The sequence below is a fragment of the Agelaius phoeniceus genome, chromosome 17 (assembly GCF_051311805.1).
Source record: "Agelaius phoeniceus isolate bAgePho1 chromosome 17, bAgePho1.hap1, whole genome shotgun sequence".
Taxonomy (NCBI): Eukaryota; Metazoa; Chordata; class Aves; order Passeriformes; family Icteridae; genus Agelaius; species Agelaius phoeniceus.
In genome coordinates, this window is record NC_135281.1 from 5,563,922 (window position 1) to 5,849,548 (window position 285,627).

At 44.8% G+C, this 285,627-nt stretch overlaps 4 protein-coding genes across 6 annotated transcripts; all 4 read left to right on the plus strand.

The window, feature by feature from the left end:
• Nucleotides 1-15,595: 15,595 nt before the first annotated feature.
• PPP1R16B (protein phosphatase 1 regulatory subunit 16B) lies at nucleotides 15,596-79,496 on the plus strand. Of its 2 annotated transcripts, none has more exons than XM_054644603.2 (11): nucleotides 15,596-15,735; nucleotides 34,200-34,602; nucleotides 65,247-65,317; nucleotides 67,200-67,345; nucleotides 68,882-68,985; nucleotides 69,266-69,390; nucleotides 71,103-71,228; nucleotides 71,578-71,653; nucleotides 72,030-72,159; nucleotides 72,892-73,060; nucleotides 73,618-79,496. In XM_054644603.2, the coding sequence occupies exons 2-11, from the start codon at nucleotides 34,356-34,358 to the stop codon at nucleotides 74,137-74,139; spliced, it is 1,716 nt and encodes a 571-aa protein (XP_054500578.1). In that variant the 5' UTR covers nucleotides 15,596-15,735; nucleotides 34,200-34,355; the 3' UTR covers nucleotides 74,140-79,496. The 2 variants fall into 2 exon arrangements, with proteins under 2 accessions (XP_054500578.1, XP_077043411.1); XM_077187296.1 differs by lacking the exon at nucleotides 15,596-15,735 and adding an exon at nucleotides 31,790-31,916.
• Nucleotides 79,497-80,465: 969 nt separating this feature from the next.
• LOC129127787 (protein FAM83D-B-like) lies at nucleotides 80,466-87,450 on the plus strand. The gene is made up of 4 exons (XM_054644647.2): nucleotides 80,466-80,961; nucleotides 83,540-83,707; nucleotides 84,413-84,537; nucleotides 84,870-87,450. The coding sequence occupies exons 1-4, from the start codon at nucleotides 80,512-80,514 to the stop codon at nucleotides 85,822-85,824; spliced, it is 1,698 nt and encodes a 565-aa protein (XP_054500622.2). The 5' UTR covers nucleotides 80,466-80,511; the 3' UTR covers nucleotides 85,825-87,450.
• Nucleotides 87,451-87,681: 231 nt separating this feature from the next.
• Nucleotides 87,682-92,479, plus strand: LOC129127859 (protein FAM83D-B-like). Its single transcript, XM_054644746.2, has 4 exons — nucleotides 87,682-88,289; nucleotides 89,339-89,506; nucleotides 90,087-90,211; nucleotides 90,434-92,479. The coding sequence occupies exons 1-4, from the start codon at nucleotides 87,840-87,842 to the stop codon at nucleotides 90,822-90,824; spliced, it is 1,134 nt and encodes a 377-aa protein (XP_054500721.1). The 5' UTR covers nucleotides 87,682-87,839; the 3' UTR covers nucleotides 90,825-92,479.
• Nucleotides 92,480-94,052: 1,573 nt separating this feature from the next.
• Nucleotides 94,053-123,961, plus strand: DHX35 (DEAH-box helicase 35). 2 transcript variants are annotated; one of them, XM_054644230.2, is made up of 22 exons: nucleotides 94,053-94,160; nucleotides 95,576-95,709; nucleotides 96,105-96,197; nucleotides 96,342-96,419; nucleotides 98,002-98,106; nucleotides 98,951-99,012; nucleotides 99,651-99,720; nucleotides 100,348-100,407; nucleotides 102,247-102,359; nucleotides 102,523-102,619; nucleotides 103,705-103,863; nucleotides 105,804-106,014; nucleotides 108,412-108,536; nucleotides 109,016-109,070; nucleotides 113,923-114,018; nucleotides 114,431-114,525; nucleotides 115,101-115,178; nucleotides 116,318-116,447; nucleotides 117,138-117,219; nucleotides 117,780-117,851; nucleotides 119,801-119,912; nucleotides 122,213-123,961. In XM_054644230.2, exons 1-22 carry the CDS (start codon nucleotides 94,064-94,066, stop codon nucleotides 122,255-122,257), a joined length of 2,169 nt encoding a protein of 722 aa, XP_054500205.2. In that variant the 5' UTR covers nucleotides 94,053-94,063; the 3' UTR covers nucleotides 122,258-123,961. The 2 variants fall into 2 exon arrangements, with proteins under 2 accessions (XP_054500205.2, XP_054500204.1); XM_054644229.2 differs by having other exon boundaries at nucleotides 94,083-94,160; nucleotides 119,801-119,939.
• Nucleotides 123,962-285,627: the final 161,666 nt, after the last annotated feature.

Consider the following 285,627-nt stretch of genomic DNA (forward strand, 5'->3'; position numbering starts at 1 on the left):
CAGAGCTCCACAAGACATGGAGTGTAACTGAAGTTTCAGGTCTGACTTATTTTTAATAAAAAGTCAGAGTGCAGCTCTCATGGACACAGAGATACTGAGGCTCACTTTGGAGGCCAGGCCTTTTGAGGCACACCTGGCTTGGCAGCATCATCCCCCAGCCATGGAAAAGCCCTGGGAGCCCAAAACAGGCCCACAGCAGCTACTGGGAAGAAAATTAACTCCATCCCAGCCCAAACGAGTACACCCAGGTGCAGGTGGAGCAGTGGATTTTCCAGAGTTGTCCCTTTTCCTCTCAGCATTGTTCCATGGAAAACAGAATGAAAAGCCTTTGGTTGTCAGAGCTCCACAAGATATGCTCTGTTTTCCACTACTCTCTCCAATTTTTGTCAGAACTGCATTCTCTGGCCATTTTGGGAAGCAGAACACGTGTAGAGAAGCAGCAATGACCCTGCTGTCATGCCCAGCCCTCCAGTGACTCCTTCCAGAGAGGCTCATAAAGGTTTATAAACCTGGGAGCTGTGCACACAGAGACATTTTATACTGTAAGAGGGGAAATTTGGATTAAATATGAGGAATAAATTCCTCCCTGTGAGGGTGCTGAGGGCCTGGCACAGGGTGCCCAGAGAAGCTGTGGCTGCCCCTGGATCCCTGGCCAGCTTGGACAGGCTTGGAGCAGCCTGGGGCAGTGGAAGGTGTCCCTGCCATGGCAGGGGCTGTAACTGGTGGTCCCTAAGGTCTCTCCAACCCAACCCATTCCATGAGTGGGTGGTTTTCATTCAGCTCTAAGTTCCTGCACTCAGTGTCCAGCACACTGGTGTGGGATGCTCTGGGAAGGTGCCCTGGTGTGCCTTTAAACTTTGCTCTTCTACTCCAGTGTCACAGACACATTCTATGAAAAATCCATCCATTAGGATCCTTTCCTCCTGAGAAGCTGAGAGGCCTCAGAAATGAAATGCAAACAATAATTATCTGCTGCTGTGGAATGCAACAGGTGCAATCTTTGATTGGGCTCATGTGGTTGTTTTTTAATTAATGGCCAATCACAGTCAGCTGGCTCAGACTCTCTGGTCAGTCACAAGATTTCCTTATCATTCCACTCTATTCCTTGCTAGCCTTCTGATGAAATCCTTCCTTCTATTCTTTTAGTATAGTTTTAATATACCTTTTTCTTTTAATATAATATATATCATAAAATAATAAATCAGCCTTCTGACACATGGAGTCAACATTCTCATCTCTTCCCTCGTCCTGGGAGCCTGTGAACACCAGCACACTCCAGGGTCTGCTGGCTGCATGCCTGCCCTGCAGTGAGTGCAGCAGCACCTGCAGCAGCGCTGCTGCCTGGCCCTGGTGCACCCACGGGGCTCACAGTGCCAGCACTGACACCTCATCCCTTTATCTCCAGTACAGCACATTCTGCCACCAGCTCCTGGAGCCTGGGAGCATTTATCTCCTCTCTTCATCTTCTCCTGGTGGGAATGCAGCACTAATGGCTTGATGCAGCTGGAATGTGCTTTATGCACACCCTGGCACAATGTGCCACAGCTTTGCTCACACATCACTGCTCACCTCTGAGCCACCAGCCCACATTTTTGGTGTGATGTAAATACGTTTGTGCTTTTTCCTTCCACATGGCTGCATGCTGACACCCACATGGCCAAGGCCACTATTACCCTTGTGTTTCAGGAATACAGCTGGGTGTCACTGGGAGGGTGTTGGAACACCCTTGTGCTCGAGAATACAACCTTCAAATTATTTGCTTAAACTTCTGAAAGCAGAGGGAGGAGAGTGTATGTCAAACTCTGTTACTGCAGGGCTGGAAGAAGAAATAAATGCATATTTCTGCCTGCAGTTCCTCCCTGAGCTGTTCCCTAGGAGAACTTTGATATTAAGAATCCCTCCCAGATTCCTGGTGACATTAGCAGTGATAATGGTCAATTAGGTGCACAGGGAAGGGAGCAAGAGTGATCAACAGAGATGCCAATTTTAACACTAGCAGGACAGAAGAGAATTAATTTTGCTGAGCAGAAAGATTAAGATGCTAACAGGAAAGGGAAGCGAAGGAAAACCTGGAAGCCTTCAAAGAAAGAGCTACAGAAAATATTTAATGCTGCTTTTTCAGGCTGGCAGAACAAGACAAATACATTTTCACCTGCTGGCTCAGATCTGACTCCTGATTCACAATTATATAATGTGCTTTGAAGCACACATTTTAAGCAGGGTCTGAAGGTAAAAAGATCCAGGGGCTATTGTACTGTCAGGGAGAGGAATGTGGTTTTGTGATAGAGGTGGGAATTTGCAGCAGGTCAGGTCCAGCTGCTCAGGGATTAGGTCAGTATCAGCTCTCAACACTGCCTTAAGGCAAATTGAATTTTTCACAGAAGAGTGAAAGATTAAGAAAGAAAGAAAAAAAAAAAGAAATCCCCAACCCTGGAACTTAACTAATCACCTGCCACTAAATAAGGCACCATGAACTACTCACCACCTCCACTCTGCTTTATACATTACTGCAATAATTGCATGGCACATTTGGTTGGAGCATTTCTAATCCTTGCAGAATAAAAGGGATCCTGCCCAGCTGTGCCTGTGCTGTGTTGGTGGGTGCATTTGAGTGCCTGGTGGTGGGCTCAGCCCGTGGAGGAGGCGTGGGTAGGCAGGAGATGAGCTCAGAGGGATGGAATAATGAGTGTGGAGGTTGTCCAGCTGGGAATCAGCTTTGTCTCACAGGGGTTTGATGCTCAGCTGTGAGATTTCAGAAATTTTGGGTCTGTTGGTTTGCATTGATGGACAGGGGAGGTAAACAGGTCCCTGTGATTTGTTGCTTTTCCTTCTGTGGTGGAGTAACCCCAGTGAAATCTCACCTCAGGTGTTCCCAAGGAGTCCTGTAACTCCTGTTGGACCCTTGGCCTGACTCCCTGCTTGGCTTTGGCCCTGTGGGATGGCTGGGGTTGGAATGGTGTTCCTGCAGCACAGGTGTCTCTGTCTCCTGGTGAGGAGAGCTCCTTGCAGAAACCCTGCAGTGGTCACAGGCTCCCTTTGGCTTTGCTTAAAGGAGGCTTCCTTGAGGGAGAAGAGCCCAGGTTTCCCTCAGCAGACAGGGAAGAAAGCTGTAGATCTATCTAAGATTATGTTCTCCTTACTCTTGAATTAAGAGAATGATGGCTCTGAGAGTGTTTGCTACTGCAGCTGCTCAGAGCAGCATCTCTCCAGGGATCACCAGCATCAGGGCTGTTTCCCCATCTCTCTGCTGGCTGTGAAGGATCTGTAGATGGATTGTGCTTTGCTCCTCCTGCCCCTGGGGACTCTCTCTTTCCCAGACCTCCTCCCCATTTCTGCCATGCCTGTGCAAGGCCAGGCTGGGCACTGGGGGTGATTAGGGCAGGAAGAAGGAAGGGAAAAGCCAATTGTCACAGTGGGGATAACAGCCTGGTGGGCCTGCAGGGAAGGAAGATCCATTGCAGCACCCTTAGCAGCAGTGCTGAAAGCAGAGTCTGGGTCTCAGAGCTCAGTGCCAGCAGTCAGGGGCTGTCTCCAGCTGTGGCTGGGCTGAAGTGAAGGGTCCAGGCTGAGGAAGCTCAGCCAGGTGTGCCAGCAGCACTTGGGGCTCCTGCCAGGGTGCTGGGGACTCCCTGAGCTGCAGCCTGGCAGGGCTGTGCCACTGCTGAGGGCTGGGACTGTCACCTGTGACAGGAGGATGCTGTACAGGACACAAATTAACTATTTCAGTTCTTCTTCTCCTTGTGAGCTCTGCAGATGGGTCTGATGCCAGGTGGTTCTGGTGACACTCCTGTTTGGGGGCTGCCTTGGCACGCTGTGGAAGGGCTCTGAGGGGAAATGGGTGATTCCCTCAGGGCAGCACAGCTGGAGGGCTGGGGGCTGACATCTTGAGAGCTTCATGCTGCTGGGGGCTCACTCTGCTGTGTGCTGGAGCCCTGGGAACATGAACAGGAGTGCTTTGGGTTCTTTTGCAATTCCCAGCAAATGGAGGTGTCCAGTGGCACTGGGTGAGGGGGTCAGAGGACAAATGAGGCTGTGACCCAGGGGCCAGCCAGGTACACATCTCCAGTGTCCCTCCTCCTGGCATTTCTGCCTCTTCCTGCAGCCCCCTGGGCAGGGGAAGTGTTGGAACTCAGGACATCCCTCTGGCTGTCCTGGACTGCCCAGACCCCTGCCAGGGGGCTCAGAGACCTGGCACAGAGCCCAAGACACCTGAGACTTTGGTGATGACCCATGGAGCAAATTACCAACCTTAGATGAGGATCTGCAAGCCAAGACAATTTAAGTAGAATGATAGTGAATTTATCACAAGGTGAAAAAGTAGATTTTGGGGTTCTTAGAATGGGGGTTCAGGGGCAAGATGGAGGAATCTGGGCATGTCCAGCCTTTCTCCTTCTTCTTCTTCTTGGCCTCCATCTTCTCTGTGATGTTGGCACTTTTGGATTGGTTTAGAGTAGAAGCTCACTGTCTAACATAGGTGATAGGTATTGGGAAGTTATGGTAAATAATGTACATATAGTTTTTAGTATAAAAAGATAACACCAGAGTGCCTCTGTCTGACCTGCTGAACGGACCTCAGCTGGCCAAAGAAAGAATTTTATAGATAAGAAACAATAAACAACCTTGAGAATGAGAACTGAAGAGCTCTGACTCCTTCTTTGACTGCTGGGCTGGGAACAGAGACTTTCTAACACATCTCAGGGTCACTGTGAGCAGTGAGAGAGCCCAAGAGGGAAGGACTCATGCCTGCCCAGAGGTCATTCAGAGTCCTTGGTGATCTCTAAATTGGGTCCCCCAATCCATGTGAGAGCCCAAGGAAACCCCATGGATTTTCCCCTCCAATGCTGCTGGGCAGAGGCAGTGAGAGCATCAGCTTTCCAGAAATAAGGAATTTATAGCATCCCATTAACTCTGTTAATTCTTGTCTTAAGAAATGCAGGAAGCTGCCTGCATGAATCAGTGAAAGGAAGCAGGAGAGGATTTTTCTCAATGCCTCCCACACGTGTGAACTGGGAGTGGGGCACCTCCAGCCTGCAGTCCCAGGGCAGCTCTGCAGCATCTCCCACCTGCAGCTGGGCTCTGCCAGCAGCTCCCAGGGCTTTTCCATGGACTGGGGGATGATGCTGCCAAGCCAGGTGTGCCTCCAAAGTGAGCTTCATATCTCTGTGTCCATGAGAGCTGCAAACTGGCTTTTTTTAAAATAAGTCAGACCTGAAACTTCAGTTACACTCCATGGGTGTATGTATTTTATTTCTTTACTTATTTACTTATTTATTTATTTATATTTATACACACCTGAGTGAGGACTTACAGCTCAGCACCCAGGGGAAAAGGCAAGATTTTGTCCTTTGCTCAGCAGAATTTGTATTTCAGGCATTATGAGGTGATTTATAAGTGTCCAGACTGATAATAAGACAAAGCTTCTGTTGATATTTGGGAGCAGATTTAAACCAGCATTCATTGCTTTTGGAAACCTTTCCTTTTCCTACTGTATTTCAGATTTAGATGATTTTCCCCCCACTGTTTCATGGTCAAAGATAGGAATATCTCCTTGATAGAAGACAGTGATATTTTGACACCATGCTGATGTAGTCCAGGTATTAAAATTATTTGTTAAGAATGTGATTTAAGGCACAGCCAAGAAAATAATTTTACTGTGAATACTCACTGGAGCTTTAATAGATTTCATAGATATAAATCTGTGTTTCTGGTGACTTCAATGGTGCCTCACCCCCCCATATGCCTCTAAAACATTATTACCAAGAAAATTTATGACCTTACCAAAGAAGCTCAGCCACAGCATTCTGTGTTATATGTTATTTAGTGTCCCAATGTGCTGAGCAGGGGTTTCTGAGGAAGGGAGGGGTGGTTTAATCCCACACCTGAGGGCTTTGGTGTCTCTCTTGAGAGGGCTCCATCCCAGCTGACAGAGCTGGCTGCAGTCTGTTGGCACAAGGCAGAGCAGAGGTCTCCCACTTTAAACACTGCCCCTCAGGAATGACTTAACACCAAAGCCAAAGCATCTCCTTAAAGCAAGGAGCAGCTTGTCCATGCCCAGCCATGGAAACAGCCACCCCTAATTCTCCCCACACTCCAATCTGCAGAACTGGATTTCTCTGATGACTATGAAAATACTGTAGCTCCTTAAGAAATAGATTAACCATCACAAATCCTCCCTTCTTTCCATCTCCTCCAGAATAATCCCTCTCCAAAACCTTTAGGAAATGAGTAGGGTTAGGCTTGCAGAGCCCTGGGACAGCCAGGTGCTGCTGTGAGCAGGCCCTGTCCCTCTGGGGTCTCTTTAGTGCCACCAGTTTAAGTTCTGCTGGTAACCAGCACTGAGTCATTACAGCATTAATTCTGCTGAGCCTTCAAAAGTGCTCATTTCAAACATCAGGGCTTTATTCCTTCACTTGTGGGTGGAATTAAAAAAAATTAATTAATGCTAAGCAGTTATCAACATTTAGCAGTGTCTTGTGTGCTTTGGAATAACTTCACACAGGGTCCTCTTAAATTTTTCAATGGCATCTTCCTTTCTGCACTTGTGTTTTCCTGGGAGCTTGAGCAGTGTGGTAGCTCTGTGCTTGTCCTGGCTACTGAGCCAACACCTGGAATGCTTTCAGACTGAAATAAATGTTGTTTATGTAATGTAAGTGGCCAAGGCTCCTTTTTGGTAACTTCACCCCCAGTGCTGTGAGTTTTTATCCATGGACCTTTAGAGCAGCTGAATAACTGCATGGATAAATGTGGTTATTATTAAACAAGCAGCAGCAGTGGAAGAAGGGATGTTGGGCCTAGATAAGAACTTGAAATAAAGCCCTCTGCCCTCTGCCTGGTCAGGCACCAAATCTTCTAATGGGAACTAGACATTAACAGCTTTATGTCTTGTAAAATGGAGAAGTATGTGAGGAGAACTCATTTGTGAAACAGCCATCATCTTGCTCTTTTTTCCTTTTTTTCTTGGTATTTATTTTTCCTGGAAGTTCATCTTTGTGTCAAAAGATATCACAGCCAAACTCTGTGGGACAGTAATGCCCATGATCAGACCAGGTGGTACAACTGTGAACCAGACTTTCAACAAGCACTCAGAATATCAGAGCAGGAAACTTCCAATTAATATTGATTAGAATCAATTTCCCCCCCTCGTTTTACATCCTGTAGGACAGTGTATGTTGTCATCATCACTTCTCCTGCTGCAGTTGTCATATTGATTTTCCCCTACTCATTAGGATTTCAATGAAGAAATGGTTTTTCATTTGCAGTGTAACATGACCAGGGCTGGTTAACTGGAATACATGTGAAAGCAATTAGGAACATCTTGACCTGCAATGGATGCAGAGCCATGCCCAAATGAACTGCTGAATGCACTGGGAAAGGAAAAAAAAAACATTTATCTGCTTTGCTAAAAGCTCAATAAAAGTGGGGAAATTTGGGGGGGTTGCAAAATAAAACCCAAGCTTGGGGCAGGAGTGACCTGTGTGTTCCCATGACCAGGGAATGGGGTTTGCTCTGTGTGTTCTACTCTGTTAAGGTGTCTTGATACAACATTAAACCAGGTCTCAGCGGCCTCAGGGGGAAAAAAAAGAATCCTGATGTTGCTTTTAGTGCTGTGTGCATTGTGTAATACTGAATATTCAATTGAGGCTGGATACTTTAACCTTGAGCCTGTATTCTGAATGTCAGGGAACTCTGATAAAGGGCTGAGTTCCTGCTGTCTCCTGATGTATCTTTTGGTGTTGCTTTGTTCTCATTCTCCCTGTTCTTAAATGCTGATTATTTAAATGTGAATTTGTGGATTTAAAGAGCAAAGGTATTATGTTCCCTTTTGGAAACAGTGGGCATGAGTGACAGGGGAACTCTGAGAACATAACCCAGGTTGTTTGAATGCTCCTGCTGCAGTCTTGTGTTTGCACAGCATCACCACTGTCAGGGCAGCTGACCAGCAAACCCATCCTCCTTCAGAGGAGAAATTGCTAAGCATGGACTATCTGTGTTTAAATCCCTATAAACCAGCCCAGACTCTCACAGCTGTAAGCCCAAGCTGCAGCTTTCCTTCCTCAGGCCCTGCTAAAACTAACAGGGGAGCTTTCATCAACTGTAGAAACTGGATCTGGCTCTGAAAGATGGACAAAGGCTCCTGACACTCCTGCTGAGGCTTTTGTGCCTTCAGCTATCAAATGTGTTCTGTGCAGGGAGCACCATTAAAGATGCATGGCCTGTCAGGATCATTTCCCTGGGGCAGCTCTGCCCGGGCTGGCAGCAGCAGCTCCAGCATTCACAGTCTCCTTGTGCTCCTTTCCTTCCCAGATGGTCAAACCCTGCTGAAGCTGGCCCAGCTGTGAGCTGGCTTTGCTCAGAGCCAGGGGTGGCACTGCCAGCCTTTCACAGCAGCTCTGGGTGCTGCTCCAGGGGACAAAGTGTGTGCTGGCTCCTGGGAGAGGAGCAGGACCTGGGTGAAGGCACCAGAGCCATGGGAGTGCTGGAGAGAAGCTCCTGTACTGGTTTCTCTGGGTCTGGATTGAAGGTACTTGGGGTAATTCATGTTCAGACTCAGGTGTTCATTGTTTCTTATCAGTAAAACAGTCTCACAACCAGGAGCTCTGCAGCTTTTCATTAGTAAGGCACAAAATGGCCAACAATCTCTTGTTGCAAGGTCTTTTAAGACTAAACTATCCAATTAAGAGAGGACACAGATTATTTCCTGTGCCATTCACATTCTCTGATAAAATCCCTTCACCCAGGGTTTTTCTCCTGGGAAGCTGAGAAGCCTCAGAGAAAAGGAAAACAATTCTGATCTCATTTGCTTCTCCTGTGTTGTGCTCACATGGGGAATGTGTTTGGAGATTGTTTACCCACAGGTGATTGTTCCATTGCATTCTGCTGGGAGTTGTTTTCACTCTTTGGCCAATCAGGGCCCAGCTGTGTCAGGACTCTGGAGAGAGTCACCAGTTTTCATTGTTATCTTTTTAGCATTCAGTAAGTATCCTTTCTGTGTTCTTTAGTATAGTATAGTATTCTTTAATATAATATAGTATCGTAAAATAATAAATTAGCCTTCTGAGAACGTGGAGTCAGATTCATAATTCTTGCCTTTGTTGGGACATTTCCCAGCAAATACAATAATTTTCCTTTTTTAACCCAATCACTGATCTCTGGAAGCCTGCAATGCAGAGTTTTCTGTCTAATTACAAAATGCCACCCAAACCCAGGAAGAAGAAGGAAGAAGAAGCATGAAGAAAAAACCCAGGACAACACCCTGTGCCCTCCATCTTGCTTCCATCCACAACATACTAAATATCCCCAAACCTCAATTTCTCACCAAGTGACACACCTACACTGCTCTCTAGAATCTATTTCACACTTTTGTGGATTCCAGTCTGTCTTGAAGTCTGGGAAGCTTTCTCCATGAATGAGGGTCAAAGTCAGTGCTGCCCTGGGGGTCAGGGCACCCCAGAGCAAACAGAGAAATATTCCCTGTGCCCTAAATTTCCACATTCCTGAGAATAAACCCACCTGGGAACTGGAAGAGGAAGCTCCTCAGCCAGCAGAACCAGGTGAATGAGCAGGCTGCAAGGACAGCATGGCTGGTTCACCTCAAGGGTTAAGTGCCAGAACAAGCCAAGGGCCTGAGGTTATGACTCCAGAAAAGTGTTTGCTGTTTTTCTGTTCCAGAGCGTTCTGAGGCCAAGTTTCTATGTGAGCTTGGATTAAAAAATACATTGCACAGTTGTGTATCTAAACAGAAATGCCAGGCACACCCTTAAACCCTCCAGCTTGTCAAATACCTGAATGCCACAGGGTATTTTGTGGCTAAATGTTCTGTACACTTACTGCAAACCAGATTATTGGACAATATTTGCTTTAACTGGGGAGAAAGCTCACAGATAATGACAAAGCACTGATGAGTTTCAAGTCCAGTGCACAGGAGATATTTTAATTAATTCCAATCAATGGCTGCCTAATAGAAGGTGGAAGGGCCTTTAATGGGACCAGTGTGTGAGGGTTGTGTAGAAAATGTCATGGTTTTCCTCTGGTAGTGCCCTGACTTTCCCTCTAAACCAAAGCCCTCTGCAAAAGTGACATTTGCTTTCAAAAGTGTTGCTCTTTGTATTTGCCATTACACTTAACACTGTTGTGTTCCTGTGCTCAAGGTCTTTATTCTCAGACTTTTTAAACAGATTAAAGAAACCAGAATTTAGAGAAATGAGTGGTGCTGCAGGTGTTTGAGGATGTGCAGACCCCACTTTGCAGGGGTACCAAACCTGGTAGCTCTGCTCTGGGTTTCTGTGTAAGTCTCTGCTTTCTCTGGGCACAGTTCCCAGGCTGGAGAACACGAGCATGGCAATTGTTTTCCTAATTTCCATCAGCTTTGTGAACTACAGGTGAAGGCCCACCCTGTTCCACAAGTGAATTATGGGCTGGGTGATTTCCTCAAGGCCAGAAACTGAGAGATTCAAGGATGCTATCAGAAGGGATAGTTGCAAATAAAATAGCATTTTCTCATCTAAATGCTAAAGCATCTTTCAGTAGCCCAGTGCTGAGATATTTTAGAAGCATCCTGCTGTGCCTGATGTGATTTTCTTCCTAAAAGCCTTCATCACTGACACCAGAGCTGTCCAGAATGGCCTGGTTTCAGGTAGCCAGTCTTGTTCTGATTCACTGTTTTTGGAGACTGCATTTTGAGGTTCCCCTCCTCATGAGCAGCTGTGACCTTTAAAGCCCCTGATATGAGTCTATTGCCAATGTGGCAGTGCACCAGCAATGTTGTACTTTCATGTTCTGGTCTGTGATAAACATAAACCAGCTTACTGCTGACCTTCAAAGTTTCCAGCCAGGTGCAAAGTTTGCACCTTGAGATGATCTTTGTGAATAATCTCCCCAAGATGCAGTGAAGAAGGTGAGTAACAACTGAAGTGCCATGTGAGGGTGAGAGGAAGGAAACAAGACAGAGCAGTGTAAAAGGTTTTCATCTCCCAAACTATGAACAGAGATAAATGCTTGGAGCTGTCTGGGTGGTCTTCCAGAAAGTTCTGGAAATGGCACCCACCCCACATGCTGCAGCAGGAGGGGGGCCCCAGCAGGGGTTGGAGGCACTGGAGAGGAGGTAGGGGTTAAATGTGAGATAAAGCCAGAGCTGCAGGGCTGTGCTGTGCTGCAGTGCAATTCCTGCTTGTCACTGCAGCTCCTGTGCACAGTGGGGGAGGAAACCACCTCCAGAGCAAATTCCCTCAAAGCAAAGCCCAGAGGATTCCATGCCAGGCACTCAGGTGACCCCACAGATGTGCTCACCTGACACCAGGGCACTGCTCTGGCTGCAGGCATCCCTGGCAAGGTGGGGCAGGCAGTGCCCATTCCTTCAGCCCGAGGATGAGGAGGAGCAGCTGGGACACAGCTTCACCCTGGGTGAGCAGGCAGCTCCTGACCACAGGGATTTTGACTTGTGACCTTGCAAGCCATGGATCTTTGCCCACCAGCCTGTAATTTTTGCTTCCTGCCAAGGCTTGAAATCCTTCACAAGCTCTTCGTGGGTTTAGAGAGGTTTTCCTCTCCAGACCTGCTCCTGCTCTTATGTCTGCAGGTGACCATGCTGGGAAAGTCCTGGTGTGACAGTGCAGCCTTCACTGCCTTGCTGAGTGCTGGGGCTGGCACTGAATGTTCTGCCTGCTGGGAGTTGGCCTTTGTGCCTGCACAAGAGAAGTGAGTGGCAGCCTGTGATAAGGGTGTGTTGTACAAATATTGGGGATTGATCAATTAATCCTTTTTCCTCTTTTGGTCTATTTACAAGGTACAAACTGCCACTGGCGCCATCCCACGTCTCAGTTTTCCTGCAGTGGTGAGGATACACTTGGAGAGCTTCTTGGTGTGTTGAGAATTCCCTGTGCCAGTTCACTGCCCAGTTTGGTGTGGACTTTCCTGGTGCAGGTGATGTCCTCAAGGTCACAGCCCCTCCCACCAACCTTTGCAATGTTTTTTACTGATCTGAAGCTGGAGCATGAAATATCAGTTACCTTTGACTTTTCTTGCTACAGCACTTTTTAATTCAGCTGTACCAGATGAATGCACCTTGGTTTTGCATCCTGGTTTATTCTCAGCTAATTTTTTATATCCTCTCCCGACCTTCTACTGAAATCAGCATGAATATCCCAGATCTACTCCTCTGTCTCTTTTAGTCCCTCAATTCTGCTGCTACTTTCACCTTTCCCTTGGTGCCCTCCTGTGTCCTCTCTTCTCTTACTGATTTCCTTCATCTAATTTTCCTTTTTAAGTCAGACTCTGGTTTTTATTCCATGTGTAAGACATTTGAGAGCTTTCCCATGACATCAGCACTTTTCAGGCCCTTGAATTTGTTGTTTGTTTGTTTAACAGAGAATAATCAATGTCAGTGTTCTTACACATGAATCTTTCTCTATGATATTGTTTCACCACTGGCAACTGTCTAGCCCGAACATCATTTCCTTTTTTTGTCCTGTGCTGTTGCCTTCTGGAGAACCCACACCCCACAGCTGGGTCACTCCTCCCCTCCCACCACCCCACAGTTCCCCTTGTGCTGCACCACTGATTTCCTCCCACTATCTCCATTCAAAACCTGCCCTCATCTGCAAGTTTGCCCATTTCCTTCTGTTTCCCCACCTCTGTTTTACCCATTTTCCTTTCCCAGCACCCTCCCAGTGCTTTCTGTGCCTCCCTTGGCTTCACCTCCTGCCCTGGGTGAGCCCCAGCGCTCGGAGCAGCCGTGGCCAACTTCTGCCTTCATTTGTTGTCTCATGCCTTGTTCCTCCTCCCCAGCCCTCAGGGTGCTGCCAGAGTGCCCATGGGCATTCCCAGAGGGGTTTGGCTGTGCAGACAGGGAGAGGACACGTTCCTCTGCTCTGCAGAGCTCTTGCTCCTTCCCAGCAGGTTGAAGTGAGGACATGGGCTGCTCGCTCTCCATCTGACAGCAGCTCTGGGCTGCAGTCAAATAAACACAGCAGGAGACCTTGAGACACCATGAAAGGAGAACTTTGCCAGGGCACTAAAACTGCAGAGATTGGGAGCACAAATTGAGGAGGGGAGAGGAAGGCACAGCAGCACCCTCAGCCCTGTGTGGGGCTGCAGGCCAGCTGTGCCCAGCTGTGTGTTTGACAGGCTGACAGCAGCACTGCATGCTGGAGCAGAGACCACAGCCACACGTGTCCTGCATGCCTGCAGAGCAGGGCAGGAGTTCTGCTGTCACCTCATTTCTTCACTTTAAACTCCCAGCAGAGCCCACAGCAGCTCCTTCTGTGCATCCAAGGCACAGGGACTGCTCAGTGTCCTTCAGCCACTGCAGCTTTCCACCTGCTTGTTTAATCCAGGAGGCTCCTCTGGCCACTGAGCAACTTGTGTACTATGAAAGCACAAGAGAAAAATCCCCTTCTAAGGCCTGGGTGAAATCTTTCCAGCAAATAGTGAGCTTCCTGAAGAAAGGAGTTTGAGCGACCACAGCTACCTGTGAAATTGGATTGAATGCTGCATGAGGAAGAGGAATCTAGGAACTGAGTCTTTGAAACTGCTGGATGTTTTAGTGGTGCTTTTTGTGCAATTTCACCTTTGAAATGTCTTTTTTTTCCTTAACTTAGGTCTACAAAATTTTATTTGTACTGGGGGGGAAAAAAGAAGGAAAATTTGATGCCGTGAATTTTGACTATATTAGTAAACAAACATTGTATTTCTCTTCTAGCTCCAAATCTTTGCATTGGCAACTGAAGCAAAGGCTTTGATTTGCCAGCAGAAACGAGGATGATGCAGATGCCTGCAGGCTCTCAGATGAGCTCAGCCCTCCCTCTGCCCTGAAGGTCTTCACCTTCTCCAGTCCCAGGCCCTGGGCACTGCAAGATCCTGCTGAGGTTGTAGCTCTCCTTATCTTCCCAATAACAATGCTGATACCCAAATTTGAACAGAAAAGGGGGGGGGTGGGGGCTGGGAGAGCAATTTTGAGGATATTTTAGGGTTTTTTGTTATCATGTAGCTGTTAAGCTGCGTTTCAGCTCTTTACGCTGACTCACCGGTCTGGTGCAGAGCCAGGGCATTTATGAGACTCCCCCTTCATTTCCATACGTGCCTCAGAAAGCAGCTGTGCTTACAACACAATTTCAATAAACAGACAACTGAATTATGGACTTCAGAGACTGATGCAAAGTTGCTGAGCTCTCCAGTGCCCTGGGCTAAGGCTCCTGCTGCCAGACTCAGCTTTGGAAAGCCGCCTCCACCCTGCGCAGCCCAGGGCTGCCAAGGTCCTGGCTGCTGATCTAAGTCTAGTCCCAGAGCTGTAATTAACCTCTAACGTGGCCAAAGCTTTTCCCATTCCATCCATCCTGCACCTATATCTCTGTGGATATGGAGAGGAGGGGAACACAGATGCACTTTCTTCTCATCAGCTTTGGTTTTGGATTTTTGCACGCACAGAGGCAGCAATAAACAAGTTTTACAGTTCAGCCGTGTCTCTGTGGGTCACTTGCTGACTCCTTAACTGAGGTTCTGCGTGTTGCAGTAGTAATAAGTGAATTCAGGACAGAGTTCTCAGTCACATATCAGAGAAAGCTCCCACCTTAGTCAGACCTTCACCCTGTGGATGGTGTCTCACACTCCTGTACAGTTGCAAAAATTCAGGTTTGTTACCTGTGAACACTTACCTACACCTTGTCCTGTTTCAGGGAGTGACTCACATTTTGAACCTAAAGGCCTCTCTTGGGCTAGAAGGGTTTCAGTGAAACCTCACAGCTCAGTGTCAGAGCTGCTCCCTGTGGATCTGTTCAGCCTGGGAGGAGGCTCTTTCCCAAGGAGAAATAGAGTCCATGGTGATTAATCCTCCAAACCTTCTGAAACCCATTTCACCCTGGAAAATGCAACTGATGCCAGACACAATATCTGACAGCAGCATGAGGAATCTGCTCTGCTTTGCTCCCAGTGGGTGAGTGTGGGCTCCCCAGTGCCACTCCCTGGCCCAGGAGGCTTCTTGACTTCTCTCCCAGCTCCAGTGACTGGTTTGACTCCTGGCAATGGCTCTTATCTGCCTATAAAATTGGCATAAGGCACACTTCAGGAATGGCATTTGCTTTTGGTATCAGTCACTGTGTTTAAAGCAATGTTACACTGCATTTGGGGGGGGGTATTATTCCTCCTAAAAAATTCTCTGGGACCCCATCATATAGGAACATATCCCAGCAAACAGGAACCTGCTGCCAGGCTCAGATACGCCAAAAACCGTGGCAAAACAGTTTCTAAACCACAAATACATCTTCCAGGCTCAGTGGGGGCAGCAGCATCCTTGTGCTAAGCCAAAAGTCGGGGTGAATCTTATCCATAGGCAGCCGGGCGGGCAGGCAGGCAGGGGTGTGACCTTCCACCGAAATTCAAAGAGGTTTTTTCTTTAAAAAAATATTTATTTATTTATTTATCCTAAATACCCCTCCCGGCGACAGAAACCGCCCCGCCCGCCCCACGCGGGCGATCCCTCTCTGCCCGGAGCCCGCAGCGGCCGCTCCCGCAGCATCCCCGGGGATGCTCCGCGCCTTCACCTGCGGGGCGGGCGCCGCTCCCCGCCCGCCTCCGGCCCCGGCCCCTCCTCGGGGCGGAGCTGCGGCCGCAACCGGGGCCGGAGGCGGGCGGGGAGCGGCTCTGCGCGGCGCCGCCGCTGCCTCCCTGCGCTTCCCTCCGCTTCCCTGCGCTTCCCTCCGCCCGCCGTGCTGCGGGGCCGGGCCGGCTGCGCGCAGCTCCGCGGTGAGTGCGGGGCCGGGGCCGGGCGGGGATCGGGGCTGGCTCGGCTCGGTCCGGTCCGGTCCGGCCGGGGATGCTGCGGGGCTGCTGCGGGGCTGCCGCGGTGCGGGCGGGCGCGGTCCCCGCCGCAGGCACGGCGGAGTTTGGGGAACTCCAGCCCGGAGCGGGCTGTGCCCTGCCCAGGAGCCCGGCACGGCTCAGCCCGGCCCCTTCCCTGGCACATGGGTGAGGATGTTCCTTCCCCCTCTGTCCGCGCAGCTTTGGTGGCTCGGGTTGGAGCGGTGTTTGCAGCGCGGGTCACTGAGGATGGGGATGTGTTCTGGGATGTTCGTGGGTGGGTTTTGCTCGGTGCGTGTGGAATTCCGAGCCCTTCTGGCACGAAAGGGGTGTGGAAGAAATTTACTCGAGGTAGCGTAAATACAAGGAACCGTAATTGCTGCAATTGGCATCGCAAGTGCTGATTTCAGGTTGGGTGAAGGGCTTTTGGGGACAGTCTCCTTCAGGCTCGGGCAGACCCGGGGAACTTCAGTCTGAACTTCAGCCCCTTCTCCAGCACCAGGGCCTGAGGTAGGTGGCACTGGTGGTAGAGATGGTTTTGGTTGGCTGACGAGCCACCAAATTCTGGTTTATCTCTCTGCTTATCGTGAAAAGATCTGTGCTGCACGGTGAAAAGAGCTCGAGGAGGAAGATGCTTCAAGCTGCAGTAGAGTAATAGCTGGAAAAGTGGCTTTTCACAAATTATCAGAGAAAGGAGAGGGTTCACAAACCTGGAAAAAAAAAACCCCAAACCCATCTCTGAGCCCTCCTGTTCCCTGACAAACCCTCAGGGAACCTCGGGAGCAGCGGCTGCCTGGGCTGCCCTCGCTGTCACCTTGACCCAGCCTCCCCTGACCTGCTGTCCTGAGCCCTGCCATTACTGCTAAGTGGTTTTTCACAGATGGAAGGGCCAAGTGCTGTTATGGCAGAAAGCAGAAGGGTTTTTCTGGCTGGAACAGAACTTAGGCTGGAGGTGGGTTGTGTTTGTTGTGATAGATGTAATGTATTAAACCCTGATAGTGAAGAATACTTTTTTCATTCATGTTTTTCCTTCCTTTCCTTCTCAATGCTATAGTTTGGATAAAAAACTGTGGATGATATTATAATACTCTTATTACAGTATTTTCATGGGGTTTGCTTTATGCCCTGAGATCTCTCATGAGGTTGTAATTTAAAAAAAAAGCTAATTTTCCCTCTGACTGAAAAACATAAGTGACTATTTCATAAGAAAAATAAGGTTTAAAGTGCTGAACTCCAGATAAGAGTGATGAATGTGATGAAATGCTGAGATATCACATCTTCTTTTTGCCATCAAGACCACGTGTCCAGGATGTGCATTTCTAACAATGTCTTGTTGTTGAGTCAGTTGTTGCAGGAAAAATGACTCTGTGTAAATGTGCTGGTACCAATTGTACCAGCTCCTCGGTGCTTCTGCAGTCACTTTGTTGGAACCTTATTTTCCCTTGGTTTAATAATTTATAAAATGCCTGTTGCCTCTAGGCACATTTCATCCAGCAAGAAGAAAAACATCAACCAGTGTTTACTGGTTACGAAGCCTGAGGTTGACAAATAATGAAGCTTTTGTGGATGAGGGGGTGTCTCATTTTTATTTTATATAAACTCACAAAAATGCAGGATTTGTGCTGAAAGTCTTGTTGGTTATTACTTGGTTCTTTTCCCCATCCTTTAAAAGGTCTCTTGCCTGCTGGTGGCAAAGTGGGTTTTAACTGTGACCTTCCTTACCCTGATTTTGGATCTTCTTCTCCTTTCTCCTTTTACTTGTGTCTGACTTAAGTTTAGCAGCTCTTGAGTATTTAACAAATGTCAAGTAAGGTGGCAAAATCACATCCCACATCTTCACCAGCTGAGCTGCTTTGGCTGAAAGAGATCAACCTCTTTTTGGGCAATAAATTGCTCTCTCAAATCCTCTGCCAGATACTTATGAGCCACTATCATTAACTGCATTTTGAATCACTCATTGAGCTGGAGGGGGGAAATTGGCCTGCAGTTCATCTCATCTCCTTTGAAACTGCTAAATGATGATTCAGTGACCTCGGTGGGCAAATTATATCAGCAGTTAATTGGCCTAAGAAGAAAAACTTGCCTGATACCAAATAAACTGGCTGCTGCTGTTCATTATCCCGAGGAAGATGCTCCAGGTGAAAGCTCCAGTTTCAAGCAGTGACAGGGTTTTGTTGTGGCACTGGCAAGGGGACACAGGGAGCTCCTTCTTTTGGCCATACCTGGGTGTGGTGTCCACTCCACCTCGGGCAGCTTTTGAAGGTACTGTCCTTTGAAAATCTTAACACTTCAAGCTTGCCTTCCCCTGTGGACAGCCCTGTCTTCCTCCTCCTCAGAGGGTGCTCACTGGGCTGTGGTGTTTTTGGAGGACTTGGCTCTGGGGGGATCCTAGCAGAGCTGGATTTAGGAAGGAAGGCAAAGCATAATGCAGGGGCCCCTCTCATCACCTTGCCATTCCCATCCCTGCTTTGGCCAAGCCCTTTCCAGGAGCACTTCCCAAAGATGCCTGGCAGCTTCGTGGCCTCATGCTGGGGACAGGGCTTGGGGTTAACCCCTTGTGGGCAGTGCTGGGTGCCAGCTGGGGAGAGCAGAGCAGGGCAGTGAGCTGTGTCGTGCTGCGGTCAGCCCGACCTCGCTGCTTGTTCTGAACAGTTCAGGGCCAGTGGCTTCTCTGCAAGGAGAGCTGGAATTGCAGGTGGGTGCCAGGGTAGAACATCCAGGTGTGGCCTGCTCAGCTTTCCTTGCTGAAGCAGCTGCAGGAGTGAGCAGGGATGTGTGAAAGGGGTCAGCTGGTGGCTTTTTGCAAGGCTGTTAGTCGACTTACACCACCTCCTAGGATGGGCTTGCCAGCTGGCTCATCCTTTAGGGAAGTTTCAAGAGGCTTATCACAATCTTACTAGAAATCTGTCGTCTTCTATTAATCTGCTTGTCTCTCTTTGTCTCCTTCCTGAGCGCTCCCCTGCACATTCACCTCCACAGCCCCGCTCTGCTGCTGCCCCACACCAGCTCTGCTGCTTGCCAGAGCCTTGTCTAGGCCTTGCACGGTTGTGGACTGTCACTTTTTATTGTCCAATGTGTTTTTTCTTTATATATCGAGAGATATTGTATTTTGAAGGGTTTTTTCTGAAGGTGATGCTCCTGAAAGGACAGTGGAGCCCGGGTGCTTTGCTGGCTGGGTGGAGGTGCAGGGTGGTACCAGCAGAAAGCTGAGTCCAGCTCTGATTAAGGCAAAGCCCCCTCCTAGGTCAGGTCCTGCTCAGCTGCAGGCTCAGAATGGAGCACGGGGTGCTTGGCCACGGCAGCAGCACTGGGGGCAACTGATGGTGGGTGGGAATCACCTGCACCTCGCCCCTGCAATCAGGATAGCTCCCAGGGATGAAATCAGGATCTTTTCCTTGGCTTGGCTCGAGCAAAGAGCAGCAGAAAAGCTGTGAGATGGAGGAGGTGAGAGGAATGAGTGCAACACCCCGGATCTCACAGCAGTGGGCAGGGGTTTGTCAGTGAGGCTCTGACACTGAGTCAGGACCCAGCGCTGCTGTCTGGGACAAACGACACCTGCAGAGTGGTGTGGCTCCTCCTCACAGAGCTTTTCCTTGCACTCTCAGAAGCATGTCAGTGCTGGGGTTAACAGCCACGTGGGCACTGAGGAAAAGGAATGAATAGCTTGAGGAAGGCTAAGCCTTAATACCCAAACAAAGCAAAAAAAAAATGGTGTAGCGTTTGACGGGGATTAAGTGAGCTGTGAGATCCCTGGCTCTAGAGGCCCAGCTAGGAAATGCACAGCCTGTGACAAAGGTGGCTTGGCTGTCCCTGCTCCCAGAGACAGCATCCATGTGCTGATGCAGGTGCTGAGCTGCTGGAGCCGCCCATCTGCCTCTCCCCTTGACTTTCACAGGGATGCTCTTTCTCCTGCACAACACATTGTTTGCTCTCCTTGAATGTTGCTAGCTGGCAGGGAAAGAGATCAGTCTGTTTTTTTCCAGAATAGTCAGCTGATTTATCCCATGGGAAGTGGTTGAAAAGCATGAGACAGGTGGGTTGGCATTCCTGCTTTGTAGCCCTCCATAATTCCAGCAGGAGAAGGATAAATGGGAGAAGTGCAGTTGCTGGGTACATTTCCGTGTTTGCATTTGAAAGAGCTTGATAGGCTGTGATTAACGGGGCTAAATGGAAGCTTGATAAATGGTAAATTCAAAGGAACCTCAAACAAAAATGGCATTACAAGGAGGCCTTGGGGTGCTGTAAAGGGCAGGCTGTGGGTCTGCTGCAGTGCTGGTTAGTTATGGTGGGCAGAGAGCACTGCAGGCTCTGTCCCCTGCTTTGTGTGTCCCGTGCACCTGCTGAGGGACAGCCCTGTGGCTGTGCAGACACTCCTGCAGGTGGCTGTTTTTCTCCTGGTTTAAGTTAATGTGATGTTCCCAAATTGAGAATCCCACACCTGCATCCCAGAGCCCCTCGTGTCCCCATAGCCAGGCTCCAATTAAGGATGCTCTAAAAGCAGCAGGGCAGCTACCATGGCCTTGCAGATGAGAACCATTGGCCTAATCTATTTTTGCAGTGAATTAAACTAGAAAAAGGTACTGCCACTCTAGAATAAGAAGCCACCTGGGGAGTTAACCCAGAATAGTTGTTCTGCTTTGAATTCGCGCCCTCTCTCACTTCAAGATAACTTTCCTTCCACCTATGCAGGCCCTGTAAATGCAGAATACAGGGCATGGCTCAAGCAGGATCCCCACCAGAGCCAGGAAAACACTTCCTTTTTCCTGAGGTCTTCTCTGCATCCACACACACCCCTTAATTCAGGCATCCTTCTCTGTCATGCTCTGTTTCATTCTCCATCCCCCGCAGAGAGCCGTGCTCCTTTCCCACCCCAGCTCTGTGCTTTGCTCCAACAGCCTGACTGCAGCTCCCACAGCCACCTCTGCTGTCCTCCCCTGTCCCCATCCAGCTCCTGAGCAGGTGACACTCAGTGAAATGAGCATCCTGAGTGCTCAGTCAGGATTGTGCAAAGAGCTTTTCTCAGGCTCGCCACCTTTCTCAGTGAGTCAGTGTGAGCAGCAGCTAAGAGGCAGCATCAGGTGGTTTTTCAGAGCTGGGGCTGATAATTTGGGCTGGCCAGGGGGTGGCAGGTGTAAATTATTTGCAAAATAATTAGCCAAAGGCTCTGCTCTGGTGCTGCTGTGGTCCTGTATCCATCAGGAGGAGCAGTGAGGATGTTGGCATGGTGGTTTGAGTTGTGCTGGGACATTGCTTCTCTGGATTTGTCAAGCTCAACTTAAATGTATGTAATTTTAACATCTCCTGATTCTTCGGGGGCTGACTCATGCTTTCTTGGCCTGAATGATTCATTGCTCTTGAACTCCATTGCTAAATTCATTATGCAACAATTACAGGGTTGGGAATGCCACTCTAAGTGCACACAAACAAGCTGGCAGCAACTCCCCCCTCCTTTTCTCTCACCCTGAGTTGCCAAGAGACCTTCCTTGTGAGTTGGCCTTGTCCTGCTTTGTAATTGAGGGTCTGCTGTGTCTTGCTGATCTGCCCTTGAGCAGTGAGGGGCAGGAGTTGCAGATTGGGTATTTCTGGAAGAGAGGAGAGCCTAGGAGGGAAGGATGGGGATGCACAGCTTCATTCATCAGGACCAGTTGCCTTAATTTTGTCCCAGCTGCTCCATATGATGATATGGCATCCCTAATGATCCATATGGGAAACCTCAAGTATCAGACCTTGCTCTGAGGTGCTCCATGTGGTGATGTTGGAGTTTGGCAGCATTTCATGGGCACACATTCTGCTTGATGACTGGCACAGCAGCTCAAAGGTCAAATATTCCTACAAGGAGAAAGACCAAGGAAGGAAGGAAGGCCCTGTGCTGGCTGTGGGGTGCCCAGCAATACCTTCATTTTCTCTGCTTGGTGGGGCTAAGCTGAGATTTAGGGATTTGTGTAGGACTTGGCTTTTTACTAGTGAGGTGTCAAGCAAGAGTTCATCTGCTATTTGAAGTTAAGTGGGTTTTGTACTGGGTGGGCTTTGCTTAGCCCCCCAAAGCAGTGGGTGGGAGCAGGGCTCCAGGGCTGTCAGTGGGATGCAGAAGGGTCATCCCCACCATCTGCTGGAGCAGATCAGATTGCAGACTTTAAGGTGCCCCTGTTACCTGAATTTGACTTCTGCACTGGTTTTTCTGCCATCCAAAGAACATTTCTTCTCAGAGCAAATATTCAAGTGAGGTACCTGCTGAATGGCAGGGTTGGCACCTCTGCCCAGGAAGCCCTGCAGAAAGTCTTCCCTAAGTGTCACAGACATGTTTTATGAAAAATCCTTTCCTTAGGATTTTTCCTCCTGAGAAGCTGAGAGGCCTCAGGAACAAAATGTAACCAATGGTTATCTGCTGCTGTGGAATGCAACAGGTGCATCTGGGATTGGGCTCATGTGGTTGTGTTTAATTAATGGCCAGTCACAGTCCAGCTGTCTCGGACTCTCTGAGAGTCACAAGCTTTTGTAATCATTGCATTCTTTTCCTTTGCTTGCTAGCCTTCTGATGAGAGCCTTTCTTCTATTCTTTTAGTATAGTTTTAATATAATATATATCATAAAATAATAAATCAGCCTTCTGAAACATGGAGTCAGAGCCTCATCTCTCCCCTCCTCCTGGGACCCTGTGAACACCACCACACCTAAGAGCAGCCATTCTTCCCAGCTGAGGCCCTTAAATCTTGATATCTTTGGGAAGAGTCTCTCCTGGAGAGCTCTGACTGTTTGCACAATGGGACAGCAGAGAAGAATGGCTGAATGCTGGGCTCATCAATGCCTGAGGTTTTCCAAGGTTTTCCTTGGTCCTCCTTGGCCTGTGGCAGCAGAGCCCTTGTGTTGGTAATCCCAGAGATGGCAGAAGCAAAGTAAGAACTGGACTGGTGAGGAGGAGATCTGTGCCAGCAATTCTGGTACCACGCTCACAAGTCAAGTTAATCTAAAGTATCAGAAATCCTATTATCAAACGAGTAAGTGGTAAATATTTGATTAAACTAGATGTCAGAGCAATTGTATTGTCAGAGCAGCAAGTCAAGCCAACAACCATCCTGCCTGTGGCCAAGAGGAGATGCAGAAAGCACAGAAAGTAGGGCACGTATGGTGACGTGAGGCTTGATAAAAATAAGGTTCTTCAGCAACAGAAAATCTGCCTCGCAAGCAAGGCAGTGGCAAGCTGCTCCCAGAGTCTGATTTCAGCCTGAAACTGGCGATGTTGGCACCGCAGAGAGCCGTGCTAAGCTTTTGTTAGCATTCTGCTAGCAAAACATTTCGTTTCCATCTCCTGGCTCGCATGTGAGATAAGGCGAGTTCCTCTGGAGCGGGCGGGCAGCGTGGCAGGGAGAGGCGGTGCTGCTTTTCCCGTGCAGCTTTCTGCTCATCTGCATCTTAAGGAGCCTTTGTCCTCTTCAAGTGTTGTGCTTCCACTTTTCTAGAGATGCTCTTGTAATATTCCTGCAGGCTTCCAGGGAAAGCAGCCTGGGTTGCCCAGGTGCAGGCGCGCTGATGGTGAGTGGGCTGGCCCTGGTACCCTATAGCAGCTATAGGGTGCTGCAGGGGGCCTCACCTGGTCTGTAAGTGTTGGGTCAGCAGCTTCAGGGCCCCCTTCTTGCATGCTGGAGGCTAACCTTGACCTGCAGAGTCTGGGGGAACTGGAGGATGAATTTTTTGGTGACACGTGCGTGGTTCAGGTCAAGAAGTCATCATGGAGTTCACTGAGGTATAAGGGCTGAAGCCTAGACAACAAATCCAGATGTTTGAGCTGTCTGGAACAAAGCATCCCACACTGTCACATGGATAATTCATTTTTTCCAAAGTCTCACCTCTTTAGTCTCCCAGCAGAGCCTGTGGGCACCCTGCTGGTCCCCCCTCAGCAGAGGCAGGAGGGTAACACGATCCTGAGCAGCTGTATGGGCTCCCTGATGGATGCAGGATGGGTCAGAGGGTGTCTTTTTATCTTATTTTGTTAAGACCTTTTGAGGATTATTTGAATTGTTATAATGTCAATAATGTCCATAAGCTTTAGGGTTGAAAGCATTTTGTTAGTGGTAATTAAATGCAAACGCTGTTTAAAATGGATGGATCAGATGGTCGGGAAGAGAATCCTCTCATAAATCTCCCACAAAATCAATATTCCTCCTGTCAGGTGTGTAGCAAACGCTTTTAAATTCTGCCAATCACTGGCTTTGTCACCGTGGTGCCACAAGGCTGACAGAATCACACCTTTCCTTGGAAAGGGACCAGCAAGGCAGGGCTTTCTTCTGGTGGCAAAAACCCCAGAAAATCAATAAAAATTGTGGAATGCAGTCCCACTGGATGGTAACTCCCTGTAAGGAGGCACAGCCCTGGGGGTGCACATCTGCATGGGGGATGCTTGGAGTGGGAATTCCCAGGGAAAGGCACATCCCTGTCCATGCTGGGACCCTGCAAGAGCCCTGCTGCTGGCACATCCCTCTGGCACGGCCTCAGGTGCCCAGGAGCTGCAGATGGAAAATCCAGGCACTTATCTAGCTTGTTGCTGTGCCAGAATAGGGCTGTTCCTAGGATTATTTTTTATTCCGTGGGCCAAAATATGTGTAAAGGGCTTTAAACAATGGAAGGGTTTCTGTTAAAAAGAGCGGGGTGGGGGTGTGAACAGGGTTGTAATTTATATCTTGAGGGAAGGGTGTGGGCTCTTCCAGTGGTGTTTTTGAGATTCTGTTGGAAATTAGCTTGAGGTTTGCTTTTTTTTTTTTTTTTTTTTTTTTTAATTTTCCCCTTGTCTTATTTTCAAGGGGAAATGTTCAATTTCCCTGTTTTGAGGGAAAATTGTTGTTTTCCAAATTACAGATCTCTCAATGTGTAGCTGAAAATGTCAGGAAGAGGGATGCAGTTTTGGAAGCCTCCACACATCTGTCTGTGGCAGGGTTGATAAAAAATGGAAGCTCTAACCAGAAAAACAAATAAAAAGAGGTAATATCACTGTCACAGATGGGGTTGGGCTGCTTTCCCTGCAGGTGTCTGCACTGCAATCCTCACTCCCATATAATGTGCTGTGGAAAAAAAATAAATTGAGAGCCCAATCGGAGACTTATGCCCTCAATTAATTTTTGTTCCACATAATCAGAGCTGCTGCATGCCTTTCCTTCAATATTTAACTGCCTGGCTCAGAGGATGGGGCTGCTCTCGTGCGAGGGAAGTTGGGATTCTCTTCATGTTTGCACAGAAATCCCATTCTGATCCTTCTTTCTTTGCCTAAGGGCAGGGATCCTGCTGCTCCTCTGATGCTGCAGATAAATTTTGTTAGCAGACACTTTTCTGCTAAGGGGAGAGGGGAGTGGTGTGTGCTGGATTCTTGGAGGAATAAAATTTCCTTGTCTTCAAGCATCATCTTCCCTGGAGCTGTCTGGGGCAGGTCAGAGGGGAGAGCTCTGCTCTGGTTCCGTGTGCTGAGCCCTCAGCTCAGGGAGAAAAGCAATCAGGACAATTTGTGAGTGCTCTTGAGTGGGGTTTGTCTGCACTGGGCTAAAGGGGAGTGCCTTGTTCTGCTGTCCTTTGAAATTGAGCCCTGAACTTTCTGATTTTTAACTCGACTCAGAATCGCCGCTGAGATGTTCAAGTTCAAGCTGGCAGAAATGCCCCCCTCCCTTCTCCTTGTGGAATTTCATAGCCAGGAGCCCAGGGTGTCTGTTTTTACTGATTCACTGATAGACCTGAAAGCAGATGGGAGCCCCAGGTGTCCCCCTTGGGAGGTACAAGGGGGCTGAGCAGTTTTTACAGCTCCAGTGCATCCTTCAAGTTGTTCCCAGTGCCTGGAGTAGAGCTACACCTCAAACTGGGGCTGGAAAAACCCATTCTGCCCATGGATGTGGAGGAAGGGCCAGTGAGAGTAGAACTTGGCTGGTGGGGAAGATGATAGGGAATAAAAATAGAGAGGAGAGAAGAAACCCCCAACTATGAGTGAGTGGGAAAACCATCCACATGGAAGTTGTAGATTTGAAAATACCCCCAGGCAAGGGCAGCTTAATGCAGAAAGGTGTGTGAGAAATGGTACTCACTTTCAAACATTTTGAAATGTTTATTAAAACTGTATCAAAAATACAACAGAAGACTGAATAGAGAACATATTACAGCGCTGGGAGCAAAGGATTTTTCCCACCGTGTGCTCATCCAAAAAATTGATGTTCCAGTTTTTAACCCTTTAGCCCCTCCCAAAGTTCTGTCCATCAACTCCTTCTTGCCTGTCCAGTGGTGGACATCTCCTACATCTTGATTGGAGCTCAGGTGCTGCCATAATAACAAGCCAACCCTCCCAAATGCCCCAGGCCACCCCTGATGATAACAATGCAAGGAGGGGCTGAAACATAAATATAAATCTATTAAACTTCCCTTAACATACACATAATATTTGCCCTTTAATTGTGGGAGTCAGCCATGGCATTGCTCATCCCTCACAGGTGGCAGCTCTGAGGGGCTGTGTTGGAGCAGGCACAGAGAGATGCATTTGCTCTGCAGAGCTTTTGGAGGAAGGTTCTTGAAACACCTCCAGGTGCTGCTGCCTTGTGCTGGGCTCCAGGAGCTGCTCTGCCCAGGAGCCACGTGGAGGGAAGTGAGATCTGAGCTGGTTTAGCTTTTTAATGCTGTGGGGTGCTCCTAAATCCTGGGGGAGAGCTGTGCTCAAAGCCCTGCCCTGCTGTGTCTGCTGAGCCCCCAGGTGGAGTCATCCTCCTCCATCCCCTCTGTGTCTGGGCACCATCACCAGGTCTGGGTCACTCCTCACTGCACACTGGTCTGGGGGAGGACTGCTTGGCACAGAAAGGGTTTTTAAATATTTTTTTTTATTTCTTTAAGGAAGCCCATGTTGACATATTGCTAGGAAAAAGAATGTATATTGTGCTGTGTTGGGTGTTTGCAGGAAATATATAGTGAAAATACTGAGGGGCTTTCCTCAAACAACTGCCAGTATTGTTAGGAGTGGAACAGTTGGGAGGAGGAAAGAAAGAGGCACCTAAATTTTTCTATTACCAATGTTGGCTCCAAAGAGATCTTTTTGACTTTCTTCTTCACTTTTTTTCTTTTGCTTGTATTTTATTCCCTCTGCTGGGAAGGAACTCATTGAAGACAGAGAGATTATCTGGAATTAGAGATAAAGCAGCCAAACCAAAATCCTTTTAGTTTTCTGGAGCAGAATTTAGCTTGAAATTTTGAGCTTTCCATCAAGTTAGAAAAATATTTTACAATAATGCACCTTCACCACATTTTCAGCAGGCAGCAATGAAAGTTCCTTTGCTGCAGATGGTAAAACAGTATCTTCCCTTTAAGAAGGTAATTGGGGCACAGATTAAGTTACTTACTTTGCATACAAGAAACCTGTGGGAAAGCCAAGAATCTCTCCCAATTTCTGATGAGATATCTCATCCAGAATATTTCTGTACATGCTCTTCCCCACCAGCACTCCAGGGCAGATGTAGGAGTTGTGTTCCCTAAGGGGTCCTGGCTGAAATTCATATATATTTTTATATATTTATATATTTATATATATATTTAATATCTATTTATATATGTATATATTTTATATATAGTTATATATTTATATATTTATAATGATATATTTATATAAATATATTTATTTATATGTATCTATTTATATATATTTTTTAAAAAATGATGTTTCCTGTCACTTTCCCTGTCATTCCCTCAGGAGGACCCATTCTTCTGCCCATTCTTCTGGTAGTGCTGAGCATCTGCTGCTTAAAGTGTAGCTGAAACCCTGAGTGAGGAAAGGAGCTGTTTACTTCTAGGATACCAGTGAAATTAAATCAGGCAGCAGCAATTTTCATAATTTTCACTCCTCCATGAGGTTAACCTGTGGCTGCTGTGGGGCTCACAGCACAACACAGAGAATCACACGGTGTGCAAGAAGGATTTGCCACCAGAGCAATAGCCAGAGCTCTCAGAGCAGCACTGAGGGGCTTCTAGGTTCCACCAGCACCTTGTGGCAGGAGCACAGGACTGGAAATAACAATCCTGAGGTGGTGCTGTGGCTCCTGCAGTGACTTTGATCTGTGTTCATCTGCTCCCCTGTGGATGCTCTGGAGAAGGGTTTGGTGCTGGCTGAGGTGTGTGTCCAGCTGGGGTTTGATGTGCCCTTGGGCTCTGGGCAGGTTTCTGCCCTGCCACCAGAGGAGATGATGTCAGTGCCCACCTGTGTCACACTCCATGCACAGACACCCAGACAAGGGACATGGTACAGCCTGCCTGCCAGGGTGACACTGGAGAAATAAACATTTAGGTTTCAGGAATACAGGAAAGCCTTCAGGAGGCTGGAAACATGGTTCTGTAGGAAATGGGGCTGTGTCCTGTGGCATTGCAGGTGAAAATGAGTGGTTTGGGGCTGTGATTCTGCGGAGGAATTGTTCTTGTGATTTGAAACCCTTCCCAGTTTGCCATGTGGTGCTGTTGGTGTCACCCCTGTGTGTGTCTTTGTGTGAAAACCCAGTGGCCAGGTGTGGGTATGTGAGGCTGTGCCAGGTGGGGCTCAGGGCAGTGTCCTTTAATGAAATGTTTTCCCAAAAGGCAGGAAGTGACAGAGGCAGTTTTATTAAAAAAAAAACAAACCAGTTTTAGGCTGTGGTGGTCTAAGCATGAAGGACCCTCTTGATTTGATGAACTCTCTGCTAATTAAACAAATGAACCACCCAAACCCCAAGAGCTCCTGTCCAGCACAGGGCTCCTGTTCCCATCAGCAGGGCAGAGAGGGGTTGTTGGTTTGTTTCCCATTTTCCTGCAGGTGAGAGCAGCTCAGGTGTGCCTGGTGGGGTGGGGAGTGCCTGGGCAGAGCTGCTCTGGGTCTGTGCTCTGTGGGACGTGGAAATGACTGGAGATGCTCCCCTGGGAAGGGTGGGAGGAGGACTCTGCTGCCCTTCCCTCCCAGCCTGGGCTGTGGGAAGGAGGGAAAGGACCTGAGCTCCTGGAGTGTGCTCAGCCCCAGAGCACATCCCCTGAGCCTTGTCCTCCTGGGGATGGCTGAGCTCCTGCCTGACCCTTGGGCTGTCCCCTCCTCCTCTCTGTGCCTTTCTGGCTGGCTCTGTTTGACTTTTTGTTGTGCCTCATTGGGGACCAAGGGGTGAAGAGCTGCTCTGCTGCTTCCTCCAGCCCCTGGGAAGATCCTGACCAGCAGTTCTGCACCCATGCAGGACACACACCTTTGGCTGGCCTGTGTCCCTAGGCAGGGACAGTGCTGAAGGTGATGGCCAAAGGAAAATCCTGGGAATTCTTCATTGGTGCCTGCTCCAGAGGATGGGTTCAGCAGAAGGGCTGCAGTGGGCTGGGCACCTTGCATTTCATGGGACAGGAGCACTCAGATTGGCCCTGGCCCTCCCAGGGAGCAGAAAAGGTGAATTTGGCAGCTGCTCACCTTGCCACGGTGCAGGTGTTGATGTTAATGAAATAAATCAATCAGGCACCACCTCCTCTGCTGGCTGCTCATGCTCTCAGATCCCTGCTGGAGGCTTTGGTGCTGGGTTTCCAATTCCAGTGCAGGATTAGCCTGGTGTGGGGAGGAGAGGGCTATTCCTGTCTGCTCTGCCACTGCCTGGACTTTGTGCTGCAGAAACCTCACCTGACATCCAGGCCCAGTCCTGCAGGTGCCTCACCACGAGCACTCCAGTGGCTGGAAACAATTCCTTAGGCCCAGAGTAGCCACTTCTGAAATGTTCTGCTTTCCCTTTGCTTGAAAACTTCTAAGAATCTCCAGTCTTTCACTTCAAAGTGTACCATCGCTCTTCCATGGTTTGTGGGTGTTTTTTTTGGTTTTTTTTAAGTGGAATAAAACTGAAATCAGTTGATGACACTTAAGTGAAGGACTTCTGTGTTTGTGTTCTGCATCAGTGTCATGCTGTGCTCTAAGTGCTGCCTTGGGAAGAGGTGACAGAGCATTTGCAGGTCTCAGCTCCAGCTTCATCACCAGATGAGGAGATGAGGAGCCTCTCCAGCCTCATGGCTGCTTTACCAGACCCAGCTCCAGCCTCAGCAGTGTTAGTTAGGGCAAACTGCAAATTGAATGCTTAATAGGAAGGTCAGGGGGCAGCTCTGAGTGTGTGCAGGTGGAGGAAATGAGTACCTTTGGTTTTGACCTTTGAGGGAGGCAGGTTCCAACCTCAAGGAGTGAAATGGGAAGGAGTTTGTGTGTGAGACAGGGCTGGTGGCACAGTCTGCAGCCCCTGACTCGGTGAGCCCCCACTTCACAGAACTGCTGTCTCTTCTTGCATTGGCAGTGAGTAACCTTGCCTTGAGAGTCCTCTTGGGCTGAGTCAGGTGATACAAAACACACAGGAAATGCAAATTTACCAAAAATCCCCACGATGGTGTTGGCCAACACTCGTGTGCCCTTCTCAGGAGCCAATCTTTGGTCAGAGTGAGCCTTTCCCTGCTGCAGTGCTGGCAGGAGGGGGTGGCACCAGTGCCTTCCTTGCCTTCCTTTTGGCCCCTGCAATGCTCCCATTGTCCCTGCAGGGCCAGGGGCTCTGTGTGTGTGTGTGTGGGGGCCAGGATGTGCTCAGAGTGTGGCACCACTTCTGCTGAGCTCATGGAAACTGCTCAGCTCAGTCCCACACGAGGAAGGTGCTTCTTTTCCTGCCCCCTCTGCTTCTTTAAATAAAACAGAAACCAAAGTGTGATGCCTTGCAAGCCACAGACACCCACACAGGCACTTCTGTGTCACTTTGCAGGTAAACAAGTGCTGGGGCCTCAACCTGTGCTATAGTTAGCCTGACCTGTTTGTGCCACAAGTCAATGTGCCATTTCTTTAGGAGCAGGGAAGGAACCAGGGCACTGGAAAACAGGCAGCCATGGGGACAGAGTCCTTTTTGGGGCTCTGGGGTCTGTGAGAGTGGTAGGGAATTATGTCTGAGAGAAACTGAGCTGTGCCCACTTCAGGAAGAGCTCTCAGGGTGCCCTTTTAGCTCCTTTAGAGGTTGGTTTTCTGGTTGGATTGAGGACATGCTGGCATTTGGTACTTCCAGACATGTCTTGATGTCTGTGGATCTCCCCTCCCCATTCCACTCCCCTTTGCAGACCCCCTGAATCTCCCATTTCTTCTGTTGTGAGAGCAGAGGAGCTGCTGGGGGATAAAGTGGATGCAGGAAAGCTGAAACATGGACAGGCCCAGCCACGCTTGTCCTTTACTTATAAATTGCACTTTCCAAGGTGCACTCCTAAACCCACAAGAAAGCTTCCAGCCTGTCTTGTGAAACGCTGAAATAAAGTTTCCTGCTTTAGCAATCCTGCAGAGTGAGGTCCTCATTTCTGCTCCAGGTATGTTTTGGAAAATATTTGTTCATCTTTGAGCAAACAATGGCAGAAGTGGCCTGGAAAAGGAGCGAGGTGGGAGTGCCTGTGCAGTATCCTGAGAGGCATTTCCTGCCCTTATCTCCCCTCCTTCGAGGTATTGTGACTGGGCCTTCAGATCTGCAGGCTGTGCTGCTGCAGCAGAGGCTGAGATTGCCAGCAGAGATACTGCCCAGGAATGCCTGCCAGGGGCAGGAGCTGAGCTCACCAGAGGTGCTGAAGAGCTTTCCAGCTGAGTGCCTGCCTGGGGACATGGCTGTCCCAAAAGGAAAGCTTCTTGGGAAGTGCATTCATGCATTTTCTGCGGGGTTTCTGGGGACTGTGGTGAGTCCCAGCCCATGGGCAGGGGTCAGGGAGGGCTGTGAGTGCTGTGGAGGAGCCATGGCACCCTTCCCTTGCTTTCCAGTGCCATGCTAAAGCACAAGTTGGTATTTTCCATCTCAAGCAAAGTGAATTTAGTTTGAATTTTGAGTTAGTAGCTCCCTTATGAAAAACTTTGCAAGGATTTGGGTTTGTTCCTGTAAAACTAAAGCAATTTTTTGCATTCTTAAATTCTTGTGGGATTAAGCAGGGTTTTTTTTCTGTTCAGGTCTATCCTGAAGCTTTCAAAATAAGGTTTGCAGGTGCTGCTGAAGCTGTCCTTGACCATTTGCTGGATAAAGCAGCTGCCTGGACCTGCCTGTGTGCTCTGGCTGAGTTTGTTTGTTTTCAGTTCCCAAACCAATTATCTGTTGGAGGAAATGGCCTGTCTCGCTCTCAGTCTGCCCAGATATTTATAGGTAAGGTCAAAGCCCTGTGGAAGGCCTGGAGCAGTGTTCAGTCGGTGTGGATGGCCCCAGGCAGGATTCCCTGGGATGTGGTGGATGTGCTGAGTGCTGCGGACACTGCCCTGCAGCCCCTCAGAGCCTCCTCCATGGGCTGCTCCACCCTCTGACAGGGAGGAGCTGTGGCTTCTCCTGCCTCCCCTGCATGGGTGAGGTTTGGTGTCCTCACCATGGCAGCTGGGTGAGGTTTGGTGTTCTCACCTGGATGGGTGAGGTTTGGTGTCCTCACCATGGATCTCAGCTGGGTGAGGTTTGGTATCCTCACCTTCATGGGTAAGGTTTGGTGTCCTCCCCATGGCAGCTGGGGAAGGTTTGGTGTCCTCCCCATGGCAGCTGGGGAAGGTTTGATATTCTCACCATGGATCTCAGCTGGGTAAGGTTTGATATTCTCACCATGGCTCTCAGCTGGGTGATGTTTGATATTTTACCATGGCTCTCAGCTGGGTGCAGCTGCCTTTCCTCTGCTCCTTTTCCCACGGATTCTCTGCATCCAGTGCTTACAAAGCTGTTGCTTCCTCTCTTTTGCAGCAGCAGAGTTTAGCTTCAGCTGTCTTATTGAGGCTTTCTCAGGTGTTTGTCAATACTTCAGTCCTTCAGTCACCCTTTCCCATCAAAACTTTATTTTTCTTTTCTCTTTGTCCCCTCCAAGCTGGCTGAACCACACAAGCTCTCATCTCAATCCTGGTTATTTGCTGCTTACCTGGATTTTGCATGAGTCATTCAATGTGCTTTGCACAGGTCTGATTGGAAAGGATAAATTCAATTTGCTTGTGATTTCAGCTTTATTTCAAATTGACATCTCTTGAAACCTGGGCTGTGTTTCCTCCTGCTGTGCAGCAGGTGACTGGTTGGTCACTGTGGGTAGCCCTGCTTAGAGGTTTCTGTTGTGGTCACACCAAGGGTCAGGAGCTGTGAACTTGTCTGCTCTCATTCCTTGTGGACCCTGAACAGCAAACCCAGAGTGATTTAGTGTGTGGTGAAGAGAAAACCTGAGGGAAGAGAGAAATGAACACAACCCCTGTGTTTTTAGAGCTGAGCTGGTTTAAGTGTTATTAATACCTGAGAGCCAGGTCTGTCCATCTGTCCTCAGCTGGGGCTGGATGGATGAGGCAGAGCAGCACAGATGATGCTCCTGGTGGGTAGAGTTCCTCTGGGCAAACCTGCCTGGCCTCGTGGCACCTGGCAGGTAGCCCCAGGCATGTCTAGCCTCTGGCTTCTGGTTTATTTGTGCTGGAATGGCCTCGTCTGGTGTCTGTGGCTGCCCTGGGCACCGCAGTTGGTCCCCTCTGAGCTGTGCCTGGCTGCTCACACTGAAATGCCTCAGGGAGGTGGCTGCTGGTGTGCACTGGAGCAGGACTGTGGGGAGGGGACACCTGGAACAGGGGTAAGGGGGAGGACTGTGGTTGTGTTCCTCTGGGGACTCACCAAATGTGGAATTTGTCTTCACTCGGGGTCACCAAATGGGGTGGTGTTCACAGGGGTCCCAGGACGAGGGAAGAGATGAGAATCTTGACTCCATGTGTCAGAAGGCTGATTTATTATTTTATGATATATATTATATTAAAAGAAAATGATATGTTAAAAATATACTAAAGGAATAGAAGAAAGGATTTCATCAGAAGGCTAGCAAGGAGAAAGAAGGAATGATAATAAAATCTTGTGACTGACCAGAGCATCTGAGACAGCTGGACTGTGATTGGCCATTAATTAAAAACAACCACATGAGCCCAATCAAAGATGCACCTATTGCATTTCACAGCAGCAGATAATCATTGGTTACATTTCATTTCTGAGGCCTCTCAGCTTCTCAGGAGAGAAATCCTAGCAAAAGGATTTTTCATAAAATGTGTCCGTGACAGAGGACCAGCCCAGGGAAGGATGAGAGTCTCAGTACTCAAACTGCTCCCAAGTTCTCTGACAAATGGTTTTCAACATGTGGAAGGTCTTTGCTCATTAAGACTTTATTCTGCTCCTAGGAGAAGGTTAATGTGAGCAATAGGCATGAACAAGCTGTATAGTGGAACTTCTGTTAATCAAGAGGGTTTTACTGGGATGCTTGGAGTGGGGGAAGAGGGAAATCACCAAGGCTGGTAAGAACAATTAAAGCAATTAGAGCAATTAAAGCCCAGTTAACTCAGCTGCCTTTTGAAGTGGGAGATGTTGCCTGTTGTGTTTTCAGCAGCCTGAACTCAGGTGCTTGATGCCACCTGATCTCTCCTGCTTTTCTCCTCCTTTCAGGTTCCCACCACCTTCCCACCGGACTCTGCCATGGGCCCTCCCCATCTCAGCCTCAGCATGCTGGTATAGCAGCAGGGGGCTGCCATCCAGAGGAGCTGTGCTGGGACATCCCTTCCCCCTGGGCCATCCTCCCCATCCCCTGTCTGGGCAGGAGCCATGGATGCCCACGTGGACCTGCTGACCGAGCTGCAGCTGCTGGACAAGGTGCCCACGCTGGAGAGGCTGAGGGCAGCCCAGAAACGCAGGGCTCAGCAGCTGAAAAAGTGGGCCCAGTATGAGAAGGAGATGCAGCACAAGAAGAGGAAGCATGAAAAGAAGAGAAATGCTGTGAACAGAAAGAAAGTGTCCTTTGAAGCCAGCGTTGCTCTGCTGGAGGCTTCCCTGAGGAATGACGTGGAGGAAGGTATGGCACTGGAGCCTGGCAGGCTCTGTCTGGCTGCCCGTGAGCTCCAGGTGGTGTGAAGGCATCTGTGGTGTCATCCATGGGCTGCCCTTGCTGTGGTGTTGGGCTCTAAAGCATTGCCATCCCTGACACAGCTCTGAGGTCCCCAAAGCCCCAGTGTTACCTTGGTTGGCATCAGGAGTGGGTGTGTGAGTGCAAGGATAGGAGTTGTGACTGAGGTTTGGGTGAAGGAAGGCAGTTTTCATCTCTTTCCTTCTCACACTTCCTACTTACAGGAGGTGTGAAACACTTCCTTGCCTTCTGGGTGTGCCTCTCCGTGGCTTTAGAGGAGTCTGTCACAGGGATTTGCATGTCACTGTGAATCTCTTCACTTTCCCTGCTTGAGGGCATGCATTCAGAGCTACATGAGTGTATGAATTTTTTCCCCAAAATGCTGGGAAGCACAGCTTTGCTTAGTGCTTCCTGCAGAACAGACCTGCAAATCGTTCCCAAATTGGTTTAATTGCACCATTTCAAAGTGGATGAAAGTGCTTCTGCTACAAAATCTGAAGGGAGGAGGAAAAAATATGTCTAAAAGTCAATAACCATTAGCCTCAGCACGGGGGAAAACCTGTGAGCTCTGGGGAGCCAGAGAGTGCTTCTGTGCAGAGGAGTGAAAATGTCTCTTGCAGGAGAGCTGGAGCAGCCTTTGGGGTTGGTGCTCTGCAAGGCAGCAAAACTGGTGTGATCTCCCTGATCCCTTGGTGTGGCAGAGGAGGGTGCTTAGGAAACCTGGCCAGCTGAGCATCTCTGCCAGAGAATGCTGCTCTGGTTTCCAGCACCCTCTACAAGAGGCAGTGAATCCTTGCCTGGTACATGGGTGGAAGGCAAGGACCTTGTCTTGTCTGGTGAAGAATCTCCCCAAAATTGTGTCCCTGTTTCTGAGCAAGCCTTTTCTGCCCTTGTGTGTGTGTTTTGCTCCTGTTTGGAAGCAGAGCATGGACAGTGGTGGCCCTGCCTGGGCACTGTCACTGCATTTGCCCAGCCCTGCTGTGGCTCTGGTTCTTTGTGCCTTTGTGACCTCTCTAGAACAGCAGACCTGTGATAATGCCCTGGAAATGCTGGCTTTTATTTGTTCCTTCCTTTCTTTAGATGTTTCACAGCTCTCTCCAGCTCTCTGCCTCAGTGGCCCTGTGTCTCTCACTCTGAGCTGCTGTGTTCTTTTAGTGGGGCTCCAACTCCTGTGACTGCTGGCATTGCCTGAGGGACAGGTCTGGGTTTTGTATCACCTCTGCCTGTGCTGGCAGGTTGTGGTTTAGGTTTCATACCCAGCTGTTCAGCTGCCAGTGACAGGTCACAGCAGTGGGACAGATGATGAGAGTTTCATTTTATTCCTTTTGGTGCTGGACACCAGCACCAAACTCTCATCATCTGCCCTTGTGTGTGTGTTTTGCTCCTGTTTGGAAGCAGAGCATGGACAGTGGTGGCCCTGCCTGGGCACTGTCACTGCATTTGCCCAGCCCTGCTGTGGCTCTGGTTCTTTGTGCCTTTGTGACCTCTCTAGAACAGCAGATCTGTGATAATGCCCTGGAAATGCTGGCTTTTATTTGTTCCTTCCTTGCTTTAGAGGTTTCACAGCTCTCCCCAGCTCTCTGCCTCAGTACCCCCATGTTGTGTTTCTCACTCTGAGCTGCTGTGGTTTTCTAGGAGGGCTCCAGCAGTGCAGCCAGCTGTGACTGCTGGCATTGCCTGAGGGACAGGTCTGGGTTTTGTATCACCTCTGCCTGTGCTGGCAGGTTGTGTTTTGGGTTTCATACCCAGCTATTCAGCTGCCAGTGGCAGGTCACAGCACTGGGACAGGTGATGAGAGTTTTATCATCTTCCTTGTGGTGCTGGTGCCTGTGCTCAGCATGGTGGCTGGGGGTGTGATGGCCCTGCAAGAGGCCTAGCCTTGCAGTTTTGCTCTCAGCTGTCTCTGGTTTGGGATCTGGGCTGTTTGGAAGGAGGAAAGCTCCTCACTGTGTGTCCTACAGATGCTTTGTCATTTTGTGAGGCAGGCAGGCAGGAGTGGTGGAGGTGTTTGTGGTCAGGGCCTGGTGAAGGGTGGCTGTGCTCCCTGAGGGTCATGGGCAGGCATTGCTGGCCCAGTGTGTCCAGGCTGTGACACAAGTGCTCTGCTGGCAGGGTCCTGTGCACAGTGCTCTTGCACCACATGTGGACATGGATCCTTCACTGCTGGAGCTGCAGAGTTGATCTTTCAGCTCCCAGCTTCACTCTTTTCATCCTGTAAGGGAAAACCCATCACTGCAGGTCCCCTTTGGCACCATAATCCTGTTCACCTCTTCCTGTGGGCAAGCCCAGGTTGTGGGCTTGAACCAGCAGCTGCTCTTTCCAATGGTGATGCTGGTGATAAAACCCAAATGTTACACAGCCACTTCCCTCTGACAGAAAATCCATTTCCCAGCCCTTTGGAGGGGACAAGGGACAGTAGTCCCAGGGCACAGGTGCTTCCCAAGTAGCTGGATTTTTCAGATGCCTCAAGTTTTTACAATGAATTTGTTTTGTTCTCAATTAATTTAAGTCCTAAAAGTAGTGTGTGGGCAGGTTCTGTGCCAGCTCTGCCCCCTCTGTGGTGTGGGACCAGTATAAAGGGAGGAGGGGACAGAGTCAAACCCAGGTGCCAAACTGGCAAAATTCTTTATCAAGAAAATGTGGAAACTCGTGGGCTTTTGGAGGTCCCAGGTGATTATTTTGATATATGAATCATCTTTTGTTTCCACGTGGGATGTGGAGGGGGAGGTGAAATATAAATGATGAAGGAGTTGATAAGTCAGAGTGAGGAGGGTTGGAGCTGGGGGCGCAGCTGGCACGTGGCACCTCTGGGTGGCTGTGCCATTCCCATCCCTTGTGACTTCTCTGTTCATTTTTGTCACTCTCACCCCCAAAGTGGGAGAGGGGATGGTGGTGGGTGCTGTGCAATGGAGTCAGGGAGGAGAAGGTGGAGTTGGGTGCTGGGTTGGCTCTTTGTCCACATGGTGTCGGAGGCTCTGGTGTGTATGGCACCTCCTGAGGTGGTAGCTGAGTGCTGTAGGCTGGAGCTGGTGGGTGCAGAACCCAGCCCTGCTCTTCAGGGGTCCCAAGGTCCTGGACAGGCTGCTTTCACTGTCCTTTGCCTGCCTCTGGCCCAGGTTGAGAGAGCTACTGTGTGCCAGCTGTCATGGGAAAGCCAAGACGAGATGGCCTCAAGGGGTGGGTTTAGATTGGTAATTGGGAAAGATTTCTTCACCCAGATTGGTAATTGGGAAAGATTTCTTCACCCAAAGTATTGTCCAGTCCTGGCACAGGCTGCCCTGTGCAGTAACCATCCCTGGAGGGATTTCAAAGATGCATCCCTGTGGCACCTGGGGCCATGGCTTAGTGGTGGCCTTGGCAGTGCTGGGAGAATGGCTGGACTCTGATCCTGGAGGGCTTTTCCAGCCTCAGCTGTTCTGTGGCTCCATGGTGTCAGTGTGGTAGCCAAGCAGGACTGAAGGCAGGGGCTGCTGCAGACCATCAGTGTGGGCAGGAGCTGAGAGGGGCTGATGGCTCCTGTCTGCCTGTTCCTCTCATCTTCTGCAACACATCTGTCAAAACATCCCAGGTTCACAAACAAGCTGCTATTAAAAGCTCCCTTGGATGTCTGCTGGCAGAAGAGGGGCAGGGAGCACACTGCAAACAAGCTGGTGGCAGATGTGAGCAGGCAGCCAGGCTGGGGACAGCGAGGTGACAGGCAGTGGGTGACCCCAGGCTGAGGGCACCAGTGCCCCTGGGCTGCAGGGGCTGCCTGGACCTTCAGTTTGGTAGGCTGGGACGGCTCCACACAGCTCCTGGGTGAGCCTGAGGTGGGAGCCCAGAGCACTCCCAGCTGCCAGGCCAGACCTGGGAATGGGAATGCTGGGGAGGGGCTTCCCACACCATCTCCATTTTACTGGGAAACATGCTCCATCCTCACCCAGCTCTGGGCTCAGTCCCAGCTGGTTTCAAAGGGATGGTGCAAAGGGAGGACCCCCAGCCCACACAGAGCTTCCAGGGGTGTGGTGCTGGGTGCAGCCTCTGGGATGTTCTGATGGCTGCAGAGTTCCTTTATAATGCAATAAAGGAATGCTTTATGTTGTATGTATGCTTTATACTCTAGTGATGGCAAAGGATTTGAAAAGATAAGAAATTGCTGAGGGCTGTGGCCCTTTGAGGCTGCTGTGTGAGGTGATGGACTGAAACCATGGAGAGGAGGCTGGTCCTGCCATTCCCAGGGCAGCACCTTGGCCCCAAAAGCAGCCGGGGCTGTCATGTCCAGGTCTTTTTACATCACTGAGCTTTTCTAAAAGTAGCCCCAGAGCAGGGGGAGATGAGCTGGTGTTCTGTAAACTGAAAAAAACCCCAGATCCCAGAGGTGGGTAAAGTGGCTGCTTGTACAAACATGTGGCATTTGCTGTCTGGAGCTCCCTTTGCACACCTGGGCTGTTTGTGGTGGGGGCTCCTGCTTGAATGACACAAACTGGAGGTGTTGGCATTGGCTTCAGGGTGAGCTGGGCTCCTTCAAGAAGCCAGCAGATAAATAGAGACCCCAAGGATTGATTCACCTTCCAGCAGCACCAGAGGTGCCCTGGTTTCTCCTGCTCTTGGGTGAGAGCTGCCTCCCACAGGCACCCGCTGCAGAGTCCTTCAGCTCCCACCTCCTGGCACTTCATCCTGCAAGCAAAACCTTATCAGAGCCAGAAAGTTGCATAAAGCAGCAGATCCATGAGGATCTGCACAGTTATCCTCCTTCTGCAGGAGTTTAACTGTGCAGATCCTCATGGCTGGAGAGCCTGAAGGTGAAGGAAAGCTCAGCTTTGGTGACCTTGGACTTGGCGTTCGGTGAAACGGTGACAGAGCAGAGGGCATAAGCTTGGAGCTCACTGTGTGGGGAAGATTTCCTTGGGGAGAAAGCAACTTATTCCTATCAACACATCCCTCCTGCTTCCCTTTGTGCCATCCCAAACCTCCTGTGCCTGTGCTGTGGTGCCTAGCATGGTTCATGCACCTTCTGGGAGCATCCCCGACCACGCTCCCTTTGCACCTCTGGAATAAACCCAACCTTGTCATTTGCAAAGGCACTTTTAAAAGAGGCCCTAATTAGTGTCTATAAATTGCTTTCTTTAACCTTTCCAAGCTGATGTGATCTGTTCCCTTGTTACTTCAAACCCTTTATGAGGTGCCTTAATTTTCCACCCACATTATTAATCTCCCAAAGCTTTTTTTTCTTGGGGTTCCTGTGTCCAGGTCTGTGAGTAAGTGCATTTATCTGTCTGAGAAGGTTTTTCCCCTGGGTTTTGTGCCCTTTGAAGGGCTCTGAAAAGAAAAGATCTCTTATCACCATCAGTCTGAGTGTCTATCTGCGTATTTGGGAATGGTTTGAGTCAGAAATGAAAACGTTTCTTTTTAATAACAAAGGCATTTCTTGAGTTTTAAACTCACTGGGTGTGGAAATGAGAGCTGTCCTCTTTAGGAAGCTGCATGTGGGAGCCCTTGGCAATGATGAATTTTGTTAATTTTGTTAATGGGGGTTGGTATGTCTTCCAAAAGCAGATTCACGTATTTGGCCACATTTTAACTTGGCTTTTTCATGCAGTTTGGATGTGATGCCAAAGTGGGGTGATTTGCATATGGCAGATAACTAGAGGCATCTGGGAGCATGAGCAATATTGAATCAGCAACTTTCTCTGTTGTCATAACAAGTAAATATTTTTAATTTTTTCCCCCTACTCTCTGAAATTCAGTCAAGTGGGGACATTATATTCATAAGAGATTCAAATGCCAACTTTCCTGTCTCAAAATTAACACTGAAAGTCCACCTCAGGTCTTCCTGGGATGAGCCCCTCCCCTCCCCAAATCTGGAGTCAACTTCACTGATTCATTTGACAATTTTTCTTTAAACAAAAAAGTTTGATCAGAAATACTTCTTTTATTTCCCAGAAGTTGGTCATTTCCACATCATTTCACTTTCTGGCTTTTACACGTGTGCTCCCTTCCACCAGTTCTGATACCACTGAAAATATTTCTGGTGTATTTTGTAATAGGATTACAGGGTAATGAATAAACATTGGATTCAAGCTGCAGTAAGAATTCTGTTTGGTTTTAAGGGGTTTTTAATCAAACAGGAATTGGCCAATTGCTGTTGTCAAGATTTTGTTTCTTACAAGAGGTAGCTTAAACCACTTAATCATCTTCCAACATTTGGCTGCAGTGTGTTTTGGAGGAGAAACTCAGTGTCTCCTTGGTTGCATGTGCACCTAAATACAAACTGGACATTTCCTTGCTTTATTGGTGTTGTTAATGGTGTTAATATGGCTGTGTGTGAGGAATGTTCTGCCTCCCAAGGAGATCTGGGCAATAGGGAGGTGTTGTTTTGATTTTTTATGGTTTTTTAAGTCTTTTGATGTTTATATTTTTGTAACAAACTTTCTCACACACTTTATGTAAATAACTTATTGTTTTGCATTCTTTTATAAAAAAAGAAAAAAAATTAATAAACTGTTAGTTTGTCCAGTGTCATTGGAGAGGTGACACTGTCATCCTCCAATCCACTGTCACTTTTAAAAATCTATAAATATTATAGTCAAAATTAAACTTCCCCTTTTTTAACCTTAAAAAATCTAATAGCCACATCTTTCTGTTTCATATCCTAAAATAACAGGGAGGAGAGGCTGGACCTGCTCAGGTTGTGCTGCAAGGTGCAGCAGGTAGGATATGTCAGGTCACCATCTGTTCTCCAGCCCTGCCCAGCCAAACCACAGCAGGGAAGCTGTCACATTCACATTTTCTGAAAAATCCCCTTGCCCAGGATTCAGCTCCTGGGAAGCTGGGAAGCTTCAGAGAAAAAGGAAAACAATTCTTATCTCATTTGCTTCTCCTGTGTTTTGCTGCTTTGGAATATGGTTGGAGATTGTTTATCCAACAAGTGGTTGGTTGATTGGCTTGATTGGATTGTTTATCCAGCAGGTGGTTGTTTGATGGGTTTCATGTGAATTGTTTCAACTTAATGACCAATCAAGGTCAGGCTGTGTTGGACTCTGGAGACAGAGTCGTGAGTTTTCATTATCATTCTTTGTGGCCTTCTGTAAGTATTCTTTCTGTATTCTTTAGTAGAGTTTAGTATAGCATTCTATAACACAACACAAAACATAACATAACATAAAACATAACATCATAAAATAATAAATTAGCCTTCTAAGAACATGAAGTCAGATTCTCAATCATTTCCTTCCTGCCACGGGGGACCCCAAAAATACCACAGGAGGGCTCAGAAGAGGCATGTCAGACTTTAGTGAGCTCAAGGCAGATTATCAATGGGACCTTAATTCAACCAGGTGCCTGGAGCTGTCCCTGCCCACAGGTGCTAAATCAGTGCCATTTAACCCTTCCCTTCCCTGTCCTGGCTGCTCTGCTTCCTGTGACATGGAGGAAGCCTCACATGCCTGCTGGTTTCCTGGTGTCTGAAGAACTGCCAAATGTCCAAGCCAGGATTTCCAAATCTGCTGCTGCTTGCTGATGTGTCAGTGGCTGTAGGAGCCTCAGGGGGTGGGACAGATGGATAGCAGAGATCTCTGCAGCCAGGGCTGGAACTTGGGGTTTATTGCAAAGGGCCTGGGGGCAGGGCCCTGCTGGGAGCTGCCAGCCACAGCTCAGAGCAGGCCCCAAAAAGGGAGGGGTGAAAAAAAGTGGTAAAAGAAAGAAGGCAAGAGTGTGGTAAAGAGAAAATGAGAGAGCAAAGAAGAGTAAAAGAGGATAAGAGAGTTAGAGAGCAAGGTTCCCATTACAATACCATAAATCTTCTTCTGTGTTGAATATTCTAATTCTCACTAACCAATCTAATACAAGATACAAATCCCATAACATTTCCATACAGCCTATAAGAATCATTACATCACCATCCTGTGTTACATTTTGAACCCTAAAAACTCCTCTTTGGGCCCCTTCTGCCCAGCCAGTGGGGTCTGCTCTGAGCCTTGGGCCTGTCTGCAAGCAGAGGGTGTTGTTCCATCAAAAGGGGATCACCTTCAGCTGGCCACACCATTGTTTTCCTGTTGTTCAGTAACTGAGGGATCTCAAAGCTTGCTTTCATTTCAATCTCACTTATATTTTCCATATTCTCAAAATCTTTTGCCAGACAATCATATTGATAAGGCTTTCCTGTTCCATCTTCCCCAACAAGTGGTTCTTTCTAGCCTGTAACTTCCCAGCTTGGTTGTCCTTGTGTTTCCTGCTGAGGCACCACTGCCTGCAGTGTGCACGAGGAGGGGCAGTGGGATGGAGCACTGGGAGCAGCACATCTGGCTCCTGCTCACTGGGATAACAGCTGGAAGGGCTGGTGCTACAGGTCCTTGCCCCAGGAGATGGCACATGGGGGTTTTTCTTGCACTCAGAGTGTTTCTTGCCTGCCTGACTGCCTTCCAGGTGAGTGCTGTTTCCAATTCATGGTGTGTTTTGTTGTTGCAGTCAGGTAGAAAAATTATCAAAGAAAGGTTTTATAAGATCAGGCCTGCTCTGTTGGGTTGATGGCTGGCCTGTCATTTCTTTTAAGTGCAGCAAGTACTTTGCAAGTTCCCCAGTGAAAACAATCTTGGTGTGAAGAGTTTGTTAGCATAACAGTCTATTCCTAGGTGAAAAACAGCTAGCACCTACATAAACATCAAATCTGTCCCACGAAAATCAGTGAAAGAAATATGTAAACAATTTAAGAATAGAGAGATTTGATGGACAAGTAAAATGCCTTTTAGTAACCAATTGAGTAATTGGCAAAACTATTAACCAATTCCAGTTGCACACGAGTTCTGTAAAAAGAGTATAAAATGAGTTGTCTGACTAAAGAATAGGCTTTTCCACATGAAGAAAATGGAGTCTCACATAATTTATTCTGATATTTTGTCCCACTCCAGTAGTGAGGGATCAGAGAGCATGAACAGCAGCTCCACTGGGGACTCTGGTGTTTTCTGTGTAGTAAGCAGCACAATCCAGAGGGGAATTTTGTGTTTTCTGTGCTTGGCTGTGAGCTCTGAGAGCCAAGGCTCTGTCCTGCTCTGGGGCTGTGCTGTGGGGTCTGATCCAAGGGATGTGGGACATGAGCCTGATTGCTCCTCAGAGCTCACTGGCTTTTTGCAGCATCATTTTCTTTTCCAAGTGTATTTTGTACAGCAACCCACAACCAAAACCACAGGTCTGCAGCCACCTATCTGATTGTTCTTTGCAAATGAGCGTTGGTGGGGAAATGAATACTTTTGGGGGTGAATCCTTCCTGCAGGGTGAAACCTGATGTTGCTGCTTTACCCTTGCTACAGCTGAAAATGCATTTCCTTGCCTCTAAGCTGTGGTGGCAGGCTCTGCTTTCTGCCCCTTTCTCCTGGTCAAGGAGAACTTGAAAAGTGGATTAAATCTATTTTTTTTTTTCCAGATTTAAATTCCTGCCTTTCTGGAGCGAGGCCAGCTCAGCTCAGCTGGTGTAGATTTCTCCCTCCTAGAATCATGGAAAATAGAGGTTGAGAGGGCCTCAGGAGGTCATGTAATCCACCTCCTGCCCCAAGGCAGGATCAACTGTATCTAAAATGCTTGCTAATGAGGGTGGAGTTAGGTATCTTAGTGTATTTATAGGCATCTCCACATCTACCTGTGCAAGGAGCCCTGCTTCTCATTCAGTTGTGCATATTTTTCCTACTTGCTTATATTTATCCTCCTTATTTATTTTTTTCTTTTTTTGCTTTGCATCTCATCCTTACTCTTATTGACTGGGAGTTTTCCTACTTCCGTGAAGAATGCTCTAATTCTTTCTTTAATAGCAGTTGCTATGGCAGCTGGTTCAGGCAGTGCCTTATAGCCCAGTGCAGAGCTGCTTCTACAGACACTTCCACTGCTTGTTTTTTCCTCTGGAGCTTGGCCAGATCTTTGGGAAATGTTACCATTTGCTGAGAGTGTCTTGAGAAAAAAAAAAATTAAAAAAATCAGATGCTGGTATATAAAAACACCCCCTAAGCCTTGCCCACCCTCTAACCCAGCACTAAAGGATGCTAAATAGGCCAGGAAGCCAACTGTTTAATTCTGGCTGCTGGTGCATTTGTAATCAAGAGCCAAGATGCAATCAAGCACCTTGCACTCCCTTTTAATTCGGGGAACAAGAGCCCATGTGCAGCTCTGAGCCAGTGGATGCAGTTTCCACTGAGGTCCCTGCAATTTGCAACTGTTTGGTGCTGGATTTGGCCTCTGGGTTCCCTGGATAGCATGAGGTGGGCTGGCTGCAAGTGCCACTCGTGTGGGAAATGGGCTTTGGTTACTCTGGGTTGTTTCTCCTGCTTTGAATGCCTTTTTATAACAGTTCACAGCATTTCTCAGTTTGGCCAAGGTTTTCAAGCCAGGCCTTAATTCACATTTCCCTGGTGGTTTGGGCTGCTGTGCTGGGCTTTGCTTTCAAAGCAGCAAAAAAGTCCCTGCCTTGAGTGTAAGAGCATCAGGCTCTGAAATGTAGTGGGGAACTTCCAAAGTCTCATTTATCTTTGTCTGCTTTTACCTGGGCTGACAAGAGAAATCCCATTAGTAAAAATAAATGTTAACCACAGTCCTCCATAATAAAACCCCAAGCCACCCACCCACCAAACAAAACAACACTCATATTTTTCTGTCCTAAGGGCTACTGCTGTAGAGTTCAGCTCTAAAAAAGAGGGAGACTAGAGCAGGAATTAACCTCTAAGGCACTGTCAGGGCTTCTCCTTGCTTGCACCAGCCCTGTTCTGGCCTGGTTGGCAGCTGATGGTGTCCATGGCAGAGTTACCTGCACACAGCTTCTCTTTTGTCCTTTGTGGCAGCTTCCAAGCATTTCCATGTGAGCAGCAAGGGTTAGAGGTGAGGTGTTGCCCCTTCCATGGCTCTGGTTGCAATGATGAGGGCTGAGACACCATGGCTTGGTGTGTTCGTGGTCTTTTAAATTATCTGATCTGAAGGATCCTCTGTGTCAAACCCATCCTTATCAATAGCAGCAAAGTTTTGCCCTATTCAGTAATGTTGAGTAAATGTTGAGTTTTGCCCTATTCAGTAATGAAGAGTAAAGTCCTTGCACAGAGACAGAGCACCAAGGCCTCATTGCTGCAGGGTGTTTGTGGTTTGCCCAATGACTTGGGTCAAGGAATTCAGCTGGAAATCCATCCCAGCTCAGCCTTTTGGGGCTGGAGAGGAGCAGGAACCCTGCAGTAAAGAACATTGCACTGGTGTTAGGGACCTGGAGAGAACCTCCCCAATCTGCCTGAAGTCAACATTGGCTTCAGATCCTGTGTGCTGTCAGGGAAAACAGGTGAGATCTGACCTGGGGTGCTGTGATTCACCCTCTGGAGGGCCCATCAGCTCCTCAGAGACCAGGAGCTGCCTCAGGAGCCTGGGGCTGGGCAGCACACAGTGCCCCACAGAGAGCAAGCTTCAACCTACTTAGAGCTCAGGCTCGTCCTGTGCCCCTCAAACTTTTCAGACCTGGTTTATTTTATCATTTCAGATCCTGTCAGTTTGTCTTTAATTAGCAAGGCTAGAGCAGGGCTCCACGGGAGCTTAAATGGGCCTCTTGTTTTAATTAAAATTTTGGTGTAACAGCCTGAAATAGCAGGAGTTAGAAAGAGCCAGAGCTCCAGAGAAGGAGGACAGTCCCCATGGATCTGCAGTGACATCCCCCTGCCTGTCAGGGTTGTTAGCACAGGGGTTCCTTTCCTCCTGAAGCTGATGCTGTCACAACACTGATGCAAGACCTGACTGTGATATGAAATTCTAGTCTAGGCTGTAACCAGCCAACTTCCAACCTGCTGCTGGATGCTGCCCAAAACCACAGCATCTCTGGTTTGGGAGGTGGCAGTGGGTCATGGAGAGGTGCTGGAAGTCCATTTTGCTTTTATTGGAAGGGCAAATGGGTTTAAAATTTCATCTGAAAAAGCACCTAAGGAGGATTCCTTGTGCTTTCATAGGAAATTTATTTCTTATAACTCCAATCATGCAGTTGTAAAATAGCTATGAAAAAGCTGCTGCTCTGTCCCCTGACCCAAATTACTCTCATTTGTGGCAATTTTCTATCACTCTTCAGAGCCAGGAAAGGTTCATCTGAGTACAGGTCAGCACTGGATCTGTAGCATTAATTCAAGGCTTGGCTCATCACTGCACTGTCTCAATCAGTGCTGTAGGATTTGCCATGTGCTCAGTAATGGAAATGTTTGCAGCACTGATCTGTCAGTTACCCTGTGGGGAACGAGTGAACAGGAAATATTTCTTGCTTTGCTTACATCCAGACACTTGTCTTGTAGCTCAAGGGCAATATTTGCTGGCTGATTTTTCTCCTGTGGGGTGGGAGTGACAGCCTGGATTGCAGCTGGAGGTGGGAGAAGCTGTGCCCAGAGCAGGGTGAGGGTGCTGAGCCACCCTGTGTCATTCTTGTGGGGTTCAAAGCTTCCACAAACACCTTCCTCACTCAGCTGTCCTGGGTGCTGCCACTGGCTGGGGGCTTCCTGGGGATCCCTGAGCATTTTGGAACACACCTCTGAAGATATTTGGGTATTTTGCCTTTATTGCAATCAGTTTGGTTGGGTCAGTTGACATAGGGAATCCTTCAGCTCAGACAATTTAAAAGACCATGAACACACCAAGCCATGGTGTCTCAGCCCTCATCATTGCAACCATGGCAGTGGCAGCATCTCACCTCTAACCCTTGCTGCTCACATGGAAATGCTTTGGAGGTGCCACAAAGGACAAAAGAGAAGCTGTGTGCAGGTAACTCTGCCACAGACACCATCAGCTGCCAGCCAGGCCAGAACAGGGCTGGTGCAAGCATCCTAAAGCTCCATAGGATCCAGAGTCCACTCAGCTCCTTCCTGCTGGATGCTGCTCCACAGGCCACCCCATTCATCACTGCCCCCTGCTATTACAATATATTGACATGGCATTTTGAGTCCTCAGGGATCACCCTGATCAGAGCCAGGAGTTCCCAGCAGCAGTGGGAGCATCCTGTGTGTGCCATGGGCAGGAGGGGTTCCCTGGGACAGCCAGTTCCCACTTTTGGAAGCTGACCCCAGTGCTGTGGGCTCCCCACCCTCCTCCTTGCCTTCCTGCAGGAAGGGCCTGTGGGTTTTCCAGCTGTGGAACAGGAAAGAAGTGGGGATCCTGTTTAGCTGCCCACTGAGCTGCTCCCATCTGTTTAAAGCTGCTCCTCGTGCCGTGGCTGTGGCCTCGTTTGTCAGCTGCCCTGTGTCTGCTGTTCCCTCTGCCAGGAGCTCTGCATGGAGCATCCTGAGGTGCCACAGCCAGAGGGGCTCTCCAAACCCAGCCCTGTCCCTGTGTGACTGGGACATGCCAAGAGCAGCTTGGTCACTCAAGATCCTGGCACTGGAGGGCACAAGAAGGGCGTTTGCTGGCACTGCAGTGGGCAAAGTTGTTTCTGCCCTGTTCCAAAACAGCTTCTCTGTTAGATCCTAATGACATGCAACCAATATCAGCTCCTTGGGAGGTGCCAGGTGGCATCTGACACATGCAGGAGGGTGGAGGAAGGTGGGACTCATGCAGAGTCTCAGCTGTGGTTATCTCTTGTCGCTGTCACATTTTCTGAAAAATCCCTTCTCCAGGATTTCTTCTCCTGGGAAGCTGAGAAGCCTCAGAGAGAAATGAAAACAATAATTATCTGCTTGCTTCTCCTGTGTTTTGCTGCTTTGGAATGTAGTCTGGAGATTGTTTACCAATGGTCATTGTTTGATTGGTTTCATGTGAATTGTATTTCCTTAATGACCAATCACAGCCAGCTGTGCTGAGGCTCTGAGGAATCAGCCACGAGTTTTCATTATCATTCTTTGTAGCCTTCTGTCTGTATCCTTTCTCTTTCTTTAGTAAAGTTTTAGTATAGCATAATATAATATAATATAATATAATATAATATAATATAATATAATATAATATAATATAATATAATATAATATAATTATAATATAATATATGCCTTCTAAGAACATGGAGTCAGATTCTCAGCTCCTTCATCCTGGGGACGCAGCAAATACCACAATCTCTCACTAAAATATGAGGAGACTTTGGGCTCTTATTTTGGGCATCCCTTTGCTCTTGTTGGGGTGTCTGAATTCTGCACAGCTGGGGTAGAGGCCAGCATGGGGATGAAGCACTGAACTCTGAGAGGGTTTGCTGGGGAAGTGCTTATGGAGGAGGTGAGAGGGAGCTGGAGGTGTCCCTGTCAGAGCAGGGGGAGTGCTGCAGCCTGCCCTGGCTCTGGCACAGCCTCAGCCACAAAAACCTCTTTAGATTGGGCACATTTGTGGTGTAGAGCTGTAAAACACTGCCTTGGGGGCACGAGTGTTTAACCTGAACCAAGTGGCACAGGCTTGGCAGTGTACTTGCTTTGGAAAAATGCTGTGTACCTGTGCTCACACATCCCCTGGGACACTCACAGCTCTGGAAAGCAGCAGGGCTGCCAAGAGCACCTGGGGACACTGCCAGGGTGGCCTTCTCTGAGCCTGCTGGTGGCAGGGAGCTTCAGTGCTCTCGTTATCTCTGGGCAGTGAGTCCTTCCCGTGGGCTTTGGGGACAGCAGGAGTGGCTTTGGGGACAGCAGGAGTGGCTTTGGGGACAGCAGGAGAGGCTCCATGGAGCTTTTTACCCTGGCAGAGGGTGGTGTAGCTGCAAAGGCCCTTACCCTGGGGCTGAGGGGGAGGCTGTGGCTGTGCTGGGGGTGGCTGATGAGGAGCCCAAGGTCACTGAGCAGCTGCATTCAGCTGAAATGAGCCCTGGCCAGCAGTGGAGGGTTTGCTGCAGGAGGTGGTGGCTGGTGCAGGGAGCAGGGTCTGGCTCAGTTGTTCCTTGGGAAGGCAGCACAGAGCTCCTGGGGGATTGGGTGTGTTGTTCTCTGCAGTGCTCAGAGCTGCAGCATCCCTCCAGCAGCACTGAGCTGCCCTGCCTGGGTCAGGGACCCCAGAGCCACACTGGCATCCCAGAGCCCTGGGCCTGGCCACAGGCAGTGCTGGCAGCACAGCTGGGGCTCTCAGCAAGGGGCTGTGCCCAAAGCTGGGCTCTGGCAGTGCATCCCTGCCCTGCTGCAAGCAGGACAAGGTGCCCTGAGCAGGAGAATGGCACTGCCAGCAGGCACTGACTGTCACTGTCACCCACTCTATTTAATTGAATTTGGGTGGCTGTTTTCTATGGCCTATTTTAATTTTTTTTTTTGGACAGTTGCTTAACTGGGAAAGTAAACTGGAGAAGAGAAGCTGTCCTGGTTTAAAAGGGTCTACCCTTAGCCCATAAATCTGGGCCAGATCTACTGGTACATGCTGATGCTTTGTGCAGCCCTAGAAAGGAAAACAGGCATAAATATCACTTTATAGCTGTTCTGCTTTGCTCCATGAATCTGGATCAGTGTCTCTCTCCCTCCTAATCGGGTTAGTTTCCTTTTGATCTCCCTCTGTTAAGGAAATCTAAACTGATTTAGCTATTCCCATCCATTTTCCATTTGCCTGATGGCTCTTTCCACAAGGCTGTCTCAGCTCTACCCTAATTACTGATGAGTTGTCTGATGCTGTAGCAGGTGACACTCTGCTGTGGAACTTTGTAAATCTTAACCAATATTCACTGGGAATTTTTTTGGCAGATGTTTTGTTTCATTTTTGGACAGATTAGTTTTAAATTGGCAAATGCACTAGGCTTAAGGAGAAGACAATTGCTACTAGCTGCCAAAAAGAAAACACTAATTATCAATCATGTTTTATTGAGCCTCTGTTGAACTGATTTGCTGTGGAAAACATAATTTTCTTGTTCTCTAGCTTCAGGAAATCTGATTTTTGAGAGTTCTGCTCTCTTGATGGCGGTGACGTATGATACAACATAGAAGAGAGGAAAAAAATTAGCTCAGGATTAAAATCTGTGACATCTTGGAATTTTAATCACCTGCTTTTAGGGACATAAAACCATTTTCTGTGCTGATGTGCCATAAAACCATTGCAGACACATCTTCCTTGTCACTCCTGCATGAGGAGCCTGTCCCTGCAGTGATTTACAGCAGAGCTCAGTGAATGCCATGCCTTGTTTGTTTGCTCTCAGTAGGTCCCAGTTTCCAATGCTGTGAGACAAGATAAGAGCAGCTGGGGGAAATCTCAGTGTCCCTGCCTTGCTCTGGGCCTTGGCTGCAAATGGGAGCAGCAGCAAAGCCCTGAGTACTCCTGGAATCACCCACAGTTTGTGAGGCTGCTGCTACAGCCATTGAGTTAAATCAGTGAGTTGTTATCCACTGGGGTTACATGTGCTGGCTAAAACCTCTCTGACTGTGCTCTGACTGTGCTTTGGTGTGTGTGACACACACAAACTGCCCACTGGGAAAGGCAGCAGGGGGTGAAGCAGCATCTTCCCAACTCATCTTCCTCACTGGCTCGTGTAGCCCCTCCCTGACTGCAGACTGGGCTGGTTTTTCCCCTGGGATAGATCCAAGGGCAGCTTTTATCCAGCTGTGAGGGGAGGTGCTGTACCCTGTGTCCCTGCACACATGGGGCTGGCCCAGGAGTGTGGCCAAGCAGGACTGGTCAGTGGGTCAGCACAGCCTGGCCCCTGCCCATCACTGCTGGGAATGGGCCAATTTCTCCTTATTTTCAGCAAGACTGTGGGAAAAGAAAGGATTTCCAGCCAGGGAGCTGGGAAACCTTGTAATTCAAATCTAGTGTCCACTCTCTGAAGAAACTCCTTGATTTAAATATTAAATGTGCTGCATGGGGAAGGAGGGATCAGATGGTTGCAAAGCATCTCAAAACTGCTGACAGTGTAAGGACCTCCTTGTGAGAGCTCCTGCTCCTTTCACAGCCCTTTTAATGCTTTTTGGAATTTTACTGCAGAGCAGAAACCCAAGGGAAGGTTTGTGCACCTTGCAGAGCTGCTCTGGGGCTCAGGGCTGTCCTGGCTGGTGCTGGGGTGGAGGAGGAGATGGCTTTGCCTCTTGTCCCCTTCCCAGGGTGACTCTGCAGTTCCCAGCTGCTGTGATTTGCCTGTGTGTGCTGAGCTTTCATCTCTGCTTTTATGGGTGAGTTATTTGTTAGACTCTCTGGTGCAATATAGTCTTCTTCTTAATGCCTTTGATGCTGCTGTGCATCACAAAACACCTCAAACCCATCTGGTATTGGGTCTGTGAAGAGAAAGAGCCCTCCTGAGGAGCTGGGGTTGCTCTGGAGAGCAAGGCTACAGCAGCTAAGAGGTTAATGCTGTCTGTCCCAACCTCTCAGTGTCACCTGGTTGTCACTTTGATCACCACACAGCAGTTCTGTCCCCAGCAGGCTGTGAGCTCCAGGAGGGGTGTGTGTGCTGGGGTGTCCCTTGCTCCAGTGCTCACCAGCTGCTCCTTTGTGTGTCCTTCAACCAGGAGTGGGTGGTGGTGTGTGGAGAGCTTGGCCACCAAACCACGTCCATCCCTGAGTTGTAGGAGGCACAGAGGATGCAATTTATGCAATCAGGGCCCATTTTTAACTCACTTTTTGCTGCTGGTCCTCTCCTGGAGCTTTAGCTGCTCAGATGTGTTAGAGTCTCTTTTCCCAGCTGAGAGCTCGAAGAAGGAGTCAGAGCTCTTCAGTTCTCATTCTCAAGGTTGTTTATTGTTTCTTATCTATAAAATTCTTTCTTTGGCCAGCTGAGGTCCATTCAGCAGGTCAGACAGAGGCACTCTGGTGTTATCTTTTTATACTAAAAACTACATGTACATTATTTACCATAACTTCCCAATGCCTACCACCTATGTTAGACAGTGAGCTTCTACTCTAAACCAATCCAAAAGTGCCAACATCACAGCAGAAGATGGAGGCCAAGAAGAAGAATTAGAAAGGCTGGACACGCCCAGATTCCTCCATCTTGCCCCTGAACCCCCATTCTAAGAACCCCAAAATCTATTTTTCACCCCATGACAAACTAATTATTATTCTACTTAGACTTTTGTGGCTTGCAGATCCTCATATAAGGTTGGTAACTTGCTCCATGGGTGATAATCAAAGTCACAGGTGTCTTGGGCTCTGTGTTGGGGTCTCTGAGCCCCCTGGCAGGGGTTTGGGCAATCCAGGACAGCCAGAGGGATGTCCTGAGTTCCAGCAGCCCTCCCCCTGCCAGCTGTGCTGCATGGAGGAGAGGCAGCAGCCCTGTTGGGATGTGGGGCCAAGCTGGGATCACAGCTGTGGGAGGTGGCAGCAGCCAGGGCAGATGATGTGTGCAGCCTTCACGTGCTCACTTCTCAAAGGGGAACAGGCAGAATTTGGTTCAGGGTTTGTAGGCCAGGTTTCCATTACACAACTGTACTGGTTGCAGCTGCTTGTGTGAGATCCAGCCTCATTGGATGCTCTGGTGGGGTGGGCTCCTTTCCCTGGGAATGATTCTGTGTGGTCAGATGAACAGAAAGAAGCAGGATTCCTCTCTTGTAGCACTGATTGGGTGCTGATGGAGGCTTGGAGTGGGGTTGCATCAGCCTGTGAAGTGTGGGAAACATATCAGAAACATTTCTTACAAACAAATGACTGGAAAAAATAATAATTTTCTCTAAGCCTGTGTTTTTCCTAGACAAAGGTGAACCAGAAACAGCTGGGGAGGGATCTTGTGCTTGATCACAGATCCAGCATTGAGGATCAGATCTCCTGCATCTCCCAAAACAGACACAGGTGCTCTTGGCACAAGTCACACTGAGCCTGTGGGGGTCTCTGCCCATGCCTTCTTGTGTGAGGAATGTTCTAGCCCTGGTTTAGTGAGGGAGAGTACAACCCTCCCACTTCATTTCACAGGAGATTAAATGGTCCATGATGTCTCCAGGAACCAGAACGCTTGGATTGCTTGGATTGCTCTCCTCTGCAAGGGCCCTGTCCCCTTGGCTTGCCAGCCCTACTCCTGTTCATGAAGGGCTTGCTCTCACAAAGGTGTTTAGGAGGATGCCCCAGCTTTCTTCTGCTGGGTGTTGGTCTGCAGAAAAACAGCAGAAGCTGCAGGAGTTGCTCAGTTACACTCAGTGCTGGGGATGCTGAATGTTGGGGTTAGGAGCAGGAGGAGCCAGGGGAGTGCAGGGTCCAGCCCAGGGATGGCACAGGGCTGCACATCTGCCCCTGCCAGCTCCTTTGCTGTCACTGGGATCCACCTCTGCAGCCTGTAATTAGTGCTGGCAGCAGAGCTGTAAGCAGCCACTTCAGCATTAATTACTTTAATGAACTTACCCAGGTGCGTTGAGCTACTAAAGCATTTTGTTGTTCCTGTAAATGTTCCAGTCAAAATATTAAACTGCAGAATTGGTGGGGGATGGTGCAAAGCTGGAGCCTGGATTTCCTCTTGCCTCAATGTTCAAAATTGGGGTTATTTTAGTTAATTTGGTCATGTAGTCTGTTCTCCTCAAGCAGCATGGCAGGAGAGAGTAGGGAGGCTGCTTTACTCCCCCTTTACTCCTCGGTGTAAGGGGAGCAGCGAGCTCAGAGCAGTCTGCCACTCATGCCCAGAAGATGGATGTCACCATTCCTGCTCTGTGACAGCTCCAAGGTGGTCCATGGCACTCAGGATCTTGTAGTGTTAAATATGTAATGAAAAACTCCCTGCTAAGGGGGATCTGCTGGTGAGGGAGCTTTCAGAAACAAACAGGGTGGGATGAAATGGCTCATTAACAGCACTGGGTTTACTACAGGAATAAGCAGAGTTTTCACTGCTGCTGGGAGGAGAATGGTCCTGCTGCTGCTAGTGGCAAAACTTAATGGGGAATTTTAATGGCTGTTAATTATTTTGCAAACTGCCATTTTATTGGGAAATGTGATCTACTTTTGCAAACTGAAGCTGTTCTCCACTGGTGCAGAAAGGAAAACTAGAATTCCTCTGAGCTGTCTCTTGCTGCAGAGGCTGGGGGAGGCATTTCACCTGCAATTCTGACATGGAGACTTGTCTTTTATCCCAGTCCCCTCATGGGGATGAAGGGAGAGAAGTCAACAGATGGTTGGACTTGATGATCTTCAAAGTCTTTTCCAACCTTAGCAATTCTATGATTCTAAGTGGGAAATATTGTGCTGTCTCTGCTCCCTGCTGTTGCCTCTAACTCCTTGTTCCCAGCATCAAGGAGCTGTGGCTTCAGTGCTCAGAGATCCTGCTCTGATAAGTGGGGTGCTTTAAACCTGTGTAGGAGCTGCAGGGATGACGTATTTTTTAATTTGCTGGTTTGAACTATGTGTTTTGTTAATATATATTACAACAATAGATTCAGATAATGCATAATACATATAATTATAATAAGCTCAGCGTGTAAACACAAAGCAATGAATTAAAAATAAATAAATCAGTGTGTGCATAGGGACTGAAGTGCTCATCTCACATCAGTGACCTGGTCTGAAGCACTAAGGCAAAGCACTTTCTGGAGGAGATTTTCAGTTCTTTTCCTCTTTATGTTAAGTAAAAGGCTCTCAGGCTGCCCCAAAGGCTGGTAGAGTCCTGAGCTCAGAGCTCCAGGTTTAGGTTTGGACCCCAAACCTCTCCTTGCTCGAGGGAGCATCCTTGTTGCCCTGCCAGGAAATGGAGAGCTTTTCTCTCTCTGCCCACCACTGATCTGAAGGGGTTTGCTGAGTTCAGGCTGTATTGTGCAGATGAAAGATGGAAGCTGATGGAGATGGCTTTTGAAAGTGAGGTGAAAAAGGAAAGTGCTGCCAGCCCCATGCTCAGTTCCTTTCTTCTCTGCATCAAAGTGCTGCAAGCTCAGCAGAGGAGAGCTGGCAGCAAAAGCTGTCCTGAGTTCACATGAGGCTCCCTTTGGTGTCTGTGCACAGGGCAGGGATGGGTGAACACAGCCAGCTGGGCTTTTTTGTGCCTTTCTAAGGTCTGAATGACCTGTCAAGCTCTGGAGCTGCCTCCTGTGGGCCTCCCAGCAGTCACAGAGCTGCATCTCCCTGCCTGGGAATGCTCATCTTCTCCTTCTGCAAGTGGTGGCAAGCAGAATTCATATGGAACTTGTGGCAGAAGTTGTTTGAGAGAGTTTTCAACTTTGTGTAATAGAACAGATGAGATAATTATTAAAACAAGGTGTGCACAGCACTCCCAGTCAGGTTATAGAGCAAGGCTGTATGACTGTGTGCCTGCTTGTTTTGACCAAATTTGAAGGCTTTTTTGCAGTCTCTGCCTCATTTATTGCAAGCCCCAGTGTAGCTGTGAAAAAACTGCATTTCTGCCAAGCTCAGGTGCAAACTTTTGATTCACATGTATGAGCTGGATTCCCTGCAGTGCTGAATGCCTCTGGTGATGATGTTCACAGAGAAAGCTGACTTCTCTGACAAGAGTTTGTTGGTAACCAAGGCACACTGGACTTTGGGGATTGCTTTGGGACTGGAGGTGTTTGACCTGGAGAGCAAATGTGAGTGCACTGCTTTGTTAACACAAAGAATAAATTGTGGGCTGTGTGATTTGTCTGGGTGACAGGTGCTGAAATGAAGGCTCAGAGAGAAGTGGTTGGAAAGTCTGGGGGAATAGTGAGATTTGATCAGCACTTAAAAATTGCAGACTTGGACTTGGGCATGTGAGAGTAGGGATAAAAAATTGCTGTTAGCACTGAGGTTTCAGCTGCTTTGTCCAGTTCTGAACAACAGAAAGGATGGGGGAGAGCAGAGTTTCCTTGTGCTTAAAGGGCAGGGCTGGGACCTGGGCTCAAGGGCAGTGTCACAGCTGTGCCATGGACTGTCACTGTCACCTTGGCACAGAAAGGTCCCTGAGCCTCCAGAGCCTTGGTCTAACTTGGGCTGAGATGTCACAGCTGTGAAACGAGGCAAAAACTGATTGTAAAATCCAGGAGACAGCCTGGAGCTCACTCCACTGCAGGCAGCTGCACTTTGGGAGATCTCTGGATGGAAGGTACTGTTGAAATCTAAATCTCTGAAATGTGTAACATTTCCTGCTGAATAACTGCAGGTTGCAAAAGCAAAAGGATTGCCAAGGATTGCCAGTGCTTCTCTGGTAAGGTTCAGGTTGCTGCTTAACTTGCAGGAAAGTTTTTTCTGTAATGTTTGTTTTTTAAAGTGAAACTATATTCTGTCTTTATCTGGTATTAGAAGAGGGGTTGTGGGGAGGTGATTTTGTGCTTTTATAGACATTTCTCTTCCCACACTGCACAGCATTTCCAGTTAGAAACAGTGCCAAGAAGCTGAGGTTTTAGCAGATTACTCTGACTGCTGGCATGTCCCTTGTGGTCTCCCAGGTGGGTAATGGTGTGAGACACATCTGGGCTGGCAGCAGCTCCTGCTGTCACACAGAGCATGTGTCCTGGTGTGAAAAACGCCAATCACTTGTTTCTAAAATTTTAAAAAGTTTCATGATAATAAAATGGTTATAAAAATAGCAATGTAATTAGAGTAATAATAATTTGGACAATTTGGATTAGGACAATGTGAGACAATAGAAACAAAGAGTTATGGACAGTCCGGGTACCTCTTTCTGGGCAACATAAGCCCAAAAAAGGACTCACATTAACAGAGGATTAACCCTTAAAAACAACAGCCTGTTGCATATTCATACATTCATACATGATGCATAAACTCCATTCAAACACAGAATTCTGTCTGGGCAGTGTCAGCTTCTTCCTCTGAATCCTGACAGTGTCTTCAGGGCTGAGGAGTCAGGAAGAAGTTCATTTCTTCTGATGATGGGGCAATGAATTCTCTTTCTCTGAAAGATTCAGGTGTCCTGTGGCTGCTCTCTCAGTGTGAGTACCTCATTCCTTTCTTAAAAAAAATACCTCACTTACATAATTTCTATTTTAACATTATGTTATAACCTAAACTATATTTAACACACTACTTAAGAAAATTAACACAGCATAATTTTATAACACAACACATACAATATTCATTTGAATATTTGAAAAAAGCCAATCATAAAATCTGCATTTTTCACACTGGCACACCAGACCCTTGCAGGCATTCATGCCTGGGGCAGGAGTGCAGCCATGCATGGGAGCAGACCTGAGGGTGTGATGTGGGTCTGTGGCTCTGAAACATCTCCATCCCCATTGTACTCATCTCCATCCCCTCTGTGCTCATCCTAAACCAAAAAGAGACCGCTTTGGAGGTGGGGAGGGGAAAAACCCCCAATAAGCAGGATTGATTGAGCTCAGAGTGGAGCAGGTACTGAGACAACCAGAGCAGATGGAGAGAGCAGAGCAGGGCTCTCTGAAGATCAGAGTGTGGTTAGAGAAACACAGAACAAGAGTCCTGGGCAGAGCAGGAGAGCCCAGGCTGGCAGGAGCTCCTGGGATGTGGTCAGCAGGTTGTACCTGCAGGGAATTGTTCAGCATGAGCTCAGGGCAGCTTGAGAAGCAGATCTGCATTTCCCCACCCTCCAGCACAGCCTCTCTTCCGTTACTGTGAGTAGAAAGTTTCCTGTTTTATAATTGAAACTCTTAAAAACGTTCCTGTGGTTCAGGTCAGCATTCAGCTGCTTAGCTGAGGCCAGAGGATGCCTGAAACACGAGCTGGGGGCAGAGGCTGTTGGCTCTGGAACCTAAGAGCACTTTCAAGTGGCAATAGGAGCTATTTCCTGCTCCACAGAGCACATCAGAGTATCCTCTTGCAAATCCTGGCAGTCTGGCTCTGCGTGGAGGTTGGAGGGGGCCTTTGCAATCCTGCTCCTCTGATCACCTGTTGGGTTATTGTGTTAATGTGGCTGGGGAAGCTCTTGACAGACAGCTGCAGAAGTTTTCCTCCTGACACCACTGCTCCCTTTCATCTAAACACTTCTCAGGTTGTCATTTCTATTAAAGCCAATTAATTTTTATGATGCATTTCCTTTTTAGTACCCTGACAGACTTAATATCTAATAAGATTAGTACAGACAGGTGCTGAGTGCTCCATGTCTCAGTAGATGGATTTTGGTCCAACACATCAAAAGTTGTTTCTGAACTCATGTACAAGTGAGATCCTCTGTGCTGCTCAGATTAAAGGCACGTGTAGTGTTGATTTTGTGTAGCCTGAATGGATTTGCTTGTGTTGTAATGACTTCCAAGAAGTGCTTTTTGTAGGGAGAAAGCTGGAAGCAGCCAGAGGAGGAGGAGACCAGGAGGTGCTGCTTGAGTTTCTGGCTCTGTAGGTGCCCTTTGTCCTGCTCTGCCTGAAGCTCAAATTCAAATGAGATGTGTTGCTCACCTGCTTGGGCCCACCAAACCCAAAATTCCAGGTGTGACCTCAGGAGAGGGGGGTTCAGGTGCCCCTGGAGCTGCTGCTGGAGAAGGTAGCTGTGCATCATCCCTCTCTGTGTTGCTGTTCCCTGCTCAGGCCATTGACTCGTATGGACCATTCCCTTTGGGAGCTCTCACACCCCAAAAGCCAGCACTGCTCTGCTGGTGCCAAACTCCTGAGTCTTCCTTGGGAAACTTGGCCTGGGGTTGCTTGGTCCATGCCTCTTAAAGTCTGAGTTAATATATTTTTCAGTACTCTCTAAATCAGAACTGTTCAAATAACTGTCTGAAATGCCTCTGAAGAGAGAGGAGGCTCCTCTGCAGCCCAGGTGTTTCTGTCACGGTGATACTGGGGAATCTGCTTTCCTGGCTCCCTGCCCACAGCAATCCTGCTGAAGGCAGCTGAGCCCAAAGGTTATATAAAACACTCATCCCTTTCAAATCCCATCATCTGTTTAAAAACCGTCCCAAAATGATTTATTTGTTCTTCCAATACCAGATGACAAATGGGAAGCCAGAGAAGTAACCTTTGACTTTAATTTTGCTTTATGTATTTAACATTTCCAGTGTGGACCAATTTCACTGTTAGCCTGACATGAGAAGAGGATCAGGATACTTTTGAACATGACACTACATCCTTAGAAAGCTGTGTCAGAGGGCAGCATCCTCTAATTTTTATTTTCCCAACTGAAATAAATGTGGCTTTGCTTCTGCTATGCCCTTCAAGCACTGTGGCTGCAGATGGGTAACTTGCACATTTCTTCATCCCAGTAATCCCAGGTGGATGGCAGCCATTGAGGAAAGATGCTTTATCATCACTAGCCCTAAGTGGATTATCAGAGCTTGAAGAACAAGAAAAATGTGGGATGCAGAAGGGTGGGGGCCAGGCTCTCCCCATCCACCTGAGAAGCAGCTGTAGGAGGTTGTTGTCCCTTTGTAGCATTGCTCTTGTTGCTGTGGTGCTGCAGTGATGGGCAAGGGTGAAAGCATAAAGCACGAATGGATTGAAACATGCACAAACAGGGGGAGAAAGAATTGGACTCTATGCATTAAATAAATGTACAACCTGTTGACTTGCTGTCAGAATACAACTTGTATAAACCAGGCCCCCAACCATGCAGGAGGAGCCTGCTGTGAAAAACAGGCTCCTGGGGGCTGAGGAGGGCTGTGCCCTCTTAACTAAGAGGCATCAAAGTCAGAAATAGATTTTCCTTGAGAGAAGCAGCCCCTGGACTGAGCGTGGCTGCGTGCAGTGCCTGCCCTGGATGTGGCACCAAGCAGATGGGGCTCTGCTGGCCTCTCTCCAGACTTGCCAGGTTTTGTGGGTATATTAGAAGCAGTGTGTGTGCCTGGCTATAAACTGGGTGGGAAGTGTTTAACAGGCTTTGAACCTTCCTGAGAAAGCTCAGTGATCAGTCAGGATGGGATGTCTCAGTCACTGGCTCAGCAGGCAAACTGGGCCATATTTATTTTTAGGTGTACTCTGTGTTTGAAGCTGAGTGTGGCATTTTGCTTTCTGAGAGGTTTTTCTGTCTTTCAGAAAGCTTTAGGGAGCTGTGGAGTTTATCAATGGGCCAGCATGGGCTATCAGTTGTACATTGCAGGGAGTGGAGGATAAGGCTGAGTGAGTTCATCCTGTTATTGCTCAGAGTTGAGACATGCTGTAAAATGTGAGTGTCATTGTATGCTGGGCTAGGGAGCTGGCAGAGCACTCCCAGCTTCAGTGCTGTTTTCCTGGCATTGTTTCTCCTGTGTAATAAATATCCCTGCACAACCACAGCAGTAAACATGCAGCTTTGAAGTAGCTGAGCTCCTCCACAGCCCCATGCCTGGCAGGCTGGGATCAGTCTTTGCAGACATTTGCCAGCACCCCTGCGTGTATGTCACTACAAATAATGCTGCAAGGAGCTGCTTCTGCTACACTGGGTCTCTGACCAAAGCTGCATTTGGGTGAAAGGGACTTGGAGCAATGTGTAAAAATGGTTTATTAACCCGAGTGAAACCTCATTTTATGCAGTGAAGTCATGTGTGAACATGCAGAAATTATTGTACTGTCATAGACACTCCACCTTTTAAAGGTGACCTGAAAGTGCCTGGTTCACCAAAAAGTGAACATGAAGAGCTTGGATGATTTCAAAGAGAAATTGTTGAGTAAAAAAGATTGAGACAAACGTGGATTTTTGCAAAGTAATGGCCTGTGTGTGTATGTAAACTTGGAGCACACAGGTAAGCTTGCTTGCCAGGAGAGGCAGTTTGCCATTATATATTTTTGGGAGGATCAGGACCTCCTATCAGGAAGGTGTCTGTTGGATTTTTTTTAATCCCTCCATGATATCCATGTCAGTTCCAGCTGGCTTTTTCTCTTATGAGTTATTAATGCTTGAGGTATGCAAGTGCTTGGTATAGATGGGAGTGTAACAGTATCCAGGATTTTATGGTGTAGCTTATTGACTTAGGGGAAACTGCACTAACAGAGGCTTTTTTTTTCCTTCATCTGGTTTAGGAACTTTTCTGGAAAAGCTGTTTCTAGAGTAAACTCAGTGGGAAGTAACACCAATAAAAAAATGATAGCACTGCAACATCTCTTCAGGCTGGAGAGTCAATTGCCCTGTGTTGAATTTTCCTTAAGACCTTTGCAGTGTTGTTTTTGCCTTTCCCCTGATTTTTAGTTTTTGGGGAGAATAAATGAGGCTGGGAGGAAGAGGAGCTCCTGAGAAGTGGTTTGCTATGTTTGGGGAGGAGAATCTATCTAAGGCTGCCCCAGGACAGTGTTTGAGCCTCCCTCCTCAACCGAGGCTGTATTTTTACAGCTGTTGTGGGAGCTTTTTCCATTTAACACAGCGCAGATGTGAATGATAAAATAGAAATTGAAGATTAATGTACACCATCTTGGTGTGTGAGAGTTTCAATTATAGGCAGAGCAAGGAGAATAATGGAAAATACATTTGAGTGATCGCTCAGTTAATACAATTTGCAATGAATTATTCACAACAATTTGTTCACCCAGCTCTTATTGCCATCATTTTCATTCCTTCATTTGCCATGCTTTTGGAACTGCTTCCCACAACTTGTGCTGGATGTGTAATGAAGAATCTCCAGGCACCCAGCCCCTGCTCCCCACCTGCCTCTGCCCACGTGCAGCTCTGACAGGGCTCAGCAGTTTTGGCCCTGAGCTCCCTAAGAAGTTAATCAGGTGTTAGTGTGGGGCCTGATGCTGCTCAACACGCTGATGTGACCCCAAAGAGCCCCTTCTGTGGGGCTCAGGGGCTCTCAGAGGGCTCATTTCTGTGCTGTTCCACGAGCATGGGGATGATTGTGCTTCCACCAGCTCGGGCTGAGGCTTGACAGACGGCGATCAGCTGGTGCTGGGTGATTAATCTGTGTCCTTGGGAGTGAAGGGCTTGCTTCCTACCTGGACAGCATCAGTCATGCCTGGAGGTGGGGGAGAAGGTGTGGGCCTCTGCAGGGAAGCGTGGGACACCAGCAGGGCTTGAAGGGAGAAGCATTTTGCACGCTCAGGTCGCTGTAACTGATGCTGTGTGTGAAGCAGCAGAGCAGGTCTGTACTGCCACAGGTGAGGGTCCAGCTTCCAGCACTGATCAGCAGCACAAAGGAGCCCCCCCTTTCCTATTCTTAGGGCACTGGATAACCCACAAATGCACATTTTCTCCTGAAGTTTATCAGAAAGGAGGACTTGTTCTTCCTGGCTCTTTGGGAAGGGCTGTTCCTGGGTGGTGGCCATGGAGAAGGTGTCCAAGTCCTCCCTCCATGTGCCTCTGCAGCTCACAGCAAGAGGGGGTGATGGAGCTGCTCTTTGCCACCCCATGCCCTGCTGCTGGGCAGGAATGGGGCTGTGTTCTGCTGTGAACCTGGGCTGGTGAGCAGGAATTGGGGCTGTGTTCTGCTATGAACCTGGGCAGGAATGGGGCTGTGTTCTGCTCTGAACCTGGGCTGGTGAGCAGGAATTGGGGCTGTGTTCTGCTGTGAGCTTGGGCAGGAATGGGGCTGTGTTCTGCTGTGAACTTGAGCAGGAATGGGGCTGTGTTCTACTGTGAGCTTGGGCTGCTGGGCAGGAATGGGGCTGTGTTCTGCTCTGAACCTGGGCAGGAATTGGGGCTGTGTTCTGCTCTGAACCTGGGCAGGAATTGGGGCTTATTGCTGCCTGACCTTGTGCTGCCCTGAGCCCTGAAATGCATTTCCCAAGCCCTGAAATGCAATCTTCAGTTTAGGACTGGACAGAAAGCATCTGATCTCTTCTTCATGCCTTGTTTGCCTGGACTCGGTGGTACCACATCCATGCCTGGCTGCATTATCTGACTTTTCTGGGCCCTTTTCTGGTGCCTTGTGGCTGTCAGCCCTCAGTGTGTTGGGAGGTATTGGGCAATAAGGGGAGCCTGTCCTGAGGGCAGAAGGGAGCCAAGGGGAGCTGCTCTGGGAACATGAGGGCTGCTGCAGGGGTTAGGGAAGAATTCAAAGCTTCTTTAGGGTAAGATTAAAACTTCTCTGAATCTTAACCCTTCAGGGCCTCTTACAAGCTCTGTCAAGCCATGATCACAGTGCCTTTGACACAAAACCCTGTAACAAGCTGGGATTTATGCTACTGCTTCTTCCCATGGAGAGACAGCACTTACAAGGTTAATTTGCCAGCATCTACTTGTCCAAATCTCCATAATCAGGCAAAACATGATTATGGAGCTGTGTGTCATTAGAACACAATGGCACTTAACTGACTGAGATTGAATTAAAACCCTAATGGCAGAGCATCCAAGGTAAATAAGAGACAAGCAGACTCACTGGTGGATGACTTGTCTATCACTCAGCTTGGATTAGGAGAGCAGGAGCTCAGGGCTGGCCAGAAACAGTAGAAGCAGAGTCATTAAATTGGATCTACTGGCTGAGGTTCAGTGCTCCTATTACTGTTCAGCATGCAAGTGTTGGGGCTGTGAGTCCAGTGTAGGCGTGGGCTTCCTGCACTGGCCTTTGAGCTGGAAAAAAAAAAGGCTTTGAATTCACTGTGGTGCTGGGTGAGTTTTGTCTTTGCTGTATTCTCCTTTTTTGTATCAGTTTCACCAAGCAGGTGTCAATGCCTTGAAATTATTTCCAGCAAAAGTAAATCCAAGCATTCATTTTGAGTTGGTGAAACAACTGTGATGTGAAATGTTTTATTTCACTTCTGTCTGGTTTTGCCTTCCTTTGTGATAACGTCAGAGCAGTGGCTTCCAATCAAAATTTCACTTTGCTTTCAATTTGCCTTTCTTGCAAGTGCCTTTTCCAGATCTTTTAAACAAAGCCTCATAAATCATCCCTGATGTCATGGTGGGTGTGTTTTCCATGTTCTGTTTTGCGTGCCAGAAGTGCTCTGTCCCCAGGGACAGCCCTGCAGATGGTTCTCCCTGTGAATGTGCTGGGGCAAGAGCTCCCTCTGACAGCAGCTCAGGGATCAGAGGCTGCAGGATGCTCTGGGCTGAGCAGCCTTGCAGTATTTTTGATTGCCAGCTCTGAGGAAAGTTATTGCCCTTTTAGCTCTGTCAGGGTTCCTGGCTGTGCAGCTCTGGTTTCACTCAGTGCTTGCATGCCTGCCATCAAATCAGATGTGATGTGAATATCTGTTGCTGCTCTGGCCCTGGGGAGATGATTATGAACCTCTGGCTTGTGCTTGTGCTGTCAGTGACATTTGAGGTAGGAAAAGCATTAGGTGGTGACATCTCTGGAGAAAAAACAGGGAACGAGCAAGGAAACAACAGAAAATGGGCATGGAACATCAAGATCTGTCAGCAGTGTTGAATTTGAAGAGTTTGTGGTGTTGCTATTAATTTATGCCCTCTGCCAACCTTGTTGCTGTTGCCTTGTGCAAGTTTTTCACCTAGGGGCTAATGACTTTACATGTGTTTGAGAAATTTGCATTTTAGTGGAATAAATGTTACCCTTTCCCCCCAAAGCAGTGATTAAAAACTGAAGCCTCTGGAAAGCTTTCTCCAAACACCCAGCAGCTCAAGTGCAGTGTCCAAAGCAGCCCTGGTGTATTCAGTGTGGGAGGGCCCTGAATGCATGGATTACTTCTTGAGGCAAAGCCTCATCCCTCTCTTGGTGGGAGGAATCTCTTCCATGGTTGTAACTCGGGACCCCAAAATCCCCTTTGGGGCTCTCCTGGGCCAAAGTGCACTCAGGCATTGTGAAGCACATGGCAAAAATGGAGACTGCTCCAGCACAACTGAAGGAAAATTGTAACTGTGCAAAGTCTCCTTTGGAAGGAGGTTGGGGAAAATTGTGTGCTGGTGCTCTCTGCTGGACAAAGCCAGGAAGGCTCTGCTCTCACTGCAGTGACAAGCCAGCACTCTGCCCACACTGATGGTGTGAAATGCATTGCCTTGAACCTGTCCAGGGCTGGCTGGGAGCACGAGATGTGGCAGGGTGGCTGCTCTGACTCTCCTGTGTGCTTGCCTTGCAGTGTGTTACCTGCTGAAGAGCAACATCAGCCCCGACCTGTGCAATGAGGATGGATTAACTGCGCTGCACCAGGTGAGCTCACCCCTCCCTGCTGCCCACTCAGCCAGCCTGGCCAGCTGTAACTGGGAGACCTCTTAGATTTCTTTTTTTTTCCCTCTGTTAAAGCAGTGAAATTTCACCATGTTGTGCTGGTGATCTGGTTTCTTGGGGAGCAAACTGAGATCAAATCCTTTTCTTGCTATCCCAGACTTTATTCAGTGATAATAAGAACTCAGGGTCAGGGCTGGAATTCACATGTGAACAGCATTCACCCCACTCTTTAATTTTTGTAGGTGGGACTGGGCTCTAAATTCTCATAACAGATAAACTCAAATTTAGAGTTTATCCATGAGGTTTGAAAGTGATTTAAATAAATGATGCACAAGATGCTTGAAGAATCCGCTGCTGCTCGCTGTAGGGACTTCCAAAGTCAGTATGAGATGGGAGTAGCTGATCACCAGTGAAATACAGGCTTGCTAGAGTAGTGTGTAGGTCTGTGGCCTTCCTTGGAGCCCCTGTGCTGTTTCCATAAGGGTTTTTCTATTCTTTCTCAGGCACGTGGGACTGGCCGTGCCTGGCAGCTGCCGCCCCCGCTGCCTGTAACAACAGTGGCGTGGTTGTCACACGAGCACTCGGGGCTTTCTGGCCAGAGCTCCCTGCTCTGAATGCCCCCATTGACTTGGGATTTTGGATTATTGTGCCAGTTGCCTGCTCTCTTCAAAGCTGCGTGAATGTTGGTTTAAAAATGCAAACTGGCTCCTGGAAGAACAAAAGGTGCCACCACCATCACCTCTCCAAAGAGATGTTATCCTGCACTCAGAGAGACACTGACAGCTCCTTGCTTTCCCAGCCAGGCTCTGTAGCCTGGAGAATCCCACCTTGCCCAATGAGAGGTTGTAAAGGTGCATTTGGGAGTTCTGATGGGAGCTTTGTATCCACTGGAATTAACTGAATCCCTGAGCACAGAGAAGCCCCTCAGTGGGCACATTAGCATTCCTTCCAGTGAATGTGACTTCCTTCCACTTCCGTGATAATTTGGCTGTGTGTCAGCCATGACTGTAACCCCACTGCCATGTACAAATAATGAACAGAGTAGAAATACCTGAAAGGTCCTTGTCACTCAGCTCTGAAATGTTTGTTGTGTGTTGGAATTCAGCCCCATTAAGAGCCTGTAATGTGTGCTGAGTTGTGTGGGTCTGCAGCAATGCACAGACCACAAACAGCCTTCTTGCACAAGAATAAATCTTATTTTAACATCTTTATCACATGCACATTCATGTCTAAAGGTGAACAAGAGGTGGATCAAAGAGCAAATTCCACCTTCACCAAAGAAAGGAGGTTGAGGCCCTTCTGGCCTCCTGGGCTATACTCTAAGTGCAGGAAGGAAGCTGCTTTTTTTCAGGAAGTGAAAAGTGCCCTGCAAAGTGCCCCATCATTCTGGGAATCCAATTTGTGCCTCCCCAGATAACTGTGGTAGGTAGCATGAGCTCCTGAGAAGACTTTAGCTCATCACATGCCAGTGTGTGGGATTCTCCCTAAGAAAAGGGAATGTCAGCTTGTCAGCTCATCCCTTGGTATGTGGTTCTACTGGTTACATTGAATTTCTGCTGTGTTTGCTCTTGAATATGGAAGACCCAGTGGAATAGAAGCTGTGAGCATGTTTGCTTTTGTTCCCTGCTGGTTCTGCCAGAATAGGCCCTGGAAAACACCAGTGACCCTTTGGTCAGTGTAGGTGTTCTGCCTTTTTGACCTGCTGGGGCTCAATTTGGTGTTTAACTCTCCTTGCCAAGCAGTGCAGGATAAAGTAGGTCTCCATGTCCAGATGCCCTTTATTATTTTACAGCTGAGCAGGTATGAACCCTCATGTTCCCAAAGTTTAAAAAACCCCAATCTGTCTTTATTTCTTCCTCCCCAGTGCTGCATAGACAACTATGAGGACATAGTGAAGCTCCTCCTCAGCCACGGGGCCAATGTCAATGCCAAGGACAATGAGCTGTGGACTCCACTGCATGCAGCAGCCACCTGTGGTCACATCAACCTGGTGAAGATCCTCATCCAGCAGTAGGTGGCTTTTGGTGTCTGTCCTTTCTGTGGGTCTCATTCTAGCCACAGCTTCTGTGGATGGAAACTGAGGCTGTTTAGGACCTTGGGAGGTTGCAGCAGTGGTGGTGATTCCCTGCTTTCAGGCTGCTCATGGGGGTCCTTCCTGCTTGGGGGAGAAGGGAAGATGTCACAGACATCTTTTATAAAAAATCCTTTCCTTAGGATTTTTTCCTCCTGAGAAGCTGAGGGGCCTCAGGAACAAAATGCAACCAATGGTTATCTGCTGCTGTGGAATGCAACAGGTGCATCTGGGATTGGTCTCATGTGGTTGTTTCTAATTAATGGCCAATCACAGTCAGCTGGCTCAGACTCTGTCCGAGCCACAAGCCTTTGTTATCATTCTTTCCTTTTCTATTCTTAGCCAGCCTTCTGATGAAATCTTTTCTTCTATTCTTTTAGTATAGTTTTAATAGCATATATATCAGAAAATAACAAGTCAAGCCTTCTGAATCATGGAGTCAGATCCTCATCTCTTCCCTCTTCCTGTGAACACAGTCACATAGGAGGAAGAGCAGAAAGGCTCAGGAGACAATAAACCCTGGATGACTAGGCTCAGTTTTGTGAAGCTTCTGGAGACTGGGCCAAAAATTGCCCCTTTTTGCCTGTGTTCTGTTTTGTGTGTGTGTGCCTGTGGAACTGTGATTGCTGGGGGGGTAGAAACAGGAGCAGCCAGCAGCATCCACCCTCAAGCTCCTAAACAGCACCTCAGATCTTCCAGCCCCAGTCAAGCAGCCACTGGTGTATGAGGGCAGCAGTGTGCTTGTGTAACTCAGATACCTGGGTGAGCCTTGGGACCCTTCTCACTGGGTCTTAATTAGTGATCACCAAACTTCCTGCAAGATTTGATCCCCAGTGGTGACACAGGGTGCTTGACCAAGTCCCTAAAGCTCAAGTCTTGCCAGCAAGGAGGAGGAAACCAGGTGTGTTTTGAGCTGTGTCATGAGCACCTGTGGTGACTCCTGCCTGGAGCAGATGGTTGTGCCTGTGTGTGGAGCCCTCTCCTCCCTTTCCCAGAGTGCTGCTGCTTTGGGAGTGTTAACCTGCTGCCTTGCACAGCTGTGCCTGCTGCTTCTTCCTCAGGGAGGGAGACTTCTCCCTGTGGTGGTGTCATCTGGGACATAAGCATTGAAAATTTGGCTCTTCTATGACTGTATAATGAAGGAGAGAAGAGGATGCAGTCAAGCGTCCCTTGGAGGATGTTCCCTCTTGGGTTAGGAAATTTTTGGAGGTTATAAAAATGGAGCAGATGTGGAATACAGGGCATTACTGATTCAGGAAGGAGGTGTAATGTGCTGCCTTTCATCCAGTCCTGGAATTAATCTTCTCCACTCATAGCTCCACAGCTTTGCTTCAAATCTTTCTTATGTCATTCGTACTTTGGTGGCATTTGGGTAACTATCAAATCCCAGTTGGTTTTTCCTAAGCATTTATCCCAGAGTGTGGCACTGTCTGCTCTGAGGTCCTTGCTGGTGTAACTCAGTTTTCCCCTTGCAGTGGAGCAGACCTGTTGGCAGTCAATGCAGATGGCAACATGCCATATGACCTCTGTGAAGATGAGCCAACCCTGGATGTCATTGAGACTTGCATGGCCTATCAAGGTAAGGAGACTGAGTTTATGTAAAATACAGAAATGGGTCAATGTGGTACTAAAAATTACCCTGTTTCTCAGCTCTTGATTGGCCTCTGGAGAAAACCAGAGAGCTGCCCTGGCATAATTTCTTGGGACCTGACTCTGTGTGGTTATTCTGATTCCCAAAGATCACAAGGGTGAAGGATGTGGGGTCATATCAACCAGGATCCTAAATCTTATTTTACTCAGCCAGCAGAGAATTTTACTCAACCTTTCCAACTGTCCTCTTTTAACTGGAATTTTAACAGGGATTACCCAGGAAAGGATCAATGAGATGAGAGCTGCTCCAGAGCAGGTCATGATCTGTGACATTCATGACATACTTGCCACTGGCCAAGACCTGAACAGGACTGATGCCCAAGGTGCTACGCTGGTGAGTGAAACTGCAGCGGCTTCAGTTTTGCTTTCCTTCAGCCCAGAGGTTGTGAAACCTGCCCTGGAGCAGGAGTTACCCAAAATCAACAGGTGCAAGTCACTGAGAGGAGAAGTCCCACAGAACATAACACATCTGCTGACCTGCAGGGAGCTGGGCCTGCAAGACCTCCCAGTGACCTCTTGCTTCTCATGGGCTGATTGGAGTCCTGTGGAGGGGATGTGAGAGCCCTCTGGCTTTCCCAGGAGCAGGACCCAGTGCTGCTGGAGGCTTCTTGCCTCCTTTCTGCTTTGTGTGGGTCTGGCTCAGAGTTTCACTGTTTGTTCCCCCTGGTGGCACCTGGCCCTGGGCAGAGGTGGGCACCCAGGACAAGAGTGCAGCACAAAGCAAGCTGGAATCTCATTTGTCTGCACAGGGACTGGGAATTCTGAGCAATCCCAGCTCTTTTTACCCCACAAATGTGTCTCCTAAATTGTGTCTTAGAGCAGTCCCAGCTTAGGGAAAGTTCAGTAATGAGGTCATATGTGCTGGGAATTTCATACAACCAGGGTCATTTAATGCTGGGGTCCAGACATAACTGATTACAGGGCCAGGCCATGGCAGTGTATTCCAGTTTCTTAATCTAAATGTCACCTTCAGCATATACCAGAAGTGTAAGGGAAGGGCGGGTTCCCTTGAAGGTAAGCTTAGATGATTGAAGTTTTTATTGCAGCTTATTTTTTAACACATTTTTCCCTTTAATAAGGATTATATATACACATTTAAGCAGACCTCTGGGCTCCCCCTTTTGTATCACCCCCAACTAATTCCTTATTAATTTGTGTGGCCTCTAGAAAGTGGCATAAAGTTTATGTAGAAATTAATTGAGTTGCTAGAAAGCATCAGGAAATATTTCCCGATGAAGTTTTAACTCTGTGTGGTGGCATCCTCATGAAAATCTTTTGAAAAGAAGCTTTGATTCTCTCATTTAGCACAACTGAAATAGGAGGAGCTCTGAGTGGAGTTAATCCCTTCAGAGCAGTGCATGGGTCAATGTTTTGCTCAGAGATGCAACAGCAGACTGCAATTAAGAAAATCTTCAGAGACATGAAGTTGGGGAACTGAAAGAGACCATTACTGATTGTCTCCAAAGTGGTGGCTGTGGTTGGAAGCCAATATCTGAAAAATCATCCTCCCTTAAGTTAAAGTAGCCAAAGTTTAAAATGTTTTTGACTTTCAAATGGTGAAAATAATTACAGTGTGATTGGAAGTGCAATTGCACAGTTAGTCCTGACTAAAGCAGGCTGTAAATTTGATTCAATAAAATCACATCCACAGCACTTCAGTGGGGAAGAGGAGATGTTCTTCTGGCATAGAGTGGATGATGTTCTGCATTGCAGGCTCGTGTTTCGATGGTGCTTTCCCTACAGATTAGAAAGCACTTAAAAGCCCCTGATTTAAAATGTGAATACATTATTTTTCTCATCCATATATCTAAGTTATTCTAAGAACTGTTAAGCAATTTCCTCTCCAAACAGAATTACATGCAGGCAATACTGAGCTCTAATAACAGGAACAACCTGCTTTTGACCTGGTGCCATCTGCCCAGTGTGAAATGTGCTGCCTGTCCAGCTCTAGGCTCAAGCATTATCCAAGAAAATCCTCTGAAACTCGGTGTATAAAACCATGTGTGGTCCTTGCAGGCAGCTCATGCTCTGTTCCTTATCTCCTAGCTGCATATAGCTGCAGCCAATGGTTATCTGCATGCAGCTGAAGTGCTTCTTGACCAGGGGGCAAGCCTGGATGTTAAGGACTGGGATGGCTGGGAACCTCTGCATGCTGCTGCTTTCTGGGGACAGGTAAGGATTTTGCTGTGTCACGTGTGAGTGTGGCATTTCTTCCTGCCTGGACAAACTGTGGAATACTCTGCAAATGGAATAAATCTGAACTGGGGCTGGGCTCTCTGGACAGCATCAGAGAAGATCCCATGGGCTCCAAAAAGAACTGGTTGCTGAGAAATTTCAGGCAGAGCATGCCAGTGCAAGTGGATGGTGGGAACAGTGTTTAACATCACACACATACCAGAGTTATTTGAGGCAAGTTGAACCTGCCTCTCATCTTATTCCAACCTTTCAGCTTTAGGGAGGAAAGCCTAAATTGCCTAAAATACCTCTATCAACTCAACTTGGCTTTCTTTCCATTCTTTAGATGCAGATGGCTGAATTGCTGGTGTCCCATGGGGCTAGTTTGAGTGCCAGGACATCTTTGGATGAGATGCCAATAGGTGAGTTTATGAAGCTTAAAGAAAGAAGTGTTTAAGAAATGGCTGGAGTTCTCCCATGGTGCTTTCAAGCATTAACATCATGTTTTAGGTATCCTTTTAGAATCAAAGTTAAAGTTTCTTTAACCAAGACTGAAGTTTTGAAGCACCACTTTACTACAGAAAATGCTTCTTCCTGCCCATAAAAAGAAGGAAGAAGGTATATCCCAAGCACCAGGTCTTCCTGCTGTGTGTTTCCTCTGTTATCCCTTGTGCTTGGGAGCCTCCCTGCTGTTGTGTGAAGCCCTAAGACCTGGGTGTCTAACTAGGAAGGCACAATTAGCAACGTGGTGTTAATGAGAATATCTGACAAAGGGCTTGGTCTGTGTGTGTGCCATAGATCTGTGTGAAGAGGAGGAATTCAAAGTTCTGCTTCTGGAGCTGAAGCACAAACACGATGTGATCATGAAGTCCCAGATGAGGCACAAATCCTCCCTGAGCCGCAGGACCTCCAGCACGGGCAGCCGGGGGTGAGTTCTGCTCTGCCCTGCAGGTCACCTGGGCCACTGGCCTGGCCACCCAGGTGTATTCCCACCCTGAGGTCAGTGAGAACAACCCATCTGTCCTTTCTGAATGAAAGGTAGTAGCTCACTTTGGTTGCTGAAAGCAGAGCTCCTTTGAAGTGTGGTTTTTTCACTAGGAAGAGGTGCTCATTCTTGGGGGGGAAATGGTTTTGTGCTGGTGTGGTTTAAGAACTGCCCAGAGCACAGGACCAAATGGTGAGAATTTACTCTGTTAAACCACTGAAACTGGTGTTGGAAATCACTGCTTCAAGTGGATTAACTTGAGATTTTTAGTAGTATGTCACATGGCCAAGATGCAGTGCTGAGACACAGTTTGCAGAGGTCTTTGTGAGATGTTTCTAGACACCAAAGCAGTCCTGCACACCACAAAGCTCCCTAAACAGCCCATGGGCCATTTCCTTCTACATTTACTCCACTGGTTGCAGAATAGGTCCATAAGGTGACCTGCATGAACTCTAAAACAAATTTGCAGTGCCAGTTTAGAGCTCCTCAAAATTCCTCCCACCTTCGGTATCCACCTCCGTGCCTTTGCTTTGTGTGGGTGCCAGGAAGCTGAATCCACGTTCCATTCCAGAGGGAGAGGCTGTGAGGAGGAGGAGGAGGTGAGAAGAGCTACAGGCTAAGAGGAAATGTCATGTCCTGCTCACAGCTTTGATGGCCCTTGTCCCTGTCCCACAGGAAGGTGGTGAGGAGGGCCAGCCTTTCGGACAGGACAAACCTTTACAGGAAGGAGTGTGAGAAGGAGGCCATGGTGTGGCAGCAGCTGGGGGCAGCAGAAGAAGGAAGAAACTCGGGTCTCATTGGAGAAATTGGGGAGACTCGGTCTGACCAGGAGAATACAGACCCTGTAAGGAATCTCTTCTCTTTCATGGGGTCACTGAGGAGGGCTGCTGGTGCAGCTTCAGTCACAGTGGGTGGAAGGTGGCTGAAAAATTTGTAGACCTCATCCACCAGGTATAAGCAAAAGACCAAATTCTCGTTTGATATAAACTGGGATGTCTCACTCAAGTGGAAAGCCTGTTCTGGATGTACAGCTGCATATGTAGTTTTGAGATAAAAATGAACCAGGATGCTCCATAAAAATAGTGTCTGCCTTTCATTCTAAAGCCCACAAGCTGGTAAGCACAAAAGCATTGTAAACATGCTTTGCAGTGACTTGTTTTTAATTAAGTCATTGTCATTTTATGTAGATAAACATATTATTTTTGTGTGTTTGTGGGGCCTTCAGAGTTAAGGTTCCATGTCATGATTGGGTCTCACAGTATTAGTGGGGGACTTCAATGTTTGTGCTGCAGCACCTGTCTGGTAGAAAGGCTGAGTGTGAGCAGACTTAGGAGGTTGTCACAGGGATGAACCCTGCATGGGGAATGGTAGAAAATTCTCTTTCATGTCTCACTGTTACAGAACTCAGTGCTGGAGAACTCCTCCCTCCTCCCGGAGCTAGCGAACAAAAGCACCCAGTGTGACACCGAGATCCCTCTCCAGAATGGACTGATGGCATCTGCCAGCCCTTACCAGTACACCTTTTCCAACGGGGACATTTGGAGCATGCACCCCGAGCCCGACAGCAACCCTGGGCACGTTCTGCCCTACAGCAGCCCCGGGCTGCCCGAGGCACCGCAGCTCTGGGGCACCTACAAGGAGCACAACCACCAAACGCTGTCGGAGCTGAAGAGGCAGCGAGCTGCAGCCAAGCTGCTCCAGCACCCCTTCCTCAGCACCCACTTCAGCACTGGCATGGCAGGAGTTGCTGAGAACGTGGCCGAGGCCAAGTCGCACTTAATGGAATCCAGGACTTCTCCCTACAGCTCCAATGGGACCTCGGTGTATTACACAGTGTCCAGTGGGGATCCGCCCCTCTTGAAATTCAAAGCTCCCATGGAGGAAATGGAAGAGAAGGTGCATGGGTGCTGCAGGATTTCCTAGTCTGGTCTGTGTCTCACCCCAGAGTGGACAGCAGATGTGGGTTGGATCTATCACAGTGGCCAGGTTGTTTGCATTTCAAAGGGAGAATTTGGTTATGGACATCCTGACTGTGGCAGCCTTGTTCATCTCAAATTGTACTTTACCCTGCCAATTACTTCCATTGCAGCTGGATGAGTAATGCAGGTGGAGCAAGGCTCTTAGGAGGGATGCACATCAATGTGATGTCAAAAGAGTCTCCTGAGTCTTGCTCCCTGGGGAAGAAGGTATGGTGTGCTGCCTCCCCATCCTTGGGAAGCCATGAGATGCCTTGGAACAAAGAAAGGATCTGAATTCAAATCTTTGTGTCTGAGCCTCTTGCTGTAAGTCACTGAGCAGCTGGAAGGTGACAGTTCAGACCTGTGTTGTCACTCTTGGGGGCTGCACATATCCAGCCCCCACATGAAGTTTGCAAGAGTGGACAGAACTGTTTTCCACACAGCTGGATCCAGCACTTCCTGGGCTGGAGCAACAAGCAAGCACAGATGCTGCACCTAGGAAGTCTGCAAGGTGTTACCTCCTTGCAGTGACAGCTCACCATCACAAACTGTGCACTGGCTGGGTCCTGTTCTGCTCTGTCAGCTCGTCACTGCAGACTGCCATCAGGTTTGAAGCAGAACTTTCCCTGGAACAGGCTTCACTCAATAGGCTTTAAAACTGATGTTGCAATAAAAGGGCCCTGGCAATAGAATTTTACTGCAATAAAATACTGACAAAGGTCTATATTGGATAAGTAATTTAAAAAACTTATTTGTACTATTTAGACTCTTAATTTGTTAAAACTGAAAAGACTTTTGTTGATCTCACTTTCCTATTGATTCTGTTTGTTTACTCTGTATGCTCAACACAGATAGTAGGGGCAATATGCTTTGTGTTCTGATTTTTTCTGGATTTCCAGAACCACAGGGCTCAGGAGGGATGGGAAGGAAAGGCTTGCCAACACTAACCCAGGAAGGCCATGAAAGCATTTCTAATCCCATAGATGTGAATGACACTTGCATGAACCTGCAGTCTTTGGCTGAGAAATAACTGTGACCCTTGCTGTGGTAGCTGAACACTGCAGCAGGACAGGAGATGTTTTGTTCTGTTTTCCAGCTCCCTTGCTGAAGCTGTCAGCAGTGGGTAGCAGCTGGCAGAGGAAGGTTTAAATGCCTCTGTGTCTGGGGGAGTTGCCTGACACTTAACAAAGCCTCTGTGCTGTAGAGCAGCTGCAGTGCCAACACTGTCTTGGTGGAGTTCATGTGAGCTCTGACAGACACTGGCACGGGGTCACCTGGGGGTTTGGCACTGGCTTTGCAGCAAGTTCAGGCTTTGTGTACCTGGGGGAGGTGAGAGGAGAGTGTGGGGCAGCTCTGAGGAACTGGCCACACTTCAGTTGTATCTCAGAAATAACTGTAAATCTCTAATTCCTCTGCACAGGGGAGCTGTCACACACGTAACTGTTTGCCTGCATGAATATGTATCTTCTTGGGCAGCTTAAATTCCAAATACTGAAGACATGAACCTGTTTGGGTCTCTGTAAGCCTCAGTGGATTAAATCCAGCTCATGTAGTTGTGCTTCAGCCAAGCAAGAGCAAATGCACCTTCCACTCATTTTCCTTTTATCTGGCACCTGTTGGACACCAATATTCCCTTTCACATGTACTCTCCCTCTGTGGGGATCCTCACAGCCTTAACTTTTTTCTAGGCTATAAAAAGTTGACTGAGGCTGCCAGTGACTGTTAAGTGCTACCCTCTGCCCCCCATAAAATCCCCCCAGTGCTGGGGCTGGATACATTCCCATGCAGGGCTCTGGGCTCCCTGAGGCAGCAGAGGTGGCTGTTGTGTGTCACCACCACTGCCACACTGTGCAGGTGACACCTTTGGACCTGGGAGGTACCAAGCTGACAATTCAATGGTTTGAATTGTAAGCAGATAGAATTCTCTTTCCTCTCCAGTTTCAGGTGCAAACTAGAAAGTGGTAGCAGTTGATCTGGTTCACTTAAAACCCCAGTTCTGCTACAGGCAGAGCTTGAAGCATTCAGGGAAGTTGGGCTCCCTCCATTGTTGAAACATAAGCTAATTATAGAACTAGGAAATGCTTCTTGTGCTTGACCTTAAGGGATTTTTAAAGTCATTCTCTAGTAGTAAGAGGATGATTTGGTAACTGGAAAGACTTTACTGCATCTGTGTGTGGTTGACAGTGGAACTTCTGATTACCTTGAGTAAATTATTCTGGGATAACACCAAGTGTGGCCTGGCTGTTGTTCAGAACAGGGGAGATGATTCTTTCAGGTGCCTCTCTTCTCCCATGGTGGTGAGGTTTGTCTCTCCACATCCATCCTGATGAGATTTCTGAACTCTAACAAATTTTGGTGCCGCTATCTACTAGGTTGTGTATGGTGCAAAATCTGGGCCCAGATGTTGCCTTCCCTCCCAGCAAAGGAGGAGTAGGGCCCTTTCCCTTCTCAGAGCAACTTTGTGCTAGCAAGTGTATTGAACCCTGCCTGATTCCAAGGAAATGAAAAGGAGATCACTGAATGCAATAGTGTAAAGTAGTTGGAGGCTTCTTTTCACTGAGAGCTATTAATGGGTTAAAACTGCAGGAAACCAGTCCATTTTAGATAAACAGCTTTTTGGCTTCCACTGGTATTTCACATAAGTAAAACTCTGGGAACTCATCATCCTAGCTCAGAATCCAGTGGTGTCTGATCAAATGTAATCCATTCTTAATCAGACAGGTGAGTTATTAATGGCAAGAGGCAGTAATGGATAAATCTTGCAGGATATATTTCACAGCCCTGCCAAGTATTTACCTGCCACTGGCTTTGGGCTGAAGCTGCACCAGGGTGTGAGCTGGAAGGCTATTGAAGAATAGCCTGGACTGGATTCATGCTTCTGTGTGGTGACATTTGGGATAGAATGGTCACTGCCTGTGCAGCACTGGCAGGGCTGTTGGTTGTAGGGTCTGGGATGAGGGATTCTGTAAGGTGGATAATTAACTTGCTTCTGGTGGACTATTTTGTGGAGAAAAACAGGCTTTTGGGGGAATAAAAACACAGATTCTGTACATGGGCATTGTAGCAGCCTACCTCCAGGAATAACACTTTTCACTGTAAAATTTAGCAGTGTTACAACAATAGTGGGGGTTTGGTATCTGTGTGTTTTAAAGGCCATCCCAGAGGAAAGCTCTGAGGTACAGAGCAGAGGGCACTTGGCAGTTTCATTGGATCTTAATATGGCTGAAAATCTGTAAACCTAGAAATCATGTTGTGACTGGCATGTCTTAGTTTATTAGAGAAGTGTTTGAGGTTTTTATGATTTACTGAATAGTTTAAGATCAATAAATATCTTATTACAGATTCAAGGCCAGATTAGAGTCCCAGTTCAGTTACCAGTGAGCCAAAGGTTGAAGTTGTTCATAGAGACTGTGCAAAGATCTGAGGATGTGAATGTACTGACAGGTCTGTTGCAGGCAGAGCTGCATGAGAATAACCCTTCCTTTTCCTCACATTTTCCTGTGTGCTGAATTTGTACTGTTTCTAGTGGTTGATGAGAGCAGTTTTACATTCCATGTTGAAAGAAATGTGTTAGATAAAGAAAAAGGTGTCTTTCAAAACAATGTCTCTACTTTGGTGGGCTCAGCACTGAAATGTTAGATAAGGGCTTAAGTCCCATTGCTGGGATCTGTTTGAAATCAGACCTGGATCTGTGTTTCACATACCACATGATGTGATTTCAGCCCATTAAATTTCACTTCTTTGGTGCTCCTGAATCTTAAAACCCTCCCAGCTTTGGGAAGAACTGAGTCTAGCTGATGTGATTCTGTGCCATCTTGGAGGTGTGGTTGAAGAACCACCTGGATGAGGAACTCCTGGTAGGGAAGGAGAAGAGCATGGCAGGGCAATAGCAATAATGACTCAGTGCAATACTCAGTGGAGGCAGTGAATTCTTGGGTTTATTGAGCAGGATCTTATTTCATGGGGTTGAAATCCCTTAAAAGCTCCCAAATGACATTATAACTTCTGCCTAGTGTCTTTTTTCTTCAGTCTTGGAGCTCTGATTACCCCCATCATCCCTGCTGGAAGTAAATCGGTTACCATGGAAAGGGGAATATCCTGAGAAGGCAATAGCACTGGTCTCCAGTGAGCCATGGATGAACTGTCTGTCTGCTGGGAGGTTTCTCCCTACACCTGGGTTATTTCTGTGCCTTATACTTGCTAAAGGTAACTCGTCTCTGGAAGGTTTGTGGTGACTATACAGTTCTTGCTGATCTTTAACTTGGAGACTTTTGCCAGGGGATCACAGTCCAGAGCATGCCAGATTGTGACATTATTCTTTGCTCTTTCAATTTCTCTCATGATTGCCACTTCTCTCTTCCTAAATACACAGAAAGGAAATGCACAGGAGCTTCATTGTATTTTAACAAATCACATTGACTGCTTTGGTGTGTCAGTTCTCTACAGGCAGACTCCAGAACATGCTTGCAGCAGCAAGGTCTCATCCCTTAGACCAGAACACATTTACATTTTTTGGTTTGTTTTGCTGTGCGACAGAACAGTTCTCCCTGGTTGTTCTTCACCTTTATTCTCTTTTCATGTTGGCCAAACTGCCGATGGACTTCTCAGTTCCCTCACACAATTCAAGTACTACTGGGCTCTCTGGGCAACATCTGCCATGGCACAATTATGACCTAGAACATTTTGCTGTATTTCAACCACGGAAGCTGTAGCAGAGGAGGCTCTGCTCAAGATACCTGTTCCCAAAGCCACACCAATGCAATGATCTCCACCCACAGCTGGAGGGGACACACGGGTTTTTAAACAGTGCAGATGCAGCCTTAGCATTGCCACCACCATGTCTTCAGCCTTTAGATTGCAGTGTGAGGTTGCAGGAGTGTGGATAAGCCTGGTACAGGACAGTAAGAGATGATGGCAAGCCTTCTGCAATAACTCGTAATTCCATTGATCAGTAGTAAACCATGTACAGATAAAACTTGATGAAATGTATTTTATGTGAAGAAAAAAAAAATAATGTAAGAACTGTATATTGTATTAGCAGCTTTGTGTATAAAATGGCATTTTGGCAATCAGAGTCTAATATATTTAAAACTTTTTTTAAAAAAGGATATTTGATATTGTATGGAATTGACTTTATTGCTACTGTAAGTATGAAGATGGTTTCTTAACATGTTGAAGCAATGCATAAAATCTTAAACTTTATGTAAAACTCATGCCAAAAGCGTATGTTTGACAGTATTAGCACCTGACTCAGTGTCTTTAATAGAGAGATTGAATTTTTTAATTTAAAAATTATATTAAATTTCTTTAATAATACAAACATGCCACTGAGGGGTTTTTTTGTTTGTTTGGTTGGTTGGTTTGAGTTTTGGCACTCTGTTATATTACTCTGCCTCTCAGCTGTCTACAACCGGGGGAGATCTAGAGGAATAAATCTAGGCAGTGGGTGGGTGTAACTTTTGGTTTCAAATGCAGATGTCAGGAAGCGTTTGGTCAATGCTCTCAGGGCCATGGTGGCATTCTTGGTGCTGCCCTGTGCATGGCTGGAAATTGGACTTTGATGAGTCTTGGCGATCCCTTCTAGCACGGAATATTCCGTGATTCTGTGAAGTGGCAGCAGTTGGAGCTGGAGACAAGCTGGACAGCCAAACCTGTGCCTGCCTTCCATGGGAGCGTTCAAAGCTTTAGCTCCAGCATTTGTTAGCACGCGGCTGTACGAGCGCCCTTCTCAGAGGGGTTGGATTCCGTTCAGGGCAAAAGCTCCGCGATCCCTGCCCGTCCCCTTAAGGGCAGCGGGGCTCGGGCAGGGCTGTCCCCGGCCGGGAGCTCCATTGAAGGGCAGCGGGGCTCGGGCAGGGCTGTCCCGGCTCCATTGAAGGGCAGCGGGCTCGGGCAGGGCTGTCCTGGCTCCATTGAAGGCCGGCAGGGCTCCAGCAGGGCTGTCCCGGCTCCATTGAAGGGCAGGAGGGCTCGGGCAGGGCTGTCCTGGCTCCATTGAAGGGCAGGAGGGCTCGGGCAGGGCTGTCCCGGCTCCGTTGGAAGCCGGCAGGGCTGTCCCCAGCCGGGAGCTCCACTGAAGGGCAGGAGGGCTCGGGCAGGGCTGTCCCGGCTCCATTGGAGGCCGGCAGGGCTGTTCCCAGCCGGGAGCTCCACTGAAGGGCAGCAGGGCTGTCCCCAGCCGGGATCTCCGTCCCGGTCCCGCCCGGCGGAGGCGGTGCTTCCCTGCCGGAGCCAACGGCGGCGCGGGGCGGGGAAGGCTCCTCCAGCGGCGGCCGCTCTGTTTGGATTCAAACTCTGCACAAAGCGATCCCGGCGGGCTCGGAGCCGCGCTCCGGCCATGGCCAACGCGTCGCAGTGTCTGGAGGAGGGCTCGGGGCGCTGGCCGCCGCCGGCCGGGCCGTACAGCGAGGCGCAGCGGCTGGCGCTGGAGGAGCTGGTGGCGGGCGGCCCCGAGGCGCTGCGCGCTTTCCTGCGGCGGGAGCAGCTGCCGCCCTTCCTGTCGGAGCCCGAGGTGCAGGACATCGCTCGGGCCGCGCTGCCGCCCGCCGCGGGCCCGGAGCCGGCGGCCGAGCCCTCGGCCGGAGCCTCGCTGGACGCCTCGTCGCTCACCTACTTCCCCGAGCGCTCGGAGCTGGAGCCGCCCGCGCTGGAGCTGGGCTGGCCGGGCTTCGCCAGCGGCGCCTTCCGCGGGCTGACGCGGGTGGAGGCGCATTTCCAGCCCGGCTGCGGGGACAGCATCTACGGCTGCAAGGAGGCGGTGCGGCGCCAGATCCGCTCCGCCCGGCAGGTGAGTGAGTGAGTGAGTGTGAGAGTGAGTGAGTGAGTGAGTGTGAGAGTGAGTGAGTGAGTGAGTGAGTGCCCGAGGAGCTCCCTTCCTTGCCCTGCCCTGCCTTGCCCGGGGTCCCTCTCCCCTGGGTCTGCGAGCGCATCAAGAATCGGCACCGCTGCGCGTCGCCATGGGACACCGTGCAAAGCCAAGTGGCTTTAAAGCCTTTGTCGAGCAGACAGCGTCGTTAAGGAGGACAAGCTCGAAAATGCAGAAAAAGTGGCACTCTGCTGCACCTGCGAGCCCTCCCTTTCCCGGGTGCTCTGGGTGATCCAGCATAGCCGCTGGATCCAGCTGTCCCTGCTTTCAGGGAGCAAAAGGTCTCCTGTTCAAGAGTCCCCACCTCTGCCACACAGGTGCGCTTGCAGAAACTTCCTTTAAAGGTGTGACACAGAAAAAGCCTCTTCTATAAGAGAAGGGTACCTATAGATATAACACCGTGACTGTATTTTCCTTCCTTAGCTCGCTAAGTGACGTACAGAACTGCTTTTGACAGGACTTTCTCCCTACAGGAGTGAACGCTTTTGTTCTGATGCACAGTATGGCTTGAAAACCACGTGGCGTAGGAACTTGTAACTGTTCCCTGTAACTCATTGCATTCCCGGAGTTTATAGCCTGCAACTGTAATCCCAGCCGGGAACCACCCTTCTCCTTAGCAGCCATTCCATTGGCTCAGCTAAAATTTAAATGTGTAGCTTCCTTTTTGGGTGGCCAGATGAAGCAACCTCTGTCTCTTTGTGTAACGTGCACGGCACACCCTGAATCAACAACCGAGCTTAGGCTCTACTCCCTTGCGAGGGCAGGAGCTTAGGGAGTGTGCGAGGATGACATGAACGACGGGCTCCTTGCCAGAAACGGTCCCAGAGGAAGCTCTGTTCTCAAACAATCCCTACAGGTATATGAGACAGTCTGGTAACTCGAGTGAACACCATAAAGGCATTCATTCCCCCCCAAAAGCTGTACTTGTTTGTAATATTGTTCTTGCAGCATCCTGGCAAACACCTTCCCTCACTCTGAGCCAAGAGCAAGGCAAGCTACTCCTGCCCTGTTTGTGGCTGTGCCTGATCCAGGGAGAATTTTTGTGGAGAGAAATGGGCATGTTTGACACACTAAGATTTACTGAATGTCAGATTCTGTGTGATACTTCTCAATAATTTCTGAGTTCCTCAAGTTAATATGAAGACTGGGAAAACTCCAGATGCTGCATAATTTCTTCCCTAATTAATGCACTCAAATGCAGTTAGTTCGAGTGAGTGCTGTGATCTTATCCTTGCTATCCTGAATGGATGACTGGAGAAAAGGTTTTTCTGTCTTTCCTCTAAACATTTTGGGCAAAACTGTATTTCTTTTTCAGCTGCTAATTCTGGGACTAGAACTCAAACGTGCTGTGAATTGAGCTGTCATCTGAAGGCATCATTGTTCCCAAGGATTTAGTGTGAATTGTTTTGTTTTCAGGGTGGTTTTCTCACTTGTCTGGTCTTGTCAAAAGCATCTTATTGGTTTTTAATCTTCTTCAACACTTATACAAGTGATTGAGTGGCAAGAAACTCAGAACACACACAAGAAGCACCAACATAAAGTAACTTTATCTAGAAATACCCATGTGCTTGTGCATGTTATATGACAGAACTCAGCCAAACAGAACCAATGCCTTAGGGAGCAGGAGAGAAGTGGGAATGCAGAGCTCAGCCCGTTCCTGTGGGAAAGGTTTCCTCTGAGTACAGGCTGTGCCACACACAGAGCAGCTGTGTTGCATGCTTATACACCTTGGGTGTGCTGCAGCAGCCTCCATCTGATAAGGGCATGTGCCAGGTACCCACAGTGGTTGCATTTTCATTGTTCTTTACGCTGGTTTAATAGAAAAGTGGAAAATTCAGTCATAGAGCTGAATCCTTTATATCTTTGTGTCCCTACACAGAAGTGGTTTGGGAGGGTGAAAACTCGAGCACCAAATCAGTGTGTGAGGTGGCTCTGAATTAGCTGGAGAGATGGTTCATAAATGTGATATTCCCATTTTAGGATTTGCCTTTTTGAAAGAACTGTTGGGTGAGTGGAGGGACTTCCTGTGAAGGTAAGGGATATAAACTCAGTAAGACCAGGAAGAGTCTGGAAATCAGCTGGAGTTTGTGAGCTCTGACAGCAAGGAGGCCATTTGAGCTAATTCTCCTGTAGCTGCTTGAAACACTGGGAGAACAGGTGTGGAGATGGTTTATCTTGAGATTTGTCAGATTCTGCTGTGATTGCTTCCCCAGCCTGGCCACACTACAGGGGGTTGTGTAGGAAAGGAGAATGTGAAGGTGTACAAAAGCAGCAGACAGAGGAATAACCTCTTCAGGCCTTTGCTTTGCATGCTGGGGCACAATGAATTTACAGGAGTGTTGTGGGAATATAGAAATCTTATAGAGCTTGCTAGAGCCTGTGCAGCAGGACAAGGAAATGCATGAGGCCCTGATGATAACAGCAAGAGAAAATGCTTGGGGGAGGCAGTGGTCTTGTGTAAAATAAGTCCCTTGAGTAAGTGGTGTGGCTTTCCTTGCAGGTGATTGCCCTTGTGATGGATTCCTTCACAGATATTGAGATCTTCAGTGACCTTCAGGATGCCTATAACAACCGCCAAGTCCCTGTCTACATCCTCCTTGACCAGGACTCTGTACCCCATTTCTTGGAAATGTGCAACAATTTGGGAGTTTGTCCTGAGCAGGAAAGTGTAAGTACTAAATTGGGGTCTGTGTGGTTTGTTTTTATTTTTGTGGTGCAGTGTATGCATATCAAAGAAGCCTTTCTACAAAGCATCAGACTGCCTTGAAAGGCCAAAGCAACCTGTCTGTTGCCCATATGTAGGAGCTACAACCCTGATGTGTACCAGCCCCATTTGCTGTGTGCACTGGGATCCCTATCCTGAGGATGCAGCAATTTTCAGGGATTTAATTTTGCAATGTTTAAATAGTTTTATTCTTTGGCTTGAGGAACTGCTTGCTAAGCAAAACAGAAACGTGGGAAGCTGAAGGGTGGTACAGCTCTGGTACCATCTGCTTTCTTTCCTAATACTTTCTTTTAAGAGGGTTTGGATGATGTGAGCCAGGTGATTTGCTTACTGCTGTGAATATAAATGGACATGGCTGTGTTATGGCTTGGATAGGCTTATGTTCAGTGCAGTAAGTTTCTCTGGAGAGGGAAAAGCACTCCTGCCTTCCTGTGCAGTAACTAATTGGAACTGACTGTTGTCACCTAATCTAACAGCAATTTAGCACTGTGTGACTGAAAACACTCATACACAGCCTGTATAAAAAAGTTCATTTCATTCCTATCTTCCATACTGTGCTTAGCTGCTTTTAAGTAAAATTGCTAATCAAAAGCTTTTGGAAGTTAACTTAAATTTGATGGCACTTTTTTCCTTTCTTTTCTGAACCAGATGATGAGAGTTCGAACTCTCACAGGGAGCACGTACTACATGAGGTCAGGTGCCAAAATTGTTGGGAAAGCCAAGGAGAAGTTCATGTTAATTGATGGCATTAGAGTGGCAACAGGCTCCTACAGGCAAGTATTGGGGGTCTGCTGGTGCCCAGTGAAGCTGTAGAAATGGGGATTTGCTGCAAAAGGATGCATTAACTTTGCTGTTTGCCCTGTGTTAATGAGTTCCAATGGCACATGGACCAGCTGAGTCCAAGTGGGGCTGACACCAATCTGAAAACACCTTGGAAAACTGGTTTACTCAACTTTTGGCGATGGCTAAATAGAGTTCTTTCTGCAGAAATTAATACCCTGTTGACTTCTTCTCTTACCTTCATTTTTAAGCTGTCTTGCTGTCTGTAGCTGCACTGTTGAAGTGCACTGGAGATTAACTGTGAGTCTTGGTTTGTTTTCAACAGTTTCACATGGTCTGATGGGAAGCTGAACAGCAGCAACTTGCTGGTGTTGTCAGGTCAAGTGGTTGAACACTTTGACCTCCAGTTCAGGATTCTTTATGCCCAGTCACTGCCCATCAGCCCAAAGCGACCGTCCAGCTGCAGGAACAGTGGCATGTTTGATCACCTGCTGACCAGAACAGAATCCTCCAAAGAATATACTGTGGAAGGCAACTTGAGAGCAGAATTTGCCAGACTGTCTAGCACGCCAAAGAAATTGCTGGAAAAAGCAGATCAAACTGAATATACTCCTGCAGGAAAGCTTTGCAACCTGCAGCTTTCTTGCCTGTGTGAAGAGGAGTCGTTCAGCAATCAAGTGGGCACAGTGGAACAGAGAAGTGCATCAACTCAAACTGGCCCGTGGGAAGTGATGGCAGCTGTGACCAAATGCAATGCAGCCACTCAGGCCAGCACTGCCACAGCAGACAGTAGCACTCAGGCTTCTGTCACAGCCAGAGTGACAGGCACTCAGACATCCATTTTGCTGAAGACTGCAGTGACACAGACAAAGGAAGAGGAGGGCACAGAAACACCCCTCCTTCCCAGAAAGTTTTCAAAAGAAGAGTATTTTCTGTCTGCAAAGGCCGTATCCAGCTCTAGTCTGCAATCATTGTCTTCATCATCATCCCAGTGCTCTCTTGCAAGCTCTACAGGCTCAATATCCTCTCTCCGCTCCTTTGAATATTCCAGTAGTCACAGGGCACAGTATTTCCAAAAACTGCACAAAGAGAGGCAGTTCCACTACTCGACCATCAGGTCGAAGCTGAGCCACATGGTGGCCATCCTGTCCCGGCGGGGCCGTGTCCCTGCCACCTACCTGAGCCAGGTCCCTTCTGGGGGCAGCCTGAAGCAGAGGCGCGACATCAGCGCCAGCCTGCACAGCCTGCGCCACGCCTCGCTCTATTCCCTCAGTAAATGATTCCTGCCCTGACCACACACCACGCAAAGCCCAGGCTCAAGTTGCTGTCACTTTGTACCTAAAATTCTTCCATTTCCGTCCAGCACTTTTATTTCTTCGATACTTTTTTAATACACCACTCTCCAGCACTTTGTTTTATAGTATGCAATGTAAGTGATGAAAAAGAGACATTATATAGTAACAACTTAGAGGTTCCTCTTGTATGGATTAGAGGTGAAGATCATTTTAATTTTGGGTATTTAACTTTAAAACTGAACTTGTTACTGCTTTCCAGGATTGCTAATGCCCTAGTTTTAATTTATGTAAACTTGGAAAAAGCTGAGTCACACTGAACTTGCTCAGAGTAGCTTTGGAGATCTATGTTATATCAAGGAATTATATTATATCAAGGAATTCTCAATCTTTTTTTTCCAATACTGACTTTTATTTCTACTTTATCTTTGACAGGAGAGGAATCAGCTTTTACAAAGAGCCATAAAGCTGATTTTATTCTAACTTCTGTGATACATATGTTACTCTTCCACTCAAGTTGCAAAGAGGATTGAAACAGTTGCAGGTTATCTTCAACTGTATTATTTTTCCTTTGTTTAAGCCTCCTGAAACAGAATGAGCTAACTAGCCCTCTGGTTTGATCATGCTCAGCTGCCTTTGTTTAGAGATATATAAATATATGTATGTGTGTGTGTGTGTGTGTGTGTGTGTGTTTCCTTCTTTGCAGTGGGCTCCAAGGCGAGACAATCACTGAGGGCATGTGACAAAGCCCCTGTTCAAAAGTAAACTGACAAATGCACTACAGAATGTTATGGGTTATGTTGGGTAATGTTAATTTACAAGTAACTCTAGGAAATAAATAAACATTTTTCTCTTTTTAACTTTGCTGTCTGAAATACTCTTTCCTGCTCATCATTTTTTCACTACTAACTTGGTTTGAGGAGCTGAAGTGCCACTCTAGTTTTTGAAGATACTTCCAATGCTGAGTGGGCCTGAAGTTTGGTTGCTTTGCAAAGCCTTTTTGTGACTGTTTGCAGATTTCTGTGCATGTCTGTTCTTGCTGGGTCTCTTACCTGAGCAGTCTCTCCCTGAGATCTGGCCTGTACTGTTGTTCTTTAGACCTGATCTCAGTACTTCAGTGACCAACCACACTGAATTCTGCCAAATCAAATCAGAGTCTGGGTTATGTATTTTTTTATTCAGGAGCATGTGTGTCCAGTAGATGGCACATTTCAGCTGTTAGCTCGAATATTGAATGAATGAATGAATGAATAGAAATATCCATAACTCAAAAAGGCTGCAAGTGTTGAAAGTAACTAACTTTGGAATTTCTGTCTGAAATCTCTAAGGACAATGAGGCTTAGCTACTTTTATTGCTTGGATTTCTAAGCAGCCACTCCTTCACTAAAGGTGGAGGTGGGGAGAAAAGTTCTGTCTGCACTTGTTCAAAATGATAAGGTACTTTATTGCTTGATTTGTGGATCTGGAACACTGGCACCAAACCAAGCTGCATGGAGGGAGCCAAGATTACACCTTCAAAGCCAATATCGAGTTGTATTTTTAAGAGCCCAAGTCCTGCAGTTCTTGAATGTATGTAAAATTACCTTGTTTGTTCTATGTGTTTTTTGACTTTATTATGCCGTGCAGCTGTTAAGGTACTCTAACAGGAACAAGAAACAGTTTACAAATAAACTCCTTTTTGCCTTGGGGGCTTTCACCCGATCATCGCTGAGCTTTGCTTTCTGTTTATTTGGCATTTTAAATCGGGGTGACTAAGTCACTTCGTCGCCGCTTGGTCCTTTCCGGCTGGGGCCATTTGCCCTCTCCAAATTTTGGAGCAGCCTTTTGATGCGGGCTGGGCTGATCTTCCTCCTTCGAGGCTGGCGCTTCCCTGGGCGTGGGGAAGGCTGCGGGCTGTGCCACCCGCGACTGTGCCGTGGGCGAGCGGCCGGGAGGAGCGGAGCCGGGCGGGGAAGGAGCAGGAGCGCTATAAAGAGCCGGGGCAGCGCCGGGGCGCTCCGGCCATGGCCAACGCGTCGCAGTGTCTGGAGGAGGGCTCGGGGCGCTGGCCGCCGCCGGCCGGGCCGTACAGCGAGGCGCAGCGGCTGGCGCTGGAGGAGCTGGTGGCGGGCGGCCCCGAGGCGCTGCGCGCTTTCCTGCGGCGGGAGCAGCTGCCGCCCTTCCTGTCGGAGCCCGAGGTGCAGGACATCGCTCGGGCCGCGCTGCCGCCCGCCGCGGGCCCGGAGCCGGCGGCCGAGCCCTCGGCCGGAGCCTCGCTGGACGCCTCGTCGCTCACCTACTTCCCCGAGCGCTCGGAGCTGGAGCCGCCCGCGCTGGAGCTGGGCTGGCCGGGCTTCGCCAGCGGCGCCTTCCGCGGGCTGACGCGGGTGGAGGCGCATTTCCAGCCCGGCTGCGGGGACAGCATCTACGGCTGCAAGGAGGCGGTGCGGCGCCAGATCCGCTCCGCCCGGCAGGTGAGTGAGAGAGTGAGTGTGAGAGTGAGTGAGTGAGAGTGAGTGAGTGAGTGAGTGAGTGAGTGAGTGAGTGAGTGAGTGAGTGAGAAAGTGAGAGAGAGTGAGTGAGAGTGAGTGAGAGTGAGTGAGTGAGTGAGCGAGTGAGCGAGCGAGTGAGTGAGTATGAGTGAGTGTGAGTGAGTGCCCGCGGAGCGCCCGCTCCCGCTGCGCGGCTTCCCGGGGCCGCCTCGTCCTTTCCCTCTTACTCGTACATACTCTTACTTACATATTCTTCTGTTTATAATTACTCTGCTGTTTCGTATTGCTTCATGTCTTTTCCATCATCTTTTGTAGTTATTTTCTAATCAGGTTCATCATTTGCCAGCTTTTTCCACTCCCACAGTGCTGAAAAGCGGGTCCGGGCTCTCAGGGTGCCGCTGAATTCTCTCGGATTTGGCACCCGGAGTGCCCATTCCCGGCTCTCTGAAAGAGTCGTTGCTTCCCCATCCTACAGAGGATCCACGGCAAATCCTGGGGTTCAGATCATGGGGGAGATCTGCGGGGGTAGGAGCTGGCCCTCAAGGGATGTTTTACTCAGATCTTGACTTGAAATATGAGAATCTGTATAGTAAGGCGAGGATGAACCTGACTTTTATCTCAAACAGAGAGCTGAGATATAAAGAGCAGTCAGACACTGGTGGTTTTGGCTTTTCTTACTGTTTCTTTTTATATTTGAAATGTTGGAAGATGGGAAAACTGTAGTATTGGAAGTAAGCTCAACTTTTTCTTCTGGCAATGTTTTTGAGGAAAAGTCATCTGTTCTCAAGAAAACAACCTCTCCTGCTTAGGAAGAGCTCAAATTTGCCTAACATAGGGCAAAACCAGGGGTCTAGTTCTATCTCAGGGTGAGGAAGAATACTCTTTATCACAGAAGACTGTACCATGTTCCATAACCACCTGAAAAAAAAGGCAGGGGGGAGTATTTAATTTGAAACTCAAATTTCTCATGTGCTATCTCTTTTGCAATGCTGTGGAAACAGCCTAATGGTTTCTTCTGAAACTCATTTCAGATGATTGCCCTGGTTATGGATTCCTTCACAGACACTGATATCTTCACAGACCTCTTGGAAGCCTGTAGCCAACGGCAAGTTAAAGTGTATATCCTTCTAGATCAGTCTTCATTTTCCCATTTTCTAAAAATGTGCAAGGATCTGGGAGTTGACCTTGAGCAGGAAAAGGTGAGCCTTGTCATATTTATAGGGATAGGGAATTGATCATCTTATGGCTGTAATCTTTAAGCTGTGAAGTGAAGAAATTATTATACTTGCTGCCACAACTTAAAACGGGTGTTATGTAGCTCCAGCTCTATCTTGGAAGATTTAACTATTCCTACATAAGATAGTAATTAATAGAAAATCTGAAACCTTTGTAATTGGATGTCACAGCTGCTTTCTGAGCACAAATACTAATTGAAAGTTCAAGGAAATGCAGGAGGAATGTCCAACTCCTAAAGCATGACTGGAGTTGCTTGGGCTTGTCGAGACTTTGAAGGATGAGGGAGAAGCAGGTTCTCAGGAGTCTGTGGAATTTGGATCCTGATGATTAGGTGACAGGAATTTTCACAGTCCCATTCTGCACGGTCAGTTTAGGGGTTTGCCCCTAAATGTCACCTCTTTTCCTACAAAATCCTCACTTTGTTCCCTGTGGGTGACTCTTGTGCCAGTGCACAGTTCATCAGGGATGGCTGTTGCTGTGTTACTCCTTTAATGCAATCACTGAACTTTGCAGTGCACCTGACTCTTGCTGTGTCATTAACAGCTGATGAGGGTTCGGATTATCACGGGGCGCACGTACTGCACCAGGTCGGGCACCAAAATCATTGGAAAAGTCCGTGAAAAGTTCATGCTGATTGATGGCATTAGAGTGACCACAGGCTCCTACAGGCAAGTGCCAATTTCTTTCTCTTGCTTTACATGATTTCTCTCCATAGAAAGGAAAACTGATCAGATTTTATGACCAACTTGTATCCTTAAAAGCACCCACTGCTCATCAGTTGGGTTGTAAGAACAACATAACTAAACGTGATGAAGGAGAATTTCCAGTGAATACTTTCTTTAGTGATTATTTGGAATTAACTCATAATTTTCTCACCCTTCCTTTGCTAGTTTTACGTGGACAGATGGGAAGCTGAACAGCAGTAACATTTTGATCCTGTCAGGCCCCGCAGTTGCACACTTTGACCTGGAATTTCGGATTCTTCATTCACGGTCAAAGCCTATCAACCTCAAAGAGTTTTCTAGCAGCAAGAAGAACAGGGTATGGGACCAGCTGTTCAGGATAACAGTGGCTTCCAGAGACATGACCAGGGAACACTTCCTGAGAATGGAATTTTTGTATCTGAGAGCATTTGTAGGAGATCTGAAGAGGAAGAGGAGCTGGCTGCACGCCTCCAGGGAGGCCCTGTACAGCCCAAATAACACGCTGCACACCTCTCCCCCGCTGACTAAGAGGAATGGCTCCCTGGTTATGAGGCCACACTGGATCATAGAGAGATGAACTGCATGTCCATGCAGAGCAAGCAGCAGAAACTCAGGAACCACGTCCGTCCATCCCTGCCCAGCACTGTCCTGCAGTGTGTTTGTGAGGGCAGCTGGGAAAGAAACCTCAGACTGAGAGAAAGTGAGACTGGAATTGTGGCTTTGTTTGAAGAATACTATACAGCCATTATTACTTCTACTACTACATTATGACTTGTACTATTCTGTTAAATTTTCATTTCTCAACCTGTTCATGCATGTTTTAAACTTATGGGTTGGCATGGGTTGGCAGTGTCATAGCTCAGTAGCTCAACCCTTTTTTTTTTTTTTTTTTTTTGTTTAGAAATCTAGGTATTGAAATTCATATTGCTTGAAAGTCTGTTCCAAGATGAAAGCAGGCTCTGAAATCAGTCTTGGTCTTGTACAAACTCTCCTCCAACTGGTTCATGACATAAACCAGGAGTAACCCTAATCTAGAAACCAGTAGGTCAGTACCACACTACTACTCCTCCAATGTTACATTTTCTTCATACAAAGCTATTCTGGCAGGCAGAATGAGCTAATGTGTCAGCAAACAAGGCTTTAGTGTGACTGAATTTTAAATGGCCTTTATATTAGACTGCTTGGGTTGTTGGACATCATGCAATAAATGTGTGAGTGAAAATATTCTAAAGGACCAATTTCTTGGCATTACCAGACAGACTTTTTGTTATCTTTGTGGCTGCTGCTGCTGTCTGGTCGTGTGGGAAGAGCTGAGTAGATCTGAAATCTGTGAAGCTGCTGCCTCTTCACAGAAGTCCTAATTTCACCAGAAATGCAATGACACAGAAGTCAGTGGCAGAACCATTTTTAAGGTCTCTTGGAAGCTCAATTTTATATTATTATTTTTTAATCCATTCATTTCTAGAGGGAAAAAAATCACCCTCAAAAGAATAAGCTATCCTCACAAACAGCTGCACATTGAGGCACTGAAGTTACAGCAGCCTGCCAATGCAGATAATCATTAGCCAAAACAAAGGTTTATCATTTCTCAATTTATCTTGTGGCTCTTCTACTACAAAATACTCAGATATGTGCTTGTGTGAGTGTCTTGTGGGTTCTGGGCTTCAGAGGGGAAGGTTAAAACTTGGCAGAGGAATTTCACGTGGGTTTCAGCTAAACAGCAGCAAGGTGACATTAAACTGGACAGATGGAGCTTGCAGAAATGTACATTGCAAAAATGTACTGATTAGTATGCAGCTAATCTGGGCCCTCTTTCTTCTGCACTGACAATCATGGAAATGTAATCACTCTGGCTCTCCTAATCTGTAAATATTCAATAGTTCATAGCTTTGTACTATTAACTTCCATCCAGATGTAAAGAAGTTTGAAAGATGTATTTTTATTCTTAGCTCTATTTTCCATAAAGGCAAACCCCATACAATGTTGGACTCTATGCAAAATACTGTTTGTGCAAGTCTTATTTTCATAATAATTATCTGTATATATTTTCTCAAGCATAACTTCTCCACTTGCTATTCATCTCATTACTTTAATAGGCAGCTCTTTCCATGTGGGATTTTTTCTCAATGATTACTAATATATTGATGATACAAAATACTGTGAGTTGTGTTTATTTTTGATAGTGTGGACTCAGTATCAAAAGTACATTGAAACATATACTTAGAACGTTAAAGAACATCATAATTATAATTTAATAACCTCTTTTACATGTGGTTACTCAGCATAACAGGGAGGTAGAGTGTTGTGAGGTACAGTTTGTGTTAATCACCATAACTGCACTGCTAGTGTGGGAGGTTATAAGAATATAAGATGTGATTAGATTTTTACTTTCCCATAAGCATGAATATATGACAGTATTACTAAACTTACTAGAAACAGTTTGGGCTTTCAATTTTTTATATTTCCTTTAGCTTCTACTTAATTAACTCAAAGCCTACATTAAGTTTGATTCAATATTAACTTCCATGGGCTTTCATGGGTGTGTTTGCAGTTTAAACAGGCTGTAAGCAGCCTGTGGTGGGGCACAGCTGTATCTATTCACTATTAGTGTGATAATTTTCTTTTTTGTCCTTTACACCTTGCCTGGTGTAAAGTGCAGCAGCTGTGGAGGCATCCTTCACTGGAGAGGGAATCAGCTCTAATTAATTAATTAATGAGCAGGGACTTTCTGGCAGTGATCTTTCGACCCCGTTAAATGCTCCCCCAGGTGACCACAGAAGGGGTTGGGTTGGAAAAGACCTTAAAGCTGATCTCATCCCAACCACTGCCATGAGCAGGGACACATTTCACTATCCCAGGTTGCTCCAAGCCTCAACTTGGCCATGGACACTGCCAGGGATCCAGGGGCAGCCCCAGCTTCTGTGCCAGGAAATAAGGTGCAAACCTGATGCCAGTTTGCACCTTATTCCCTCATAGTCCACTGCTCCTCGGCCAGCCACTGCCAGGCCACCCACTGCACTGCAGTTTGCTGGGCAGTGCCTGTTCCTAAGTGCTAACAGGAACTCCGGGGTCTCTCGGCTGCAGATCTTTGCCTTGTGAGGGAAGACAGGCAGAGAGAATGTGAAAAACGCTAATCACTTGTTTTTCAAATTTTAAGAGTTTAACAGTAATAAAATGATAAAAATAGTGATACAATTAGAGTAATAATAATTTGGACAATTAGGATTAGGACAGTATGAGACAATAGAAACAAAGAGTTACAGATGTCCAGGTACCTTTTTCTGGGCAGCATAAGCCCGAAAAGGGACCCACGTTAACAGAGGATTAACCCTTAAAAACAACAGCCTGTTGCATATTCATACATGATGCATAAATTCCATTCAAACACATGATTCTGTCTGGTCAGTGTCAATTTATAATCCTAACGGCGTCTTCATGGCTGAGCGAGGCAGGACGAAGTTCGTTTCTAGTGATAATGCAGCAATAAATTCTCTGTCTCTGAAAGATTTAGGTGTCCTGTGGCTGCTATCTCAGTGTGAGTCCTTTCTTTAGGAAAAAACAGTATCCTACATAGCATAGTTTCTATTTTAACATTTTGTTATGACCTAAAACTATATTTAACACGCTACTTAAGAAAATTAACACAGCATTACTTTCTAACACAACACATATAATATTCATTTGAATATTTGCGAGCAGCCAATCATAAAATACGCATTTTTCACGGGAAGAAGGGCGGATCTGCCATGGGCCAACACCTTCGGGCACTACGCGTGAGGGGAGGGCCCGGGGGGGGGGGGGGGGGGTGCGGGCTCCATGGCAACGCGGGCCGCGTCACGTGGGCGCCGCTTCCGGCCGCCCTCTCACCCCAAGATGGCGGCGCCCGTGGGGCCGGTGAAGTTTTGGAAGCCGGGTGAGGGATGTGGGGGTGCGGGATGTGGCGGTGCGGGGCACGGAGCCCCGCCGCGGGCTGCCCGCGGTGAGGGGTGCGGGGAATGGAGCATGGAGCCCTGCTGGCTGTGGTGAGGGGTGAGGGGGACAGAGCTCCGAGCTGGCTGGCCGTGGTGAGGGGTGCGGCGCTGCCACCCTCGGCTCTTTGGGGTCGCTGGCGCGTTTACAGTGAAGGGCAGCAAGGCTGTGAAAGGATTCGAGAATGTGTCTTATGGGGAGCGGCAGCTGGGTTTGCTTCGTCTCCAGAAGAGGAGGATTAGGGGTGACCTCATCGCTCCCTACAACTCCCTGACAGGAGGCTGTGCTGAGCTGGTCCCTTCTGCCGTGTCTGCCGTCAGAGAACCGGGGAAATAGCCTTAAACTGAGACTCGGCATTAGCTATTATATTTTTTCCATTAGCTATTATAATTTTTTATTTCACTGTTCAGGTGGTCAGGCATTGGAATAATTTCCCGGGGAGGTGATGGAGTCACCCATCCCTGAGGGTTTTTAAGAGGCGTCAGAGTGCGGTGCTGGGTGATTTAGGGATTACAGTGGTGGTGCAGGGCTGATGGTTGGGCTTGATGATGGTGAAGGTCTTTTCCTACCTTGATGATTCCACGAGGGCAGCGGGGAAATGGCTTCCCTGCCAATGGAAATGTTCCCTCCCTGCCGAAGCCCAGGGGGTGTTTGTGGCTCCCCTGGGTGCTGCCCGGTATGGGGTGGCAGGGGAGGGGATGGAGGGGGGTGGTTTGTAGGGTGGGTGTGCTGCCCTTTGCCGGGGTCTCCAGGGGATGTGAAGAGTGCAGGGGGATCCCAAGGAATTCTGAGGGAGGAGCAAAATCCTGGCCATGGGTGGGAATAACCGTGGTTAACACCGGGGAAACCAGCTCCGAGAGAGGGACCTTGGAAATAATGTTGATAATTGTTGATTTGTGGTAGAACTGCTTGGCAGCTCTGAAAAGGAGTAACCTTTCAACAGTGGGAGAAGTGCAAGCAAGGAAATCCTACAAAACAGGGGAATCCTCCTCTTTGCTCTCAGACTTTCCTGGTTGAATCTGCAGCTGGAGATGATCCATTCTGTTACTGAGATGAGGTTTTGTCTCTAGTTCCCTTGTGTGATTCCACAGTTTCAGTTGTCAGTAGCTTTGTGATAATTTGCAGCAGGAATAAATCAAGTTTCAGTTCCTGAGGTGAATTCAGAGCTGAAGTGAGGGGCATATCCTTTGTTTATTGTTAGGTAATATTTCAATTGCTTTCACAGAAAACTTGTTTGGGTTTTTTTTAAATGCTGCCACCCATGATTCCTACTTGTACGAAACATATTTCTTTTGGCTGTATTGTGATGCACCAGGCAGATGTGTGTTGTTCCAGTTAAAATTCACTCCTGTTGTGTAGGCTCAGAAGGTCCTGGTGTCAGTGTCTCGGAGGAGAGGCAGAGCCCTGCTGAGAGCAGCGCTGTCACTGTCATCTACAACCCTTATGCTTCCCTCTCCATTGAACAGCAAAGGCAAAAGCTGCCTGTTTTTAAGGTACAGGAGTTCTTTTTGATGTATTAAATGTGTTGTATGATGCCTGGTTCTTGTGGGGGTTTTTTTTGTTTGTTTGGTTTGTTTTTTGAAAGAGCAGTGTAAAATCACTTTGCAACATAAATAATAATTTTATGGCTTTGCTCTCTATTTGTTGGAATTTATTGTCCTGTTTGGCAACTGTAACTGACAGTTCTCAGGGCTTTGTTGATGGATGTTATTTACTATATGCTGTGCATGTCATTTATAGATTTTAAAGGACTCTTTAGCTTTTGGCAGTGAACTCCATGTAACAAGAAGCTACTGTGTCTGCCAGATATGTAAATATTGTTATTTTAATAGTTTTCTTATTTTTGTACTATTTGCTTTTTATGTTTAAATGTCATCTTCTCTTTCAGCTCAGAAATCACATACTTTACCTAGTGGAGAACTATCAGACCCTGGTGATTATTGGGGAAACAGGATGTGGGAAATCAACACAGATTCCACAAGTAAGTGTCTGTTGGGTTGGTGAAATCAGGGGGAATTCATGGAATATTGAGCAGAACCAGGTGAAAACACCAAGTGTGAGGAGCTAACACCTTGGTGTAAGCACAGCATGACAGTGTCTCTCTTCTCCCCACTGTTGTTTGCAGTACCTGGCAGAAGCTGGCTGGACAGCTGAGGGCAGAGTTGTTGGGGTGACACAGCCTCGTCGGGTCGCTGCAGTTTCAGTGAGTGTCCCCATCTCCCCAGTCTGCTGGCATTAGAACCTCCAGTGTATCAGCAGGTTTTGTTGAATGGCAGGAATCTGCACAAGCTCCTGAAGGAAAAGATGTTTCTGCTTGTCTTTCTCTAAGAGCTGCTGGTGTTACACACTGAATTCTACCTCACTAGTGGGTCTGGACAAGCATTCCAGCATTCCAGAACTGCAGATGTAGAAGCTTTGAAGTAAAACTGACTGATGTCAGCAGAACTGTGTGCAGAACTTAGGGCTGAGCTGTGATTGACTCAGGACTAGAACTGTGCTTGTGTGACCCTCAACTTCTTTCACAAGGTGAAACAGTGATGTAAATCTGCATATAGTTATGCAGCCAGTGGAAGAAACAAGAGATTGTGTACCTCTTTCTAGCAATTCATAACCAGGTTTTTAATATTTTTTTGTGTTTGGTTTTTGTTGTTTTTATGGGGTGTGGTTTTTTTTTTTTGTTTCCCCTCATAAAAATGTCAGGCAGAAGGAGAAACAGTTTTATTGTGAGAGATATTTGCATATACATATTTTGTCTTGGAGAGCATAACATCATCTGGATGTGCTGTGAGGGGGAAAAGGAGATGCTGAGGGCAATGACTTCTCTCTGTTAGCAGGGTGCACAGAAAGCATCCACTGCTCTTTTGTCTTCACAACTGCTGCCAGGCTCTGATTTGGGTGAAGTTTCTGCTGCAGCATTCTTTTTCTACAGAGAGCTGAGGTGCCATTTTATAACCCTCATTTTGCCTGTCCTCTGTAATATAGTAACTGGTATGTACAACACCAGCATTCACCTCAGTAGATACTGTAGAATCCAGTACTCCTTGACCAGATCCAGCCTGGTTAAGGGGACAGTCTCTAGCACTGCTCTGCATCCTGTGCTTTGGGCAGTCTGCCTGCAGTGTCCTCCCTTTTCTCCTTCATAGGGCATCCAGCTGACAGAGCATAAGTTTTACAGGATATGTTGTGAGTGCTGCAATGATTTCTCACAGCAAACTCTCTTCTCTTTTCCCTTTCATGTCTCAATGCGTCATTTTTAAGCTTAAAATAGAAAGATTATTCCATTCAGGCTTAGTACATGGACACAGCAGGGTTTTTCTTTGAGACTGTTGTTGCAGCCTGCCTGGACTGTGACTGTTACAGGAGATGAGAAATATAACTGATGATTTATTGCTTTGTCCTGAACTGAAAATGATATTTAATTTTAATAAGTGACTTATCTGCTCTCCCATCTAGAGCATGGGGGTTGTTAGAAATAGAGCTAGGTAGCTGCAAAGATATAAAGCATAGTTTAGAAATTCCTGCACTTCTGCTTGCATTACCCAGATTGACAATTATCCTGAATTCTTGGGTGATAAGATTCCAACTGAAATCATGAATTCACTGCTTGTAGGCATGGGCTAGAGTGTCACTCAAATGACTGCCACTAACTTGTGGCTGGAATTCTACAGGGACTAACTCATATATTGTGGAGTTTCATTGTGTCTTTAGATGTCTTTGTAGCTTGCCATGACACAAGGCTGCAGGGTGCTGAGCTGTTGGTTGCTCATGAGGATCTCTTTTCCCAGGTTGCAGGCCGAGTTGCTGATGAAAGAGGGGCAGTGCTGGGACATGAGGTTGGATATTGCATCCGCTTTGACGACTGCACAGACCCACAGGCCACAAGAATTAAGGTGAAACACCAACAGGGTGTGGTTGCTCTGAAGGGATTGGTTGAAACTCTTCAAGTTCTTTTGCAAAATTAATGAGAACCTTGTGATGCCCACTCAAGAGAATAGGTAACATTTCGGTTTCCCAAGTGGGTACCCCAGAATTGTGCTTGAAATGGCTGTGGCAATCCAAACCTTAATAAAATGAGTATCTATTCCATTCTGCTAGTCTAACAAGCACCATTTTAAATCTAGAGGACAATTTCAGGGTATGGCCAGCTGTTAGTACAGTACTGGTGTGACCTGTGTGTCACTCAAAGTCATAGGGAAAGGCTGCAGTGAATCACAGATTGAAAGTATCCTCCTCTAACAATAGATTTTGATTAAAAGCACAGAGAAAACCCAAGATGAGTAGGCTGAGAGATAATTTGGTGGATTAAATAGCAACTTTGCAGCTGTTCTTCAGTGCTATGAGCAATGTGAGTGTTGCTTGTGTTCTGCAGAAGAGGATTTGCTTTAGTTGTGCTGGAATAGCAGTGATGATGAATGAGACAATTTGCTTTGTGATTTTTTTTTTCAGAGGTTGGTTCCTTTTACAGTGAAAGAAATGGAGATATTTGTTCATTAAATACAGCTGAATTTAACTTTTTAAAGCATGATTATTCATTTAGAGTTGGAAATTTGGAGGGTTTTACCATCAATTCTTACCTAGTTCAAGACCATATTTGCCATCACAGTCTAATTTGATAGATCATTAGAAGATTAAAGGCCAGGAAACATTCAGGCAAAAGCATCTATAAAAATCACAGTTAGTGGAGACTATATAACAAGAATTTTTTTACTTTTCTTTTTTCTCATTTACTTCTAGTTTCTAACTGATGGTATGCTGGTGAGGGAAATGATGGCTGATCCTTTGTTAACAAGATACAGGTAAGAAAAAGTAGAATGAGTGCAATTTGGTAAAAACCTGCTTTTTCAAGCTATTATGATAGCAGTTTTTATAAATTATTAGTGGCTATTATAAATTAAATACCAAAAAAAGTGAAAATTATTGTAGAAATCTGAGATTTTTATGTTGTAAAAACAACACTGTTTTTAGCAAAACATACTGTTAGTTGATCATTGCAACACCAAAACCAACAGTATTTGATCCTGTAGTTTTGAGACAAAAGCTAAGAGGGCCTTATGGAGTCTGAATTGTTTAATTTCCTGATTTTAGATTATTTTTTCTTCCTTATACTAATAAAACAAACCAACAACAAACAGGCTTTTCTGACATCCAGAAAACCTATGCAGTACAGTAAACATAGACTTGTTTTCTTCTACTCCTTTCCAAAAACTAGCCTGATTAGAGAACAGTGTGTAATGTCCCATGTGATGTCAGGTACATTTTTCTCCCTGCTTCACTGCTGGAAGCTTTTTTAACTTCCCCAGTTCTGTAAGTGGCTGTGAACAGTAACAGCCCAGCAGCAGATTTCAAATAATGCTGTTCCTAGAGGACAGGGAGACACTGATTCTAGTGTCAGTCAAGTAATTTCTGAAACCTTACCTTTCTGCTTTTTTCACAGTGTCCTCATGCTGGATGAAGCTCATGAAAGGACTCTTTATACAGACATTGCCATTGGCTTACTAAAAAAGGTAATTCTTCTTTAATTCACTGTAAAGCTGTAATTTTAATTTGGTGATTTTAATACAGCTCTCTGTAACTGTTTTAATTTCCATCCTTTTCATTCAACCTCTGATCCTGATGGCTGGTAATTGAGGGAGTGTGATTGCTGCTTCCTCATTTAGGGAGTGTGACTGCTGCTTCCTCATTTATCCTGCAGCCTGTTGTACATACCCAGCTATTTACTTTGGTCATCTGACATTGAGGATCCTCTGTTTCTTTCCCCTGATGCTGAAATGTCTCCTTAGCTGATAGTTCCAAAAATACACTGTTGATTCTGCTGTTGCTGATCATGTGAAGTGATCTGATTGGGGCTTGTTGCTGACTTTCAGCCTACTAAAGATCTGACTCCTACCAGAAATCAAGAGTAAATTAAAATAACTGACTGAATGCCCTTAAAATAAATACATAAAACTCTTAAACAGTCATTGGGTTCTTAGACCTGTGTGGTGATATGGCTGCTTCATTCATCACCTGTCTTGTAGTTTAAAGGAGTTTTACAGAGAGGTTTCTGGTAATCTGGATTCTCTAAATCTTGGTTCTAGTCTTATATTTCAGAAAGCAGTTTGAACTCTGGCTGTTGTTGGTCTCTCTCCCAGGTTCAGAAGAAGCGTGGGGATCTCCGCCTGATTGTGGCTTCAGCCACCTTGGATGCAGAGGTACAGCTCAGAGATTTGGGTTGAAATGAGGTGACATTAGGTGACAGCTCCACTGCTGCTATTCATGTGCAGCTTGTCCTCTGTGCTGCTGGAGTGGTTACAGGAAAAAATCTGCTGTAGTTCAGTTGCTCTGTTTGGTTTTCATGTTCTGTTAGCAAACTGTTTTGGATGTGAATTTAAACATGAATCTGCTTTTTATGTATTGATATCTTTTTTCTCCTTGTTTGTATTCTTTATGAAATTATGTTCTTTTGGCTTAATTTATTAAGGGACATTTAGCTCAGTTTTGCTGATAGAAATAACCTGAGGCAACTATAGACAAGTAAAACTAAGAGATAAATTAATAGATTTAGTTTCAGTGAGATCTTACAACATCCCTGATTGACTCATGGCCTGTGGACACTTATGTAAACTCACTTAAAACATCCTGAACTTCATTTTGAGTAGGAAGAACAGAGGAACTCTTAGAGCTGAGCAGTGTTTCACCCAGCCCTGTGTTCTGCTTGTAGCAGCAGCAACAGGAGATGCTGTTCAGGGAGAGCACGTGAGGCTGTGCACCTGCTGTGGGTCTGTTCAGTGTGAGCTGCCTCAGCAGCTGCAGTAGCTGTAGTACAGATATTAGTCAGCACCTTCCTGCTGTTTCCCTCTACTGTGTGTTTATGGACCTGCTGTTTGTTCATTTGTCTTTGAATCTGTAAGTCTCCAGGACACCATGAGTAATTTTCAGGAGTTTGCCACCTGCTGTATAATGAAGTACTTGGTCTAATTCTTTCAAACCTGTTAGTTTCATCAAGGATCTCCCAGTTCTTGTACTGGGGATTTGTGTTAAAAAAAACCACCCCCAAACCCAGTTTTACATTTACTTTGTCACCTTTGATTCTGTAAACCTCAGCTGTGTCTTCTCAACCTTATGCTCCCCAAACAAAGCCTTTTCAGTCTCTCCTCATATGGCAGCTATTCCATCTCCTATATCATGTTCATTCCTCTTCTGCCCTTTTCCTAACTGCTCTGTCCTTAATAAGATGTGGTGGTGAGAGCTTGCATGTGGCACTGAAGATGTGGGCACACAGACATTTCCTTTAATGACAAATACCATGTGCCATGAATGTTGGTAGTGTGCTGGTAGTGTTTGCACTGCTGTATATCCTGTACATTACAATGCAAAACTTTAACTGCCAAAATTCATATTTCACATAGATGACAGTTAATCTAAAATGAGTTAATATGAGCAAAATGATTGGTGTGACTATATAAATATCTTTTTTAATACAGAGAGTTGATGGTTATCTCTACAATGCTCATAAAAGTTGATATGAATTATATGGGTCCTTAAGTTCCATCTTTTGCTGTTATTTATTCAAAATACTTCATGACAATAGATCTAAATTTATGAAGGTGTCACACAATACATAAATCAAAAACTTTCATAAATCATGCCTAACTCTGCTTTTACAAAGTGAGGTCTTGGTGTTCAGTAAGGGCTGTAAAATTTACTCACTCACCCAAAAATGGATGAGAATATGCAGGCCCTGCACAAACCTTTTTGCACCAATTATTTCTAAGTTCTTCTTAGCTTTGACTTTGCTAATTTAATTTTATTTCCCTTTCCAATTTTTACTTCTCAAAGTAATAAACATACAATGCTATTTGTGCTAAATGCCTGAACCCCAGACAGAATAGAAGGCAGCAAAATCAAACTTCCACATTTTTTAATTGGCAGTATCAAATTGATGAAGTAAACATCCAAGTAGTAGTAATTTAACTTGTTTGTGTCTTTAGGTTTTTCTCTCCATTCCTTGAAATGTCAACCTGAAACTGTTTGTTTTTATTTTAATGCAGAAATTCAGGGATTTCTTTAATCAAAATGATACCGGTGACCCCAGCAAAGACACCAGTGTGATCCTCACTGTTGAGGGGAGGACGTTTCCAGTGGACATCTTTTACCTGCAGAGGTGTGTTCCTGTCTGGTCTGGCAGTAGTGACACTGCAACTGTGCTATCATTTTGTCTAGATTAGAGCTCTGGTGTCCCAAAGCTGCTCTGTTTGTCCCTGCTGGAGGGGAGCAATCTGTACCTATTTTCCTGCTCACGTCTCTGCTGTTTTCTCTCCCCATAGCCCTGTTCCTGACTATATAAAATCAACTGTGGAAACTACAATGAAAATTCACCAGATGGAGAATGATGGTGATATACTGGCATTTTTAACTGGCCAGGTATAGACATAAGCTATTTTTTTTCCTTTTATTTACAGTGCTGTATTGTGAGCTTTGCAAAGCTGCCTCAGTCTCCTGAGGCTTTCCTTAGTTGTGCTTACTTTATTCTCAGTAAAGATGACAAACATTTCTCTATTGATGGGAGCAAAACTAGGCCAGTCCCAAAGATGTGAAGACAATATATGGCCTGAATTTGTCAAAGCTAGTGATGGATGGTAGTTTTTGTCATTTAATGCTGTACTTCTCAGCCTTGTTAGTGAGTGGAATTCTGTGTGGTTTGCTGGTGCAAGTCACATATACCCAGTTGTTAAATTGACAGTGAGTCATCATTAATAGTTAAGGCAAATGGAATTTCCATTTGTTAGGCTTAACATCTGAAGTGTTTGACAGAAAAACAAATTGCCATGAGATGGAAATGTACTGGTCTCTTCTGCTCTATTTATGCTTGTCAGCTCACTTTGCAGCTGGGAAGAGCAAATGGGAGGCAACTCATTTCTCCAGTGAGGAGCTACCTTGAAGAACTTCAGTAACATCTTGCATATTTTCAAAAGCAATTCCTCATCCCCTTTATTGATTTCATTTTGGAATAATGAATTTGCATTTTCATGAGGCAATATTTGAACATTTTGTTTTCTATCTTTAAGAGTGAGATGCCACAGCTGAGATTAAACATGAAACTGAGCAGGAGGTGTCAATGCTGTTCCTGTGCCATTCCTGATCCAGACCCACATCATTCTGCTCTGCCAAAATATTTTGGCCTCCCATTTTGCTCTCACCAGTTGAGATAGACAGGAAAATTAACCTACTTCCTCTTAAGCTTGGTTCAGTCCTTCCCCATGATTTTGCTCATGTTTTTGTGATATGACATTGACTCAAATAACAGTGAACACAAACATGTATATAAAACTTTATTTATTTATTACTAATAGCAATTTATCTTAAGAATATTACAGCATGGAGTGAGCTAGTCAAAATCCTGGAGTTTGGACAATGACAGTGGTATTATTTAGTGCAGTCTCTGTATCTAGGTGACATGAATGTGCTGTTAAAGTGCAGCCTCTCACTGTGTGCTGCTGTGGCTGCAGGAGGAAGTGGAGACTGTGGTTTCCATGCTCATAGAGCAGGCTCGGGCCCTCGCTCGCACTGGGATGAAGAAGCACCTCCGTGTTCTGCCCATGTACGCTGGGCTGCCTTCTCCTGAGCAGCTGAAAGTGTTTGAGAGAGTCCCTCACACTGTCAGGAAGGTGAGCTCTTGTGTCTGTCTCAATTTCCACCACCCAGAAGGGTGTCTGCAGCACACAGGTTGCATTCATCAGGTTCAGATCGTGGGACTATTGCAAATGGCACTTGGAGGGAGGCTTTCTGCATCTCCCATCAGTGCCTGCCAGCTTTCAAACTGGGAACCAAGAACATGTTCCTTGGCTTCCCTTTTCATCTTTGATCACTCCTAGACATGTCAGTTCCAACTCTCCTCTGTGCCTCATCAACTCTGCAATTTTTAAGCGTCTCCATACAACTTTGTATTTGTCTTCTTACCCTCTGAACTCCTCTGCTTTTGCTTTTTTCTTTCTTTTTGTGATCTAAATGTCCATGGCTGTTTTCCACCAGTAGTAGAAAAATTGGTGACAGAGTGGGTAAGTGCTGTATTTTCATCTAAGGAACAAGTTCAAGCTTACTTGATTTTAGTGGGAAAAAAAGCTTTCTTTTGACTTCTGAAAGTCTCATTTAGACATTTAATGTCACAGAAGTATATAATTGGATGTGATTAGTGCTTTCTGCTTATGCAGAGCCTGTGTTGGGGCTGAAATAAGCTGACAAAACTACACCAAGGTGACTTGTAAGTCTTGTACCTGCTGGGGTTTGACAAGTGAAATTGTTCATCTGCCATTGAAGAACATTTCATCTAAATACTTCTCTCTAGTCAGTTACACTTTCAAAATTTACTTTTTAATTTCAGGTGAAATAAACATTAGATTTCCCACTGTTGTCTGGGAATAATTATTTTATTATTTTAGGGCATGCATATATAAGTGAATCCCTGCAGGAATGCTGAATGTGAAACTCCTAATCAGCTCTGTTCCCCTCCTGTCTCCCACCTCATTCCTTACATAGCTTTACATCTTCCCACCTCACCTTACACAGCTTTGAGAGTGTACAAAGAACAGTTCAGTGTAACTGAGAAGCAGAAAGAAAACATTCTTAGTTCTGTGAAAAACGCCAATCACTTGTTTTTAAAATTTTAAAAGTTTAATAGTAATAAAATGGTTATAAAAATAGTAATATAATTGGAGTAATAACAATTTGGACAATTTGAATTAGGCCAATATGAGACAATAGAAACAAAGAGTTATGGACAGTCCAGGTACCTTTTTCTGGGCAGCATAAGCCCAAAAATGGACCCACGTTAACAGAGGATTAACCCTTAAAGCAACAGCCTGTTGCATATTCATACACTCATACATGATGCATAAATTCCATTCAAACCCAGGATTCTGTCTGGGCAGTGTCAGCTTCTTCCTTCTAATCCTAACCAGCATCTTCATGGCTGAGCGAGGCAGGAAGAAGTTGGTTTCTTCTGATAATGGAGCAATAAATTATTTCTCTGAAAGATTCAGGTGTCCTGTGGCTGCTATCTCAGTGTGAGTCCTTTATTTAGGAAAAAAGTATCCTACATAGCACAGTTTCTATTTTAACATTTTGTTATAACCTAAAACTATATTTAACACACTACTTAAGAGAATTAATACAGCATTACTTTCTAACACAACACATATAATATTCATTTGAATATTATATATATTATATATATATATAATATATATATTATTTGCGAAAAGCCAATCATAAAATACACATTTTTTGTAGTTTACTACACAAGAACACTTGATTTACAGTCAGTTAATCTTTTTCTCTGCAAACACTGCCAAAGATTTTCTCTGCAAACACTGCCAAGCTCTTCTTTTATGAAGAGAGAATAAATTTGAATAAGAAAGTGGTTATGAAGCTGTGAGAACTGCTGTACAAACTGGGCTTATTTCAAGCTAACAACTCCTTCTGCTTGTACTGTATCTTTTTATGCTCCTGAGCATGTCCTGGAGCTCTCATGGCTGAGATGTCCCTGGCTCTATTTGGCTGATGGGCTCACTGAGAGCTCACAGGATCCTCTCTGTGCCCGTCCCCGCAGGTGATCGTTGCCACCAACATTGCCGAGACCTCCATCACAGTGCACGGCATCTCCTTTGTCATCGACTGTGGCTTTGTGAAGCTGCGTGCCTACAACCCCAAGACGGCCATCGAGTGCCTGGTGGTGGTGCCCGTGTCCAAAGCCTCGGCCAAGCAGCGGGCGGGGCGGGCCGGCCGCAGCCGCTCCGGGAAGTGCTACCGGCTCTACACGGGTCAGCAGCTCGGGGCTCCCCGCTCTGCGTGCGCTTCTCGTTCGGTGCGGGATAGGGAGAACGGGCTGGGCTTGTTCGTGCATGGAAAGAACAATAGTCCCTTCGTTATTTGTTATGGTTGCTGTTACTAATGAAGGAATGGATTACTTTTGGGTTAAGAACCGTTTATGATTTAGATAAATGTTAGTTTTAGAGGTTGTGAGATTTATGAGATTAAGTAGCTGGTTATAGTTTAAGAGTAGTCACAAGTTTCTTAGCTACAAGATAATATATGAACTTTCTAGTTATATATTTATAGAATATATATAAATTCCATATAATATCCATATTACACAAATATAATATATAATATATAAAATAATATTTATATATTATTTATATTATATAAAGATAATATAAACATCATACTATATAATTATACAAATATATATTTTATATAATATATAACTTTCTAGTTATATATTTATAACTATATGCTTTCTAGTTTAATGTACAGATATTACAAGGTTTATTTTGTTTTTTTAACTTATCACTTTTACTTTTACTGCACTGTAGATACTTTTGTCTAACAGGCTGCTTTTGTACATACACCCATGTTTCTATTATAATTTCTAAACTCTTAGCTTATTCTGTATCACCTCTACACTACATATATATAATCTATATTATATATATATATATAATCTACATATATATAACCTCACCCCTGCATTATAAACCCTTCACTATCTTATCAATACAATTTCTCACTCACTTAGGGCATAGTCTTACAACTATAGAAACATAAGTTTATGATTTTTCTCTTTAATTTTTTTTCTGTGTATTGTATTTTTAGATCAGTTTAAGCTTCTTCTGAGGCTGTAAATCAAACTCTTTAGTATCTGTGGAAGTTTCTATTTTTCTGATTCCACAGTTGTTCCTCTGGCTTGTTTAGAAATACCTCATTCTTATGTGCTAGGTGTTAGAAACTGAATCTTTTTGTGACTCAGAAGCACAAATGGGGTAGAGTCAGCAGTTGCAAACATGAAATATTGATGCAGCTCTTAAAAGTGGTGAGCTTATTAAGAAGTTTGTTCTTCAAGGATTTTGGTTTCTGAGCAGTTTCAGCTTTTTATACTTACCACTATTATAATCTCTCTTCTCTGACTGAAGTCTTTATAGACCTTGCATTTAACAAAGGGGCTCTGGAAATCCTTTAGGTAACTCAGAGAAAACTTCATGTCTCTTTTTTTCCTAGGAATAGCTGCCAACCCCAAATTCTTCCCTTGAATCAATGACCCTGGCAGTGCACAAAAATTGCTGTTACAAATAAATCTCTTGGCCACCCCACACTGTCCAGAGAGCTGCAATCAAAGTGTCTGTTCTCAGCTGCTTAATGAGAAAAGGCTTTGCAGCTGAACACTCCCATTGCTGATGGGCTTCAGGTCCCCTCTAGTTTTACTGGAGCTCTGAGATGTTGGAGATGAAGCATTTTCCTTTAAAATGTGTATGTGCTTGCCAGCAATTGCCACATTAAACCAAGCCATGATTTATGCTCTGAATTTATATGTATCCAGTAAGAATCAGGAGACAATATGTGCTACACAATATCCCAAGCTTACATAGCTTTGGGAGTGTTTTACTGGAGAAACCATGACTACACTGAAGACATTTTTGCATGCTCAAGAGCTCAAGGTCTAGGGAGTGCTTTAAGAAGTGTTTTAAAATAGGGAAAAATAGAAAAGAAAAGAAGAAAGTGCACAGAGTGAACAACAGCAGAGAAACAGCACTGTCTTTGTCCTAGGGAAGGTTTGAGATAGAAAAGGGTTCTGTAGAAATGAATATAATGTAGAATGTGCCCTTTTTTTACTGCAGAACCATTGGTTAGTAGAAGGTTTTATCCTTACATGGAGTATTTTTCCAGACTTGGATTTTATAGTGAATGTGATTTTAAAAAGGCATTGTTAAATAAATTGTTTTTCCATCCTAAATCTTTATTTAAAATATATGTTTTAAACCATTTGAGTAGTTATAAAAACAGTGTTCTTGTACTGAAAGCATGCTGCTTTGAAACTTTTCCATGTCTCTTTAAAAGAATGCTTTTTTTGTAGTATTGCACCCTGCCTTTTATTTTCTGACAAAACCATGAAACAGAAGAGAAACAAAACATTTCCAGATTTCTGTGAAGAAACTACAAAATCAAAACTGTAGCCAAAACCATTGAATTTATTTAAATAAAAGTAATGTAAAATACAGTAATTAGAGAAAGATCATCTTTAGGATAGAGATTGTCTTTTAACAGCTGTTAATTATCCAGATGTGATAATTTAAACTTGAAATGGGTGTGATTCTGTCTGTGGTGAGTGCACAGAATGGGAGCTGAAGCTCAGTGCCCAGCTGTGTTTGTCTCCCCCACAGAGGAGGACTTTGAGAAGCTGCCCAAGTCCACGGTGCCGGAGATGCAGCGCAGCAACCTGGCCCCTGTCATCCTGCAGCTCAAGGCTCTGGGGATTGACAACGTGCTCAGGTTCCCCTTCCTTTCGGTGAGTCCCAGCCTCTGAGGGCTGCCAGCTTTCCTTGGGCTGAAGGGAAATCAGGGCATGGCTTGGGGATAGCCACAGAACCATTCACCATTGCCCTGCTGGTTTGGAAAGTGTAGCCCTGTCAGGCAGCAAAGTGTGTTCTTGGGAATCAATAGTGCAAATGATATGTGTGACCACTTAGAAACAACCATTTGGATTCCAGAGTTTGATGTTTCAATTGTTGAGAAGTCAAGAAAGTCTTAAAAATACAAACTGCGAGGAAAGTCTTAAAAAGACGAAAGACAAACTTCTACAGTTCTGTAGAATTGTAACTGCAGTCCCTTTGCACTGAATTTATGAAGGAAGGAAGGAAGAGTGTAAGAGCTCTTTGTTCATTTTGCAGCAGGGAGTAGGTAGTTAAGGATTTTGCAGAAGAGGAAGGTCTATGAATTCATGTTCTGTGCTGATAACTTCAATCAATGCACATTTTCTCTTCACAGCCACCCCCTGCACAGTCGATGGTGCAAGCTTTAGAGTTGCTGTATGCTTTGGGAGGTGAGATTTTAGTGCTTTGCTTTATTTGGAGCTATATTGCAGGAGTTGTGAAAAAAACCCTCTAATTTGTATTTGGTGTTGGAGGGACATTAATAAAATTTGCATTTCAGAACTGTGCTTTGAGAAAGAAGGAGAAACACAGGTGTGACTGGGGCAAACTTTTTCTTGGTGGGTTTTTAGAGTGTACCTCAGTCTCTTCTGGATTTACTGTCTTTTCTTTTGGTTATTTCAGATGGATAAGCAAACAGACAGCAGCAATGGAGTTTAAACTAGAATTTCACTATTTAGATTGGGTAAATGAATATTTTATAGCTATCTTATCTGTATTTCCTGGCAATTTCATGGGAGGAAACCAGCTATTTATCCTTGCTAGGAACAGGGCTCTGAGCTGATGAAGGTGCTTTTTTCACGGGCAGATCCTCTTTGTGTTCCTTCAGTCCTTACAGAGTGGTATGAAGACAAAAATGGAGTTTGGACACTAATTAGACCAGTACAGGAGTTAGACACTAATTTTACCTGCATCCAGTTAGTTAAATTGGTAAATTGTTAGATACCTAGGACTTGGTGTGGTGGTCTTTTATTTCATGTTACTGAGCCAGCAATGGCAACATGTAACACTTGCAGATATAAACAGAAAAAGTTGTAAGCAAAGGTTTGACTGTAATAACCCTGAATTTATCAAGGCTGATAGAATTGCAACTTTGTTCCTTAGTGGGATTTTGATAAGCCTAGTCTGTCTATTGTAAATTTTCCTGTTAACATGTTTCAGTCACTATCTGATCATGCTCTGTGTGTGCTGGAACTCTTCCTAAGCATTGTGAGTCAAATGTGATGCCTGAATTTGGGAGAGCTCAGTCCCTGGAGGCTGTGCATGAAACCCCACAGAGAGTGTGATAGTTTTCAAACTGCCTCCTTGCCATGATTTTGAAGGTTTTACTGACAGAAGTTATTAAGAGCTAATTTAATTATAATTTTTTTAAATGAATCCCAGTCTGTTCTCTGCTCTGGATGCAGGATGGGCTGTGGCTGAAAGGCTACACCTGCTGTAGTGTAATGCTCTTCATGTTTGTGCTGTTGGTCCTGCAGCTGAGGCTCAAACTCACAACAAATCAAACTGTTCTGATTCTATTTGCTGTGATTACAGGATACAGCCACTAATAAAAACCCCTGATCATCCCTAAAACCAGCACATTTTCTCCTGGATGAACTGGAACTGTGTTTCTCAAGGCAGTGTGTGTGTTTCAGTGAACAGCTTTCTGTCTTTTCATGCTTTTAAATGCATGCCACTTGCAAAGACTCTGCTCTAGTTTTACTATTGAACTTGCCAGTTATGGACAAATCAACAGATACACACAAACTTGTAATGAAAAGAAGAGATTAGTCTGAGAGATCTTGAGAGCATAATTCAAAGTACTTTTATACTATTAAGCTACTTAAAAGAGTATCTTTTAAAAAATTCTGTTCTCTGTGTTACTAATCACAGCTTGTTCTCCAATTCACTGGAGTCTGAACAACACTCTTGGCATATGGTTTGGGTTTAGGTGGTTCTGTGAGGAGCAGGGACTTGGACTTGAGCCTTAGGGGTGGGTCCTTTCCAATTTGAGATAGTCTTTGATTCTAAGTGTGTTCATTCTGCTTTTATTCATTATGCTGCTGTTGGCTACTTTTAGCACTCAGATCACACTGTAGTAATATGTTTTTATACACAGTTTTCAACTCCTTTTTGTGTGGTGAGTGGGATGCCTGCTTCCTAATTTTGTTTATAGGAAGAACTGTTATATTGTTGAGTTTTTTGGACAGCTGTGTAATCTTTTTGAATGCAACAAACTAAACAAAACAGAAACTTGATATGAGGCCAAGTAGTCAAAACTAAGCTGTGTTTGACTTCAGCTCCTTGTTTGTAGCTAATTCAGTTGACAATGTTTGCTCCAGAATGTGAACATGAGGCAGCATAAAGGAGATTGTGTAAGTTTTGGAAACTTCTAGAGGTTTGTGGCTGTTTTTAGAGCACTCACAGATGCTGTGCTGTAAGTTGTGGCAGTCTGCTCTCTTTTTATTCTCATGGAGCTGTAACTGCCTGGCCAGGATTGTGCCCTGTGCTGGTTCAGTTCCATCTCGCAATGGAGGGTTTCACTTAAGACACTTGGTTCTTGGCAACCTCTGCAAGCTTGGAACAAGGACCTTCACAGTGGCTCAGGAATGTGTTGCAAGGATGAATTCACAGCCAAAACCACCTTAGGGAAATGGAGAGGAAAGTTCAATAAACTCACTGATTAGCTGGGTGATGTTTTGGCAGAAGTGTTCTTGCTCATGTAGCTTCAAAGAGCTCTTATTCTCTTGGCTGTACAGCTTTGTAGCAGAGCAGAGAAGTGCTGATCTTGGTGTTTCAGATGGAAAGAAATGTGTGTGCATGTGTGTGATACACTCTTCAGTTTTTGCTGAAGTTTAACGTGAAGTTAAGTTTTAGGTGGTTTATTACGAAGATTTTATATAAAGTACAGAGGTGAAGCTGCCCAAGCATTTTCAGGTGCAGGGAGGATTAAATTTCTCTTGTGCAAATAGGAACATGAATTTCATCATTGGCATTGCAGCCACATTCAAAAAGGCAGTTTGGGGTCAGGCCCCTGTTGTGGCAGCCTGGTGCCAGCTCGTGCAGGGCAGATGCTCCTGGGGTAAGATAGCTGTGTTGAATAAACACATCACTGTTTGGAGAGGGATTATTTTTACAGTGGTGCAAACTGATTACATCAGGACTATCTCTCCTCAGCCTTCTCCTTTGATGCCTTTTTGAGAATCTGAGTTGTCAGTTGGAGTTTATTGGTTTTAAGCATAATTTAAGAAGTAAATAAACAGGCAAAAAGTGGCTTTATATTTAGGGTTATTTCAGGTGTTTGTTGAAGATTTGTTTGAGAGTTGTCACCTATCAGAAACAACCACTCTGCCTAAGTTTATAAAGGATAGTTTTAGTCCCTCAGCCTGTCACACACTAGTGGTTGTTACTTTAAACATTTTAGTGCCATGGTACTTGAATAATCTCTCCTGAGCACATTTAATTAAAATATTTTTAATATCTTTTTCTAAGATCTTTCATTTCCTGTATATATGTGGATTCAGTGATTGCTTCCAGGATTATTTGAAGGAAACTTTCACCTATTCCAAACTAATATCCATTGCAGGCTATATTCAAGCTTATTACTACAAATAGATCTGTGCACAACCCATATATAGATCATGCAAAATTGTATTGACATTTGTAGGATGCAGCAGAAGCCAAAGGATTTTTGCTTGGTGAACCTGTAGAAGGTGGTGCATAAATATATGGAAATTTCTCCTTTTTCCTGCCTAGGAATGCAGTTCTGTAGATGAAAACCTATCTAAGCTCTTAGTTGTGTTAGAACTTAAACTTCTCCTATGGCACTAGTCAGATGAAAGCTGTCATACCTTAATTTTTGCAGGTGCTGTGACTTTGTGTTTAAATGTTCGTTCACCATTTCACAAAAGCTGCCTTTGGTACCTGTTTCTGGGGAAAACTCTGTGACATTGTGTGAAAAGCTTGGTAGGTTTTGTGTGACAGTGTAGGGGTGTGTGAGTGAATCACTACATTGTCATCAGTTGGTAGCATATCAAATAATAAAATAAACACTGGCTGGAGGGATCTGTGGGTTCAGATATGCTGACATGAGTTATAGGAGATCTCATTCCTTGACCTGATTTGTGGTTTTGCTTTTCTCTGTGAAACAGAGCTGCAGTGCAGCTGTGGCTTTGTTACCAGCACACAGTCTGACAAATATTGTGTTTATATAATGTGAGAGCTGTGGTTGTGTTTCCTCAGGTCTCTTTGCTGTGGTTGGTTATGCAACCTGCAGTGCCCCAAAGTCCTGCTTGTGTAGCCTTTCTCTCGTGCTTTACCTCTTTGTCATTCCTCATACAACTTAGCCTCTTGAAGTTTTCTCTTTCAATTTTTACTCTTTGCTGCCTTTCTTAGCAAGCTTTTTTTCCTTATTATTATTCCCTGTGTATTGTATTTTTTTTATTCTACATCTTCTTGCAAAGGAAAGGCTTTTCCATTTAAATCTTCCCCTGAAATCTCAGCATAAAGCTCAGAGTTAGGCTGTGACCTGTGCTTTGCATGGGTCACCCTTGCTGCAGGGGTTTGACTGGAGGGAGCCAAAGCTCTAAAATGGTAAATGTGCATGGTTGCTCTGGGTTGCTCTGGCCATCACAGATCAAGCTGTCAGGCCTCCCTCCTGTGCCATCTCCAGGGAAAAGGCTACAGCTGGAACATGGCTGGCAGTTGAGTGGATGGTACTTGAAGCAAACTAAACTGTAGGAAAGCTTCATCAGCTGTGCATCTCTTGTTTAGATAATAATACATTATTCTTCTCCATGACCTAAGTAGATGTGCTTAGAAAAATGACACCCTACCATCAGCAGTGCTTCCTGTTCCTGCAAAATGCCTGTTCCACATTTATCCCTATTTTCATTCTCATCTGCTTTATATCCCCATGAACAAAGATGTTACTAAATATTTTAAAAGGATCAGAGGTCTAACAGCTAATATCCTCTCTGGCCATGGCATTGACTTGCATTGCAGGTTTTTACAGTTATTGACATAAGATTGAAACTTGGTCAAAATCAAAAAACTTGTGTGTTCAAATACTTTTGAAAAATAAATCTGGTGACCCATGGGAGAGTAAATGGGTATCATGGATTGCCTTTAAGGTGCATTACTCTAAGGTGCATTTGCCATATTTTAGCTTGTAATTCTGCTCTTTAGTACAGTTAAAGTGTAAAAGAAGCCTTGCTGTGCTGTTTTGCCTGTGTCCCAGCTACATTTCTTCCTGTGCTGCAGGTTTGGACATGCACTGCCGGTTAACAGAGCCTCTTGGGATGAGAATAGCAGAGTTTCCTTTGAATCCTATGTTTGCAAAGATGCTTCTGGAATCAGGTAGGAGGAGAAAGATCAGTTTCTTCACCAGTTTCAGTCATGGAGTTGTAATGCATGGCTAGACATTTGCTAAACTCAAACTATACTTCATCTTGGTGTGGTCTGCAGTGAAAAGAATTGGTTAAAATCTCTATTCTATCCATTTAATCTCTATTAAATCCATTTATCTATTTTATCTCTTTAATCTCTATTAAATAGTCTAAGACATTTCACAGTCTAAAAAGTCTAACATTCATCTCTTAAGTTTTCCACTGAAAACATTCATTCTTATACTAAAAAAAAAATCTAGGAATTTATGTATTTTTGTTTTAAATACTATAAAAAACATATTCTGCCTCTTTTGCATTTATTCTCTATGGTGGTAAGTTGAATGGAAGATTTCCATTATTGAATTTGTTCATTTACTCTTTAGGAAATTTTGGCTGCTCCCAAGAGATTTTGACAATTGCTGCCATGATGCAGATTCAAAACATCTTTGTGATCCCTCCAAATCAAAAAAACCAAGCTGTAAGTTCAGTTGTGTCTCCTTTTCTGTTTGTTGGTTCCACATTTCTGGACTTCTGGCAAGTATTTTACTGGTGCCTATTACAAACTGCAACTTTGTTTGAAAATAAAATAAGGTCTGGAATTGTATCTGTTTGTTGTAGGTAGAAGAAGAAACCAAATAACAGGAGAACATTGGAGTCTTCTAGTAGTGCTAAAAACCTATTTGTGAGGGCCAGAAACATGAAAGGTTATAAAACAATATTAGTCAGTGGAAGGGTTTGTAAAAAACTCCCCCAAAACCTTCCCACACACCATTTCCTTTTGAGATGAACAGAACAGGAAGGATGTAGCAAATTCATAATAGTCTGATTTTAATGAATGGAGATTCTCATCTGTTCATTTTTCCAGTTTCAGTTTTGAGAGTGTTCCTGAGTTCAGGGGGGTTAGTAAAGTATTGCTGTTGCCCAGAGGAGCTGCCCTAGATGATAAGAATTTAACAGTCCCCAGGAAACACAGAGCTGAAGGGAACTGGGCATGTCAGACATGATTTCAGCAAAAATCAATCTGCCTATAAAATGGTATTTCTTGTTCTGCAGGCCAGGCAACACAGAAAGTTTGCTGTGGAGGAAGGTGATCATCTGACCATGCTGAATGTTTATGAAGCCTTTGTCAAAGTAAGTCAGCCCAAGTGGATGTGGATTTGCAGGAGTGGGAGGAACCTGAGGTTCTCACTTCTGAATCTGGAAGTTCTGGATACAAAAAGTCCTCAAAGCTGAGGACTTACCAAGCCTATCAAGTGATAAGTCTACATTAAAAGACTCTCTGGTCACCATTTGCCACAGACCTTCCACAGTTCCTCTGAACAGAGAGTTCAGTTCCTCTGAACAGAGAGTAAAAGAGAATTCTGTTGGGGTACAGCGTGGAAATCTTATGGGTAGACAGCTGTGTTTTCAAGGAGACAGGGATTTTGTCTTGGGGCTTGGGAAAAACAAATGTCCAAATTTCCAGTGAATTTAATATTTTTCTCATGTTTTACTGATGATAGTCTGCATTTAAATCTAGCAGTCTTTTTTCTGGTGTTAAATTAACTCATTGATCATCATACCCTGAGGTCTAACACCAACCTTAGTACTGCTCTGTAAGCTGAGGTTTATTTATTAGTTTTGAAGTTGCTACACCTATTTGGGAGAAGTATATTTTACTGGTATAAACCACTTCTGTAGTAAAATACTTGCTGCAGTGCTGAGTTGAAGCAGTACAACCACCCAAGTGTTCAAACATGACGTTTTTCCCCAGCCACAAAGCAGCCAGGCAGGCACCAGCTGAAATTTTGCCCTTCACATTTTGTATCTGTGTAATTCTCTTAGAAACAGTCAGATGCAAAAGTTCTTGGGAGGGAGTGCTGGGTTCTGGAGAAACAGCCCTTTGCAGAGAGAAGACCAATGAAAACAGCCCTGAAAAGGTTGTTTACATGTTGAGGTTGAAAACAGATGAGTTTATGATCTGAGAGAATTAAATGGAATGACTGATGCTCTTCTCTTTCACCACATATGAAGAAATGAAGCACATCTGTTTGAAAATACCCCATAGCATTTGTTCTGCTGCTATTGACAAGTTGTTTGAGACATGGTTTTTAGTTACTAGTGCTACATACCCTAGTTAGTTGCTCTGTAAATAGGTAATTTTCAGGGAAAACCACAAGAAATGTGTTGCAGTAGACCAGAATTAAAACAGAACAAGGCTATCCAAAAGAGATTGGGTTTGTTTTGCTGATGATATCTCATTAAGTTTTTTTTCTCTTCTCACTGTACAGCACAGCAAGAGCTCCCAGTGGTGTCAGGAACACTTTCTGAACTACAAAGGGCTTGTGAGAGCTTCTGTTGTAAGAGAGCAGCTGAAAAAACTTCTCGTCCGCTTTAAAGTGCCAAAGAAGTCCAGTGAAGGTGATTTTTTTTTAAGCTCTTGTCCAATACATAGTGAAGGTAGTTTCCAAACTGTCAGTCTGCTCCCTGCTTTTCTTGTAACCTTTGGAGTATTTTTATCCTGGCCTCAAAATAATGCTAATTTAGACCAGATTTTTTTTCCTAAAAATGGCTGCAGAAAAGTACTTTAGCCTATTTGTACAATTAAATTTTAGTCCAGCCTTCATTAGTTGAGATTTCCAGCAAAAGTTTTAACCACTGATTATCTATTTAATGGACAGATTTTCCAAAAGACTCATAAATAGGTCATCCTGTTCCCTCTTTGTCTTTTCAAAAAGGCCATTTTTGTTCAAAGTGCTGCTCAGCCTTTGGGATGTGATTTCCAGCTGTGCTGTGTGTGCCTGGGTACTGGGACTGGTTCTTAGCACTTGTCTCTACCTGCTCTGAAAAATCAGCCTTCAATGCTCAGCTGTCACACTGGGCTGCTTTAGGGACTCTTCATGGAGACACAGGTGGCAACATTCATTTTTTAGGCAGCAATTTTTGCTTTGCTGTGAAACTGAAGTCAAAAGGAATTGCAGGGTTTGTCTGCTCTCCTGCCTTTGCTGTCAAAGCCTGATGCACTCTGAAAAGTTTGAGATTATTAAGTGGTATTTTAGGGATTTTTGCCTTTCCATTGACTGATCTTACAGAAAAAAATCTTCTTTCCAGGTGATCCAGATCCTGTTTTGAGGTGCATAGTTTCTGGATTCTTTGCTAATGCAGCTAAATTCCACTCCACAGGAGCTTACAGGTGACTATATACACTTTCACTATAACTGGGGCTTGGTTGGAAAGCTCCCCTGATGAATAAATCTAAGTTTAATCAACAAGCAGATGTTTCTCCTAATTTGCAATTAGGAATATGTGCTAATCAATGCACTAAATATTGGAAGTTCTGTGTTTGGAAACTTGCCTCAGTGTTTATCTCTTCTCTTTGGCAAATATAACTAAAAATATTAATAGTGGGAAGCTGCTACTGGTAGTCATTAGATTGCTTTAAGTTAAGCAAGTACAGTTGTAGTGCAGTAGTGTTGTAGCACTCCCAGAGCACTGAGTAAAAGCCTGAAATGCTGCTTTTTCATTTAATGTAGATAAAACTCTTCTAGGACATCAAATTCTTGATTGTTCTTTTTGCCAGCATTTAAGCCTGGTTTCATCTGTTCATTAAATGCAACTGTTGTTAATTTACTCCAGCCCTTTCATTCTTGCTTTTATTAAACTGAGGAACTATCTTTTCATACTGGGGCAGAAAGGAACCAAATGTTAAGCAATAAAGAGAGGCACAGTCTGAAATATTATCTTGTTTTCAAGGACTATCCGTGATGACCACGAGCTCCATATCCACCCCAGCTCAGTGCTGTATGCAGAGAAACCTCCACGCTGGTAAGTTAGAGCTGCTTCCTCTTCTTTGGGGATTTTTTAAAGGGATTTGCAGCATCTAAATTGAATTGTTTCTGTCCATCAGTAGAGGAATAGATGTAGAAGGTCGTAGTTCCCACAGGGAGAATCCAAGTAGTGTTTCCTTTGCAACATTTTTTGGGAGTATCCAAATAAAGAAGGGGAATAGAGTGATGTTTGAGTGTCAAAGAAACCTGCAAAGGCTGGAAAGCAGAGCCAGGTGACTCTGTTTAGTGGGCATCTTGCACTGCAGGTTGTTCTCCAAGTAGTCTCTGTACCTAAACAGAGCTAGGGTTAATTTACTTTTATTAAGCCTATTAAGGAAATATCCTATCAAACAGGTATCACTGACATCTTTTCTGAAAAATACCATTGCCAGGATTTCTCCTGGGAAGCTTCACCTTCTCCATGTTTTGCTCCTCTGGAATGGGATTTGGAGAATTGTTTACCCAGCATGTGAATTGTTTTTAATTAATGGCCAATCACAGCCAGCTGTGTTGGACTCTATGAGTCTGTAATGAGATTTTATTATTTATTCCTTTCTAGCCTTCTGATGAAATCCTTTCTTCTATTCTTTTAGTATAGTTTTAGTATAGAATTTTAATATAATATATATCATAAAATAATAAATCAGCCTTCTGAAACATGGAGTCAAGATTCTCATCTCTTCCCTCATCCTGAGGACCCACAAACACCACCACAAACAAGTGCTGCAGAAATGGCAAATGGATTGCAGAAAAAGGGCTTATACATAAAATGCATGATGTGAAAAGTTAGGGATGTCCAGCAGATTGAGGAAAGAACTGGCTGTGCTTCCCATTAGCTGGGATATGATCATTCCATGTGCAGGTCAAAGGTCCTCAGATAACAAACAGAAATGTGTGTGGAACTCTCAGGTCAGCATGATTAGCCTGAAGTGTTTGAACTTCCATCCTGCACTGCCTGCTGCTGAACTCAGAGAGATATTCTTGGCCTGGTGTCATCCTGTCACACAGGGGTTAACTTAGTCAGCAACCTAAATTTCAGTGCTGCTGCAGCCTGGGCAACCATCCTCTATTGAGGGCTTCAGTCTCTCTGTTACAAGTGTACAGGAAATGTCTTTTCATTCTGGTTTGTTTTCCTCTGATTTATTTTTAGCTGTGTTAGTTGCCATGTCTCAGGATGCATTTGGCAAAGAGAATTTTGGACTCTTTCCTCTTTGTTTTTGAGGGCTAAATAACAATTAATGAGAAACCACAAACCTCAGGTGTTTGCAGCTCTGCTCTATGTAGAAGGCAGATGGTGACTTAAGGATTTGGTAGCTGCCCCTTCAGTGCAAGGGTTTGTACTTCTTGGGGAAAATGACCTTACCTGCTGAAGGTGACCTCAGAAATAGATTGTCCATGCTGCAACCTGACTGTGCTGGCAGTGGGGATGAGTCCACATGGTTGGATGTTCCTAAATCTCTCCCCAGGAGATGTTCTGGCAGGAGTTAAAGCTGATTTCTTCCTCTGATGCTTGTCTCACCTGTCTGCAGACTGGCGCCAGAGATATGCTGGGGTTTGTGCCCTCCTTGTTGTGGGTGCAGGGTTTTGGTGCTTTGGACATTTTCCCTTATGAAATCACAGAGTAATTCATATTCTGTCTTCTAAAGCATCACTTGTGAGTCCCCCTTGACCCTATTATAAGAAACCTTTCATGTATACCTTGCACTCATATGGTCTGGTAGTACGTGAAGTTGTTTTTATGGCAATCTGAAGATTTTTTAATGTGGACAACTCTGACCAACCAGAGAGAAAGAGGCAAGAGGCTGAATTACAGCTTAAGGACTCTCTTGTCACTCTGTAAGTGCCACCTCTGCCATCATGTATGTGAAACTGTCTAAATATGTGCTAATCAGCTCTCCCTCATTCCTTGACAGCAAACACTATTCATTTTTGTCTCCTTTCTCCCAGGGTAGTCTACAATGAAGTCATACAGACTGCTAAATACTACATGAGAGATGTGACAGCTGTGGAATCCTCGTGGCTCTTGGAGCTGGCCCCTCACTTTTACCAGCAAGGAACGGTACGGAATCGCCATAAAGGCCAAACGGTACCATTGCTGCTCAGCAGCTCTTGTGTCTGACCTTTCTGAGGGGTTATGTTCTGCTTGCTCTGATGGGACAGAAATCAGCTTGCCTCTAGTCATTGTAGTGCTTGTAATATAAAGGAAGAGGATATTAAGTTGATGCATGAAATGTTTTTCCCTATGATCCAGCCAATGGATCTCAGAGTTACAAAATGAGATCAATTTGCTGGTGAAGTTACATTTACCATGGTATCACTTACTACACTTCAATACAGGCCCTTGTTAGCATTTCCCTGAGCAGCACTGTAGGTAGGCAGTGGTTGCACTTTGCATAATAATTTTAGGAGAGTCTTTGCATGCTTTGCAAAAGTTTGTGAAAATCCTGAGCCTATTTTTTTTTGAGCATTAATTATGTTTACTGCAGAAAAATCAGTTCTGATTTGTTCAAATGTCAAATGGCAAATTTATTGCAAATTGCTGTGTGTGATACTGATACCTTTTATTTATAAGTATCTTTTAGAAGTTGTCACCAACCTGTATTGACTGTCCCATGTGAATCTGTCAATCCAGACTTATTCACTGGTCATTCTGAGAATTGGTATTAAATATTATCTAAATGTTAGTTCAGCTGGATCTGTTGGTACCACATAGCCTATAAATACTGTACAGATTACCAAATTGATCTTTATTTGAATTTCTCATGGGACATTAATATCTACTGAGCTTTATATTTTAAATTAATGAAATATTTCCAAAATCTGAGTGAAAAAATGTGTTTGCATAACAGACCTAGGAAAAAGGTGATGTGTTTCTAATTTATACATCTGCTTCACTATTTGGCTTCTTGGAGAATCTAATGTTTGTTTTCTTCACTTCCTTGGGATTTTGTCAAAATGGAGACTCCTGTGGTGCAGGGAGCACCTTAGGACACCTCTGTGGTTACTGTTCCCAACAGTTTGGCATCTGTTCTTGTGATTGACTCAAGAGGGGGTTCTTTATGCTCATCTTGGATAATTAATCTCAATTATCCAGACAATTCTTACCTATAAATGGACTTACTAAGTAGCTGAATATTTTCTGCCGTTTTCCTGTCAGACAGTGATGACCCCTGTGGGGCAGAGCCTTCAGCTGCTGGGAGATGATCTGCAGACATGGTGTAAAAAGGAGCTGAGCCAATGTTGTAGCAAATCTATTCCTGCAATAATTAGTCCTTTGACTCACATATTTACAGTTGGCACATCATTTACATTTTGCAGCCCACACCCACACCAAATCCTGTTGTGATTTCTCCATGGGCTGAAGTTTGGGGTGAGGTTTTCCTTTAGGTAGGTGGTAGCAAAGAATGAGGGAACATGCTCTTCAGGGCTACTACTGCTCTAGATATTCTAGGAAATTACATCAAAACCCAATTTTTACCAAGTTTTTTACCTTTTGATCAAGTGAAGTCAGTTTGCAGTGTGATCTAATCATTGCTTTCATCCTAAAATAAATGGTAGCTCTCAAGGATGGTGCTGGTTTGGAGGAAAATTCTCTCTTCCAGCCTGGTCAGTTATCCATATCAGCCAAAAATCTTGGGTGTCCTTATAAAATGTTTGAAAATTAGAAATATTTCTTTTGTGTAAAACTTTCAGTCATACATGTGAAGTTACAAATCACACAGGTTCATGTTAATTTACAGATATTCAGACCCCTTTTCTACTGAAGGATACATCTTTGTGCTAGAAAGGAAAGGTTTTATTCCTTTGTCAAGTTAAAAACCAATTACCACTGAATAGGACTCTGTTAAAAAACGTTCTTCTACAGCTTGATCTTGATCTTTTATTTCTCATTCCAAGTTTTGCAGAGCTCTTTTTTCATATTTCCTTGCACATTTGTAGGTCTTTAAAGGCAGAGGTTCCAAAGATCCAGTGCAACTTCAGGATTAATACAGCTGTTAGAATATTGTCCTTCATGGACATTCTCCTGGTGCTTTTTGCAGATGTATTGTTGGAAACACATCTTTCTGTGCATTTTTACACCTGGAAAATTACTTCCAGTGGGAAATTGTTCCTATGCTTGCAGCTAGTACAGAAGAACTAGGAGTTATTTTATTACAAGCCAGAATATCACTTTAGGGTACGTGTGGGTTTTTATTTAATTGGTTTATTTTAGTTGTGTCAGTAACAAGCAGAGGTTGGATGGGTGTGGATATTTGTATTTAAATTGTGATTAAGGATAGAAAGTGTTGTAGTTGATTTTTTCCCCTCATTTTTGATGTATCTGCTAAGCAGTTTTTTTGGTCTTTTCTTTTCTTGCAGCATCTTTCCTTGAAAGCAAAAAGGGCTAAAGTAGATGACCACTGACATAACTTCAATTATTGTGACATCAGAAGCAGAACCTACCAGTGATTTCAAGCTGGGTACAGTCCATTCAGCAGTCAGTTCATTAGCAATTTGATCTTCCATCAACCTAAATGTTTAAATGCCTGCCAGGATCTGTAGGGGTTTATGCATGACCAGTACATTGTAAACCTAGAGCTTGCATTGTGGACATTTTAATCTTTGCCTACTTGACCTCTCTTGTTAATCTGGGCATGTTGCTCCTTTTAAATAGCTAGAAAAAACAAAAAGTAAGAGGACATACAGGACCACAAAAAAAACCTGAAACCTTCAAGAAAGAAACAGATTTCCTGGAGTGGTACTGCCTTATGAGCGTGGGGAGTGGGGTACCCTGCCTCCTGTCACCCCGAGCACTGTGACTTACACCGGCCAACCTGAGCCTGGCTCCTGCCAGCAGGAGCTCAGGGCAATCAACTACCCCTTGAAATGCAAGGTGCTGCCATGGAAACGTGGATTTCCTGTTGGACCATCCCAAACTGGTGCAGCTTGTGCTCCCAAGCAGTAAAAGTGTCCTGCCCGAGGCTGAGCTGGCCCAGCCCGCTGTGCTGAGCACTCCCTGGGACCCCAATGTCTGGGTTCTGCTCATGGGAGTTGCTCTTTGGGGAGGGGGAGAAAGGGCAGCTCAGTGTTTTTAAGATGGATTAATTTTCTGCTCAATCAGGGGACTAAAGATGTATGTTCACAATCAATCAAGTTCACAGACAGGGCTTTACTTTTCTTTTTTATCCTATGAGAGAAAAAATGTTGACCTTCCACTGGCTGGAAATACCAGTAAATTTCATTAGGGAATATCATGGAACTCTGTTTTTAGCCTCTGTTGATCAGCAAAGAAGGAAATGTTCTATACTTTCCTATAAGGAACACAGTCCTTTATTTCTTTTATTACAAATCTGTTCTTTGCTGCTTGGGACTTGTTTTCCTCTGTTACTGAGGAGAAGGATGCTCTGAACAGTTGCTGCTTTAATTGGGATTCCATGGCTACTTTTCAGTAAGCAATTATGCTTGTTTGTGTTTTAACAAGACAGCTTGGATACACATATTTATTTATTTCCATTTTCCATTTTTACCTATTGCTATTTATTTTAGAAAGACATCGCTTGAAAATTTTATTTTTGTAATTCAACTGATTTGATGAATGTGTTTTTTGGCATATTAACTGTTTTATTTTCTTAAAAAAAAAAAAGGGATGTAAATAGGCAAAAATTTCTACATGGAAAAAATGCCTTCCTCATCACAGGACTGCCTTGAAAACTTTCTTGAGAGCTTCTTTACCTTGTCCCTTCCAATACCTGCAGAGAGAGCACGTTGTGCCACGTGCACTGTGTGCTCTCCTCAGTGTGTCCATCCTGACTGCCAGCACAAACACATGTACCAGTCTCCAGGAATGGCACCAGCAGCATGAAAACTCTGTCACCTTCCTCCTTGTTGTCCCTGTGCCCCTCCTCACCTTTGTATCCATCACTCTCTTAGACTGGAAGCTCCTTGGGGCAGGGACTGTCTCCTAGACAGAGCTGAGAGCAATGTTGGAACTCACTAAAAAGATTTCATTTGCAGGGTTTTTTTCCTCTTAAAGGATTGGAGAAAGAGCTGAATAGGAAGACTTGTCAATTGTCTGTGTTTCTCTGTCCTCTGGAAGTATTCTTAAGAAAAATAAAACTGTTGAATTGAGGAAGCTTGGGAATGCATCACTTGGGCCTGAGAAGGGGGTGATTTCAGGGGTGCTGGGTGGGCTGGCAGAGGGTGGCCACTGCATTTGCCAGCTCTGAGAATTTTGGGTGGCTCTGGAGACCTGTCTTGTCCAGATGTTTTTTTACCTGGCTGCACAGCTGCAGAATTTCCTCTAGCAATGATTGTGGGTCTTGCTGAGGTCAGAACCCAGGGGTGTGCAAGCTTTGTCACAGGCTGCAAACCATCATGGTTAGGTAAGAATGAGTGCAGTAGGTCTTTATAAACAAACAAACAAACAAAATTGAAACTTTTTAGCAGTTTTACAAACTGAGTTATCACCACACCCTACACTAGAGATGCAGGCTAAGAACAAGTGTTACTAGGATCCAGACTAAGGTCACCTTTAGAGAGAAAACACTGCTGGCACCAGAGATGTGGGCCCTTGGAAGGTGTTGGAAGACAGAAAACTTTAAAAACCCCTGAAAATCTCTTTATTTTGTAAAGCTTTGGCCTCCATCTCCCTGCTAGATTAGTAGAGAGCATTCTGCTTTAACTAGCTTGGTGTAAGGAGGTGGCTCAGTGCCTTGGTGTGGCTCTTGTGAGCAAGGTTGGAGTCATTTGAAGAAGGTTGTCAGGAGTTTAGGGAACATTTAAGGATTTGAACCCTGGCTTTTAGAGAATGAGGTTTAAATATCAGTCTGTTGAATCAAAATACTGCTTGGAATAGATGTCATTCCAATGCTGACAAGGTGACAGATTTTTTTAAAAAGTAAATTTACTACCCATTGATATCAAATGATTGTGGGGAAAATAAAAGGTGCAACTCCTCGAGCCCCTCAGTGCTGTCAATGTTTCTACTCAGGACTTTAGTATTGTCAGCTCTAGAAGAAAATCAAATTAAACTGGAAAAAGATTCAGCCAAGAAAATATTAATTGAAATATGTTTCCCATCTTGTGGAGTAAAAGTAATTCTGATAAACTAATGGGAAAACAGTCACAGCCCTTTCTGGTTAATCTGAAGGGACAAGTAATTAAAAGTTGGGAGCCTTGGTTGTAGGGAAGGAGGGAGAGAAGAGAGCAGGGAACCTTTCAGAATCCCTTCTTTTGGGAGCATCAGTGTCATGGATAACTGTGCTTATCCCAAGATTCTGGTAATTGTCACTGGGCTCAGGCAATTTTATTGAAAGCAGCTTGAAAACAGCTTTATTACTCTAATTTCATAATGTTCATCTCTATCAAGTGATCACACAACCAACAACTGGCAAAGAAAGTTGAACCCCAACTCAGCACTTAGAGTAAATGACTTTGGAATAAAGAAGTTGCAAGATGAATGTAAGTAGCTTGTGGAAAAACTGTTCTTATATCCAGGTTTTGGCTGCATTTTGAGAAAAGTGCCAGTAGATGGCAGGCACCGGTTTCAAAAAGTACCTTGGGCAAAAACTAATTTGCCAATTCTTCAAATGTTTCCCTCATTCTTCAGTTTTAACAATTAATTATTTAATGGTAAGTGGGATGACAAAGGGTAAAGGACAAAGCTATCGGTGGCTGTGGGATAAAGGCAGCATTTGGGGTGCAGAGATTAGTGAAAAGCCCAGGGGGCTGAATGTCCTGCTGCTTTAAAAGCAAACAAACAAACTGTCCTAAAAAACCCCCAAAATTCCCAACCAGGACATTCTGGAGTGGTTCTTTCACTTACACTGTGAGTCATAGAAAATGGCAGTTTGTCCACACCTCATATTCACTACCAAGGAATCTTCGAGTTCTGTTGGATTCTAGCCACTATTGCAATAAACAAAATTAACAGTTTAATGCAAAAACAAAACCAACCAAACAAACAAAAAACAAACCCAAAAAAAGCCCAAAACCCCAAACCAAACTAAGAAATCCCCCTGTTTTGTTTGTGGCAGATGTGATTTGTCTCAGAGGATGCAGAGTATCTTCCTGCTCCATTCCAGAACTGGTTTGCAGGGCTGTGGATGTGCAAGGCTGTGAGATGCAGGGGTTGAATTTGGCTGTGTTGCCAATTATGAACAATTAAAAATTTCCTAAAAAAAAAACAACAAAAAAAACCAAACCTCTTTGCTTCTTTTTAGAATAATAGCTAAAATTTAAAATAACTAAATGCATTTAACTTGTCTTGCAGATTATTTGAACTGTCCTTTATGGTTCCTGGAGTGCACAGAGCATCAGGAGCTCCACTCCAGGAAATCCCTGCTGAAGAACTCACTGTGGCTTCAGGAGCTGCTGCAGCTGCACATCCCAGCCTGGCTGCTTCCTTCTCTCCCAGCTGCTCCAAGGCTGCTCCCTGTGCTCTCCTCCCAGGCAGAGGCACAAGGGGGGAAAAGCTGAGGCAGCAGCAGTCCGAGGAGGACATTTCCTGTCCTTGGGCTGTTTCTGGTGCCCTCCCATTTTCTGATGGAAATGGGTGGGTGTCTCTGCAGTGAATCCTGCTCTGCTTGTGCAGCCTCTGCCTGCAGGGCTCCCTTCAAGGCCTCCCACCTGAGCAGGGATCAGCCACCAGATCCTGGTAGAGTTTCCATCCTGTACTGCTTGGAAAAGTCAGAATTTACAGGAGGGAGCAGGACAGAGAGCAGCAAATCACAAGAGCTTCTTGGCTTCCTTCAGCCAGGAAATAGATTGTTTATGGCAGGTGCCTGTGACAGAGAGATGATTCTGTTTTGATGTCAGGAAACATCTTCCACGAGCCAGGTTTTCTGGAACTCCTGCTGCTTCTCCCTTTGGTGTCTGGGGAGATTCCAGGCTTTCACAAGCTGTGCAAAGACCCTGCTGGGACCTGGAAGAGCCAGGATCATGTTCAGTCCTGGCCCTGCTGTGCTGGCACAGGATGGGGCAGTGCTGGTGGGAGGCATCCATCACAGAGGCAGCTCTGGGTGTAAATCCAGCCTGGGCAGTGTGAAATAGTGGTGGCCATTAGGAGCTGGCAGAGCAGCCAGGACACCAGGAAGGCTCCTTGCAGCTCCCTGGGGATGCTGGCCAGCCTGGCACATGGAGGGGGGTGTGTCAGAGCTGCAGCACCACTGCTGAACAAGTCTTGTCTTACTCAAAATCTGTCTTTTGGGCAATTGCAGCTGCTGCTGGTTTAACCCTTTGCATTTTACAGGTGCTACAAGAGTGAGGGATCCATCAGAGAAGCCTTGAAGCCTCTTGCTTGAGCTAGAGAAGCAGAAAGTGATTCCCCCTGCAGCTGTGTGCAGGGGAGCTGCTGCACTGGGGCATTTCCAGAGGAGGAAATTCCTGTTTCTGGTACAAACCCTGCCCTCAGAGCTTGCCTGGCTGAGCACCACCATGGCAGGGAGTCAGGGCAGGGTTTGGACACCTGATCTGCCTTGCAGGGCTCACCATGGAGAGAAGGAGACAGTTCTGGTGGGGTGTGTGTGTTTGTTTTTGGCAGCAGGGCACATCTCCCTTGCTGTGCAGAGAGGATCCAGGCTGTCACTGCCCCTTTGGCTGGCCAAGGGTCCCCACATGGGGATGCTTGTAAGATCTCCACATCCCCTAGCACTGATTTTCCAAGCAGCTGTCAAGACTCATGTTATGTTCTGTTCCTCATCCTGCCCCCAAAATATATGTGGAAAAGGGTAATTTTCTGTGAATTCTGTATGGCAAATGGTCCCATTCAAGCCTCATGACCCCCTGCTCAGAATGTCCCCACTGGTGCCATTTGGGGGGCAGGATTTGCAGTGACAGTGTGAGGCCCACTCTAGGCAGGTTACTCTGGGGGTATTTGTGCCCTTGGTGTGATTCATTGCTCCACCTTTCCATTTCAGCCCCATTTGGAGGCCTCCTGAGGATGTGCTGTGCCACAAGGAAGGTTTGTGAAGATGAGTGAGGATATCCAAGAGGGAAGCACTCACCACTGAACAGGGAATGAAGGCAGCAGGGGCTGGTACACATTGGTAAGAACAGCTGCTGCTCTCCATCCAAAAGCTGCTCCCAGACACCTCCTAACTCTTGTCCCTTTGTCACCAAGTCCTCTTGAGTCTATTTAAGGGTTGTCTTGTGAGAGTGAGGAGTGGAATACAGAGGGAAGATGTATTGTAGCAGGAAATCTCAGGGACTGGGGAGGCTGAAATATGTGGGAACCCGCTACTCAGTCATTTGAGTGAAGTTCCCATTAGGGTTTGGAAACTTTCCAGGAGCCCTTGTACCTAAGCAAGCAATAACTTCTGGCAAGACAGGAGTTTTAGGCTTTGCCAGAATTCCTGCATCAGCTGCAGCGAGAGGAGAGTGGAGCTGAGCCTGACAGAGCTTTGCCCAGGGCACAGCCACACAGGCAGGCACAGCATCTGTCACCATCCCAGCTCTTCCCCAGGTGGGTTCTCCAGGGAAAAAACACCTTCAAGGACTCCAGAATCCACCACTTTGGAGTGGTGTATTTTATATTTGCTTGGTGTATTTTTACTGAAGCTGGTAGATAAACATTGACTATTCTCCTCCTCCCTCCAGATTTTTATTCTGGAATCACTTTTTGCTTGGAAACAAGGAACTGGAACATGTGAATTTCACTGTTGACTTTGTCTCTCTCTGGGTAAATCCATTTGTAGTTCATTTTACTGAAGTGTAAATATGGGTGAAATTTTATCTCCCACAGCAGTAGGAGCCTGCAGTGTCTGTCAGATTTATTGACACCCACCAACATGATGCTTTCTGGAAGGCAAAAATGGTTTTGGCAAGTGGGTTTGCATGTTTGGAGTTCTGTCGCCAAAACTGGCTGAGATGGTTTGAGAGAAAACTCTTCTTTGTAAAGCTGGAAGGAGCAGATTGCTGACATCTGATATTTCTCAGTGCTGACTGATCTCTAAATGCTGTGCTTGAGTTCAGTTGCACTTTTTTCCTCACTTCACTCTCTCTGGCTGAGTGGCAGAAAGTATTTTGCCACATCCCTCTCCTCGCTGTGCTTTTCCACTGCAGAAAGAAGCAGAGCTGCAAAGGAAGCTTTTCCCCCCTTCCATTTCTTTTTAAAAAACTGTGAAAGAAACAGGATGAAACTTCAAAACATGGAGAGAGGGTTAGGATCTTCCTTGGGAAAAAAGAGCAAAAACGTTTTAAATGCAAGTTTTCAGTGAAAAAAAGACAAATTAAGATTATGGCACTGCCTGCCATTGCCCAGCTGCTGAGGTGTGGCTCCCCAAGCTGTGCTTTGCACACACACACCCCCACAAGAGTCCAACTCACTGAACCCTTGCAGTGAGATGAAAATATCCTTCTAGAGACTTCCAGCACCTCTCATTTGCTCCTGCAGGCTGGTGCTGCTTTGGCTGAAGGGTTGGGAAGGTGGGAAGCAGTGAGAAAGCTGCAGTCAGCAGGCTGCTGTTAAGATCTTGCTGCTTATGTGATGCTGGACAGATGATATGGAGCTCCTCATGAGCAACTCGGGGCAAACACACCAGGAAAAATGGCAAGGGAATCCAAATTAATGATTATGAGGAGCAGCTTCTCCAGGCAGTGTCTTGTCTGTGCAGCCAGGACGGTTTGGTGGTTTGGAAGCTCTTTTAACATCTTTACAGATTAAATCCCTCATCGCTGTAGTGTAAACCTGCATGAGTTATTTACAGCTCCCTGCATGAAAGGGCTCAGAGTGTGAGTCAGGGAGCTGTGAGGGCTGACTTTGGGGTGTCTGGCTCCTGCAGGGGACACCACAGCCAAGGGTGGGTGTCTGAGCCTCCATGCAGTGCAGAGGGACTGCTGATGCCAAAGGATAAGGTGCATGGCACCCAGTTTGCTAACTGAGATACCTGAGGTGGCCAGGGAAAAGGGAGTTTGAGGTGGTGCTGCCAGAGCCAGCTCAGCTCTCTGAGGTGCTGTGAAACCTCCTGTGGAACTGAGTCTCTGAAATCTTCATCATAAAGTGATGTAGAGAGAGGCAAAGCAGTTCTAACACTGAAAGCCAGAGCTCAGCCACCAGTGAGATGCTGATGGCCAGCAGTGCTTTGTGCATGAGTTCCATCCATTTCACTGCCTTTGCTAGTGAGTGTGCAAAGAGATGTGAGGGGGGTGAGCTCCTGCCCCACACTGCTGCAAAACAGGTAAAATTCCAGCTATGGCAGGAGATTAGTGATAAATTCCTGGCCTGCATGTTGGCCCAGATGCATTCACTCAAACTGGGGTGGGTCACCAGCTCCAGGAGAGGGGTCAGGGTGCACAGAGGAACCTGGGCGCCCCCTGAGCACAGATCAGCTCCTCCTCATTGAAAAGAAACCAGCACCACAGCACCCTGGGGAAAGACTGTGGCTGCAGCTGTGCAAAAGCAGCTTCACAGAGAGCCCCAAACCCTTCTACAAGTGCTGAGGTGTGTTTGGTGTGGGAGGGATGTGGGACAGAACATCTGGCTGGAGCTTTGGGACATGGCAGGGGCTGGGACCCGAGCCTGGCCCCATGAGCTGGGGCAGACCAGGGATGCCTGGCACAGGCACTGGGGTCAATGGGGAAGGCTGGGGAGCCCAGGATGCTGACAGCAGGGCCAGCCAGACCCAGAGGCACTCAAGTAACAAATTGAACAGTGAATATCTTAAGATGACTTTGGTTTATTGTCCAGATCAGGTCAGCGGAAAAATTATTGGGAGACTGAACAAAGAGACAGGCTGCTTTAGCAGATAAATGGACTGATCATTTTGTATTGAGGAACAATCTCTAAAACATAGTTTACTGCACAGCTGAGGGCTGAAGCATTTGCTGATGCCAAGAGCTCCTGCTCTGACCCTCGGCACGCGTGGAATTAAACGGCGCGCTGCTTTTTGATGGTTAAACTCCCCCAAGAAGACACTCCATTTGTTACCAGGGCTCTGATGAAGTAAAGTGTGCTTTATATGTACAAGGCCGGCCTTCAACTCATCTCAGAATGAATGGAGAGGTAAAATTGAATTTTACACTCCTGCTGCTATGATTAATGTGCGGGCTCCGCAGCCGGGTGCTGGCCGCAGGAGGGCAATGCAGGCTCGCTCTGAGCAGGAGCCTCCTGCCTCCCTCTGCTTGGGAGCCTGCAGAAGTGAAAAGCTGCTCCAGGAACAAACCTGTTAGCACAATAAATCCTGCTGTGCATGTCCCAGCACAGCCCTCCCACGTGAGGCTGCACCTGACAAAGGGATAAACCTGTTAGATGAATAAAAAAGCACGTGGACATGAAATCAGGGGCTAATGGCAGGGGCTGAGAGGGTGGGCAGGGGGTACAGCTGCTCAGAACAGGCTCAGTGGACAGGGACCTGCAGGTGGCCCTTCAGCCATGCAGCTCCATCCTCTGGGATGGCTCAGAGAAAGGCGCAGGAAGACCCCAGGGGTTTGAAAGCTTCTCATGAGCAGGACAGGGACAAACTGCCCTGGGCCCAGTCCTGTGTGTGTGTGTTGTTCTCACCCACCAGAGGAAAAAAGGAGAGGGTGAGACCTGTCCATAACCTCCTTTGGGACTGGGTGGCTGCTGCAGAAGGGAGCTGGGAGGCCAGCACCTGTGGAGCATCCTTGCCCTGGTGGCAGGTGATGGCAGCAGCAGCACCACTGCACCCTTGTTCCATCCCTGGGCCCTGCCTGTCCTGCTGGGCAGAGTGTGCTGTGTGCCTGTGGTTCCTTTCCCACAGTCCCAGTGAGGAACAAGCTCCTGTGAAACCCTTTCCTGGTCAAAAATGTTCCCTGGCTCTCCTGCATGTTCTGCTGTTCACTACATGGGGGTGACCACCTCTTCCACCTCGAGCCCCAGCTGCCTCAGCCATGGCTGGGCTACAAATGAGGGCTTCACCTGGCTGGGCTACAAATGAATTCTCCCTTCAGGTTAATTCTTGGATGTGGGAATGATCCAGCCCCCTTCACTGCTCATGCCCCAGATCTCCTTGGCAGCATTTGGACCCATGGTAGGATACTCAGCTGTTAAAGGGGGGTGTGTTCATTCAAAATAGACATTTCAAAAGGTAAAAATCAGGAGAATGTTGGGTTAAGTACTGCAGAGGACAGTTCCTATGTTAATTCAGGTAGTGGAATAGTTTCTCTGAGATTTATTGTGTTATTTGCCTAAAAATGGAGCAATGCAAGCCAAGGACATGCATTAAAAGTAGAACAAGGTAAGAAATTGTCTTGTACCATCTCTGCAGCCCTGGGCTCAGGACTTTGAAAGGCTGAAGATCAGAGCTGGTAACAGGGAAAACAACATGGAAACTGTTAGATCTGCTCTGCTGAAACCAATGGATTCCCACCTATGGGACTGAAAATAGAACTATCATTGCTAAATTATAGAACTAATAGAACTAAATCATTGCTTCTTTTTCCTTAATAAACTGAACTTTTACATGTCAAGTATCAGGTGAAACTTATTTTGCTTTTTATTTTTCTGTTGGGATGCGAAATCAGGAATACTGGTTTAGATCTTAGGATTCTTTTTCGTTTTGTTTTTAATTCTAGATGAGTTACTTTGGTTTGCTTTTAGATATTTCCAAATTGAGGTATGTTTCTAACGTTCTCTCACTAGAAATTATTTTCTCAGTCTCATCTTAAGAGGTGAACAGACTCTGCCCTCACCAAACGTGAGGTGGATAAGGCAGAAAGGCCAGAGCTCTGGAAATGTGGAGGAGTGGTTCTTTGTGGGTAAATTTCTCAGATGCTGGGAATGGAATGAATTGATTCTTTTCAGGCAGCACCTTGCTACTTTCGAAAGCAGCTCCCTGCTTCCAGGCATGGCTGGAGAGACTCCTCCATCCTGGGGCCAGGTCCAGTGGAATTAAACACTCCCTGCCCTAAGGAGGGCTCTGCTTTCCAGAGTTCCCCAAAACAGCTTTGGCCTTTCAATTGGTACCATTTAGAAGGTATTAAACTTTATCATGCTGTTTGTTCTACCTCGCTGTGCAAAGATAATTTTGTTTTGCTTTCTGATCTATGCAGCTGAGAGGAAAAGTTCTATTGGTGAGGGAGACAAACTTTCTATGGTAAATCTGAGCCCTCCAGCCCAGGCTGGGTGGTGTGGCTGGGGACAGGGGAATTTCCAACATCTGCTTCCACTCAGCCCCTCTCTGAGCCCAGCCAGGGCTGACAAACAATGAACGGCTGAAGGATAACAATGAGTCAGGTGAAAAAAGGAAATTGTTTTTTTGACAATCTGCTGTTGGGCAGGGGAGGGGGGAGGCAAAAGACCCCGTAAGAATGAAAAGCCGAGGAGAAAGGGGATAAGTTAACATTAAATGGGCATGTGGTGACAGGGAGGGAAATGGTGGGACAGCTGGAAATGCAGCAGGAGCCCAGAGAAAATCGATACGAGATAAGCGTTCCAGGGGTAGTGCTGTTCATCAGGTGACAAAGTTAAAGGCAGGGAGACACTAAAAGTGAGAAAATATCACTGACCCCCTGCAGTATTGATCAAACAGCTGAGACACTCAAGGCCAAAGTCACTAATAAAGTGAGATGTATCAGCGAGAAGCCCATGAGAGCAGATGAGTTGGCTTCCGAAGGTCTTAAAAATAAAAATAAAACATATCTGCAAAAGTTCTTGTTAACCATCTTCTTTGTCTTGTTAAGTGCAAAGGAGACAAAGCAGCTTTGTTGGCAGGCACAGAGGAGAGGCACGAGGCTTGCTGTGTTATTTGAAAACTGAGTGGATTTTGTAGGGAGAGAAAAAAGGATCCCCTGTGATGCTGGGGAGGGACAGAACCTGCAGAAGGCACCTGAGCTTTGGGTGATGGCCCTTAAATGGGTCAGTCTGGTCACCTGTGGTGACACCTGGGCACATCTGCCCCAATACCCCAAAGCACAAGCCTGAGTCAGTTCTCACAGGGGAGATCAGGTGATTTGTGCTCCTTGCTCAGCTGAGGACAGGCCTCTGCCAGCACACAGGCATTTCAAATAGGAGCAATAATTAAATTAACACAAACTTATTCCCTGCCTCCTCCCACTTGAAGTGCCTGAAATTGTGCCTGGAGGATTTGATGCTCTCATTTCCTGTGTGACACAGGCTCAGGTCGGGTTGTTGTGTTGGTGTAGGTACAACCTGCAGCTATCCTTGACCACCTCAGGAACTAAAACTTGCCCCAGAGCTGGATAAGAAGATGTTTGGGCACTGCTGTGTGTTGGGAACTGTCCAAATGTTCCAACTCCAAGAGACTTCAAAAAGACTTCTCATGGTGAGAGGACAGTGTGAAAGAAGAGATGTAAGTAGCTGTAAAAAGAGCAAATGTGTTTAAAAATGTGTTTAAAAGTGTTGCCTGGATAAGGCAGCAGGAGAGATGAATGAGGCTGTGTGGTTGGCTATAGGGGGGAAAGGAATTACTTTATTTTTGGGTCTTGATATTGGATGTTAAATAAGAAACCTCCTCTCCTCTCCTCATTAAAGGGATCATGAGAGTCTTTTCACCTCCCCTGTTTTTAATGGGTGCAGTTCCTGAGTGGTTGTTCTCTGCTGGGAAATACCCAATTCAAAGGTTTGACACAGGTCCAGCTACTCCCTTGCAGGTGTGTGGATTTTGAGTGAATAATTCTTAGACATGAGCATCTGTGCAATGAAAAACCTGTAAATTAGAATAGCTCCTTTGGTTTACTATTTTTATCTTCTAGCAAAATCTTTCTGTTTCACACACTTCAGAAATAGGTGAGTCAGGAACTGAATGTTCTGCCTGCCCTCTTCAATGCTGAAATGCCCTTTTATTCCAGTGCTTAGTGTGTCTAGGAAGAGCAGTGTCCCAGAACCAGTCAGAAACAACAGAGAGGGTCTGATTAGGTTATTTTGCTGAGCTATTTTAGTTATCCCAGCTTTTGCACCGTGAACTGTTATCTTGGTGCACTTTTACCTGCCTTTATTGTGGTTGAATACTGGGAAAACAGAGCTACTTGGGAAAGAAAAGGAAAAAGTCCAGCCTTTTGTTAGTTGTTTTATGAAAGATAACTTCCCCTGGCTTCTGTCTTTCCTCTGGCTTTTGCCCCTCTCCCTTGTGGAGCAAAGCAGGAAAGGAAGATGAAATAAATACTGGATTTTTAAGGGAGGGGAGACGTGAGGTGCCTGCAGTGGTGGTGATGGAGAGCCCTGAGAGCATTTCTGCTGTCAATAACTTCAGCTCAGAACTGCCAGGCCCCCAGAGGAGGCAATTTTGGGGAAGAGAAGAGTCCACAAAGGAAGCTGAAAGAAGAGAAGGGATTTATGGAGCTCAGCTGTAGGGAAGAGGCGTTAAAGGAATTGCTGGATTCATCAGGTGTCTGTGATAGTAGAAACAACTGCACCTTAAATTCCTGTTGGAAGACTCTAAACCCAGAAGACAGTGGTGTGGGGTTTTTTTTTTCTTTTTTTTTTTTCCTTTTTTTTCCTTTTTTTTTTTCCTTTTTTTTTTTTTCCTTTTTTTTTTTTCTTTTTTTTTTTTTCCTTTTTTTTTTTTTTCCTTTTTTTTTTTTTTCCTTTTTTTTTTCCTCCTTTTTTTTTTCCTCCTTTTTTTTTTCCTCCTTTTTTTTTTCCTCCTTTTTTTTTTCCTTTTTTTTTTCAGTGGGTAGGGTTACCATTGGAAACATTTGCAAAATTTAACTGGGACATTGGCCATTTTACAGACAACAAGGTCAGATCAGCCAGCAGAGAGAGATTAATTTAATTAAATCAATATGTGATTGCTAAGCCCCAAAATAAAATCTTGACTAAGAACTTTGGAGTGAAAAATTGATTACATTTGCAGGATATAAAATGGAAGAGTTGTTATGAAATACTTTTGCAAATGTTTAGAAAATGATTGACTTCTTCCTCTCCCCATTTCCCCATGTGATAGAAAAGTTGGTAACTTGTTTTGCTGTTGGGTCTTCCAGCCTTACAAGTTTGAGCATGTAAGCACTGCTTGCTTTTGTCCCCTCTTGATCCAGAGGTTCCCAGAGTGGTCCTGCTGATTTCCCACAGGGATCCTCCCTGTGCTGTAATTTGGGGTCAGGGATCCTGTTTTAGTGAAATGCAAATGTTTTGGCCTCCTGGAGATTTACAGGGGTGGGGAGAGGACAGGATATTTTGTCAGGGTGGAGAGTGGGGTGTTAATTCCTACTTCATTGAGAAGTCTGGATGGGCCAAAAGAGAAGATTTAGCTCAGTATCAGTTCAGCCCAGCTTTTGTTAATTTTTATTTGTGTTTCACCAAGTTCCTTGTGATGCCTTTAAACACTTGCAACAATCTAAATTCCTGAATCAATAAGGGGAGTGGACTCCTTTGGCCACATCCAGGTAGCAAAGAACAGTTTGTACCTTGCCTAGCAGAATTTGTACGTGATGCCACAAATCTTCCCCTTGTTTTGTGTGGTACTTAAACATCTTGGACAAAAAGAAAGCTCCACAACTTAAAACCTGGCTCTTGTCTCACATGTGAGTTACATGTGGAATGTTTATAGGTGCAGTGAAGGGATTCTGTGGGATATTTATAGATGCAATTCAGGAATTTTATCAAGGCTCATTTTTATTCTGTGGAGCACATGCTTTTATGCAGTTTCCTGTTTTGTTTTATCTCTCTACTTATTTTTTTGCCACCTGATTCCCATGAAGAGGCTTCTTGACATCTGCACAAGCTCATACCCTGCCCTAACCTGTGAATACAGAGAATTTCATGCTTATATTGCCCTCTGTGGCTGTGGGGTGTCCTGGGCTGTTCTGACAGAGGGGATTCCACCACTTATCAGAGTTCAAGTGAGGTGAACAGTCCAGCACTTGTGCCCCTGCCCTGGGGAGGCAGCAGTGGAACCAGCAGCTGAAGCCAGCCTTTGGGATGCTCCTGGTTTCTGTGAAAGCTCAGATACTCCTTACAGGGGAATGAGAAGCCCAGAAGATGCTGGGCGTGCATCAAAACCAGAGGGGCTCCTACCCCAGGGGAACACAACTTTGTTCTGGTGGCATCTCAAGCAAAGCTTTGGAGGGTGTTTGGAAACCAGTACAGCCAAATGCAGTGTGACCCAATACAGGTTTTCCACAATGAAAACAACCTCCCTCACAGAGCTTTCCCCTCTGGAGGTGTGTGCCCTGTGCTCTCTGTAACACCCTGACCCCTGAGAACCATGAATCCACCCCAGGGCGGCCTCTGAGGCTTGGGAGTCAGAGTAGCCCTGTTCTTTGTCCTCTGACAGAATAGTCCAGAATTATTGGAATTCATGCTGGGTAGGCATCAAAGCAGCATTTCTTTCCCCTTGAGCAGCTTGTTCTGTTAACTGCTAAACCTTGTAAAGCAAAGCCATCCTTTCCTCTGGGGACAGGAAGGGTTTTGAAGCTCCAGAAGAGTGAAGGTGTATTGTCTCTCACAATCAAAAATCAACGTGTTCAAGCATAAGAGCTGCTTGTACTTGAGCAATTCCTTGGTGAAGGAATGGGAGGATTGTTGGCTGAATTTCCCAGCCTTTCCAGCTCATGGCTGAGCATCCCTGCCCTCCCCTTGCCTTGGGGTGCAGGCAGGTCCTGGTTCAGAGACCTCTGGGGCCAGGTTTGACCTGCTCCTTCAGTTCCTGATCTGGGAAGGAAAGAAACAAAAGATCCCAGCTCTGAAAGGCCCCACTCAGCCCAAGCCCATCCGAGGGCATGCGATGGGAATGGCCAATTATGATGGGATTATAAAAGATGGCATTACAGCACTGGAAGTATTGATTGAACCTTTAGCCATAGAGACATTGAGAGAGAGAGAAGGAATGAGTGGGAGATCAATATATGCATCTTTAGGCCTATTTATCTCTGGGTGATTTTTCCATTCCCCTTCCTGTTCGATATGGAATAATTTACCTTCATAAAGTGTTCAGCGTCAGGGGTCCATTATCAGAGTAATCAGTTTTGATTAGTAGAGAAAGGGTACAAAATTGTTTAGCCTCTAGATAGAACTGTGAAGAGTGAGTAAACTATGCTTGACAGCACCTAATGCAGTTAGAATGTAGACTTAATTTGATTCCAATTCTTTATGGCTTTCCATGATTTCAAGCATCTATTGGTTTGTTAGAAAAATATAATAGGAAATGGGCTGTGGCAGGTGGGAGGGGAGAGGGAAGAGAGAGATAATTTAAGTTTGCAGGATGCAATTTCCCTCAATATAAACATTCTAATGCAATTTGATGCCTGTTGTGTTTTGGTGCGCCCAGCAGGAGCTTTTATTTTTCAGATTTATTTTTAGCACTTTGAGGATACTCAGGGGGTGACCCAGTCTGTGGGGCTGGATGTTTATTCCCAATGCCACGAGCTGAGCCTCTGAAACTCTGACCTGCAGCTCAGAGCTGGGAGGGCTCTTGTCTGTCTTTCTCTGCTCTTTCCCTTGGATGGTGCTGCAGCAATGGCCTCCTCCTAACTTGTGCTTGTTCCTTTTAAAGTGGAGAGGAGAATCCTGTGAAATGTGGTGGTCTTGGAGATCCTCTAGGGAAGGGGCTGCCCTTTGAAGTCAGTCATTGATCAGGAGGGGGTTCATGCTTCTGGACACACCATCAGTGCCAGGGAGAGCCATTAGGGTTTTACTGGGCAATGGCTTCACTCCTCTCCACTCTCAGACCAGTGAGCAGAGTAGTGTTACCAAACTCCTGCAATCAGCTGGTTTGAACCCTCAGTCCATCTCAGTCATGCCTGAGGCAGCTGTTTCACCATGGTTCCAGCTCTGCCAGGTGGGCACAGAGGTCAGTCAGGGAACAGCTGACAGGAGAGCTCGAGTGGGGACAGTCCCTTCATGTGGCTGAGCCCTGGCACATCCCTGGCTGTGGTGGGAGGTGATGCTCAGGGCCCAGTGTCTGTCACACCAGGGTGCAGAATTTAGTCCTGAATGCACATCCCAAATGGATAAATCCCCATCCCTGCTGCCCCTGCTCTTCTCTCACAGTGAGCTGACGTGAGGATTTCCCCTCAGCCCTGAGCTGGGTCAATAATCACCAGTGCAGAGGCAGGAGATGTGGGAGCAGAGTGGGCAGGCACCTCCTGCACACCCATGGCAAGGGGCACAGGGCAGCTGGCTGGGTCATCTGCAGCTGTAAAACTTTATCTGAAGGCAAAATTGATGATAAAACCTGAGTGTGCCAACTCCCATTGCATTTAGCTGAGGCTTTTAAACTCTTCCCAGATACCCATCTTGTTCTAAATCCTCCCCTGTCACAGACATCTTTTACAAAAAATCCTTTCCTTAGGATTTTTCCTCCTGAGAAGCTGAGAGGCCTCAGGAACAAAATGTAAGCAATGGTTATCTGCTGCTGTGGAATGCAACAGGTGCATCTGGGATTGGCCCATGTTGGTTGTTTCTAATTAATGGCCAATCACAGTGAGCTGGCTCAGACTCTCTGTCCGAGCCACAAGCCTTTGTTATCATTCCTTCTTTTTCTATTCTTAGCCAGCCTTCTGATGAAATCCTTCCTTCTATTCTTTTAGTATAGTTAATATAATATATATAATAAAATAATAAATCAGCCTTCTGAAACATGGAGTCAGATCCTCATCTCTTCCCTCATCCTAAGACCCCTGTGAACACTGTCACACTTCCCCAGTGTTTTCCTCTCTGTCTCCTTTTATTTTTTTTCTCATTTTTCAAGAGAAGTTGAGCAGTTGGAAGAAAACCAATCAGAATTCTTGAAGTTGTCCAATGAAGTCCAATAGAGGACCAGCCTGGATCTTTCATCCAAAGCCAAGCTGAGCCTCTGGAGCTCCCACCCAGCTGGCACAGCTGCCTCTGCCCATCTGGGAGGGTCCCTGGCCATGGGTGACTTATCAGTAACACTCTGCAGGACATATCTATTTTTCTAGTTTTATCTATAAAATTAGAGCTGCACAAACCCATTTGAGTAACAGGATCTCCAGTCACAGATCCTGTAGGGTTTGGTTCATACCCTCTAGTGACCAGGGCTTTTAGTGCCTTTTAACACTGAAATGGAGACAGTGCTGCTTGTTCTTGTGCTTTTACTGAGCCTTGGGATATTTGGGCTTGTGTTTATTATCCCAGCTCCTGGAGGCAAGGGACTGCAAGGGAATCTTGGCTTTTGTTTCAAGCATTTCTAGTAATTGTGGTTTGGGAGAATGGCTTTAAAATGGGATCTGGCTCCACTGTAAAGACTCAGGGACTAGAAGACATGGAAAAACTTAAGTTAAAAAAGCTCAATTAATTTTTCAGCTATTTACATTCTTTTTATTTTTGGAGGGTGGACAATACACTCACAATACATTCATATACATATCATTATATGTATGGAGGTGTTCACTTCTATTTTCTTTTTTCATTTGGGAAGTTGTGTGTAATGTAAAGAATTGGCAAGCAGCTACCATCAACTACAACAAAAATATTTGAAACTGCTTTCCTCCTGTGATGCTTTACTTGCTCCACATCCAATGCAAGCCAAAGAATGCTGGGCTTGGAAATGACTTCTCATGGTGAATTCATGTCCAGTTGGAAGTGGCTGTAGGAACTTCTGCTACTGGAATTGAGGAAATGCACCTTGGTATCTAAAGGGTTGAGCAAGAGGTGGTGAGACCTTGAGTGCTTGGATATAGTGGTGGTTGGGTGATGATTGTGATCAAGAAAGAGCTGTTATAATCCAAAAATCATAACTGTACCAGTGCTGGTTTTGGGGTTGGTTTGTTTGTTTTCTTTCAGGCATGAAAATGGTATGAATTAGTTTTTCTGTCTGTTATTTTTGGTTTTATCAACCATGTATGGATATTCAGAGGTAGCTGCAGATTTGCAGTGCACCAGAATAGCCTGCTGGATTGTAAACACTTGTGAAGAAAACAGAATTGGTGCAGTTAATTGTTCACAGGAATTCCTCTGTGAGCTGTTTCTGCTCACAGAAGTGCTGTTTTCCTCTTTCACTTGGTGAGAAAGCTGTGGTACCTGCCATCTCTCCAGAACAGCTTTTGGTCTCTAAAGGTTTTGGTTTCTAAATAGAAACAGGCTGACCTTGGAGGGGTATGGCTGGAATGGGACATTTCCCACCACCTTTTATCTGTTCTGCAGCTGGCCTTGCCCCACCATGTAAATGGGAGAATTTTGTGGGGAACATTAACTCTGCTTTTGCAGACCTCTGTCAGAAACTTCAGCCTGTGTGTGGATGGGCCAGAAGCACTAAAACCAAATTTCAGAGCGAACAAGAAGGATTTCTGTGACTGGATTTTTGGTCCATAGCCCAGCAGAACCCTTAAACACATGTGCAATCTGAGGGAAGTGTGTAACATCTTAAGTGAATTTGTTTCAGCTGTGTTCACGCCTCTATGTCAAGTACTTCCCATGAAAATTGGGGCTATAAAACCCTGCTGGTATGAAAGTTTTTTCTTCTATAAAGTTTAAAGTTGTGTGCAGCAGTATTCCATATCCCAAACTAATAGTTTGCATGTGCGAACCAAAGTATTAAATTCACAGTTTTTGAGCAAAGCCAATGTTTATGATGTGGCACATCCAGTGTGTCACTTACCTGCTCAATCACAAAGCTGCCTCAAATATTGTGAAACTGGGATCTGTGGGATAGCAAGGCTTGCTGCTGCAAAGAGGTTAAATTAAGCAAGTTGTTTGACTGGGAGAAATTATTAGCTGATCAAAATATAGAGTTCATTTCTGTAGCAAAGTGAAGTGGATGGCTTGCTTATCTCAGTGTCCACATGCATGTATTCCTGTTTTTTTAGGAAATTCATCTCCAGTGCAAATTCACAGATTTCCTTTCTTTGGACTGGCATAATTCAGATTTCTGGCCATGAAAGTGATTCCAGGCAAAGCCTAAGAAACTGGATCCTGTTTAATATCTGAAAGTCATCAGCTGTGCTGGGGAAGGGTCACCACGTGTTGTGTCAGCAGAGTTACCAGCTTTAAGCACACCCATATATCTGGGGCTGCATGATTTAAAGGGGTAACATTTTTCAGTAGTTAAAAGATGCCAGCTGGGTAAATAAACCCAGACCATCACGCACGAGTCCTCCTGCTTCCCAAAGTTCATTAGAGATAACAAGACTCTTGGCATTTGGATAATAAATCCACGCTCTAAGGGCTGCTGTGTGCAGGTTGAGGAGCTCAGATGGTGACATTAATGGTGCAAATACAATAACATTTGAAAAGAAACTTCTTGGAGGGGAGAGGAGGGAGTAGGAAAGGGCAGCCAAGTGTTGGGGAATTTCATTATTGCACCTCTCTGTGCAGAGCACCCACCGTGGATGGACCTGCCACAGGCTGCTGGTTATCTCTGTGTCAGAGAAAAGTGTTGGAGGCAGTGAGAGGAAGGGGATGGGGATGTTCCTGCCTGAGCTGGTTTGCCTGGCCTCACCAGCTGCAGCAGGGGGCTCAGATGGGCTCAGGGACTGTTTGGGATGGTCACCCCCAGCTCTTCCTCCCTCACCTGCCTCCCTGCAATGGTTCCATTTGTGCTGAATTACCTGCCTGTGTGCCTGGGCTGTGGCTATATGGCTGTAATACCAAAAGAGTTCTTGAAGAGTCCATGTAGGGGAAAGCTAAAAACCTCCAAAAAAACACTGTGAGATACTCTGCACCTCAGTGAGGCAGGGACTACGTGTGATTGTTGCTAATAAGCCCCTTTTGGTTGCTTTAGTGCTAATTACCCACTCCTCCATCAGATACAGAAACTGTATGCATCTACATTTGTGCTGATCTGATGACACCTGGCTCTGCACCAATGCTCTCCTTGGCCAGCAGAGCAAAAAAAACCACAAAGAAATGTAATTTTGAAACTTTGTTCAGTGAGAGAAGGGAGAGAATCAGGTGTGGCCAGAAGAGAACAGGGGAACCAATGCTGCTGCCCTGCTAGGGCTCCTCACAGGTCAGTGCTGGCTCTGGCTTTAAAGTCAGCTCTCCTAGTTTTGCTGAGAGCTGTGCAAATGTCTTTAAACTTAATTTTATCTTGTTCTGGGCTTTTATTTTTGTTGTTCTGGAGAGCAAGAGACATGCTAGCACAGACTGATTTGTTTTCAGCCATGAGAAATACTGAATTTACCTCTAAAATACTCCAAACTGCTTTATCTCAGGGAAATGTTAATTGTTGGAAAGCTTCATGCTCTTGTACAAGGAGGTTTATTGGGGTTCACCTGTAATTTAACAAATGTTAAAACCAAAATCCTTAATCCAAAATCAAAACCATCTAAACGCCATGGGAAAAAAGCAGAACAATGGGTGACTAAATCCCTGCTTTGCCCAGAAATAGTCACAAAATAGCTCCCCTATGCCTGTTAGCTGGGTAAGGATTTTGCCACGACAGGATTGAAAGTTGGTGAGGGTCAGGAGCTTGGTTTGCTGCAGGCAAAGCAGGTGCTTTTATAAATGGCTCTGCAGTGTTTGCAGAGTAGCTGGGAGGATATCAGCTTCACCTGGACTCCTCTTCTGTGGGCAATAGTCAGCTCTTTGACTCTTGCTTTCTGTGGATTGCAGCTGCATTAATTAATTATAAAAACTATGTCTTTTCCTCCCTAAATTTTAGAACAAGTGTGGATGGCAATTCATACACAAGCTAGGACTGCAGGCCTCCCCCCAGTTTGTAAGTCACTTTTGGCAAAGCGACCCATGCCAAGTGTGATCTGCTCTCTGATCAGGTTACAGCTGAGGAAAGAGCCTCAATTAAGTTTTCATCTCATAGGACTAAGGTGGAAAATAGAATCAAACTTAGCAGATAAATGAAAAAAATCTCAAGGACGATGACAGAATAAACATGTCTGCTAAGCAATTTGGTAAGAGGAAAATCTGGCACCTTTTGTTTGAGGAGAAAATGTGAGGAGGAAATAAGGGCAGTCCTGAGGTGCCTTTATATGAGGGAGAAGCTCAGGCAGAAGTAGCTGTGGTGCCTCTCATGGTGGTTTGGTGGTGGACTTGGCAGTGCTGGGTTAGTGGCTGGGCTTGGTGCTCTCAACAGGTCCTTTCCAACCTTAGAGATTTGGTGATTCTGTGATTCCAAGCTGGTTTGAAATGTCAAACACCAGATTCTCTGCCTAAATAATCTTAAACTGTGTCGTAGTGGAGACAGACAGGAATGTCTGACTCTGGATGGATTCTTGGACAGCCCAGGCCAGGTGTTCAATTGACATCCTCTGTCACTACAGCCTCTATCCCACATGCCCACCTGAGTCCTTTTGGGTATTTCAAAGACCCACTTTGGAGGTAATCTATGCCCAAAATACATGGGGCCTCTGGGCCAGTCACAATAGGATGTTTCTTCCACTCATTTCCAGTCAGAGCCCACAATGCAGACTTTTCTGCCACCCAAACCTATGAAAAAGAAACCCAGGACAACACCCTGTGCCCTCCATCTTGCTCCTATCCACAACACACTAAAAATCCCAAAACCTCAATTTCTCAGCAAGTGCTACACCTGCACTACTCTCTAGAATCTATTTCACACTTTTGTGGATTCCAGTCTATCTTGAAGTCTGGGAAACTTTCTCCATGAATGAGGGTCAAAGTCAGGGCTCCCCTGGGGGTCAGGGCACCTCAGAGCAGACACAGAAATATTCCCTGTGCCCTGGGTTTCCACAGTTCAGGGAAAACTTCTCAGCCTCCGCTCGCTAAACTAACTGAAAAGCAAAGGAGGGCTGTTGTATTTGAGTTGCCCCCAGATGAAGGAAGGAATGATGAATCTGACTCCATGTTCTCAGAAGGCTCATTTATTATTTTAAGATACTATATTAAAGAATACTGAACTATACTATACTAAAGAACAGAGAAAGGATACTTACTGAATGCTAAAAAGATAATAATGAAAACTGGTGACTCTCTCCAGAGTCCTGACACAGCTTGGCCCTGATTGGCCAAAGAGTGAAAACAACTCCCAGCAGAATGCAATGGAACAATCACCTGTGGGTAAACAATCTCCAAACACATTCCACATGTGAGCACAACACAGGAGAAGCAAATCAGATAATTATTGTTTTCCTTTTCTCTGAGGCTTCTCAGTTTCCCAGAAGAAAAGTCCTGGGCTAAGGGATTTTTCCAGAAAATATGAATGCCACAATCCAGCATAAACAGAACACACAATTGGGGATGCAAGCATCACAACATGACCCTAGGACACACACCAAGCAAAGTATCAAAGGCTTTTTTATCGCTGCATATCCTTTTTTATACAGTTTTACAGACCTCCTCTCTGCCTCCAGTTGGTTAGTAGCTTTCTTGCCAATTACTCTATTGGTTAGTAAAAGGTATTTTTCTTGTCCATCCAATCTCTCTATGCTTAAATTGTTTACATATTTTCTTTACTGATTTTCGTGGGACAGATTTAATGTTTATGTAGGTGCTAGCTGTTTTTCACCTAGGAATAGATTGTTGTGTTAACAAACTCTTCACACCAGGATTGTTCTCACATGGAAGCTTGCAAACTGCTAGCCACTGCTCTAACAGAGCAGGCTTAATTTTATGAGACCTTTCTTTTATAATTTTCCTACCTTACTACAACAAAGCTACTACAACAGCAGAGTGTTTTTTCTCAACCTGCTGTGAGTGATCCATCTCTTCCTGCCACTCCAACCCCAAGGGAGTTGGCTCTAATGCTCTGCTGTCCGTGGCAGTGCTGAAATGGCCAACATGAGCCTAAATCACAGAGTTTAGGGGACAAGGAGGTGGGTGCAGTGCTCTGGCTTTGCTTGGTGAGATGCCAGCAGATTCCCTTCCTCTTGTCCTCGCTGATTTGAATGGAAATTGGAGAAATGCTAAGAACCATGCCATATTTCCCAAGGAAAATGTGTGTTCAGGCTGGTGTGCAGGGCCTTTTCCAGAGGCAGTGCTGCTGTCAGACAGTGATTGCATTTCCTGAGGTTATGATCCCACATTTGGAGTTAGCCCCAGACCATCAGCCTCTAATCAGCCCATGTTCAGCTGGTCCAGAGCCCCTCTCAGGAGCTCTTGGCAAGATTTGGAGGGACCCAAGTACCCAAGTTATGGTGTTATGGGCCAGGAACAAACTACAGGAGGTGCCCTTTATTTCTGGGGACTGAGGAGAGTAAGGGGGCTCACAAAAATAAATATGTTTAATAGCACAGAATGAAACAACAAGTTGAAATGGTGCTGAAATCCAATTCTGGGGGTTTATAATCCACAGAAACTTATTAACTTCAGAGACCTGTGCGAGCTAGGGGGGAAGAAGTGAGCTTTCCACTCCATCCCCAAAACAGAGAGAATTTAGAGCACTTTTATGGTGCATTTTAGGACAATGACCTGGGCAGTGTGTTCAGCTGCTTTGCTTGGCTCGTAAAACCCAGTTTATACAGTCCTGGAATCAATCCTGTTCTCTTTGGGGCCTTCCAGAGCAGGGACTGCCAGCAGAAGCACTTTATGATATGGAGTTGAAGAGTCACTGGGACATGAGCAGAGCCATGGTGCTCACCTCTGTGATCAATAGGAAAGGGATATTTAGACACAAATAACCCTTGCTGTGGCATGGGCAGAGCCTCTCCCTGCAGCCCAAGGTTTGAGGGAACTTCTTTGCTCCCCAGGACCTGATTTTTTTAAAGTTTGCTTAGACAAGGTAGCACAGCTGAAATAAGAGAGACCCCTCAAAAAAGGATGTGAAGATGACACTCCCAGCATGTTTTACTTGATTGTGCCAGGGATCTCCACTTCCTGGTGCTGGATTTTCTGTAGCAGCGTTTGAATTTTATTGTGTAGCCATTCCCCCAAGAAATTTCTGTTCAGAAATACCAAATGCATTTTTGGTTGCTTTATACTTCACATTGCATCATTTTTTTTTTTTCAGGGGCTAAACCTCCTTTCCCTGTTTCCAGATCTAATTCTGAATCTGTGTTTTAACGAGGTTTTCCAGTTCCCCATTCCAAAGCAAAAAGGGGCAAATTGTCCAAAGGTTGCAGGGTGGGAAGGAGCTGAATATTGCACAATTTGAGGTGAGAAAAAGGTGTGGTTCCTCAAGACAAATTCCTCACTGGCTGGTAGTGTCTTTACTCTGAGTTTTTTGAAGTCTGCTTGTTTTTCCTGCTGGAGAAGCCTAAGGAGGAAAACATCTGAGCCACAGGAGAGGTTTGACTTAACAAAGAAGAGAAAATGAATTTGGGAGAACTAACTCTATTTCAGCCACACAAATAGACCAATTTCTGGCCTTAAATAATTGAACTTAATTATTTTAGTCAAAGGTGTTTGCTTGTAGCTAACATTTCTGCAGTTTCCACGAGTATTTAGCTCATTTCTCCTTGCAATGACACAGTAACTGGCATTGTGGCCACAGCTGTCACTGTCCCCCCAGCCTGTGTGCACACTGCCACAGAAGGAAAGGAGAAAAATCAGAATTCAAGTCCTGTCTGAAAAGTAAAAGGGACAAATTAGTTTCTTGTCACTGCACTGCAATAAATACATTGTCATTTTTATACCCCAGTGAATCATATTCTCCATTTCCCCCGTAACTATTATACAGTCTGCTGGCAGTACATCATTTTTTGGTAATTTTATTTTCACCAATTGTTTTATGAAATTTTTGAGTTTTATGGACACTAAAACAAATCTAGCCTGCGCGTATTATAGCCTTTTAAATCACCAGCAGGAAATCTCAAGGTTCCTCCAGACTGTGAGAGAAGGAAGCTTTAGGAAAGAAAGATTGCTCCTAGCTTATAAACTGAGCAAAAACCCAGAGATAAGTTTGTAAAAGGGACATACATCATCACTGGCAAAAAGCAGGACGTAAAACAACATCTCTCCGCTCAGCTCCCTTAAGAATAAAAATGGATTTTTATTTAGCAGAAACACGAAAGTAGTTGGGGAAAGGAACACACAAGCTTTTCCATGCTTTCTTAACCATAACAATCCTTATTTCCTGCAGAGCTGCAGTGTCAGGCACTGCCTTGGCTAAATTATGGTTGGTGTAGTCCCAAACCAGAGGGAAATGGGAAGAAACCCTGAATTCTGAGCTGAATGTTGGCAGTGCTTGGCTGAGTTTGAGCCTCCTGCTGCTGAGGAAGTGGAGCCACCAGGGCATGGGGAAAGGGATTATCCAGGTTCTCCTCTTCTTATCCATAACCTTTGTTAGTGATTCCATGGCTAAACCATCTGGACTGGATTGTTTAGCCATGGAATCTAAGCAAAAAAATGAGCTGGTTTTGCTTAAATCAATGATGAGTTGGGGTATGATAAAACTATTTAACCTTTTTTTATTTTTTTAATAAATAGGATTTTTGTTCTCAAAACAAAAGTGGATTTTCTTGGTCCACTTTGACCCACTCTGCATATCCCTGAATATAAGAAAGTAAAAGATGAGATGGCCTTGCTTAGATGGAAACACTGAACAAGAGCTTTGTTAACTGTAAATCTTACAGGGTCAATGAATGAGCTCTTACCTCAGTTCTGACTTAGACTTTGCAGTTTTGAATGATCTACTCCATTTTTGCTTTTCCTTTTTTATTCACCTCAATATATTTAAGGGCTCGGAAGAGATTTGGATTATATATTTGATTTGTAAATTGGAAGAAAGATTGTTTTTAGAGCAAATTGAATAATTTTTGTTTCTAAGAAATTAAAAAAAAATATATAGTATAAATAAGAAACTTGAAAACTGGTATAAAAGTCAGGCTGTTCTGACTCAGACCTGTGGTCCACTGTGGCTGGAAGTGGAATGATATAACTGTGTATGCACATATTTCCCTCAATATATCCTTCCAGCAATCTATTATATGGGAACTTATGAGCTAAAGGGAACACATTTGTTAATGGCCCTTGATGGATTTTTCCCTCTGTGAATTTATTGAGTTGAACATATGTACATTCATTACTTCCCCACTCTAACATGTGGTGTGATGGGGAAAATAAAAGCCTCTTTTTTTTTTTTTTCCTGCTTTTAGACTCCTTTCTTGCCTCCCTTCCCCTGCTGCCCCACTTTGTGCTTTGTAAGGAGCTGTGCTCTGTCACCATCCCTTCACCTGCCCCATGGCACCCATGAGCCTAAAGATTCCTACCCTTGTCTTGTGTGGCCATCCCATTTCCAGCTGGAGAAGCCCAGGTTTATTATTGATTTTGGACAAAAAAAAACCTTCCTGAGGGAACGTGGTGCTGCTCCCAGAGTGGGCCTGGCTTCACGTGCTGCAGATTTGGGAGGCTGGAGCTGCAACTCTTTTCATTGGCATCAAGAGTGGGTTAAAGCTCAATTCAGCACTTTTCACTCAGAAGTCCTGAAAAAATGAAACCAGTAAAGACATATCCCTGAGGGAATGGTGTTTTGGTTGCAAAACAAAACTCTCTGAAAGAGAGTTGCAGAAAAAGAAAAGTGCAAGCTAAATTCTCCATTTGTTAAATTAATATTCCCAGACCATGGACTTCAGACTGTATTTTGTGAATAAATGAGTTAAAGATAAACAAGGGCAACTTTTCCAGCTCTATTTTTATATCAGCAGAAAAGAAATATCTACAGGTTTGAACTCCAGCTGGCTGGGACTCTGCACTCCTGGTGTTAGGAGTGCTGTGCATTCTCTCTGTCCAGAACACACCAGAGCTGCTCTGTGTCTCTGAGCCATTGCCATTTGAGTGTTTCAGGGGAAGGTGTCTGTAACAACCTGAGGATCAGCCCCTGGCCACATGGATGGTGATTGGATGGAGGATCAGCATGCCACAGGAGCATCCTGAGGGTTTATAATTGCTTTTTATTCCTATTGTGGCTGATGGGGTGGCAGAGGTGAGGCACTTCCTGTTCTGAATGGTGGTGAGGAAAAGGTACAATAGAGAGTAGTGAGTGAGTAGATGTGCTCAGCATGCCTTGATCCCTCCAGGAGCTCAAAGCAGGCCATGACTGGACAGTAGTTGTGAAATTTAGAGCATAGCTGGATTAGCCAAAGGTTTTATGTTGGTATAATTGTGCTCTGATGAGAAGGAGTTAACTCCAGCTTTCTAAAGCATTTTCATGGCTCTGGGGCTGTAGTCATGCTAAAGGCATGGAGGGCTTCAATGAAAAGTGTTGTCCTCAGGGTTTGGGTCACAGCCCTCCCACCCTGGCTCAGAGGTTTGGGAAGGGCTCTGCACAGCTACAAGGGAATTGTGAGGAAGGAAATGAGGAAGGAAATGGCCATGAAAGGAGGACCCACAGCTCTGCTCCAAGTGCTGGAGAGAGAAACCACAGCAGCAGCCAAGATCCCTAACCCTGGTTTGCTGTGTGGGGGCTGCTGTGTCCCTCCTGTGTCACCCCCTGAGCTGAGCCCCATTCCTGCAGGAGATTTGACAGCACAGGGTGAAGTGCTGTGCACCCCGTTTGTGTTTCAGGGACGTTCATCTGAGCCAGGTAACAAACACACAGCTCAGCTTCTCTGCTTTACCAGCTCTCTGAAACCTCTTTTAAAACAAACCTCACTCTGCTGCTCACTCTCTCACCTCCCTCTTTGCTGCTTTCTCCTCACTCCCCTCTTCCCTTTGCACAAAGTGCATTTCCTAATCTTTTGCTTTTGCTCTCTGTAGCTAAACCTACTTTTAAATTTTTTCCTCCATTTTTTTTTCTCCTTTTCTGCCTGTTTAATCTCAACTCAGCCCCAGCACTGGTGCAGTGTTACAACAGTTTTGTCATGTTGGCTGTCACCGTGCTGACAGCCCTGTGACAGCTGGCAGATGTATGGATGATGGATGTTTTCTCCCTTGTGCAAGGACGATGGGATAAAAGTGCAAACAAACTGGGTAATAGATGGGAAAAGCAGAGCAGTGTTGATAAGGCCTGGTCCCCACTCTGTGATGTATGGGAAAGCAAGCTGCAGGCAATTTGTTTCAGAGAAATGAGGGAGTCTTTGTAGAGAGGGACACGAGCAGAAGAAGTGGGGGGGAAAAAAAGGAAAAAGAGAGAAAATAAAGTAATAATAATAAGAGAGGGAAATACCTAAAGCTTGTCTGTGTTGTGCCAACACCGGCCTGTTGTTATGGCAATGGGAAAATCTCATTTCAAGGACAGGCTTGGGGTTTTTGGCATTCATGAGGGACCCCAGGAGGAGGTGTCTGGCATGGGAACATTGAGTTTGTCTGGTTTCTGCTCTTCCCTCACCTCCCTGCTGGCTTGCTGAGGCACCTGCTGTTATTTATGGGGCCTGGTGTCATCTGAAAGAGCTCCCAATGTGAGCTCACTGCTCACACTGCAGAGCCTGTGGGCAGATAAACTTCTCAAGCCACTCACCAGTGGAGCTGAGAAGTTCCTGCATGTGGAGGGGCTGCTGCTCCTCACCACGAGTATTGCAATGCTTGATGGCCCCAGCAAGGAGGGAGAATGATGCATCTGGCTCCATGGATAGCAGGAGGATAATGACTTTATTTATTATACTGTATTGTTCTGTACCTCTAAACTGAACCTGCCAAGCACACAACTGCTCACACTGCACTGAATCTCGTGACTGTCCTGACACACACACACACACACACACACACACACACACCCTTGGCCCTGACAGGCCAAGGAAACAAAACAGCAGCACTTTGGGTGAACAATCTCCATGTTGCATTCTAGGTTTGCACAAACACAGGCACAGCAAATGATAAGAATTGTGTTTTCCTTCTCTAAGGTTCAGTGAATCCCAGAAATATTCTTGGGAAGAATTGTGCCTTGCTTTTCTCTGTGAAGAGAAATGTGGGGCTGCACATGAGCTCAGCCCTGTGGGCTGTGGCATCCAGGAGATCCCTGTGCAAACAGGCACTGGTGCAGGTGATCCTGAGCAGAGGGTGGCATTCCCCGTGTCCCTGAGGGCTGGGAGCTCCAGCCTGGGCCAAAGGCAATGCCAGGAGATTAATTTATTATACTATATTATACTATTATTATTATTATATTATACTATTATTATTATACTCTATTATACTATTATTATAATTTTATTATACTATATTAATTAATTTATTTATTATACTATATTATACTATAGTTTATGATAGTATATTACTCTATACATCTAAACTGAACCTGCCAAGCACTCACTCTGCACACTGCTCTTACACTGCACTGAATCTTGTGACTGTCCCCTGACAGTTCCAACACACACACTCACACTCCTGGCCCTGACAGGCTAAGGAAACAAAACAGCAGCACTTTGGGTGAACAATCTCCATGTTGCGTTCTACTTTTGCACAAACACAATCACAGCAAATGTTAAGAATTGTGTTTTCAATCTCTGAGGTTGATAGAATGTGAATCCCAGAAATATTCTTGGGAAGAATTGTGCCTTGCTTTCCTCTGTGAAGAGAAATGTGGGGCTGCCCATGAGCTCAGCCCTGTGGGCTGTGGCACCCAGGAGATCCCTGTGCAAACAGGCACTGGTGCAGGTGATCCTGAGCAGAGGGTGGCATTCCCCGTGTCCCTGAGGGCTGGGAGCTCCAGCCTGGGCCAAAGGCAATGCCAGGAGAGCTGCCAGGCTGCTGCTGCACAGCCATGGGTGTGGGGCTTGGAGAGGGTCAGGAATCCTTCAGCAAGTGAGCAAGCAGGGAGGGGGATGCTCCCCTACAGCCTGTGAGAATCCCTTTGAAATGCAAGGGATGTCTGCCAGGGCTCCTGTGTGGATGCTGATCATTAACCCCTTGGTGACTGGAGCTGCCAGTGGGGATGTCCAGTGGCTGTTTGTGCCCTCACACACCTGCACCCAGCACTGATCTTTTCTGGATGCCAGCACCTCCCCAGGCTTCCCTTCCACCCTTGCTTTTGTCACTGCCAGGGACTAACTCGGGCTCGTAATAGTGATAATTTATTACAGCACACTTCCTACCGTGAGTAAATAAGTCTGTCTCCCTTAAACTCCCTGGGCAATTAGAAGAATGAAAGACTGTGCCATGTATTAGCATTTATTTTCTCCCAGCATTTATACAAGGCCATTTTCTTGCTGACAAATTGTGGGCCAAATTGTTCTCGAGGAAGTGTGTCAGATGGAAAGGTGTTATGATTAAACTGTTGGCATAAATTTAGATGACAATAAATCCTTTTATTGCATTAACTGGATTTATTTCCTTGCAACCACCATTAAGGATTTGAAGAAACAGTAATGAACAGGTTGATTTTGCACCTGCTTAAGGGTAATTAATATGCACTCTAAAAACAAAGAGTCTGCTTTAAAAAATCTCTCCAGTGATCTAGAGGCTGCTGCTCAGGAAATGCAATCAGCTCTATGTGTTTGGTAGCATTGCATCAACAAAAATCCTAAAGTGCAATAGTGACGTGGGAATTTGGGAAGGGATCTGTTCAAATATGAGCTGGAAGGGCTGGATTCTGCAAATCCTTCCATGGACAAACAGTGCCTGCAGTGAGGAGCCTTGCCTTGTGCAAGAGGCCTCTGGCCCAGGGGGTTTAGGCTCTTTGAGTGTACAGCAGTTTTATGTCCCTGGTGGAAAGGGTTTGTGTATTTCAAGAAAAGAAAAGTTGATTTTGTTTCGCTAGGAGTCTATCCATAATTATCCCTATTATCAGTTTGGATAACAGGAAATGGCAATATTAATTTATCTATGATTAAAAAAAAATTAAAAGGGATCAAATTGACAAAAGCTTGGCAAGGCTACTAGAATGGAAACCTCTGTGTGTCAAAAAGATGGGAAAAAGGTATTATAAATGGATATGATGAGCACAAAAGGAGAAGGTAATGCTAAAATAGAGCTATCAGGATCAAAAATGTTTAAGCTGGTTCTATTGGCAGGTGGGGAGTTTAGCTAAAGTAAAACTTTGGAATGTCTTTTCCAGAAAGCAGCAGCTGTAATAGCTCCCATAGGTCCCTTGGTAACCCACAGAAATGGCCTTGGCCACTCTTTTCCTCATTCCCTATAGAAATCCTTGCTTTTTTTGTCCCAGCTCTTGGGTTGCTTCCTGCCACCTCTGGGGGCCTCTCAGCAACCCTTGTCCCCAGAGCAAGTCTGAGATATTTAAGTCAAAACTAATTTGAAGAGAACACTGATAATTTGTAACAGGTATTTTTTGGTTTTGGGTTTTTTGTTTGTTTGTGGTTTTTGTTTGTTTCTTTGTATCTGAACTCATTTGTTAAAGCAGTGAGTAGAGCTGGCAGCCAGGGGAGGGCTCTCTGGTCTGAGCTCCTTCTCTCCTTGCTGGGACTGGGAAGCTGTGAAATGTTGCTTTTCCTTTCTTTTTAAAGATTTCTCACCCAGGTGCAGAGAAGACTCCTTCCCTTTAACCCTGACCATTTTCACAGGGCAGGCACGTGCATTTCTGTGCTTTTCTACTCCCACCACTGGCTTCTGAAAAATTGTTGCATGTTAATTAATTTGGCACAGAAGTTTTCAAATGGGGACGTGTGGGGCAATGTGGCTCCTGTCGTGGTTTGACAAGGTTACCTCAGGGTAATGTGGTAAATATTTTTCATCCATTAGCAGATTATGAAAATGGTGCCTTGTGCTGCTGCCTGGCATGGTGGGGGGATGCAGAGCAGGAGGCTGTTGTTAACTAAAGAGAATAAGGAACCATCACTCATCTGGCTGATGGGGGAGACAGAGCTCCCAGTAACATCTGACTTGTTCACCAGTGTGAGTTCCTAGTAAAAATAAATATTCAGATAAATAAAAAGAAACACGGTGGCAGATCTCTTTAAATTTTCCATGCACACCCTCTTCTTATCTTCTTTTTGGTTTCTGATTCTCATTTCTCTTCTTGGGATTCCATTAATTTTTATTTATCCTAGCTCCATAAAAACAGCACAAAATATAAGAAACACCATGGACTGCATTGGTGTTTGATCCATGTTCTCCCTTCCCTCCTCCTGTGCAGCCTGGCCTCTCTGCTGAGACCATAAAAGGATTTCCATGCTCATTCTGCATTGGCCCCTCATCATTACTTTAACAAAAAGTATTAATAATATAAATCATAAACTATTCACAATAGTTAACTACAGAGTGCTCTGATTCTGTGCAGTTATTCTCTGCCTTTCCTACAAAAAGCAGGATTCAGCCTCTTTATGTGTAAAAGGATACTGAGCCATAACTATCTTATAACATTGCTACATAATACTGCAGTTGTAGTCCTGATCCCCACAGCTTTTATCAACTTTACTGGGTGGGTTTCATTCCTACCACTGAAAAATCCAGTAATTTTTAGTAGTGGTAGGTGGAGGCAGAGAAATATGACTCATGAAACACTTCTGATGGACTTGGCTGTTCAAAACTGGGACTCAAGTCTTCCTTGCCTGTCTTCTGAAGGAATTCAATTTTCCATTTCATTTCCAATTCAATTTTCATTTTCATTTCCATCTCCAAACCATCAGTGATCTCTCCTTTGTGTTTGGTTGCTCAGAGATGTTGGCAGCCAGGGGCTTTCTGGGCAACCTTAAAACTGGGCTGTGCTTTGGATCAGGGAGGCACTAATGAAACAAAACTGGCTATCTCCACTTACAGGGGTTGGAACTAGATGGTCTTTAAGGTCCCTTCCAACCCAAATCCTTCTGTGATTCTATGATTTTGGTTTGATTTCACATCTCTGAGTGTCTGACCTAAATTCCTCAAAAACCAAGTGAAATGGGAAATGCTCCTCAAGCATGTGACTGTAGCCACTAAGGGGCATTTAGACCATGGGAGCAATCTGGAGCAAAAATCCTCTGAGCTGTGGCTGCTGTGGGTGCCAGCTCCTCAGGAGCCTGGCTGAGCAGCTCCTCTGCTCCTGCTCTGCCTTCCCTGGGAGGGCAAACACAGCCCTTTGGGGTGGGGACACCACCACCACTGAATTTCCACCTGAGCAGGAGATTGATGGGGCCACCCAGCTGGCTTTGGCAGTAACCCCTGCCAGATTTGGTGCATTTTGGGGCACAGGAGCCATTCCAGAGGGCAGTTTTGGCCAGAAGATGTTTATAGCTCTGTGCTGTGGGCTGGTTTGGAACTCACTCCTGCTTGGCTGACAGGGAGCTTTCCCAGCAGGGAGAAAAGAGCCAAGAGCAGCCACTGAGCACAGGCACGTCCTTGGCCTCTGCCAGCCTTGGGCACCTTCTGCAAGGTTTGCTTTAACTGCTCCTGGCTCATAGAACATTTTGGGGTGGTTGTTTCTGTACTGCTGCCCCCCTTGCTCCCCCAAGGCCGTGCAGACAGACAAACTCCACCCTGAGGGATCCATGGGTGCTCAGGGAGCAGCTGCATTGTTGGTGAACACCCTGCAGCAATGAGGCTCCACTTCAGGGGAAAACTTCTTTGTGCATTTAATTAAGAAATGCTGCTCACACAGAACTGACTGCACGAACCTCATTTACTGCCGTGGCTGTCTGTCTGTCCAGCCTTTTGTCTCTCTCTGCATCCTGCACAATTCCATTGGATCTCATTACTTGAGCTAGGTAGATTCTTGCTTGGCTGAGCCGAGATCAAAAAGTAATTTTTCTTTTTGCAACAGCTGATTAGAAATTCATTTATTTTCACATTAGACATTTGACCAATATCTCCTTCCCCACAACTCCAGCAATTTAGGTCCATTTGTGTAGTCTGCATAATGGAAGACAGTGAGCCTGTTAGAAAAACGTGGCCCAGGGCAAAAATTAAATGCAGAATCATGTATCAGAAATGAGATGTATTTACTATTGTTTTTGAAAATTAATGGTGCATTTTTAGTTTTTATAATGTAATTTAATGATGCAATTCATCTAATAAAAACCCACATTTTAACTCAGTCCTACAGACTACTGGGGCAGGACAAAATGTACCTTTCAGATGTAAGATTTTTAAAAAAACCCTTTGGGCTTTTTTTTTTTTTTTATTTTCTGCACGCAAAAGAAGAGAAACTCTTTGCGTGCTTTGGCTAACAGCTGGGGTATCAGCAGGAGTCCAATAAAAAGGACATTTTTCTTTCTAAATATTGGTGTTTGTGCAGCATACAATAATATTATAAATGCAGCAGTGGGTTTGAAGTACAATGCTGCAGCTGATTATAGAAAACCATATGGTGCTGGCATGTTAAACTGATGCAGATTGAACATGGGCTGTAGCTTTAAATGCCACGGCCCAGAGATTGTGCTAAACTAGAATAAATATACTATGCAGTGTCAATATAGGGAGCTGTCATTTTCGGCAGCAAGAGGCAAACTGTGTCAAAATAATGTGAACTGATTGAAGACAAACCCACAAAAGTCAGCACTGAGCACATGCTCCTTCCCAGGAGCAGCTCTTGGTGGGTTGTGAGTTGGGGGAAGGTCCTTGTCTGCCTTTCAGAGCATTATTTATGTCCATTATCCATTATTATCCATTTATTATATATCCAGCAACTCTGGACCAAGGGCTGGGGGAGCCCCAGGTGGCCTGGCTGGGTGTGTCACTGGCAGTGACAAATTGCAGAGCACAGGTTCTGCTCTGGCTCCTTTGAAAGGAAATTCCCATACCTCTGGTTTTGTGTGTTTATAGCATTCAAGCCCCCTTCTTGTCTTGCATCATGATTTTCATCCTCCTTACAATGTTTTTGTATTACCTTTGCTTTTGTAAAGCGAGCACAGGTAGATTTGCTGTGGGTTTTAAAGCCTTCTGAAAGTGCAGTTCTGTAGTTGGGATGAGCCAGGTAAGGGGGTTCTCCTTTCCCTCCCCACTGCTTGTTGCCTGTTCTGCTGAGATCAAAGTGATCCTGAGCAGAGATGACCAGGACACAGAAAGGTCTGGGTTTGCCTTAATCACTGAGCTGGAGGGGCAGGGAGCACTGAGGCTAGAGGATGGGGCTGACTTTTTCATTGGGAATGGAGATTTATAGTCTGGCTCAACTGATCATGTCAATTCCCTCTTATTTTATTAAAGGTGCTCCTAGAAAATGCATTCAGGCTTGATGCCCAGCTTTAAAATATGCCCTCATCTGCTTTTTCAAAACCTTCTTTTATAAACAAAACTTGAAGTTGTAGCTAAACATACACTAATGTTAAGATAACCTCCTTCCTATGGACATTAAAAATGTACATTTACCAGAAAGAGTTAAACTTAAGCGCATCCAATCTGACAGTGAAGTAGACTTTGGTACAAAGCTGCAGAAGGAGGAGAAGTCTATTCATTTGTGGGTGAATTAAACATCCATTTTTCTTTGTTTCCTGGCTCTGGTGCATGATTTCCCAGAGGACCCAGGAGACAGCCCCCGTGACAAGGGCGAGGGGAGCGCTCTCATCAGCCCTGGCACCAGGCTCTGTACAGGGGATGCCCTCTGCTGCTCGTGGGAGGTTCAGGAGCAGGAAATTGAGCTGCTTTGGGTCTGACAAGGACCCTGCTGTTCAGGTTCCTGAGGCACACAGGGGGAGTACTCAGGGTGGGTCTGTGTTTGGGTGGGTTTCACTGAATCCCAGCATAGGCTGCTTTTTGAGTTTCACTGAATCCCAGCATAGGCTGCTTTTTGAGTTTCACTGAATCCCAGCATAAGCTGCTTTTTTCCTTCCCCTCTTGGCCCACCTCTGTGGTTTACTCTGAGTTTCAGACCCAGTGGGTGCATTTTGAACCATCCCAGCCAACACATGCACACGCCTGCTCTCCCCAGCCAGCCTTGAGCAGTCTCTGTGTTGTTCTTATCCTTTACAGGCATGAGAGGGAGAGAGGAGCATGGCAGGAACAAACCATCAAGCTGAAGCTCCAACCATCCACAAGGTTTCTGGTGGCTTATTGCATGCTGAAACTCAGCCTGCAGTCCAGGCAGTGAGCACAGTGTGAGGATTGTGGTGCCTTTTCAATCCTGCAGCTGTGTCAGAGCAGTGGCAGAGGTGGAAATGTTTGTCCTTATGCAAATAACAGAGAAACGTGTCCAGGTGACAAAGGAAACAGATTATTTTTAATTGTTATTCTTATATTTTAATGGAGCTGGCTGGTAACTTTTAGACTGCTCTCTTTTTTATGGCTTTATGAACTGTAGCTGGGTGAATCCTTTATGAACTGTAGCTGGACAAGAAGCTGGCTCCTGCAGCACTGGTGTCCTCTGACTTGTGGTGGCTTTATAGCACCTGAGCCTGACTCTGCCTCTGTGACAGCAGGTGCCAGATGGAACTGGGACTAATCCAGTCTTGGCTACCTGGCAGCAGAGCCCAGGCTTTGAATACTTTATGTGTATTGTGAATTTTTTTGTCACCTGTATTGGATTTAAAATCTAGTGAGGCAGAGTCTGATTTGCTGTGAAAAATCCTCTATAGCACTTGATATTGGGAAATCTGTGGTGCTTATGAACTGAAGCTGGGAATGACACTTGTGTTTTACAGCTGGATGGTCCCTGGCTCCAAGAGGCTGCAGGGTAGATAACATGAAATATTTGATGTAAGGAATATCTTGTGTTGATCTATCCAATAAAGAGGTGAATCACTGTTTGGGTCTGACCTCTAGGTGTGTTTTTTATGTTGTGAAAGAAACTAAAAAGATTTTATTGAGTGTTTGAAATTTTTTGCTGCTGTGGCTTGGTGGAGGGTTTAGGACATAAAACTGCTCAGGACAGAAATCCAAAGGAGAGCAGGCTGGAGTCACAGGAATGTTACACAGAGAGGGAGTTATTCACATGGGGGGACAGAGGTGAGTGATAAAATAAACACATTTCTTACAGCTGAAGGATTCATTGACTTGTAACATGGTGTCCTGGCTCCAGGTGGGAGAGAGTCAATTTGCTGTGTAGTATCTGGTGCAGTGCTGGGATTTGGATTCAGGAAGAGAACAATGTTGATGGCTTGGCTGTTGCTGAGTGCTCCTTGCACTGAGCCAAGGATTTTTGAGCATTTCACACTGCCCTGACAAGGAAGGGATGGGGGGCACAACAACCTGGGAGGGGACACAAGCTGGGCAGGTGTCCCCAACTGGCTGAAGTGGCTTCATACTCAGTCTATAAACTGGGGAGAGGTGGCTGGGGGCAGCAGCCCCACCTCTAGGACTGTCTGGGCATCACTCAGGGAGTGGTCGGCAATTGCACTGCAAAGCACCTGTATACAGAGCCAGTCTGTATATTCTTTTATAATCTTTTTCCCCTTCCTTGTCCTATTAAATGGCTTTTATCTCAACCCACAAGTTTTACTTTTATTCTGATTCTCTCCTCATCCCATGGGAGAAGTGAGGAGCAGCTGTGGGGCATTTTGCTGCTGCCCAGTTAAACCATGACACTTGATGGGTTGAAACAGACCTTACAGGATAAAGAAAAAAAAATAATTAAAAGTTAAGCAAGATTGCTGGAGGTCTCATTAGTTGGTTCAGGCTGTTTATCAATAATTTGGCACTGGATTTCCAAAAAAAGCATGGCATAATTTTCCAGTGAGCAGCCCGAGTGCCTGGGAGATGATGCTATGGTGTGAATTACACTGTGCAGCGGCTGTCAGCTGTCCCTGTCAGCACTTTCACAGATGCCATAATGTGCAGTAAATGCTGGGGCTGCAGCTATTTAGCTTCACTGTGTTGGTGGTTTTAGGGAAAGCACCACAAATGAGCAGCTAAAGGAAAGCTGGGAGTCCTCTGTGGATGGGTCACAGCCCAGATGAGCTGGTCACAGCTCAAACATCTGAGTGTCACCTTCTGTTCCTGAAAAATCTCCTTTCTTGTACTTATCCAGGGCACAAGGCTCCAGATCCTGTGCTCATGTCCAGTCAGCTCTCCTGGCTCTGAGTCCCTTTTGCTGAGCTCAGCTTTGCTCTCACCTGTGTCTCCCCAGAGTGCTGGGGGCACCTACAGGAGCCAGGGTGAGAACTGGGGTGATTCCTGCAGCTGGGTACACCCTGCCCTGCTGGGTGTGTTTTCCCCAAGTGTTAAAGCCTGCTTTGTGCTTGTTTTTGTTTTGTTTTTCAATGTCCTTCCCGTTAATCTGTTTTGAAGTGAGTGAAGGCAGCTGTGCCTGAGCTGTGTGAGCTGGAGCCCACCAGAGCCCACTTGGGCTGGGGTAGGAGTGATGCTGGCCACCAGCACCTGCTGCAACCTCTCCCGTTCCCTGCAGATGGTACTGTTTGACCATTTTGCAGCCACCCACCTTCGGTAACACCGCAGGTTTAAGGGGAATTTTACAACGGGGCACAGGCACAGACCCAACAGCACCCACTGCTCCCGGTGGGTGCAAAGGCAAAAATCTCGTTTTGCCCACGGGATGCACAATTTTGGAGTGGTTTTGGGAGGGTCAGGCAGCTGGGATGGTGCCAGCATGATGTGTAAGGGGGGGTTTGTGGGCACAGCCCTCAGCAGGGTGTGAGCAGCGTTAACTGAGGCACCTGAGTGTGTCAGGATCTCTGGGTTGTCACAGTGACCCCGAGAAGAGTTCCAAAGTCTCTTTTCCCAGCCCGGCGCTTGAAGAAGGAGTCAGAGCTCTTCATTTCTCGGTCTCAAGGTTGTTTATTGTATCTTATCTATAAAATTCTTTCTCCTGCCCTGCCGAGGTCCATCCAGCAGGGCAGTTCCAGGTACCCTGAGTGCCCCCAGGGCAGGGTTATGTCTTTATACTAAAAACTACATGTACAATGTTTACAATCACTTCCCAATACCCATCACCTATGTTAGACACTGAGCTTCTACTCTAAACCAATCCAAAAGTGCCACCATCACAGCAGAAGATGGAGGCCAAGAAGAAGAAGGAGAAAGGCTGGACATGCCCAGATTCCTCCATCTTTCCCCCTGAACCTCCATGCTAGAAAACCCCAAAATCTACTTTTTCACCCTGTGATAAATTCCCTATCATTCCACTTAAACCATTGTGGCTTGCAGATCTTCATCTAAGGTTGGTAATTTGCTCCATGGGTCATAATCAAACTCACAGGGGTCTTGGGCTCTGTGCCAGGGTCTCTGAGCCCCATGGCAGGGGTCTGGGCTGCTCAGGACAGCCAGAGGGACGTCCTGGGTCCTGACATGAGTGGAATTCACCCTGTGGGAATTTACCAGCTTTCACTGTGAGGATGCCCAGGGCTTTAGTGGGATTTAATTTATTGATCAGCTGAAGCTGCAGTGCTGCTGGGCTGGAGAAAAGCAGCTCTGGGGAGCCAGGGGATGATGCTGGGTCCTTCTGAGCAGCTGTGCATGGGCTGAAGGCTGAGAGGGTGGTGAGCATATTTGGTACTACTGCTTAGGTTTTGTGACATTTTGTGGCTTGGTGCCTTAGAGGCAGCGTGCTGGCCCTGGAGTCTCTTCTGGCATGAAGTTCATCCATCCAGCCACTCTGATGTGCTCCCTGCAGTTTTCCTCTGCTCTGGCAACGCTGCTGCTCAGAGCCAGTGGGGCTCAGCCTGTGCTTTCCCTTTGCTCTGCACATTCTCTGCATTTCAGCCCCGAAATCCCAGAGCCTCTTTAAAGTCAATGAGGTGGGAAATCGCCTCTCTTTCACCTTTTCCCTTCGGAGCCGGTGTGCGGTGCTGCTCCAGCCCGAGGAGAGGGCAGGCACTCCAGGCTGGCTACACTGGGACCTGGAGCAGGAGGGTTTTGTTTGCCTTTCCCGGGGAGGTGCCCTCTCAGCTGGCACACCCTGGCCTCCCCCAGCTCACAGGGAGCCCTACACCCCCCTGCTGCTGTTTTCTGCTCAGGCTGACACCCAGCCAGGCGCAGACACCAGCCCAGCATCAGGCCTGGCTGGTTCCCTCAGTGCTGGAGCTCACTGTGCAGCCACGCGTGCACACAGGGAGGGTGCTGGAAAAAAGGCCAGAAACAGGCACCCCTGGCTCTGGCTGAAATTCATTTGGCTTTTAATTTCCTCACAGGCTCGAATTTTGGATGAGGTGTCAAGAGCTTTGAACTTCCCCAGGCTCTGGCCCTTGTTTGGTGTGAGGGCCGTGCCACGCTCAGGTGTGAATCACTCCCACGTGCAGAAACCCAGGAGTTCTGCCTGGATTCAGAGGGATCTCCTTGTAGACCTGTTTCTGTTCCTGTCTTCTTGCCAGGAAGTTCATGTTCAAGCTTTCATCAGATCAATTCTCTTCCTTTGAGAGGAAAGTAGCTGGTTAACCTGTGTGTGAGGGAGATGGAAACCCTGCTCTGCCTCTCCCCAGTGTCACATGTAGGTGTAGAGGGGCTTAGGAAAAGTGATAAAAGCAATTAGTGACATGTGGAATTGAAGGAGGAGCAGCATCCAGCTCAGAGGTTTGTCTGGGTTTGCTGTGAGCCTGTTAAGCTCAGTTGTTGGATGGAGTTTTGTGAAGGATGGGCAGGAAAGTAGAGATTGCACTGAGTAAACTTTACGGATTTCTGCTGTTTTTAGAGCCTCATGTCTCCCACATGGACTTCCCATCCCCATCCTGCTTCAAGGAGGTGAAGATGGAGAAGGAAGGGTGGAGAAATGAGGTCTGTTCTTTTTGCCCATGGGAAGTGGCTGGGTCTCAGCTCTGGAGAGAGGAGTTTGGTGTGGGCTGTGGGAGCAGGACCAGGCTCAGAAGATGGGTTCCCCTCAATCACTGCTCCCACAGGCATCTGCCCCTTTGTGTCCAAACACTCCCAAACCCCTCCATGCCTGCAGGTCTCAGTTTCACTCCCCTGACTACTCCGTGCTCAGAAAATCTCCACGGAATAGAGCTCCAAGATAACCCTGGCACCAGATAAATCATTCCTCCCCTGCCTCTCCCCTTTTCCCAAATGGCTAAAGTGTCTTTATTATTTAAAAAAAACCAACCTGCACACACTGAAAAAGCCCAAATGAGAGAGACAGAAAGGAAAGGAAAAGGAGAGGTTTAGGCAGCAAGCCACAAATAAGCACCATCAATCATGGTGCAGTCAAAAATGTACATGTGTTGGTACCTGCTAGTTATTGGCAGTGCTCAAGAAGTCTCCTGGGTACAATCTTCAGGGCTCCTCAGATAAATAAATAAATAATAAAAAATTTTTCCATGTTCTTTTGAAAAACTGCTTGTCAGCACTGGAATGGCAGGTGCATTAACTCCCTAAGAACCAGATTATGCCCTGCATGGCAAAAAAATGCAAACACAGAGAAATAAGGTGTCACTCAACCTCTGTATCCTCTCAGTTTATTTTGATGGGAAGTATTTTGAAACATAAATACAGCCTGTTGTATAAATGAGTTGAGGAAAAAATAGAGATTCTGATATGTACATGGTTTAGTTATCCTATTTACATGTTTACTCCAAATTTACATCTGTCTGACATATGATTTGCTTTTTAATTTTTTTTTTCATACTCCACAAGGATAGCTGAAAAGTTTAGATTTATTTAGCTTCCTGTCCCTCCCATGACCCTCCCAAGCCTTGGCAAACACTCTCCTGGTGCCACCTGGCTGCCTGCTCAGCCTCCAGCTCTTCTGCCTCATAGCTCTGAAATGTTTCCTCTAAAATTAAAATCCCTCTCTGAGAGCTCCTGCCTTTTCCCCTGAGATCTCTACTAGTCTCTGCCTTCTCTTGGCTTTGCTTTCATTCCCCTTAACAGTGGACTTGAAGGTTCTGTGGCCTTGGCTGTTCTGCAGAGGTTCTCAAACCTCTCCCATCCTTCTGCTCCTCCCTGCTCCTTTTCATACACTGTGTTCTTTTTAATCCAGGAAAGTGTCATTATTGCCAGTGGAAGTCCTGAAGGAGCAAAGTCCTGTCCCAGGATGAGCAAAGGTTGCAAGCCCTAGTGCCAAAAGACAAATGGGTTTGGGGAAATGGCCACTGGCCCTCCCCTGAACTTGACAATGTGATTCCTATCACATCTAGGAAGAGGCTGATTATTTTTAGCTGTGGGTGAGCCAGCTGTTCCTAGGCCACCCTCCAGCCTCCCAAGGACAGCTGAGAGGTCTGCAGGCTCTGGCTCAGCCCTGGCAGGATGGTGGAGGTGAGGAGGGATGAATTCCTGCTGTACCTGCTGGCAGGGAAACGTCTCCTCACCTCAGCCTGCAGGATGCTTTCCTTTCCCCCAGAACCTTGATTTGATTCAGTCAGCCCTAATATGAGTTTTGTCTGACTCTCAGGGTGGCTTCAACATAACCAGTGCAGGTAATAAATATTAGGAGAGAGGTTTCACTGCCAGCCTACTCCTTGTAGTCCATCACTACCTTTCTCTCCTTGGTTCTCCCACAGTGAGGTCCATACTTAGCTCAGTTTAATGACCTGGGCTCCATCCATGCCAGCCCCAGCTGTGTCCTGGGGTGTGAGTGAGCTGTGGCTGGAGCAGAGCTGGCTTTGCATCCCCCATGGTGGTGGCCCTGGGTGGCAACTGGACCAGTTTCAAACAGGACATCTGGAGGCACCAGGCACTTCATGTCATTGCAGATCCATGGAGCCATTTCTCCTCCATGGTGGGAATTTTGAGAGGATGCAGTTATGTGGCCACAGCTCTCCTCACTGAGAGCAGCAGGCAGAAATTCCAAAGGATTTTTCCTGGAGAAGGCAGTGAGAAGCACAGAGAGAAGAAGACAAAACAATTCTCATCTCTATTTACTGCTCCTGTTTTGCACCTGTGGAATGTGTTATGGAGATTGTTTACCCAAAGGGATTTGTTAATTGGATTCTGCTGAGGGTTGTTTTGGCTCCTTGGCCACTTGGGTCAAAGCTGTGTCCTGAGTGTCTCAGACAGTCATGGGTTTTTCTTTAGTATCTTTTGTATAGCATAGGATAGTATCTCTTTAGTACAGTGCCATGGTTTGATGCTGTGGTGCAATGCCAGTGCCCCCCATGAAAATACATTCTCCCCAGTGTCTGCTGTGAGATGGGACCAGGAATAGAGCAAAGCAGGCTCAAGCTTGGAAACTTGTTTGAGAATCCAAGGTTTTGTCTCACTGTGCTGTGATGGAAATTGGGTGGGGCAAGGAGTGTTTTGGAAGGTTTTCATTCTGACTTATGTGTGTGTTTCTTTTTACATATAGTTGTAGGTTAATGAAGTTTGGTTTTTTTTTTTTTTTAATTTCTAAGCTTCAGCCTGCTTTGCTCTACTTCTGGTCCCATCTCACAGCAGACACTGGGGAGAATGTATTTTCATGGGGGCACTGGCATTGCACCACAGCATCAAACCATGACATATAGTTATACTATAGTATCAGTGTAATGTAGTATAGTTTTCATAAAGCAATTGTTCAGCATTCTGAATCATGGAGCCAGAGCACATTTTTCACTGCACTGGGGACACCTGGCCATGATACACAGTGCACCTTGGGCCTGGTGCTGCCTGGTTTGTCTCATCATGGAGATATTTCTAAAAGATCTCACTTCTGGTTTTTAGGCTTGATACTAAATTAAGGAGGTTCAAAGATTTATGAGCATCTCAAAAATATCTGTGTTCAGGGATGGTCTCTGATTGGGCTGAACAGAGTGGAGATGTGAATTTTGAGTGTGGTTTCCTGTGGGAAACAGATCAATAACCTCCTAAGGAAGATCTTACTTCAGAGTGGGGAAAAAACCACTTAAGTTGGGATTTACCTGTTGCCACCTCAGAATTAAGAAACTCAGAGACACATTCCAGAAATCTACAGGAGCAGATGTTGGCTTTATCTGTGACCTCTCCAAAACTCAATGTTGTGATATTAAAACAGCCCCATTCCATGACAGGGCTGGAAGTTTTTACTCCATCAGATGAACAAGGTGAGCCCTCTTCATTTTTATTTCCCTTTTATCATATCTCTCATTTTGCCCACAGCACTACAACTTCACCCTTAATCCTGTGATGGATGCAGAAGCTGCAGGTGGGAGGCAGAGGAGGGGGTGAATGCAGAGCCATCCCTGCAGGAACTCAGCTCTTGTACAGGCAGATGCCATAAAATGGCAAATAAGAAATGTAAAAATGAGCTGCAGAGTCTGGGATGCAGAAGGGGATGCCCAAGTATCCCCCTTTTTCTTTTTCTGGGATTCAGGAGGAAAGAGCAGCAATGGTGATGAGCAGCTGCCAGCTGCTTTCACTGGGGAGCTGTGTGGCCCCTGTGCTCCATTCTGTGCCCTTCTCCAGCCCAGCCACTTTCCCTTCCAGACCACAGGTTTATTTAATTTCAGTCCTACTGCTGGCAATGGTTTTGCAATGGGCTGTGGGTTAGGAAAAAGCAGAGAATTTTTCCTTAAGTGAGAAAAGGAGACAACATTGCATGGCAAAATAGAGCAAAAATAGTATGTTGGCTGGTTTTTTTTTTTCTCTGCCTTGCTTCTATGTGTGATGGCAGCAAAAGAAATTGCATTTTGGAGTGAGTTAATAGCAAAATTACTTTTATTTTTAATTCTTTTCCCAGCCTCAGAGCAGAAAAACCACAAGATGGAGCTCTGGGGCTTTCCACTGCGGCTGGGCTTGAGTCACCGTAAAAACCCGTTTGGAGACCTCGAAATTATGGGGTTTATTATTTTTTCCCTCAGTTTAATCTTTACATTCATTTTAAAATTGTAAATGTTATAGATGTTATAATTATAAAATGTAATTTATTGTTGCTGGTCGAAGTTATTTACTTTTCCATTTGAAACTCAGGACTTTTATTTTTATTTTTTGGTGATTGTTCCAGGGCAGCATTTTTCTCTCTTCTGGGAGGCTGCAGGGATGCTCTTAGCCCACAGCATTCTTCTCCCTGACACCCTGCCTGTGCTGGAGAGGCTTTCAAACCTGCCCAGCTCTAGATGCAAATACTGAACACTGGCTTTCCTTCATGGCTAAGGGAATAAATGATGTTTTGAAGTGCTCCTCTTCCCTCATAATCAATGAACAGTGAGCTGGTAAAATTTAATTCAGCGCAGTGAATTAGGAGAATTGGGTTCTTTAATTAAAAGAAAAGCATTTTTGATGCTAAATTATATAGAACTTCTACAGAAACAAAAGAAATTAATATTTTGTGTGACATGTTTTCTTCCTTCTTTTTTTCTCTTTATTTTTCTCTTTTTTTTTGCCTTCAAAAGAGTGATCTCTCTTCTTCAATGTGCTTCTTTTCCAAGTGAACTGGTGCTGGGGATGTCAGATCTTTTCTGCTGTAATGACAGGGACTGAGTGTTTAATTATGACTGTGTTGCATAGATAGGGTGATTTTTTTGACTTGCTGGAGTTTGGTTTTAGTAGCTGTGCACATACATAGTTAAAAATGACCAAAAATTAATTAAAAATATTTTATACATTCTAACTCACATTAAGAGAGGACAGTGAGATTCTGGTAGCCAATAGTCTCCTGAAATATTGTTAATTACTTGAATAACACAAGCGAACATTTTGTAAAATGTTTATGAAACTCTTTGAGGCTGGAGTGTGCCATATCAGTTACTGAAAATCTGCTCCCTTGCTTTGCAGAAATGAACATTTTTATTAGAAATTTGAACCACTTGACAGAGATTTCCAGAGAAATGAGCCTCTGGTGTGGAAAAGCTCCTGCTGCAAAGGGCTGGGAACTTCTGGAGGAGCAAAGAGAAATTCACGAATCCAGCCCAAGGTAGAGCTGACCACATCCTGAATAATTCATTAGGAGCATTTATCCCGCTCTGTTTGCAACCTGTCCAAGCAGGCTGGTGTTTGTGTGTGCTCCTCTGTTGATGATGTGCTGGGCTCTCTGTGGCTGATGCCTTTGCTGTGGATTTTTGGTTCACTGACCGTTCCTCCAGCCTGACCCAGGGCTGCAGCACCTGAGTGCTGCTCTGGACAGGGCTGCTGCAACCTGGAATTGTGTGTTCTAAATCCAGATCTCTCAAACTGGGCAATTTCAAAAATATTCGTGCCAGGAGGCTCCTGTGTCCAAAGTCACCACAGCTGGTGGAAGGAAGGTGAGAGAGCACTGCTTGTTTCAGTTCCATTTGCTAACTCAAGGAAATAGTGGATTTATTTTTTTTTTACTGGGCACTTAGCTGTGGGCATTATTTCTTTTTATAACTCCAATAGCTGCCTGAAAGGACTTGGAAACACACCAATTGCCTTTTTATTTTCCCCTCTTTCTTTTTTTTTTCTTTATTAAATGTTAGGAAAAGAACAGTTTGAAGGTCTGCCCGTGCTTTGGGTCATTAATAGAGATAATTGTCAGCGGTGGACAAGGCTGCAGCTTCCTGAGTGGGGAGCAAAAGAAAAACGAGGTGTCACTTGGTTCAGACCTTTCCAGTTCCTCTGTAAAACACTTCTCCTTAAACAGAACTGCTGCTCTTACCCCTTCCTCTGCTCCCACTGTATAAAAACATCAATTTTGCCAAACGCGCTGAGCGGAGCAGGGGCGTTCTCGGTGGTTCCTGCCTCTGAACCACCTGCACCTTCAGATCATCCCTGCACTTCTGCTTTGTATCAGCAGCTACTCCACTTTTACACACAGAGCAGAGCCTCCTGCCCTCTCCCTGGGTCCCTGCACGCTCAGGATCCCACTCTGGGTGTGCCCCAGCTCCCTCTGGCAGCTGCTGCATCCCTGGTTCTCCTGCAGCTGCTGCCGAGCTTTCCCTGGGAGCAAGGCTCAAACAAGAATTCCTCAGCGCTGGAAAAACTGCAGAAACCCCGGCAGCACTCAGCCCAGCCCTCAGGATGGGAATTACAGGCACTTCCCAAGTTCTTTAAAAAAAAAATAAATAATAAAAAAAAAATGACAGCCGGGACAGGAATCTGATGGATGTCTTCATTTATTTATCTCTGGCATTTTGATCAAGTGCCCTCCCGATGGGAAGGGAGATGCTGGCAATTAAAGCCAATGAGTTAACTGTAATCCTTTCTTTTCCCCCCATCTTTGAAAAGAAAACGTGCCTTTTAAAGGAATCAGAGAGAAAAAGAACTTGGGAATTTTCAGTAGTACAGAAAACTGCTTTTGGAAAGGAAAATCTGTCGAAACAAGAGCAGCTCTTTTGTAAGTAGCTGTAAAGAAATAAGAAAATTAAGATATCCTTCCTTTCTTTTTCTTTTACCAGTCATCAAACAATTGGATTACAAGAAAAAGAATTTAGAATTATTAAAACCTAGGAAAAGAAATCCTGCTAAATGTAATAATTATAATGTAGAAATTTTAATCTGCTCTTGGGAAGTGTTATCTTTTCTTTGTACTTAAAAATTCAAAGTCCTCATTTATGGGGTTTCACAACATTCATTACAATATTTTGACAATTAATTTGTTACCCTTTCTCAAGAACAGAGTAATTAATTATATTCCTATTCAGAGGTCTTAGTAAAGCTTTAAGTTAACATTTCCTAAAAGACATTTAATTCTTACTCAAAAAGAAAATTATTGTGTTATAAACAAATATCAATTGTTTATTAAACACATTTATTTTGGATTTACAGCAATTCCATAGATATGATAGCCATTAAACATCAATGAAAAGACTTTCATTAATAAACTGATTTATTTACCGTGGCATAAGTGTCCTGTTCAATCTAAATTAAATATCTCTTCAGGCTCCTCAGCCTGTAATGTTACCAAAAGGCAGCTTCGTGTTTGAACGCTGCACAAAAAGCATTTCTAGTTCAGATTTGCACGATGCAATCTCAAAAATAATCAATCTGTATAAAAAAGACTTTGGTTACTGCTAGATAACTAATTATACAGACACATCCTTTATGCATGTCTGTATGAGATATTCTTTGTTATTCTCTTTCTTCTGAACTTTGATGCTATTTAAAAATAAATTTAATTACCCAGTGGTTATTTACACTACGTTTATTTCTTCCAGCTAGAATTCTTTTCAAATTTAAAACCTGAAGGTCACTATCATTTTAGAGCAGTTTATTATTCATGGATATTGCAAAATTTCCAGAGAGAAAAAATCACTTTATTTTAAAATCGGAGTGCAAGAAAAGAATTCCAAGTCTGGCTGCACTGGGCATGATCCTGCTTTACATAATCACAGCAGTTTTGCTAGATAAAAACTGCAGGATTAGTCCAAAGATTTTTCTCCATTAATAACATAAATTTAAGTACTATCATCTAAAAATTTTGTGTATGTGACATACATAGATATCCTGTCATCTTTTAAAATTTTTCTTTTCTCTAAGGGTTTTCCCACTTGATTTTATGGGGCTTATTGGTAAATTCAAATGAGTAAAATCCCCCTGTGTACAGGTGTTGTTAGAGACATGATTCATGCCTGGTTTAGGTTTTATTTATATTTATTTTTATTTACATGTTAATATATTTATTATATATATTGATACAATAATACATGTGTTTATTTATTACATTAAATGCATTTATTTACAGTTAATACATTTATTTACTGTTATAAATACAGTTATACAGTTATAATAATACATTTATTTACAGTTATTGTATAATTGTATAAATGTTATTTATGTATAATATGCATTATAAATGTACAACATGTTATTGTATAAATTGTAGCTTCTATTTACTACATTACTGATTTTTAGAAAGTCTAAAATATTTTTCTCTATTCCAATAACCCAGTTAGATCCACAGATGACCTTAGAAAGACCAACTAGGTTTTGCTGCACAGACAAGGTTGTTGAGGCCAGGATTTTGCTGCCACATTTAATTTCAGGTCTTTGAGCTAAAATTGAGAAATTGGGGATTTTCTTGCCAGAGAGACCCTGAATTTGGCTCCTGCAGGTACCAAGTCTGCTCCTCTCTGAGGGATGGGCAAGGTGAGATGTTCTCCCTCTAAAGCAGCAAAGGTGGGCTGGGCTGGGCTGGAGGAGCAGCACAGCTTGAACCAGAGTTTAAATATGAGCACTTTTGTACTCTTGAGTATTTTTGTTTCTTGAGGCTGCACATAAACATTTATTTCTGGCTTATTCCCCCCCCCCCCCAGCTCTGGAAACCCCACCTGGAAAAAGCAGGATGCTGGTGTGGGGCAGCCCTGGGGCTGGGCAGCAGGGGTGGAAGGGAGGGGATGTTTTCCCTCGGGCAGTGTTGGACAAAAATGCACCAAAATGGGAATGGGGGAGGAGAGAAGGGGCTGGGGTTCTGCTCTGCCCCTCACCTTTACACAGGGCTCAGCAAAGCCAGTGACAACTTTGCCCCAGAGCAAACAGTGGAGCTGAGCTCCTGATTTAATTATTTCTCCTCTTGCCCTGGACATTCCCGTGCTTGTGCATCAGTTCCAGGTGAATTTGGAGCTCTTGGCAGCAGGATTTGTAGCAGTGCTGTTCATGGGATTTCCTGGGGGCAAAGATGTGACACCCTGGGACCTGTTGCTGCTGTGATCTCTGCCAGACCTGCCCTGCAGCCCCAGGTGAAATGTCTCCTCGGGCTCTGGCCAGTGAGGGGTCTCTTCTTCCCTCAAGAATAAAAGACCTTGTTTAGCTCTTTGTAATATTGAGGGGGAGATGAGGATTCAAGTGAGAATGAGGTAGGTGCAAAGCTCCTTCTTCCTGCTCCAGAGGTGCTCAAGAGGCATCACACACAGAGCTCCCTGCTTTCAGTTAAGACTGAATTTTAATAATCAACTTATAAATGAGGACTTGACCAAAATGTGAACTATCTTTGGGTAAATTGCTGTGGGTGGATTAAATGGGTCTGGAGGCAAAGGCAGAGATTTTAATTTGCCTGGAAAAGTTGGAATTAGTCAGAAATGCCTTCCTTGCTGCAATGTTGTGGCTCTGCAGTGTGGTTCTGGTACTGACAGAGATTTCGTGCTGACACCAAATCTACTTTTTGTGGGGCATCGAAATTTCTGTCTAATTCATTTCCTGTATCTTCTGCATTACTGCTTTTAAATCACTTTTCCTTTAATTGGCTCAGGAGAAAGGGCTCGTTGCTTTGCCTTTAACTTTTCTTTTTTTCCCATAAACTATTTAGGAAAAAAATTGCCGAGTATGTAAACTAAAGATCATTAGAGGTTGTGGGGCTTTTTTGTTACCTTTTTTTTTTTTTTTTAAATACTAGATTCAGCAAAATATTGTTTTCTCCCAGGCTCTGGGTCTCTATTTAGATGATTTTTAGCTCTGTTTTTTTTATTATTATTTATATATTTATTCATTAGAAAGGCCCACAGTCAAGGAGAAGGGGAACATGGGGTTATTAATCTTTCCTGTCATCCACTCACAGATGTGAAGTTCACACCACAGCAAATGTGAAGTCAGCAGTACCCACAAGGTGGAAACTTCAAGCAAAGCAGGCAGCAAGGAATGGGGGTGGGAGAAGGAGAACAGGAGGGGAAGAGGGGAAAGAGAGGGAGCAGGAGAAAAAAAAGAGGATGAGGGAGTGATGAATGACAAAAGGGAGGGGAGAAAGATGGATGAACAAGGGAAATGGAAAGAGAAATGAGATGGATGGTAGAGGCTAAAGAGGAAAGGCAGATAAGGGAGAAGAAAGTCTGAGGAGAGAGTAGGGGAGAAATGAGAGAGACTGAGACAGAATATTCCAGATGGGGTGTTCACATAGCTGGGCCTGTGTGGGTGCTTGGATATCCTGGAGATGTAAAGGGTAATCACTCTCCCAGCATGTATATGCCATTGATATGTTAATAGCATTTTCTTTTTCATCTGAAAGCAATGAAGTTTTCAAACCTTCTGATTAACTGGGTCTGGCTGGTCCTGTGTATGGCCATGTATTCACAAACACACGTCATATATAAATATTTATACCCTCTATATAATATCCCATAAGACAGCAGCCAGCATTAGAAGCCCTGTTAGTATTGATGTGACATTGGGCAGACGTGTTTGTGCTGATAGAACCTGCTGCAATATCAATCCTAATACAGTTTTTTTGGGGAAAACAAAATGTAGACAGGCATTAATAGGAACATTGGGTTTGTGCTATTAAAAACAAGCCCATGATAATGAAATGTGTGGGGTCTGAGATCCCATTTAGGTACTGGTTGTATGATATGGACAGTCCTTTTTGCAATTTTGTAGTTTTTCATAAAGGATGTTTGAAAATAGGTAATTTCTCTGTTATGTTGTGAGACAGCTCTTAATATATGTTTATATATTCACACAGCCTCCAAATCACTTGGTAATTCATTGGTTTAGTTAACTTACAGTCAAATGGAGAAATACCTCTGGATAAAAGGGACCATTTTGGGCAGTGGCAGGATCACCCAGCTGTGGTCCCACGTAGCAAAGCCATCCTGGTCATTCCTCCTCTGGCTGAGGCAGAAATTCTGCAAGTTCATCAGCAGTTTTACATCTCAGTTGCACAATTGAGTGGGGATGGCTCCAGAGCCAGGGGTGGAGAATGGATTAGGTGCAAAGCTCCTTCTTCCTTCTCCAAAGGTGCTGAAGAGGCATCACACACAGAGCCCTCTGCTCTCAATTAAGACTGAATTTAAAGCCCAATAATCAACTTACAAATGAGAAAAATGTAAATTGTGATGGAAGACATCTCTCTGGGGCTGGGGACAAGATGAAGAGGGGCAGGTTGAAAAGCCTCAGCTTCTCTGTACAAATCAGCAAAAGCAGCCAGGGAGTTGTGCTTGCTTTTCCCTCTGAAAAGATTTCAGAGCTCTTGCTTGTGCTAGCCAGAGCTTATATCTGTCTGCTGAAGTGAAAATCTAACTCTAAAGGTGCTTCTGTTTGTAGGGTAGGGAAAACCATTCTGTACAGTTTACAGAAATCTTACTGTCTGTCACTGGAATATGTCTATGAAACATTGCTGAAAGGGTGACTTTATTTTTATTTAATTAAATGGGCCCCATCCTTCACTCAGCTACCCAGAGAATAACTTGTATTTATGTGCTGCATTTTGGCTGATTTATCTCATGGCCAGCTAGATTCACTGGTTTTTGGCATCCAGGAGATTTCTGCAGGCTCCTGTGAGATGTTGTGTATCTGTTCCAGACCTTTGGTGCAGTGAGGGTCAGTAGCTCCACGACTTACTTGTATCAGTCCATAATCTCAATATCCAAGATTTCCATGCTTGGGTAGATGAAGGAAATAGCTGTGTAATCTATCCCATATGTTAATAATAACTGTGCAAGGTGACTGAGTTTTGTTGTTGCTGAGCTCATCCTGACAGAGCCCTGCAATTGGATTTTTCCTCTGCTTTATGCCCAAAGAGCAAGGATGGAAGTTGTGCCTAAGGAGACACAGGGTCGTGTTCATGTCTGTTAAAAAAATGGGAATTTGTTGCTCTTATTTAAAGGTCCCCACTCAGAGTGGATGTACTGAATAATGCTGGTTATGAATGGGGCAGAAATAAGCCAGGGAATTTGGGGTAAATCAGTGGAATTAATTTGACTTCAGTTATTTTGGTTTCATTTACAGAAGCTGGGAAGTTGGGCCTTTTTCCTTGAATACTGAATTTCTACAAATTAATTCCAAAACCTCCAGAACACAGCACACTTCATCTCCAGCTCTCTCTAGCCTAATTCTCAAATTCCTGATGGAATGCCACTTGCTTGTGAATTTCTGGCTTTGGTCTCTTGTATGTGTATGTGACAAAATTGGTTTTCTTTTTTCTAAGCAGGGAAAAAGTAGAAATGAAACAAACTTCCCCTCCCTTGTGCAAAGGTCCAAGATAGAAAAGGATGAAAAAAAGAGAATAAAATATAAAATATAAAATATAGCTGTACTTTTCCCCCTCTTTGGAAGGACCTCCCACTGACTATATCATTATCTGTCTCATGTAGGATATTGGATTCAGGATCTATAGCAGTGAGCTATGTTAGTATTGAATCTCATTTGATTTAATAAACTTCCCTTGCCACTGCTCAGCCTTTCCAGCCTTTTCCAGGCATTAGGAGCTCCCCCATGGTTTTGGCTGCAGAGGGACACACAAGGCATTTTTATATGGCAATGTGGGGATCTTCATCATCACTTGGAAATGCAGATTTTTGGTTTGCAAAAACCTCCCCTTTCCCTCCCTTCACTCATACCCAGCTCTGGCCCACTCCATGTGTAGGCTGTGGACTTACCTTACTTATTTTTCTTATTCTCCATACTTGGACCAATTTACAGCAGACCTGTTCATAATGAAATATTTATATTGAGCAGAGTGGAGATATGGAATTATTTTACATTTCTCCAGTGTATGGAGTATAGTTTTGGAGATAATCTGAAGATTTTTGAGGGGAGGGAGGAGAACAGGGAGTAAGATTCAATTTCAAGTGAAAAGGAGCATCAAAAGAGTTGTCAATGGATGTTTCAATATATTAGAAAAAGGGGGATACATCGAGTAAAATTTCAAAGCTTGCAAAATTAACTACATAGCAAAATCCATACTTCAGGAAGAGAAAGCTTTTGGAACCTGCCTTTAATTTTCAAATGGGAGTTCTTAGGCTGGATGTGATGAGGTTTGGCATGTCTCTTGGCATGTGTATGGATAGGCAAGCTCTGTGTCTATGGGCTCCAATTTCCCCAGAAGAATTTAAGTAAACCTTTCTCAAGCCAATAGGAGGAGTTCAGTGTGTAGTAAGAAACTGCTCTGTGTCTGCATTAAACTTGGAAAAAATGAAATGCTGCTCTAACGTGTCAGGCAGGGCTGGCTTCAGGAACATGCAGAGGCAGGATTTTGTCTGGAGGGCTGGAAAAGGCTGAAGCCTGATTGCAGGCAGGCAAAGTGGCAATTCCTTTAGCTTGTTTTAAACATATTCTGTCAGTAGGTCTGAAAGAGGTTAACCTGCTATTAAAATAGGGTTCCCAGATCTAGAGGGTTCTAGCTACAGGAAAAAACTGTATTAAAGAGTACAGAGCCTTATTAGACTCCAGAGAATCCACAAGAGCAAGGCTATAGGAATATACTCACAATACCTAATGAGAACCTGTTGTAATGGGGAGGATCCAAAGATTCGATGTGAATCTGTAGGCTGTGATATCTGGCTGAAATAATTGGCTCTGAAAGCACAATGGGGTTGGAAGCCCAAGTCCTGTCCATCCTCACTGGATATTTATACCAAGTGCACTCCTAAAATTTACCTCTTTTTCTCATAGGTTACTGACTCAGAACTAGCAGTGAAAATCTCAGTGATTTCTAACATAGGAAATAGGTTTTTTGACCACTGAATACTTGGAGTGGCTCTTGGAGAAATCCAAGCCCTAAATACCATGCTGGCATTTGGGATGCCTTGTCCATCAATCCTTTTGCCTTCATAAACCTGTGTTTGTCAGTCTCAGAAGCTGCTGCATCTCCTAAAGCATCACCCAAGATCCAGGCAATGGGAAAGGTGAGAACTGTGTTTGAATTGTAAAATCTCTGTATCCATAATGCATGAAGGGACCTGTGCCACAGCACTGGGTTTTAGTCCTCCTGCAGCTCTGAAGATTGGACAACTTCATAGTCTTTTATGAAAATATAATGTACCTTTGCTGCCTTTTGAGTAGTAAACTATGAATTTGAAAGTGGCAAACATTAGCAAGCTGCCTTTATTGCTAACAAACTGGGCAGGAAAGAAAAGGACTCTGCAGAGCCTTTGACAGAGTGTTTAATAACTTGTGATTACTGTTTCCCAGAGGTGATGTGTGTAATATGTATTTTTCCTCTTTCATTTCATCCCAACACTTTTGCTGGAGACTGCTGTGGCTCTGCATTCCTGAACTTCTTCCCCAGTCAAAGGTTAGATCATTTGGGCAACCATAGCCAAAGCAAAGCTGGGACCCCTTCTGCTTCCTTTAAAATTTGAACCAAGTTAAAATTGCTTTACCTTGGTGCAACAGGGTGAAAATGGACCCCAGCCATGCAAAACCAGTGAGGGATGAAACCTCTGCAGCTCTGGGGCAGCTGGGAGTGAAGCTGTGACAACATTTTGCAGATGGATGGAGACTAATCATACAAAATGCAAAAAATGGACTCCATCCCAGGTGGATTCTGCTAGAAGAAAATAAATTTCATTGTGAGTCCCTTCCCGTTCTGGAATCTTAAAATTTTGGATGGCTTTGGTACGTTGGCATAGAAATGTTCACGAATTTGTACACAAGAATTGATTACTAGATAAAATTTCAAGAGGGAACATTCTTAACCTTGATTAGAAATCACTATTTTGGGCTTGGCAGCTAGAGCACACTTTTTGTGGATGTGAAGAGCAGAGGGTGGGGAAGGCAGGTGTGCCCCTCAGGAGAGGTGGAGCCTGGGGGAGCAGAGCCAGGGAGGAGTTCAAGGATGCACTTCAAGAACTGGGTGCTAACCAGGCAGCAGGATATGTTCAGGAAGATTTTATGAGTAATCAGGAGCACTTATGACTGAAAACACCAGGGTGGTCTGAGCCCACATGAGAAATGATTCCACAGCTTCCAGCCTGGGAGGGAGGATCTCATCTGCTCCTTTGCATCTGTTTCTGTGCAAAGAGGTGCAGGAAGGCCTGCTCAGACTGGTTCCATTTCAGTTGAGCAATTTTTGGGTGAAAGCTGGGCAAGGGAGAGGTTGAAAGCCTCAGGAGCCACCTCTTGTGTCAGGCCAAAGCACAGGAGAGCCAAGCAGAAAGCCTAGCCATGTTATGGAGGGCGATGGAGAAGTTTTCCTCCTTCCATCCATCTATCAGAAGAGAACACAAAGGCAATTTCATCAGGTGTTGTTAAAAGAGGGTGCTGGTGAATACCTTGTTAAAGTGCTCAGGCTCTTCTGAAAAACTTGGTGGGAACTTCTTGGGATGCCCCATCCCTGGAAGTGCTCAAGGCCAGGCTGGACAGGGCTTTGAGCAACCTGGTCTGGTGGAGGGTGTCCCTGTCTATGCCAGGGGTGCTGGAACCAGGTGATCTTTAAGGTTTTTCTGATCCAAACTACTCTGTGGTTCCACTATATGACTTTTATTTTCCTAGGGAGCAGCCCCAAAACTTCTCCTAAGCTAAGGGTGATGAATCTCCAATCATCACAGAAGTTCATTGGCAGCACAGTTTGGAGCTAGTTATAAAATGCAAACAGCTTTTCCACCATGAAATATTTCATATTTTAAAAATTAAGAGAGTGTTATTTACTCTCTTCCCCTGCCCACCCCCCCATGACTGGTGTTGCTTATGTGCTGTTGGCAGATGGGATGTGGATCATTTTAATTAGATTTTATTGGACTGTTATACGGCCCATAATTGTGATCATTACTCATTTTCACTGTGCTTCAGACAGATCCTCTATTTAGACATGATGATATTTTGATGAGACAAGTCCCATGTAACTTGTTATGTTAGGGGCCAGTAGCCAAAGCAGTGGAATGAGGTGTTTCACATAGAAGTTGGAGCAGATTAATAAAGGATCTACTGGTCAATTTGTGCTCCTAATTGTGCCCAGATTGTGGATGCATGGGCAGAAGGCCTCTTTGGGCTGCAGGAGGCCAGGAGCCCTCACAGCTGAAGCCCAGGGAGCAAATATGGCAGAGAGGGAGCAATCCCCCTTTTCACCTCCAAGGAGAGGGGCAAACCCATTGTGGACATCAACAAATGACCTTTTGCCAAACCAAAGCTCTCATGTTCATGTTCACAGCAGTGCTGGCTTTAGTCCCATGGGTTTTCTCCTTTTCTGTTGTGTTTTTTTTGCATGGCTGCTCTTGTACATCCCTGCAAGGGGATGGGGAGAGAAAGCTCATCTGAACTGAGAGTGAATCTGGTGCAATTCTCTACAGCCAGGAGCATCTTTGTCCTGCTGATGGGCCTCTGCTGCTTTTGAGGCTGTGCTCAGGCACTGAGATGTTTCCTTTACTTTTCCTACAACATCTTTTCATCTTTTTGGGGTCCTGCCTTATGCCAGCAATGATGGTTTTCTGGCAAAGCCTTTTGTGGGAGCTGTGTTCCACTGCCAGGCAGAGCCATCTTCTCATCTGCACCAACAGGCACTGAGTGATCAGTCTCAGCTTGTTCCTCTCCACTTTTCAGAACCACAGCTGTATTTGGACCTAAAACCTGTGGAGAACAGATCCATCTCTTCATTTGTGTCTCCATGTCTTCATTTGTGTCCTAAGGACAACAGGAATGTTCTGCCAGGATTCATGATTCAAAGAAACTGAAAAATATTTGGAAGAAAGGTCTACATTTCGAGGCTTTCCTCCCATTTCTGGATAGCCCTGTGAGGAACATTTCCCTCAAGAAAATAACTGCTGACCCACCTGCACAGCATTTGCACAAGCCAAAGTTGTTGGAGAAGTAAAAATGTTGGGTTTCATGGGCTTTGGGGGTGCAAATATTCCCAGCTGCTGGTGCACAAATGTTATCTGAACTGTGCCTGTCTCTATCCCAGGAACAGATAAGGAGAAGGGATGATTCAAATGATTCAAATGGTTCCAGCCTCCTGTAAGAGAGTGAGGAATTCTCCTGTGGCATTTCCACACTGGGTGGGACACCCAGGATTTGAATCAATTTACTTCTGCTCATCTGGACACAACTTTAAAAGGATTTTGTTAAGGTACTGCCTAAAATTACAACTGAATTTAACAAACATCTCAAGTAATATTTTAGTAATAATAAACTCTGATTCCACTACTTTGCATATGCAAATGAGGCTGGCTAACCCTCCAGTTGTGTGTCTCAGCTGTCTCCAGGGCTGCCTGCAGAGCTGCTACTCCGGGCAAGCTGGAGAGGAGATGAGCTGCAAGGTAAAGAGGAGCAGCACCTAAGTCCACCAGGAAATCCATGCCACCTTTACCCTTAATTTCAAACAATCAGAAAAATCCAAATATTTTACCATTTCTGTGCAGAGACACAAGCTGTATTTATTTCTCTTGAGCTCCTTCTAACAGATCCATTGAGATTGGAGGTGGCTGTTGTTTCCTCCTGTGTCACATTGTGCCAGTTTAGTGCTGGGTAAGTCACCTCACTTCTTGCTTCATTTCCCCCCTCCACTTCTTTATACCTGGAATTCCTGTCCACCTCTTGCCAAAAAATTAAATGTGATGGCAAATTCCTCCTCTACTTTTAGCTTAGTGGTCTTTACTTCTTTTAAATTATGGATGTAACTCAGCAGGATATTATAACAAATGGAAAGACAAAACAAACTTACAGGTCACTTCTCTGGTCATTATGCTCTGGCTTATGAACAGTGATACTCTCACAGCTGAAAAATAGAAATCCAAGTGAAATAAATAATCCTTATGAAAGAATCAGGTACAAACTCATCTTTTTTTTTTTTGATTGGTAGAAGTTATTCCATTTATTAAAAAGTGCTCACTTTTTGGTAAGTGATTTATGTCTGTTGTCTTTTTTCTGGGAATTGGACCAGCTCACCTTAGAAAATTATTTTCCTCTTTTGGTTAATGTTAACAGACTCCAAATCAGTGTTGCTCCATGGGATGAGAGAACCTTTCCTAACAACAGAATAATAATCACTAAATTCTGGGATGACTTTTTACAGAAAGAATGTGTACTAAAATGGATGAAACATCAAGCTTCATTTTCTCATGCTGACTTTTCAAGTGAATAATTGCAAGCCATGATTAATGTCACCCCAGAAAGCTGGCATGCTTCTTTTGGAACACACTAATGAGTCCAGTTTTATTATTATTCAACCAATTCTAATACCTTAAGTCTTATATTTCTCTCTTGTAATGTTTGAGGTTTTTTTATTGTCTTTAAAATCTAAATTTGAAGGCCACTAAACACTGACTTCCCAAGATTTTAGGAGTCCCCTGTGAGCTGATGCCATTACAGAAATCACAGCTGCAGCTTTCCTTGTATTCAAACTTGTCTGCTCCTCACAGCCCTGCTCTGATGGGTGCTGTGGGCACGTGGCATGTGCAAAACTGTTACACCAGGAGAATTGCAAATATCTTTTTAATTTGTTTGTGTTCTTGATCAAGTGGTTCAGATAAAGGATATACCTACACAAAACTGGAACCCCTGCATGGGTAATTCAGGGAAATATTTCACTGCAAGCAAACTGGGAAGCCTTTCCAAGCTGCTGAGAAAAGTGGATTGATTTTATCTAGTTCAAGGTAAGCCATGGCCTAGAATTCAAGTGATTTAAGGTTAAAATTCGTGTGTTCCCACATGCTCTACAGCTTGCTGAGTTTCACCCACAACAAGCACAAGGCCAACACCTCTGAATTTATGACTGTTTTAAGGAGGGTTTTAAGTTAAAATGTGACCTTCTGTTTCAGACCAGCAGAGTGTGGTTCTGTGAAAGCTGTTTTGTCAGGGGTTAGTCCTGCCATGTCCCAGTGAGAGGGTTAAGGAGGAAATACTGAGATTAACTATTGCCTTGCACTGGATCAAGGATTAGGAAATCTCTTGATGTTGAGTGGATGATGAAGAGCTGGATAAAATTGCATGTTGTTAAATGCAAAGCAAAGGAGATGGAGAAAATCAGTCCTAAAATTTCATTATTATTATTATTATTATTGCTATTAATATTACTATTATTATTATTCAGTAATGGTCTTTAAGCAAGATGTTCATGCTGGAAGTAATTCCCATAGAAATTTCTCTGCTGTCTACTCACTGTGGATGGCTTTGATGTGCCCAAATTCTAAATAATCTGTGGGAGTTTTGTCCTCATCTCAAGTGTGTGGTTAGAACAGAAAAGCTGCAGTGGAGGTGATCAAATATGTGATATAATTAGTAACTCTTTATAAAGACATTAACTTTGGGTCCTTCAGCTGGGAAAAGGAAACCTGCCTGTTACAGAGGTGCATAAAAGCCTGAGCTGCCAGGAAAAACTAAATAGGGAACGGCTCATCACTGTTTCTCACCAGTGAGAGCTGTCAAAACAATTCATCAGGTCACAGAATTAATAAAAGCAAACTAATTCACATTTTCATATGACATATAGCTATAACATGAAGCCACTTACTGTGGGATTCATAAAGTGAAGTTTATCTGGGTTCAAATAGCCAAACCCATGGAAAAATTATAATCAGTGGACACTGAGTGTACTTTTACATATTTTGCATTGCTGAGTATACTTGATTTGTTCCTGCATTCTGTTTTTCCCAAGCAGGCTGCTCTTGGAGGAGGGTTATGGGAGCAGCTAAACTTTTCACCTGCCCCTGTTCTGTCATTATGTTGTAATGATTTCAGGAGGGATGTGAAAAGGATCCCAAAGGTCTGACATCTCCATTAATTCCCCTTCAGGGCACCAAGAAGGGGTCAGAGAAGCAGTTAACTCGGGGGCTAACACTTCCAGGCCTCTACTGGCTGTCACCTGGATGGATTTGTCTCAGCAAAGCCCTGCTGAAGTCCCCAGGAAATACTTGTCTGCAAGCTGCTGCAAAATCTGAGTTTATTTCTTTGTTGCCCTGGATAGGAATGGTGGAATGAAACAGCAGGATGGCAGGAAAGTGGGGAAGGGATGAGAGGAAAATCAGCAAAAAGAAAAGTGCAGCTTTACCTAATGAGGGCAAATCAGACAAGGAAATGTCTGGTGATGTTCACAATAATTCAGACATTGTCCCAGCCCTTAATTACTGGCACAGGCAAGTGTAGAGCTGGTAGGAGGGAGGTGGATTGTGTCTGTGCTCTCCATCTGCTGCCTGCAGAGATGGGAATGTTCCAGGCCAGGTGTTGCTGAGCATTGCTCTTGTCTAGCAGCAAGAAAAGTTTAATTAAAGGGCTAATTATTCCCACTCTGGAAGCACCTATCCTTGTGGTTACAATCATACTCTAAGTCTTTCCTCTGGTGTTCCTGTATTAGACATTTATCTTCCATTGTCACGTTACTGACTTGCTTTGCTTCAGTGAGGACAAGCCTTTGGTGCCTGTGAAAATTGGGAACAAAGGGAATTGGCTGGGCTAGGGTCTAGGTGATGCTTTATTGTAATGGCATTTGTCAGCACAAAAAAGATACTTCATGCTGCTTTTCTCCCCAGTGAAAAAGGTATTTTACAGTTGTGGTAACTAAGGGCTCGGATCAGAGGGGAATTGGACCCAGATGTTTGTGTTCTGTTGCAACTATTAAATGCATCAGGCAAAACTTCTTTCAGTTAAATCTGGAGTAACCCACTCCTGATTTCCACAACCCTGCTGGATTTACTTCAGAATAACAGACCATGGGATTATGTCTTTTGAAGTTTTATCCTTTTTTACCATCAGTTTGAAAGCTGTGGTGCAACCCAAGCTTGCTTTCCCTGGCTTTGTGGGCTGTGGAGAGCTCTGGCTCTTCTCACCACTCAAGGCAGGGTTTTCTAGCTCTGAGTATTAGCAACTTGCTCTTCAGTATGTGATCATACCTTTCTTTCGACACTTTTTGATGTTATTGAAAAGTAGAACCTTTATATTATATATGATAGGTATGATATTATTTATATATGAATATAATATAATATAATATAATATAATATAATATAATATAATATAATGCAATATAATATAATATAATATAATATAATATAATATAATATAATATAATATAATATAATATAATATAATATAATATATATTATGATATTATGCTATATATGATTATGTGTGATATTATTTAGGTAGAACCTTAGATTCGAGGGCTTTTTTCCCACAAACTCCTGAAATTTACTGTCCAAAGGCTGATGTCCTGTTCTGCCAGGGTCCACAGAGTGGAGGGAGATGGATCACCCCATTACCAGGTAGAAGAGAGCTATTTGTTGGGAAAAACAGTTCTTCCAAGAAATCTCTAAAAACAAGCAGATAATTTGCATTTTCATTTGACTTTTCCATAATGCAGTGAGGACCTTGGGGCCTTCCTAAGCCCTGATTTCCTGGGAATGGCAGGGGGAATGCTCTTCTGCTTAATTTTGTGGCTATGAGGTCTTACACACAAGTGACCATATCTTCCAGGCTAAAACCTTTATTTCATGTCATTTGGAACCTTTTGCTGGCTGGAGCTTTGAGCCAGGTCAAACTGATATGTGAGATTCTCCCCCCTCCTCTTGTGGCCAAACTTCAAAAGGCATATTACTGACAGTGCTTTAGCATTCCAGCCTTGCATTCATTACCCACTAATGGCTCCATTTCTTTGCAGGAAGCACTTTATATTTTACTCCTGGAGCGCCATCACTATGGATGGGTGAGGGTATGCACCCAGTTTTTGTGACTTTAATGCAATCTCTGGGTTTTCCATGGGTCTCTAATTTAGTGTGTCATATCTCCAGCCCTCCCTCAGCTGCTTGGGACACCGAGCAGCAAACACATTCTTGCACAGGCTAAAACAAAGCAGAGAAAAGCATCTAATGAATTCCAGCCCTGTAACAGCACAGGGAAGGAGAAGTGCCACCCCTTTACTAGGAGGATTTAAGAAGACATTTCTGAAACCACACAGTGGTTAAGTGATAGCAGCCACCAGCCAAAAGCCAAATGTGTCTGCTGGTGGAGAAGGCACATGTGGAGTATGTGTTAGAGCTCTGGTAGGACATGTTGGTGGAAAGGCCGTGAAAGCTGAGAGACAGCAGTGCAAAACATGCTGTGAAAAGAATTTTGGGGAAATCTAGAGTGGGATTTTTGGGCTGGGTGCTTGTCAGAAAGGCAGTGATGTGAGCAGTTCTGAAGAACAGTCCTTTCTCACAACTTATGCCATGGAGGAAAAATGGGATGTTTTATTGGCCTTTGTAGACAGGGTCTGCATTGACTCTACCTTCAATTATTTTCCATTTACATTAGAAAACACCCCATACATGTATCTTCATTTTTTGGCTATCAAAAAATGATAATCTACAATCTCCTGAAGCCTATACAAACTATATAGGATTTATTATACTTTGATAGGGAATAATTAGGCTCTGAGAGCTCCTACCAAGATTTTCAACATAAACATGTCTAACTTGCTACCCACAAGTGTGATTGAAGGACAGGGAGAGAGAGCCCCTCAAAACCACAATTTAGAATTTTCATTCCTCAGGGAGACCTGAAAATGTAAAACACTGGCAGTGGGACTCAGACTTGGCAATGTTTATCCAAGGGAATGTTCATTTGTTTTAACTCAGGTTTTGAAAATGCAGTGTTTTGGCAGAAGGATGGATTACAGTAGTGGTGTGAAACCAAAGAAAAGGTACATGATGTTCTTGTCAGGATAAACTGGGGAAGGAAAGGGGCAGAAAGTGGGTGGAAAACCAACAATTTAGGGACTTGTGAGAGAAGCTGGATGTATTTGTGTTTGTGGGGTCAGATGGAATTCACTTGAAGGTGATGAACGAGTGAGCAAATGAGGCTTGTGTGGCTGTTTGGTGTCTGTGGTGAGCTGGGGGAGGTCCCTGCTGGCTGTGGAAAGGCTGTGGAAAGGCAGAGAGCAGAACCAGCCACCAGCCAGCTCAGGCAGAGCATCTCCAGCTCATGGAGCTTCTCCTCTTGCAACCCATCTCCAGAAAGGGGCTCAAAGAGAGGAGATGACGGTCAGGAAAATCAGTGTGAGTTCGTGCAGGGCAAATGGTGTTTGAGCAGCACAAGTGCCTTTGATGAGGAGATGACTGCTGGCATGGGTAGAGCACAGGAGAGGGGCTCTGTGGGACCCCAGCACGGCTGAGCTGGGGCAGCACTGGGCCCTCCCTGAGCAGGAGGTGGGGTCTGAGCACTCCCAGGGCTCTTTGTTCCTGTCATTTGTGGACTGCACTAAATCAGATGCTGGACTGAAGCAAATGAGGAGCTGTCAAAACATGTTTATATACCTTTTAGTAAGAAGAGAGGCTGCTCCCTAGCACAGAGAGCATAAATCAAGCCTTCTCTAATTGAATGTGGTCAGAGAGTGAGAGTTCATAATCAAAAAAGGCACCTGGTCTATAACTGGTCAGCAATGGCTCAGTCTAGGGACCTGAGCAAAGTGTTTAAATGTCCAATGTCTTATAGTAATAAAACTTCAAACAGTTTTAAAAACTTCAAACAGAATTCAGCCATGGTAGTGCAGATGTCAAAAAAGGATCCCCCTGATGTGAATTTCCCTCCCCTGAGCTGAGGCAGGCTCTGTCTGGAGCCTCCTTCTCTCCTGCTGGGTGGCTGGGCCAGGTCTGAGCGTGGCTCTGTGCTGCCCTGCCGTGCTTCTCTCACAGTGGAGGGCAGCAGAAGCCAAATGTTACCTTTCTGGCATTGTCCAAAGTGAGAGTTTGAGCCTGGGAGGTCCAGATCTTACCCTGAAGTGTTCAGGTTGTAATTCAGGAAGGGTTGAAGTATCCAGCTGGCCACAGAGCAGACCAATTTGGTAATAGTCCTGGACAGCCCTTGCTTTGTTTTAAACTTTTTCAGGGTATTTAAGAAAGTTGTAGAGTAGTATGAATTTAACAGCATTCAGAAAAGCCAAGCACCTTGCACCAGCTTCAGGGACTGAGGAGCTGGACTGCAAAGGGCCCTTCTGTGTCATTCCTAAAGTACTTGTCCAGGTGGGACAGCTTTTGTGACCTGTGCTTACCTAAGTGTGCTCTGCACAGCAAATGCAGCTGCAAAGCCCTTGGAGAGCAGCTGAGCACTCACTGCCCTGAGCAGGGTGTCAGATCCTGCCTGGGGAAGCTCTGTGTGTTCATGAGCACAGGTAAGGATCCAGGAGCTTTATGGACAATGAATTCTCAACTCCCAGAGAGAGAATATTTGCCATAGAAACCTGAGTCCAAGAGCTGAAAGCAGCCATTTGGGGAAATTGCTCACAGAAATATTCTCTCATTTCTGGCTGAGGCTTATTCAGGCAGAGAGCTTGTTTACCTATTCTGAATATTTGACCTTTCTACTTTTTGGAATGGGTTTTTTTTTTTCCTCTTAATTATGTGGAAGGAGCACTTCCTTTCAGAGCTCTGATGGACTTCTCTATAAATAGCTCCTCAAGTCCCAGAACCTCACACTGGAGCCTTCAGCAAAGTCAGCATCCCTAGGACTTTTTCAGCCTGAGATGGGAACCACGTGGAGTTTAATCATTAATCACCAGTCTTTAATTAACAGCTCTGGGCTTTGAACAAAAGGCACTTACTGCAAGGCTGCTGAGGGGGCCTGAACTCTTCAGAGTGCTTTCATTTGGGGGACCTGGTGGCTTTCCAAAGGGGGCTGGTGGAGCAACCTCCTCCTCCTGGGAAGGGTCACAAAGCCCAGGAGCAGCAGATGTTTGTGGCCTGATCTCCATTTGCACAATTGTCCAGAGCTGCCTCGATGTGGGGATGCTGCCAGCTCCCCAAGGTGGGCAAAGAAGCAGATAATCTCCAGTTGCCTCCATCAGGTGAGGTGGGTTTTTACCAGAGGAAGGAAGGAAGTTGCTCCAGGCTTGGAAAATTTTATAGGGGAGTGTTCAAAATTGAGCACTCAAGAGAGAAAGAAAACATTGCTATAAAAGTTGACTCGGCCAATATTTTTCTGCATTCCTGCTGCTGTGATTGAAGATATTTGTTTTTAATATAGGTTTCTCCCATTTGTAGTCTGGCTTTTGTGTAGTAAAAACGAAAGGGCAGGTCCTCAGCTGATATAAATTGGCTCCAGTGAAGTTAATGGAGCCATGCTGGTGGGTACCAGCTGAGGGATCTGGCTCCTGCTGCAGTGCTCAGTACCCCCATTACCCTGCCATGATTATGATACTAATTCAGTAAAATGGCTTCTCACAGCAATAAAACCAACCCAGAGGATGGAAGATGAAAGGACTTCCTCCCCAACAGACCTGGTATTTTTCAACAAAATATTTTCCTTTATGTTCTCTTTTGTCAGAAAGTGCTCTTGAACAAAATGTTTTACACCAAATACACCAGCTCTGACAAAACTCTCCCTGGGAAAGGCTCCCTTTGGTTTCAGTGTCCAAGACAGCACTTATGGCAAACACAGGGCATGTTGAGGCTTGAGCAAGAGCATGAATTGGATCTTTAAAGGGCAGGGGTGATACTGCACAGCAGTCAAAGCCCTGAGGTAACCCTGGCTTCTGAAAAACAGGAGATCTCACACTGATTGATCATTTTGCTGGTGCTCTGCCCTGTCTGGTTTTTCTAGCTCTGTCTGCACTGGGAGAAAGAGCCAGGGAGTTTTACAGAGCTGTGCACTTCCCTGGGGTCACGGGGGGAAATGATGTGTTGGTGTTTTCCTCCTGGTGGTCAGCCCTTCTGCAGGCAGCAGGAGATGCTGGAGGGATGGGGAGTGGGATAACCTGTGCTGCCTCATTGCTTGGAGCCATTGAGCACAGAAGGGAATAAACAGACACAAGGACCTAAATAAAGGCAGATGGATGCATAGCTAGATCCCTGGGATGAAATATTTTGTTTGCCACAGCACTGCTGAGCTGCACACGGGTTTTTCTGTGCCAGACGGGATTTTTACAGGGACATTGCTAAATGGAGGCAATAAATTTAACTTTAAAGGACCATGAATTGAAGCTTTTGGCTAAAAGCTGAAATGCTGTTACTCTTTACTGGGCCCTTTTAACTTCACTTGGAACAGGATAGTATATTTTACTTCTAAGGCCCTTGGAAGTTGAAGGCTCTGCCTGTGGCAGGTCTCCTTCAGCTCCCTGGGAGCTGGGACCTTGTGGAGCAGCAGCCCAACACTGTGGTGGACCTTTCAAGGTGAATATGAACCAGCCCAGGTGTTCTGGGTAAAGGTGAAACACAGAAAGATCCCACCAGGGGGTTAAGGCAAGCTGTGGGTTACACTTCTGCCAGCTGTGAGGAGTGCTGTGCCACTGTGAAATTAAATATCAGTACAGTCTTTGAGTGCCAGAAGTGCTAAAAGGACACACACATGTGTTTCAGGGGTAGAAAAAACATTGTCCAATGTCCTGAATTAGCAGATTAGGCTGACTCTTGCTTCCAGACCTGAGCTGGTCCCCAAGCAGCAGTCATACAAATGCTGATCCAAAGCAGTAGTTTTCCTACATACTCAACACTTTGAGACAACACAAACTATTCCTGATTTTGACCCTTCTGGTGACATGATCCAGTTTTAGTCTATTTATACCCTCTTCTGCCTTAAAGGAAAAACACTGGGTTTACACTAAACTCTTTTCAGAAGCAGCAAAACTTTCCTTGCTAACATCTCTTAGCAGCTTACTACAACTGCTCCTGGTACGTGTCCCCAGGGTTAGAATTACCCCTGCGACAGGGATATTCAGTCTTGGAAGAGTGGCTGCAAGTCCCTGCTAAAGGTGCAATCTGCCTGCATTTTTCATCCGTGCTCTTCTCTCCCAGGTGTTTATAAGACACAGAAACGTTTGGATCCAGCACAGGCTGACAGTGGAAGCTGGCCCAAGGCTCTTGGGCTGAGAGAGGATTACTGGTCTCATTGCAAATGTTGTGTGGTTGGGGTCTTGGCAGAGGGAGGCTCTGCTTACCCAAAGGGATCAGGAATCCTACACTTTCAAAAAGTGTATTTTAAAGATATTTTAAGATTTTAAAGATATTTTTAAAAAGCTTTTGAAACAAGACCCCAGGCTGGCAGGCTGAGGGGACCGGAGGATGCACACAGCTCTTACTTCTGTGACAGATGCACCATTTCTTACACTGATTAAAGAAGAGGATGATTGATCTGGAAACCTTTGCAGAAACCTTTATGCTTCCTCAGACAGGCATTTGGGAAGAGCCTCTGCTCTCCTGTGTGCTGGTGCCCCACTCCTGGAAGGAGGAGGCAGAGCCACCACAGCTGGAGAGGTGGGTGAAGAACGTGGCTGTTGGATCCAATCAGGCAAAGGAAAGCTTTGGAGCATATGGATCCCAATGTGTGGTCCAAGTACAACAGCTTGGTGAGTGTCCTGCAGGGAGACTTTTACCAGCACTGCAACAACAATTCATCATTGCCTGAAGGGTTGATGGGGCTGGTGCTCCTCGTCTTAATTGACCTTGGCTGGAGACCTGAGTTTCAGTCCAGCTCAGCCTCAGAGGACTCGGGCTGGGCTCAGCCCTAAAGAGGAGATTTATCAAAGAATCACATGATTAATGGAACTGAGTGATCTCTGCTCAAAAGTGGCCAGGAATTGAATTAACAGAGCAGGGATTTTGGCAGGTGTGAAGGGCTGGCAGAGCCAGACCTGAGCACCCCTGGGCTCGGTGGGTGCAGCCTCTGGCTGGGTGTGGGCTGCTTTGGGGGTCAGGGAGGAGGTCTGGCAGAACTGAGGCACTAAAATCTGGGCTTGGATGACAAAAAGGGGGTGTGGACTATTAACCCTTCACCCAGCAGCACCAAAATTAGGATTGTCCACAGCCCTCTGGCAGACAGGGCAGATGCAAAATGAAGCTCAGTTCAACAACAACAGCAACAGAAGTTTCTGTTCCAGACTAAAAAGGTGATGGAGGGTGAGGAAAAAATGAGCAAATAAACAGAAATCACCAAATGCTTTCCTTCTTGCCTGCTTTTCTCCCACACTTATTTCTTTTTTCCCTCCGTGTCAACACCAAACAAGACAGACTAAAATTAATGGGGAAAGCAGCAATTAGCAAATTAGGTTAGCGGCGTGTTGCAGTGTGCCATGGCTGCCAGGTGTGAGGGGCTCTGGCAGGATATTTATTAATGGCTGTCAGAAAAGTGACACTTTGATGAATGAAGCTGGGTAATCGGCACCCTCCGACAGCGAGCACTGAGAGGCCTCAACATGCTAAACTGCAAAATCAAACCTTTCTGAACCCCTGCACGAAAATACAGCAGCAAAAATTGCTGCAAGAGGAGAGTGGCTTTCCATCAGGGATTCAAATGCACCTTCTCCTCTAAATGCTATCTTTTTGTTCCTGGAACAGTTCTGCTGGGGGAAAGTTGTCAGGCTGAAGGTTTTTCAATGCTTTTGAAGGTTTTCCTTGGAATACGGGACTTGGGAATTTGTAAGTAAGGGCAGCTTTGAGCTGTGGGTCTATCCCAGTAGCACCACCAGAGCCAGCAGCACTACCCTCACACCTGGGCTTTGCCTTTTGAACACAACAGCATCAATAATCCACAAACTGAGCCTGGGAACCACCTCCCTCCCCAAGGAATCAGTGTCTCTTGCCTGTGGGCAGCAATTGTTCTGCTCCTGATTAACAGCACTGACCTGTGCTGTCCAGGAGCCCCCGTTGTGCACAGGAAAAGGTGAAAAGTGTTTCATTTCCAGGTGAGACATTTCTGCCATCAAGTTTCACCAATGGTGTTGTGGCATCCTGATGTTTTTTTCGCTCTTGATCATTTTAGCTTTGAGTCTCCTCTGATGGATATGTTGTTCCTGTTGGAAGTCAGTGGGGTAAATGATCATTTTGGGTGTGACCACATGATCCATGACCAACACTGGGTGTGTGTCAGGGTGAGGAACACCAGGGGACATGTTAATGCTGCAGGTTGTTGTGTAAAATCAGAGGGCATCAACCCTTGGCAAGAGTTTAGAGGAAGTTTTCTTTTAAGTTGAAGGGTTTTTTTCCATAAAGAATTTCTCGAGAAGATTAATTTAGCTGTTGGGAGAGCATCTGGATAAAAGATCACTCTGCAAAATGCTGGGGTACATGGAATTTTTTTCCCAGGTTTGCAGACTTTGGGTTGCACACTGTGCAGCACTTCAATAGCAGAGCTGCTCAAATCCCTCAATTCCATGGAGAAATTGAATACATTTTTATAAAATCCTGGTTCTGGTTTTGGCCAGCTAAAACAACTGTGTAAGTTTTGATTAAAAACATGAGAATAAATGTAAATCATATACCAGGCATTCATCTGTTCTTCTAGTTTGAAAGGAAGCTGAAGGATCTTTCTGGAATTACCCATCAGGATCTGTGGGCTTGTTAAATTTGGATTGGCACTCAAAGCAAATCTGAAATTGTTCTCTTATGCTTTAATAATTGTATTTAGTTTCCTAATTTGGCTAGTAAGTTTATCTCAGAAGATAATTGAACTTTTAAAAGTATAAGCTGACCAGATGGTAAGAAATACTTCAAAATAAACTTTCTTTCTGAAACTTTGCTCTGTTTTCACTCTCTCTCTCACGAACCCAGCTCCAACCTGCAGAGGTGCACGTTCTTAAATCAAACAGCTCCTGAATGAAACCAGGCTATTCCCTCTGCAGGGCAGAAGGCAGCAGAACCTTGCCAAGAAAAACCAGTGGAGCCACCAGAGCTGCTGGTTCCTTGTGTCAGCTTCTGCAGCAGCCTCCATGTGATGCCCCAGCTGCTGTGGCTGCTGGGTTTGGGTGTCGTGATGGGTGCCCAGCGCTGCTGCTCCTGCTTGTGACCTCTCTGAATGCCACTGGGGGCTCTGGCAGCAGGAATCTGCCTCTGCCCTCCCTGCCTGGTGATGCTTTCAGGGCTCAGAACAAAGGTGGGTTGTGCTTTCAGGTAAATATGGGTCTCATGGAAATCAGGTTTTGCTCTGATTCATTCTAAAAGAAACAAGAAAAACAAAGAGAAGGAAAAGAGGGATCACTTATGAATTGTTCCAGGGACAGGAGAAACTCCTCAAGTAGCTTTTTTCTCTTACTGCAGCTTTTGTTGTTGCTACTAAAGGAGCACGAGGGTCCTACTTGGTTGTACCCAGGAGAATTGGACAATGAGGAGCAGACTTGGGGTTGGTTTTTATGGACTCTCCCAGCAGCAGCAGCAGCAGCAGCAGCAGTGTGCCCATCCCTGGCTGTGGCTGGGTTGTGTTACCCCTCCCTGGCTGTGTTCTCCATCCCTGACTGGGCTGTGTTCTCCATCCCTGACTGGGCTGTGTTCTCCATCCCTGGCTGTGTTCTCCATCCCTGGCTGTGTTCTCCATCCCTGGCTGTGTTCTCCATCCCTGACTGGGCTGTGTTCTCCATCCCTGGCTGTGTTCTCCATCCCTGGCTGTGTTCTCCATCCCTGGCTGTGTTCTCCATCCCTGACTGGGCTGTGTTCTCCATCCCTGGCTGTGTTCTCCATCCCTGGCTGTGTTCTCCATCCCTGACTGGGCCGTGTTCTCCATCCCTGGCCATGTTCTCCATCCCTGGCCATGTTCTCCATCCCTGGCTGTGTTCTCCATCCCTGGCTGGGCTGTGTTCTCCATCCCTGACTGGGCTGTGTTCTCCATCCCTGGCTGTGTTCTCCATCCCTGGCTGTGTTCTCCATCCCTGGCCGTGTTCTCCATCCCTGGCTGTGTTCTCCATCCCTGGCTGGGCCATGTTCTCCATCCCTGGCCATGTTCTCCATCCCTGGCCATGTTCTCCATCCCTGGCCATGTTCTCCATCCCTGGCCATGTTACCCATCCCTGGCCGTGTTCTCCATTCCTGGCCATGTTCTCCATCCCTGGCTGTGTTCTCCATCCCTGGCTGTGTTCTCCATCCCTGGCATGTTACCCATCCCTGGCTGTGTTCTCCATTCCTGGCCATGTTCTCCATCCCTGGCTGTGTTCTCCATCCCTGGCTGGGCTGTGTTCTCCATCCCTGGCTGTGTTCTCCATCCCTGGCATGTTACCCATCCCTGGCTGTGTTCTCCATCCCTGGCCGTGTTCTCCATCCCTGCAGTGCTCCCGGAGCTCCCCTCCCTCCTCTGCAGGCAGCCCTGGGCTGGAGCCTGTGCCAGCCCCACCTGCTGGGGATCTCAGGTTCCAGCTGAGGCACAAACGCTGCTGTTTCAGGGGACAGCCCCAGGGAAGGGAGCCCGTTTTCCAGCTTCAGTGAGATTTAACCCAACTGCTGGAGTTCTTGTGAATGCTCCTGAGGTTTGAGTAAGTGCTGTTCTTGTTTCACCCGTGGTCTGGAGAACTTTATAGGTCCATTGCAGACGAGTAAATTAAGGTTTTCCAAGTCCCTCATTGGCATGTCACAGTCTCTTATTAGGCTTTTTTACCCCCTTCATCAAGTCTAGCCAGACTTTTCCCCAGTTTAGAGGACTTGCTTCTCTCCATGTTCTTCATATATGAATTTTCAGTCTTCTGTCAAAGTAGAAGCAGACACCAAATATTTTCCCCACTTTTTGGTGTTTATAGTTTACATCTACTTCCCACTGACTTGCACAGGGGTCAGCAAGGGGCAGACCCCTGAATTTGCCTTGTGTTGTGGTGGGGAAACCCCCCAGCTCCAGTAACCAATCCCACTGCACTGATAGGAACTCACAGAGTGAGCAAAGACAAATGACTGGTCTGGCTTGAGCTTGTCCTGCCTTCACAAGGGAAAATATTGTCAGAAATTCCCTCTGGGTGTGACTGGAAGGTGCTGCTGCCACTGCTTGCTATGGCTCCAGTGCACAAATGATCTGCTGCCATCAGTGTTGCTGCTGCTCCTCACTGGGCTCTGGCCCCCCTCCCCTTTATGAGGACAAGGAATTTTTCATGAGATTGTGCTTGGTATCCACCTGCCCAAGCTGTTTTCTGTTTTCTTGTTGCACTCAGAGCTTGGCAATGTTGTCATTTTCCAGGTACATGGGGTGTAATTAATGAGAATGTCATTTCCAGGTTGTTTTCAAAGACTAGATTGAGAGTCTGAGAAATTATTTCAGTCAACGCTTTAGGACTTTTTGAACTGTTTTTTATTAAGATACACCTGGAGGGAAATCACTGTGCCCATATATTTGAGGACAGCAGACTTGGCCTCTCAGTAAAGCTGCTGCACTTGCCACCCCTCAGGACAGCTGGGTGCACCAGGCAGGGCTGGCTGTGCCCCAGACTGTGCCAGCTCTTCCCTGTGTGGTGTGAGGACAATTGTGTCCCTGTGGTGGCCCCAGGAGGTGGTGCTGAGGGTCAGATCCTGCCCTGAGGAGCTGAGGGGTGGAAGGACAGGCTGTGACTCGGCCCAGAGTCCTCTGAGTGCCCCTCAGGGCTGGGATATCTGTATTTTATTATACCTGTTACTTCTTTCACAAGAGCAGTAAGTCTGCTTTATGGGAGACCCCGAGTGACTCCACAAGGAGCACAGAGATTGGTTTTAGCACCTTTGCTCCCCAGGACATTGCTGTCCCCAGCAGTGGCTCAGGCACAGACTTGGATGATGCACGATTGTGCTCATTGAGGGATCTCCTTGGCCACTTTCCCCCTGAGCAAATATCCCTAAAACTCCCTCATATTGCTCTATACTTTAACTTTCCCATTTTCAAAAGGGAGATCTGTGTCACAGACATATTTTCTGAAAAATCCTTTTGCCAGGATCTTTTCTCCTGAGAAGCTGGGAAGCTTCAGCTTCTCCATGTTTTGCTGCTTTGGAATGTGATTTGGAGAATTGTTTACCCAGCATGGGAAATTGGTTTTACTTGATGACCAATGACAGCCACCTGTGTCGAGGCTGTGAGCAGTCACAAGAATTTATTATCATTCCATTCCTTTCCTTGCTACTTTTCTGATGTCCCCTTTCTCTTTCTTTAGTATAGTTTTAATATATCATTTTCTTTTAATATAATAAATATCACAAAATAACAAATCAGCCTTCTGAAACATGGAGTCAAGATTCTCATCTCTTCCCTCATCCTGGGACCCCTGCAAACACCACCACAGGTCTGAAGGACTCTCAGGCAGAAAATGTTCCTCTTTTCCTCCTTTGTGCCTCTGTTTCCCTGCCCTGATCATCCCCCCAGGCCCCAGAGCAGCTCTGCTTTGCAGTCATGCTCCCTCTCATGGCTTGCTTCAAGGGAATGGTGGATTTTGTTCACAGTGGGGTCACAGTCCACACTTCTAGACTGCTGCTCTCCCCAGTCTAGGATGAACATGGGATGCTCTGCCTGCACAGGCTGGACAGGTTTATGTTTCAAATTTGGACGAGTTTTCTCAAGAGGGTGAATGTTTGAAAAGAGTGAAGTTACTGCAGGAGGGTTTCAGGGGGTTTCTGAGCATTGTGAGGGTTTTATTCCCCTGTCCTGCAGGTGCTCTGCTGTGGGTGTGAGGCTGAGCTTGTGCCTGTCTCTGGTGATATACAGAGCATCAGCATACAGCTGCCATTAGTGTTAATGGGCTGAAGCCCTCACATCAAACTGAGAATATCCTCCTGCTAATTGTGTACCACCCCTGGGACCTCTGGGAGGATGCTGCATCCCAAGAGAGGGGCTTCCAGTACCTCAGGATAAATAAATAAGGAGCTAAAGTTAGACTGCAGTTCAGGAGGGCTGGTTCAGTGCCAGCACTGGGAAATCAGGTAACATTGGTGCCAACCTTTATCCTCCTGGTCCTGGCCTAGCCCAGTGCTGCATGGTACCATCTTTGGAGCCATCCATCAGCACTCAGCCTCACCCTGATGATGTATGGTGCCCATAGATCCTGCTAGCAGGAGTGCACTCTGATGGATTGCGCCCATACATCACGGCCAGAGCTCACCCCAGTGATGTATGAGTGCCCTGAGAATGGATTGCTCACATGCTGGTATTGTTCAGGGATAAAGCCAAGCCAAGGAGTGGATTCAATTTAATTACAGCACAAATGGTAGCCCGGTGCCAGCAGCACTTTGGTGCTGAGGTGCTGCCTCTGGAAAACGAGTCCCATTGCAGAGCACCAGGAGAAGAGGAGCCATAGCTTAAAGGAATGGGTATTTTTCAGGAAAATATCAAAGGACTCTTTAGAGAACCCCGTAGGACATGTTATTCAGTGTGCAGGAGGCTCCTGCATGGGCAGTGGTGCAGCCAGGGCAGGGCACTGCTCCTGCCTGGAAGCTGGGAGCTCTCAGGGTGGCTCAGCATTTGGAAAGTGTGAGGGAAGGTGATTCTCTTTTTGAAAATTGCTGGACCCCTCTAAGTAGAGTAAAGTACTTGCAAAAACACTGTCTTTCCCATCAAGGAGTCTGGTATTTTTGGGGTCCCCCATTGTTGGGAGGAATGAATGAACCTGATTCCATGTTCTCAGAAGGCTAATTTATTATTTTATGATCTATATTTTATTAAAGAATACTAAACTATACTAAAGAATACAGAAAGAATACTTACAGAAGGCTACAAGATAATAATGAAAAACTGGTGGCTCCTTCCAGAGTCCCAACACAGCCTGACCCCCATTGCTCATTAAGTTAAAACAATTCACATGAAACCAATGAAACAGTGACCAATTGGTAAACAATGTCCAAACCACATTCCAAAGCAGCAAAACACAGGAGAAGCAAATCAGGTAATTCTTGTTTTTATTTTTCTTTGAGGCTTCTCAGCTTCCTAGGAGAAGAAATCCTGGCAAAGACATTTTTCAGAAAATATGACAGTGACAAAGGAGAATCCAATATTGCCTGTAGTCTGTTTTTATTGGTAGGCTGTTTTAATTTGACCCAATTGACCAGAATTTGAGCAAATTTGAAGGGATTATTCTCTTGTTTTCTTCTGCTTTCTTACAGAGGCGCATGAAAAACCTGAGGAGAGAAGCCCTGGACCATTAGAAGACATCCTTGACCATCATCTGTGGGGAAATTCCAATTGGTAGAGCCCAAAAAAGAGCAGCTCTGTAAAGAATCCAGAAATGAGAAAGTAATTCCTATGAAAATCTTCTTTGGGTGGTTGTCTCTTTCTCTTTGCTTTTCTTTCTCACTTCTCTTTCTGTTGCTTGGTATTGAAACAAAAATGTAGCTCAGCTTTTCTCTAAAATCAACTTTGCTTCCAAATAAGGCCCTGTAAGGTTGCCTCATGAGCAGGGATTTATTTTTTACAAGAAAAAGACTTCCATTATCTGATTGCCAATGGATGGCATGCCTTAAACTCTGCTTTTTGTAACATCCCTGTTTGCAATGGGAGCTCCTCTGGGAACACACAGATGCTTGAGAATTAAGGTGAAATTTCAGAAGTTATCTCTTTAGGCTATCACATCTATTATGTTCATCTGAAGGCTCAATCTAGGTTATTTTAACTACAGAAGGACATGAAAATGCCTTATTTCTTGGTTATAAAATCCTGCTCCCCCTGCTTCAAGAGGATTTTTAAGGAACCAGGACTTGACCCAGTCTTTTCCAGAAGTTTCTGGTCATTGATTACCAGACATATTTGATTATTAGAGAAATGTTGAACCAGGGGTAGCAATGTGACAGCAGCACTTGGTTCATGCCATGTTTTATGCCTACAAACCCAGGCATTTCCCAAGCTAGGTAGATACAGGTTTGCAGATGAGAAATTTTCAGCACAAACAGAGAAAGGAACTTGCTCAAGGTCATGTGGCAAGCTGGTGGCAGGGCTTGGAAGAGAAGCCTGCTGGTCTGACTCACTCCTCTGACACCCCTGCCATTATTTCACTTCTATTATTATCTCCATGTATCTGCTCTGTAGTTTCAAATCAGATCTGCTCCCACCTTCCTATTGTTCATGGTTTGAAGGCTGTAATTTTTGATGGGCCTATAATGGAGAGGAAAATTTGACCATTTTTTCTCCTTTTTTTTTTCTCCCCATCTTGATAACTCAGACATGCTGATTATTCCTTACTTCTGGGCACTGATTGAGGAAGGCTCAGTCTGACAGTGGATGCACTGGAGGAAATCTCTTCTTTGCACAGAGGTCTTTCTCCTTTTCCATGACTTCCCAGCCACACCACCAAGCAATACAAAGCAGATCCTTTTCCAGTCAGTGCATAAAATGCAAAAAGAGGCTGTGTGAAAGCAGCAATTTACACTGCCCTCTGCAGCTCCTGGGCTTTCAAGTCTTTGGAGAAGAACTTGCAGTGCTCCTGAGTGTCCTGTCCAGGGCTGCTCCTGTCCCAGCCTGCAGAGAACAAGCTGCTGTCCCCACCAGGGCATGACCAGAGCTGTTTGTCTCCTCTGGGCTGCTGCCTTGGCTCCTCCCGTGTCGGGTTCATCCCCACACCACCCCTCCTTGGAGCCTGTGGTTCACAACGATCCTTATCAGCATGTGATAACTGTTGTAAAAGTTTCTATAAATAGAATTTCCTCCTGCCCAAATCTTCTCGCTAGCTCAGCTGTTTTATTTTTAACAGAAAAGCATGTTGATGCTAAGCAGAAATATTTTTTTTTTTAAAATCTCTCTATTAAACATAAAAAGATGCTGTGTCTGAGTAAAAACGAAAGGTGCCCCTTAGATATTTTTAAAGCTTCCAAAAATAGTCTCAAGTCTGTGACAAAGCTTATTGAGCAGAAGTAGCTGTGGACAGCAATTCTTCCATGGGAAGGATCATGTCTCCTCATGCTCCTGGCTGGGAGCTGTGAGAAGGGAGATGCTGGAACAAAGACCTCTAAAAGGAATTAACTGAGGGCTGCTCTTTAAAAGGCTTGATAGCAGCACTGCCCAAATAGTTTTGCTGGTGATCTCATATGTGTTTTTCCTTCTGGGCTTGACAGCTGCCCTTGAGGTTGAGAACTCCTTCCTGCAGCTGAGTTTCTGCTGGAGCCCTGCTGCTGTGTAGGGATGGGGCAGCGAGACAGGGCTCCCTGTCTGGGGTCTTCCACAACAGAGAGGGGACTTTTAACTTCGGAGGAGGAGGATTTTTAACTTTGCCTTGTATGCACAACTGATACTGAACTTGGAAAATTTGGTATGATTTAGTTATTGTTTCTGCTGCTACACCCCTGCACCCCCAGGGTCAGAGCACAACCATATATGCCATTGACTCAGTCTCCAGCACAACGGAGGAGCATGAAAATTGGAGGGGAGGAGAAGCAGAAGGGAGTGGGACTCTCCAAGGGGATTTATTTGACAAGGTTTCCAATGATTTTTCCCGCCCCCATAGCATGGGCTTTTGTCTCCTTACTTGTGGCAAATGCCAAGTCAAGTGTTTGTGTGTTCGTGCTCAGTGAGAGGGGAGAGTCTCCTGAGAACTTCTGAAAATTATAAAAGATAAACTGATTATTGCTAAAATTGAAAAACAGTCAATTGCTGACTGCTGAATGGCTTATATGGAGAAGAAAAGAGTGTTATAAAGCAGAAGGAGATTGTCTATTGTTTGCATTTAGGAAAAAAATCAGCTTGTTTGAGTCCCAAAGTGCCTCATCAGCTATACTAAGCCAGCCTGCATTGGTGTGTGAGTCCAGACCTTATCAGAGATGAATTTCTGCCCACCTGAAGGTGGGGTTTTTCAGAGGGAAGCAGCCAGTTTTGCTCTCCCACATGGCAGAGCATGAGGGGATGATTTCTCCTGTACTTTTTCAAGTTTTAGCAGAAAAGGGATTGGGCAGTAGATTAAGATTTGAGGCTCAGTTCTTACTTTCCTGTAAATATTCTGCACCCCCTCAAGAAAACTCATTTATTACTTTCAGCCTTTATTCCTCACCTTTAAATTGATAAGAATACCTCCTTTGTGCCCAACTTATTTTTATGGGTATGGCTTTCACATGAATGCTTTTCCCATCTGTTTGGTCCTCGGCAGTGTGGAGAGCAGTTTATGCTGCAGCAATCCTGCTCACTATCATTAAAATAAAACTTCCAGAGGCAGACCTAAGCTGCCTGAACTGCTGATGCTTTAGCTGGAATTTGAATGTGAAGCTCACCAGGGTTTGGTGGCTGTCCTGTGCCCGGAGCTGTCAGCAAGCAGCACTGGCTGTCAGGATGAATGATGGATTAACAAACGTGTAATGATTTAGTCCCTCTGCAGGAACAAGCAATCCTGCCAGAGTGACATGCATCCCAGATATGCAGGGGAGAGGGACGTGTGCCACTGTCTCACTCAATAACACAGGAGCTGGCAAGTGGAGAAAGCAATGGTTTTCACTCATGACAGTGTGAATATATATGTGAACCCCAGAAAATGCAGATCAGAGACAGGACGTTCTGATTTAATTTCTTATTGTTGCTTTTTTTTGTTTGAAATCTAAGGGTAAGATTTGACAGCAGGACATAAAACTTCCAAGCTGAAACGCTTCATGCCTTTCCTTTTTTCCTTTCCTTTTCCTTTCCTTTCCTTTCCTTTCCTTTCCTTTCCTTTCCTTTCCTTTCCTTTCCTTTCCTTTCCTTTCCTTTCCTTTCCTTTCCTTTCCTTTCCTTTCCTTTCCTTTCCTTTCCTTTCCTTTCCTTTCCTTTCCTTTCCTTTCCTTTCCTTTCCTTTCCTTTCCTTTCCTTTCCTTTCCTTTCCTTCCCTTCCCTTCCCTTCCCTTCCCTTCCCTTCCCTTCCCTTCCCTTCCCTTCCCTTCCCTTCCCTTCCCTTCCCTTCCCTTCCCTTCCCTTCCCTTCCCTTCCCTTCCCTTCCCTTCCCTTCCCTTCCCTTCCCTTCCCTCCCCTCCCCTCCCCTCCCCTCCCCTCCCCTTTCCTCCCCTTCTTTCCTCTCTTTTTCTTTTTCTTTTTCTTTTTCTTTTTCTTTTTCTTTTTCTTTTTCTTTTTCTTTTTCTTTTTCTTTTTCTTTTTCTTTTTCTCTCTTCAGATGCTGTTAGTGAGGGACCAGCTGTGTTCACTGGACTGCACAAGGTACTTTTGTTTATGGATGAAGCCATGCAGATGGGGATCAAAGGTTGTGCAGAGCTGCTGTAGAGCTCGCTGGGGCTGAGAGAGGTCGGGCACCAGAGATTAATTTCTTGGCTGCTTAGAGCCAAGGTTTAATAGCAGCCTGAGAAAGGACAGTGATCGAGTTTACTGCGAGCACAACCCATAGTTCAGGTCAAGCAAAGGGAAGGAGCTCAGGGGCTCCGTGTTTTGGTTGCAGGAGAAAGTCTAATGGCTTAACAATATGTGGCCTCAGCAAGACATGTGGCAGTGAGTGCCTGCACTGAGTGGGGCAGGGCAGAGAGAGGGGCTGTGAACATCACCCCTGTCACAGCCCTGGCGCTGGGCAGGGCTCCTGCTCACAGCCAGGCAAAGCAAACACACAAAGGAAGCCTTGTTAATCCTGCAAATGAGGAGGGGGGAAAAGGGAAAACATCCCCATGTTCTCTAAATAGGGAAAACAGAGTTTTTGAGGTGTGATTAATTTAGCAAATTTCAACAAAGCTGTGTAGACAGGATCAGGGCTAGGTGACTCATTTTGTCTGTATCAAGAACTGATTTTGAAGCTGAAATTAAACTATACTCTGATTTCAACTCCTCTGACTTTTTCATGCTATGATTCCATTGCAATTCATTTTCTAATTTTCAGTTTTGTATTCATTGGATTTTGTTTAGGTTTCTTCTTTTCTTCTTTTTTTATGGTTGCCTCTATTATATCTGACTGAACTGTGATTTTCTCCTCCCTCTTGGATTAATATTCTTTATTTTTTGGGGTTTTTTAAAGAGCATAAATTAGAAAAGTCTGGCCAGGAGAATCTGCTTTAAGCACTTGAATGAAGTTGCATTTTGTTATAAATCAATGTTAAGGTAGAGAAAACTGTAAGTAATTTCAGGCTGTTGACATTTTGGGGGAGGCAGTGAGCAGGATGGACTCAGTGCAGGTGGGAGCTGCCACCTTGGTGCTATGGACCTCAGACCAAAACCTGTAGTAGGAAATTTGTCTTTGATTGCCAATTTGCCCTGGAATTGCAGAGAACAGGAAAATCATGATGATATCACAGGCAGGCCACGATCATGCCAGCTGGATTGCAGTGAGGACACACCTCAGCTACACAGAAAACATCAGCTTGGCCCCACCTCTTTCTGTGGTTCTGAGTCAAGTGTTCATTTAATTTCCTATTTAAACACTGCTCTAACTGATCCTGCCTTAAATTCTCCTTCTTGAGAGGCTCCTGAGTCTGAGAAATTTTGCCATTTTTCACCACAATGAGCCTTTTTCTCAGGAAGGTACAAAACCAACACCAAACATGAACTGAGTGTTGTGGGTTTGGTGTTGGGGCTCCCCTCCCAAAGTGTTCCCATGCTGTCTCCATCCATTAAATTTGATATAAGAGCTACTGGCTCAGCTCTGCAGCCTCTCCTGTCAGAATTATTTTACTCTATTTAAGACTGAACACTTGTTGGGTCACAAAGAATGACCTGATCAAGCAGTGATTAAGATTTTCACCAGAGATTTGGATCTCTACACCAAATCATTGGCAGTGATTTCTTGTCTCAGGTGTTGCTGTGCTGAATTCATGGTGATTTCCAGATCTCTCAAGACAGTCTTTTTGAAAAGTTTCTGCCTTTGCCATCATGCAAAGTTAGGGGGGGAAAAAGTTGCATTTTTAAAATTTTTTTCCCATTCAAATTAACAACACACAATAAGGATCTTGGCTACTTTTTTGGAAATGATGAATATAATATCAAGTTTTGCCTTTCACAGAAAGGGATTTTGAAGGGGATTTGTGATTTAAAGCTTGATTCAGTCTCTAGGCTGTTGTGTAGCAGATTTTACCCCTTGTGCCTGCTGCAGGCCTTGTTCCTCCTGCTCTGGGGCATCCTGGGCTCTCAGGGCAGCACAGCAGAGTCAATGGGGCCAGCTCTGTGCAAGCCCTGGTTTTGGAGGTTTTTGACATATGCCATCTGTAATATTTGTTTTTCTGCTTTCCTCTGCTCCTAGTATGTGTTTCAGCTGGTTCTCTCTAACAGAGATGCCAGCAAATTTTGTCCTCAGAACTGTGGGAAACACCCAAGATCACAAGGACTGAAGGAAAGCTGCCAGAAGCAGACACACAACTTCTCTGGCTTTGGAATCTGTGGTAAGTTACTCTTTCTTGGATTTCTTATTTCTGTTTATTTTGTTTAGGCATTACCAAATAATTTATGTTCTTTCCCCTGCATTTTCTTTTCCTGTTTTTGTTTGTTTTTTTAATTTTGTTTGTGTTTTGTTTGTTTGTGGTTTTTTGGTTTTGTTTGGTTTTTTTTTTTGATTGTGGGCTTTTGTTTTTTTTTTTCTATGGGGGAAAAGTGCTCAGTGGAAATGAAATAACCTGCACTCCAGGAGCTGACAGTCCCTGACCTAACCCATTCAAAGACAACCACAGCCCCTTCCCCTTAGCTGCTGTTTAAACACTGCACCACCCTTGAGGAAAATGCAGATATGATGGTGTTTAGAAAGTCACATCAAATGAGAAAAGGAATTCAGGGTATCCATAATTTTCCCAGCATGATTGAAGAGAACAGTTCTGCTGTGGCAGAGCAGAGCCCTGATGTGAGCAGACTTGAATTACTGAGAGAAGGAAATAAGGAACTTTTTGAGTTTGCTGCTCTACTGCCCCTTCTCAAACCAAAGTCAGACAACTTCACCAGCCTCTCAGTCCCTCCTCTCTTCTATTTTATCTGAACCATGTAGTACAGGGGAATCAAAGCAGGAAAGTGTAATATGTGGTAGAAATGATGGTTTTAAAAAGCCATAGCTTGCTCTCATTGCTCTGCATTCTCCCTCTGTCCCAGCTTCATGAGCAGGACTCAAAAGTTTTGATGTAGCCTCTCTGTGGAAGTTTTTGGCCAGATGAGCAGGTGCATTGAGGTGCTTTCCTGCACATTCTTCTCTAATTGCTCCAAGAGCTGTGGCCATCGAGCAGAATCCACTCGGTAAACTCTGCAGCTCCTGGACAACTTTTCTTGCCAAGCATGCATTACGAAGGGCTAATTGTAAAAGTGGTGCACCTGCTGGCTCCCTTGGTGGCTGGAGCCAACAGGAAAAAAAAAAAAAAGTAATTTATTAATGATGGAGTCACAAATAGTAATGAAAACAATAGGAGCATCTGAAGGAAGCGCTGCCGGGGGCAGAGGTGCAGGTGCTCTGTGCCCTGAACAGGCTTGTCTGCATTTTTATAAAGCTACTTTACAGCCCTTATCAATTTCCTACTGCTTTCTGTGTACCCCCTGCCCCTTTGCAAATGTTTTGCCTGCACAACAGGCTCAGCATTTCTTGTTGGAGGTGATAAAATAGCTGTCACCCTGTGGAGGGAGGAAAGAGGCAAAAAAAAAATAAAAATAATGTTAGGTCCAAAGAAACAAAGCAGAGGAGCACATTTCCCAGCAAACAAACGAGGGGCTAATGGAGCTGCTGAGTTGGCACCGGGAGAGAGATGATGGGAACTTAGCTGAGGAATGCTGTAAGATTTGGGGTAACAAATGCTGCAGAGCATGAGAGACTTGTTCCTTAAACTGAGGGGGCTTTTGGTGCAGCCTTGGATCTCAAAGGTGATGGGCACACACCTCAGCCAACACTGCCCACAGGACTTTTGGATCTCATCTATTTCACTGAAAATCTCACCTCTTTGGCATTCTTAAGGCTATTTATTTTAAGTAGGCAGAGCAGTTACTGATAATTTGGGTAAGCTGCTTGTACCTGTGAGTATTTCAGTGGTCACCTTGCCTCTCAAAATGCTGTGGCTCTTGGAACACCAGCATGATACAACTGATGCAAGTAAATGGAGGTAAAATCTTTGAGAAAAGAGCATGGTGAGCCAAAGAACCAACTTTGCATCCAGCTGTCACCATGGTGCACAGCAGAGTGCAGCGCCCCTGAAAGGTGCCAGCTGATCACCAGCTGCAGAAATGCCAAAAAATTCATTTAAATCTTGCCATGCCCAGGAACAGGGGCAGAGATATCACTCTGTGTGTAACCCCAGTGTAACCCATCACACTTCAGCCTGCTCCTGCCACAGGGCACCAACACAGACACTGCTGAGTGCTCCTTGGCAGAGCCTCGGGGCTGCCTCAGCTCCACAGCTTCATTCAGCTCACACTGATGGGAGGCTGCACTGAGTGGAAAATTCTTGCTCTGTCATGCTGATCCTACAGGGGCATTTACTGTCACCCTGTTTTTTTAAGTTTTTGAGCCTTCTGATGTTTCCATTCTTGTAACGAACTTTCTCATGCACTTTCTGTAAATAACTCATTGTTTTGCTTTCTTTCATGGAGGAGGAGAAATTTGATGGACTGTTGGTTTGTCCAGTGGCACTGTCATCCTCCAATCTACTGTCACTTTTGAAAATCTAGAAATGTTGGAGTCAGAATTAAACTTTCTCTCTTTTTTACCTTGGAGGGTCCAGTGTCCACGTTATTTTATTTCATGTTCTAGAGTGACAATTTACCATGGCTTAGGTGGGAGCTGGAAACTTTTTTAGACTGTGGGAATCTGTCTGTGTGTCTGAGCCCATAAACTGTTAACTGATGTCTGTGTGTATAAAAATTAGAATTTTTAAAAATGTTGCAGGTGTAGCTGTCTCAGCTGAAAGGAGTCAGACTTAGAGGTCAGCCTGGGTCTGTACCAAATCTGTGTCTATGTCCCACATTCTGCACTTACTGCTGTGACAAGATTTATTGAGGCTGTGAGCACACTGAAGCCATCACAAAGTAGCTGCAACCACCTCACCAATGAACCTCAGAGGTCAACTCTTCCTAACTTTTCACTGTCTGTCCTGCATTCAGGGGAGAAATCATATATTCCTTCTTCCCACCTCACCCTTCCAAAATCCCAAACCCTCACACAGATGCCAGCAATTCATAAGAGTGATTGAAGCACACAATGTTTTGCCTTAAGAACAAAGCTCCACCTTTTAAAGTTTTCTTTTTCCTTAGGAACTAGGAGTCTTACCTGTAAAGGTAGCTGAAATTTATATGAATGAACATGAATTCAGGTATGTATTTTAATAACCAATGCTTATCCTGTGAAATCAGTGCTAATTACACTGGTGATATGAGGGGGCACCTGTATGGCATGGCAGAGTTAACACAGCCAGGATGGCTTGTACTTTACCCAAGAGGGAAGGTGAAGGCAAAGCTCATATATCCCCACCACTGTGAATCTCTAATAACTTACAGCCACCATGTACTGTCTGCAAAATTAACCTCTTGTGTCCCCCAGCCCTGGGATTGGGTGCACAGTGCAGGATTTTAACTTCTCCATTGAAAAATGTCCATGCAATGCTGTCCATCAAAACTCCTGCTGCTTTCTGCAGAGTGTTATTAATAAACTTCTCCACAGCAGAAACAGGACCCTTTTAGAGCCCAGCCAAGGTATTTTCCCTGTTAACCAGCTGGGCTGTTTGGCTGTGGACAAATGCAGTGATGAATGATGGGTCAAGGATGGAGCAGGCTGATTTCTCTCCAAGCTTGACCTTGTCTCTGCTCTGACACCTGAAATGACAGATGCATTAAGAAGTTATTTATGCAGGGGAGCTGCAGAGCATCTCACCCTTTGCAAGGCAGCCCCTACTTCTATAGGGATGTCAGGGTAGAGCTGCCTGAGCCATCCCCTCTGTGGCTGCTGCCACAAGCAGCTGCTGTGCAGGAAAGCAGCAATCCTGTCAGGGATACCCCGTGAACTGCAAGGCAAAAACAGGAGCAGGGGCCACGGGTTTGCTCCCAGGCAAATAATCTGCACATCTGCAAATCCCCAGCCCTGGAACAGCATTAACTAACTGTGAAAATGCACCTGAAGGTTTCTGGGTTGTTGAAGGCCCAATGTTCTGGATAAAATGCAGCACTGAGGATTAAACTTCTGCTGTTCAGCTGCTTCTGGCCTCAGTGCTCTTGGGAGAACTTCTGCTTTGTGCCTTTGGGATTCTTTGTGACTTGTTGCACCGTAGCCAACTGCACTCCCATAGCTGAAATCAAGGGAACAGCTTTGCCTTTTCCTTCATGTTGTGAGACACATGGATGGAGGGGTAGCCAAGCTGCATCCCATGAGCAGACACATTTCCTTTTTGGGAAAGCAATTACTGCTGGGAGGTGAAAGACCTCAGCCTAAATTTACAGAAAAATGCATGTATAACATGCATAACCAACCCATTCTCTGCCTAACCTTTTGCTGTAAGTATATAAGCTCTCTGTACTGTTAAAGTTAGACTTTTATTTAGAAAAATTAACCTTGTCTGTACATAAAGCTGCTGGGCATGTGGTATTTTCCTGCTAGGAGCTATGGTATGGATTAGTTTGTGGAGCAAAGTTCAGGAAAGGTGTTGTGTGCTGTGATTCTGATCCTTTGGAGTACTGATAGAGCTTGGAGGAGGGAACACCACAGGGACCCAAAGAGCTGTCCCTGAGAAACTTGGTAATTCTGTTGACCTCAACAGAATGAACAACAATTGATTACCAGCTCTGAGTACAGCCCTCCTTTCTTTTACATATCCCTTCCTCCCTCAAATAAAACCCCTTTGGAACAACACCAACATAATTTTTTTGATATATCCCTTTTGTGGCATTCATTGGAAGTGCAGTTTTTATTTTGAGATACAGAAAATTCCAGCCTGGGGTTGGACTACACCACTTCATGATGTAGCTGTGACTCCTTTTGCCTTCCATCAGGTTTGGAGCAGGCTGCAAATAGCCATAGTTCAAACCTGAATTACCCAGCTAGAGACTCTCCTCTTTCTCCTGGTCTAGTACAAGGGTGCTGAACAACAGAAAAGGTGCTGAGAACCAGCAGCATCAGCATTCCTTGATGTGACCTGAGGCGGTGAGGGCTCTCCTGCAGCTCAGCAAGGGAAAAGGGAACTGTCCTGTTTCTGTTTTGCTGCTGTTCAAAGATTGGATCTTTCCAGTTTGGGGTGTTTGGGGGAATGTAGGTGCCCAGCAGACCTGGGCTACAGCTCTCAGCAAAGCAGGAGCCAGGGCAGGGGGAGGCTGAAGGCAGGTTTTCCCCAATGGCCTGTTTAATACATTACAAGCCACCTCTCTTCCATCATGAGCCCTGGTTTAAAACTACCGCCCTGGGGCATAAAAATCAACTCCTAACAACTTCCAGTGGGACCACTATTCCATCAGTGTTCCCATCAAATGTTGGCTCCATGATTAATATTCACCCTCTTTCTTCGTTAATCATCACTCTTCATTCATTGCTCTGCACCTTCCTGCTGACAGGGGTGCTGTGTGCACAGCAGCTGGTGGGGAAAACAGACAGAGCTGAGCTGCTGCACACAAGCTGCAGAGGGAAAAAGCCACCTCAGTGCAGTGTGTCAGCTCAAAACGAGTCCTAAAAATACAATTTTCCCTGTTGATTTAGAAGAAGTGGGTTAAATTTTCTTTTTGTGGGATGGTCCTTACTACAACCCTTAACTACCACTGTAGTGTTCTACCTTGAGTGTCATAGCACCCAGTGATTTAGAGCAGGAATGAAAATCACACAGAACAAACTGTCAGAATTTGGCTCATCAATTCAATCTTTACATGACCCTAAAATAGAGTTTTGCAATTAACATTTGCACTGTAAATTTAAAATTTGGAGCCCACTCCCAGTTTTGCCCCGGACATCCTGGATGACATTGCACATGAGGCTGGACCTCTTCCTCACTGACCAGGGAGTAATTCTTGGTTTTTCCCTTGTTCTGTCTCTCTGGGTGGTTGAAATTGTCCACCCTGCAGAGAGAGGACTTCCTGACCATGGTCCAAGACATTGTATAAACATCTGAGCTCAGTAAGACCAGGACTAGAGATGCACTCATCAAATAGATGTTGCATATTAATCTGCTTTCTCAAAGCATTATGGCACTTTCTGTGCTTGTTCTCCACTCTGGGAACTTCATCCAGAGATCTGGAGGCTGAATTACCCAAACTCAGCTTTCCCTTGGTGTGCTTTGGAGGGTGCTTATGTTTGTTTGGTATAAAAGGTGAATAAGCTTCCTTACCATTGTGGTCATGGTAATGAAAGCAATAAAAAAGCATTAAAGAAATAATAATAATTGTGTTATAAAATCTAGAGCTTGGTTTGGTCTTAGATACATCAGTAATTCTGTACAAATCCACATTTAGGACAATGGATTTGGACATTAAATCAAGAGAGCCAAAATTCACAGGGTGATCCTACTGGTAAGAGGAAGATTTTTGTGTTATGCCTTTTATTCACTGTAAGGTGATGGTCCATGTGTGAGCAGCTCCTCAGAGAAGGTTTGCAGGATGCACAACTGAGGACATCACACATCAGTAAATTTAATGCAACTTTGCAGGGGGAAAAGGAAAAAATCCACACCAGTGGTTGTTGTTTCCTTGTAGGCAACAATAATGCCTTGAATGTAGGGTTTGCACTTGTTTGCTTGATTTTGGCTGAATTTTTAAAGACAGATCTTTATCACTACAGATGTAAGTCATGAGCAAGAAAAACTTGCTGGATGAAAATTGCAACTTTTGCAGCACAGATAAAGAAATGATTGAGCATGGTAAGGATCTGGCATCATTTGTGCAAGAAAGCAAAAAAGGTCCCTGAAGAGATGGCAAAATGACCAAGTGTTGCAATGCCTGCTTCAGTCAAATTGAAACAAACTTTGCTGCAGAAATAATTGAAAAAGACAGATCCTAACAAGTTTTGAATTTAAAACATTTTAAATTAGAATTCTTTTTAAGTTGCAGTAAAAATGTCCTTGTTTTTGTAAGTCAGAATTGTGCTGGACATCCATTAATAATTTCCCCCTGCTCTTCTAGGGAGAATTCTGTAAAACATCAGAATTCACTACTGTAAGCATTTAAAAGCTTTCTCTCTTCATGTTCCAAATATTTTCCCCTACTACTTATATAATATGCTGCAGATAGTTCTTCATTTTTCTCCCTCCCTTTATTTTCCAATTTGTTGTTTCACCAATATCTTTTCAATACTTCCTCTACATTTTGAAACCTCATTTGCCATTAAGAGAAATGAAACATTAAAAAAACATTGAAAAATTTGGATATGATTCTGTGTGGGGGAAAAAAAAAGCAATAGCCAGGATGTTGTTACAGCCTTCAATTCATGGCATCTGATGAAGTGAGAGAAAAGATAGGAACCACATTTAACATCCATAAAAAGGAATTATAATTAGTGGCAGATACTTTACATTATTAATTGAAGGCATTGCACAGGGAGAATTTTGAGTTTGGATGTTTTTTGCTTATGAAAATAGGGGAGCTGTGTCTTTCAGAGCTTTTATTCTTCCTTGTTAACAAATTCCAGTCTAAATGTCAGTATAAGAAGTTATTTTGTGAATGAAAAGCCTTTTCTTTTCTTTAGTTTTGTGTCTCAATAGTTGCTTTTTGCAATCCAAGACAATATATCTGGTATCAGAGAGAGGAGAGTGGGGTTTATTTACTGATTCAGGAGATGGAGTGCAGGGGTGTTGCTGTTGTTGTAATAACATGCACAGACTGATTCCACACCAGTAGCTAATTTATATCCTCCTTTCTCCCTGAATTAGTGTGAACAACTGCAGCAGCCTGCTTGGAATGTGCCAGGGGCTCCATGGATGTATTCTCATTTTTACACAAACCTGGACCTGTGTCTTGGGAGTGTTTTCCAAAATGTGCATTGCAAAGGGGGTGAAGATTTAATAACTCCAATGGTGACCAGCAAACATCTAATGTTTATGTAAGAGATAAGCAAGGCTTAGCCCATTGTTTCAGGAGGAGAGAAAAATCACCAGGAAAGTTGGACAACCCAGCAGCAGCATCTTGGTTACCAAGTGGGTGTTACTTTTCATTCCTTAAATGATTCTTTTCTCTTCTTTACAGACCAACATTTGGCAACTCCCTGGGCATGAGTTTCTGAATCCAGATCCAGCTTCATTCAGGGAAGATGCTCTGTCCCAGATGTCACCAGCCCACTGTAGTATCCCAACAAAACCCTCTTTCTTCCCCTCAGTTTTCCTCAGTTTCCCCACTTGAAAAACCCTCAGAGCTCCATCTCTGCCATGCACAGTGATTAAGACATAAATTACTAAAGATTTGAAGGTGTTGCTACACCCTCATTTGAGTGATAATGCACCTTTTGAACCAGGGGAACAGTGTAGTGATATTTTAAATGGCTTAACTTCTTTGTCTTTCAGAGATACTTGCCACGTTTTTGCATCCAGGAATATAACTCCACTTCCTTGTGTGAGGGATCCAATAATACATAAAACAGCACATTATCTCTTTAATTACTACAATGGTAGACCACATTTAATATTATTTTTTGGATAGGAAATAATAGTGGGAGCCTGGAGGGAAATTCCTTTGATTGCTCTCTTCCATTACCCCAAAGTTTGCTCACTGTACATTAATAGTGTGAGCAGGAAAGGTCTCCAAAGTCCACTTTGCTGGCTCCTCAATAAAGCAGCAGCTGCTAAAACAGAACAAACATCAGCCAGTGCTGGCTGTGCCATGGGAAGAGCTGCCTTGGCTGGAGAGGGTGGAGAAGCTGAGATACTCAAGTGGCTGGGCCCTTGAGACTGCTCTGGCTGGACCTGCTTGTGAGAGCCTGAATGAGGGATGTGGGACTCCAGGGGCTCTCCAAAATGCAGTTTTTTGTATACAAAATGCAGTTTATTGTATACAAAATGCTGTTTATTCCATCCAAGAGGTTCCAGCAGTCCAGGGTCATGGGTGACAGAGCTGTGCCCACAGCTGTCAGCTCCAGCTGCAGGCAGCCCTGCAGACCCTTTGGCTTTGGTTACAATGCATTATAGACTTTTCTTTTGGTTACAATGCATTATAGACTTTTCTTTGCTGAGCATCTTAATGCAGTAGAACCAATCCATACCTTAACTATTATCTATAGCCCATCATAACTACTGTAATGACCATATTCATGTTACTGTTTTCCAATCACTAAAAGTTAATAAATCACAGTTGAAGCTAGAAGTTGTTTTTCAGTTTTCTTGCAGTGGAAAATTTGGAGACTTTTTTCTACTTGCAGCATTTGCTGCCTTGTTTGCCTGTGCTCTCTTTCTGCTTGGTACAAACATCTTCTTGTTTGGGGTGGGTTTATCCTTTGCTCTAAGCCATAAAAACCCCTTCTAACTAACACACCCTTTGCCTCCCTGGTTATCCAGTAAGACTGGCTCAGCAATTCTTTTCTTCTATATCAAAACTTGCTTCCATCTCTATTCCTCCTTCATATTCTACATTCAAAAACCTTTCTGCTAAGCACACATATCTGTGAGACTTCCTTGTCAAACTTTCATCCTTCCCAACACCTGCTCACTCATCCTTTCTTGGAGGAGGAGAAGTGGGAGAATCAGAACCCATTTGCTGCCAGGGATGGTGGCAGGGCTGCTCTGCTCTGCTCTCAGGGTTTGTGATCTCCAGCACCCTGGGTGTTCCCAAGGATGTAAGGCATTGGCTACAGGGCTGCTGGGAAGGAAACCTGTTCAAGTGAATACAGATGATAAGGGAGTTAGTGAGGATTTTTGGTGGGTGTTTATTTTTTAAGCACCGGGCTGTTCCCTGCTAGACTCCTCAAGAAGGAAAACAAAATTACCCTGGAGATGCTTTCCCATCACCAAGAACTGTGAATACAGAAAACACCACATCAATGCTCATCAGCAAGGGCAGGACCTTTATGTCAATGTTCATTTGTGGAATCCTCCCTGGGGCTGTGAACATCCCCATTGTGCTCCTGCAGGAAGGGCTGCTGCCCGAGGTGGCTGGGCAGCTGGGCTGGGAAACCTGCATTAGTGTAAATAGAGCCAGCCCGTTCCTTCCTCCTTGCCAAGCACACATTTTCAGAAAACCCCAGTGCAATTTAAGCATCCTCACAGCAGAGGTGGCCAGGCTGACACCTGGTGCATTTGAGGGTGCTCCTTTCCTCCCAGAGAGGCAGCAGGAAGAGAGGTGTTCTCACCAGGCAGATGTGCCTCACAGCTGTGCTCCCTGGGGAAGAGCAGGGGAGGTGCTGAAGCCAAAGGGCACAATCACTTTTACACAAACTTGGACCTGTGTCTTGGGAGTGTTTTCCAGAATATGCATTGCAAAGGGGGTGAAAATTTAATAACTCCAATGGTGTCCAGCAAACATCTAATGCTTATGTAAGAGATAAGCAAGGCTTAGCCCATTGTTTTAGGAGGAGAGAAAAATCACCAGGAAAGCTGGACAACCCAGCAGCAGCATCTTCATGTCACTGTTAGCCAGTGAGTGTTACTTTTCATTCCTTAAATGATTCTTTTCTCTTCTTTACAGACCAACATTTGGTCACCCCTGCAGCTGCAGGGCCTGGGCAGTTCATGTCCCCAAGCAGAGCAGGGACCTTTGTGCAGCTGCTTGGTGGCACTGCCTCTCCAGAGGGGTGACAGAGCCCTCAGCAAATCCCACACAACCCACAGCAAGCACAGCAACTCACAGCCACTGTGGCCAACCTGTGGCTCCCCCAGCCCTCTGTGTGTGGGGGTACCAGTTGTGGGTTTCTCTGGGTCTGGACTGAAGGCACTTGAGACAGCAGTTCATGTTCACAATCAGATGTTTGTTATTTCTTATCAGTAAAACAGTCTCACCATGTGAGTTCAGCAGCTTTTCATTAGCAGGCACAAAATGGCCAACAATCTCTTGGTACAAGGTCTTTTAAGACTAAGCTATCCAATTAAGAGCTGACACCTGGATTATTTTCCCTTTTAACCCAGTAACTGATCCCAAAGAGCCCCCAGTGCAGACTTTTCTGCCCAATTACAAAATGCCACCCAAACCCATGGAGAAGAAGGAAGAAGAAGCATGAAGAAGCAGCCCAGGTTGACACCCTGTGCCCTCCATCTTGCTTCCATCCACAACATACTAAAAAATCCCAAAACCTCAATTTCTCACCAAGTGCTAAACCTACACTACTCTCTGTAATCTATTTCACACTTTTGTGGATTCCAGTCTATCTTGAAGTCTGGGAAACTTTCTCCATGAATGAGGGTCAAAGTCAGTGCTGCCCTGGGGGTCAGGGCACCCCAGAGCAGACACAGAAATATTCCCTGTGCCCTGGGTTTCCACATCTGTAGACACCTATTTTATTTTCCTGCTAAGCTGCTTTAACCCAGGTTGCTGGGGGATTGTGGAGCTCTTGCACTTACCAGCATTAAATAAGAAGCAATAAGCTCTTGGCTGTGCCTTGAAGAGCTTTGCTTTCCTGGGTAGTAAATCTGCAGTAACTCTCTCTTACAGTTTTATTGAGGGTTATCAAGTGTTTATTTAAAAGGCATTTCCACGCATTCAACGTTTTTCTAATTTGGCAGTGAGGGGTAATGCTCTCTCTGGACAGACTATTACTGCTGTGGTAAAATCTGCTCTCTTTAGTCCATAGACTGTCCACACTGCTGATTTGCTGGGTGGAGAGAGGAAATGGGGCTGTATTGGTGTATGGTTTCTACTAAATGGAGTTTGATCTATGTCACTCACCCCAGAACACCTTGGATATGGTCTGTGCTGTCTCCTAAAGCCCTGTGAGAAGAAAACCTGTGTAGAAACCAATCTTCTCCTTTCAAGGATGCTAAAGTTGCATCTGCACAATGTGCAAGGAGCCACATTGGTGCCCTTCTTTGTGGTGTGGCTGAATTTCAGCCCAGCTGTCCCCAAATAGCAAGTGCTACACAGGTGCCCATTGCTCAAGATGGCCCTGCTGGCTGCAAGGAGTGTTTAAAGATTATCTTCATAGTCTGGACTCCAAACAGAAACTGCTAAATAACAGGGTGGTTTAGAAAGAAATCCTTTTCCAGGGATATCTGGAAACCTGGAATGAATGCATGGAAGAAGTGTGTACAGTGGGTGGGGTGTTATTGGAGCTTGAGCTTGGTTTATTTGAGGAAAAAAAGTTAATTTTGCCTTTTTTTCTGCCTCTTAGCTAGTGGCTGATGGGGTGAAGAAATCATAAATGAGGTGGCCAAGTAAAGAGAATTTAAAAGGAGTCACACAATCTTGCCACATAACAGCAGGTTATTTCAGACACAGTAAAAGCAGCCTCGCACTTGGACGAGATCTGAATTATGTGTGGCCACATCTCTGCTGGGCTCTTGTGTCTCTCCTGGCATCAGAGCCTTCTTCCTGTACAGGATGAGTTTCTACTCCTTCCTCAGAGGGAGGCAAAGGAGGAGGAGGAGGGGTGGCTCAGCCAAGCTGATCCAATGTGCACCTGGACAGCTGGTACATCTCACAGTGCCTTTATTTTAAAGCCATCCATCTTGCTCAGGGGATCACATCCAGGCCCTGAATTGCAGAACTGGCACCTTGGGAAGTGTTCAGCTGTGAAAACTGTCTTGGCAGGACAGCATTGCCATATGAAAAGAAATGCTTTGCCTTTCTTATTTTGAAAAGGCAAGGTAAATGGAAGAGGCTGAAGCCACTCACCAGCACTTTCAGGGATGTATTTCTCCCCTGTGCCCTGTGTTGGATGGATTTGGGGGAGTCTGGCCCAGGTTTGGTACAGATGGGAATGGGCTGAGTGTTGCATCTGCAAACCCTGAGGTCTTTAGATTTTCCCTGAAGTGTTGTGTTGAGCTCCAGTCTCCCAGAGATGGGTGAGACTCCACAGCAGGACAGGGCAGTGAGGAGTTCAGGCCCTCAGGAAGGGCTGCAAACCTCAGGGCTGGGGTTTTGCTTATGATGGGATGCTGGAGTGCTCTTAGAGGAGAAGTTTGTGTGGTGTGACACGGGACACAATGGGTCTAAGTGTAGGGGGATAGAATACAAGAAAATAAAGACAGTGTAGAAAGTAATCTCACCCCTAAGGAGCTGCAGCTGGGCCAATTAGCAAAGATTGGGAACAGGCCTGACTTTACCAGGCCACAGGTGTAACCAATGAGAAGAAGATGCTATAAAAGAGTGGGGTGGCTGGGTGAGAGGGGTGCTGGAGTCAGTGGCTGCTTTGTGAGGGGGAAATAGTCAGTGCTCTGAGGAGCTGCCCAGGAGAAACACCAAGGAGGTATGGAACTTTTGTGATAAGGAGACAACAGTGTGGAACCCCTGCGATAAGGTGACAAAACTAAGTTTTTTACATTGTGGTTTGAGATCTGTGCTGCCATTCTGCTGAGTTCATCTTTTTGAGGTACAAGCTGACCTTAGCCTGATGATCAGGAAGTGAAATGAAGTTTTATCAGGTTGATGGATTTTTCTTGGTTTTATTCCTGGTACTTTAGGTTTTACTGGTTCAGTAACTGGCAGGAGGAGTGGATTGCATAGATACAATAGGAAGCTTAATTAGTGTGCAAAGTGCTTAGAGATCTTCAAGGAAAGGTGAAATAGATGCAGAAAGTTATCTTCCCTCCTCCTCAGAGGCTGCATTTCAGTAATGGATGAAGTGACCCCTAAAATATAATATTAATTCTGCAAAGCACTTGGGAGTTCTTCTGAATCAAAGGTGCTATGCAAATATATTCTCACTTTGCTTTACCAGTCCCTTTGAGCCAGCTAGTCCACCATTAGTGGTGATTCTCATTTAATCAGAATTCAGCCTTCAAATTTTCTGCAAGTCCATAGATAAATAAAGCAGCAGCCGTAGTTGATCATTTATTTATAAATCTATTTATAATCTAAGTTTTGCATATTAATCAAAACCACTCCATGTGGCAATTCCTGATTAAGAACCATTTTTTTGTCTCGTCTCTCTTGCCCCTAGATAATATCCAAAGAATTAGATTAGAAATAGTTTTTATAAATAAATTATGATAAACTCCTGCTTTATTTATATGCTCAGACACTCTTCTCATATTTCCATCTTCTTGCTGTGTAGTAAGATATAGATATTGTGGCAGTGGTCATTTAAATGGGAAATGCTTGATTTTTAGGTGGAAAAAGGATGTTTTCTCACTCAGGTGAGACACTCTGAGGCCTGATCAAAGGCAGCACAGTCAGGAATTCAGGGAGTTCAAGATACTTTTTGTGCACACAAGAACTCCAGGGTTGAAAGACATACAAGAAAAAAACATCTTGTAAAGTTTGGGAGATGTGTGGAGAGTGTGACCTGATGTTGGAATGCTGGGGGACACAAGACAGGTGATGGACTTTGGACTTGGGTAACATAAGAAATTTGGTAACAGGATGCTTTAGCAAAAGCAAATGGAATTTTGAAAATTAGACTTAGATTGCAAGAAGATTAAATCAAGCAGGTTTACCAGAAGAAGAAAATCCCATTAAACTCTGCAAGCAAGAGATGTTGTTATATGGATAAGTCTGTGTGTGTGATGGCTCCACAGTGCCATTGTGCCAGGAGGTGGCTGTTGGCTCCCATGCAGCACCAGGCCAGGCTGGGTGTGCTTGGGAAACTGATGCAGCTGCTGTGGGGCTGCCCCATGGGAGGGTTTGAGGAGCTGTTCTGCCTCCTTTAGCAGCAGATATCCATTGGGATCAGTGTCCAGCTACACTTTTTGGGCTTAGCTAAAAGCAACCTTGATAATGTGTAGTTAATTGTCAGCAAAATCATCTTCATCATCTGTTCATGTGCTCCCAGCAGCCCCTGGGAAGGTATTTGAAACCAGCAAACTAGAGGAGGTTATTGTGGGCTGTAGTTAAACTCTGGTATTATCACATGTGCTGCAACTTGGAATTGGCCCTGGTGGGACTACTCAAATGTTTAAATACTTTTAATTTAATCTAAGGTTTTGGTTATGTGCATACTACTGCTTCCATAAGCATTTAAGAGTATGGAATACAAATGTGGTGTTGCAACCTGTTGGCAAGAGCTGAGAGAAATAATCAGAGGGTGGTAACTCCTGGAGTCATGTGTGCTTGTGGTTCAAATCATGTTTCTGGCCTTAAGGACTGAATGGAAAAGGTTCAAAATACAACATAAATACACTCTGAGGACAGGAAGAAGAGGAAACAAAGGGAAAAAAAATCCCCAAATTTTTTAGGTCATGATGAAGGAGTTCAGGAATTAGGGTATGACAAGGGCTGGGAGACTTGGCTCCACCTCCCATTCCTGCCACATGCTTTCTGTGTGACTCTGAATGAGACAATTTTCTTTGGGAAGTGGGAATAATAACAACTTCCTGTGTTGTGGCAGCACAGGAAAACTAAACTCAGTGACAACCATTGTCACTTAAGAGAAAGTTTTGAATATAACCAAATGATTCTGAGGGTCTCTGCTATGGACCGGAGATCTTTTCAATTAGCAGTGAAATGCAGCAGCTTCTGGGGTGAGAGCTGGCATTCCCCAGAATCAGAGCTGTCATGTTATAGGGTAAATGTTTCCTGGAGTTTCTGGGAGTTTGTTTTATTGCAACTTGCCTGAAGACATGAGGATTTCCGTGTGCATGATTGAAGAAACTGAACCTAAACAGAGAGGCTGGAGTTAAAGGGTTTATTTCTGTTTTGTTGCCCAGTTTTGTACAGGTACCTGTTCAGAAGCAGAGGCAATGCTGTATCAGCCAGGCAGAGTTAAAGGATCCCCAACCCAGAGCCATTAGATTCTGCTGAGGGCTGTTCTTCAGCCAGTCTAGAATTCATACAGCAGGATACAGTGCTGGAATAACACTGAGGAGGAGAAAGTTTAGGCTGAGAAATGGTGTTGGGAATTATTTGTTCAGCCAGCTGCTGGATTTTAATTTAAACAAGGGCTGATTTAGAAGTGAGAGGTTGTAGTTTGGGCTTTCCTCTCATTAGTGCTCTGTTGCTTTGGCTCCTGGCTTGCAGCCTCCAAAGTGCAGCTCAGCCCTTGGATACCTGGTGGTGTGTAGGGCACAGGGACAGGGCCAGAGCTGCATGCCCTGCTGTGCTTTATCTTGCTTAATGAACACTGTTCCTTCAGTAACTTTATTGCCCTCTGTGTTCCAGGTTCCTTAATTACTTTCTGCTTGGCAGACAGAATCCTTTTATTTTTATATTTTTGTTAAGTATTACCAGATTCCCCAAGCATCACTATCCATAGGGAGAATATCACAATAATGGAACCACAAACAAGCCATATGGAAAGGAAGACAAAAGGGACAAATTTAAAGTCAGATCAGATCTTCTTTTGCCATCAAAAAGAGAGAGGAAAAAAATAGAACTGGAGGCTCCACTATATTTTTGTTACCTTTAAAAGAAGGATATGAGGCATCTTTACATGTGCCAACTGTGCACACAAATCCTGTGGGCAGAGACAAAAGACCAAACCTGGAGGCTAAATTAAGGCTTGGTGCAGGATTAAACTGCTTGGATGTAATGATGGCCCTTGGCAGTAAGATTTCTGTTGTGGTACCCTCTCTTTGTAAGGATTCTCCCTTGCTCTGCCTGTGCTATAATGATTGTGCTGCTGCTGTGTTATAAATGATTTGATGAACTCTTGCATGCTCCAATTTCTTTCATATTTGCAGCTGCAAGTTCACTCAGTGGCTCTGATCCCAATATCCACAACCTGTGCTTTTTTCCTTCTCAGTAACATTGAGACAAAGTGAATCTTGGTATTTGTTGACTTTCTCTGTTCATTTCCACAGAAAGAATAAACTTCTTCACCCTTCTTAGCTGCTAAGGCAAGGTTGAAAGCAATTCACTGTGCCTCAATAAGGTCAAAGTGCAAAGACAAATTCAAGCTGAGAAACATGAGTTTGATCTTTCATTTGTAGACTTTTTCTGCTGTGATCTGTGTATATTTGCATATTCATACTGACTTTCTCCACCTCTTCTACTGACTAGCCAAAAATGCCTTTTGTATTCTCTCTTCTGAAATGCAGAAATATAATAAAAACCAACTTTATACTGGCTATTCAGAACATGAGCGAACTGTCAGGGTTTAGAAATTTTACTCCAAGGGTTTTCTCTCTGCAAACATGGTAGAAAAACCTAGGAGTAAAACCTCTAAAAGCTGTTTGGGATGATTCTCACTGTTTTTCCCAACTGAAGACATTTCTCCCTGTACCCAACATCACTGAATATAGCTGGGGCAGTGAACTGAAGTGAGTTCTGTGGGCAGAAGGCAAAGATCTTGCAGATTAAACCAGTTTCAATACTTTTATCATGCAAGTTAACAGCCCTGGTGCTGGGGCTCCATCTCTCCTAGGGTTTTACCCACTGAATTGTCTGCCTTGCTGAAGCATCTTTTCTATTGTTCACTTCTGTGGAGGAAGAAGAGAGGTTTGGGATTGGTGTAAGGGAGTTAAGCTAAAAATCCTGGTCAGGTACTCTACTTCCTCAAGGGTTTTAAGGAGTGCAAAGGAGAAAAAAAAAAAGCCAAACAAGCAAAAAAAGATAAACCCATCTAGTAACTGCCTCAGAGATGTCATCTGTAGGTGCTGGGAACAGGGGAACCATCAAAAGTGGTGGGAAACAGAAGGAAAGAGGACAAAATGTGCCCTTGTGTGAGCACACAGTGATTTCACTGTGGAATGTGCCACAGAATTGGGATGCTGTGGTTGCAGGGGATTTGCCTCTGAGGTGATGATTTATTGCTTTGCTTCATTTGATAATTGGCAAATGGAGACAACCAGGTGCAGGGCCAGGGAGGGAGGAAAATTCCTGTCCATCAGGACACCTCTGACCTTCACAAGGAAGCAGAGGAAGCCTCATCCTGTGCTGCCTTCTGCAGAAGCGGTGGGCTGGCTTTGAGCAGCTCTCCAGAGGCTGTGGAGACACAGGGAGAGGCAGCCTGGCCTCCCCAGCTCCCTGTGCCATCCCCCTGTGTCCTGGGGTGACCTGTCCCTGCTCCCTGTGCCATCCCCCTGTGTCCTGGGGTGACCTGTCCCTGCTCCCTGTGCCATCCCTCTGTGTCCTGGGGTGACTGTCCCTGCTCCCTGTGCCATCCCCCTGTGTCCTGGGGTGACCTGTCCCACAGGGAGAGGCTCTCCTGGAGCATGGGTCCTCTACTCCAGCAACAAAATGCTGCAAACATCTCTATTCTATTTTAAAAAATTACACAGGACTGAGCAGAGCAGGGGAGATTGTCCCAAATGCTGCTTTTGGGATAAAGGGATAATTGGAAGCTTGGTGCCTGCCACCCTGACTGCAGGGAATGGATGAGGTGGCCCCACAGAGGGAATATCCCTGGGATCTTTGCAGAAGTGTTTGATTTTTCTGACATTTCATAACCAATTAGGACTTTTCAGGGTTGTCAGTGAGCCCTCTTCAGGTAGAGGTACCATACCTAATTTCTGATCTACCCACACCATAACAGAGAGCTGACAAAATGGAAGACAGCAGGACACATTTTGGGGGAAAGCCTGACAATTTAAGGGTTTTCTTATTGTTTTAAAAACGGTGTGTTTCTGAAGGGGACACAAAAAGGGAGGGCCTGTTCTGCCTTGGACAAAGGCAGCCTGGGCTGTGCTCCTGAGGCTGAGAAGCTGCTGGGGAAGGCTGCAAAAGGCCCAGGGACCTGGACTGTTCCATCAGCTTTGGGGACATTCCTTGGCCACAGACAGAGGGAAACTCGACTGAAAGCTGTTACAGGTGTGAGGGAGTTCAAGCTGCAAATGGAGATTCTTGCAGTGAAAAACAAAACCAATCCAAGCAACTGCCTGCTGCCAGCAGCTCCTGACTGCTTCAGCTAATTTCAGGGCCTGCAAACATCGATGACAATGTGATTTCTGAAACATGGGAAGTGTTTATTCCTGCAATCTGTACCATATCTGTGTCAGGAGTTTCAGTGCTGTCACTTGTAGCAACCTTCACTGCTTTATCATCATCTCCCTGAACTAATTGCCTTAAACTGATGAAAGTAGATTTTTAAATGTCAAATGCTTTCAGTTATTTGCTTTCCAGGTTGTTTTATGAAGTTGTTTTAGCATGCTCTGTTGAGCTGTACATTTACCTTCATCTGAGAGAGGAACTGAGCTGGAGTCAGGAATTTGGGAGCCTGGCCACAACTGTGGGAAGGATTAAACAGGCAGCAAAATGTGTGGCCCACGTTGCTCTGCCTTGCTCTGTTACACACAGATCTCTGCTGTCTTTGCACCTCCCTCCCATCTGCTCCCTGTGAGCTGAGGAGACCCACATCCCCTCTTCTCTCTGCTCCTCCTGGCTGGGTGTGGTACCCCTTAGTGATCCTTTTTCCCTCATATAAAAAAATATATAGGTGCTAGATATAAACAAATAAATAACTTAAAAAATAGATGCATTTTATAACATATATATTTTATAGTTATTTTATACTTTATATTATTATATTATATATTATTATAACATATATATTATAAATATATCTTATATACACTTTAAAAATATATTTTTATATATAAAAGGTATATAATATATATCTAGGTAACTTATGGAGTCATCCCCCTTCTTGTATTTAATGCCAGTCTGCACCTATGTTCATCTTTCACATTCAAATGGGATAATACTGTCAAATAATAATGTCAAAGCATCTCTGTTCTTAAGGAAAAATGGATAAAATAGGCTCTGATTTTGCTTTAACCTGACTTAGTGCTGCATTTCTGTGACTCTGCTGAGTGTTGACCTTTGTAAGCTGATGCAGGACTGACAATTGGGGGATGTTTTGCTTATTTCTTGAGTTTGAGTATTCAACGAGATGAACTGCAGTTTGAGGGGTTATATGTGGGAAATAGTGGCATCTAATTTAAGGGTAAATAAAAAAAAAGTGTATTAATTTTGATAAGAGGCTTGGCAGTGTTTTCCATGAGTTTTGGCATCTGCTCCTTGCTGGGACAATCCTCGGGTTGAACTGAGTCCCTGCAGGTGCTGCAGTACCTGGAAATGTTTGCTGCAGAACTCAGGTGTTTGGGTTTCTTGTGTCTCACCTTCTGAAGAAATGTTATGGGATATAAAGTGAGGAAGCTTGTGCCCCATGACCAACTTTGGTTCAGTGATTTATTTCTTGATAAAATGATTCACAAGGCTTAGCATTCTTTGCTTTCACTTCAGTTTGAATACCAGGAAGAAAACATCCTTTCTTCCTTCTCCTTACCAAGCTGAAATAACTGTTTTATTGACCACTTTATTAGTATTTTGATTTAATACTGAGATATTTATAATTTATGAAAGATAAAACAGGCCTAGTGTGATTGTTACTAGTGTGATATCAGCTGAGCAGTGATGGGAGGACTTACAGTAAGAACCAGCTTAACTCATGTGAGATCTTTTTCTAAGCAGTCACCAATGAATTCAGAAGTTTCCCAGCATTCAGAACTGCTCACTTACAGCACCCACACCATCTCTGTCTGTCTGCATTCAGCAATCATTTCCTGCTCTTGCCTCCTTCCTCCCCAGTGCTCAGCACAAACTTTCAGTCTCTCCTCCCCTTTTTCACATCAGCTGCTTGCACTCAGACACCTGAGATGTGCAACCCCTCAGTGCTTTGAAGGCCACCCCTGGTATCAAAACAAATTTGACATGTGCAGAGCAGAGCTCTCAGTTATCCTACCAAAGGAATCTGCTGGCCAGCTTTTGTCTCCTTTTTTTGTGTGTGTTAATGGATCACTCAGAAAATAAGTGGCACTTTTAGTGTCCATTAACTCTCATTTAACTAATGATAAATTGCACTTGAGCACCTATGGACATGCTTGCAGAGGCATGTTAATACCAGAAAAATACATTACAAGTGGGGCTATTGCTTTCAGAGCAAAATGAATTAATCATAATGGGAACTCTGAAATAAAGGCTTACCAAAAAATACTTGGTAGCCTGTTAAGTGTCCATTAATGCAACTCAATGACACTCAGTTTAACAACTACAAATGAAATCCCCACAGAGGAGGGTGTCATAGGAGAGATTTGAACAGTCCAGTGTTCACAGTATAAAAGGTGGAAATTCATCCCCTACCTATGACCTTTGGTGTGTATAGGGGGAAGAAATTAATATAACACTTCCCTGATAACAGATTTTTATAAATATTATAAATCACATGAGAAGGTTCCTTTGAATTTCAGGATTTCCCTTTCTCCTTTAAGAAAAAAAGGCTTGCTTTTGTTTCTCCTTTTTATTTTTTTGTTTTGTTCTCAACCAGTGCAATTGCAATGAACCAAGATCTGAGGCCAGCAGGGCTCTGAAGTGACCCTGCTGGCTTTGGAGTCCCTGTCCCCTGATGTCACCACTGCCTCTGGGTCCTCACCCAGGGTGGCTGCTCTTAGCTCAGTGTCACTGCAGTTTGGCTTTTGGGGGCTCACAGGACAAGGAGCTCAGCTTGCCAGCTCTGCTCTTTGAGAGCCATGGCCCTTTGCTGTCCTGTACTTGTCCCCACAAGCTCAGTCTGACATTCACCTCAGTAAAATGTCCCAAAAACCCCAGTATGGCAAAACACAACAAGCAGGTTGCAGATATGGTAACTCCTGCTGGCTGCAGACAGCAGATGACTTTTTAATGCTTGTTTTTATACTCTATTTTCATTCTTGTTTTTATATTCTTTTGGGTCCAGTAGAGACTTTATCTGTAAATACAGCAGTGTCCCTGCCCTGCAGGGCCTGCAGAATATGAGAAACTGGTGAAACAGATGTTTCAAGAAATGGAGAACTTGTTCAGTGGCACAGGGTGAGATCAGAGTTCTCTTCCTCCCCTAAATACCCCAATGCATAGAGGCAAACCCATCCTGTGACTCTGTACTCCACCCTTATTTTATCAGCCCTTCAGCTGACCCTGAACATCTTCTGTTCTTTGAGGGCTCTTTTATTTTTTTCTTCCTTTTTCTGTTGTTGCTCATATTTTCCCCTCACATTAATTATACAGATGTACTGGGGGCCATGTGCTTTGCCACATCACAAAGGAAACCACAGGACTGCAGATCAGAGGAGCAGCCAGATGTCCCTGCCTGGCAGAGCACCACGCAAGGGTCACAGCTCAGGCTGCCAGACTGGGCTGGCTGCCTCTGCCAAACAGGATGGGGACATCACCTGCTCCCACAAACACAGGAGAAAGAACATCAGTGCAAACTCACAGCAGCTTTTGGGGGTTCGTTTTCTTAGTCTTTGGAATTCTTTTTTTCTTTTTAATTTTAGTAGGTGTAATAACTACCATGATCCTTTAAGGCCACAGCTCCCTGTCCATGCTTGGGCTGGACAGTGTTTTATTCCCTGATGAGCCCTTGGCCTCTTTCAAATCCAGGAGACTTCCAGGACTGTGCCTGCCTGGGAGAAAGAATGTGATTTGCATATGGCTCACATTGTTCTGTGTATTTATTTCATTTTTGAAAGTCATTAAACACAGAGGGTTTGAAGTGGTGCTTTTCTTCAAGTAGCAGCTCTGGAGCAGGTTGTACTTGGTTTCCTGTAGCAAGCCTAAGCTAGATCTCTCCCAACAGTCTATTGACTTGTGGAAATGGCAGATAGAAGTGGTTTCATGGAGGGACAGGGTGAGGGAAGAAAGCTGCCACAGTATTTCTATTTCAGTCCCTCAAGAGAAATTCAAAGGGGCCATCCAGCAATTGCAGACGTCCAGGGCAAGGCTCTTATCCTGCGTAACAGCCTCAAGTTGCACCAGGGAAGGTTTAGATTGGATATTATGAAAAATTTCTTCACTGGAAGGGTGACTGGATGTTGGCACAGGCTGCCCAGGGCTGTGTTGGAGTCACCATCTCTGAGGGGATTTAGAAAATGTGTCACCATGATATTTTCTGAAAAATCCCTTCACCAGGATTTCTTCTCCTGGGAAGCTGAGAGGCCTCAGAAAAGAATGAAAACAATAATTATCTGATTGTTTGGCAATGTGGTCTGGAGGTTGCTCACCAACAGGTGCATCTTTGATTGGTCCCATGTGAGTTGTTTTTAATTAATGACCAATCACCATCAGCTGTGTCAGACTGAAGAGTCAGTCACGAGCTTTCATTATCATTCTTGTCTAGCCTTCTGTGGTATCCTTTCTCTTTCTTTAGTATAGTTTTAGTATAGCATTTCTTATTCCAATATACCATATAGAATATACCATATAGAATATACCATATGCCTTCTGAGAACATGGAGTCAAATTCTCATCTCTCACCTCATCCTGGGGACCTCACAACACCACCAAGATGGGTGTGGCTGTGGTGCTCAGGGACATGGGCTGGCAGAGCTGGGTCACAGGTGGGCTGGGTGCCCTCAGAGCTCTCTGCCAGCCTGAGCTGTGCTGCTGCAGAGGAACAGAGCTAAAGGACTGTCAAAGTGCTGTCAAAATGCTGAGCCTGTTTCACCAGGGCTAAACAGAGTGAAAGCCAAGCAAGAATACACATTCCTGTGGATTTCTTTCCTCTTTTCCCTGTGCATGTGCAGCTGGTAGGAGTTCTGTTGCAGTTCTCTCTTGATCCAAGTGGGATACAGTCTTGGACCTGAGTACAAGAGATGATTGTGAAATCTTTTTTTAGCTATTTCTGTTTTAAATGCTCTGGGATGATTTCATTTGTTTGTCAGTATAATTTGTGTGCCAAAGAGGCATTTGTTCATGGACTTGCTCAGCATCTCCCATGGTAGGAGAAAAGGCTGGGGTTGTCACTCTTTTGGGGTTTCCCTGGGGAGTTTTGGTATGTAACCAATGTAATTACTTAGTTAAGAGAGTTTCTTAAGTTCACCAATGCAGGCTAGGAACTGTAAATGACAGAGAAAGTGAAACAAGGGGTGTGAGAGAATGAATAAAGAGGAATGAAACTGTGATCTCTCCCAGATGTTAAAAAAATTTTTGTGCAGCTGAACAAAGGTGCTGTCGGTCCAATATCATTTTTATTCCAAACCTTCAATATTGCAGCTGACGGCAGAAAATGTGCAGTAAAACATGGGGAGGCCACTGGGTAATATCCACTGTAAAGTGTTAATTGCCTATTGAGGCTGTAAACTATGTCAATATGCCTGGATCTGAGTTATTGACAGACTCCCATTTATTCCAGCCTCACAAAGCTGGGCTCTTTAGAACTGGGGGCTCTAATCAGTCATGCTTTACTGAACCTACCAAGAAGCACCAGTCAATAAATGTGCTTGCTGTCTTAACCCTTTGAAGTTTGTAAAATTACAAGGAGGATTGATAACATTGATTTGGGGAGAACTCTTGACAGTGGAAACCCTTTGGAAATGCAAGCTGCCTGTGGTAAATGACCCCTCCTTTAGCCTGCTGCTGGCTCTGGGTTTGTGGGGCCACAGAAACCTTGGTTTTCTGTCAGCACCCGAGCTCTGGGCTGGGGGAAGGAGTGATAGCTCAGTGAGAAGTGTTTGCAGTGGGAGCTGGAGCTGGCTGTAGTGCATTTATCACTATTAAAAATTCTGACATCTGTGGCTCACCACTTCTGATCCTATAGCTGGCAAACAGCACAGGACCAAAGCCATCAGCTTCCCATAGGATTATTTGCAAGAAACAGGGTGTTTCATCTTATCCACCCACTAAAACCCCCCAAATCTGCCCCTCTGGTGCAGGTGGGAGTCTGTATTTGAACATTATTGGCTTTAATCAGTGCTGATGTACAGCAGCTGTGGTGGCATTTGGGCTGGGAGCAAAGCAGCAAATAAAAGGCCAAATCCTGCTCTCCAGGGGCTGTGGGAGGATGCCTTTGCCTGGAACATGCAGGTTTGTACAGTTTCTGAGATGAGAACTGGCTTGTAGAATGCTTTGAGGTGAAAGACTTGTTGACATGAGAATCCAAGTTTTTTGGGCTTGCTGGAATTCACCTTACTGTGGGAGCTAATACAGTTCTATTGACTTACATGTGGGTTCCTTTGCTTTTAAACACAATTACTAAAGCCTGGGGATAGTTGCTTTTTATTTTCAAGGAAACTCCAAACAAATACAGATGAAAATTATCTGTGAAAGGTGGAGGGAAGCAAAGCAAAAGTGCTGCTGCTGCTTGACATCATCTGTAGCAATAAAGCTTCTGGAAATTTTACAAAGAATTAGAAATGGATGAGAAAACTCCTCCCTGGTGCATTTGCTCATAAAAAATACTTATTTGTTTTGTAAATTAATTCTGGGTAAGAATGTTTCTTCCTCAATTTTTATCTAGCTATATGTAAAGTGATATTTGTCCTTTCTGATTTGCCCCTTACCCCTTAATTTTTTTTTTTTCCGAACCGAGGAGGTTTTATATTAAAGTATGGGATCAAGATCTTCTAGTGTTTAGAGCCCAGCACTGGAAAAAGAGGTTGTGTTTTTGTTTTTTTTTTTTTTTTTTTTTTTTTTTTTTGTAAATTGTTTAATGTGTAATTCCTGGTGTGGGCAAAAAGAACATTACCAGGTCCAGGCCTTGTTAGACAGGGAGATTATGATGACCAGCTAATGTGTTTTTTAAATACTAGCAGTCTGCCTGTTCCTGGTGTTAAGTGCTATTTTAATAATACTAATTAATTTGTACTTGCTAAATTAAGTGCATCTAGGTTTCAAGCAGGGAGGTTAGACTCAGGTTAAGTATTTATTCTGCTCTTTTCCATGTAGTAGTGCAAATCTTCTGCCTGTCAGACTGAAGCTGAACATCTTACCATTTATTAATGGATATATGCAACTAAAATCCATACTTTGAGGCTGAAAATGTGCACTTGCTGGGTTAGCCTGGTATCTGTTCTCTAAATGATAGGGACTGGCTATTCCTTGCAGCACCAGCAGCTTTACATGCTATAGTGTCTCTGTGGTAAATAGGTGCATTTGCAGATGCTGATATTATTCATGGGGTCTCAAAGAACTTCTCATTTCAAGCAAATCAGAACTGGGTATAGTTTGCTGTTTGTCTGAAACGAGCAGCTGTTTTCAATACATCCATTGCTGTTGCAGTGTGCAGACTAATACTTAAAATAACTATTCCCAAGCTGCAAGGAAATAAGAAATTTGTTTCACTTTCAGCTCTTTTCAGTTGGTTTTTTTTTTTCCTTTTCAAAAAGTTTGTACAGATTCTTACGTAAGTTACACTTCTCCAGCCTGGATATGAATCAAATGAATTTTGGAGGAGTTTGGCTGTATAATTCAGCTCCTATCAAGCTACACAAACCTGAGATTGGCTGTGCCTGGGTTTGGAATGGAGCAGGTACTGCCATGCAGCAGCAACTGCTGATAAATTCACTAATAATTTGCTGTGGGAAACTGCTCCTGCATACCCGTGGTGCAATGTGCAGGTACTTTTTGGGAAACAAAGCTCTTCTCAGGAGGTTGTGAAACATGGCAGTGCTTCTTGATGGAAGCGCCACTGATCAAAGACTTACATTGCAGTGTTGGTATGATTTATCTTGTTTACATTAAGGGTGGGAGAAATTATGCTGGATACTTGGGTTCTTTATCCTGCTTGTACTGGGTACCAAAATGAAGTGACTGCCTTCAGTGCCAAAGGATGCAGGCCGAACTCAGCTAAATGAGATGCTTTAATGTAGTGACAACAAAATGCAGGGAACTTGAGGGTTGCAGCAGCTAACTGCAGGTCAAAATACTCCTGGCCAAAGCCACAGACCATTGGTGCTCATTTCTGATGACTGCCTCTGGACAGGGGGTGCATGGGCTGTGTGTTCTTCATCATTCAAAGCTGTTTGTGGGATTGGGGCACCGTGTGTTTGGTTAAATAGCTGCAGTTCATTGTGCTCTTCTCTCTTGCCAAAACAGAGCACCAATACAAATATTAATATTTCTGGAGTGGGGGGGGGAAGAAAACAGGATTGGTTACAGGGAAAGAAATGCTGGAAGTTGCAGCAGCAGGGGCAAGCAGGATATACAGTGCATTTTTATCCCTCTCATATTTAATGGAGAGGAATCCAGCCACGGTTTCAGGCTCTGTTTTCCACAGCCTTTCCCCATGCTGTATTGCTGTGTGATGTGACCACTAGAGAGCAGGCTTAGCCTAGTAACCAAGAGCTAATTGGTTCTTGGCCTCTTCATTTGCAGCTTCTCCCCAGCCCCCTTCCTCCTCTCCATCGAGGCAGAGGCGACTTCCCTGGTTCTCAGCTTTGCCTCCAACGCTGTGCAATCTTAGGGCTAATTAAAACTGCCACGGACGGCCTGAACCCCACATTAAAATTTGATGAGGAATTGATCAGCCAAGCAAACAGGAAATTTAGCTGTGTGAGTGAAGGTAATGTTTGCTCAAATGTGTAATGAGGTCCATGGGGAATATTTATGGGGACCTTAGCGATGGTTTCAGCAGTTCCTTCTCCTTGAAGTCCTCTGACCTACCTGCCCTCTCCTTCAGAGCAGTGTAGGCACAAGGAAACCCCAAGATTCATCAGCCAAAGGTGAGCATGTTTTGGAAAGTGGGCTATGTTTGGCTAAGGTAAAGCTTTGCAAGAGGAGCTGTGGGACAGCACACTGACTTTTGCAGTTTTGCCTTTGCAATGTGAGAAAAGACCCCACAAAACCCAACCAAATAACTCTTCCCATAATCCAAGAAACTTTAGTAAAATCGTTGGTGGAAGTCTTAGCAGTGTTAGTAAATGAAATGGGTTGCTCAACAAGGATGGGGCAGTGTGTTCCAGCAGGTGTTACATTGTCTGTGTTAGCTTCAGGATCAGCAGTAAAAGCTGTCAGCACACAGGTGCTGGGAGCAAAGGTGGGATGCTGGCAGAGAGGGCCCTCCTCAGCAGAGTTTATCTATTTCTGATCATCACTCAATACAGAGTGGGGATGCTTTCCACATGCAGCAAACAGATGAACTTACCTGCTTCTTATTTATCACCACTCATCAAAGTGCATCCACACATGCAGGTCTGAAGTCTTAGAATGAGCTTTTTTTTTGATAGATGCCACCTTCAGACCAGTATCTGCAAGGCACTTCTGTTGAGGACTCCCCCAGCCTCTGGCAGGAGCTCAGCCTGACCCTGGCAGCTCTCCCAAAGCAGAGCATTCCCACCCAGATGTGGCTCTCAAGCCCAGCACATCAGCTGCTCCCAGCTCTGCACCATCCCACAGTTGCCTTTCAGAGCCCCTCAAGGCTGCTTCCAGCTGTGACAGCCTCTAAAGGTGAGGCTGATGCCTGCAAGGACTTGGAGGAAGAGGAAACTGTTTGGGTGGCTGGTCCAAGGCCTGTGGTACAAAGCAGGCAAGGGGAGAGAACCCCCTTGGTCTTACTGGGGTAGGGGCAGCTCCCAGGGTGAGCCTGCAGTCCCTGCCATTTTCCACACCTTTGATTTGTTCTCCTCTAGGAATATGAGCCCAAAACCTGTTTACAGCAATGATGGGAATAGTTGTGACTGAATGCAGCAGGAGAAGTTGGCAGATCAGAAGTGCTTCTGACTTGCCATAAAATCCAGGGAAGTTCAGTCACTTATGTCTAGAACAGCACTGATGCTGGGCAATTTCGTGTCCTTCAAGTGTTGGAGCAATGAGATTTGTGTAAAAAGAAAGCCATTACTCTTACTTTCTAGAGGGGAATATTGAAGTGAGGAATTGGGGAACGCTAGGTTATATTCTGAAATGATCACAAAAATCTCCAGTGGCATAATGTCTGCACTGTGTTTTTTAATATGCCAAGGAAAGTAGATTGCTGGTCTTGTGATCAGTGCATTGGAAGAAAAAGTTGGTCTGTTACAGCTCACAATAGTGTGTTGGACCCTTTTTGAGGAGGAGGAGGAGCAGTGTAAAAGCAGAGTCAGCACGCTCCTGCCTGAGCTGGCTGTCGTGTTGCCAGGGCTGGTGTCTGCATGCTGCTGCACAAAGCCATGGGGACACCTAACCTGGTATGGCTTAAATATGGTCCTCCATTAGACCACTTAAACATTCATTTATGAGGCTAGGACTCACCAGAAGAGCAGCTGTGTTTAATTCCTGTCTGCATTGGATCAGAGGATGTTTAAATGAAGGGCCTGGCAGGACATAAAACCAGCCTGGAACCTGCCTCCTGTGGAGACTTGGGACACTTGGCCTGCTTTGGTTGCACAGGAAAAGTGTTGTGCAAAAAGGTAAAATGAGAACTTGAAGCAGAATCCAATTACCCACGTTTCAGTCATAAGTCACTTGTTTACATCCAGCTTTACATCTATTACTGAATGTGCTGCTTTCAACCTTGCTGACATTTCATTCATTCAGCTTGAGATGTGGGTTTGAACTAAATATTAACATTTCAGGGACTGTCAGGACATCTTATTTTGCATTACTTCCATCTTGCTAATTAACAATACTGCTCATAGGCTGTGGGAGGGGACACAGGATTGTATGAGAGGACATTCAATAAGTGAGCAGTGAATGCATTAATCAGGATTTTTCATAGCTTAAGCAGGTCTGCTGGGATTCTTCTGTCAGGTGTGAACTCATTTTGCCCTTGTTTACTGGCAGTGCTGCTGGAAAGTGCCAACAACTCTGGCCTGGCTGGAGACTGACAGCCCAAACCTGAGAGACAGAGGATTTAATTGCAGGAATATCAGGGTGCAGGCTGAACAGCCATGTGGGAGATGTGGCTGTAGGGGGAATAATATTCTTTAGAAGAGTTTTGCCCTCAAAAACTCATATTTTGTTGTAATAATTGTCTGGTCACTATTGATATCAGCCTGCAAAAAAAGCAGAACTTTCCCTTGGTCCAGTCTTTGTCCTCTGTTAACCATGAGTTTTGTTGCTACCTTCAACTTCTGTAGGATTCTGAACAGGGTTGGATTGAGACTGGTTCTTGCTGTACTCCCTGGTAGCTCTCCTTTAACAGCTCCAGTTTGAAGTCAGTCTCTAGACCATTTATTTAATCCCTTTGGTGACTAGAATATGGGGCTTTAAAGAAGAATTTAGGTACAGCTGAGTCAGAAGTCTTGGGGAAGTCCAAGTCCACTTTATTATCACAGCTGCTTCTATCAATCAGTCTTGTAATCTGGCCAAAAAAAGATAAGAGTGGTTTGTTTAAACCAGTTTTCCATGAAACATCACAATTGTAGTTCCAGTTTGCAGTTCTTTATTGATAGTCCATGAATAAATCTGTTATTATTTTGTCAGTTATTAAGGCTAGACTAGCTGGTCCAAGTTGCTCTGGAGTCATCCTTAACTCTTCTCAAATGGAAATTATGTTGGCAATCCTGCAACTTTTGGCATTTACGAGCTTGTTTGCTGTGATGTATTAAAAAGTTAACAGTGCACTGGTTCTTTTAAAACCCTTTGGTCTCTGTTATCTTGACCTGTTGATTTAATTTTATTTTTAATTTTTTTTTTACTTTTGGCAGACAGCTGAAGATAGTGCAGATGATTCAGTTCCTTGATGAGAAGTCATCTGATCAAACCAAGGAGCCACAATCCTTTGTTATACTCTCTGATCTAGCTGTGGCATTTAGGAGAGGCTTACACACATCAGTGTCTTTTTTTCCAGTACCTGTGAAACACTCCTGCTTTTTCAGTGTCTCTAAGTGTAGTTTTGATGTTTGTATTCAGCAGGGAATGAATGCTTGACTATGGGGGGTTTGGTGCTGTTTCTTTATAATAGGTTGCTTATTTATTGTCTGTTGATAATCTGTATATTCCATTAGTCCCCTGTTCTCAGTTTTTAAAACTTTAATTTTTTTTTCATCTTTTAAACTGTAATATTTCTTCTGGCCAGCATATCATTCTTTTAAATTACTGTTTGTGTAATCACAGCTCTTTGAGCATCCGCTGAAAGTCCCTGAAGAATTTACAGTTTTTAATGTTACTTTCATTATTGAACTTGATGCTCCTGGTCAGTTGTAATTCTGAGTCTTCAGTGAATCAAATTACAAAATAGAGTTGCTGTATGAATGAGTGCTTGAATTCTCCTGGCTTTAATCTTTCAGTCCTGTGAGTTGCATTGGTAATTTCCTCTGCTTGTAAAGCTCTTGCTTCTCAGATGCTTCTGCAAATTTATTTGAATATCTGTCTCTAACAAAGGACCCGTGTCACAGGGAGGGTTTAACGTGTGATTAAGCACTGAGTTGTCTTCAGCAACAATTAAATGTAACAGCACCTAATGTGGAGCTGGGCAGGATCAGCCCGAGGGCAATTCCTGCACTGCTCTCTGTGCTCTGTGCTCTCGCTGTCTGCCTTAATCAACTTTTCATACCCAAAGTTTCAATTAAAGGGCGGGCACCTTGTTTAAAACCAAATCAGGCCCGTGGCAGTGGAGATGCCCTGGTGCCAGCAGGGTCTGCTGAGGCTGGTGAGGAAGGGGCATTGGGGAGATCTGGGGACAGCTGTGCCAAATGCCACCAAAGGGTGGCTTGGAACCAGGCTGAGTGACACTGGCTCCTCACTGAGCCTTGGACAAAGTGCTCCTGCCTCAAAACCCCGTGTTTCTCTCATAGTGAGTGTGAAAGACCGTGTTAGTTCTGAGCATTTAGGAAAATAAGACAATGACAACCCAGAGTGACAATCCCAAGGCTGATATTTAAGGCACATATAATTGTAAAGGTGGAACACCAAGAATTGGAACTTATAATAGACTGCCTTCTTAATTACTGTTTAAAAACTCCAAAACTAAAATCGTTATCTAAAAAATGCTTCTTCTCAGCTCTTTCTCGTTATTAACAAGGTGTCTTACCCCCCCCAAAGAAAAATCAGTTTTCTCCTTCAATTATTTCTAGCTATAAGTGAATCAAAATAAGAAAAATAATCCTAATATCATATTTAATAACATGATCAGTACAGCATAACTGTAGGTGAAGGGATGTTTCAACCCTTTAACAGCAAGAGAGCTCCCTTCCTTTCTGTTTTGTTTGGTGGTGGGTTTTTGTTTGTTTGTGGGGGATTTTTTTGGTTATTTTTGTTAAGCCACATTCTCTCTTTGCCTTTTCCCTCCCACAGCTCAAGTCTGGCTCCCCTGTGGGTGCTGCTCTGCTCCAGCTGAGGCACAGCAGAAAGGTACCCCCTTGAGAGGTGTTTTTGCTTTCCCATTGAGGTCTCTACCAAACATTAATTGCTGCAGGAGCACTAATGAGCCTGTAACCAGGCCTCCCTAGGACAGTGGCAAATGTTAGGTTTATTTTACAGACAGGGAATATATCTGAGCAGGCTCACACTGATTTCATCAGTGGAACCAGGGATGAAAACTTTCATTTGTGCTGTTTTTTAAAACTGATCCTTTCATACAGGCTCATCCATTTCAGGAGAATGGGATGCTGTACAGCTTCCAGCAAGTTCAGATACAGACATTCTTGGAGACAGGGATGCTGCCAAGCTGACAGTGAGCTTGATGTCAAATGGTGAGAAGCCAAAGAGTAGCACAAGGGTGCAAAGAGGCAAACAAAAAAATCCTCAAGTGTATTTTGAAGATACCAGGGAGAGATGAGTAAGAATTCCTGGGAGCAGCTATGCTGGAGCTGGCTTATCTGAGTTGAAACAGCTCATGCTGAAGCCTCTGCAGGATAAATTCCCTGTTCTGGAGAAGGTTCTGTTGCCAGGTGCTAAGACTAAGGGCTAAGAGAATGCTTTTCATACTTATATGATTTTTGGTTTGGCAGTGTTTCTGCCTATGACCGTAGTTCTGGTAAATTGGAATACAGGCTTTTTCTGTGTCCCAAGCTGGTAGCAGAATTCTTCTATAGACATGGTAGAGATGCTTACCAGCTTTTTGGGGCAGATTGGATCACCAAGAATTGGAACTTAAAATAGACTGCCTTCTTAATTACTGTTTAAAAACTCCAAAATACGAAATGTACAAGTGTATCTATACCTTTGTCTAAGCTAGGCATTAGTAATTTGCTCATCAGCTGCTTCCCAGGCTGTGTGAGCACCAGGCTGTAGGGGCTTGGAGAAGGTGGTGGTGCAGCCACAGCAGGAGCTTGCTGTCTTGAAGTCTGTCTGTGTGAACTGGAGCAGAGCAGATGTGAAATTCACCTTGCACCCCCATTCTCAACAATGCCTGGGAGAAGGGGCCCTCTGTGGCCTCCTTGGTTTTTTTTTTGGTTTTTTTTTTACAGCTTTTTGTAAACTTGCACATGGAGAGAAATTACACCAACTGCTCATGTACTTGGGGAGTCAAATTAGGCATCAGACAAATGATGACCATGTTTCTGACAGTGCTAGTGTCAGTAGCAGCAGGGGGAAGGTGTGGGTTTGCTTGTTTTTCCCCAAACTTGGCCTGCAGAGTGTCCTGTCACCTGCCCTGAGGCCTCATTCCTGTGAGTGACACACAAAGAGTTCAAACCCTGCCCTTCTGGTCCCCCAGTGCTTCTGAGGGTCTCTGTCTCTGCTGCTCCTTACCAAAAACCTTCAACAACTTTTGGAAGGACTCCTCTTGAATGAAAGCCTCGAGAGCCCAATCTTCAAGATGCTCCCTTATGGAAGTCCTTCAGCATCCCAGGAAAGACTTACAAATGTCCTGTCATCACTTCAGATTCAGCTCTGACAAGAAGCCACAAGGGTCTCATTCATAAAAGCCTTGCACATCACATTATATGCCCACAGTTACTGTAGACATTTCTGGGCTGCAATAAACTTGTGTGACAGAAACCATTCTTCCTTTTTACAGATGACATCCTCAAATTGCTGGGTCCTATTCTCCACTGCTCTGCACCTTGACTGGTCATATCCAGTCATGCAAACCCCTACCAGTAGCATTTCATCCTCCTGCCCAGGAGAGTTGATGTGGCAGCAGTGAAAGGCAGTGGAGAATTAGTTATATTGCTTCCCTCTTCTCCCAAAGTGAACATTTCAAAGCTGATGGTTCCAGACAGAAACGAAGGTGTGGGATTTGGAGATGGCTTGGATAAATGCTTTATGTTGTGTGTGACCTCTAAAAATGAAGGGACAAACTTGGTGCAGAGTGGCAACTTGCAGAGCAGTAATTAGCAGGGGAAGGGTCAACCTGTTTGTCAGAAGTACAAAATTAAATTAGAGAAGGCATTTTGGCCATGGGGCCTTCCTTAGGCTAAAGAAGAACAGGATGTTGTTTAGTTTTGCTGTGTCCCAGTTTCACCATGCCCTGAGGAAGACCCCCAAGGCTGAAACCTTATTTCTAATTGTTTCATAAATGACTTTTTCTTCCCTTTTTGGCATTCAAGATGACACCAATTTTGAACAGGAGCGTTTCCGTTGGACAGACACTTCCTGAACAAAGGAAGAATATTCAGTATTTAAATAGTCACTAATTTGTTAAGATTTTCCTAGTTTCTTCCATATTCTTTTTTCTTTGTTAAGCTAATTGCATGGCTTATCTCACATCTTTAGTGGTCTATATGAATATCTTGGCCAGAAAATCTAAAAATTCCAAATAAATGGGCAGAAATACTAAATGACTTTCAGGATGTGTTTTGTTTCCTTTATGCCCACTGGATAAATTAGTTATTTGGAAAACTGAATTTTATACCAACATTTTTGTAACTTTAAATGCTTTTTCAAGGTGTCAACACTATAGGCACATAGTCTGGCTATGGTGGTAGGTAGGGTAGGATTTGTTTTTTCTAGCTGTTAATATTAAACCATGACTGATCTGTGTTGCTGTGTAGGAAATTGCTAAGGGTATTTTATGGCAGATTCTTGGTCTCATGAGGAACTGAAAAGTTAGAGAAGCTGTAATATCCACGATTTTGAAATCTCTGCTGCAAATTTTGAAATACAACCCTTCAGAATCTGGCAAAGGATCTAGGAAATTTGAATGTGAGGGAGAACAATGTATAATTTAAACATAGATAATAAAAGTAGTCACTAAAACATGGTAAATTAATTTCTAACAAATTGTGAGATAGTACCTTTTAAATACTGTATGTCTGTGGAAGGTTTAGAACATCTGAATGTGAATTTTGTGTTTTCCATATACTTGGATCTCCTTTTTTCATCAAAAATCAGTTCCCAGCATTTAAGACCTCAGTAACAATAATGGTTTGAATTTTTAAGATGTCCCTTGATTAATTGTTGTTAAAATGCCTCATATTTCTCCCCATGGTCTTACCTCATCTCCAGCAGGTGCTGTTTGCTCCCCTAAACACCCCAAAGTTTGCAAATAAGGTTCTTGCTGATATTAGTAATTAATCTGAGCAGTGTCAGCACAGCCCTGAGGTGTTTGCTGCTGTAATTGCAAAGGTCTCTGGCTCACACTGACACCAGATTTGAGTCCAAACTTTATTTCTATCAAGTGTCAAAAGATCTGCTTCAAAAAATTCCCTTTTTTATTTGTTTGCTCAACTCCTGACCTAACAGAGCCACAGCCCATGAGTAAGGTCTGTGTGTGCTACAGGTGTGTGGAGCATACAAACCTCTGAGATAAGGCTCAGGATGGGGAAAAGAAAATAATTTTAGTTATGTTGAGTCTCTTGTTCATAGTAGAAACTACAGTTCATGGTGGGAAAAGTACTTTGATTAAGGACTGCAGCTTTTGGGGGTGTGAAGTTAGGGATTTAGGCACCTGAACTACTGTTCTTGGGAAGGGCTGCAGCAGAGCAGGAGGTGTAATTCAATATTAAACTCTTCAGCAAATCACTCTGCTTCCCTAGAACATGCTGAAATGTTTAAACTTGCTTGTAATTGATGGGGAAACAAAATGCTTCCTTCTCTCTGCCCTCCATGCATGTGGAAGTCTTCAATTTGGCTGAAATTGCTGGGGTGAAGGTAGAAAAACTGCTTTTTTATGAAAGCTTTGTAAGCAGCCAAATTTTTATAGCCAAAATACATAAACTATGGCAAAGGAAATAGAGGATGGACTTGTGTATCACTTTGGATAATCTCAGTAAGAAGAGTGAAATTCTTCCTAAATGTTGAAGGGGAAGATGTTTGGGCCACTGGCCAAAACTAATAGAAAGTTCACATTTTTCCAGATTTGTGAAAAATGAAAAATTTTATGCTTCTGCTTCAATTTATTTTTGTTGCAATTCATCACTAAAGCAAAATGTGCTATTTATTGCCTAGGAGTGTTTTTCCTAGAGACATGGTATAATATCTTTACCAAAAAGTTTAGCATCTGTGAGCTAAAAATGCATGTGAGGATTTACTTTTTGTTCCTTCGGTGAATGCTGCTGCTGTTCTTATCTGAAAAACTGCTTTTTGCATTGACAGAAATGGTGAAAAATGACCCAACTTCCAATTATTTACACAAACTAGCTTTAGCTCCACACTTGATTTACAAACATAGATCACAGTACCCCACAGTATTTGAGCTCAGGCTTAACTTTACACTTGTGAATAGCTTTATTGACTTCAGTGGAGCTACTTGTGTAGAAAGCTGAGGATGTCATTAGGTGCTCAGCATGCTGGGCTACAGAAAGGTGGAGTGGCCTTGTCTGGAAAGCCCTGGGCTCCCAGCTTGGATCTGCAACAGGCTTCCTTTATGATCTGAAATTAATTACTCTGTGTGACATGGTTCCCATTTCCACCTTGGTCCCCAGTTCCTTCTTGCTCATTTCTGGTCTTTAACTTACTCTGACCATAAATTCCTGGAGATGGAAAATTTCTTGGTGAAAAACAGCGAGGAATATCAGGTATTGAGTGTGTGTAGATGCATCAGTAGGAAAAGTGGTTTTGCTCTGTGTATCTGTGTTTTATTCCGTTTTTTTTCCATGGAGAGTGTGTGTGCCTGCTTGGTGAGGTTTGCTAGCACATATGGGCTCGTTCCCCCTTTCAGGCATAAATATGATGCACTGAAACCCTGGTGCAGTGAAACCCTGCTCCCCCCTGGAACACAGATACACTTTTGATTTCCCCTCTGTGACTGTCATTAAGGGAGCTCTGGTTTTATTTTCTGTACTAGATACCAAATATAGAAAGTTAAAAGTTTAATAAAATAATAAATCTAGTTCAAATTGAGCTTGAAATACTGAAGTGCCTCTGTAAAGTATTCACCCACATGATCTTTCTTATTAATCCAACAAAAGTCCTTCTTCAGTAAGCAATTCTGTTTCCTGTTTTTCACCCTCATCCACAATAAGCACCTACATTTGTTTCTTCTTTTGCTTCTAGCCTAAAGATAATTCATTAAAGATGCTCCCCCTCCCCATTTTTTTGATCCACCTCTCCACCTCCTAACACCCCCCTAAAAAACACCATCAATATTTCATAAACTTACAGTGACAAATGTATTTTAATGTGGTCCACTGAGAACCTGAGATTGATTGGCCTCTCAGAAATATGACACGTTTCAAAGCAGGATATTCATGGAGTGTTTTAGTGCCTACATTAGTCAGAGAGAAGCAGCGCCTGAATTTATCATAGTTATGGCTTTCTCGGTATCCATTTTCTTTTAGCCGCTGACAGCAAGTATCTGAATGGTCCCTATTGATTGGCTTTGTGGTTCTGTCTTTAAAATGCATTGGCTGGGGGGGGTTTCAGATCAAATGAAGTCTCAGCTTCCTGCAGTTGGTGCATATCCACAGCGCGCGTGCGGCCAGAGCCGGCTCCATTCATGCTGAGTCTCATTCACCAGGGAGACCCAAAATCTCCACTGATAGCCTGGGTGAACTGAGCCCTCTTTGAAAGCAAGGAGTTCATAATTCCAGGAGGAAGCAGCAAGGAGAGATAGGGACAGGAAGCTCTGTTTGGGTGCCTGTGCTCCTGTGCTGATGGGGCTTGGGAGAAAGCTGAGAGCCCTCTCACCATCAGCTCTGCTGGGAATCCCTGGGCAGGAGGAGCCTTATCTGATGGGCTGTGCAAAGAGTCTGTGCTGCTCTGGCCCCACCCTGAGCAGGAGATTCCTGTGACACTGGATTTCCTCTCTGCAGTGCCCCATCCTCCATGCAGACCATCCCAGTGCCATGCAGAGGTGGCAGGGAGTGTTCAGTGTGGTAGCCAAATTTTAAGATTGTGAAGGAAATGCAAAGAGTTCATAATTCCAGGAGGACACAGGAAGGAGAGATGGGGACCAGAAGCTCTGTTTGGGTGCCTGTGCTCCTGTGCTGATGGTGCCTGGCAGAACTGGGGCTTGGGAGAAAGCTGAGAGCCCTCTCACCATCAGCTCTGCTGGGAATCCCTGTGTCACTGGGTATCCTCTCTGCAGTGATCCATCCTCCATGCAGACCATCCCAGTGCCATGCAGAGGTGGCAGGGAGTGTTCAGTGTGGTAGCCAAATTTTACGATGGCAGAGGAAATGGGTTTTGTGCTGGTAGAGATTATTGCATTATTTCAAGTGCTGAGCCAAAGAAAATACTTTGTTTATGCAGTTTTAACTTAACTCAGTAAATATCAATTTAGCTCAACTAAATTACATACTGTTGTTTAACCTATCTAGAAGGTCTTAAAAGTTGTAGCTTGCCACCACCTTCTTTTTCCCCCCTCTAAATATATTGATCATATTTATGAAAATCTTTGACTTAAATATGAGTTCTATGACTCTCCTTTGGTAAATACATAATTGCTTACTAACAGCCCTTTTCCTTGATATATATTGCAAGTCTGGGGCAGAAAAAATGTGAGTGATGAACACACTTTAATTGACAGAATAGTCCTGCAGGCATCGTGCTGCATGAGGTATTTTTGTGCTTGAGCCATTTTAAATTCCTATTTTCTCCACTTCTACCTCTGTTTCCCCTTTCAGTTTATCAGTGTCATCAATCTAATGCTCTTCATGAATGCAAACCCCATTTTTAAAGAGCAAGCAAAAGAATTAACTCTTAGGTTATGCCTCAGCACATGGTTCAACTTGGGTTCAGATTTTACTCTGAATCTCTACAACAGGAACTCACAGGAGTTTCTGCAGTGACTGAATGGAGGTGGAAAATCAGAATGATTGGATGCATTAGGAGGGCAGAGAAAAGCCTTTTTCATAGTTCATAGCTTCATGGGATTTGAGGCCAAGAGGGACTCCTGGGTTGTCCCTCTGACTCTCTGTGTATCGTGGGCCGTTGCATTTCTCCTGGTTACCACAGCATTGATTCTAACAGCTTTTGTACTTAACTACAGTGTAACTTGTGTCTGCCTAAAGCAGGTATTTCAGACAGCATCCATTTCTTGATTTCAGTGTATCAAAAGCTGGAGAATACCCCACAGTGTTTACAAAAAAAAAAAAAAAAAAAAAAGAATTGTGCCTAGTTTTAAATTTAAATCAGTCTGGCTCCAGTTTCCAGCCATTAGTTTTTGTTATGCCTCTCTCTGATAGATTAATGAGCCATTTAATACCCTTTGTTTTCTCCCCATGAAGGTACTTATACACTAATCAAGTTACCTCTCAATCTTTGTTGATAGGCTAAATAGATTGAGCTCTTTCAGCTCTCATTGAGAACCCAGTTATTTGCCTCCCCAGTTGTTCACATCTTTGTTTTTCCTCAACCCTCTTTACGAAGTTGCAAAGCTGGAACTGAGCTTTGTGTGCCTTTTACTGGTCTCACCAATGTCATAAATAAAAGTATAATCACTTCATCAATCCCACTTACTGCTCCTCTTTATACCTCTAAAACCAACATTAGCCACTTCTGTCACAACACTGTGGTGGGAGCTTATGTTGAGTTGCTTGTTCAGTAAATCTCTTTCCAAGTAATTTATTTGCAGAGTAGAGTCCCTCTGCTAGCATGGAAGGGTGGCATTGCTTTCTTCTCCATTTTAGAGTTTTCTCTTCTGGGTTGTGTTAGGATTGTGTCAGGATCTTGCTTTCCATGAGCTGAGGAAGCCACTTCATGTCCATATGCAAAGCTGATGCTGTCTTGACTTGCCCATCACCACCCTGGAGTATGTAGGAGGAACCAAAAACATCTGGACAGGTTACAGATGTGTTCTGCCTGGACTTCACAGATCCCTGGGGTTCCCAAAGCTGCTGCCAGAGGATGCCGCTCTCACTGGTTTTGTGCTGTGATGAAGGCTCTTTGGTTTAAAAACAAACAAAAAATCCCCCCTAACCAAAAATCAGAAAATTCTCAATGGAACATCAAACTAAACCACACCCCAAAAGTTCCCAGGCAAACCAAAAGTCAGAGGTCTCGTTAGCATGGAGATGGGCAGAGCAGCTGGTACCCCCCTGTGCTGGGACCATCCAATCTGTCCTTTGTCCAGCTGACTTTGGCTTGCCCTGGTGACAATTCAGTGGGGAGAGCTGCATTTTGTGCAGTCAAATTATTTATATGCACTTCACTTGGTATTTAAAGAGAGAAAATGGAAGAGTAGGTTTGAGTTACAGTAGTGCTGAATGTGATAATTATGCTGCCCTCCTCAAGGAATCCACGCTGAGACTAACATATGCTTTCATCCTCCAGGACAGACTATTCTGTTAGTCTCTTTTTAAATAAATGATTAGAGCTGGCTGAGATGATCTGCAAGCAAGATCCTGCAGTCTCACAGGCTCCAAGAGACTGTGCACTTGAACTGTGATTTGTTCCTCTGTATTTACTCTTCCCAAATTAATTTTATTTGTATTGGGGATTCACCCAGAAGTCTTAATTAGGATGAAAATTATTGTGTGAGGACAAATCCAACCACAAACACCAAATAGTCAGTTGACAAGTGAGTTTTAGCATCTAATTTCTCATGCTTTGAGGATGACTGAGGGTGGGATTTTTATTGACAGCTGGTGCATGGTGATGTCCAACATGAGGAAACCTCAGGTTGGGGACACAAACCCACCAGGAAGAAAAACATCCCAAGATGCTGACTTTAATGCCATGGTATCTCTTCTGGAAAAGATTAGGAGATAATTTTGTTGTTGCAGGTTCTTAGGTGGCTCTTGCATGTGCAAAGATGTATTTTTGCATGCCAGCAATGGCAATCCATAGACAAACACAAGTAATTTCTGCTCAGCACATACTGGCTGGAATTCTGCTGCCCAGGTTCCCACCAAATGAAGGAAGATTGAAGCTGTGTGTCACATGGGACCTTAGGAGCAGATAACAACTGTTCCTAAACATGCAGTGAGCTGCAAAAGTCTGCTCCAAATCACCTGAGAACTGCAAAATAAGAGCTGAGGAGCAGGGGAGATGTCCACAGCTTACTTGGCAATACACATTTGGGTTGTTCCCTTCCCAGTTATTCAAGCTGCTCCATAGATGGCTACAAAATCTTCCATTTCACAGAAATGATATGGAAAGGATATTTTCTGGCAAAGCTGGACTTGCTGCACAATTCAAACTAGTGACACTTCATAGGACACTGCAAATCCCAGCCAAAATGAACCTGGGCTTAGGAGGTGTGTGAGTAGCACAGCATCTCATACAGATGGTTTTAGGCAAATAAAGGGGGGATCTGTGGGGGCAACAGAAACACTGCCTTGTTCTGGGGATTTGTTTCCTTCATTTTGCTGTTGTGCCACCATGAATGAACCTTTGGTGTATTCTGTTTCAGGACTGCTCATTTTTTTTCCTCCCAATTGGAAGCAATAGCCCTGGGAAGCTTTTGCTGTGTTTTAGAAGAGAAACTGTGGCAAAAAAAAAAATGGGTCTGTAACTCAAATGCTTTACTTGGAGCTGGCTGGGGAAATAACATGCTCAGTCTGGTGAAGCAATGTGGGTTTTGGGAGCTGTCTGGAGTTTATGAGAGGTGATATAAGATGCCTGGAGGAGACACAGGCAGCAGACCCCCCTCCTTTGCTGGTGAATCCTTTTCCAAGTAGTGCGTGGCACGTGTGACTGAGATTGTGCCTCTACAGGTGCAATGGTGCTAATTTTCCTTTCAGAAAAAAAAAAGTGTGGGTTTGTTTGGGCTTTTTGTGAGGTAAAAAAGTAGATTGTGTAATTTCCTATAGGAGTCTTCCTCACCAGAAGAGGGAATAAGCAGTAAATGAGAGCTCAGCTCAGCTGAGCACTGAACCTGTTACCACACTGCTCTGTGCTGAGTTTGTTCAAGGTGATGGCCAGGGTACTGTCACACAGGAAATTAATATTAAAACATTAAATTGGGTAAAAGTTATAGCAGGATGACTATTTCTGTTAAATGTTTCAAGTGCAAAAGTTTATGATGTGCCCAGTTTACTCTTTGGGAGGTTTATTTCATTGCAGAAAACCCAAATATGACCCAATGCTCCCTCCTCAAACTGGAGATACTTTTGCAGTTACTGACTCGATTTACTCACAACTCCCTTTGCTTTCCAAGCTGTATAAAGTGAGGTAAACAGCCATTTCTTTACACTGAAAATTTAGAATACTTAAGGTTTTCTTTCTCTTTTTACATTTAAGTGAAATGTCAGATTGGAAATGGTGTTTTATTTTCTGTTTTGAGAGCAGAAATTCAGTCAACCAAGCAGGTTATTTTGTGTTGGCAAACTTGGAAGATGCAGCTTTTTGTACACTCATTTCATAATTAAAACTCTTGCTTTTGTAGAGCATCATCCTCCTTAAACCATACTACAGTGGTTTGTTGTGGGTTGTGGTGATGGGGCTTTTTCCATCTTTTTTCTGTTCTTTTTCAAGTGGGAATTCTGGGAAGACCCTTTAGGGGGTGTTTGCATTCAGCTGTAATAAAATTATTACTTTAAAAACTGTCTCTGTAAGTACAGTTGGTTCTCCCAAAAGTTTGTGTTGTGTTGTGATGGACAAATTTTGATTGAAAAAATCTTGATCAACAATCCCCAGCAACTCATAAATAGATTATGTTAGCTAAGGAAAATATTGATCTCTTCTACATCTCTCTTCTTTAACTGTCAAAACTTTATCTGATAGTTTTTGGGTTTGATGTTGCTCCTAGAAATGTTTTTTGCAAAGATTGCAAAGTGTTAAGGAGGATTAAATAGTTTTTGCTTATTACTGGCCAGGCCAAGCTTTACTGACACACTTGGCAGCTGCTTTGTGTCTCATTTGTATGCTCTCTACAATTTGTAGAGCACAGCAGAGTAGATTTAAAGAGATAGCTTATTAATAAACACAGGGAAACAAAAGCTTTCTGGCAGCAGTTTAAACATGCAGAAGAATGGTGGTGGATTTGTTTTTTTGGAAAAACCATGCTCTTAATGAGGGTAAAAATGAACAAAATAAAAAGAACACTTAAATATAATATCTTTTGGGGAGACTGAAGAGAAGTTTCCATAGGAATACCCAGCAATCTCAAAGATTTTGGCACAAATGTGTTGTTTAACCCCTCTAGTGAGCAGTTAATAGTTGGTTTTATGCAATGAAAATGTTACACATACACAGATTCATTAAAACCACGGCAAGCTTGTTTCTATTTTTCATTTGCAAGGCGGATGTGCTTTATTTTAGTACCATTTGCCACGGATAATACAGTGATAAAGGGTGTTTATGTACAGAGATGGGTTTGTTGGTGATTAGGGAGGAGAAATAAGAAAGGGACAAGGAAAATTGTAGAAATTACATAAAAATACAACAAAAATTCTTAATAGCTTCATTATGCCGAGGTGGAGCTGCCATAAGCTTAGGGCTGTTCAGGGTAAGAATAGATTTGAGAGTGTAATTCTTTTATTAAGTAATAGTTTTGAGTACTCCTGAAAAATAGCTGTAAAGTAAGATTGTCTCCTTAAATATTTCAGCTCAGCATAATATCCTGTAACTTGATGCAAAATTATTCTTGATTTGGTGTATCAATACAGGCTGTGACACCATGCAGGAGGGTTTGGGCTGCAGCTCTTGCATCACCCTCCTGTAGTTTTGTTCTGCTGTAAGCAGCAAGCACGGAGCTCAGTCCAGCCAGTGGAAACCCAAAGAGTCCCAGCAGCATCAATTAGTGCAGAACTGTAACTCTGAGCTACAGCTACAACTTGTACAGGGAACTTTTTGGATCCTGTCTTAATTTAATGAAAAATCCAGTTTATCTTCATTGTTTGAAGTTGTGGTTTTCTCTCCTCCCATCTGGTATTTTGTACTTTTATGCTTGGTTTGTGTTTTAAATACAAGGTGCAACACCCTCTGTCACTGGTGAGAACCAGGTTTGGTTGGAAAAAAAGCTGCAGCAGCTCACAAGCATTTCTTGTTGTGTCATCTTTGTTTTTAATTCTGATGCTTATGTTGGTTTCTCAGTGTAAACTTTCAAGCATCTTTTTGCAGTCTGATTAAAAGCATTCCTGTATTTTTATGTGGTTTACCATGGACTTTATCAGTCTGTGGGACAATTTGTGCACTAGAATTGGGGTAGGTGGACTGTGCACCCTGGGAGTACAGGCAAAGGGTTGACATTAAGCTTTGTTAAAGTACTCTGCATCATTGACACATTAATTAGGGATGTGCTAATGGACATGGGTAGTTTACTGTGGCCCCACCTTCTGCAAATTATTATTTTGTTACTCTTAACTCCTCAATGCCTCAAATATTCTGAATTAGTCTCAAACTCCCAAATCTGTTAAATCCCTTTCTGGAAAATTCTATCTCTGTTGGAAGTGCTGCTCTTGTGGATTCCTCAACCTTCTCTGAGCTGTGGTGTTTAGAACAAGGCAGACTTTACCAGGGAAGGTGACACCTTCCCATTAGTGTTTGATATAGAGGGGGCTGGAAATAACCAACCACTTTTGGGCAGAAGGTTCCAAATTTGACTGTTTTCCCTTTGCTTAGATCAGTTGTTCCACCTGGAATCTTGTCTGGCATTTATACCCAGACCACCATTGCTGTAATGAGGCTGCTCATAGTGAATTAACCATTCTTTCAAAATTCTCCATGAGACAGTGTGATTAATTTGTGTCTGCATTTTTGGTCTTATTGTTCCCTGTGAAAATAGGAAATAGGTTTTATATAGCAGCTGATGCTGTAAATGTCCAGGGCATAATGGAGTGGTTAATGCTGCCAGCACTCTGTGGGGATCTATTTGTGTGCTGAAAACTGGTATAGGATGGGATGCTCAAGTATTTTCAGGTTGCAAATCTCTAAATCCCTGTTCCTAAATATACCCCCTAAGCTATCTTTTTTCTTAAGAAAAAATAGTATCATTACATCAAAACATGTCCCTTGACCACCACAGCATCTACAAAACAAGGTTACTATTTTATTAAAAAAAAACAAAACAACCAAAAAAAAATCACCAAAAAACCACAACCACAAAACCCCAAGTTTGTTAATCCTTAATATTTGTTACTTGCAAGGTGATTAAAGTTCTTATTCATGTAACAGATGAAGTGATGATATTGGGACACTGTTCCAGATGGGAATTTATCTGTCTTTGTGCAAGAGACTTGGTTCAGGGGGTGTGGGCAGTGAGGAGAAATGAAAGTTTGGAACATTTGTAATCTGCAAGGGCTTGTGTGTCTGTGTGGTTCCCTCTTCCCCCATGTCAGTGGGTAAGGAAGCACAGCAGAGATGTGGTAAATGTCAGTCATCCCCAGAGCCCCCAACAATGAACAAGGATTAAACAAGAACCTCTGGAAGAGGAAAAGAAATCCTTGTGCAGCTTTTAATAATTCATAAACATTGCATCTATTTTACTATTCTCTGCATTTAAAAACAAGGCCCAAACTATGCCTGCAAGCATAACTTTCCCTTTACAGTAAAAAAGGGATTGAATTCATTAGGGTTAAATTCTGGTTATATGAATTATTTATTTATTTACTCACTTTCTGTTTTGGACAATGGTTGTCTGGCATTTATAGATGGACAAAACAGAGATTCTTATGTCCAAACCATTCTAAATTTAAAGTCTTTAATGAAATTGAAATCTAGACAGGACCCCAAATGATGAAAATTTGCAAACCTTCAGTTTTCTGTAGCTTTGCCAATCTCCATTTTTAAATATGGACCAAACTATAATTGGATATCAGTAAACTCAGCAATGCCCAGTCCACTTCTGAGATCATGTCCAGCATGAAAGAGAGAGATTAGGAACAATTTTTTTGAGGTCAGTGGGGTTAAGTGATGTGGGAAGAGTGTGAAAAGAGGGTTTGTTCTCTCTCATCATTCAGCACAGTACAAAGGTGTTGTACTTTTGGATCAGGAACACAGAGGTCTCAGTGTTTGTTATAGCCCTGGGTGTGGCCCTTTCTGGAGGCTGTCCCACCTGAAATGGATGTCAGTGCTGATCTTCTATCTGGATTTTTTTTTTTCTATTTGTCAGTATTTTTAAACCAACACTTCATTGTGACATTTTAAATAATGCTACTGCTTTTTCCCTTTCAGCTGCTGCTGTTGTGTGGACCACAGAAGTTCACTTTGAGCTGCTCAACAGTGGAAACTCGTGGCAAAGTGAAGCACCTTTGGTGGGCTGGGATTGATGACCAGGAGTGTTCCAGCCTGGCCAGGCTGCCTTGCTCATCTGGAGATCTCTCTGGAAGCTTCAGGTAAGTGTCAGAGCTTGGGGCTTTATGTTTTAAATGTGACTGAATGAATTCCTTCAAGACAAGGAGTTCCTTGCAGTTCCTTTACTGTAGGCAAGTGGGACAAATGTCTTCAGCTGTCAAGTTCACTCAGGGCTTGAAAAATAGATCTTGCTTCAGTGTGTAAAGCTGGAGCATTCAGCACAACAGCTCTACAATCCTGCAGTAAGACCTTTAATTTCCACTTGAGCAAATCTCTGACACCATCTGAGAGCAATCTCTTGCTCTAAAGATGTGTCTGCTTTGTTTCTGGGCTGCCCTGAGATCTGCTGGTATGAGAGGTTTAATAATAGCATTTTTTCATCTGTTTTATGGGCATTGTCTTGAAAAGCTTTTTTAAAATTCTGGAATAAGTACAAGAGATCTTGTTGTTCAGTGTGGTCCACAAATAAAAAGGAATCTTAGAAAATCTCAGCAAAACATTTCTCTGAATTAGAATTAGGAACCCCAAAGTTACATTTCATGGTTTGAGCTCACTTCCCCATGGCATGCTACAACCAGGAATGAAGAAAATAAAGTGTTAAAATAGCAACTGTGGCCATAGTAAAATAGTTGACTTTTTTTTTGTCTTTTGTTTCCATTTGGATCTGAGTTCACTTTCAGTTTCTGATTGTCTTTTGGAAATGTGAAAACAAATTGTGAAAGGAGGTGAGAAGATGGTAATAGTTTTCTGTTCCCCTTATGTCTGTTCTTTGTCTAGTGTCCATCCCACATCCCTGGCAAAATCCTGACTTTGTAGAAATATTTCTGCCTTTTTTTTTAATACACTTCAAGAAATTTGGCAAAAAAGGCAACGTTCCTTTTTTTTTTTTTTAAATACACTTCAAGAAATCTGGAAAGAGCAAGGAATTTTATTTAGAGATGGATAATGATTCATTGATAAGTAATTGCTGTCAGGATTGTGGGGTCTGATTCAGGTCACTGTTAATTTAACCTAGTTCAAAAGGGAATGGATACTTTTTATTCACATATATTTAATCAAACAGTCCCTGGGGAGAAATGGAATAGGAATTGAGAAGTGAGGATCAGCAAAGAAGATACAGGGGTTTAAAGGGAAGGAATTATCTTGCCCTTTCTGGTAATGTCTTTCTCATACTTTAGTTTTCTTATGAATAAACCCAGCAACCATCTCAGAAGGGTAGATCAGTGCCTGCTTGTCCAGTTAAGCATTTTCAGTCATCACTGATTCCTCACAGGACTATTCTGTTGAACACAGCTGTAGTTCCTGATGTCCTGCTTGGCCTTCTCTTCCATGGCTTTGCACTCTGGCTCCTCACAGGGAGCTTTGTGTCCAATTCCTCCTCAGCCCCCACTGCCTGGAGGGTCTGTGGAAGAGAACAGGATACAAACTGGTGGATACAGCCTGGTAATTGCTGTCCTGCTTGGGTTGGGCCCAGCTTTGCACATGGTGGACGTGTCCAGCACTACTGAGGGATGCTGTTTGCATCTTCTGTGCTCCGAATATTCCCGTACTGGAAAACCATTTGCAAAACAACAAAAAGTGGAGAACTCTGAACGGGATCATTTACCCCATTGCTGCCCCCCCCATCCCCTTCAGACCCCCACAAGCTGCTGTGACTCTTTTTGGGGTAAGGAGAGAAGAAACAATATTGGAATGTGGGTGTGAAGTTCAGCAAGTGTCAGCAATCCTTGTTCTACTGCAGGGGTGTAGAGTTAACAGATAAACCAGCTCAGGCCCTGGGAGGAGGAACAGAATTGGGGCAGGCTGGAGACCCAGGCCCTCGTGGAGCAGGACACAGTGGCTCTGTTCTGGCTGGCAGCAGGGGTGTCCTTGGGAGCTGTGGTGCTGCCATGGCATTGGTGACTCAGCCCATCTGCTGTGTTCAGCACCTCATCAGATCAGCCTTGGAATGGAATATTCCTGGTTGCTCACTGCTGCAGGTGCTGTGCTCTGCTCTGGAGAGCACATTATGGGAATTCCATGGCTCCCAAACCTGCTCCAGGGGATAAGTGGATGCTTGGCAGGGATCAGAGCACTAGGACTTAGATGTATATAAAGGATTCAATGTGTTTTTTTGTGAATCTGATCCTGAAAGTGAGGGATTGATGGCATTGGTTAGAACTGGTAAAACTTTGTTCCTCATCCTATCCTTCTGTAAGTTGATTTAATGTCCTGCTGGATTGCTGTGCCTCTGCTAGAAGGGCTTTGACAGTTGTGCTGAATTGCAGGACTGCCAGGGGAATGTGGCTTTGGCCAAATGTCCACTAAGCACTAGGACAAAATTGTCAGACTTGGTCTTGCTTTTATGAACTGCTCTAAATTGTGGGTCCAGCTCAAAAGTCAGCAGTAGGAAATAGTGTGGCAGGTCACAGAGCCATTCATTTTTCTGTTTAGAAAGTGCTTACTGTTGATGAATTGTCTGTATTGAATGACCAGTTTGAGGTGGGTTTTGGCTGATTCCTGAGTAAATTTCCACCTACCTTTGGTACCTGCAGATCAATCTTGAACTTGCAGCTTTTCCTTGAAACTTGCCCAATCAGTTTTGCTATCTACTGTTGCATGTGGATCTACATGTATAGGGGAATTTTCTCCTCCTCCAGGAGGAAATTTGGAATTGGTATGTTTGTTAAACCAAAGAATTTTAATAAGTGTGAAACTGCAGGCAAAAGGATTTGGCAAGATGATCTTGTAGATCAAGAAAAAGGAAGATTAGGAGAGAGTTGTGGGTGCCTTTTTTTCTGTGGATATTTTCCTTTCAAATGAATCTTTCCTGGGATGTAAATGTTTAGTGCAGGGCTCAGTTTTGTAACTTGCTACATGTCTTATTAAAGTATATATTGTGCCTTCATGAATATTTAACACAAGCACTTAGTAAAGATTTCATAATAGCCTCTAGTATGCTTTTATGAACCATTAACAATGGCACAATGAACTAATTTGTGTGGTTTCAGGAGGGAACCAAATGCAAGATGGGAAGGTGCAGAATCCTGGTGGGATAAGAAAAAAATTAATCGATTATTAATTGCCAGCAGGTTTGTAATGTCTGCTTCAGCTCAGTTTGATTTAGCAGCCATGTAAACCAGGGAGGGAGAACCCACCTAGTAAAGCCTTATTGCTGAGCCCATGGGAAGAAGATTGGGCCTTTGGGTGTTTTTAGGGCAGAGCTTAGAGGTGGCTTTATTAGCTGGCTGTGAATGCAGCTGCTCAGAGTGACTGACTCCCAGACAGAGCCTCCTTGCCTGGCTGGAGTCCTGCTCCTGTATGAGGAGGTGCAGAATTAGAAAGGAGGTGGCAAAAAGAGACTTTTAGCACCTTCTGCAGTGGAATTTGGAAATAAGAAAAAAAGTTTTTTGGGTAATATATGGACCAGAAATGGATGATGGGTTATTTTATTGCTTAACAAATAGATTCTTTGTAAAAGATTGGGGTCAGGAGGAAATGCACATGAACTGAACCAGCTTTCCACATTTTACAGGCTGGGTGTAATGTGCAGTCTATTTTCTTTATTAAAGGGGAGGAGTGTTTTGGCAATTGCTTTAAAGCAATCTATATAGAAATATTTATGTAAAGGTCTGTTTTGGATGGTGAAGACAACACATCTTACCTGCAGAGTGTTTGGCAACATGGTTTGTATTCTCAAACAAAAAACAAGCCCTGATGAATGTTTCACTTGTTAACAACTCCTAAGAACATTTAACAAAACCTCTATTTCTTTTCTTTCTTCCAAAAGGATTTTTGGAATAGCTTTTCTGGGTTGGTTTGCTCTTGAAGCGAATCTGGTTGATGATTGTATTTAGGGATTATTCTCTGTGAATGCCTTGCAGAAGGTGAATCTCTTGTCTGAAAGGCAAATCAGCTGGGATAGACTTGTAAGTCTTCCAAAAAGTCCATCTGCATCATTATTACAGTGTAAGAAAAAAGCCAAGATGTGCAACACTGGATACCTACATGAGATCCTGCTTCGATGAGCCAGTGGGAGGTTCAGAATTTTTAAAGTATATTCTTAAACAAAGTAGTATTAACGCTTTTGGGGGTTTTTCCTATCCTTGCTTTCTCCAGCCTTATGGAACAAGGTGCTCAGCATTAAAGCTGACAAGACAAGAAGTGTAGGCAGGATTGTTTCCTTCAGAAATAAAATGTATATTTATTGTGCCTTGCCATCACATTAGTCACTTTAGATGGCCACAAACCAATGACTGAAAGTTGAACATACAGAAAATTACAGTCAACCAGCACCAAAACCAGGTTTTCTTCAGGTGGTTGTTGCAGGGGAGTCAGAAGCTCCTCTCTGACACAGACCTGGTGGGTGGCAATGTGGAGGGAGGGAGACTGGAAAGAGGTAATGGAGGGAAAAAAAATCTTACCTTGGCTTCACCAGTGGCAACATGAGCATATGCAATTATAAGATAGCTGGCAGATGACAGAGTTAGTTAATGTAACAAGCCCTGTAAAGCATTTAGCCACATTCTAGTGTTTAATCAGCTGTGTAAAGTGCAATATCTATCTTTCAATTTTATGCCATTAAGGGAGACAAGATTTTGATTAGGTACTTAATCTGGGCAAGAGGAAAACAGGCCCAGAGCAAGCCCACAATAGGCAGCAAAAGGGACATTCGACGAAGGATTCGATAAAGGAGAAAGACAGAAATTTAACATAAAAGAGAATTAGTGCAGCTCCTTTCAATTTAGTGCACAGATTTTTATGGACTAATCAATTAGAGGCTGTGGCTGTGCTGCTGGGAAGTGGTGCTGTGTTAGAGGCTTTGCCATATTAATTCTGTTCATTACCCCGGGGTCAGACGGAGTGCTTCGGAGAAGCCCCTGCTCCCAGCAGGTCACGCTGTGGCTTCCTCCCTTTGTTCACAGGGGTAAATGGGCAAAGCCAGAGAGGCAGCTGTTCGTGTGGCAGCTCTGTGTGAGTGCCTTTCTCCCAGTGTTGCCTCTGAATGCTGATTTCTTGGTATCTCCCTCTTTTGAGGAAGCGCTCTTCGTGCAGAGAAAATAAGATCCCGTGGTAGGATGCTAGAGGAGCACTGGAAGGGCATGGGTGCACTTTGCAGATGGCTGAAGTCTTCCCTCTGACCTTCAACAGATTGTCCCAGCTGCTAACTTGAACATTAGCTCAGCTAAAAGCAATGAAGTTAACTCCATGTCCCAGTGGAGATGGGAAAGGAAAGCACCTGTGAGTTACAGGTAACCCAGAGCTGGGCACCCATTCCCCCTTGCAAATAAGGTGCATTCAGGTGTGCCAGAGGCACTGCTTTTATTGCAGACTCGAGTCTAGGGCTGGAAACCTGTGGGTTTGGGTCAGGATGGTACCAGTGTGGGCTTTCTGTAAAAATGGAATTATAATCAGAGTGGGATCTCGCATACTTTATTTCTCTCGAGGAGGATGTGTCACACTTTGGGGTAGGGATGGCAGAGATGTCTTTTTCCAAGGAGGGAGCACTTGGATAACTCAAGGATTTGGGTACCTGTAGCAATTTGAGACCTGACCTGTGATAGTTTAGAGCAAGTCCCAGTAAAGGGGAATTTGTCCCATAGGAGCATGGGAGGAGCAAACAGAGCCAATAAAGGCAGAGAGCAGCTCTGGCACCAGGTCAGCTCTGACTTCCTTCTCAGGGTTTCCCAGTACAGACCTGCTTTCTTCATGGGACAACTTCTCATAGTGTAATACAGTGGAAAAATAGAGAAGTATTTTTGGCCTGAGAATGGGTAACAAACCTCCAGTTGCCAGTTTGGGGGTTCTTCAGTGTTTCTCTTGCTCTGCACTTTTCCAGGCAGGTGCTGCCAATCCATAATCCAGCCTGTGTCCCTGGCAGAGCTTGTGCTTTTGATTCACCCATGAGCAGTTCAGAGAGCAGCATTTGGGACAGTATCAACTCCACAGTGTTTGTATGGTCCTGATGAGGCTGGAGGACAGAGAATATCTTAGGAAAAATACTTATTTTGTTCAGCTGAGTCTTGTTTGTGGAGTAGCCTCCAGGACTTGCACCTTACTGTGCTTTCTGCATTGATTTCAGACCAGCAGAAGCCTATAAAGATCAAGGGGGAAGAGACTGCAGATGTAAGAAGAGAATCTTGCCTGATCTGTTCAATGCAGATTTTAAAGTAGTTCATTTCTTCCTCAAGAGCTTTTGTTTCCTTCTTAGCCCTGCTCCCCCCTTTCAGAAGGCAGTGCATGCTCTGGGGCTGACCCAGCACACTGAGAGACTCCCAGTGTGATCCTCTCTGTTTCATGTGGAAATCCATCAGTTATTCTGGGTACCACTATGTAAAACAGGGTGAATTCTTGTAGGGTATGAGCTGATGAGTCCATGGTCTCTAGAAGAGTTTAAAATAGAATTACCTCTGAGCTCTCTGTCTTTAGTGTGGCGTGTGGTTTGGGAATTTTTTCGTCACCTTCCATCTAATCTCCATCTGTGTTTGGCTGCTGATGGCTCCCTCTAATTCTATTAAACCCTAGAATCACTTTTGCTGTTCTAAATACAGTGGCTCCTTCAAATCCCTGTCTTCTGAGGATGATATGACTGAGCACATTCGTTTATGGTAAGCTGCAGAAAACTTGAACTCCCTGACTGTTCAATTCCTGCAGAGCTATGACAGGTTATGCCTCCAGGCTACAAGTTAGGGAAATTATTTTCTGTTCAAACATTTCATTTCTCTGCAACTCTATAATTCTATTTCTCCTTTCTTTTTCTCTTTTTTTTTTTTGTTTCGTTGCAAGGGAAGTGCTGTGATAAAAAACTCTTTGGCTCTGGCTGCTCCTTCCCCCATCTAGAGGTGGGGATGAGGAAAATAAGATGCATTTATTTCTTTAATCATATAGCCATCTTGTTTGCTAACCAAAATGATTTTATGGAAGTCACAGCTGAAAACATAACATGCAAAGGGAAAGGAACATGTTTTTTTGTTAATCTCACTAAGTCTGTAAAAACCTGACTATTGGAAAATACTGCTGTGAAATGGGATAAAAGAGGGTGAATTTTAAATTATCAGGAACCCTCAGTCTTGTACAACTGGGATCAATAGTTGTTTTTTCATGGGGTATGGTGAGAGAGAAGTCAGATTTTATTTCATAAAAAAGGGGGAGAAGGGAGAACAAAAATACAAGGATAACCTTTTTAAACTCTCCATTAGGAATAAAATGGGCAAATCCACCTGCTTGCACTTGTTCTTCTGCTGACAGTCTTTTAGCTCTTCTAAAACTGTGAGCAAGGGTTTTCAGAATTTAAAAGTCTGGGTTGGGACCAGCAGCTCAAATGCTGTGGCCATGCACTGGGAATGATTCCCTGGTAGGGAAACAAAAAGCTGAAAGGAAAAGCTGTCCTGAGAGTAAGGGACAAGTCAAAACAGAGGCAAGGGTACCTGGAGCAAGGCTCTAAGCATCCCATCACAGCCAGAACTTCTTTTGTCCTTGAGGAGCTGCAGGTTTCCTGGCTTATCCTCTCTGTGGCCATGAACTAAGCCAGGATCTGATTTGAACTAGGATATAAATGTACTTCAGGCAGAAAAATCCCTGTTGGCAGTTCCCATAAAACAATAAAATCATGTCAAATTTGACTAATTCTTGGGATGCATTGCCAGCAGAAAGCTGACAGTCTGAATTTGTCATCACTGGAGAGAAAAGTGTGTGTGTTTGTCTGTGTCTGTGCATGGGAGTGGGGAATGGACTGGGGGAGAACAAGGCAACTATTAACAAAATGGAGACAGCATGGTACTCCATTAATGTTATTAATAACCCTATCAGATTTTATTGAAAAGATGCTCTCTGTATCTGAATTTGCCTCTATTTCAGCCCATTTATTAAAGCTGAAATAGCTGGAGTCGCTTCAGACCATATTTATTATTATTATTTGCTGAATGAATGCTGTGATTATGGGTCCCACGAGAATTAGAAGAGATAAAGTGTCATCTTTCAGTCTTTTCTCACCTTCCCCAGGGAGCAGTGGAGAGAATGTCTTCCTCTCTGTCTTTTTCTATTAGACTTCCCTCTAATTTCTATTAATAGGGTTCTGAGACCTGCTGTAACGCTTGGAAATTTATCTCTTACATTTGGAATGGTGATATTTAACAATAATGGTATGCTCAGAGGAGTATTTTTCTTTTATGTTTCCTCCTTTGCCTTCCTGAGCTGGCCATTGATTCCTAGAATTTTACTGATGGTTCAGGGATCTTTCTGGATGTCTCCAAAATAACCTGTGGGCTCATTCTTGCATAATTTTAATAGGAGATTAAAAGCAGTTTCTGCTTTTAGACACAAAGCTGTGGTGGGATGGGGGGAAGGCCCCTGACCAACAGAGGTCACCTATGAAGTCATCCAGAGATGTGGGTCCCCTTCTGTGGTTTCAGGCTCCAGGTTATTCATGCTCAAACCTTGCTCTGACCATATGGAATTAGGTATGGAAATTATATCACTGTGGAAAACAGTTGGAATTGGTCTGAGATGAGGTCATCCCTTGTGAGAACAAAGGACATGGATGATGCTCAGGGAAATGGTGGGGTGTGAATATCAGCTCTGGTGCAACTGGGACAGGCAGCAGCTCTGTGAGAGGGGAGATGGGGGTGCCAGCCCTTTCCTTGAGGGGAAACTGGGGGAGGAAAGGTCTGCTGGGGATCCATCCAGTGCTGGGGGCTCAGGTCAGCTGCACTTGGGCTCTGGGTGCGAGCCCCAGGCACGAGGCTGAGAATTGCTGAGCCTTGGCACAGCAGAGGGCACAGGGACCTGGGGCACAGCCAGGGGAGGGACATCCAGGGACACAGACCTGTGACATTGTCAGGGGAGGGACACTGAGGGACACAGAACTGTGGCATTGCCAGGGGAGGGACACACAGGGACACAGAACTGTGGCATTGCCAGGGGAGGGACACTGAGGGACACAGACCTGTGACATTGCCAGGGGAGGGACACCCAGGGACACAGGTCTGTGACATTGGCACAAGGAGGGACACTCAGGGACACAGACCTGTGACATTGCCAGGGGAGGGACGCTCAGGGACACAGATCTTTGACATTGCCAGGGGAGGGACGCTCAGGGACTCCAGAATTTGGTACCCTTGGACTGTAAGGGTGTAAAAGCCTATGGTACCACAGACCTGTGACATTGCCACAAGGAGGGACACTCAGGGACACAGACCTGTGGCATTGCTGGGGGAGGGACACAGACCTGTGACATTGCCATAAGGAGGGACACCCAGGGACACAGAACTGTGACATTGCCAGGGGAGGGACGCTCAGGGACACAGATCTGTGGCATTGTCAGGGGAGGGACACTCAGGGACACAGACCTGTGGCACAGCCAGGGGAGGTACATGGCAGGAGCTGTGGACTCCAGAATTTGGTACCCTTGGGCTGTGAGGCTGTAAAAGCCCATGGTCTCCTTTGTGTGGGGTTCCTGCTCAAAGGCACCTCCAGCTGTTATTTTGCTGTTGCACCATGATTAAATTATTTTAAGGCTCAAGATCTCTGAGCCTGTGCTCTGTGGTCAAGCTGGCTGTTGCCTGTGAGTGCTGGGCTTTGTAGGTGTGCAGGGGCCTCAGTCCCAGTGCAGATAGTCTGAGTGTGGCTGCAAATTGCTCCTGGATGGTCAGGGAAGTTTCCTTGGAACTCCTTTTCTGTGGAAAAAAAACAAGAGTGCTAGCTTGAAGGTTGAGGCTTCAAGGCTTTCACTGAGAGGGGTGATGTGGCAAGGATTTTTGAGGATTAGGAGCCTTCAGGTCTACTTAGTTTATTCCCATTTTTATGTACGTATGAACTCCTTTATTTGATTTCAAAAGAAAACCTGGAAGAAGACTCTTCCTTCTTTCTATCAGAAAAGTTGATTTGTTTGTAGTTAGCTAGCTGGAAGCCATTCTGGCCCTTCTTTGGGAAGCTGCAGGTTTCTTTTATTTGATTGCACACATCACCTAAACCTCTATGTTAGTTGGCATGCCTCTCCTTGGAGGTAGAACCTCTCCTGGTTAGAACTTTGCTTCTGGAAATATCCCCATCATTTGCATATACAAATTATTGCATCACCAAGTTAATACTGGAAATGTGGATAAAAGCTGAGTAACTACAGATCTAGAAATGCATCTACACACAGCTATAGTCACACACAGATAATGGCTGCTTTCACCACCCTGCAGGAAATTGTGTTTTTTAATGTCAGACCCCATGAGTAATTTTGACTCTGAGGCAGAGGGTGGTGAATTAGGAATTCCCTGATTTCTCTGAGTTATCCATATATTTGAGGTGTGTGTTGGAGCTGGGCTGGAACAGCAATCACAGGGAACAGCTGAAGGACTCCTGAGCAGAGCTGTTCTGATGTGATTTAATGGCACTGGAGTGATTGCAGCACAGTGTTTGGGGTGCACTGACTTCTCTGAACCACATCTGTCCCCTCATTCCCTAATGTGGAAATAGCACAAAAACAAGGGCACTTGGGCTTAATCCAAAAGTGCACATGTTACACCTGCAACTTGTTTGGGCATCTTGGGGTCAAGGTTGACTCCTCAAGAGTGCTGAAAGCAAAGCCTCTGTTTGCTGCATTACGCTGTCTTTGTATTTTCCACTCCCTGAAATCTCTCTCCTCTTAGGGGAGAGTTTAAATTTCATCATCAGAGATGAGGGAAAACAACCACTGTGCAAACAGAATGAACAACGGTAAGCGAAAACAAATATATAGTAGGAGACTGGAAAAGTGTTTTCCTGCCTTCCTGTGCAGGAACAATACCAAAAGGAATAAAGACAGCAACCTGATGCCAAAACAGGGTTGAAAAACAAGTGTACAGTCAGCTGGATGTCCTGAGAACATATCAGAGAAAACTGAACTGAGGCAAGAGACAGCACAGAGAAAACACGAGAGCAGCACCTTGTTTCCCCTGCCTAAAGAAAAAGGCTCTCTCCATCTCAATCTCAGTTCTCACCTTCAGCAGCCTTGCTGTTGGCAGAAATGTTTTTCATGCCCACAAAGCAGAGAATGCCCTCTGAAATCACCAATGCTGTTGGATGCTTTAATGGGACACCATTAACTGCATCTTCTTGGGGTTCTGCTTTTCCCAAAACCATCTGGAGAGACAGGGTGAGGAAGAGCTCTTTAAATGTACTGCCTCTCTTCCCCCACATCTCAAAAAGCTTGGCTTGATTAAATTTTGGCATTACATTTGTTGCATGAAAGACAGGAACTCCTCTGATTATTTGGATTGTAGAGTCAGGTAAATCAAAGGAACAGATCAAAAGAAGAGGAAATATTAATGAAAATCTATATTCTTTGGTCAGCATTTTTAATAGCTCTTGTAGAAAATCAAAAAGGAGAATCAGCTGTACCTCAGGAACTTGTCTGATAAGGATGATATAATGCAGGGCATTAATGCAAACTTCAGTACTACATACAGCTGGAAACAAAACCCAAAAATGATGTTCTAAATAATAAAGCAATATTTGACTGTTTAAAAGCCTCACAGTATGAAATTTGTCAAATTTTGACTCTTAGGATTGGCCTGGGGAGGCAGAGCATAGTAATAAAGCCCAAATCTGAGAGGCTGATGCTCTTGCATCAGAATAAGTGGAAGAATTAATCACTCCACTTGCATTTTCTTTATGACAGCTGCTGAGTGGAATATGGGGAAAGTGGTTTTTAATTTTTAGATTCTTTTGGCTTCTCCCCTTTAAGCTGTGTCTGAAATTGCACAGCAAAGTGGAGAACTGGGATCAGCAGTGCTGGGTGGATTGGACTGCAAAAATTTATCTGGAAATTCTGCTTAGCATAAACCAAGCTCCATGATGTGATTTGGCTTTGGGCTTTCTGCTCTGGGGGATTTCCTCATCTCAAGGATGGTCATGAGTGGCAGGGGACAAAAAAGTTGAATCTGTGGGCTAAAACTGAACTCCTGGCAAGTTTTGCATCTTGGGATGAGGTGGTGTCAGCTCTGCACCCCTCTTACAGGCCCTGTAGCAGGAAAAGACAGTTTGTCTATGCCAAGCTGAAGGAGTCAATCCTCTGGAAATGCAAACCGAGTCTCGTGACTGATTTGTGTGACACAGCCTGAGCATCCCTCATTTGCTTTCAGTTTGGAAGCTGCAGAGTGTGCTCAGCCTGTGTCTGCACCTCCTGTGCACAGCTAGGGGAGTCCAGAACACGTGAAAATGAACGTGTTTCTCGTGTTACTGGGTTTAGGTGAAGGGGGTGTTTTGGCCTCCATTGGGAGCATCCAGGAAAAATTGCTGATTGTTGTAGGAATCTAAATGGTATGATGCCAATTCCTTTGCTTACCTGTGCTACTCTGAGGAATGAGGTTGGAAGAAGAGGCTTTGAGCCCTTCACTGTGGCCCCTGAGCTGAGAACTTCCAGCTCTTTAAATGCTTTGTTAACAAAGATGAAGAAGCAGCAAAAGACCTGTAGGGGAGAACCAAAATGGGACTAGATGTGCTTAAACACTGCTTTGAAAAGATGCATAAGAAATATTTGGACTTGGAAGATAACCTTCAATCTTGAAGAACCTCACTTCCTTCCCACTGGTCATCCTAATTTTTGAATTGTTTTACTGGATTTTGATAGGGTGGGTTTTGGAGGCTGGTTCATTTAGACATGGAACTATAAAACATTTTCAGCAATAGTATGTGGAATTTGGACAATCTGGGACCTTGGAGCATAGGATTGTGAAAGCAAGTTTCCAAAACAGTGGGTTTGGAGTGAATGGTTTCATGAAATGTACTTCAAAAAGAAGCACCCACCAGCTATCTTTTGGGATCATTGTCCCATTCTGGTCTTCAAGCCTTTTTTTCCTTCTGCAACTCCAAGAACAAAAGAAAGCTGTCAGGATGAGCTCATGTGACTGTCAGCACCACGGTCCCAAGCTCAGGCCTAGTTTGCTTTTATGAGGTAAAGCTGGACTGAAGCAACAACAGCAGCAAAGCACCAGAGCACTTGAATTTCCCCCAAGGCCCTGCCTGGGCTGGATTAGACAGTGGTGGGGCTCATTAACTTCCACAACAGCTCTGTGCTCAATGTTGAGAGCAGTTTCTGACCTACTGGGACTGATTTATTTTTTGCAGACCAAACTGGTTGTCCACCCAAACCTCCAGAGAAATCTCTTGCCCCGTGGTGCCCATGGGTGGCTGGCATCTCTGTCCATACCTCAGCTTTGTGTGTGGATGGCAGTGGAAGGTGGCTCTGGTGGACATCTGACACCATGATGTGAAACCCAGTGGGATAAGAACTTGTTCCAGGCATTTATCTACAGCTGGTAACTTTTGGCTGAAGGGAAGAGTGTTGGTGGTGCCAAAAATTGGATTTGGCCCACTGGTGCTCTGACCTGGGCTAACCACCAGGTTTATTTGTGCTTTCACCCTCATAGTTACTCTTGTTTACAAATTGCTGGTGGAGTTTCCAGTGCAGAGAGGAAAGAGGTGCTCGTAGCAGCTGCATTCCTGCTGGATCCGTGCAAAGCTGAATTCAACAAAGGAACAGAAAATGAGTGTGTTACAAGATGGAGCTCGCTGTGGGGCTGGAGGCTCCATCCTCTTGCAAGAGCCAATTTAAACACCTTTATGGGGTAGAGCATTGCTCCAGTTTTGGTTTAAAACCGTGATCAGACGTGGAGGTGCCAGAAATTCCAGAGCATTTCCGTGCCAGCCCTGCAGCTGTTAAAGGACACAGACTTGGGATAAGGCTCAAATAAACATCCAAATTTTTTTTTCCCTATTGAATGTTTAAATGAATGAAGGGTGAGCTCCTAACCTTCTGAGATTTCCACCTTATTAAACCTAGGAAATGCAATAGAGTGCTTCACTCACTGTTTTTCTGTGTTTTGCCTCCCAAATTTCCCTGGATTGCCATGTCTCCTTCCCATCTCTGCTGTGTGATCCTGCCTGCCTATTACTACTGGAGACAAACTGGAGAAAGATTCTTTCTTCATAAGAGAGCCCAATATTAGACATATAAATAATGCATCCCTCAGCATTATTTATAATGCAGTAGCATCACTGTGCTGTATCATATGCAATTTCATGTTGCTGCTTTTTAACTGCTTTCCTGCCAGGCCCACCCTTCAGAAAGTTCTAAAGCAGCACCAGCTGCTTGTTTGATATTTCCCTTTCTGGTATTGCTGCTAGTTATGCTGAGGAGTTTTCATACACAGGGCATAGACAAGGTTTAAATTACAATACCAGTCAGTACAATGCTGTGTAAAATACCATTGATGTGATAGTGAAAAATGCTGTGCATAAGAAAAATGGCCAGCATGCCTCTAGTAGGGTGAAATAACTGTTTTAGCCTTGTTTTTTGGTGTTAATTCTGTGCTTGGAGTGACTTTTAAGTTATTACAGAGTGATAATAGCAGAATATACTGTTCCATTGCTCAATTGCCCATGTAGGCCTGTTTGCTTTGGTTTTATTTTCTTTTTTCATTTGTGAGAGAGAATGCTTTTGTGTCCTGCACACACACACAAAATCCGGAATAACAATACTGAGCCTTATCTCTGCAAGATCAAATGAAAGCCGTGGTTGAATGTTCCATTTGTTTCTTAATGAGTAGTGTCAGGCTGTGCCCCATGCTTAACAAAAGCATATGTGCAGATATTGTTCTGTTATGATTACAGTACAATTATATCGTGTCTGTAATAGATTACTACATCTGGCCTTTTCTTGGTGTAGGAAATCGAGAAGGAGATTAGTTGATTAACTTCTGAGAATGCACCTAAATAATTAAAGAAAAAAAAATCCTTTCTGTGTTAGCCACATTCCTGTACAGTCAGGCTTGGGAGAACAGTTCTTTAAGGTTTTGAATGGGAAGTTGGTTCTGGTTTTATATTTAATTTTTTTTCCCCTCAGGGCAGTGGGGTATTTCACGGCTTTTTTTTTTTCCTTTAATGAAGACAACACTTAATTATTCAGCTGTGTATAGTCCTGTTTTTATTTTGGAACAAATCTAACAACAGTGACAAAATAAAATAGGAGTTTAGGAAAATACAGTAGTTTATTTCATATTTGGCAATGTGCTATATTACAATAATTTCATCTTTCACTATCATCTCTGTGTGCAGCAGTTGTTCTTTTCTACCCAATAATTTAATGCAAGAGCTTCCCCTTGAGAGGAAAATGGGGCATGTGAAATGCAACAGTGGCTTTTCAGACATAAATTTGTCTTTATTTAATACACCAAAATCTCAAAGCCTTGTGTGGGTAGGAGGGATCAGCTTTATTTGCTGCTCAGCTCACTTCACAACATACATCTGTTTTCTCTAACCACATGAAGACACATCCCATTTTCCAAGAGATGGGGCAGTCAAAATGGGGGTTAGGAATGAGTGGCTGCTCCTTGCCTGTGCTGGAACTGAGCTCTGGGGCTGGGGTAGGAGCTGGAGATGTGGGAAGAGCTCACCTGCTGTATTAGTTAGTATTCACCATCTCAGCAGGCTCTGAGCTTTTATTTTTGGTTTCAGCTCCATTTTATGACCAGAAGCTGGTATTTGTTTCTTTCTGGGGTTTAACTTTGGCAGGAGATAATGATGTTGAGGAATGCTGAAGCTTTGCTTTGTTGCCTGGGGGCTGTCATGGGTGAAGTGCAGTTCCCAACACATTTGTGCCCTGGCTTCTCAGAGCGAGGGGATGATGTTGGTGTTCTAATGAAACATTGAAAGCTTGGGCCTCTTTAACAAACCTGGTGTTAGAACTTTCCTGCCTGTTTTAAAATTATTTTAACTGTTGTAAAGTCAAAGGACTGTGCTGGAAAGGATCTTCCAGAAGTCCTCTTGATCAATAACTTGCCTCAAACTGGACCTGGCTGCTCTGTGTTGTCTCTGTGGGCTCTGCACCACAACAAGCTGCCCACTTTCTTTCACATCTTCACCTTGGGTTTGGCTCCCAATATTCTGATCACTTATAACTGACTCTTAATCCTCACCCAGCCTCTCTTAAAAACTTTCCTCACCTGGGCTGTGCAGGTAATTTGATGGCAGAGGATGTGTTTTTTCTGCTGCCTCTCATGCTGACTAAAGCCATCACCCCATGCATTCTTTTATTTCTGTGCAGTTGTTTCCTTTTCATTGCCCTGGATTTTGATTTTGGGCAGACCGTGTTCTGGCAGTGTTTGCTGAACTATGTCTTGATGTGTGATTAATGCCCTTAGGTGCTATGGTAATACAAATAATTAATGAGGGGCTCTTTAATTATTTTTCATAATAAATGTTATGTGGCATGTTTGAAATACAGCTAAGATGGAGCCATGTGCACCAAAGTAGGCATATCTGTAGTTATTCTGGTGTATTAAAATGCACCCTTTTATTATCAGTAACCTTCTATGCCCTGCAGGCTTTTAAAATCCTACCATCCTGAGCAGGAATGAGAAAATAAGAGTTGCCAAAAATAAGCTTCCTTCATGCCAAAAACCTGAATTGTAGTATGGGGAGGCCTCCACAGAGCTTCTCTGTTCTTCTGGCCCCCACTCTGGAGTTAACATGAGAGTTCTCCAGCCTTCTGCAGAAGCTGAGTGTGGAGCTCCTGTGTGTCCCCTCCCCTGTGCTGGACCAGCAAGGGGGGATTTAGTTCATGGCTCTGGCTTGGAGCTGCATTTCAGCAGCTTGTCCTGAGGCACAGAGCACCAGAGCTCATAACAAAACCCAGGGCCCAGGAGTTAAGGTGCTCTTTTCTGCCTGCTTTCAAGCTCTTATGATAAAAGCTTGTGTACAAGGTACAGTTCCAGGCTAGGGCTTAAAGGGGATTTTGTGGAGTGCCAAACCTAGTGAGGATACTTGATTTATACATTTTTATGTGTAAAGCTGGGGAAGGTTTTTGCAGCTACAGGTTTCTCAAGCCTTACTTCTCCTCTGAGTGTGAGCAGGTGATAACAAACTGTTTGGCTTGCACAGATCAGAGATTATTTCCCTCTCTGTTAAGGAACATTTCAATTCCAGCAATGCTGGTGTGATGTGATGCTCTGCACTGACTAGCTTGTGCTGAGCAAGAGCACTGGGCTGTTTCAGAGCAGGGTAGCTGCTGGGGTGTGATTCTGGCAGTCACTGGAATAGGGAAGAGGAAGCAAAATCACATTGCAAAGCCTTGTTACCTTCATGAGGAGGGCTGGTTGGTGTGACCTGAAAGGTACCTCCAGAGACAGAGAGAAAAAGCAGAACTGTCTTTCACTTGAGGTATCCAACTCCATTTCTCCTTGAATGTAACCACAATTTTGTTGATTCTATCTGCTAACTACCTTTAAAAAAGAATAGACACATCATTTGACACAAGAGACTGTTGTATTTCTTGGCTTGTGGCGTGACCTGGAGGATCTCACCATTGCCCTGTGGGATGGGACTGGGCCATGGTTTCTCTTGTTCCTGAGGAGGGTGAAGGCATCACCCTGGGTAGGGAGCAGCACAGGCTGCAGCAGGTTCCTGCTGAGCCCTTAACATCATTCTTTCCCTTGTCCTTCAACTCAGCTACACGGCATGCATTTGTTTTTCTTTGGTTCCTGGAGAAAACAAACAGCAGAGTCCAAAAAAGACAGGATTTTCTAATCTCCCATAAAAGGGCTCTGGAAATTTGGAAGGAAAGGAAGGCGATACTATCGCCTGCACTGAGATGGCAATTATGGGTCGTGGGAGGAAGTGTATAAAGCCTTATTGAGTGGAGATAGCTGAGGTGGCTGCAGGGGCCTGCATGGTGCAAGGAAAAGGCTGGAGGAAACCCTTATCAGACCTGTTATCCTGTCTCTGTCATTCCCATACAGATTAATGAGCTCCAGGATGCCCTCCGCCATGTTCAGACCGGGGTCTGTTTATCCCAAAATAGAAGGTTCTGTCTTGTGCCAGAGTGTCATATTCCCAGGCCAGCAGCAGCATTGTGTTTTATTACCCCATTGTATTCAGGGGTTATGTCCAAACTTTTCCTCTTAGCTCCTTAATCACTGTTTTGATGGATGAGCTCCATGAGAAAAGCTACTGCAGGGCTGCAGTCTCTGCCGAGGACTCAGCACAGATCAAAATGGTGCTTGGCACTTGTTGGGGCTTGGCTTCCTAATTGCTCCTGCACCAGCTCTAGGCCAAGCAAGGTGGAGGTCTCACCCTTTGCTGCACAAGCCCCTGAGGAAGGAGTGGGCTGGGGAGCAGAGGAGCAGCAGCTGCCTTTGCTCTGCCCCTCGCGGGGCTGTGCTGCCCTGCCAGGCCATCCTCAAGGACATTTATGGGATGGCACCGGGGAGGGTGGCAGCCAGATTGGTGTGTTTGGGATCATCCCCTGCCCTGCTGAACCCCAGCTGTCCTTCCCAGGCTGGTGTGGGGCCCGACAGCAGCTCCGTGACCCCGCAGTTGTTAACGCCGTGGGACGCGCGCCTCCCGCCCAGGGCTCTGCCATTCCCCCCGTGCAATGCCGGGGAATTATCCATATCTCTGACAAGAGAATAGGTTACTAATGCACCAACACAGCTGTTTTGACACTTTTGATGAATAACATTCAATACTATTAATTGGAACAATTGCTTTTCATTTAACTAAATCACTAGAATTGCTAAACTAAATTGAAACGGAATGTAATTTTGCCTCGCTCTCCTTTAATATGGGCCTCTAAATGTCTTCTCCCTGAAGAATTAGTAACTTAATCACCTACCAGTGATAACTGTTTCATAGCCCTCAGCTGGAAGGCTTTCCTGCTAAGCAGTATTGCCTGGGAGTAGAGTGTTACAGCAGGGAACAAATCCCATCTCTTTCCTTTCTCCCCCTCTCTGCTGCAATATTAATCATATTAAAAATGATTCTCTTCCTCTTTCTCTGTTCCAGAAAGATCTTTATGGATCATCATAATTTCACCCCACTCCTTTTTGCATTGTATCAATCACTTGGCATGTCTAACAGGGTGCACAACAATTATATCTGTCTGTTATGTTAGAGATGGATTTTTGCTGTCAGTGGCTGGGAGAGGGGCTCTTGTTCATTTTCCAATAAACTTGTCATCCAGAGCACACAACACCAACACCATAGGATAATGCGGGCACCACCCTGACCAAAACCCTTGGAAAATATGGCTACAAAGCAAGTGTTTAGCTGCCTTTATTTATTTATTAAAATAACCCTCAACCAATCAGAGCAGAAATAAAACCAGCCTGAAATGCATTTGCATTACCTTAAATTTATAAGCTAAAGAGCAGGTCCTCTGGCCAGGAGCTTCTGCACTCTCCAGACAAAAGAGAGTGGGGAAAACTAAGGCAAATTAAATCAAAGTCAAATAGATATAATTCAGAGCATGCTAGATCCCCAATTAGGCTTTGCTTTTTTTGCATGTGGTGGAACAAAGTGGTCTTGGTTGCAGATTAATTCACCCACCTGTTTTTCAGGTTACAGAATGAACTCAAATCTGCTGCTGGGGTTTTGCCAACATTTCCCTTCAACACTTTTAAGCTATTAATGACAAAAGGCCTTTCCTAAAAGCAGAGCTGTGCAGATTCCTGCAGGGTTCAAGGCTGTTGTCTGAGGATGAGATTCTCTGTGTGTGTTCCCTCTGCAATTGAACCTGTGTATGTCACAGTCACATTCCACTGAATCAAAGAGTTGTTTTTTGGTTAATGAGTCTGGCAAATTTACATGTCTCTAATGCATGATGCACGGAACTGTGATGTTTCTGTGGTGCTTGAACACTATTTTCTGTTTGTCTCAAAAAATTTAGGGTTCTATAGCAAAATGGCTTGCTATAATTAGTTGTCTCTTGTTCTTATTTTTCCATGTACACATCTGAAAAATCATCTGCATCTGTAGTCTTTTGGTTTTAAGGCATGTGAGTAGTTAATTTACTTCTCTGGGTGTTGGTTCTGTTTCCTGTCAGAAAAAATGCTTCCAGAAAATTAACATGGACTCTGTTCACAAATTGCTGGTGAATACCTGCAGTTGTACTAACTGTGAATAATTAAAAAGGGTACTTCAAAGTGGAGTGGGAGTAAATATTCATTGACATTAGAGAATGAATGTTAGACTAAGGCACCTAACAGGAAAAAAATGTGAAGAAGCAGCTACTTTATTAGGTGTTTGCTTTAATCAAACTGCTGGAATTTCTGGTGCTGCTCCTGCTTTCCTCTTAGCAGAGTTGGATGAGCAGATCATCCTTGCTGTGGAGTGGAGACTGAAATACTGATTTACTGCCTGCAGGACAGAGCTGCACCTTAGCTGTCCACCTGGGCATCCAGTTCATCTAAAATAGTATTTCTGCCCTGTTTTGAATGCTCTTTTTCTTATACCCCACTCCCATAGCCTGATTATACCTGTGCTGGGTTTCCTCCATGCTGTACAGCATGCCACAGTCCTGAGGGTTATTTGAGAGAGGGAATCATGGCTAGAAGTGGCCTAAGAAGAAAGCTCACTAAAGCCTGAAATTCTTCTGCATATGGCAGTGATTTACAGAGATTCATTGACTCACAGTCTGGCCACTCACAAGGTATTTCTAAACATAACTGAGTTTTAGACCAGCATCTGGGAGGGGAAAGGGAAGTGTGATAAAGCAAATGATGGAAACTTGCAGCTAGAAGTGTTTTGGCAGCTGAGGCTGGAGCAGTGCTGCTTGAAAGATGAGCACTCTGTGAATTGAGGGCATCTCAGGAGAAGTAAATCTGCCTTCTCCAACACAGACTGAGCACTGGCCCAAAGACCCCGGGTAAATAAGAATCAAACTTCACTACAGGACATTTATGTGGTCATGATTTATTGGTGCTCTCAAAGCCTTTGAACCTTTGCAGCCCTTTGGGGGAAATGGTGTGTTACAGGGGCTTAAATAAATAAATAAAAAATAAGAAGAAATACATGCCTATAGCTACAGGAAAAACCTATTGTGCCATTTGTTCCAAAAGCCTTGACACGTTCAGGGCTTTTTCCTGAATTTGACTTTTTTTCTTTTCTATTTTTTTTATAGGATTTTGGTCAGTCAGCCAGTGCTGTAGGAAATAAAACAACTCTTTGACAGATTCTTGTTTCTCAGTCCCTTTCCCAGCAACTTCCCCCTCTGGTAAAGTGAACTGAGCTGCAGGATTCTGATGGAAAAATCAAACAAACTGGCCGAGCATGGCTGAGAAGTAATAGAAAACTACTTGGATCTCAAGGCCCTGCCAGTACAAGTTTAACCTAGTGTTGTTCCTTCAGCAAATGTCAAAAATCCTCTTCCATTTTCTGCAATGCATCGTGTGCTTGGCTCATCCTCCTGTGAGCAGCATTTGCCCAGGATGTGGCAGTCACCTCTGAGCAGAGGCTTCCTCTGTACAGCCCACCTTGCTGCCATGGAATCACAGACTGCTTTAGGCTGGAAGGGACCTTAAAACTCACCCAATCCCACCCCTGCCACGGCAGGGACACCTTCCACTGTCCCAGGCTGCTCCAAGCCCTGTCCAGCCTGGCCTTGGACCCTTCCAGTGATGGGGCAGCCACAGCTGCTCTGGGCACCAGGGCCTCAGCACCCTCACAGGGAAGGACTTCCTTCTAACATCCAATCTAAATCTCTTCTCCCTTCTTTTAGTCCTTTAAACACTCTCCCCTTGTCCTATCACTATCTGCCTCTGTAGAAAGTTCCCCTCCAGATCTCTTGTGGCCTCTTTAAGCACTGAAAAGGCTCCAAGGTCTCTCTGAAGTTTTTTCTCCAAGTAACCCATTGCTCTCAGCCTGTCTCCAAGGCAGAGGTGCTCCAGCTCTCTGATCACCTTTGTGGCTTCCTCTGGACTCGCTCCTGTGCTCCAGGAGGGCACAAAGGCACTTGGCATAAAATGAAAAATATTAATATTACTGTGGGAGTATTTTAGATATATTTTTAACATCATTTTGACATCAGCTGAAGTTTGCAAGCTTCTGAGAGAAATGTTGAACAGTTGAGGCAGAGGGAGAAGTTTCTTGTGTAAGGGGCTCGGCATGGCTCCTATACCCACCCTTCTGTGCCTCTGCCAGGAGTCTTCCTCTCCGTGGTTTCTCAGTCCTTGGTGTGTTCTGCCTCCTCTAGTTGTTCTGAGGAGCTGACAGTGGATGTGAGCAGGGCTGGCTTGCCTCTCCCTGGGGATGCAGAGCTGGCTGAGCACTCTGCAGATGGGGTGTAGCTGGCTCAGAGCAGTGTGTGTGTGTGTCTGTACGGGGCTGGGAGCTTGCTGTGAGTCTTTCCTTTTGGATCCTCAGAGAGCCTCCCCCGTGTGCAGCTCTGGAGCACATCCCCCTGCCCTCAGAACACCAGTGTGTGCAGGCAGTTAATGAGAAACGCTGCAAGCTGAGTCCCAGGGGATGATTAAACCCCACGAGCCAATTAAAAGAAGTGTAATTACACAGCAGGGACAAGTTGTTAAACAAGCTAGAGGTTATTGTCCTACAAGTCAACATACTGGAACAGCAAAGAAAAGCCTACCAGGAAAAACTGGCAGGGCAGTTTTGCTTGGCCTAAGGCTTCATTTGGGGAGGAATGGGCTAATAGAGCATTTTGCCTTTTGTCTGTGCTCCTGTGTGATAAATGCTCAGGGCAGAGTCAGCCAGCTGAGCTGCCCCTAGACTGGTGTAGGGAAAGCTAAGCTGAAATGCTTCCCTGGGTATGAATTCCCTCTGCTGGGGGAAAGGTGTGGGCAGATCAGCCAGCCCAGCAAGGCCAGAGTGTGGCTGGCACAAGCTGGAGTGAGGCTGAGGCTGTGGAGTTGTTCCCAGCTGTGCTCTGAGAGGAATTTCTCAGAGAGAGCACACTTGGGGATAATTTATGGAGTCTGATGAGTTCTGTGCTTTTCTCAGCTCCTGAGTGTCTGCAGAACTTGCAGCATGATGATAGCACTGCTGGTGGTTGAAAAAGGTTGGTTTAACTTTTTTGGCTTGACTTGAGTACAGAGAAGAAGGAGTTTGGAGTTAGCAGTTGCTGGTGTTGGAGGAAATGAGTCACATCCCACTGTTTCTGCCCAAATCCCATCACAGGAGCGTGTAAAGCTAAATTTACCTCATCCTGCCTTGGAATGGTCCTTATTTGATAAGGACCTTGGGAAGTATCAGCAGGTACCTCCAGCTAGTGGAGGAATTAGCAGAAAATGTTAAATGCCTGTCAGTCCCTTGTGTCCTGACCACTAGGTGACATCGCACACTCAGAGTATTTTGTGAGCACTTGCAGTGGGAATGTTCACACCTGACTTGCAAGCTTGCTTTTGCTCATGCAAGGCACGAGTCCATTTTTTCAGCCATGTTTTCACTTGAACTCTGTGTGATAATAAAAAACCCTGAAAAGTGTGCGGATTTTAGCATAGAGCAAATGAAAGTTCTGAAGACGAGATGGTTTGCTCAGTTCTGGTCCACTATTGGTCAAATTGGTGGAAAACCACAGAAATGCTGCATGGATTTGGCCAAGTTCTGTTCTCAAATGCTCATCTATGATGACTAAAATCCTCTTTTTGTCAAGATGATTTCGTCAAGATTGTAAGCAACAGTTTTTGAAATGCCCATTGGAGGGAAAGGGTGAGGCTGAGCCTCACAGCTCCTCTTACAAAATCAGGGTGGCTAAAGGATTTTGCAATTAATTTTTTACCATGCCACAGGGCATGTTTGTTTGCCTGTGTATTCAGGCCTCAGCCTGTAGTTAAGGAAACAAATGCAAACTTATCAATAGGGCAAATGTCTCCAGAGGACAGAAGTTTCCCTCAGCTGTGAGAAGTGACAGCTGGGGACCCAAACTCAGCTGGGGAAATCACTTGTAACCTGCTAATGTCCAGGGGCGGGCTGGGCCCACTGTGGGGTTTTAGTCCCAGCATCCTGACTGAAAAACCAGCTGCCCCCGTTGGAAAATCCCCATGGATCAGCTTCTCAGTCAAGGTCAAATCCCCATCTTTTGTACTTTTCTTGGCCGTTATTTCAGGTGATAGATGCGCTATTGACTGGCAGCAGTGACAGAGCTTGGAATGATGGGGGAACTGAGGCATATTCAACACACTGGCACACAGCTAACTCATGCTAATGTTCAATAATCCTATCCTGCTGCTACACTCTAATGGCTGTGGGCTTGATAGAGCCCCCTCATTGAACTGGTGTATTTCTTATGGGCCTGCCCGCCCATCCTTCATGAATTTTTATTAAACAAAACTGTAAGCGGATTGATTTTGTACTCCTTTATTGCATTTTTATTTAATTCCTTTCAATGGTGGAGGCTCCATCATGTTATCTCGACGTAAATCATGCTGGGGCAGCATGCCAAAAAAATAAAAAGACTACAGGATCATACTTGCATCCAGCGTAAATTTTACTCCTATAACCTTTATTAGTGTAGATTCATTGATTTTTCCCAACTCTCCCCTTCTCCTCCCCATCCCTCCTTTTGGTTAGACTTAGGTCAGAACCTGACAGCTCTCCTTTTAAATAGGGGAGGACGGACTCTAATTTTTAATGTTAAATAATAAAAAAAGTAGTTTGAGTTGATTAAGCAAGACCAATTTTTTTTTCCCTCCTTCCATTTTATGCTCAACCAAGAAAGTAATCATGATGCCAGTAGGATCATGGGCAGTCCTGGCTGTGGGATTGCAGGAGGAGCTGTGTTCTGGAGAGCAGCATGCAGAGATTTGCTCTCACATAATCTCTTGAGGGGTGTGCGTGAGGTGGTTTGGCTTCCCTGCCCTTCCTGTGGCAGATTTGCATTAGTACTGAGCAGCATTTTCTGTCCTGAATTCCTTCATGTTGCTTCTCACTGTCTTTGTGGGGTCTTGAAGCTGTCAGCAGTAATAATTAATTATCTTTTAAGGTTTTATTTTGTTAAACAGGGAGATCCTGTGTTATGGACTGAACCTCGTGTCTTTCCACTTAAGTCTACCAAAAAATGAGTTTGAACAGTATCCATAAATGCTCCACATTTATGTGGCCTTCTATAAAATACAGTTGGTAGATAAAGAAGGCACCAGTAGGTGGCATGGGAGAATTTACAGCGTAGTTCCAGCTGCAATTTTGGTAGACTATAAATTGCTAACTTTAATTTTTAAACCATGACAGTGTCTCCCATAATGCCTTTTTGATTCACTGGCACTCCTAAGCACTGCAGGAAGGGACTCCACCATCCATTGACTTGTTTGACTATGGATAACAAAGCAGGATGTGAAAGCTGGCCCCTGTGTCTCGTGTTGCAGGGGAACATCTCTTGCTGCCCCTTGTTTCTGGTTAGTTGTTGCCATGCACATTTCAGATCTAGAAGCAGTTCTAGGTGGGATTCATGTTGCTTCTTTAAGCTATAGGTGCTTCACATAGTTGCCAACATAAAATATGGTCAAAAGGAGATGATGTTCCAGAGGAAAACCAGTTGAAATGGAAACAGGAGGTCCCTGGCTTTTCTGAGTTAATGTCACTTGGTTGGTTTGGGTTAAGGCTCACTAGCCTAGAGAGGGGTTTCTGACCTAAACTGTCCTGTAGCCCAGAGGCTTTGTCCATGAAAACAAGGCACAATCAGCAGAGAAGCATTTTATTGCTTCATTTCTTCCCGCTAAGATTAAACAAATAAACAAACAAAAATATTTGAAAGCTAGTAATCTTTGTGTCTTAGTTCTTCACTAGCACTTATTAGTGCTAATAATTGCTAGTCATGGTGGGACTTGTTCAGAAACAAAACAAGAAATGTGTTCTCGCCCCAAAAGAGTACAAAGAGTTCAAATATAGGATAAGAACCAGAAGGAGATTCGCTGGGGAAGAAACACTGAGTGAGAACAATTTAGTGATGTTATGGCTAAACACACGATTTTCAGAGATCATTGAACATCCACTAAGCACACAGCTCTTTTTACCATAGCTAAAGTAGAGTCTAAAAGTGTTTGGCCACTTTCTTAATTCAGTTATCTATTAGTCCTTTATGGTTCTCTAGCTCTCAGTGCTACCAGTTTATTTTCCCATACAAACTTAATAGAAGTATTCAGGTTAAAGAGGGTCTGAAATGGGTAAATAGTGCAGCTTGCTTGGTGTTCTGGGCTGTCTAAAAGACAAATATTCAGAAATAAGCCAGGGGCTCTTCAGTTGACAGTTTTGTCTTTGTATTGTCAAGTCCTTGCAACAGATACATTCCAGATCTTTGTGCAAACAGATCAATTTGTGGCTGAATCTGCAGGGGACTTTTCATTTTAAAATGTAGAATGACCAATAGTTTGCAAATATTTCTGGGTCAATTTATTGACAGGGAGAAAGACAGAACATTTTTGAGCAGGTAGGGGAGAAATGGTGAGACCTCTCCTTTGGTTAGTAAATAGTACAGGGAAGAAATTGTCAGTCTGCATGGGGTTAATGTACTGGTTGTTTATAGTGGTTAAGAAAAGGGTGTTTCTTACAGGAATCACAATATTAATCAGAAAAGAAAAATGGCAATCGGGAAAGCTAATGACATTGCTGTTGATTTGATTATAACATTAAGATTGTTTAAAGCTGTCATTTCTAATTTTGTTAAAGGAAATAACACAAGTTAGATCCATAGCTTAGTGATTTAGAAAGAATATTTGAAACATCAAGGAGAAAACTCTTGGGCCATTAGAGATGCTCTGCATTTAATGCATGTTTGGGAAGGGGAAATGGATTGCCTCCTTCATGTTAAATTAGCATAGAGGGACTTGGACTGTCTTGACCTTTTCTTAACCTTGTATACTCAAATTTTAGAATGAATTTGCAGGGTTTACACCATGAGGGAGGAACAATAAATTGCTGGCTTGGGAATGAAACAGGAATATATATAAAAGTCAAAGTGGTGGCTGGAGAGAAAATGTGATGTGGCTGTTTTCTGCTCTGACTCTGTTCACCTTTGCTAAGTCACATCAGGTGTTCAAGCACTTTTTTCTTTAAAAAGCCCACAAATGAAACAGTTTTGTTCCTCGGTCTTAAGAGATTTAGGGATGTTTTGAAGTACTCTTGTGATGTTGTAGACAATATATAATAAGAAAACAAAGCTACTGTTACCCAAAATATTATGTTTAAAATGAGTCCTTTTGATGTGAATGGCTTTTTAAATTATGTTAGACTTTTGCTTTTGTCCTTCTCTGTATTCCAGGGCAGCAGGAATCCCCACAGGGACTACTGTTTGTCTAATGTGAACCATCTAATTGGCATTGAAGTCTGTGATTATTTTGGGATGCAGACCGATGTGGCCATACTGACAGAAGTTCAGAAAACTTTGTGGGCATCCTTTAGTGGAGGTGGAGCTGTTGCCTTGGCAGCAAGGCTGGAAAGAGGCAGACAGGTGAAGGTAGAGCTGTTATTTCTGTAGAGGAAAAGCAGCATTTTGCACAGTGCAAGGTCACATACACCTCCAAACCTCTGTGAGCCATTTTGCTACACATGAGATTCAGACCTTATTGCAAATCAAAGGTGATGAAGGGGAGAGAATGATGCATCTGACTCCATGGATATCAGAAGGCTAATTAATTACTTTATTCTACTATACTATTCTGTACATCTAAAACTGAATCTGCCAAACACTTAGCCCTGCACACACTCTGCACTGAATGCTGTGACTGTCACCCAACAGTCCACACACACACACTCACTCTCGGTCCTGATAGGCCAAGGAAACAAAACATCCTCACTTTGGGTAAACAATCTCCATGTTGCATTCTACTTTGGCACAGCACAGGCACAGCAAGTGATAAGAATTGTGTTTTCCCTTTCTCTGAGGTTCAGAGAATGTGAATCTCAGAAGTCCCTCAGAAGAATTGTGCCTTGCTTTTCTCTGTGAAGAGAAATGTGGCAACAGGACCTCCCAGACCCCAGTCTCTCACATTAATGTGGAAATCTCAGTGGGCTGAGCGGAGTTTTGAAGCTCTTTGCCTGTATCTTGTCTCTCTGTGCCCTAGACTCCTTCTTGCAGTGTAATCCCAGAGTCTGGCAAGCTCCATAATAAGTGCAGATAGATGAGTGTGTGTACATCTCCATTAACATGACTGTGCAGGCTAATGATGGGGACCTCCTGCTGCTCTCCGCTTGTTTTCTGTTGATTGTTATGTAATGTTCGGCAGCGGGAGGTAAATTCCTCTCCAATTTTGAGGCCCGTTGCAGCATGCAAACCCCACTGTGAGAAGTCACGGTGATTGAGCTTTCGAATCAAGTCCCATGCTGGTAACTATAAATCAGACCTATTATACACTGGGCCCGACAGCCGGAAACCTTGTGCACTGCCTGTGGCACAGCGGAGCCTCCGAGCTTGTTCTGTAACTGCCAACGCTTTGAAAGCCTCTGATTGGAATTTGGTGGGATGTTTTTTCTCCTTCAGATAAAGCCTGAGGCTGCTCGGGGGTGCTGAAGGTCAAGCTGATGCTCAGGATGTGCCTTTGAAGAGCTGCTCCTGCTCTGCACTGTGCAGGGTAGGGATGGGAGGAGTGTGGGAGCTGTTTGGGTTTGGGTGGTGGGGTTTGCTCCAGCTGCTCTTCCCTCATCTCTCCAGGCAGGATCTATGGCCAAGGAGGATGCTCTGAATAAGCTGCCTTTTCCACTTTAGGCAGGATAAAGTGATGCATGAGGAAGGGAGTACTACAGTGGGGTAATTTGGGCGAGGCTGAAGATGTGCAAAGGCAGGAGAGAATGCCAGGAGCCTCCCAAGCCCTCTCAGCACAGGCTGTAGAGCCCCATTGCAAGTCCAGCAAAACTGGAAGTTATTAATGATACTGCTCCTTCCTCCAGTGTAATGAGTTGGGTTAAGGCTGAGTGGGCACAGGGCAATAAAACACAGTTTGGAATAGCTGAGCTATTGGATGATTTATCCAATAAATAAATTGGATTATTTATTATAATTATTTAATATTTATTTATTTATTTATTTATTATAAATTGGGTGAAATTCCATGGTTTTTGCTCATGCAGGGAGAGAACTTAGTAGTTTCATAGATTTCCAACCTTCCATTGTAAGCTTGTTTTCACTTGTTCTTAGTCTCAGTGTTTTTGTCAGTGTTACTGAATAAGAACAAACCATTTCAGTACAGTGTGTGGAAAAGAGGTATTTCTGTGAGTTTCAAAACTTCTGGATGTCAAGCTGCCTTCTGCAAGCACATGGGGGAAGCAGGAGGATTTCTACTGACTCTGCCCTGTTCTTTTAAATGCTAGGAAAAACAACATAATAATGTAAGCATTTAATTTCTAATATTGCAGTTATTGTCCTCAATAGCAGATAATTCTTTGACTGTTGTAATGAATATAAAGCAACTCAGCATCTCTCTGTGGCCAGGCTGAGCAGATGGGTGAACTTAACACAACCTGAGCTGCCCAACTTGATCTCTTAGCTCCTGCACAATCTCACACACGGGTACAGAGCCCACAGGTTTAATTCCTAATGCTGCAGCCTGATGTTTCAGCTATTTTTGGCTTTATGGAGCTTAGAGAGGGGTTTTGACTCAGGAAGGATGGAATGTACAGTTAAAAAGCAAGGCAGTCAAGACATTTGCCCTTTGGGAAGCTGCATTTCCTTGTGCGCCGTTGGCTTGGAGTTCTTGCACTTTTCCCACTTCACTTTGTACTGCTGAACCTTGCAAGGTTGTTATAAAGCTTAATTAATTTATGGAGTATCTTGAAAATGTGTGGCCAGATCCTCAGCTGGTACGATCTGGCATGACTCCATTGGAGTGAGCAGATCCATGCTGGTGTATAAAACCTGGGAATTTGCCTTGTGAGTGCTCTTGCTGAGCAGCATTTTGTGCCCAGCACAAGCCCTAGGTGAATGTTACATTCAGCTTCCTTACAAAAGGAGCTGGCCACAAAGTAGATCCAAATAGTTGAGTGACAAGCCCTCAGTATAAAATTTGTGTTTTATCCCTGTTTAATAGTCAAAGATTAGCGAGCATCCAGGTAGAGATATATGGTCTAGTCAGCATCTGATGGGCTAATGATGAATGGGAGCTTGAGAGAGGCTTCAGATTAGCCTCACATGCATAAATATCACATGTCAGTGACAAGGACAGTGGAGGTCACTGGATTGTATTTGTGCTCATTCCTGGCCTCTATAAACTCTGCACTACTTGAGTGTGTTCCCTCCAGGACAAAGGGAAGCATGGTCAGATGTCATTGTAGCTGGAAACCTTGTAATATGTGGTAGCTCTGTGGAGTGCATGGTATACAAATAGGTATTTAAAATATTTATGTGGTCCCATTATTCCCTTTGCCTTCCCCTTTTCATGTTCCTTTCAACTCTTTCCTTACTTCACACTATTTTTAGTAAATTCTCACTTCTTGAAGTTACAGGGGAAAAAAGCTGTCAGATCATTCTGACTTCCCCTTTACAAATGCTAATAAATTCACTTTATAGTGCATTTTCTAGTCTAATTGCAGGTTACACACCCAAACCTTACTTAAGAAGACTTGTAAAATGAATGTTGTAGTCTTGAGTGTATTTTAACTTTCAACAGTATCAGCTAATGAAAACAGCAGTCAAGCAATGATGAAAACTTCAGCTATTAGAAAGCCCAAACCTGAAAAATTAAGGCTGACTCATTCAGATAAAAGAATCTAACTTAAGTGAATTTCTTTAGTTTCTAACATTAAGTGTTAATGGTAACTTTAGAGCTAAAAGTGTTAACTCTAAAGGCTGGGAGGATGTTAATAATTGCTAATAATAACTAAGTTGTCATCTTTGGGATACTGGGAGAGAAGCTTTGGTTAGCAGGCAGGCTTAGGGTACTCCAAGCCTTGTCCTTGTATTAGGACATGTGGATAATTGAAACCTTTCCACTCTGATCTCAAGCTTCATTAATTTGGCTGTCATTGTGTAAGCTGGTGTCAATTAGCATTGGGGTTTTCCATGTTGTTTATTTCAGAAGCATAAGAATAACAATAAAAGCAAGTGCTGGCCCATGAAGCATTTGGAAGTGCTGGGAGAAGCCTCAGTTGTTGTGTTCTGCTCTTTGATGTTAGGGGCACAGAGTGGGTGCACATTTGCTGTTTTCCCAGATAGAGAGCACTCTGAGTTTGTGTGGCTTCATCCCTAATCCCCAGAAACTGGTGTCACTTGTTTTATCTCAGGGCTTTGAGAGACTTGGGGCTGAAAGTTTGGAGCCAATAATTACACCTTGGTATGAACTAAGAAAAGAGACCAAAAAAATGGAAAATTCAGCAGCCCTGTCCTCAACACCTAAGACAGCACCAAGCCTTGGGGAAGAGCTACGAGAGGAAAGCTGAGCTGAGGACTGGCTGGGATGGAAAGGAGACCTTCAGCTCCTCAGAGGGAGCCTGGCCTGGGAGGAGGCCAGCAAAGGAGTGAGCTGCTGCTTGTTTGCCTCCGAGCAGGAAGGCAGGGCTGGCAAAACACAGCTGCCAGATGTGACTGACCTCGACCAACCTAGGCTTGCCTGAGGCCATCTGCAACTGGAGTATCTGCTTTCTCAGCACCCTTGTGGAGCTGCAGAAGGGCAGAGGATTAGGCAAGGAGACACTGAAAATGTAGGACTTGTGAAATGGTGAATCGTGCTTCTGCCCAGCAGATATTTTGAAGTTCAGATAATTTGAAAGTGGAGGCAAAATTGCTCAAGCTCTGGTGAAGTTTAAGGAAGAATTGGAGGTTGAAAGGACCTGATTCAGCATGAGGAGAGTGAGGAGGCTCTGCAGGGCAGTGAGGGGGAGATGCTGTGATCTGCTGTCCCCAGCCATGGGATGAACAGGGCTCAGTGCTAGCCCAGCCTGGCACAGCGCTGGGAGGGCATCGCCCTCCTCCTCTCCCTCTCAGCTCTGGCTTGTACAAAACACTCCCAGTGTAGCTGCTCTGTTTCAGCCCCTCAGGCTCAGGCAAGCCTGGCTGAATCTAATAGATTACTGTAGTACAAATTGTATTGGCAGCAGTCCTAGTTAGAGTTGGGTGCAGAGTGTGTGCTGGAAAGGCTCGCACGGCACACAGCGAGCGGCTCTGATAAACCCAGGGCGTATTTCTATGGAAATAGGAGTACACTGTTGTTCTGCAAGGAGGAAAATATATTAATACTTTACTGCTGTGACATCTTGTAAATATTACAAGCATTTGTCATGGGTTTTTTTTCTGAGCACATTTTGCAGCAGTAGGAAGAACAATATTTGAATGAAAATATGCTTCTGGTTGGAAACATCACTGGGTGTTAATATCCAGGATTTTTATATTTTTCTTTTTTTGGGGTGCGTGGAAAGTATTTCCCTTTGAAATAATTGTTGTTTTGCTGCCTCTTTTGCAATGCTGTCTGCAGTGCAGAGTGGTCCTGAAAGAGGGAATGCCTGTTAACAGCATTTCAATATCATTGGGATAACATTTAATTGATCAGTTTATCATCAGTAATCAAGTAAACATATTAAATATTGATATGAGAAGAGGTAAGACAACTTTTTCAATAAAAGAATGGCATACCTGAAAAAAAAATTAAAATTTTCTTCTTCTTTCTCCTGGATCAGATCGCTGAGGCCCTTTATGAAAGCTGAAATGGATATACTTTGAATATTCATAGTTACAATCTGCCCCTATCAACATGGTTTTGTTTCTGGACTTAGGAGATTTGAATTTATCACAGGCTGGTTTATATTGTCAGGGAGGTTGAAGAGGTTTGAAACTGCCAAGTGAGCTTTGGGTGCCAGGGCCACCCAACACAGGTGGGAGAGCGCAGGGATTTTCTTTGAGAGCAGAGGTGGAGATCGTGCCCAGCAGTGGGCAAGGGCTGCCCTCAGCAGTGCCCCAGCTATCACTGCCTGCTTGCCCTCCCAGTCACTTCCCAGTGAAAGCTGGGTGACCAGTTTGTGATTTCAAAGTGATTTTATTGTCTGGTTCTGAGGTATTCTATACTTGTGGTGTCCGGGCAGGATTTCTGACAGCACTGACTTTTTTGTGCCCAGAAATGGTTTTACACAGACTGTGTGGCAGGAAGCAGGGGCACTTCTTACTCTGAAAGGGGCTCCTTTAAAGGCATTCCTGATTCTGCCTCATGGACAGCACCAATCAAAAAGGAAAAACTTTCATCAAATTTAATAACAGAACATCATTTGATGCGTAGTTATCACTGCAGGATGATGCCTTAATCATGGGCATTACTTAATTTGGAATGTAAATTTATTGTAAAATACAAGCTTTTAAAATCAGAGGCCTTTTGATTGAACAGAATATGGAGATATGCAGCTTGATTCCTATTTTACTTCTGACTGTAGAGAATAACTCTCATGGTGGTCAGGGGTTGATAGATGCAGAGGATGCTGTAAAGAAGATATTTGAAGATAAAATACAAACTTGTTGCAAGCTTTGGTGGACATCCACCTGAATTCAGTTCTGTCAAATCAGAATAAATTGTTGAATTATCATCGTTCTCATGATATCTCAGTTTGAAAGCAAAGTACAAAGATTTATTTGTGATTTTTTCAAGTGAAACATTCTTGATTTTTCTTCTGAAACTGCATTCTGGTTTTACTTTCACTCTTTTTCATTAAGTATTAGAGCAGAATACATAGGAATCACAATCATTTCAGGTTTATTTTTGTTTTAAATAGCCAGAAAACTTAGAGTAATTTTATTTATTTATTTTAGCTGTGCTCTAACTGGTGCAGAGCCAAGTTTGGGCATTTCAAAGTCGAACTTCTTTTTGTTTTGGCACAATTCTTGATGGGTTAGTCAGGTCCACGATAGCCTAAATATTGGTGTAATGCATTTTATGCACCATCCAACATACAGAATAATGCAATTATTGAGCATTGAGCTCTCTGTTGTGAGCTCAAGGCTATTAAGTCTGTTGAACTTGAGGTATGGCAGCTTCCTTCAGCAGCTGAAATGAATTTGGCATCCCACCAGTTCCTGCGGAAATTATAAGAATGTGCAGGACCCTTCTGCTTCAGACCTGTGGATCAGAACAGAAGGTCACCACTCATTTACACTGCGGGTGAAAAGGCACTTCAGGAAGCACAAAAACTCTCAAATGTAGCCATCTCCACCCTTCTAGCTGGCAAAAACCACCTTTTGTGAAAGGTCTCCATGCTGAGTGTTCTCTGGCTGCATTTCAAATGCAGCAAAGCAGTCCTGTGTCTAGAGGAAAACTCTAAATAATGAAAATTTTGTCAGCAAAGCGATATAGGCCAGGGGAAGATAAGGGTCAACCAAAAGTGAAAAATGTAATGATTAATAAAAGAAAGAGGCATGTGTTTTTTGAACCATAAAATAGATTCTGTTTGGTTCCTCAAACTGTGATTAGGACAGAACATAGCTTGCACTGCTAATTGCTGGACTTAGTTTTAGTGCCTGCGTGCAAGAAGACTCCTTGAATGTAAAAGTTTTTCTCAGTGCTAAGTGTTAAGGCTCAAATGCTGTGTGTGTACATTACAGATCAGTTCCTAACTATCTGCAAAAGATCTCCCCACCTCAATAAATAAGGAAATTCCACTTATGGCAATGAAGATAAATAGCAGGAAGATGTGAGCTCTGTTGCCTCAGAAGGACAGTGCTGTTCATGATGTGTGTGCCTTTGCTGTCAGAATCCAGCATCTTCTTGAAACCTCTTCAGGTACTTTATTGAGGGTGTTGTAAAACAAAAATCCTCTTTTCTCCAGCTTCAGAGCAGGACTGGTTTGCATGCTAGTGTCACCATGCATGTTAGTGTCACCACTCACATCTGGCTGTGTCTCATCATTGCACAGATTTGAGCCTGAGCCTGGTGCTGGCTCACAACTGGACCTGGTCTAAAGCTCTGGCCCATGCACTGAAAGGCTGCAGAATTGTGCCTGCTGAATTCTAACTTGGATTTTTCTTTATTGTTTTGGCAACAGTAGTTTTTTATAGCTTCAAAAAGCGAGGATTTTTTTTTTTTTGCTAGTGGAACAGGCATATATAATGTTCTACCTCATTTATCTGAATTCAAACTATGCATTATAAATGGAAATATGTTGTATTTCCTCAAGTTACTTGAAACAGGAATGGAAAATTTATGTCCTCTCTTAGTGCTAATATGTAACATTTCCTGTGCTTAAATGAGTTGTCTTGATGTCTAGAGAGGTAAGAGTTGATTGTAGTACTAAATTCAGGAAAGCAGAGCATAGCGGGGTCTGTTCTTCAGAAGAATTGAGGGGATATGGAGCTGTAAAAAAGTCAGCCTGGTGCAGAGCTCCCAGGCCTGGAGCACTGAACTGGACTGATTCCATTGTGTTTTGATGATGGCTGAAGGAATCATTAAACTGCTAAAAGCAGCTGAAAATTAAAAAAATGTTAACACCCCCCCCCCCCCCCCCCCGCCCTGCTTCAAACCAGCAAAATACTAACCCCAAAGATATAAGGTAGATTAGACATCTATTTTGGGGCCTACTGAGAAGAATGGGTGTTTTTTACTTGCTCTCATGAGGCCCAGCCCAAGTCCACAGGGGTGGGATTCATTTAAACTGCAGGCTTGGAGCTGGTGCTGCCTTCACAGCCAGAGTGAAGCACTGTGAAGCAGGCACTTGTGGAATATTGGGGTTTACTCTGTTCCTCTTTGGAAGAAAATAACTGCTCTGGAAACACCATTTTCCCCTACTGATCACGAAGGGGAACTCAATGATGTACCTGCATGTAGGTGTCCCTATTTTATTTGTTTCAGTCAGATGAGATGAATTCTGTGCTCAGCAACTGGGTCAGGATTCCAATGGGAAGTGGGGATGGGACACAGCAAAGAGGCTGGAGATCCTTGGACACCAGGTTGTACGTGTGTCTCCTGATTTCTTTCATGTATTTTATGTGCATGCTGGTTTTGAGGAGTAATATGGAGCAAAGCCTGGCAGGATGTGCTGCCAGGGGTTCCTTCAGGGAGTGCCCAAGCACATCTGGCCTGTGGTGTGCACCTGAGGCTGATCCTAGTGGCTCAGTTGAGCTGCACGTGCATAAATTGTGGGTTAGAACTTGCTCCCAATGCAGAGGCAGGGATCAGTGTTTCAGGTGCTGAACTTTCCTTTGAAATCCCTACAAGAAGGATGCATGCAATTAAGGGCAAGAGCAACCAAGCTGAGACAGATCACAAACCTGTGCACTATCTTTGAATTACCTTTGTTTTACTCAACTCCCCAAGGCGGTGTAACCAAAGCCTTTTAAAATATCATCAGACAATTCTTTAAATAGTCTGATTTTGCCACCACCCAACAAAAGGAAAAAGGATAACTTTGAAATGCAGAATTTTAGAGATGCCTGTCTCCCTCTCTTATTTCAAAGGAAAGAATAAGGGGGGGCATTGAAGCTTTTTGTCAATTGGCCCTTATTGAATCATTGCTGGATTTGTAGGACTCACATTAGGTACAGTCCAGGTACTTTACAGGTAGAGACATGGTGCTAAAAGGTTTAACATTTTTAAATAGAAGGGTCAGTCTCTTTCACCCCCTGGATATGGTGCTCAATTCCTTTTTAGGAGGGAAAAGCTGACTGACAGGAAAGAGTTATCTGTCTCAAATTATCACACAAATATCTTTAAGTCTGAGCTTCGTTCTAAAGCATTCCCTGGCCTCTCATTTCACTGGAGCCCTGTACAAGTGCTCTGGTGAGCCAGTGTTGCAG

What these genes read in the sequence shown, in the direction of transcription:
- PPP1R16B (XM_054644603.2), top strand. Translation starts at nt 34,356, where the DNA reads ATGGATGCCCACGTGGACCTGCTGACCGAGCTGCAGCTGCTGGACAAG. An exon ending in TTTGGATGAGATGCCAATAG is followed by an intron (nt 71,654 to 72,029) that starts GTGAGTTTATGA and finishes TGTGTGCCATAG; the next exon opens with ATCTGTGTGAAGAGGAGGAA. An exon ending in TCCAGCACGGGCAGCCGGGG is followed by an intron (nt 72,160 to 72,891) that starts GTGAGTTCTGCT and finishes CCTGTCCCACAG; the next exon opens with GAAGGTGGTGAGGAGGGCCA.
- LOC129127787 (XM_054644647.2), top strand. Translation starts at nt 80,512, where the DNA reads ATGGCCAACGCGTCGCAGTGTCTGGAGGAGGGCTCGGGGCGCTGGCCG. An exon ending in AGATCCGCTCCGCCCGGCAG is followed by an intron (nt 80,962 to 83,539) that starts GTGAGTGAGTGA and finishes CTTTCCTTGCAG; the next exon opens with GTGATTGCCCTTGTGATGGA. An exon ending in GTGGCAACAGGCTCCTACAG is followed by an intron (nt 84,538 to 84,869) that starts GCAAGTATTGGG and finishes TGTTTTCAACAG; the next exon opens with TTTCACATGGTCTGATGGGA.
- LOC129127859 (XM_054644746.2), top strand. Translation starts at nt 87,840, where the DNA reads ATGGCCAACGCGTCGCAGTGTCTGGAGGAGGGCTCGGGGCGCTGGCCG. An exon ending in AGATCCGCTCCGCCCGGCAG is followed by an intron (nt 88,290 to 89,338) that starts GTGAGTGAGAGA and finishes AACTCATTTCAG; the next exon opens with ATGATTGCCCTGGTTATGGA. An exon ending in TTGACCTTGAGCAGGAAAAG is followed by an intron (nt 89,507 to 90,086) that starts GTGAGCCTTGTC and finishes TGTCATTAACAG; the next exon opens with CTGATGAGGGTTCGGATTAT.
- DHX35 (XM_054644230.2), top strand. Translation starts at nt 94,064, where the DNA reads ATGGCAACGCGGGCCGCGTCACGTGGGCGCCGCTTCCGGCCGCCCTCT. An exon ending in CACAGGCCACAAGAATTAAG is followed by an intron (nt 98,107 to 98,950) that starts GTGAAACACCAA and finishes ATTTACTTCTAG; the next exon opens with TTTCTAACTGATGGTATGCT. An exon ending in GACATCTTTTACCTGCAGAG is followed by an intron (nt 102,360 to 102,522) that starts GTGTGTTCCTGT and finishes CTCTCCCCATAG; the next exon opens with CCCTGTTCCTGACTATATAA.